At 40.5% G+C, this 288,358-nt stretch overlaps 5 protein-coding genes across 11 annotated transcripts; 4 read left to right on the top strand and 1 right to left on the bottom strand.

Annotated features, from left to right (window-relative positions):
* The first annotated feature begins 4,389 nt into the window (after positions 1–4,389).
* DDX3X (DEAD-box helicase 3 X-linked) lies at positions 4,390–21,610 on the top strand. The gene is made up of 17 exons (XM_054291264.1): positions 4,390–4,551; positions 6,639–6,696; positions 7,674–7,724; positions 12,283–12,406; positions 13,588–13,731; positions 13,815–13,914; positions 14,422–14,557; positions 14,909–14,994; positions 15,646–15,744; positions 15,819–15,979; positions 16,155–16,299; positions 16,416–16,560; positions 16,877–17,058; positions 17,145–17,262; positions 17,678–17,834; positions 18,662–18,789; positions 19,087–21,610. The coding sequence occupies exons 1-17, from the start codon at positions 4,507–4,509 to the stop codon at positions 19,167–19,169; spliced, it is 1,962 nt and encodes a 653-aa protein (XP_054147239.1). The 5' UTR covers positions 4,390–4,506; the 3' UTR covers positions 19,170–21,610.
* Positions 21,611–51,451: 29,841 nt separating this feature from the next.
* Positions 51,452–56,447, top strand: NYX (nyctalopin). Its single transcript, XM_054291339.1, has 2 exons — positions 51,452–51,473; positions 55,048–56,447. Exons 1-2 carry the CDS (start codon positions 51,452–51,454, stop codon positions 56,445–56,447), a joined length of 1,422 nt encoding a protein of 473 aa, XP_054147314.1.
* Positions 56,448–72,464: 16,017 nt separating this feature from the next.
* CASK (calcium/calmodulin dependent serine protein kinase) lies at positions 72,465–258,107 on the bottom strand. 7 transcript variants are annotated; one of them, XM_054291346.1, is made up of 27 exons: positions 257,940–258,106; positions 208,877–208,989; positions 178,728–178,833; positions 172,015–172,092; positions 170,615–170,687; positions 153,999–154,101; positions 143,808–143,983; positions 141,540–141,662; positions 139,115–139,198; positions 137,439–137,538; positions 132,326–132,343; positions 124,534–124,655; positions 109,008–109,085; positions 107,626–107,706; positions 103,639–103,827; positions 103,069–103,147; positions 100,664–100,749; positions 99,555–99,623; positions 94,015–94,083; positions 92,594–92,629; positions 89,629–89,825; positions 88,188–88,303; positions 83,342–83,422; positions 83,168–83,248; positions 81,518–81,720; positions 79,654–79,737; positions 72,465–74,022 (listed from the first exon to the last, which is right to left on the bottom strand). In XM_054291346.1, exons 1-27 carry the CDS (start codon positions 257,996–257,998, stop codon positions 73,846–73,848), a joined length of 2,781 nt encoding a protein of 926 aa, XP_054147321.1. In that variant the 5' UTR covers positions 257,999–258,106; the 3' UTR covers positions 72,465–73,845. The 7 variants fall into 7 exon arrangements, with proteins under 7 accessions (XP_054147321.1, XP_054147322.1, XP_054147324.1 ...); XM_054291347.1 differs by having other exon boundaries at positions 83,342–83,407; positions 257,940–258,105; XM_054291349.1 differs by lacking the exon at positions 94,015–94,083.
* On the top strand, positions 155,797–160,493 carry GPR34 (G protein-coupled receptor 34). The gene is made up of 2 exons (XM_054291355.1): positions 155,797–155,862; positions 157,612–160,493. Exon 2 carries the CDS (start codon positions 157,634–157,636, stop codon positions 158,777–158,779), a length of 1,146 nt encoding a protein of 381 aa, XP_054147330.1. The 5' UTR covers positions 155,797–155,862; positions 157,612–157,633; the 3' UTR covers positions 158,780–160,493.
* Positions 164,213–165,253, top strand: GPR82 (G protein-coupled receptor 82). Its single transcript, XM_054291356.1, has one exon. The coding sequence runs from the start codon at positions 164,213–164,215 to the stop codon at positions 165,251–165,253; it is 1,041 nt and encodes a 346-aa protein (XP_054147331.1).
* Positions 258,108–288,358: the final 30,251 nt, after the last annotated feature.

The raw sequence follows: 288,358 nt of genomic DNA, 5'->3' as shown, positions 1-288,358 counted from the left end.
AGTGGAAGGAAATACCTTGCACAGAGGCAGCAGTCCCTACTTCTGTCCTGTGAGTGCTGTGGATTGGGCTGTCCTGGTAGGGAAAAAGCTGCAGTGGGCAAGAGCTGCTCCACAGCCCAAGCCAGGGCAGCAAGAGCAGCAGTCACCTGGTGTTGCGCTAGCCCTGTCCAGCAGATTGTGGCTCCTGCAGAGATCAGGACCATGCCCCCAGCCTTTCTTCCCATTTGGAGCTTGCAGTCTGCAGAAGGAGCTGCTGGACTCTCTTTGTTCTGATGTAGGAAAACTTACTGCTTTGCAAGTTCTTCCTGCTCCTAATTGACCTGATCTAACCTGAAATAAGCCATTTGTATTCCTGCAGAGGAATTCCAGGGAGTCCACGTGGCTTTTTGCCCAGGTTTAACTTAATTTCTTTAAAGCAAACTGCAAATTAATAGTAGTGTAACTTTCCTGTGCAGGCAAGCCCTTAATCTAATTGGAACATGTAAAACAGCATTTGGGAAGACAAAGCAGTGCATAGACTTGTAGAGTGAAAGAGGGAGGCAATATAATTTGGAGTCCAGTGGGGATGATGCAGAAATTTGAATGCAGAGAAATAAAAATGATTAAGGTTTTTAAAATCCAAGCTAGCAAGGAACCTAGGGACATGAAAAAATAAGAGCCCAACTCAGAAATTTTCAATGTTCAGAGAATTGCCACATTCTCTCCATTCATTCTTCCACTTGTCATTTCAGTCAAAAAACATCCTCTCTTCCATCCCCTAAAAGTCTGAGTCCAAATTCATGGCTTCACTTTCCCCTGTGTCTGATCCTCATGTAACAAGACGTATTGCTCATATGTCTTGAACAACGTGCTCAAGAAATATGAACAAAACTATGTTTGTACTTCCTCAGTTCTCACAGAAACCTGTGACTACTTGATCTTGTCACTAAACCATTACAGAAAATAACAACAGGACTTCAGTAAAGAAAGGAAAAAAAAAGACAGAGAGAAGCCTTGAGTGCTGCCTCAGATAAGGACTAGTGTATGTTTGAAGTGACTAAATCTTTTGTGTGTGCCCTGCTCTAGAGTCATAACTTGTAAAACTTCCTGATTCTGTCTCTCAGCTGAGAGTCCCTGCTTTCTGTAAACAGTCTGTTGTGGTTTTTCAGACAAGATGAGAATTTCTTTGAAGCTTGAAAACAAACTCCAGGCATCTCTTAGGAGAATAATCATGAATCTGCTCTTCACTAAGCCCCCTGCAATTGATTGTGTGCATTCCACCTACCAGTCTGGGAACATGGAGAGACAAGGGAAGGGGAGCCAGCAAGGCTTGGTGGCAGCACACTGGCCAAAGGAGGAGCAGCTCTTAATCAGATTGCCTTTAATTCTTCATGTGAGTTAAAGGCATTATGTGCTAAGATTGAGGATGGAGGTGTACTCAGCAAAGGCAGTGATACAACAAAGTGCTGCAGCACAGGGGAGTATTTTGTAAGAATTTTGTCAAATGCTGTCCAGGCACAGTTTAGTAATCACTGGCAATGCCAGTGAAAGGAACCACTTGGTTCAGTGCAGCGGCTTTGCCCCACATACTGAATAAGATTCTGCCTTTTGATGCTGAAAAATGTCCACAGAAATTCAGGAACTGATCTGATGGAACATGTGGAAATTATGCTGCTAAAGACAGATCTCTGATATAAATGAGAGATATTCACTGTTGACTAGAGATTTCCAAATCCCTTTGCTAATTTGTGGCTGGACAATGTTAAATTTCTATTTTGATTACCCTGCCATCTTACAGTATGAAAGACTCACAAAAATACAGTATGGGGTCTTAGCCTCATAGGCAGCTGTGTAGAACAAGAACAAAGTCTTCACTACTGCTACTTGAGAATTACATCAACAGTAGGATCATTTTTTCATCACACTCTGGATGTCTGAGCTGCTTTACCATTAGTAAAATACCTCCTTTCCTTAGAAGTGAGTCCAGAACTGTGTACAGTGAGAAATCTGCTTGTTAAGAGGTTCAGCAGTGTAGGACCTGTTGATAGTTTCAAAGCAGATAAGGAAACTCGTGTACACAAGGTCAGTGTCTGTCTGCATTGGGTAAAACACTCTAAAACTCAGATACAACTTCATAAACATACTAACTTCACAGCACACATGGTTGGTGGCAGTGGGTGATATTGACTTCCAAACACAACTTCCTCAAGACTCAGAAAGTTGAATTTTGTGCTGTCTTGGGGCTTTCAGTGGAGCCTTTCAGAAGCCCTGCCAGATGGGGCTCTGCAGGTGAAGGAATACCAGATTTGGGAACTTGCTGGGATTTAAGAACTCAGTGTCCAAGCGCCCGGCAGTGTCAGCTTTTGAGGAGTTTTGGTTGAGCCCATTGGCAAAATCTTGCTGAGTTTAACATGAGCAGAGCTTGTGAGGACTCTGGTGTTGACTCAAGTGCTCATGAGCTGCTCAGCTTCCTCCAGGGAATTGTGTCTGAGTCAGCTGTGGGAGAATTAAAAGTGAAACTGAGAATAGTCCTGCCTAGTGCAGATGGCAACTCAGAGGGAAAACTGACTTCCCTGACTGCAGGATCAGGGTTTAAATTGCTGTGATACTTCTAAAACTGCAAAGGATTAATTAATGTCATTTTCTAGTGCATATGAATTATCACAAAGAATGCCCTTGTTTGTAAAACACTGCAGACCTTGCAGGGATGTAAAGGGAACTACAGAATTGTTTAGAATTGTCTGCAAAGTTGTAAGAAGAAAAGGAATAAAAAGTATTACTTAAAACCTGCTTTCAAAAGAAACAAAATTTGGGTCTACATCCAGTAATAGCTTCTTAACAATACAGAAACCTTTTCCTTTTAACTGTTAGGAAGCCTGAATGAAGAAACCTGTGAGCTTTTAGAGTATATAAATAGGTGCACCTGGGGATGAAACACAAGCATAAATCTTTAACTCAAGCTGTAGCTGGCTGGAGAATTGTAATGGAAGGTGAAAGCAGAAAACTGGTAAATGTTTTGTTTAAGACCAGAGCATCACAGAATTGAGTGGTTTGTTCATGAGGAGCATGTGTTGTTCATTCAAGGACTTGTTTATGGAGTTTAAATCTTAAATGTGGTTTAAACCCTGTCTCATAGGGTTTAATTTCTGCATCAGGAAGACTTTGGCTCTAGAGCTCCAATTTTAAGGGGAGGAAAAACCTAGGCAGAGATGGGCTTTTTAATGTGTGAGTACTATGGAAAAGTTCTGTCTTGTTTTTAAATCCCATGATGAATCATCCTTCTGGAGAATGGATCTTCCCTGTGGTTTTTTTCTGGGAAGAGGCAGGAGCCTGAGGAGGAGGAGGGAAATGGAGGAATAATTGCAGTGTGAGGATCAAGGGCAGCCCAACCCCGAGTGCTTTTCCCGGTGCCCTCACAGCCCCGGCCGTGTCCTGATCCCTAAGCACGTTCATCACTGCTTTTACTGACCCAAATTCAAGGAGGCAGCTTTACTATTCTGTGTCAGCAGGCTGGGAGAGAAGGGAATGGGGTTATTTGTATATTTTTTTCCTAGTAACAGTTCAATGTTAACTATTTGATGCTTAGTCTAAAACTCCTGATGAATCCAAGTGGGGCTATTTGTGGATGCAGAGATAGCCGGCAAAACTGACATTACAGGGAAAACAAGGGCAGTCCTTTGGCACGTCAGTGTGTTTGATGGCTGAGGGGCTTGGAGAAAGAGCTGATGAAGATGTGCAGAGAGGACTGGAACACACCAACAGTGTGCTGGGGTGAGCTGCTCACAGGGCAGCGAGCACAGGGGATGATCTGAGCCCTGCAGAGCCGCCGGTTGGCGTGTCCAGGCCTGCTCTGGGGGCAGGCGGGAGAGGATGGAGGCCGGTGTGTTCCGGGCCCGGCCGCCCCTCCTCCCGCCGCGCCGCCATTACACGTTGCGCCACTGCCCGCCGAGGGGGGAGCGACAAGATGGCGGCGGCGCCCGCCCACGTGACCCAGGGCCCGCCTCCTTCTAGAGGCGCCTGGGCTGCGCGCGCGCGGCGCGCTCTCGCGAGAGCGGCGAACAAAAGGACAGCGCGGCGCAGGCTGTGGGGGGGTGGGGGGAAGGTGTGTCGTGATGTCGCGAGAATTTGCCGCCGCTCTCCTCCCGAGCAGAGCCGGGCGGGAGCGGGGGGAGGGGAAACCTCGCGGTACCGCCGGGAACTCGGCGCGGGCCCGGCGCACCGAAGTCTCGCGACAGCTCCGGGAGCGCGTCCCTCGCCAGGCGCTGGGCTGCGCGGAGTTCTCGCGATAGCGCCGGGAAGGGAGGGCGGCGGGGGGGGGGGGCGGTCGCCGTGCGCGCTGAGGTCAGCGCGCGCGGCCGGGCGCGCGGGGGGCGGGGCTTATATAAAGGCCGGGCCCGCGGCGGGGGGGGCTCAGTCAGGGCAGCGATTCGTGGCGGAACCAGTGACACCCACGGCAGCGACCTCCCGGCCCAGCGGATCCCCATTTCTCGAGGCGGAGCGGGACGAGCCCGAGACCGATCTCTCGTTATGAGTCATGTGGCGGTGGAAAATGCCCTCGGTCTAGACCAGCAGGTGAGGGAGGAGAAGCGGAAAGGCCGCTCCGTTACCCGGAGGAGGCGCGCGTCGGAGCTCTTGGGGCAGAGAGGGCGGCGGGGACGGTCGGGAATCCTCGCGCGGGGCTCCGCTCCTCGCTCCCCGGCGGCGGTGTCGCAATTCCCCCCGCGGTAACCCCCACCTCCCCCCCTGCGCGGCCTGTTGTGGCGCACTCGGTCGTTGCGCAGTTAACGCTGTGCGGCGGCCCCGCGCCGCGCCGGGTCCCCCCCACTGGGGTGCGTTGTCCCCGTGGTCGGGGCGGTGTTGCGGGGGTGCGGAGCCGCCGGTGTCGCCCGGCCCGGCCCCGGTCCCGCTTGGGCCCCGTGGCCCCCGCGCCGCGCTCGGACCCGCTTTGTGTGGGAGCGCCGGGAGCGGCAGCGGCCTCTGGCGGCCGCAGCGGGAACTGCAGCGCGGGGGGAGGAGGAGGAGGAAGGGGCGGTCAATGGCCGCCATTGTGCGGGGCGGGGGAAGGGGGGACACACACACGACGCCGCGCTTTGTGTGACGCCCCTTCCCCGGGGAGGCGGCGCTGGCGGCCGCCTTTGTTCGAGCTCCGGTGCTGCCAGGCCCCGGTGACGCAGTTGGGCCTGGAGTCGTGTTGTTCCGCACCATTTTTTTTATTATTTTGTTTCCATTCCTGCATCCCCCCGCTCCCTCCCCGCGCTGGGCGGGATCGATGCTTATCTCTGGTTATCTAACCCTCGGGCACGGCGGCAGGGGCAGGAAGAGCCCCATCTGCCCGAGGGGCAGCGCTCGCCCTCGGCCTCTCCCGCGAAGTAGGTCACGGAGACGATGCCGCCCTCCCCTTTCCTCTCCCTTCTCCCCCGCTCTCCCCCCGCGCCACACGTGACGGGCGCCGGCAGCCGGATCAGCCGCTCCCGCTGCGCCGGGAATCCAGCCCGCAGTGCCGCACTGAGATGGCGCCGGGGCTGCGCCACCGGGCCCGGGCAGCGCCGGGGAAGCGTTGCCCCCACCGCGGGCATCCGCTGCGAGGGAATTCATGCACCGCTTCTTGCTGATCGTGGAGAGCGGTCTTGACCTAGTGGAGAGCCTGTAAAGTGCTGTTAAAAATAAGAAGCATTCTTGAGCGCTGCGTTGATGATTCGATCGACTAGAAAGATGGCATTTTAAATGGTAGCTTTAAAGAGGATGTTACGATGGCAGCCGTGGCAGAATTCTTAAAGAGCTAAATGCTCATGCAGCTGTGCGCCGGAAAGCACAGTGCAATGGAGTATTTGCTTTCGACTAATTCAGCTCATGTTGGAAAATACTTCCCTGCAATACAAAATTTATTTGTATTTCAACATGCCTTATTTTTCAGATACACGTTTATAATCCCTGCCATGCAGGAAACAACTGTAATAATTCGGTTCTTAAACTTTATCGGTTTCCCGCTGCTTTCTGCTGAAATGAGTCCATATTGTGTTTGACTTAACACCTCTGAGCTGCACACCAGCACTGCGTGAACTGAACATCTTTTGGAAAACTTTACTGTGAGACTGAAGGCTATAAAGGCTATTTTTTTTTTTGGAAAAACAACCCAAAAAATTGTGTTTGCCGAAGATGTCGGCAGATATCACCTAATATTTTGGGAGCAGCAGTTGCCTCAAGCGTGAACACTCTAATGTCTTAGTAGCGTTAATGCAGCTACAAATACCTTGAGTTTCTACAAGTAAAGTGCCCAATTAAATTGACATTACTTCTGCTGAAGTTTCTCTAGCAAAAATTGTCACTGACCCAAATCCAAATGCATTTGACTGAAATATTCTGAAATTCAGTCTACTTAAAATGGCTCTTTAGCCTGCAGGTAGTGTGAAGCAGAAGTCTCTGGTAGTGATTTGGTGGGTGTGAGAGACTCTGCTGGCCTTGCTGCCCGTGTGGGTGTCTGTTTATTGGTGGGAACAAAAACATTCAAGATGGTACAGCCTGAGTAATAATAAGAGACCTAATTTGGCACGATATAAAAAAATTTTTGCAGTAGCTTGTTCTGATAAATGAAAGGGTTCTTTTGTATCTTAGCATAAATTCATGGTACAACATGTTGATACTTGTCTTATTTCTTCTAGTTTTCTGGTCTAGACTTGAATTCCTCAGACTCTCAGAGTGAAGGAAGTTCTACAAGCAGTAAGTACATGCAAATTCTCAAGCTTACAAACACACTTAAAAAGTGGGGCCTTGCAGCTGTGAAAAGCAGTTCCTAAAGCCAAAGTTTACAGAGGCTGATGAGGAAATAGGAGGTTGCTAGTTAAGCTTGCTTTGAAAACACTGTTTTAGATAGAACCACTTAATTTTGTAGTGGTACAGTGTGTGTGCACATTTCTGAGGCACTTAATTAGCTTGAGAGAACTCAGTGTTCCAGTCCTGTCCCAGATTTTCAGTTGCCTCTCATCTGAGGCCACTGACTGTAGTAATGTGGTGATTTGTCTTCCTAAAATACCAGGTGTAGAGCAGGAATGTCAGCTCTGCTGATCTCAATTCACTGGATAGAAAGTGATACTGATATACAAGGCTTAAGTATGTTGGGTGGGGAGAATCTTCCAGGAATTCACATTCAGCTTGTGACTGGTATTTTCTCATTTGTGTTGCTTTAGCAGACAGATGTTTCTGGACTGTAAATGAGGAATGCTATTCAGAGGCAGTTCGTTGTGGCTTCTGGTTTGATCTGAGCTGAATGGAGGGGATGGGTGAATTTAAAGGGAAGGAAAAATACTGGTAGTAGTAGTGTGAGTGCCAGTACTTGAATGTCACAGTAAATATCTTGAGCTGCTCAAGTATCTGGCACCAGCTTAAGCCTTTAGGGGTTCTAGGAAGGCAGGTTTTGTCCTAGACACTGTAACAGCCATAAATGGGTGTGGGATTTGGTCAGAGGAGCACAAGACATCTGTGCCTCAAACCAGCTGCCTGAATGGGTATGCAGGAACCTTAAACTTCAACTGAGAGCATGCTACCAAGTGCTGTGTTAAAGGATTCCTGTTAAAAATGCTGCAAGAGGCCTTAAAGGCAGATGTTTTTACTGAGCAGAAGCTGTTGTTGACAAGATGAGCATTTGAGGATGTGCTGACCCCACGGGCCTGTAACACTGCCTCTCTTTTGTCCTCCAGAAGGCCGATACATTCCTCCTCACTTGCGGAACAGGGAGGCGTCAAAACAGGGTATGTATCACAAACACTGACCTGGCCCTTGCATCCTCAGGAGCAGGCTGCAGAGGTTCTGACAGTGCTGCTGAGGGAGTTACACTGCTTGGCTGTCCTGTGCAAAACTATCTGACTGTCCTGGCAACTTTATCTTCTGCTTTTAGTGAGCTCTTGTAGGTCCTTCACCAACTTAAATCCTAAGCTCAAGTTCAGTATCTGACTAAATACCTTCTGGGTCTGTGTAACAATTAGCTGTGATTGATGCAAGATGGAGTCTCCCATCTTCCTGTATAATCTCGAGTGTTGGTCTGAATGGATTTTGTGGGTACTGGTTTTTCTGCTAGTGACTGTGTTGTGGAATTTACAATCAGTTGTTTGATATGAACAAACAGCACAGTTTGACTTTGTAAATGCATATCTTTGCACAAAGAGATGTTGTCCTTGTTCAGCTTCCTGCAGTTTTTATGGAAGCCCCTGGGAGTGCTTGCAGAAGGAAATGCAGGCTGTTGGTGAGGCAAACAAGAAGTACATGACCTGTTTTGGTCACATGTTTACATCGGTGTTTATACTGAGAAACGGCCCTTCCATCTTCAGTTTGATTCTCTGAACAGAACATAACACAGAAGAAACGTTTCTTGGAACACTTCAGTGAAGTAAATCATGACCTTTCTGTGTAGGAGCCCAAGGGGGCAGGTGCTGCAGCACGTGTAGTCACGTCTGGTGGCTTGGGTGGGTATGAGAGAGGCATTTCCTCTAACACCCATTGAAATGCACCAGAATGCAGCAGCTAAAACACTTCCTGCAGTGCTGCAACGTAAAGAATCGAGGTTTTGTGGCATGGGAGGACTTGGATCTCATCTGTTTCTAAAGCAATAAACTTTCACAGATTCTTTTCAAACCTGCAGGAGGAGGGCTTCCATTATGAGTGGGTGGGAGGGCTGTCATTATATGATAATGTGTCTCACAGAGCTTTTGGAGCTGTATCACTTGAACTCTGACTAGATGAAAAATGCTCCATTCTAGCCTATTTGAAGATAGACCAGTCTGGTTTTGTCTTGCCTTTGTATGTGTCCAAGCTACTAATGGGTTTTTTGGGTTTTGGTTTTTTTTTTTTCCCCCTCTTTGTTTTGTTTTGTTTTCTGGGGTTTTTTTTTCTGGGGTTGTTTGTTTGGGTTTTTTCTTTGGTTTGGTTTGGGTTTTTTTTGTTATGTGAAAGAGGTATAGCCTGAAGCACCAAGTGATGAACAGTGTGTTAGCAGAGCTGAATGTTCTGGGAAAAGGAGAAGGACTGGTTGGCAGCCAGTTCAGTGCTCTTGTTCCCAGTCACACTGACCTCAAATATGGATAGTCCTGTAAGAAACTGACTTGCCAAATCTGAGGATTGTGCAGGTTTCTTAAATGCAGGGAGCAGCTTTAAGGTGCTTGTGAACATTTGCTGTTCATAGATTACTTGTACGATGTTTAGTACCTAAGTTTTGTGGGTAAAAGATGCAGTAACCTTGAGTTCTACCATGACCTGTTTTGGGTAGGACTGGCATTGTACTTTCTTGTGCAAGACCAGAGTTCAGACATGGCAGTGTGGGTGTGATTACATAAAGCTTTTCTAGAGACTTCACCTTGCAAAAAGGTAAATAGGTCAGGAGACCATAATCTGACCTGTGCCTTGTCCAGTTAATAGAACTTTGCCTGCCAACTTCCCTTGGTAAACCTAATGTTCAAAAATTGCTTTTAAACCTGGCTGAGTGCTGTACCACTGGCATCTTCCTGGTTCCCTGTGACAGGGTTTATAATTGCTGAATAGAAAAGTTGCAGTTCAGCGCCCTGTTGGAAGCATCATGAGTCTGGGCTTGTAAAGCTGAGCTATCTTGTAGGATGATTTGAAGTCTGTTCTGCAGTTGTACTTCCATCAAAGTGGTGTTTGCTTCTGTTTACATAACTCAATGATATCTTCAGCTGTGTTGGAACTTGGAATTTTGAAATTTGGATGATCCGTGAAATTTTTAATGACAAAGCTTGGACGTGAGGGCAGCAACCTTGTATGGTAGTGTTTAAGAAAATCTTCTATTTAGCTGCAGATCTGTCCCACTAATACTAATCTATTAGCTTTGTAAGTTGGGAGTAGGGCAGTACAGAACTGCAGGAAATAACAGCCTGCATAAAAATAATGTTCTTAGGTTACTTAATGGCAATTCTGTTTCTCAGCTGTGGCAGCTCAGTATGCAGGGCTGCCTGGCCTGAAGTGTCTTGCTTCCATGAGCTCACTTGGTAATACTAAAGCTTGTTGTCATGTAAGTTTCTTCTTAAACTTCCTGGAAGCAGCTTCTGGATATTTAAACTGTAATCTCATCTATAGTAGATCAAAAAGTAAATGTTAAGAATTCGCCTTAAAGGTCTTATCCTCCGTAAAGGAATCTATCATTCTGTTTCTCCCATCTTAAAAAAAAAAAGATTATTGCTATTTTATGTGGCAGGTTTTCAAGTGAGCTGGCAGTGATTAGTGTTACAAAATAAATGTGAATGGAAATGCTGGTTGAGGGAGATGCATTGACATCTGTAATGCTGTTCAGAGGTGCAAGGAGTACAGAGCTGCTCTGGAAGTTGATTAGCTTAGTGAGTTCTTATCCCTGCTGTGAGGAAGATGTGCTGGATGGCATCTCTACAGGTTTTTACTTAAAAAAACCAAAAGCATTGACATTTTGAGGAATTTCCTGGTAGTCTTTGCACAGCATTGTGGTCATTCTCTTCACTTCAGTGAAGTTGATTTCTGATCTATTACGGGTTTTCTCAGGGCGTTTACTTCCAGTTTTAATTTACCATTTGATGTCTGTAATCCTGATTATTATGCCTGTCATTTACTTAGAATTGACTTGCATGGCCTGGTCCTGTGTTCTGTGCTTATCCACAAATAAAATCAGAGTAGAAATGCCAGACTGAAGAGCCTGAAATTGGTGAAGCAGGATGTGCACACCTGTCTTTGGTGTAGAAGTTACTGTGCTACCTTAAAATTATGGCAAAGTACCAGCTTCAGAAATGAGTTATTTATCTGCTCTAACGAGCTAGGTGAATGAGGTTGCTTTGTAGGCTATTTAGAGAAAAAAATTTGACTCCTTGGTAGAAAATGTGAAATAGTGTCAGTTGAGTTTTTTCACTGTTTAGAAAATACATCTGTATCCCTGAAGATGGCTCTGTCAGTACCCATGGCAGTTCTGTTAGATCCCTTGGCAGGATGACATCCAAATAGTTGTAGTGGCCTGAAAGTTACTTATAATAAAATTTGTATTTAGCTATCTTTTAAACAAGCCAAAATAACCTTATTGAAATGAATGTCTTTGAGGACTAACACTGCTTCTTGAAGCACTTCGGAGGTCTTGAAGTGCATTCCATGATCGTGTGTGCTGAAACTTCATGGGTGGATTGTTTTTGCTGTCTGTTTCATTTATCCAGACAAAAGAGTTACAGTTATCACAGTAGTTTTTAAAGTTCCCTTGTGACCAGTACATTTCTGGATTCTGGGTACTAGAATTCTTAATTAAAAAACAGAGGCAAGGTGAATGGCACTCTTTAGAGAGCATTAAAAAAAGTAGTGTAATTCTGGTAGCAAAACCTTTTCAGAGAGACTGGGCCTAGAACAGCCCCTTTCTTTGGAACGAATTTGTTCTGTGGTTGCTGTTATTGTCTCATGAATAGGTCTGGACTGGTTTTGTGCTGTGGAGCTGGCAAAGCATGCTCACAAGAGTGACATTATTTGTTTATCTGTTCTGTTATTTAACTTATTCTCTGCTGGAATCCCATAGCTGAGATTAAATATGTTACACAGATTTGGGGAGGTTGGACCTCTGAAAGGGAATTTATAATTTCTTAGTCCAGTACCAGAGCAGTGTTTAAAGCTTCACATTTCTGCTACCTCACAGGCCCTGGTAGCAAAATAAAAGTGAGTGTTTTTTACTCTGGTATTTGCAAGCTGAGGTGCTTTGTATTCTTTTGAGTTAACATACATAAGTAGGCACCTACTGTAGGCAAAGGTAAAAGTGCTGTGGAAAAATACAGTGTGGTTAATTTGTTGTGAAGAGCTCCAAATACCTTCTCTGAGTATGGTGCTGTTATAGTCTGTGCAGATCACATTGCTTTGTGTACTTGCACTATGATAAAACATTCTAATCTCTGTTTGGATTTCTGATATAATTTATTAATCTGAGAGGCCTTGTTGACCTCCACAAATGTGTAGTCAAGGATTTGTGTTGGAGAGATGACGTAGATGAGGCTTGGCAAGACTCAGCATCTTAAAGTTTGTTCTACTACCCATCTTTCCAGAGTAGGCAACTGAAATGCTTGTAAGGCAAGTGCAGGTTTTTTAAAAAACCCCAACTTGCTTGTACACGCAGGGAGAAATTTCAGTTTGGATGGGTGATGAGAAATGCTCAGTCCCTTGCTGAACTAGTTTTGCATTCATACATCTTCTGTTCATGAAGGGATTCAGTCCTGTAGATCTCTCAGTGAAGGCTTCCTGGACAGAAGTGTTTTTTCTTGTGAAAGCCTGTGCTGTGCAGTGTTTGGCTGACCTGTCTGTGTGTGCCAGGTTTCGACAGCGGCGGCTGGAGCTCCAGGCGAGACAAGGATGCCTACAGCAGCTTCGGCGCGCGCTCCGACCGCGACTCCAAGTCCAGCTTCTTCGACCGCGGCACCGGCTCCAGAGGAGGGAGGCGAGTACCTCTTGGTCTGGGTGTGCACACAGAGTCTGCCTCAGCTCTAGCACTGCACTTGTCATCTTGATGTTAAAATGAGGGTTCCAGGTGTGAGCAGCATGAGGTAGGAGGAGCCTGGGAGGGGAGGAGAGAGGGAGAGAACCTTGTCTTGAAAGCGACGTGACTTCAAGGATGGGCAATTTGCATGTTGAATAATGTGCCCTATAGTCTGCCACCAGCCACTCACTGCAGCTGTAGTGCCTGGCTGACTTTAGCATTCACCAAAGAAGTGCTAGGTGGGTGGCTGCTTCCAGGAGAACCGTGAAGAGCTGTTGGGAGCACACACAATACATCACTATGGATTTTTTTTATTTCAATATTTTTTTTCTTGTTTAAAAAGTGTAGTTAATAAAACTGGGTGAGACTCTTGCAGGTTCTCTGCCTTACTTGAGCAGTCTTACACACATCATGCGTTGTATGCACAAGTGTGGTGAGAGTGACCTTTACCGACTACTTAGTAAAGCTGACCTAGTCCTGTATCCAGACTTTTCTCAAACATGATTTACCAGGCCAAAAACTAAACAGTTGAGGTAAGGACTTCTTCCACCTTCTTTCCAAGTCAGTAATACAGGTGAGCTCCCTCTTTATGCAATAATTATATGACATAATGGAGGTATTTGGTCACATGTGCGGTGGGGGAATAAAGGAAGAAATTGCAGCCCTGGAGGGTTTTGTCTGGACATGGGAAAGCTGTGTAGAATGAGGCAGAGGAAAGGGTGGGGGGAATACAAAATAGTGCTGCTTAGGAGGTTTAAACAGAGCTCCCCGCAAAGAAATGGCAAAGACTGAGCAACTTGGATTGCAGCTCCACTGGCAGATGGCTGTTTACATTTGTTGTGCTTAATCACATAAAACTGGTGATAGAAAGTTCACTGTGTTAAGCTAAACTGAGCTCTGAAATCATGACAAACTCTCCTGTCTGACACAGAAAAATGTGACCTGGTCTGATGGCCAGGACTAATTTCTGTGCTTAGGTCAAGAAGCAAGTGTAGGTAACCTACTGATTCTGAATTGTTCCACAGTTGTGTGTGTAATACACAGAGTTGTAATACACAGTGCTGCATTGTTGTGGCTTTGTTTGTGCATGTCAGTGCCCCCTGTTGCTGGGAAGGGTGGTCTGATTCTTGTGCTGTGTTTAGATACGAGGAGCGAGGCAGAGGCGGGGACTATGACCGGAGTGGCTTCGGCAGATTTGACCGCGGCGGCGGGAACAGCCGCTGGTGCGACAAATCCGATGAGGATGACTGGTCTAAGCCTCTCCCCCCGAGTGAACGCCTAGAACAGTAAGTCATGGAATACTGACTGATGGGGGAGGGTCATTTTGATAATTCCAGCAAGTAAAAATACTTTCCTCTTCTGTTTTTAGGGAACTCTTTTCAGGAAGCAATACTGGCATTAACTTTGAGAAATATGATGATATTCCTGTTGAAGCAACAGGCAGCAACTGTCCTCCACATATTGAAAGTGTAAGTATTTTTTTAACAGTCTGTTTGGCTGATATATTTAGTAGTGACTGTTTTGCATGGGTAGCTTTGATGTGTTGATGTCTGGAGTTTGAGGAAAGGAAATATTGTCTTCCCTTCCTACAGCTAAGCTGTTTTGCAGAAGAGGGTTGCGTATGAACTAAGTGAAGAAATTGTGTAAGCTTTTTCAGTTAGCACTCATAGCTAACTTGTCCTCAAACAGTGAACCTGTGAAGAGGTCCTTACTGGGGAGCAGCTGCTAAGGCATGGGCAGTGTTAGGCTAAGCACAGTGTGTGTGCTAGTGCAGTCTGCAGTTCAGGCTTGTTTGGCTTTTTAAGAATTGCTTAGAAAACTGGACTAAGTATCTATGTGACTGTAACTTTATAGGCAATTTCTGTATGAAGGGCTGAAACAAGAGGTACTTTGTAAATGACTTGTTAAACTGAATGTTGAGTTATATGGTAGCTGAAGAGAAGGATTCTGATCTTAACCTTTTAAATATCTTACAGTTCAGTGATGTTGATATGGGAGAAATCATCATGGGAAACATTGAACTCACACGCTACACCCGTCCTACTCCAGTCCAGAAACATGCAATACCTATTATTAAAGAAAAGAGAGATTTAATGGCCTGTGCTCAGACAGGTAAGTCAGTGACTCTTTGCTGCTTAGTCACAGTAGAAGTGGGATCTTGTATTACTGCAGGTAACAGCTAGAACCTCCTGTGCAGTGTAGAAATAGTTGTGTGTTGGAAACTAATTTTAGTTTTAGTCTTGCATCTGCTTTAGATGTGACTTGACTAGATTTACTGTGTTGGTCCTGAGACACGTTCATGTCTTAAACCACATTTGCTTCAGGGTCTTGGGCTGCTGAGGGTGCTCCAGTGCCACAAGTAGCAGCCATAATCCAATGCAGGTGTTACTGGGAATGTGCTACTGATACAGGGTTAGTGCTGTAGTTGACAGTAACTCTTAATACTGGCTTGTGTCTTACTAGGGTCTGGGAAAACAGCTGCATTTCTTCTACCAATACTGAGCCAGATATATGCAGATGGTCCTGGTGATGCCTTGAGAGCAATGAAGGCAAGTATTCAAATACCCACTCCTGGAAAAGCAATGACCAATGTCATAGGTTTGGGGTTTTTTCCCTCCCCACATGAGCTGATGTGTGCTACTGAACACAATAGCTGCTCTTTAAATGTTGTCATCATTTTGGTATGATAGCCAAGCATCTCAACTTGTTGAAGACTTCCGGTGTTTCTCTTGAAAAAATCCTTTTTTTCTCTTGAAAAAAAGCTGTGGATTACTTTTTTTCCTACCTGAGGAGTTGGATGCATAACTGTCCAACTTTTTTAAAATAATTGGTTTTGTTGTTGCATAAGTTTAAAAGACACTTCCCTTGCTACCAGAAGCTACTTGGTCACACATCTATGTCATAGTAATTTCAGAATAGGAAGTAACTGCTTCTGTGGCTGTTACTTCTCTGCTGCTGAAGTTTGAGATTGCAGTGCTTGTTGTAGAGACCAGGGTTGTGCAGCTCTTGCCATAGTTACCCACAGCTGAACCTTGGGCACTGTGATAGAGCCTTCAGGGGCAGTGCTCAGATTGGCTCTCAGCCATGCTTTGTCTTTCTTAAACTTGGTGACCTTTCTTAAATATTGCCTGTAGTAGCTTTTTTCTTTCCCTTTGTGTTTTGGATGCTCATGCCAAGGTTGTTTTTTTTTTTTTCTTCAGGAGAATGGGAGGTATGGGCGCCGTAAGCAATATCCAATCTCACTGGTCTTGGCTCCCACTAGAGAATTGGCTGTGCAGATCTATGAGGAAGCCAGAAAGGTAGATCTAACAGTTTATTATTAAAACATAGCTCAATTAGAATTTTTTTTGGTGCTAACTTCTTTGCTTTACAGTTTGCATACCGCTCCAGAGTTCGTCCCTGCGTTGTGTATGGTGGTGCAGACATTGGCCAGCAGATCCGTGACTTAGAACGTGGGTGTCACTTGCTTGTAGCAACTCCAGGACGACTGGTTGATATGATGGAGAGAGGAAAGATTGGACTGGATTTCTGCAAGTAAGTGTTGCTTGTCCATGTACAAATGACTTAAAGCAAGATACAGTTAAGAACCTCAGATTGTAGCTTTTGGACTATGTAAACATCTGGTTGAGAATTTGTAACCCAGTGCAGACACCAGAGCACAGCTTACAGGAAAATGTTCTGAAGATTTTTTTTTTTTACTGCTGTTTAGGTACCTAGTCCTTGATGAAGCTGACAGAATGCTTGACATGGGGTTTGAGCCTCAAATTCGTCGAATTGTTGAACAAGATACTATGCCACCAAAGGGGGTTCGTCACACCATGATGTTCAGTGCTACTTTCCCCAAGGAAATCCAGGTATTTAACGAGACTTTAAATACTTGAAAAGCTCATAAGGCCAAAGAAATTTTTGCCTTTGGAAGGGGGGAAAAAGAATGGTTTGATTTAGATTTTTTTTCTCTCCTGCTTTCTAGATGCTTGCTCGTGACTTCCTTGATGAATACATCTTTCTGGCTGTTGGCAGAGTAGGTTCTACATCTGAGAACATCACACAGAAAGTAGTATGGGTGGAAGAGCCAGACAAACGATCGTTCCTGCTTGACCTGCTAAATGCCACAGGTAAAGAACAGCTGCAGATAAGCAAATAAGGCAAAATATAGAATAGGCAAATCTAATGACGCAAGCAGTAAGAATTTCTATTGATTAGGGGAATGAAAGGGTATTTTGTTGACATGCAGTGAGTGTATTGCACTGGTTAAATGCCAGTATCAAGCTGATGTAAGGATGTCTGTTAATAAAAAAAGGAGGGAGGTCCCCAGTGATGCTACTTTAGAATAAACAGGCAGAGAATTGAAGCTGCTTATTACCAGGTTATGGAGCCTGTATTTGTCTGTGCAGCTTTTCTTGTGTTAACCTGGACTTTAACCTTTTTTAGGTAAAGATTCCTTGACTCTGGTGTTTGTGGAAACTAAAAAGGGGGCAGATGCTCTCGAGGACTTCCTGTACCACGAAGGCTATGCCTGCACAAGTATCCACGGAGATCGCTCCCAGAGGGACAGAGAGGAAGCACTGCACCAGTTCCGCTCTGGCAAGAGCCCCATTCTTGTTGCCACAGCAGTAAGTGAAATCTGTAAAACTCGAGCATGTGAGCCTGTTTCTTGGCCTGTGGAGTGAGTCTTACTGAGATTTGATTTAACCCCTAGGTAGCAGCAAGAGGATTGGATATCTCAAATGTAAAGCATGTCATAAACTTCGACTTGCCGAGTGACATTGAGGAGTACGTCCATCGCATTGGCCGTACAGGCCGTGTAGGAAACCTTGGTGAGTATCACCTGGGGTATCACAGACAGCACTTCATACCTAAGCTGACAAGTGCAGCTGTATAGGCTGAGTAATACATTTCAAATCAGTACTTGAATGAAGCCTGTGAGCTGCTTTCTGTGACCAAAATCTGGTCACTGCTGTGTAGCCACTGTGGAAAGTTTACCAGTTCCTTTGGGTAATGTTCTTAGTGCCATCAAAAGACTCTTACTACATGTAAGCCTGGTGTCTGCTGTGTCTGTCAGTAAACATTATTTTATGACTAGCTGTGATGGAGTAATGGTCTCCAACAGCTTTCTCTTTAAGTGATTGTAGTGTTTTCAGACTTGGCTGTAAGGAACTGGAACGTGGAATGGGTTTTAAGTGCTGTGGTGTACTTGGATTGTGTGTAGCCAAAACTGAGTATCTCCTTCAGGTCTTGCCACTTCTTTCTTCAATGAGAGGAACATAAACATTACAAAGGACTTGCTTGATCTCCTTGTGGAGGCTAAGCAAGAAGTACCATCTTGGCTGGAGAACATGGCCTATGAGCAGCATCACAAAGGAGGAGGCAGCCGTGGGCGATCTAAGAGGTAAGAGGCACAGCTTTGGCTAGAGATGGATATTCTGTCTGTTAAGAGATAGTTCTGTTATTTGTTCTCAGTCTAAAAATACACTTAGAGGATGGTAAGTGCAGTAGAAGCTGAGCTTCATGTGTGCCAAGGTGATAGTGTCTGTCTGGTTTTGTTCTATCTATTCATAAGGCAGTTAACACATAAAACCTCTAATAAGCAAGTAGCTTAGATGCAGCTGAGATAAAATGATGTTATCAGAAACCATTTTAGAAGTGTAAAAGCAGCTATAAAACACACAAATGCATACCTCCCTGTGCCAGAGATGTACCTTAAGCAGTTGCTCTGATGTTTAGGAGAAGGTAATGCAGTGCTTCCTGACAAAACCAGGAGAGAAAAGAGAATAAAGGTGTGAGGCCACTTTTAAAATAGTTTTTCTGTGGAAACCTGAAACACTAATACAAACCATTGTTTACTGGCTTACAGGGGTAGGATCAGAGTACACTTAATATAGTGAACATGATCCAACCACACTTGGTTTGGTGCGAGTTTTTTGTTTTCCATTTTGCAGTATGCTTATAAAATACTTACTGTGTATATCATGAGATACAGTCATAAATGCATTGCTTAAACACTGAGATAAGGTTGGAGGCAGAGATTTCACTGAATCAGATCTTTCCAGGTAGCCTTGGGATGCTTGTAAAGTGTGCTCACCTCAGCAGTGGCTGTTGTCCTGCTGTGGTTGGTCCCCAGAGTCAGAGCACATCACTCTCAGTGTGTGCAGTGCTCAGAGTGCCCCCTGTTTAATGTCCCCTGTTTGACCCCAGTGTTTCTCCTGCCCTCTGCAGCAGTCGGTTCAGCGGAGGCTTCGGAGCCAGGGACTACCGGACGAGCAGCGGCTTCGGCAGCAGCAGCTCCAGCAGCAGCCGCTCCACCAGCAGCCGCAGCGGCGGGAGCGGCAGCAGGGGCTTCGGAGGTGAGACAGGGGCTGGGCAGCTGCACACACAGGGCTTGCTGGGGTAAAACTGGGTGTGATGCTGGATAAGAGATCATGTGGTGCTTGCCGTGCAGTGTCAGCATCCTGCTTGGATCTAGTGCAGGTTACCTGATTGATGGTTTGATGCTACCTGCCTTTCCAGTGTTAATGTTGTGCATTTGGCAGTACTGCTGGGTGGGGTTCTTTAAAAGACAGCAGATACCTGAGTTGTTTTCTTGTTGTAAAGGTGCAAATCTTTAGAGTTAATTAAGCGTCACTTTCTCTTGCCTTTCATAGGTGGTGGTTATGGAGGCTTCTACAACAGTGATGGATATGGAGGAAACTATAACTCCCAGGGGGTGGACTGGTGGGGCAACTGATCTGCTTGCAGCAGATACCTCACCAAACAAGCTAATATGGAAACCACATGTAACTTAGCCAGACTATACCTTGTGTAGCTTCAAGAACTCGCAGTACATTACCAGCTGTGATTCTCCACTGAAATTTTTTTTAAGGGAGCTCAAGGTCACAAGATGGAAATAAAGGAACAAGTAGCCCTATCTCGAAGGTGGTTTTGAAGACTCTTATTGCTGTAGTCAGGATTAACTCCCCTCCCACCCATCCCCACCCAGAAACTGCATTTATAATTTTGTGACTGAGGATCATTTGTTTGTTAATGTACTGTGCCTTTAACTTTAGACAACTTTTATTTTGATGTCCTGTTGGCTCAGTAATGCTCAAGATATCAATTGTTTTGACAAAATAAAAATTACTGAACTTGGGCTAAAATCAAACCTTGGCACACAGGTGTGATACAACTTAAACAGGAATCACTGATTCATCCATAATATTACAAAGAAAAACTTATGCGGTAGCCTGCATTAGGGCTTTGGTATCTGCAGATTTGAAAAATAAAACATCTTGAAGCATATCAATGCAATTAGTTTCTAATGTGGCAAAACTGTACTAAGTTAAAGTTCTGATTTGCTCACTCTATCCTGGATAGGTACTTAGAACCTGATAGCCTTTAATAAGCCATTCCAGTCATGATGAGATGATGTATGGATACATGCATACATTAAAAGCACTGTTTTTGAAGTTAATGCAAGTAAATACAGCAATTCCTTTTTCAATATTTAGGCAGATCATTAATGTGAGCTAGCCAAATGTGGGCAGAACATTACAGGGAACGTTTAAAGGTCTGATAACTTGAAATAGTTTTTAGGAGAATTCATCTATTTAGACTTTTTAAAAATGCCTGCCATATGAAATTGAAATGGTAGAATGGCTGACCATGGCAGTGATTGGTCCTCCGTAAGGGCCTGACTGAATTTTTGGTCTAATAACGCATGCTAGTGTTGATGTTTTTTGGTCAAGAGGGTATGAACAGGAAGAATTATGCAGCAGGCTTTATTTTAATGCAGATTCACATTACTCTGTTCAAGCTGCGTGGAGATGTTAAACTGGCTTACTGTAGACTTTGTAAAATGGCTCCAGAAGAGTAACAAACAAACCTGAGATCACAGAGGTTGGAAATGTACATAAACTGCACAAGGTTTCAATTCTGCTATTAAAGTGCAGTTTTAGTCAGTTTTAGTTGCATAGGTTTCCATTGTATTTATAGTCTGTTATGCTAAATCTGGCCAAAGATAAGTATTGTCCACCAGAAAAATGCCTCTGCCACTTGGAATTTCTGTGCTAACTTTGCGGCCAGAGCATTTAACAACTAATCTACAGTGGCATAGGAAAATGGCAAAAATCTCCTAAAGTGCAATAGATTTTTTCAAGTGTATTGTGCCTTGTTCTAAAACTTTTATTAAGTAGGTGCACTTGACAGTATTGAGGTCATTTGTTATGGTGCTATTTCAAGTCTAGGTTTAGGCCCTTGTACATTTTGCCCATAACTTTTTACAAAATACTTCTTTTATTGCACATTCAGAGAATTTTATATATGTCTTGTGTGCGTGTCCTTAACTTCCAATCTTATTTTGTCTCTTGGAGATTGAACGCAGCTTGTTTAAGGAGAAGGAAATAGATTCTAAAACTTATTTGGGACCATGGGAATGATAGCTGGGAAGAAAACTATTTGCACACGACAGATTTCTAGATACTTTTTGCTGCTAGTTTTGTGTAATATTTATTGAACATTTTTGACAAATATTTATTTTTGTAAGCCTAAAAGTGATTCTTTGAAAGTTTAAAGAAACTTGACCAAAAGACAGTACAAAAACACTGGCACTTGAATGTTGAATGTCACCGTATGCGTGAAATTATATATTTCGGGGTAGTGTGAGCTTTTAATGTTTAAGTCATATTAAACTCTTAAGTCAAATTAAGCAGACCCGGCATTGGCAGTATAGCCATAACTTTCTGATAGTAAAACAAAAATTGGCAACTTAAAATTAAACATGCCAAGGTTTTGATACACTTGTCTTAAGATATTTATGAAACACTTCTAAACACTGATGTGAAGTGTCCAGATTCTCAGATGTTTGTTGCGTGAGTTTTGTTTAGTTGTGTGTTTTTTTTTTTTTTCAGTGAATGTCTGGCACATTGCAATCCTCAAACATGTGGTTATCTTTGTTGTATTGGCATAATCAGTGACTTGTGCATTTTAGCAAGTTTTATCAGCCAGCAATATTTTCAGTTCAGATACAAGGATTCAAACCAATATGCAAGAATGGATTTAAACTTGCTGAATGTGAAAATTGAACTTCAAGTCACTGTAGGTTTAGAATTGCTTATTGTATTAGTTTAGATGCTAGCACTGCATGTGCTGTGCATATTCTTGATTTTATTAAAATAAAAAAGTTGAACTGCACAGTCTATTCATTTGTGAAGCGTCACTCCTGGTTTCTGAGCTCTGTAGCCCCAGCAGTCTCATTCACGTGCAGCTCTGGAAGCAGGTGACTCTAGTGTGGCACATGTCAGTGTGGTGGCAAATGGCAGCCAGGCTCAGGGCTGTAGCTGGAATAACCTAAAATGGCCTGTGCCCCACAGTGCAGGGCTACTGTCGAGTGTCAGAGGTGGGACAGACAAAAACCACCTGGGTTTGTTCATTAGGGGAACAGAGTTAGGCTGTAACAACTTCATTAAACCTTGTGGAATTGGCCTGGTTCCTCAGCCCCTGACTTCTCATCTCACAGTTGTCCCTCTGAGTTTCACAGGAGTGCCTTGCAGAGAGCCTTAAGTTTTGAGGTCATACTTGTTCATTGTTCCTAGGTATTGAAAAGCCAAAATGAGGTGGAATATTGGAATATCCAAGGGAGTAAGTAGAGTGAAAGGAATAGATTCAGGTCTCTCCGGTTTCTTTGAGGTGAGATAAATTTGCTCCATTTGAGAGAAAGTGATTTAGGAATAGCCTGGGTTTTGAGTTTGGTGCTGAAATGACTGTAGAAACTTGAGATTTTCTGGTGAGTAAGGAAGAGGGTGGGGTGGGGGGGAGAAAGTAATGCCTGGGACCTCTGATCCATAGGAGTGTGATGGAGGTGAATGGCATGGGGTAGGGACTGATAAAATGTGATGTGCCCCTGCAATCCTGGATCCATATAGAACGTGAAATCCACCCCACCAGTCCAGTGTATGATTGGAGAATAATGGACAGGATGGAGATGACTGATTGCCAGGATAGCTTGCTGGAGCAGCTGCACTGAGCACACTGACTGGACCACACTAAATTCACCTGCTTTAGACTTGCATTAATTATCAACCTCATCATGCAGGGCTTTGTGTTGTCATGCCATGTCCCTGGATGTGCAACATGCACTCAGATACCTTCCTAAGGCAGTTCTCCCTCCCCTGTGTGTATGTGTAGAAATAGTGGAACCACACTTAGGAGATGGGTGTGCCAAGGGAAATGTGCACTGTGAAGGTGGCCCGTGGGATCTGGAACTCCAGCTTTGAGTGTGAAGGTTTGCATTTGGTGCTTTAGCTTAGATTTGTCCCTGGCAGAGTGCAGGAGTTGCAGAGGAGTCATTTGGGAGCCAAATCCCCAGGAGCACAGGGCTGTGAGCAAGGCTCTGCACTGGGGCTTGCAGAGCTGGTGGAAGGGCTGATGTAAGGCAGTAATGGGCACAGAGTGGGTGAAAACCAAAGGAGGAAGTCTGGCCCTCAGGAAGGTTGTTCCTGCAGACTAGAATAAGCCATTTACCTCTGGAGATGGAAGTTAGGCTGGGGAAAAGGCAGAGAGATGAGGAGCCTTGGGACACCAAAGCTACTGGGGTAGAGAAGTACAGAGCATGTTCCCACAGAGGTGAAGTTTGTATCTCAGTAGTTCTTGGCATACTGGGCAGCAACATTTTTCCCACAGTAAACAAAAAGAAAGATTTGGGAAGAGGTGGGCAAGTCATCCTAAATTGTAAGGAAAAGGCTGTGAAGTTAAATGGTAAAAATGATTACTGATTTGTCTTTGTGAAGCTTTGTTGTGTGAGGCCTTCAAAACGTGCAGTACAGTCAGTCTTTGGCAATAAATGTGCATGTGCCAACAGTGGCAGAGGTTATGGCAGGAAGGTTGTAGTAAATCCTGCTCTTGGTTTGCCAGTGAGGTCACTGTGACCTGCGCAGATAAGGAGAGGTCTTGAAACTTTGACTAATGGTGACAGGGGTGGGACTTGGATTGATGTCCTGGTGTGGAGTTCATGGAAGTGGAGAGAGCAATGGGGCTACCAGAGAGAGTTGGTTCCTGTTTGTTTGGTGTGAAGATTGAGCACAGGAGAGGCAGCTTGTACAAGCAGGATACTGCTGGGGCTGTGGCAGCCTAAAGTTGCCCTATAAATCTCATTAAAGCTGTGTGTCTGTAGCCTGAGTTTGTGAATCCTCATCCAGTGCAGTGTTCAGTGTTGCTCATATTGATCAACGTGTTCATGAAATAGCCTGCAACAATCAGTTATGGCAGGCTACATTGAATTACAGATCCCAGGTGTTGGTGCTCATTCTTGGGTGGAGGGGAGCAAAGGATGGGTCAGGAGTTTCACTGTGCTGTGGGCTCTGTGAACTTCAGTGAACCTGGCTGGAGCTCTCACACCAGCACCCAGACCAACCTCACAGCCTGTCAGTGGGTTGTTTTTGAGGGGTGGACTCCCAAGGCTGTTGGGGTGACAGTTTCATGCTGTGCTCTCTGTCTTGGTTACCACTTTGTGTCAGAAAACTGCAGTACAGATCCTGTCTGGTTCTGCCAGCCCTTGGCTGGTTGCTTCATGGAGTCAGTGGCCTTGTGCACAGCATGGGTAGCAGTTGTGTAAGCAGTCCCAGGAAGTGGGAAGTGGTTTGTGTAATTATCCCGTGCTCACAGAAAGATGACCCTTAACAGGCTGAAGTCACCGGCTGGTGGTTAATGAGGCAGGCCTGGAGCAGAGCCAAGGCCAGGAAAAGTGTAAGTGGTGGGAGGGCTTTGCTGATGAAGAGCTGTCCTTAGCTCTTTCCTGGCATTGTTTAGGGAAAGTCTGGAAAGGCTGTCAGTGCTGTGGACCTGCAAGTCTGGCCTGTCCATTTAGGATAAGCAAATTCTGCTGTGTATTTAATCATTAAGGGCACTGCATCTCCTCAGAGAGTTTTTGTAAACAATTGAAATTCTGCTCTAAACTGCATTCTAGCAAGGGTAGGGTTTGTTCTTTGTCCTGCCACTTCAGGGGAAATTCACCATCATCTGATTTGTCAGCAAAAAATATTGCTGCTGAAGGAATTGCATGGTTCAAATAAACATTCAATGTGTTCAGAGCATAGATTACACTGGGCCTGATTAATGTGCAAGTTTCAGTAAGTGATGCCATCAAATTATGTATTTGGTGTGATGAAAGCTTTGCTCCCACTGGACTTTCATGCAAACTAGAGTTTGTCATTAAGGGTTACAGGGACTACAGGCTTTGCAGGAAAGGCTGAAGTACAGCCTGGAGCAAGTGTTGGCTTTAGGTGCTTAGATACTCAGTGCAGAGAATGAAACTGTTGCTTCAAGGTGGGACCTGATTACCAGGGCTTTTTTCAGAAGCTGAAGGGTTTGTCTAATCTCCTTCAGTTGATGACTCACTGGGAAAGAAGGAGTAGTGATAAATTTGAAAAGGAAGCAGAATAAAAGGTTTGGCAAAGACACAAAACATCTGCTCCCAGCTGTGCTGCTGCTCTGGGTTACCTGGGGTCAATCACATCATCATGCTGCAACTGTTCTCTTTGTCTCTTGTTCATCCTGTCAGTGCAAAGACATCACCTTTTTCCACCAGCAGTTGCAGCACCAGTGTCCAGCCTCATCTGCCATCTCACCTGGAACTTCTAGGTTCTACTTGAAACCAGTAATTTGCAGGTACATTCAGCTTAAAAAATGACAGCCCAGTGAGAGCATAGGACACCCTGGCATATTCCTTGATTATTCTACTCTAACAAGAGAGAGAAATGAGATTTCTGATAGCATTTCTCAAATATTTGCCCTAGTTCTTTCTAACCCAACTTCCGTTGTTTACTTTTTGTTTCTACGTACTTGTTTCTTCTTGCAGTCAAAACAAACATTGCTTCTGATGGCACTTGAGATCTCAGAGGCTCATGTGATTGAAAACATTTCTTGTGCAGCAAGGGAAACAATCTCTCAGGGTTATTTACAAAGAAGGAACAGCCAGAAATTAAGTGGACTGGGACTCTTAATGGAAGCAGTTTGTTAAATACCACTTGTGTGCTGAGCTTAGTCAGAGATTAGATGCAGGTTAAGGGAAGTGTTCTCTGAAGAAATAGAAAAACATTGGAGAGCTGAGAACTGGCTTGTGGAAACAGAGAACCACATTGCTGATCTTTTCCAGCTCTCCATTTATGCATGAAGATGATATACCCAGGAGTCTCTGGGTGAGAAGACTGTACTTAATTATGTTGAATTGTGTGAGTCTACAAACATAGCAGGATCATGTACTTGAAAGCTTGCCTGAATTTTGTGACTGTATCAGCTGGTCTGAGGAAGGATGCAGCCTCTTCTCACAGCTCCTTAAGCAGCTGAGAAATCTGGTAATTAGGCTACTGTTAAATCATAGTGTGCTTTATGAGAATTCCCACAGGGACTCAAGTACTTGCCTGTTTCATGTGGTAAATTAAAATAATGGGCCCATTGCAGCCACTGGTGCTTCTGCAGAACTTCTCAGGAGTAAATCTCAGAAAAGTTTGGAGGAGGTCAGCCTTGCCAGGAAATGGGGAAACAGAGCAGCCAAGCAAGAGGCCAGTGGCCGAGTTAGAGTGGAAGCCCCGCTCTGCTCTGAGTGAGTGACCCATGTGGCTCTGACACACAAACATCAGCTTCCTCTCACCATGACCTGGGGCTCTGGGGGCAGCCCAGGCTCCTGCTCATAGCATGGGAACTGCACTCAGCCCACAGCCACTGCCCTTGCATTGGGACTCATTACCCTTTGGGAATAATTCCCTTGGAATCAGAGTTCCCCATGCAGGATGAGCCTTGTGGTGGTTAACAGGGTTTTAGGAGGTTTTCTGCTACTGCTCTTCGGTTTAGCACCAGAGTGATTTACTTTTGCTTCACTTGCTATCAAACTCTGAGGTGTTAACTGTGAGGTTTTTAAAGGAGTTAATGGTGACTTTGAAATGCCCTTGACAGGAGCCTGTCACAGACTGGTGGCAGCTTTCAGTGCTGCAGTCTGTGACAGCATCCCCAGAACTCACAGCAAATGGAGCTGAACTCTCAATGCCTGCTGAATTTTCTGGCCTGGGCTGTGCTCTAGGATTATGAATGTTTTAACAAGCTGGAAGCACCAGCACATTGTTGTTGATGTTGTTGACATCTGGTTGTTGGTGTATGCCAATGGAATGTCTGTCTGATAACAGCAGTCACTTCTCCAAGGCCTTGTGAACTCAGTGGAGACTCTGGGATGCACCAGAGGTCAAATCATGCTTTTTAGTTTGGATACTGGAGTCTCCCTCCCATGTCAGGAAAGGACCATAGTACTCTGACCAGTACTTTTAGTATTATTGGCACAGCTTTTGGTTTAGAAGTCTGATCATCTTTCTTTACTGAAGCCCACATGGACAGGCTGCAGACACCACATACAGGTTCATCCCTACCTCAGTTTCAGTTCTTGTGCTGAAGGCAATGGATGGGAGATGGATCATGCAGCAATGGAAACATCTGAAAGCAGTTTAGGTTATCAAGAAAACTTATCAAGAATTATGTGAATTAATTATAAATTAGGTTTAAGGACAAGGAATGTGTTTCCACATGGATGGTTCAATTGGAAACCCAGATTCTTTTTTGTGGTGCACTCAACCTTGGCTGTTGGAGTGGTTTTCTATTTGCAGTCACCAGATTCTCTATGATTGTGCTGTGCTGGGTTTTATATCCATCAGGATGTAGGTAGGGTGTTAAATTGCCAGCCATGGAGCTGGGGACCGCCAGTCATTTACTGCTGTGTGTTTGTGCCATTTGTCCCCCTGGCTTGAAACCCTTTTGTTTTCCTTCTGTCCTCCCTGACTCTTTCTACTAAGCCCAGGAACTCACACTTTACTCTGAGTCCCAAAGACCTCATCCTTCTGCACCAGGTAACCCTTCCTTTTCCCCCAAACTCTGCCCACCATCTGCAACCTCTGCTTGGTTTGGGTAATTCCAGAGATCCACCTGCCTTCCCAAAGTCAGAAATTTCCCATGCTGCTGTTTCCCTCAATGTTCCTGCTCCCACAGCCCTGCTTCTGGAGGAACAGTTTGCAGGGCTGCTCAGGCAGCATCTGATCAGTAATAGCTGCAGGAATATGGCTGTGCAAGGCTTTTCTCAGCAGATTTGTTACTGTAGGTTATTTAAACACTGCTCTGCTGGGTCAATGAATTATTTCAGCCCAGAGCAGTAGCTGGCAGAACTGTAAATGGATATGGCTGTCAAATTTGCATGTAGTCCTTAAAAACTGTTTTATGTACTACTTGGTATTTGAATTCTCATCAGTTCAGGAGAAGATACATCTGCTTAGGGTTTTTTACTATTATTTTACTAGTAGCATAAAAATTACAAGAATGCAATGGCTGATAAACCTCCAAAATGAGGAAGAGGCTGCTGGTTTTTATTTACATTTTATATTTAATTTTGTTTACTAGAGCATGCTGTGTTATTAAAATTAGACCTGGATGAAATGTTTTTCCTTTTCCATGGAATCTCAACTTTAAAATTAAAACTTTTTCTCCTTGCCAATACAGATCAAAATAGCATGTCTTTGACGTAACATAAAGTCTGGGTTGTTTGATAGCTTTGGGCTTTGTTCTACTGCTTCCTTTATTAAAAATTGCAGTAAAATGGTTTTAGTTTCTAAATCCGATTCTCAAAACACACCCTTTTAAAGAAGGGTGACATTTTGACAATTCTGAACCAGTTTTCACAATGCCCCCACCTTATAAATGTTTTTCCAAATATCAGCACTTTCTAACAGCCACAGAACAGTTTTGTTGAACAGCTGCTGTCCAGCTCTGTGGTCACTTCACGTCAGGGTGTGACACCATTTTCTCTGTCACAGTGTGACTCAATATCTGCTGTGCCTATCACCAGTTCAGCCTTGGGTGCTGTGGGTTCAGGTATTGATGCAGGGTGACCCCAATGTGGGGAATCAAGAGTCTTGACTCCATGATTCAGAAGGCTGAACAAATGCAATATTAAGCTATGCTATATTATTCTAATTCTATACTATACTAGAGAAAAACCTGTGACCCCTTACAGTCAGTCATGACACAGCTTTGACCCAATTGGTCAATCAGTCCAAACAACCATCAGCAGAATCTAATTAACAAATCCCTTTTGGTAAACAGTCTTTATAACACATTCCAGATGTGCCAAACAACAAGAACGACAAGTAGAGATAAGAATTGTTTTCTTCTCTCTCTGAGCTTTCTCACTACCTTCTCCAAGAAAAATCCTGGGAGAGAGAATTATGTCTCTCTGTTCAAAAAGTATGTAAATACCACATTCAGGGCTCCTGTGTGGGTGACACCTGGCAAGAAAAACCTTATTTTAGCTCCAGTGAGCAGCAGGGTTCCTGTTTTGCTTTGCTATTCACTGTACTGTTCTATATTTTCATTTTACAAGGTTAGCACCAATTTACAAATGTACAGCCTCAGCAGTCTATGTGTTCAGTATGTGGATTGCAAAATATATCTGATTTATAGCCCCATCCTGGTGTCAGAAATGTAGAGAAACTGTCTATTGGATTTTCAAGAGCAAAAGTGGTCCTTTAAGCTCTGGGTTAATTTGTCTCCTCCTGTGCACTGTGCAAGGCTGATTCTGCTGAGGCCAACACCAGTGTTACAACATCTCTATTAATGCTCTTGCAAAGCACTTTTCCAGGCTCAGAAGAGACATTTGATGCAGTATTTCCAAAGCATCCTGCCTCTTGCTATGCCTTCACCACTGTTTTCTTGAAAGGAGTTCCCTGCAGGTGCTGAGTGGGAAGAAATCTCAGCAGCACAACTCTGCTGACACCTCCCCACCACCCAGCACGGGATGAACAGAGCACCAAGGTCAGGCAAAAAGGGATGAGAAGAGCACCAAGGTCAGGCAAAAAAAGGGATTTTCCTTAGGGAGACTGGGCCAGGAGAGATGTTCAGTGGCCTGCCAAAGACACCAGTGTCAAATTCAGAGGTTTTGTTGGTTTTCATACAATAAAAGGTTTCCCCTTCCCTCAGTGTTACTGGGTGATGCTCTTTGCACACTAAATAACAACTTCAGAGTTAAGTGAACAGCCCCTCACATCTTTTCATGGAATAAAGAACCCTGCTAATGTCACCTGTGGGCACTGGGCACAGTAAAGATCCCTGCTAGTGTCACCTGTGGGCACAGGGCTTTGGCTACCAATGGGCCTGGCTTTTTCCCCCAAAAATGAAAGATCACAGAATCTTTGTGTCCAAGAGGTCAAGGCCTCAGCTGGCTTGTGGCAGAATTGCAAAGCCCAGTGAATAAAATTGCAGTGCTGCCCTTCAATACCCAACAACTGCAGGAAGACACCTCTTAAAGGGACCCTTGGGGGTCTGGCATCAGCCTTCACATCTCTGTGGGAGCAGCTACAGAGATCAGGGGACCTTTTTGCCCCACCCTGTTCTATTAAAGGGTTGCCCTTTTCCCATATCTCCTGTCCTGAGGATGTCAAAGTAACCAGAAGGAGGAAACACACCATTCCATGTTTCCTTGTGTCTGCAGCCTGCAGCATCCATTCAAACCAAGCACTTTTTGGAAACCATGCTGGATGACTCTGCTTTTCAGGAGGAGGCTCATTATCAAGGCAGGAAATTGTATTTAGGTAGCAAATAAAAATTTCAGAATTCTTGATTTCTGTCCCCTTCCTTTTCAGTAAATTCCACTTTGGTTTTCAGAGTGGCACCTTCTCAGCTTAGTGCTCTTTGTGTCCTCCTTTCTCTTCTACCTTCCTTTACCTGCTCTGTTTCTTTCCTGGTGTCTGTCTTTACTCATGGCAGCTCCAGCCAAAAAACCCTCCCCTGATTTTTTTCCCCAGTCCATGTGCTAAAGCAGCCCTGGGTTAAGCCATGAAGGCAAGCAGTGAAATGTCATGGTAAGATCTTGCTCCACTTGGGTTTTGGCCCTTTCAGAGCTTTGCCTTAGAGGGCAGGAACATCTTTTCCTTGCTGGAAACTGGAATTCCAGACCATTGCAGGGTGTGCCGTGGATCACAGAGGGGAATTACTGAGGTTCCTGGGGTGCTGTTCCTGCTGTGCCTCCCAAGGGTGCAGGTGACAAGGTGACAAGTGGGACCATGGGAACCTCATGAGCTTCAACAAGGCCAAGTGCCAAGTTCTGGGTTGGGGCAACCCCTGACTCCTGGATTCACCCTTGCTTTTGCCATTTTCTTGAAAGGAAAGTTTCCTGCTCATGCTGAGTGGGAAGAAATTTCAGCAGCTCTCAGCACTGCTGTTGGGGAGCCCCTGGTGGGCAGCTGAGGGTGATCCCTCCTCTGCTGTGCCAAGGGGCTCCTCTGAAGGAGGGGACATCCTCTGCTGTGCCAAGGGGTCCCTCTGAATGAGGGGACATCCTCTGCTGTGCCAAAGGGCCCCTCTGAATGAGGGGACATCCTCTGCTGTGCCAAGGGCTCCTCTGAATGAGGGGACATTCCCTGCTGTGCCAAAGGGCCCCTCTGAATGAGGGGACATCCTCTGCTGTGCCAAGGGGTCCCTCTGAATGAGGGGACATTCCCTGCTGTGCCAAGGGGTCCCTCTGAATGAGGGGACATCCTCTGCTGTGCCAAGGGGTCCCTCTGAATGAGGGGACATTCCCTGCTGTGCCAAGGGCTCCTCTGAATGAGGGGACATCCTCTGCTGTGCCAAGGGCTCCTCTGAATGAGGGGACATCCTCTGCTGTGCCAAGGGGTCCCTCTGAATGAGGGGACATTCCCTGCTGTGCCAAAGGGTCCCTCTGAATGAGAGGACATTCCCTTTGTGCCAAGGGCTCCTCTGAAGGAGGGGACATTCTCAAGCCTTGAAGGCAGCAGGTGCTCAGTCATGGGGTTGGCTCTGGCTGCCCTCAGTGAGGTCTGCAGTGGGTCTGACACCCAGGGGGAGGCAGCTCAGCCTTGCTGAGGAAATTGCAGCGTAGGCTTTGCCCTCCAACGTCAAAAGCAGAGAGTGGGAATGAGATCAAAGCTTTGGATGTTCCTGCCTTTAGTCACGGGACGGATCCCAGTCTGTGTCCTGGTCTGTGCACCGTGGGGGCTGGCTGGAAGCAGCAGAGACGCTCAGGGGGAGGAGGAGGATGGCAGCTGTGTGTGCTGGCACTGGTGCAAGCTGGCTGCTGCTGACGCTTGCAGGCTGGCAGGAGGATGTGCTTGATCAGCTTTGTGGGTAGGGAAAATGTCCTGGATCAGTTCGTGCTGGCAGGAGATGAAGTGAGAAAAATACTGAGGCTGAAGTGGTGGAAGTGAGTCCTTCACTGGCTTTCCATGCAGAGCATTCCACAGGCCCCCTGCTCACAAGGTACACACCACATTTTTCTTTTTAAAATCACTAAACTGATCCTCTCCATACAGAAATTATCTGTTTCCTTCTCATAGTGAGTTATTTAGCCGTTTAACTTGGGAGTGGCTGGTGTTGCCCTTTATTCCCATTATCCCCCTTGAAGTTCAAATTTGTGTTTCCTTGGGCTGAGAGGTGAGGAAAACCTTGTGGCTCTGGGGTGACACCCCCCACCCAGCCTGATTTAACCTGTGGTGCTGCCCTCAGATTTAGCCTGGAGTGGGCTGTACTTCTCCTTCTCTCCCAGCAGAAATTCCCACTGAGGTTCTGCTGGAATCACTCAGGGGTCCTTGGAGTTCTGGCCTGGAATAGTGCTGGACACGGCAGAGTGAGCAAGCAGCAGCTCAGATGAGTGTGTTGGTGGGTTTGATTTCTGTTGTTCTTGTACATTGTGTCACCAGTGACTTTCAGAGCACATTTTCAGGCATGCTGGGAAGCTCACCTGCAGGATAACATGACAGTGTTACTAAAGGAGCAGGCAGGAAAGAAACATGTTCAGGTTCTTGCAGATCAAACTGGAAAAGAAGCAGCTAGGGAGTGAGGAAATGGTGATTTCAGTACAGCAGAGAAGGGTGTCAGGCTTGGCTGGGTGGTTGCTGATGGGCAGGAAGGGAGGGCAGCAGTGTCAGAACATTCCTTCTCCTGTCTGCTCAAGTTTCCAGGGTCCAGCTGGTGCAGGATGCATATTTGTACTGTGGAGTGCCAGTAAACCAGGCTAGAGAGGAGCCAGGCTGACTTAAATTACATAAAACTACTGTCCTTTAGTGGGAGACACTAAAAATCCCAGCGATAGTGCTCAAGACCCTTTTGTGTGATGAGAAATTAATTCCATTTCAAATTCAACACCATATAGCCAATAGTGAGCTTAATTTATGCTTCAATTTCTAACATTAATCTTTAATTTAGCCCAGTGCCTCTTCATCTAGCTGAGAGCTGAGCTTTTGATTAAAGATGCTGCTCTTCAAGGGCTGGAGCCCCTCACACTCCGCAGTCACACAGAGCAGATGGTTACCCAGGGGAGCAGAGACAGACCTGTCTGCTCAGACTGCTCAGTCTGTTCAAAACTCACAGCTTGGGGATTGGAAACTGGATGTTCTATTAGTTCTGGAGCTGAGCTCTTAAACAGTGCAAGAGCCCTTCCTTTTTAACTGAGGGTAATTCAGTTGGAGCTGGACAAGGATTTTGCATGTTCAAATACAACTTTTCACTCTTCCCTTGCAGCTTTCCTGTTTTGGTGTGCAGTCATGTGTCAGTGTGTTACAGCTGCTCATGTTCTGATGGACTGAAGCAATTTCAGGGGAAATCTGAGGCCCCAGAGCACACAGGGGTGTAAGGCAGAGAACTGCCCAGGTCCCAGGCTCCAAACTTCTTCCATCTTTTTCATTGTCTCTCACTTACCTTGCTGCCAGGTGCTTTGGTTTTAACACCACAGAACTCCTGCACAAATTCTTTCTTGGACCATCTTTTTCTACCTCATCTCACTTTGTCAGCTGTGGACTATGTCTCCTTTCCATTTTTTACCTCCTTTGCCCAAATGGGAACATAGAAGGGTTGGGGTTGGGTGGGACCCTAAAGATCACTCAGTTCCAACCTTGCTGCCATGGGCTGGGAATTTTCCACCAGACCAAATTGCTCAGAGCCCCATCCAGCCTGGCCTTGAACACTTCCAGGAGCAGGAAATGCACCTCTCTGAGCAAACCTCTCTGGGATCATCCCTCTGGAGGGTGACAGTGTGCATGCCAGGACTTGTGGGACGACGGGAAACCTGGGGAAACTCATAGGAAAGCAGGAACACAGTCCTAGGACATCTGTGATGCTCCATGTCTGTACAGCATCTAGGGAAGTGGCATCTTATCTGAATTGCCTTGCAAATCCATAGGATTAGCCATGGGAGCAGGGAGGTTTAGCTATGTAATTCAGAGTGATGCTAATGAGAGCTTAGAGAGGGCATTTCATAGTGGTCTCTTAGGTTTTCTTCTCTCCTGGTCTCACCTGTGAGCTGTGGCTGACAAATTGTAACCAGATGTCACAGACCTGAGCAGAAATCCTGTCTGGGGAATAACCAAGCAGTGCTTTACACTTTGCTGTAGGAAATTCAGGGATTAGCTGAGGCTGTGTTTTAAACCTCCTCCATAAACAGACTCCAGCTGTGGCAGCCCTGGGATCTGAACCCTCTTGCTCCAAGCTGCTGTGCCAAATTGGAAACAGGCTTTTTCCTGGGCTGGCTTTGTCCTGAGATGATCTCTTGGTTGGTGAGTGTGTTCTGACTTGGCAAAACCCCAGTTGGTTAAAATATTCATGGAGCCAGCTGTGAACCCGCACAGGCCCATGGTGTGGTGGGTGACCACAGGAACCTCTGCAGAGCCACAGCAGTGCTGGTGTCAGGGCTCACAGCTCCACCCAGGCCATCCATGAACCCTCATCACCCCTCACCGGTCACAGCTGAGAGATGGAGCTGCAGCTTCTTCTGGGAGATAAGAGACAAAAGGAAGTAAAATCCATCAGCAGCCTGGAAATGCCTTGCAGTGTTTGCATTTCAGCCTTCCATGTGCAAGGCTAAAATAGGACATGTTTGTGCCCAGCTTAACAGGGGCAGAGTCCTCCAGTGACCTTCCTGGACTGTAAACCTCACACTGGACCATGGTGTCTATTCACAGGTATAATCAAATGTTTGGGCCAAAAGGCTGGCTGCCAATTTGCTGTGCAAGCCATTTGATTAAATCTCATTAAATATCAATATACGACTTTCCCTTTGATGGGAAAGAAAGGCCATCCCTTACAACAACTCCTCTGTAGTGTATTTGTGACAGCACAAGTCAGGCAGATGAATAACAGTGTTTGGGAGGAAATTTCTGTAAGCTGCTCTGTGAGGTTACAACAGCCAGTGCTGAATTTCATGTGTCATTTGTCCAAGTGGAGCCACTGCTGTGTCCCCCTGTCTCACACACAGCACCAGACACTGTGCCTGGATGGCTGGGTACCAATGATGCCACTTCTCTCATTTAGGGATGATTATCTGCAACTCTCACTTGTGCTTTCATGTCAGCCCCAGGTAGAGCACTGAGTTTTCCAGGCTTAGCAGTGGATTAAAGCTGGCAAGAAAGTAAAAAAACCCCAATCACTTCTTCTTAGCTAGCTTACAATAGTTAAAGGAACTCTGAAGTATTTCTATTTCTCCCCAAATAGGGAACTGTTTCCTGCCTTTCCTCTCAGAAGGATATGGTGTGGGAGGTCTCAGAAGTATGAAATTATTTTTATTTAATCAGGAAGACAAGAGTCTCGGAGCCTTAATAGAGACATATTTTCCTCTCAACGCTTCTCAAACATTTGAGCTACATCTGATTTAATGATACAGGAGTTTTAGAGGGGCTGAATAAATCACTACTTTTGCTTTTCCTCAAGTGACATGCTGGTGATAAAGCTTCTGTTAAAGACCTGGTAGACCTTTCAGGAAAAGAACAGCATTAAAACCTGACTGAATTCACTGTGTTTGAAACACAGCAGTGGAAAAACATGCCTCAATTACATAAATGTTACTGTTCAGCACAAGAATGTCAAATGTGCATGAGGTTCTTGGAGACCTTGGTTATATTCAGTAAATATATTCAGTTACTAGTGGTAACTTGGGAGCAGGGAGAGAAGGAGGATCACTGAGCAGAAAGCTGACATGTGCCAGCATGGCTTGGCTGGCTGGGGCTGCAGCATGGAGGCTCTGGCAGGTCACAGCACAGTTTGTTCTCTCTGGTATGGGAGCCCCACACTCTGAGCATGCCCTGGCTTTGCTGTGTTAATGGTTCCAGTGCCCAGGAATGTGTGCATATCTCACCAGGGATCAGTGTATCACCAGTGTCAGCCATGGGGCAGCAGCTCTGTCCACGCACTGCTGCGTTCCCACCTGCTCAAAAAGGCTTTTGCTTTGCAGAATGCAGAGCCAGGGCTGTGCCACTGCCTTCCAAATGGGACCCTGAAGGAGCAGTCAGCAGCCAGAGAGGGCACAAGAGCTTCTCCCTGCTGTGGGCAGCCAGAGCAAGCTGTGGTGCATTGCCAGGTGAACATTGCACCCTGCATTTCCAGCACAGCTCAGCTCAGGTGCTGTTAAGCCAGGGAGAAGGAAAATAAATAAAGCAATATGCTCGCATGTGCTGCTAATACATCACATCCTGTTTATTGCATAGAACTCCTCCCACACTATTAATAAAACGTCCCTAAGGTTTCAAAGGGGAAAACTCAGCAGCTGCTGATGCAAAATGACAAAAGCAGAGTGATGGTGCTTTATACCATGCACAGACCAAGACTGAAAGATTTATTTACATGCTGCAAAGCTGTTTGCACAAGGCCTTACCCACTTTGGAGCATGAGAAATCCGGTGGTGAAACAATTCAATTGTGTTACAAAATTAAAAACCCTTCTAAAGACTTAAGGCATTAAGTGCTCTTTGTGTGCTGCTGTATTACATTCATAAAATACCCAAGCCTGGCTCTAATGGGCTGTAAATGAACTCTTGGTGAAAAATATATCAAAATAAAACTACAGGCAGCCTGGGAAAATGCCTTCCAGGTTCCTCATAAAGACTTCATACCAATTAGCAAAGCCAGTCCCAGAGAGCACATAACAGGCCTTTTACACTGGGCCTTGCACATACTGGGATGTTACTTTAATTTTTACAATATCAGTATTTACACCAGCTGTGGCTTTAGAGAAAGAAATTCAGGGTTTTCTGTGAGAGCAAGGAACCGGTATCATTTACAGCAGAAGATAAACAAAATTGCTACTACCAGGAAAATGGGAAGTCAGAGCTGTGTGGGCTGAATTCTGTCCTTATTTGGCTTTGGGGAATTATGTGATTTTATTCTATGACTCAGAGTTGTTTTTACAGCATTTGCGTCACCCAGAGAAGTTGAATCTGCATAAGACCCAGCATGTTCCAGGAGAGAATATTTTGTTCTGTAATGTGAACTGGCTAGCAGGCACTGACAGGTCTCATGTTTAGCTTTATTATTATTGTTATTGTTGTCATTTAGGCATAAACTGCAAGATGTCTCAGAGCTATCAGTTTGTGTTACTGCAGCAAGTACGTGCAGTATCAGGGAAAATCCTAATACTTGGAGAATGGTTTTGCAGATCAGCAGCAGTGAATTCCATTTGCTTTCAGTTTGCCTCCTTTGACCTCAGTTCACATGTGGAAAAACACAGCCTGTGTCTGACATGGATAATGTAACTTCCCTGCTCAGTTCCACCCGGATCCCAACGTATTATTTCACTTGCAGAGCCTCACCCATTATGGGTGCCACAAATCAGCCACTGCCCTGAAGTGCAAATGCTTGTGTTTTTCCATCCAGGAGGCTGTTTAGAGAATCTGGCACATAATGCTGCAATGAGTTGGCAGAACTGAAAGTAGGTGAGCTCAGACACTGCTCTGAAGAATGCAGCAAATCCAAATTTAGGGCTCTGGAGGCTGGATCACAAGAGCTGCAGCCCTGTGATACAAAGTGCTGATCTGATACTGGCTCCCTCTGCCCGTTCAGATGTGCTCGAGTGTTTCTGAGAAGTTATTTTTGTGCTGGCAGGCTTTGTGAGAGATCAGGTGGTGTCTGCCCATGAGGCTCTGTCTTTCTGTAAGGCTGGAGATCATTTCTCTTCCTGCAGCTGGCACGGAGCTGTCATTAGAAGTCTGACACTGCTCTGGCTAATTAGCCAGCAGTGAGGATGTGCTGCACCCAGCCTGGGGCATCCTGGCAGCTCTGGAGGAGCTCACCCCACATCCATTGCTCAGGACAGAGGAACAGCTTGGGCAAGGCTGAAATCCAAAGCAAAATGAGTTTGTTTTCTCATTCCCAAGGGTGGGACACTCATCTTTGATCCCTCCTCCTTTGTGTAGGGCGCTGGCATTGGACTTTGACTCCAGTTCCCTCTGCTGCTGCTTTGGCACCAAGTTCGGGCCCGAGGGTGCATTGTGGTCCTGAGGGCCATTCCTATAAAGCAAACTTCCTTCTCTCTCACCTACTAATTTTTTTTTTTTAAATTTTCTCTAACAGTGTTTTGCTAGTGGTCTGCTTTTGGCTTTTGGCTTTTGCTTTTGGCTTTTGCTTTCTGGTTGCTCAGGTTTTGCCAGGACAAAAGGGTGAGGCTCAGCAAGGTGCAAGCATCTCTGCAGCCGGGGAGAGGGAGCACTGCAGTAATTTCCTGCTCTCTGTCTCTCCCCTTGTGTCCAGAGGAGAAGAAAATGAAGCCTGACATGATTATCAGATAGCTCATTAACTGAATCCCGTCAGAAGTGGTCACTCTGCAAATTCTTGCTCATTTAATTCCCCCATTTAATTAAGTCCTCCCCTAGAAATTATCAGCTCATATTAGAGACAAATTACCTGTTCATTTTCCATTTGATAATTAGTGCTCTTCTAGGCTTTAGTTAAGTTTTCTTGCCTTGTGTCAGATTTGATCAAAAGGAGACACCTGAGCCTTTGATTTGTGTTCCTGCTAATGTCAACATTTCCCCTTTTATGTGGGGAGCTGAGGCTAAGGCAGGGTCTCACAATGCCCAGGCACCTCCTGCACAGAGGGTTCCCTCCCCACTTCTGCTGGGGGCACTTTGCATGGGCCTGGGAGAGACAAAAGACAAAAAACTCACCTGTGAAAAACACCAATCACTTGTTTTTAAAATTTTAATAGTAATAAAATGGTTATAAAAAATAGTAATACAATTAGAATAATAATAATTTGGACAAATTGAATTAGGACAATATGAGACAATAGAGACAAAGAGTTATGGATGCCTGGGTACCTTTTTTTGGGCAGCAGGAGCCTGAAAAAGGACCCACGTTAAAAAAGGATTAACCCTTAAAAACAACAACCTGTTGCATCTTCATACATCTCATACATGATGCATAGATTCCATTCAAACACAGGATTCTGTCTGGTCATCATCAACTTCTTCCTCTGAATCCTAACAGTGCCTTCAAGGTGGGAAGAAGTTCCTTTCTTCTGATAATTGGGCAATAAATTCTTTTTCTCTGAAAGATTCAGGTGTCCTGTGGCTGCTATCTCGCTGCTATCTCGCTATCTTTAAAAAAAACCCCACACAGCATAGTTTCTATTTTAACATTTTTTATAACCTAAAACTATATTTAACACACTACTTAAGAGAATGAATACAGCATTACTTTCTAACACAACACGTATCATATTCATTTTAATATTTGCGAAAAGCCAATCATAAAGTGCGCATTTTTCACACCACCCCAAAAATAATTCCAGTGCACGACTGTGACCTTTGCAGCTTCTGCCCTGCCGGTGCCCAAAGCCTCTGATTGTTGATTTTTATGTGCCAGGGCAGTGGCCTGCAGGGGGGTGGCAGCGCAAGGGCTGCATGGAGGGCTGTGATGGTGGATGGGGAATTCCTTGGGCTCTGTCTCTGCCCCTGAGGCTGCTGCTGTGTTTTATCTACAGATTCGTTCCGTGCAAAATGCAGAAGCTGCCCAGGAAACAGAAGGCGCTGCTTCCCCCGCCATCTCCCCCGGAAATGTTTGCAAATCCCTTCTCCTCTTTGCTGTGTGTCTCTGCCAGAGGCTGCTGGCGTTATTTACTCCTTTCACTGCACAGTGTCATGGTTTCAACAGGAGGGGGGGATAGTCCCCTTTTGGTCCCTGCTGGCCCACGGCTTCTGTTGGTGGGACACTTCTCTGGGGGAGGTGTGGGGTCGGTTTGGGGTTTGGCTCTCCTGGATCTTGGGGCTGCTGCTCTTGGGGCTCTGCTCCCCAGGCAAGCCCTGAGAAAGCTGCTGGTTCTGCAGCCTGGGGCTGGTGTCACTGATGTCGCTGACGGTGAGGGTTTGCTGTGCTGCAATTTGTCCTTGCACCGTCCCAGGGCAGGGAAAGGCTCAGTTCAGGCTGGTGTGGGACAGAACTCAGAGCACTTGCTGGGGAGGCTGCAGGGACCCTGGGGTGTCTGTCTGGTGTCACTGGGACCCTGCTCACAGCCCTGAATTCCTGCAGAGCTGGGCTCCCTGCAGGAGCTCAGGGCTCTGAGCAGGGTCCCAGTGACACCAGGCAGAGCCTGCTTGGACTGGGCTGCTTGGTCATGCACAGGCATGAGGGACAAAAGGCAAACACCCCACAGCCTTTGTCATGGAAAAGTGATAGCACGTTCCAGGCTTGGATAAATAAAATGTTTAGATCTCCTTCAGGTGCTGCCTGGGCCTCACAAAACACTCCTGATCAAACATTCAGGCCCAGAACCTCGAGGGTGTTTCAGCATCCGCGCTGCTGACATTCCCTGGTGTACACCAAATCCTTTTTAGGTCTCTCAGGTGTGAGCAGAGCCACCCAAACACAGGTGCTGCTGCCTGGCACAGCCCCAGAGCTGCAGGTGTGGGTCTCAGGCAAGGTGTGTCCAGATCTGGGCTTTGCTAGCACAAGCCAACCTCTCTGTACTGTGTCAGTGCCCTGGCTGCTCATTCTGCTCCCCAGGGGATGCTGCTGCCCACTGAACTGTGTGTGCTCTCCTTCTCCCCACCCTGAGCTCAGGCTGGTGCTGCAGCCCTTAGCTGGAGACTTTCCAGCACCTCACAGCCAGCTTGAGGCACTGGTGGGGTCCCCCAGACTCGATGAGATGTTCTGTCAAGGCATCCACTGAGCATCTTCCCTAAATAATGGTCTGAGAGCATCCCAGCCTGGTGCTTTCATTCATTGCTCCCACAGTCTGCTCTTCATTTTGCAAATTTGAAACTGCACCCATTGCAGCCCCAAGCAGCAGGGTTTCCAAGAATTTCTGTGACACTGCTGAGTCCATTGCTCTGGTGAGAGAGAGACTGTAGAGGTTGTCACCAAGGGCACCTGAGTGGCTGCTGTGAATGCTCAGAGTGCCAAGGAGAGAGAGAGAGAGAGAGGATGTTTTGGATGCCCCAGAGGTGCTGCCCTATATGGCCCAGCAGCTCCTTCCTCCTCCCACACCCTCAGGCACCAAACATGTCTCCCCTGTACAGCCCAGTGAGGCTCAGGGAAGTGTGAAAGTGCGGCTGAAATCAAAAGGAAATTATAATCATGGTGAGAAATTCTGGGTGGAACACAGGTTTTTTTGAGGGCTGTTGTACCTTGCAGAGCCCTGGTGTGATTTATTTTTAATGCTGAATGCCTGGCCCTCCATTGCATTTCCCACCTGTGTTGTTTGCCCTCTAATTTATTTATTTCCCACCACACAAGGAGGGCAGACACTCTCTATCTCTGCTATAACTCAAACTGGGCACAACAGCTTGTTGCTACACGCTCGTGGCTAAGAAGCTGTTGTGGCACAGCTTCTCTGGCAGGAGCACAGAGGGTTTCCCCCACCTGCCTGCACGAGCCCAGCACAGCCTGCATCCCTGGATGCAGCCCAGAAATGGTTAAGGGATGAGCAGGCTGTGGTGCTGCTGTTAAACTTGCAGGAGTGGAGTTTTCCCCTTCCCTTGCCAGTTGCTGGGTTTGGCACTCAGCACTGATCCCATCCAGGAGTGTACTTGCCCTGCTGCACAGGAGCTGCATCCTCTGCCACCATCAATTTGATGTCTCAGAAAAAGGTGCTGAGCTCCTTGTCCCTTAGGTAATGTCACAGACATGGTTTATGAAAAATCCTTTCCTTAGGATTTCTCCTCCTGAGAAGCTGAGAGGCCTCAGGAACAAAATGTAAACAATGATTGTCTGCTGCTGTGGAATGCAACAGGTGCATCTGTGATTGGTCTCATGTGGTTGTTGCTAATTAATGGCCAATCACAGTCCAGCTGTCCAGACTGTCTTGGTCAGTCACAAGCCTTTGTTATCATTCTTTTTCTATTCTTAGCCAGCCTTCTGATGAAATCCTTTCTTCTATTCTTTCAGTATAGTTTTAATATAATATATATCATAAAATAATAAAGCAAGCCTTCTAAAACATGGAGTCAGCATTCTCATCTGTTCCCTCATCCTAAGACCCCTGTGAACACCCCCACAAGGTAACCAGGCCTTCTGCAGCTGGCAGGAACAGAGTCTTTAGCATGAGCAGGAGTGCTGTACTTCTGTGATCCATAAATACCCACCAGTGTGGGGGATCTGCTGTCTTTGCCGTGTCATGGCTGTGGGGGCTTTTTTTGGCAACAAAAAAAGGGTTGGTATGGAGGAGGAGGTGCCAGCAGCCCATAAAAGCACAGGCAGGGAACGAGTGGGAAGCAGAATGTGTGGGTGTAAATGTGAGCTTATCTCCTGCAGTGGCTGTTCCCCTGCCACCCCAAGCTCTGCTAGCTTTAATCATTTTAGACCTGTGCAAAAACTCTGCATGTGTCAGGTGCAGGGTGTTTGAGCAGCTGCATTGCTGAGCAGGAGGATCCAAACCCCTTGAACATGGGCTTTGTGGAGGTGGCAGATGGGTCCCAATGGCCACAGCTCCTGAGCCCAGGGCAGCTCCTGTCCCCAGTGACTGCTCCATCCCCCTCTGGTGTGTCCTGGAGCAATGATGTGTTTCGCATCTGGGCTTGATATATTCAGAGAATGCACAGCCACTGCATATTCAGTAAGGCATGATAAGTTCATTAAGCAAATCTTCCACATCATCTGTGAGTGTACACTGCTCTAACCTCCTGTTTAATGTGCTGGTTATTGTGGTATTGAAGTTTATTCCTGATCTGATGCTTTCCTCCTTTCCTGCCTGCCAGCATCTTTGCCAGACAACAGAATTCTCTTTAGATCTGTACGAGGTAATTGTGTTTGCTTGTTGCAGTGCTCCTTGTTACTTTGCATTCAGAAGTGTTACTCAGGCAGGGGAAAGTGCCATGGCAGGTGGAGTAAAATCATATTGCAGCCCAGCTGTAGCCCCCAGGTCCCTTCCTCCAAGAGTCCCAGGGCCTGTGGTTCATTCTCCCAAGTATCTGACCTGGCTACAGAGCAGGATCCTGAAATAAGGATCCTGAGTTAAGCAGAGACAGGTAAAGTGATGAACCTGACCCAAATATTGGCTCCATCCAGGGGTGAGAAGGTGGCAAAGATCCTGTCCTGGAGGTGGGAGAGATGAATTACCAGGAGGTAAAGTAAGTGTCTGGTGAGTCCTGGGAGGGCTGCTGGCTTGGATAATGTATGGCCTGTTGTGCCTTTACTGCAGAAAGGCTTTTTCAAAAGGTGTTTGCAGAGCTGTGTTCCATTCATTGTGCACTGCCTGGATGTGGCTGTGGAGGAGTTTATCAGGAGGAATGGAGCTGGGAGCACTAAGGGGGAATTAAGCAGAACTCACTGCCATGTCCTTGCCTTCCTGTGTGCACTGTGCAGCTCCCATGAGATCACAAGGAGCTGCAGGAGCCTGTGGGAAGCGTGGCACAAGGACTTCAGCAGGACATGAGCAGCTCCCTGTCACTGTCCTGGCTGGGAGTGGGAGCTCCAGACAAAATATACTGCAGAAACCCTGCCACTGAGTCATGAGGTGCAGAGAGCACCCCCTTGCTTTTTAAACTTCTCAGAGAGAAGTGGAAGGTGGCTGGATCCAATCTTAGCCTCAGACTGTCAACAACTCATGTAACTTTGACCTGCAGGATTTAAAGATGGATTTAAAGATGGCAAATCAGATATATTTTTATATAAAACAAATTATTTATTATGACAAATGATTAGACAAAAGATCTTAATCAGAATTACTAACTACACAGAATAAAAGCTGAAACTCCTAATAGTTATATAGCATAACATAGTGCACTAAATTAAAGCAGTTGTAATAAAGGTAGCAAAAAGAAACATTGATGTAATTCACCATACCAACACAGAGAGTGGACAGGTCTCTTTCTCTTAACATTGAGGAGCAACTTTGAGGGGCATCTCCACTCAAGGGAAAATCTCCACACACTGTCCAAGAAGGGGTACCTCAGAAGAACCTACGGTATGGAAAGTGGACTGGATTTTTAGAGTGTAAAGATGCTGTCAGTCATTTGCCTGCAGGTCACTTTAGCAGCTTATCTGCCAAAGCTTTGCCTTACTGTCAAGATGTTGATTTGGGCTTGGTGTGCCAGACTGAGTTTCAGCATAATTCAACACCAAAACAACACATAGGACCCCTCTCAATCCACCCTGATAGATCTGCAAATGGAACATTGTCCACCGAGTTCTTGACCGTATTCCAGGTCAAAGCATGAGGGAGTGTGGGGGGAAATCATCCTGCCACAATTCCACAGGATAGGAATGGCCCCACAGATGGCTGGAGCAGAGCAGAGCAGCTCCCCAGCTGCTGGAAAACGCACCAGGAGCCCACACTCCCGCAGGGCTCCCTGGCTGTGACTGCCCACACCACTGCCCACCCTTCAGCAGGGAGGGCAGGCTGAAGGCGCAGGTGCTGCCAGTCTTGGATATCCCCATCTGCTGTGGGGCATGGCAGCAGCAGCTGCTCCTTGGATGCACTCTGGATTCCAGTGATGCCCTGCTGCACAGGAGGGCTGCTCAAAGGCAGGAGGGAGGGCAGGGCTCCCCTCACCCTGCACAGGAAGAGGATGCAGCCCTGTTCAGGCTTTAACAGCAGCAGCTTTTCCCTGAACAGAGAACCCTGAGCACAGCTGGCCAGTTTAATCAAAGCCAAGAGTCACAGAGTGGATGTGGGAAACATGGATCCAAGTCCCTCTTCAGTTTTAATTAACACAGATCTGAGCCCAGCTTGCCTCCCCTTCCCCAGGACTGCTCTGGGTATTGAGGGGAGTTACCCAGCAGCCCAAATGATGCTGTTTTTCACCACTACATCCTTACACATGTCCTGCAGTGGGAAGCAGGGACTTGCTTCCATGGCAAACACCCAGCCCTTCACTGCAGAGCAGCCCTCACTGCTCCTTTCTTGCTGGAAATGTTTCTGTTTGATTGGCATGGGAGAGACATGAAACCACATCTGCAGGATGGGCTGGGAGAGACCTCGTGAGCGGATGTAAAATCCAGTGGCCTGGACAGACTTGGAGAGGACCTCTGTCCTGCTCTTAGCAAGCAGTGGGAGGATTTGACCTTGGTGGAGCTACCCACCATGCCCAGGGCTCCTCGTGCTCTTTGTGTGGGGTCTGTGTGGTGTCTGACAGAGGTGCTGGCAGAGGTTTGGGCTGGCAGATGAGTGCACTGGTTGTGCTTTGCTGTGCACTGCATCTGCTTCAGGCTGCCTACCCTAGAGTGTGCTGTTCCCTTTCAGAAATGCTCCTCTCCTGCTGCAGCTGCTCCTGCAGCATGGCTTGGCCAGCAGGCACCACCTGGGCTGGGGCTGAGAGCTGGTGCCCAGCTCGACCATCTCTTCTTCCTGCTGCTTTATTGGCTTTAATTCATCACTTTCCACGTGGGTTAAGTTGCTTTTTGGTGGCTATTTCTTGCCAAGTGCTGCTGCTGGCTGCCTTGTCTCATCCACAGAGCAGGTTGTGAAGAATTCTCCTGCAGGATTGCTCCTGTGAGGCAGCTGCTGTGCCCTTGGGCTGGGTTTGGGCATTGTGAGGTGCTCTCAGTCCACAGTCAGGTGTCCATCAGAACCTGTCCCCACTCAGACCACTCTGTGATGGCAGAGATGATGTGTCTGTGTGTGTGTGTGGTGGGGACATGGCTCAGGTGGGATGGTGCTGTGAGGCTTGATGACCTCCTTGCTGAGGATACACAGGGGGGACCTCATGGGGGGACCACAGCAGCTCTGCTGTCCAAGGGATGTCTTGAAGTGGTGTTGGTGTTCTGCAGGGGTGGGAGCAGGAGAAGGCAGGCTGGCAAGGACATGGCACAGCACCCTGAGAGGGCTGAGCCTGCTGTGAGGGAGCTCTGGAACTCAATGCCTGGGTGTGGGAACCCAGAACATCCCTCTGGCTGTCCAGGACACCAAGACCCCTGCCAGGGGGCTCAGAAGCTCTGGCACAGAGCCCAAAACACCTGTGGGTTTGATTATGACCCATGGAGAAAATTACCAACCTTATATAGAGATCAGCAAGCCACAACAGTTTAGGTAGAATAATAGTGAAGTTATCACGGAGTGGAAAAGTAGATTTTGGGGTTTCTGGAATGGGGGTTCAGGGGGCAAGATGGAGGGATCTGGGCATGTCCAGCCTTTCTCCTTCTTCTTCTTGGCCTCCATCTTCTGCTGTGATGTTGGCACTTTTGGATTGGTTTAGAGTAGAAGCTCACTGTCTAACATAGGTGATAGGTATTGGAAAGTAATTGTAAACATTGTACATGTAGTTTTTAGTATAAAGACATAACACCACCCTGGGGGCAGGCAGAGTGCCTGGAACTGTCCTGCTGGATGGACCTCAGCAGGGCAGGAGAAAGAATTTTATAGATAAGATACAATAAACAACCTTGAGACCGAGAAATGAAGAACTCTGACTCCTTGTTCAAGCACCAGGCTGGGAAAAGAGACTTTCTAACATTTCTCAGGGTCACTGTGACCAGCTAGAAGCACCAACACCTGGGCAAAGTTTGGTGGCCTCAGTCTACACACAAATAAAACCCCAGCCTGCAGATGGAAATCTGTCCTCTCTTCTGAGCAAGGGAAAGCTCTTCCACTCCTTGCTCTCGAAGCCCTGCTTGGCTCCTCAGCTGCTTCTGCAATCTCCTGTGAGCAGCCACATCCCACGTGTACCAAGTGCTATTTCTGGTGGCAGTGCAGGCTGTGCTGCAGCTGCAAACCCCAGCACAGCCACACTGTCCATCCTGTCTGCTCACAGCTCTGTGATCCTACCACAGAACACATCCTCCCTGCCCAAACTCACCCCAGCCAGGGCTCTGTGACCATCCTGTGTGCAGCCTGGTCCCACAGGCAGTGCTGACAGCAGGAGCTCTGCCAAGAAACGCTGAGGCAGCTCCTGCAAAGGTCACCCTGGTGATTACGAGCACAGGAAAGGCTCAGATGTGACACAGCTGTGGCTGGGAGATGAGGGGAAGCGTGCTCTGAGCTGTGCCTGCTCTTACAGGAGCTCAGGAAACCAAAGTCTGCAGAAGGCAGAGGGGCTCGGGCGCTCACCCAGCACTGGTCCCATCAATGCAAGCAGCTGGTAGAGATAAAAACCAGGGCAGTGGAGATGTTCAGCCCCCAGAGTCAGGCAGCAGCTCTGCTCCTTCACTGCCCAGCACTTGGCTGGAAGTGTTGGGATGTGCAGTGCTTGGGTTCCAGCTCATCCAGCACTGGTGCCACCAAAGCTGCACGTCCTTGGCTGTCTTGCCCTCCTGTCAGAGAAAGTGAGCCCTGCTGAGGGCCGTGGTGGTGCCCAAAAATAAGTGGCCAAAGTGGGTGAGATGAGACCTGTCACCTCCAGTTAGGTAAAATGAGTCCCACCAGCTGTTCTTGGACAAACTTGGAAAATAACAGGAATGTTTTAATATGCAACAAGCAGTCCCCAGTGATAATTTAAAATCATGTCAATGTACATTACAGATAGGAGCTACCTACAGATCCTTAAGTCACCATCATGTTAAATACCCCTGGCCATGAAGACATGGGCTTTTAGAAGCAATCTTTGAACTGAGTCTACACAGGATTGCCCTGCAAGGCAGACTTGTCCTCACTGCCAGCTGCTGAAGATGTGCCAAGGTTTGTGTCCCCACAGCACACACCTCTGGAGCAGAGAGGGTTCCTTCAATCAGGACTCAATTCTCCAAATTCTTTTGGTGGAAGATCAGATATAAACATCTATTGATTTTTTTTCCAGTGGCAGCATATCTCTGCAGCTTTCTGCTCTTGCTCCACTGCTCTGTTGACCACTGGCTCCTCAGAGTTTCCAGAGATTAAAAAGAGCAGGATTGATCATGAGAAGGAACTTTTGGTAGCAAAAAAATTTAACAGCACAGAGCTGCAGTAGCACAGTCTGTAGCTTCTGACTCTGCTTGCAACCTGACAGCCACAGCAGCTTCCCAACACTGAGCATCTCTGGTGTGCTGAACCCTCAGCATTAACCAGCCATGAGCCATGCTCTAAGTAGTGCTGAGATGTGGTCTAGAGGCCAGGTTTGTTTCTTTAGTGAGCACATGCTGGTCTCCTTCATGTACACTCTGGTATTTAAGTTTTCCTACATAAGATGACAAGAAACTTCTCCTTTCACGCCTCTTTCTCACATTGTCATGGCCTTTCGGGGCCAGGGGTTATCAGGAAATGAGTCAGGAGTCACCAGAAGTTCACCAGGGCACGAGGTGCCTGCTTGGTGCACCTGCAGTGCTCTGCTGAGGCCACTCACAGGGCAATGATCTCTGACTTTCCTGGAAATTGGGACCCCATTTTCCTCCCAGTCCCAGCTCCCCAGCCTCCCCCAGCACATGCTGAGGTGTTCTCTGTGCCAGGGGGGCTGGAGGAGTGCAAGGCTGCTGCCCATGGATGGTGCAGAGCAGCACAGGGAGCTGTGAGCTGTGTGTGCTGCTGCTGGGCAGGAGGAGCTCTGGGTGTGCCAGCACGGTGAGGCTGGGGCTGGGAGGGCTCCTGGTGGGGCAGGACAGGGGCTCTTCAGCTGTTGGACCTCCAGCCACAGCAGGGGATGCAGAGTGGGGCTGGGCAGGCTGCAGTCACTGCACTGGGGGTGTGTGGGGTGGGTGCTGGTGGCACAGCTGCTGGCAGAGGCTCCTGCAGGAGCAGATGCTGTCTGTGCAGGGCTCGGTGAGGCTGCCTGCTGCAGCAGCTCTCTCAGAGGTGTTCCCTGCCTGCCTTCCTCCTCTGTTTCAGCAGCATCACCTCCTCAGCACTGTGGCTGCTGATTCTGCAGCAGGCACCTCCTGCCCCTGCCCCCTGCCCCCAAAAGGGGCTGCTGGGGTGCTCACAGTCCATCAAACCCACCAATCCCCACCCCACCAGCCCCCAGCCACCTGCTGTGCGTGGCAGAGGGTTCCAGTGCCCTTCACAGGGAATTGTGTTGGTCCTGCAAGCTGCTCCTCTGAGGGAGGCGGTTCTGCTGATCATAGACACAATTCCCAGGGCTCAGCGGTCCTTCATGTCCCATCCCTCCAGCCCTTCTATGTGCACATGGAAAAAACAGTGAGGCACAGGGGAGCCCCAAAAGCTCACAGAAATGTGGGATTTTGTGCTGCAGACCAGCCCCTCCTCGTTCCCTGTGAGCAGGTTTAGTGCTGCTGTGCAAACCCAGCTGCAGGTCTAATCCCTGGGGAGCTGCCAGCTGCTCTGACACCAGCCTGTCCCCAAATCCCACACACCCTCCTCTCCCTCTGCCTTCCCCCTTGCCAACAGCATGTGTGCACCTGGGGAGGGACAGGATTCCTGGTACCCCATGATTCCTGGTACCCCTGATAAGGCTCTTGCAGATACTGAGGAAGAAAGAAGTGGGAATAGCACTTCCTCCTCCTCCTCCCTCTCAGTTTCTTCATGGCTGAAAGGTCGCTCATCTCCCTTCTGTGATCACATCACTTGTGGCTTCCTGCTATTCCCATGGGAACCAGGGCTTCCAGAGCAAACATCAGCTGCCCCAGCACTGCTGAGGACCCAGCTGGTGCTGGTCCTGTCACCACAAAGTCTCCAGCAGCTTCAGCTCTGTGCTGGAGGCTGCAATGTGCTTGCAATGTCTGCGGCTTTGCAAATCTCTTCCCTCCTCTGCAAAACAGCGTCCTGCAAAGCACTGAAGTGCAAAGCTGGCGGGTTTATTACAGCAGGTGGTGGGGAAAGGCTTAAAATCTTAAATTCAGCTGAAATCTGTGCTCTATGGGTCACCCCCTGCCCTCCAGCCTCACCCCAGCACAGCCTGCTTACAGACTGTTGGGACAGACAAATTTCCTGAGGTGCCAGCCAGATGCCTTCAGACTGAGGGAAAGCCAAACCAAAATAAACCTGATGTAGCTTGGTGCTTTACTTTGCAGGAAGAGCTGTGCAGCAGCAGGCTGAATATTTCTTGCTGTATCAAGCATAAATTCATCAGGTATTCCATTTCCTGGGGAAAAAAACTAAAGCAGAATAATTCACTTGGAAATAAAGAGTGGAGCTATTTTTCCCTCTGACACGGCGAATGCAATTACCTAAGGCATGGGAGGCTGAGATAACTCACTGATTCAGCCCCCACTCTCCAAAGAAACCATCATCATTCTGTCAGGAAAGGCTTTAAACTCCAATTCACATCCTGAATGCTAAACATCACCACATACAGAAGCTGTCCTTATGATTTCCATGCACCAGCTGCTGCATCACAAGGAAAACACGCTCAGAGGCAGGCCAGAATTTATTATTGTCGAGGCCATATACACAGTGCAAGCTCCCCGCGTTTGCTGACCCTTTTCCCCATGATGTTGGTGTCTCCTTGTCCATCAGGAGCAATTCCTAGTGAAGCAAAGCCCACTGACACCCTGTTAGTAGTGTGTGAGCCCTGCTGGGGCTGGGAAGATGTGCATGGGGGTTGAGAGTCTTGAGCTGTGTCTGTCGCAGACATCTTTTATGAAAGATGTCTGCGACAGACACAGCTTGAGACTGTGTAATTTTATTTATTTAAAATGACTGTGTCATTTTATAAAATGTATCATTTTATGAAAAATCCTTTCCTTAGGATTTTTCCTCCTGAGAAGCTGAGAGGCCTCAGGAACAAAATGTAAACAATGATTATCTGCTGCTGTGGAATGCAACAGGAGCATCTGGGATTGGTCCATGTTGGATGTTTCCAATTAATGGCCAATCACAGTCAGCTGGCTTGGACAGAGAGTCCGAGATACAAACCTTTGCTATCATTCTTTCCTATTCTATTCTTAGCTAGCCTTCTGATGAAATCTTTTCTTCTATTCTTTTAGTTTAGTTTTAATGTAATATATATAATAAAATAATAAATCAAGCCTTCTGAAACATGGAGTCAGATCCTCATCTCTTCCCTCATCCTAAGACCCCTGTGAACACCGTCACATCTGTTTGGAGAGCTCAGTGCAGGCAAGCCATAAGCCTGTGATTGCCCCCAAACTTAATTCCATTTGGGCAGCACTCTCCCACCTCTTCTGCCATTACATAATGGGGAGCAGAGTAATGACTTTGAGCAATACTGTTTGAGTGGCAGCAGTCCAATTCTGGACTGTATTTTATTTTTTTTAAAGGTGGGGGGAGAGCAGGTTGGCAGAGGGGAGAAAGCATCCCTTTGGTTTGTCTGCAATCCCTGTTTCGCTCTGGGAGCTTTAGAGGACAGACACATTCTTCCATCTCTGCTAATCCTCCTCTGATACAGAGGATTTTCCTGCCATTAAATGATAGCTTGTGAGAAAAAAATGCCAACATTTCAGGGACTGACTGGTGTGGCTGAGGGCAGCCTCACGAGCAGAGGGGAGGACACAGCCACTGCCTGGCCAGGTAAGAACGCATCCTGGTGGGATTTCTGTTGGGAATTTTGGTTTCCACTAAGCTGGTTGCACTCCTCTGTACCAGCACCTATTTCCTGGGGATAGAGCCAGTCCCTCACTGTTGGTGATCCTTTCCCACCTCAGATGAGAGGAATCTGCCTTTGGCATGGCTTGTGGGAAGGACACAGATGAGCTCCTGAAAAGCAGTGGCACAAAGCTGCAGGATTCCCTGAGAAGGTCAGTGGTGGAAGACAGATACTCACCAGGAAGGTGCTGGGGACTTCTTCAGTTTGAAAGTGTATGAGAGAAGAGCGTTTTCCTTCATCTTCCTTTCTAAACATAAATATTTTTGTGGAAAAATGATGCAGGGAAATGACAGAAGATGAAACCCATCTCTATTCTTCCTGTGTGCTTTTAGATCCCTTAAGTTTGCTTGCCAGACCTGAAATGCCACTAGAGAATAATCAAGGTAATGTTTGCCATCGTTCTAAATGGTGAGTATGCTCTTATTCTGCATTATCCAGTAGTGGAGTAGACAGATCATTTGGAAAGGTGGTGGTTAAATATTCAATTATTGCAAGCATTGCCTCTTTACCCTTCTTAAGACTCTGCAACCTTTATTTTTTATTTCTTTTCCTTTGGTCTCTCAATCTTTTTTCCAAATACTGAGTTACTGTAGTATTTAAAAGAGTGGAAGATATCATCTGTGGGAGGAGATTTTTTTTTTTATTCTTTAATGTCGCAAATGTTTTTGACCTTACTGCTCTATTTCACACATCTCATTTGAGTGCTCAGATGTGTCACTGAGGGGCTGAAAGCTTCCAGCTGCTGCCCTTTTTTAGGGAAGGGGAAGGAGCGAGGTGGGAAAGATGGGAATGTTTCAGGCTGTATTTGATCAGAGGGGATATCACAAACAGGGAAGAGTTGATCTCTTTTGCCTTGAGCAAAAGCTCTCCCAAGGGTTTGGTACAGTTCATGTGGAGGATTTTTTCCAACTTCCTTTCCAGTAGAAAGAGGGGAAATTGCCCACTAATGCTGCATTGCTGAGGGGTTTCTCAGAGCTCCTGTTGCTGGGGGGATATTTTCTCACTGGATGGTCCTCACACTCTTGCTGTCCATGTCCCACACATTGCAAAGATGCTCTTGTAAATAGAGATTTTAGAAGCCTGCTATGAAATGCCCCTAGCAGAAGACCCAGATTTGGCACTTGTGCACAAGGAAAGCAGGCTGGATATGGCTTGGGGGCAGATATTTCCTTTATTGAGTGATTACAGGGGAAGCAGGGTGGGGAAAGGAGGGGATCTGGTTATCAGCAGGCTCATTCCTGCACTGCCCACCATGGGCACAGCAGTGGGTGGAGGTCTGCTCTGAAGGCCAGGGATGTGCCTGAGCTTGGGGCAGCTGGAGCTTGCTCAGGACAGCCTCACCTATGGGACAGCCCAGGCACAAATGCCCCTCTGGATGTCACCCTGAACCCACACAAGGCTCCCTACCAGCAGCAATCCTTGCATCCCTCATTTTCCAGACAACCACCTGCAGTCAGACATTTGGGAACAGGCAAATCCTTAATCTGTCTGGCCCTCAGTTTATGTAACAGCCTAACAAAAACAACATATGCCCCTGTTGGCAGGCAGAGGGGGGACTGGTGCAGAGGGGAGCAAACAGGGCAGCCCCTGGGCAGGCTGCACAAAGAAAGAGCAATTTGAGACCAGCTTATTGTTCCTCTTCTTGTCCTTGAACTCCAGCTGTTGTCAGGAGGATTGAAGGGGACTTTCCTTTAGCTGTGGCTGTTAGATAAGGGCATGGGAAAAAGGGGAAGAGCAGACAAACAAAATGACAACCTGTCTAAAATCCTTTCCACCTCCCAGAGTCCTTCACTACCATTTATCCTTGAAGTGATGTTGTTTTGCTAATTCTCCAGTCACAATAGTGTTCCCAGGCATGATGAGACCTGAATTTTGATGAAGAGGCCACAGCTCATCCTTTTGTGATGCTCTCTGTGTGTCTGAATACCTTTCCTACATGCAATAACCAGCATGGTTTGAGCAGACCCAGGCTCCAGGGCAGCTCCTGGGTGGATGCCCTTCAGCAGGGACTTGCCCAACAACTGGTTCTGCAAGTCTCTTCTACACAGGCAGTGCAAACTCCTAAATACAGCCCCATGCATGCTGTCGTTAGAAAGGATGGAGGGAAAGCAGAGCAGTTGTAGCCCAGACTGTTGTTTGTCCTGTACATTAAAGCCTTAAGGACTGCAAAAATAAAACTTGATGCTTGCTGCAGCTGATGCTTCTGGGCATGTCACCTCACAGGTCTGTCCTATTAAAAATGCCCATGGGAATGCAGCTCTAGGGGGCAATCCCTGTGGTGTGCACCACAGGGAGAGGCAGCCCAGCTGCTGGGAGCTTCCCCCTCTGGACACTCAGCAGGAGCATGGAGGAAACCACCTGATCCCAGCAGCACAGTAACAGAGGTGGCTGTTGGTAAAGCTGTTGGTATCTCATGTTTTGCTGAAAAAAGAGAAGAAAAGGGTTGTGATTGTATGGGAGCTAATAAACTGCAGCAGAGAACCAGTCAGCAGCAATAGCACCATTTTGTGCTTGTGACTACATGGAGATTGCTGGTGTGGCTGCTCATTTTGTGGAGGAGGAGGTAGGGTGTGTCTGGGAGAGCAATTAGGGAAACTGCCTTCAGTTCTTCCTCTCTAATGAGTTTATATTCATGGAATCAGAGAAAGGAAGTGACCTTCTCAGGAAGTGAAAGGAAGTGATCATCTCATTCCAGAGGCCCCCTGCCACAAGCAGGGACACCTTCACTAGCCCAGGTTTCTCAGAGCTTCATCCAGCCTGGCCTAGAGCACTGCCAGGGCTGGGGCATCCACAGCTTCTCTGGGTACCCTGTGTCAGGGCCTCACCACCCTCATGGTATAGAATTTCTTCCATATATCTGACCTAAATTTCCTCTCTTTCAGATGGGAAAAGCATTTTGAATTAAAAAAAAAATTCAGATTTTTTTTTTTGACCGGATGTTTTACCCTGCAAAACTCCTGTCTGTGGAGGCTGATGTCTCCCAGTACTTTTACTCTTTTTTTGCTCTTCTCTCATTTCTCCCAAGAGCTTTTTTCTCTTCCTTGTTATTCACCCACCTGTGTGGGACTAACCTAGGAGGAAACCACAGCCTTGCACCTCCCATGTCAGGCTGATAAAGGACAAAGTGGCTGCTCCCATCAAACATGAGGCACTGTGGTGGCTCTTGAGAATTGGCAAAGCAGCAAAAACTGTGCTGGAGATGCAGAGTTTCTCATCTATGATGAGATCATGAAGCCAGCATTTGAATAATATCTCTTAGTTTGTTTTCATTCATGCTTTCATAGCAGTACACAGTGGGAATGTGTTTTCAAACACTCATTTCATCTCTTTGAGAGCTGAGAGTTCCCCTTCCAGTGCTGCACCAGCTCATGGCTCTGGTGGAGAAGGAAGGAAGGAAGGAAGGAAGGAAGGAAGGAAGTGGCGGAAGGAAGGAAGTGGCGGAAGTGGCGGAAGGAAGTGGCGGAAGGAAGTGGCGGAAGGAAGTGGCGGAAGGAAGTGGCGGAAGGAAGGAAGGAAGGAAAAAAAAGAAAAGAATTTGACACACTTTGGGCAATTAATTGATCTCCCCTGCCCATTGCCAGACTCAGCATACCCTGCCCTCCCCTTTTCCATACCCAGGAATGCTGTAACCCACCCACAGCTCCTGGCCTTCAATGTATTTTTGCCTGCTCCCTGGCCAAACCATGTCCCCATCAGGCAGCAGAGAGAGCCCAACAGAGACACTTGAGAAATACTGAATTCTAGGTGAGCCCCCTCTTGGGGAGAGGAATTAATCAGAGATTATATTCTAGGTGACATATATTCTCAGCAGGTTTAGAAAGCCCAGAAGACTTTTAGGAATTTCACACAAGAGCTCCTCAGTCAGCACTGGCATACAGGTGGCAATTATCTTGGCTAGAGGGAAGGAATAGATGGTGTAATTTCTTTTTGCTGCTGCAATTGATTTGCTAACGATGCATTCTTCTCTCTGTGGGGATGGCAGTGATCCTTTGGGTCCCCCAGGCGCACGGGGCGTGGGCCTGCGTGCGCTCCTGCCCTCCCAGCTGCGTGTGCACCCCGGAGCGGAGCTGCTCCGTGCGCTGCGACCGCGCCGGCCTGGGCCAGATCCCCAGCGAGTTCCCCTGCGAGGCCTCCTCCATCAACCTGGATAAAAACAGCATCAAGTTCCTGTCCGAGAGGGCCTTCGGGACGCTGCCTTCCCTCAAGTCCCTGTCACTCAACCACAACAACATCTCCTTCATCACACCGGGCGCCTTCAAGGGGCTGCCCAGCCTGACGGAGCTGAGGATGGCCCACAACGAGTACATCCGCTACCTGCACACCCGCACCTTCACCGCGCTGCGCCGCCTCGTCAGGCTGGACCTGGCCGACTGCAACCTCTTCAACATCCCCGACAGGATCTTCATCGAGCTGCCCGCTCTGCAGGAGCTCTTCTGCTTCCAGAACAACTTCCGAAGGATCCCGGGCGCCATCAGGGGCATGGAGAACTTGACCCATGTGTACCTGGAGAGAAACAGGATCGAGGCGGTGGCCTACAACTCCCTGCAGGGCCTGACCAAGCTGAAATACCTGAATCTGCAGGACAACAAGATAAATGTCATCCATGAGCGAGCTTTTCAGGGCTGTCAGAGGATGGAGTACCTGTACCTGAATGACAACTTGATCAGTGAGCTTCCAGAAAACTCCTTTGATGGCCTGAGGCGCCTGAAGATGCTGAACCTGGGGGGGAATTTTCTCAGGAACATTTCCAATACCTGGTTCCGGGACTTGGGGGAGCTGGAGTTCCTCTACCTGGACCGCAACAGGATCAGCTACATCGAGGAAGGGGCTTTTGAGAACCTCACCAGCCTGGTGGCTCTGCACCTGAACAGCAACAACCTGACGACGCTGCCCTTCTCCGTGTTCGAGCCCGTGTACTTCCTGGGCCGCCTGTACCTCTTCCGCAACCCCTGGGAGTGCGACTGCCGCCTCGAGTGGCTCAAGGAGTGGATGGAGAACTACAGGCTGGTCAGGGACATCCCGTGTGCCTCCCCCTCCTCGGTGGCTGGTGTGGATCTGACGGATGTGCTCTTTGAGAGGTCTCCTGAAGGTTTCTGCCTGGACCCGGAGGAGCTGAACGTCACATCTGAACGGCCGACACCCAGCGAGGAGCCTTGGTCCACCACAGAGAGCAAGTTCAACAGCCTTATCTCCAAACTCCTGCTCCAGATGGGCCTTCCCGAAGAGGTGGCAAACGCCACTGAAGTGTACAGTAACAGCACACAGCCAGACGGACAGACGGAAGGGGTTTCTTCTGGCGTGGGGGAGGACAGAACCGAGGCTGGCTCCTGTTCCTTGTACCTCCCAGCACTTCTGGCAGTGATTGTTCTGCTGTGCAAATAGTCCAAGGGCTGGATGGAGCAGGGGCTCTGCTTAAGTGTTAGACCCTGCACCTACTTAGTCATCAGAGTGGGCCTCTGATATGTAAAGGGCTCCAAACTCTTCCAGACTGGGTTTGTTGGATCTGGCTCCAGATTCCCCCGGGAGCTGGTGAGATCTGGGTCCCACTCTGGGTGACAAACCTGCCCTGTAGCAAATGGCTACTCACAGGGGGATGAGCAGCACTAAGGCTGAATTTTGCCTAGAGATGTGTGATGTTCTGCTGGGAAAGGAGGGATAAGGGGTCTGTCTGTCGGGTGTTTGTTCCATCGGGCCAGCTTCAGAGAGCAAGAGGCTCCATGGTGACTCAGCTTCATGAGAGAAAGATGAGGCTGCAGAACTGGGCCCCTCTTCGTGTCCTGACAGACACCCACACTCATGGCAGATGCTGCAACAATGGGAAACAATTCCTGATTTCCGCCAGTGGGTGCAGGAGGGAGCAGGGCAGTCCTGGGCAACATCCAGGGATGCAGCCCTAGGCCTCATGGAAACATCCAGGGAACATGTACAGGCCTCATGAAAATGTCCAGGGAACATAGACAGGTCTCATGAAAACAAGGAAAGTGCCCAGGGGGGGCACCTGCCCCAGGCAGATCTGGGGTGGGCACAGTATTTTGGCTATGACCACAGGCAGGATTTTGATCCTTTCTCCCCTCCTGTTAATGCTGGTACTGGTGTAGGAGAACACAGGCCTGTGTTTGTCCAAACATTCTTCTCTGAGGCAAAGCTACTTAAACTTAACTTACTTATTCCCATAATTTCAGTGTGTTTAATTTTTCAGTGAATATATTATTTCAAGGAATACATTTTTTATTTGTAGATTGTTTCAGGGCATGGCTGCAGGGGCAGAGCACAGTGATGACAAATGCAACCAGGGCCTATGAAATATTTTGTATTTCCACCACTAATATGTACCATGTAGTGTGTCATACTATGCCATACTGATAATTTTGTTTTATACGGTATCTTAAGTGTTTTATCTTTGAAATCCTCAATGAAAGCTGCTAATATGACCAGAAAAAATGATGTTTTATGTATCAAAGCATATTAATAAAATAATTTGATATTTTACTCACAAAAATAAATTAACTGCTCAAACCTAGGGTTTGGGTTTTTTTTTGAAGATCCTTGAACAACTCTGGTGATTTTTTTTGTAGGCTACTCAAATGGGTGCACATAAGTGTCCTTTCAGGCCTAGAGCAAATGGCAAACTATTTATTGCAACATAAGTACTTTCACTTAGAACCTGACTGTGCTTATGTTTGTGTTAAGCAGCAGCACTTGAAAATATAAGAGACTATATAGAGATACTCTTCTGTCCAAAAAGATCTTCTGCTTTCTAATTAGTGCCAGAGATTTCCAGAGGAAAGCTGAGTACAGGGAAAACCAAGCCTGCAATGGCTTCTCAGTTATCTGACCACAGTTTCCCCAGGGAATCAGAATGCCAGATGGTTTGATAAATGCCTATTTGGCCTGTTCCATGAACTAAATTCAATGAGTTTGGATTTCCAGGCTATTTATGAATCCATTAATCTTCTTAAGTGCTAAATTCATCTGAGTATTATAAGAGGCTGTTTTTCAAACCTAGTCCAGCCTGGTGCTGTAGAGGCATATTAGGTTAAGGATGCCTTTAGAGGAGCACTGTTTCATCCTGTCAGGGGAGGTTTAGCAATGGGCCTGTCACAGATGGTAGGACACAAATGGTTGTATTTCACTTCCTATAAGTACAGACGCCTCAGAGTGAATTGTTTTTATAACCCACAAATTCATTTTCTGTGCTGGGGCACATTAAAGCTGAAGATCACCTCTCTGTGCAATTGCTGCGTGGCTTTCAAGTCAATCAGTGCTTCAAAGATGCTCCTGCTCTACCTGCAAGATGCAGATCTGAACGTGAAGCATCTTAAAATGTTGTTTTTAGCAGAGGTTCTGCAGTCAGGTGATGGGCAGGAGGGCTGTGCATTGCACTCAGCTGTGTGACAGCAGGGACACTGACCTTGGGGTCCATGGTTTGAGTGTCTCTGGTGCTCAAGCACCTGCCTGGCCCAGAGAGGTTTCCCTGTGCAGCTCTGACACAGCCGGCAGAGAGTGGCTGATGTTGTGCTGGGTGTAATGTCTTCATCCTCCCTGCAGGAATGGGACAGACTCTGTGCTCTCCTGCTCTGAAATCCCGCTCTGAGCTGGGAGATCAGCAGTGTGTGTTTGCAGTGGCGCAGAGCAGCTGGCATGTGGCACTCCAAGTGGATTGGGAAAGGTCTGTGATCCTGTGGTTGCTTTTCTCCTCTACTCTGTGTTGCTCATTTCTTGAGGAGACACTAGAACTGCCTGATTCATTCTTTCTTGTTTCCCAACTCTTAGCAAATGGCTTGTTTCTCTGATTACTCAGGCAGGTGACAACTCATAATTACATTTTGTTGGAGAAATAGTTTGGATTTTTTATTTATTTTCTTAGATCAGACTCTCTCTGCAAAATTGTGCTTCAGCTGGTAAACCTGAACCAGCTGCTGGTTACAAGTCCATGGCTCAGAGTCCCTTCACAAATCAATGCTGTTTTCAAAATCTCTCTCTGGACTGGGACACCTCCAAAGATGCCAAACCTTTGTCTGTTTGGAATAACTGCAAATATTTTTCAGCCAAGTGATGCTCCCAGCCCTGCCCTCAGCATGAGGTGCTAAGATTTTATTTGAAGCAGTGGGAAGGGATGGCTGTGAGCTGCCTGCAGGTAGGATACACCTTCTGACTGAAGTTTATTCAGAGAGCTGGTGTCCCCAGGCACCTGAGTTCTGGGAGAAGGCAATTTGTTTTAATGTGTGGTACCTGCTGACACTGCACTGCTCTGCACTGCTGCAACTGCTTTTCATGCTTTACAAGAGTTACTGTTGGAGCAGAGGGGAGAAATTGTCAGTGTAAATAGAGGAAAGAAACAATTTGGTTTTTGGATATAACCTCTGAGTCTCAGAATTCTGTTGCTATGTTGCCCCCCATGGATCATACTCAATGTTTTAACATGAACACCTTTATGTCCCCTCTATTTTCTTTAAATTTGCAGCTATTGCCTGTAACTCCCCTGTGAAATGAAGCCATTGGCTGTTTTGCTTCTCTTGTGGATTATCATAGAAACATGATGTGCAGGGCATGAGGAGCTGCTGTCCTTTGCTGGTGAGGCAGCAGCTGCTGTCTGAGACTGACAGCTGCTGGCCAGCCAGGACTCAGGAACTTCATGGCCACTTTTCAAGGGTGCTGTATTTTGGCTAATTCTTGTCTTCACAACATCTGGCTGATAGCTTTTAAAAAATTGAATTTTAATTTGTTTTCCTTAAATAGTTTTTGTGCTCACAAATTCAAAAGGAACTAAATCAACGGAGTTAAATTCCAGAAAATTCCTGTGCTGTGGACAATATTAACCCTTGCAAGAAAATAGCCTGACATGGTCACTCCTGCTCCAGTGTGAGCTTCAGAAGACAAGGATAGCTTGGGGGAGAAAACAGTGATTGCAAATGCCTGTTTTTACAGAATCAAGGAATGGGATTTTTACAGAAACATTAAAATACTGATCCTTCCTCTTCCCCCACCCAGATCTGATAGAGATCGGTGGAGTTTGAAAGATCTGCTGCAATAACCTTCAAAACAGTTTTAAAAGAACTTTAAAGAAAACGCTAACCATGGAATAAAGACCAGAAATTATAATTAAAAAAAAAAAGATATCACAAGTATTACTTCAAAGAAAATCATATAGCTAATACTTAAAACATGAACCTAAACATGTGCAAGATCAGCACCAAAGTTCCATTTCTCATGGGACAAGGCTGGTCATTTAAACTCCAACATAAAGATGAATACAGAAAATAGATATTTCTGGACAGAGAATTATCTATGCCTCTCACCCAAAGCTTGATTTTGTTGACCCTGTGGTTACTTGAACCAGTCTGATCTTGTACTCTGTGGTTAGGTTTAGCCTTGAATGGGAGAAGTTTATTTCTTCTGCAGCTCTTCTCAACTTTGACCTTCACCACATCCTTTGATTTTTTTGTACTTCCTTCTTCATCTATCTTTAAAAGGACTGTTTTAAAGTTAATTTTTAACTTGCACATCATAAATTCTCAAAGAAAAATACTGAGGCATTTAAAAAAGACATAAAACTACCATTTGTTTTTCTGTACACACCTGGTGGTTTACTCTTCATGCATATTCTATGTATTTGCCATTTGGATTAGCAGCTGCTTTCACTTTGTGCTGGTTCAGTGGGTTTTGTCCTGTGTCAGGAGCTTCTTGGCGTGGCTGGAGGTTTGCAATGAGGCTCGAGGCTTCCTTGTTCTGCCTCCCCTTCTATTCCACACCCTCCTGTCCACTCCTCCTCTCCTCACCTGCTTGTTTCTGCTCTGTGCCCTCACCATGCTGCTCCAGCAGGGCCAGCTGTCATTGAAACTGGATCAGTTAAAACCAACCCTTCCCTTTTTTTTTTTTTTTTTTTTTTTTTTTTTTTTTTTTTTTTTTTTTTTTATGTCTAGATTCCCTATTATTTCCCCTAATATTTTGTAAGTCAGGTTGGGCCAGTTTAAGTGGGTTAAACTGGGGATAAGTGGAATAAAATATTATTGTTGTATCTGAAAGGGGGACAAGCTAAATGGGAAAGATGGTGCTCAGTTTCTGCTCAGTTTGCTTAGGCTGAGGGCAGACCCACAGGCACAAGGATATTGGGAAGAGGCTTAGGCAGTTCTTGGGCTTTGTGGGGGCAGAGCAGGGGACAAACAAGTAAGCACTGAGCCCCTGGTGACATGAGGATGTGCTGGACTCACAACAAACTGTGGCATGCAGCCAGATGTAAAAATATGTGTGAAAATATAAGTGGTTTTACTTCTGGGCTTTTGATGATGAGAACAGGGCTGAGTGCACACTGCCAGGGTGGGCAAATGTGATAAATCAGCACCAAAGGACAACCAGCTGTGCCCACAGAAATTGGGATGGAATTGGCAGCAGCAATTCCTCCTAGTGCTGAATGATTATGTGTCAATGTGCAGTGACAATAAGAAATATATCAGACTCTAAGAGGACAGGCACTTTCCTGATGTATGAGACTGGTAAAGAGCCAGAGGGCAAAGCACAGAAATAAATGATAAACTTGCAATCAGACAAAGCTGGTTCTACAAAGATCCCTTTGTCTCTGTTGAAAGCAAACTGGAACCCAGGTATCCAAAGCTGCATGGATCATGGGCAGTGTGGGACACAAATGACCACAAATTCTAGGGATGGGTGGGAATCTGCTCTGTGCCACAGGGCACAATGACCGTCACCAGAGGAACCCCTGAGGATGTGAAGTTGGTTTTGATTCACAGAGCTTTTCTCTTTTCCTAAGAGTAGGGCTGGGTTTCTGTGTTCTGGGCTCAGACCTCGTCTGTCTGTCGTGGCTCCTCCAGTGATGCTGCCAACCTTTGTGACCAAATCTCAGCTGTGGATCTGTGACATCTGAGGCACAGCTCAGGACACCCCTTGGCCTTTATGCCAACACAAACCAATAAAAATCACCATGGAGCTCTCAAGGATACAGAATCCACCTTTTTGAGAGGATTTTTTTTTCATTAAATCACTGAAGCAGGATGAATCACTGAATCATAGAATGGTTTGGGTTGGAAGGGATCTTAGAAATCACCTGGGTCAGGTTGCTCAAAGTCCCAACCAGTCTGGCCCTGAACATTTCCAGGGATGGGGCATCCACAACTTCTTTGGGCAACCTGTACCAGTGCCTCACCACCCTCACAGTAAAGAATTCCTTCCTTATACCTAATCTAACCCTTCCCTCTTTCGGTTAAAAGCCATTCCCCCTTGTCCTCTCACAGGATTCTCCTGTGAAAAGTCCCTCTCCATTGTTCTTGTAAGTCCCCTTTATTTACTGGAAAGCTATGGTGAGGTCTCCCCTTAAAAAAAAAAAAGTGTCAGAAGGAGTTTGGAAAACAAGAGACAAACCAGACAGGAGGCAGAGGCAGGTCAGCAGGAGAAGGAGAGTTGCAGCTGGTGTCTCACTGGAGAACAGGGTTTAGAAAAACAATTTCCCAAAGCTGTGAACTGGAAATAAACCAAAAAAACCCAAAAAACCAAAAAACCAAAAAAACAAAAAAAAACCAACAACAACAAAAAAAAACCCAAAAAACCCACGTGACTTAAATCCATCCCACAGACTGCAAGGTTCTGGATTTTAAGGTCTGTGAGCAGCTTCCTCGGCTCAGTGAAGTGTTCCTGGTGAGCATCTATGCTCCCATCTTCCAGCCCTGGGAATTTCTTAACTCTCAGTGGTCTTTAGCCACCACAGAATCACAGAATATTCTGAGCTGGAAGGGGCTCCAGGGGAAGATCTTCCACAGGATGCTGCCTGTGCAGCAGTATGAAAAGTGCTAGTTAGTGTTTCAGTAAACCCACCTGTCTTTGCAGCATGGATGCATCAGTACCACCCACTGAAATCCAGATCTGAGCCCCAAAGTTACTGAGATGGGGTAAAATCTCTGATGAAACCCCAAGTTCCCTCACATGGGCCCTGCCTGCAGTCACTGCTCAGGGGCTGGGGACAATCCTCACCATGGGGATTGTTGTCACCCTGCAGCCTGACCTTGGCCTGACTGTCCCACGTGGTGTCATGTCCCTGGACAGGGGTGACACTGCAGGCAGAGGTGAAGGGACTCAGCCTGTCCTGCACAGCAGATGGCTCCTGCACAGCTCTCAGGTTCCACATCTGCTGCTCTCTTTCTCAGCCTTTGCCTTTTTATTTTCTGAGTAGAAGCACTTACCTTTCTACCAGTTCATTCAGTCCTGCTGTTCCATTTCTACTGACAGGTACCTTAAAAATCCAAATTGGGTTGGGTATGAACTCCTGAAGTGGAGTGGATTACTCAAGTGAAGTTCAGGAATTTTCAAGTGACAAGAGATAAAAAACCTGGCAGCTGAACTCTCAGCTTGGATTGAGCAGCAGTGTCACTCTTCCCTCAAGGTTCATTACTGCACACAGCTGGGACTGAGTCTGTGAGACCCAGGCAGGGAGGATTTCATCACTTTGTGGATCCTAAAATGTCCTTTTTAATGTGAGACTGGGCATGTGAACCCCAGCCAGCTACAGAACAACCCAGCTGCAGCACAGCTGGGACAGGCAGAATGGGGAAGTAGAGAGTGGCACCCCCAGTGACCTCTCACTCTTTAGCTGTTTTAATGATCAAACCAAATAAATATGTTAAAAACATATTAATAAAAGTATATGTCAAGACAGAAAGTCAAAGATTCTTGAATTATTTTGAGCATTTCCATTGCCCTCAGAGGCTTAATATCACAAATTACAGCCAAAGGGGTAACATTGAGCCCAGCAGCCCACAAAACATTTTATTTTCTACCTGAAATCTTGCTAACTTAATATCACAAATTGATGATGTTGGCAGAGTGGAACCCTCAAATGACTGGCACTGAAATTCCTTGGAGGCTGCTCTGGGCAGGGGCAGCTGCTCAAATCAACAAGGAATTGTCCTGGAAGCAGGATCTCTCTCCTTTTCCTTTCCTAACATTTGGGAAATACCCTAAAGCCTTTACTGAAATGCTTATTTTGGTGAGTGGAGAAACAGAATATTTTACTTGAGGAGGGTTGTCATGATCAGTAACTTGTACATTTCAGAGAAAAACCTTTTTTATCCATTATAAAGTTTACTTGTCTGCATTTTTTCTCCTTACAATAAATGAAAATAAGAAGTTTTGAAAGTTTTAATAATAAACAAAAAACAACCTTTTGGGATTTATCTTCTTTCACCTATGGCATAACTTCATAAATCTTTACTGATTTATAATCCAATAATCCTTACTGGGTTGTGGTTTTGACACAGATTTGTTGCTTTTGTTACATCCACCCTAGTAAACAAAAATGGCTGTAAGGCAGAGTAAGGCGACGTTTAGACATTGAAATTGTTGAATTTAGTGAAAAATGACCGAGTTTTAAAAACTTTATTTCTGCATAAGCCTGGGGTGGATTCTTCAGCATTCAGTAGTATGTGCTGGAACATTGCTGCAACCTGTAATATTTATTGCTTATTAATGAAATACTCTACAAACAATTCATCCATCTTTCACACCACAGTTAGGTTAGTTAAGAGATGAGAGCTTCTGTAATTTCATCCCCTTGCTCTGAACTCACCTCAGGGAACTGTTGTTGAGCAGAGGCAAAGCAGACAATTGTGCTGAAGCCATCTGAAAATTCATGCAGTGGATTAGCCCACTTCCACAAATGACTCTTTCATCCTTGACAAAAAGGAGCAGTTTTTACTCACTTTTACATAAATTTTAATTCCAATTGAAATACTTCCAATTGATGATTCCAGTTTTGATTACAGAGTCATTTAATGTTGCAGTGTGTTGTAAACTGTTTTAAACTCCCGGGTCCCAGCAGAATCCATCTCCTTTTTCTCTTCACCATCGCCAGAAGCTCTCTCTCCTGAGGTAAACGGAGTTCCTGACAAGCCTGGACTTGCTCAGTGCCCAGCTGCAATCTCCAGCAGCCAAGGTATCTCTGGGGTGATTTACACCACAGTTGCCGCCTTTGGCCCAGCAGCGAGGGTCAGACTGGCCCAGGCACCATCTAACTGATAATATTGGGATTAATATTCCAATAATTTAGGTTGGAAATCAGCCCTTAAAATAATCTAGTACAACCCCCTTGGTTCAAGCAATGGGGGATGCAGCAGGGTTTTCACAACTGGGCACTTAAATTGTCTAAAGTGTTTTTTTAAGGAATTTAGGAAAACCTTCTAAAGGTTTTTTGCACATGCTGCAGACCCTTGATCTTTCCAGATAAGAATTTCCCTAAACATGCTCATTATGGGCTGCCTGTCTCCCAGTGGAAACTGTGGCATGTTTAGGTTGGTAGCTCTGAATTGCTCTGATGTGCAGCTGCCATTTATCAAGGAAACACCTGGAGCTGTTGTCATGTCAGGTTCTGAAATCTGACCTACCTGCAAACAGGGTTAGTTAGAATTACTTGGTACCTGCTCAGAATGTTCAGTTTTTTCACAGTAAGATTAGGTATCTCTTGAAAACTACAAATATATTGAAAGCCTACTGAAAAAATGAGCATATGTAACATATATTTTACCATTGCCTTGCTGCCTTACTTTTAACCACAGCTAGTATGCCTATTAATGCCAGGAACAAACTTATTTTTCTTTATGGGAAAAGTGACTGGCTAATGTTGGGCATTCTACCTCCAAACACTTTTATTTAATTCACTAACCTAGGGTTTTTTTAAAGAGTTTTTTCATAGCAAATAAAAAAAATACAGTGACATTGGGGTATTAAAAATAAAAGAGCAGGCAATAACATATACAACTTTTCAAAAACCCACCAACATACATGGCATGGCCAGATCACAAGAGAGCAGGCAGCAGCAAAGCTGTTGTTAATGCTGTTTTTAAAAGGAGGTCAAGCTGCACCAAGGTTCACGCAATTCCAGGAGCAATTTCTTCACTGAAGGGATGGTTAAGCACTGGGACTGGATGTGGCACTGAGAGCAAAGGTTTATTTGATATAGTGATGTCCAAGTTTGGACTCAATGTTCTCAGGGGTCTCTTCTAACTTCAATGATTCCCTGATTCTGTGTAATTTACAAAGTATCTGATTCTCTAATTATTTACTTGCATCAAAAATCCTTTGTTATCTTTGAGAATTTCCCTGTTCCTTTTTCTACCTGCAGCTATTGAAAAAAAAGTGAATTTATGTTTTATTAGATTGATTTCATTAATATGTTCACTGAAAATAGATCTTTATTTTCTCTCCCATTTGCCCGATCTTAATTCCTATTCCAAATTTAATATTAAGGCTTTAAATATTTTAAAATCCTTTTTGCAAAGGCAAAATTCTTGCTTTTTCCCTCCTTCTTGTAGATCTTTCTTGATGAGCTTTACTGTATTTGTGGATTGGTTTTGGATTTCTTATTTTTTACTGTAGTTAGTTTTGGTATAAGAAGTAAAGGGCTGTGCATTTTTTTAAATTTTGGAGTGAAATTTTAATACTTTCTGAACAAATCTGTATTTGACTTGTGGTAGCATAATGACAGAATCTAAATATGAATAATCAAAGTTGCCTGCATATATTAAATATAAACAAATATGGGGACAAATTCCATAACCTGGAATCTCCCATTCCAGTAACTGGATTTCCTCTGCCACAGTTGTTGGTAGAATAATGCTGAAATGCTTTTTGACCACAACTAAATACCTTTTTTTTCTATCTATGTGGTTTTGTTGGCACAAAGATTCACCTGAACTGAAGATGGCTGAACTGAGTAATAGTTTAGATTTTTTCAGATTTTTTTAATAGGGTAATTCAGCTGGAAGAGATCTTTGGAGGTCTCAGGTTTAAAGTAGGGTCAGCTCTGACATTGAGCTGGATTGCTCAGGGCTTCATCTATGTGAGGCTTTTACAACCTCCAGGGACAGAGCTTGCACAAATTCTCTGGGAAACTGACTCTGTTACATATGAACTCTTTGCCTTCTGCTATGGGTCTCAAAATACTCTTTTATTGTTCAGAATTACCTAATGTATGAATTAAAAATTAAGTCTGGTAGACCCAATATCTGAAGAAAATCTGAAAAAGGAAAAATAAGGCAAGATCAGCTAGTCAATAACAGGCTTGGTTATCTGCAGTAAAATATTTAAAAATAATTACTCTAAATAAAAATAGCTAAATTAACTTTTTCCTTTAAAAGTGTCAAAAAAGGCTTTATAATGAAACCAAAAGAGATAACTTAATATTCTATTAGTTCAACTTTCTGCATAATTTATTTCCATATGTATGCTTTTCTTTAATCTAAGTTTTTTCTTTTCCTTAAGGCAATTTCCTGCTCCTGTTAAAGGCTAGTGGAGATTAAGTTCTTGATGTGAATAGAAACCTGATAGACCCATCAATTTTTAATTTTGTTTACATAAAAAGTTATTTAAATCCATTGCAGTAACTTCCAAATCTCTTATATGCAATGGATTTAAAATAAATTGCAACCCTGATTTCTCTAATATATTAGTGGTTAGAGTAAGACCTTTGAAACAAACTGTGTGATTGGGAAGAATTCTATGAAGTGTAGCTAACATAATAAAAGTTTTACTGTAAGAAAACTGTACAATTGATATGGAATAGAAACAATGAATGACACTAATTATTGACAAGCAGCTTAGGTTTCCATCAGCTGGTTTGTGGCTTTTTGAAAGAGAGCAGTAATGCTTGTCATACTTTGGTTCTCAAAAAAAACCCCCACAAAACCCTGTCCAAAATAACCACAAAATCAAACCAACTTTTTGCATGGTTTTAATTCATGTTGCTCTTCAATACCCAGTGATCACTGCATGGAGGCACCTCAAGGTGACCCCGGGGTCTGGGATCAGCCTCCACATCACTGAGAGAACAGGACAGACCACGAGAACTTTCTGCCCTCCATGTCCTACTGAAGAGCAAACCCAAGCTGCCCTTTTCTCCTGGTGCCCCATCATGTCCTCTGCTGAGAGGAGGAAACACACCATTCCATATTTCCTTGTGTCTGCAGCCTGCAGCATCCATTCCAACCAAGCACTTCTGGAAGCCATGATGGATGACTCTGCTTTTCAGGAGGAGGTTTGTGATACAAGGAGGAAATTGTATTTGGATAGTAAATAAAGGTGTCAGAATTCTTGATTTCTGTCCTCTTCCTTTTCAGTAAATTCCACTTTGGTTTTCAGAGTGGCACCTTCTCAGCTTAGTGCTCCTTGTGTCCTCCTTTCTCTTCTGTCCTTCTCTGCCTGCTCTGTTTCTTTCCTGTGCCTGTCATTACCCATGGCAGCTCAGCCAGAGTCTCACCTCATCATTTTCCCCAGTCCATGTGCTGAAACAGCCCTGGGTTAAGTCATGAAGGCTGGCAGTGAAATGTCATTGTAAGATCTTGCTCCACTTGGGTTTCAGCCCTTTCAGAGCTTTGCCTTAGAGGGCAGGAACATCTTTTCCTTGCTGGAAACTGGAATTCCAGACCATTGCAATTGTGCCATGGATCACAGAAGGTTTCTTTGCTTGAGATGAACATGAACCTTCAGACACCTTTCAAATTAAGGATACCAAGTAATACTGAGGGATAAACCACACTTCCTGACTGGTAGGAAAATGTACCTTAAAATCAAGTTTGTAAGAATGTAACTGTGAGGGGAAGCAGGTGGCAACACAGACAGACCCAAGTATGAGGCAATTCTGCTATTTTGCATCTATTTACATTTTGGGGAGAATGATGAGGGCTCCGCCTGGATGGCCAACAATGGAGGAACACAGACTCATGTTCCAGCTTTGAAATGGGCTACACTTAAAGATAAGCAAATTCCACCCTTCCTCATGGGTGCTTCCATTATGCAGACACTAAAACAAGCTATGGCTGCTGCAAAGGGAGAATTGCAAGTATTACTTTGCTAATAATCAACATGAATTCTTTCAAGCATACAGCTACTAGTTCAGTTATCTTCCACACCACCAATGGAGGCTCAAGGTACATTTTAGTAAGAACACAGAGATTGGCCAGATTTAATGTTCTTGATTGTCCCATGACAGCTGCTAAGAGATTCAGCAGGATGCATGGAAATGCATAAACACTCTCCCTCCCACTATTTTTGCTTAGAAAGGTTAAGATTACATGAAAAACATCAACCATCAAGGTCTGAGAAAGAGGCTTAACTCTGAGGCTAAAGTTTAAGGAGTCAAGAATGTTTGTACTTGCTTCAGTCCAGCTTTCACAGGATTAGAGCAGGAGATTGTTAAAAATCACTTAAGGGGAAGAAAGTAGAATTTACTATAGGTGCACTTACTGTATCAGCAAGCAAAAAACCCCAAAACACTGCAAACATTTACATGTGGGAAGTGGCTTTCTATTTTTGTTTTGTGTAGCATTAGTAAAAATAGTCTCTTCTATTTTAAGCTTGTGCACTTGTCCCCATGGTGTAGACATGAGGCACAATTATTCAGAATTTATTCTGTTCTGCTGGTCAATGACATGCTTCCTGTTGTGCAGATATTTTGATTTATATGTGACTATTTGACATAATGTGCAGCAGTTTCCTTGGTACGAGTTATGACTGTCTCTGAGCTCATTAAAGGTAGAGAAGAAATAAGTCTGAGACAAGTCTATTAAGGAAATGAATATGCTTTACATAAAAAACCTCAGACTTTTTATGGTGCCTGCTTTAGCTCATCCTCTGTCAATTTAGCTTATAAAAACAGATAACTTTACAATAATAGTCAGGAAATAGATAGATTTTTCTGTAGTTTTCAAAAATCCTTCTCTATGAAATATTTTAAAGCCTGAAATTGAGCTCTAACAACCTTAATTAAAATTGTTGAATACTATCTGCAGTGGAAGAGAATGGGGCCAGAACTGTTTGCATCTAGGATTTCAATGCAGATTTACAAAGCACCCCTGGAAACTCTGGCAGCATTTCCAATTATTTCTTTAGGTAACAGGACTCTGAAATAATTTCCTTATAGAAAAGAATAAAAATGGAACAAATACTGCTTAATCTGTGCTTTAACTTTTCCTAGCGGCTCTAGTACCCAGTTTTTGGAGTATACACACCAGCCCAACGTTGCTCAGGTTGCAACACTTATTCTTCTTGGCTGTGTTTTCAAAGTCAACTGAGTAACCTTCTTCATGAAGTTTCTGAGGTAGGTAGTGGTGTTTTCTTTCAGAGGTGAATGGCACAGCATTGCTCTTGACCAAACCACATACAAAGAAAACCACTGCTAGAACACATGGAAGAATTTGGGTTTAGTGATGAGATTAAGAATGTCCATCTGGCAGTGGCCAGGAGTCTAAGCTAGGCTACCATTTCCATGCAATAATCTGACCACTCTGAGACACTGAGTAACCTAGTGTACTTTTATTAGGTAAATGGAAGCAGAGGTTAATGAACATTTATTGGACCAACTTAACACCTTGAAATCACAGGCATCAGTCAGACTGAGAGGCAGCATACTGATAAGATCAAGTTTTCTTTACAAATCTATGAGCCCCTGTACAAAAATAAAGTATAAAAGGGGCAAACAGAAACATTTGTTTCTTCCCAATCCCAGGGCTGCTTCTGAGGTCACATTCAGCATAAATTTAGAGAAGTCCATGTGGTGCTCCAAATTATGCAGTGATATTTACAGTACCAGGAGGACCCTTCTCCACTTGGAGACTGAAAAAAACAACAAACTGTAACACCAGCTTTGCGCCTGCAGGAGCCTTCTCCATGCAGGTGAAGCTTCCAGCTCCATTTCTGCAGAATTTTGCCCTCTATGTACCCCACAAACAACAGAGACATTCAGAAGGGTTTGAGCAGGGTGGGAGGATTGGACAGACTAAGGAGTCCTGGGCTTGCTCTGTCTGAGACTGTGCTGAAATCTGCTCAAGGAGCTCACTGTGTGCTGTGGATCTGCTGAACTTAAAGCCTAGGCAGGGTTTCAAATTTAATCTTTTGCTACTGAAGGCTCCTACAAGGAAAACAGACTGTGGTAAAGGAGGCAAGACAGGATGCTAAGTGTGTGCTTTACAGTTTTTGTCTCTTGATAAAAGGTTATACAGCATTAAAAGAAACAAAGCTCTCCAATCTTTCTACTGTGTAGCATTACTGAATGGTAGTTCCACTTAAGAGAAGAAAAGGTATTAGTTACATCAAATCACTACTTATTGTCATCTACATAAGGCAGAAGCACCCTCATGGGCCTTGTGAGATTTCTTTCCTTATGAGCTGGATACACAGAACTCCAAGAAATTCACATTAACAGAGTCAAAAGTGTAGTTAAAACATTTATGATGGACTATACTCAAATTATCAAAATTACTTTACCTGTTTAATGCCATAAACATTTGAGATGAAAAATGTGGCACTGAAGTCAGACACCAATGCTCACCAGAGAAGTTTGTATTTCTAACATCAGAAACACTCCACTGCTTGATTTTCAGTAGGTCTTCCCATCTTTGTGCTTTGCTGGGAAAAGAGGTAGTTCTGAGAGTGAATTAACCCTTTCACTTCCATGAGCTCAGCCACTGTGGACTCACCACTGCAAGAGCTGCCTACAGGACACCAGCTACGCTTCACCAGGACTAAACAACAAAACCACTTGAAAAATTACCTCTTACTCACTGAACAGTTCACAGTTTGCACCATGCCCTCCTTGTGGGGCTAGACCCAGAACAGATAAGCACCTACAACTCCTCTGACAGCTCCCCTGTTTCCTTCCACGTGAGGCCCACGCTGACTCTCATCCATTACTTCCCACAAAACCACAACCTCAAGGGACTCAGGTACAGCTCTTGTTCTGGGATGCACAGAACTGTGATTCCAGCTGTGGCACTAAGGGCACTCAGCAGGTGGGGTAAAGTGATGGACGAATTTCCCTTCTGTGGGCTGCAAGCCAGGCTCTGGATGCTGCAGGAAATAAAACACCTTTGCCTGCCCTGGCTGGGTGGGAGGAGGCACAGCCAGACTGAGATTGCAGCTGTGGATTTTACAAGAATTGTAAACATTTTTGGCCAACCAACCTGCAGAAGGAGTAGGCAGGAGAAAATTAGCTATAGGATTACCGTTGTGAGAAAGATTCAACCTTGAGAACCCTTTTCTGATTGCATGTGCAATGGTCCCTAACAACTGGAACAGCCCACAGACAAATTCCAGCTGCAAGTTCCACTGTGAGGAAAAAATCCTGTATCATTTAAATATAAACACTAGAATTCATATTATACAACAGCACAGCCAACCAAACTTTGAGAATTCATTTCAAGGAACAGTGTGCTTCTGACACCTAAAAAGAGGTGGCAATGCCTGCTGCCTTTAACCATTTTCAGAGAAAATGCAGATCATGTGGGCCAGCGAGGGCACGAAGAAGGAAAATGAAGTGCCAGGCCATCCATGGTTACACCTTCTCAGTTGGCTCTGCCCTAATTCCAGCCTTGTGGAAGGAAGCCTGTGCTGATCCAGGAGCCCCTGGGACAGACTGATGGCTGTGTCCCTAGAAAGGCTTCCCTTGAAGACACTTTTCCTCACTGCACGAGTCACTGATTTGCTCTTGAAACTCCCTGTGATGAAATGAAGGACCCAAAAGCATTTAATTGTTGAACACATAAAAGGAAGTATATTTAAAATAAAAAAAAATTGGTCAGACTGTAGAGTCAATTACCATTTTTAAAGGAATTTACAGGGCTATTGTAGATGAGTCTTTTGGAATAGTCAGTTTATCGCAATGTCTAAACTGGTTTCTTCATTGCACAGTATTTTCTTTTAAAATGTGTGCATCTTTAAACAATTACATACATATTAAAAATCAGCATTTCTTTGCTTCAACTTAATTAAAACGTTAATACTCTCAGACAACACAGATCTGAAATGGTGAAACCAGTAATTGCCCCCTCCCACCTTACAACAAATTAAATTGAGACAAAATTACAAACACATTTCACTACATGATTATTATTAATAAAAATCAGTTTTTCTTTTTTTTTTTTTTTTTTTTAGAAAGTTGCCCAAAATGCAAGGGATGTGCATAGGTTTACAACTTAGTCAGAATAATATTTTGCTTTATTCCCTTGGGTACGTGTTCCCATGAACGGAATGTACTTTGCTGTAGATTACAGGTTTTATCAACACAGATACACCAACGGCATGAACGCTTGCGACTGTCCACATGCATTAAGAGTCAAGACCCAATTTCAAATTTCTAAAACTTTTACAGAGTTCTTCAAAGAGACAGTATCACATTAGCTGGATGTTACACAAAAAAGTACTTAAAAATACTATCCTAGGAGAGAAAAAAAAAAAGCATGAAAAAAAAAAGGCCTTTAAAATTTATGAATTTGTTTTGTAATCACTAGACTAATTACTTCAAATAAATAAAGGAAAGCAAAGTATTCCAATCCATAAAATCAGACTCTAAAAAGAATGTAGTGTTCCACCCCCAAGTTAAGGTAACAGAATCATATTATTATTACTATTAAAATAGATTATAGAAAGCAGCATCTATTTTGTGCAGTTTTTAGGGGCCCTTGAAATAAAAAGCTATGATTTCCAAAAATATAACATTCCAAAAGACTGAATAGTACATACATTTAAAGATACATTTTATTAAAGTTTAGGAGAAATGATTAAAAAAAAAGATACTGTCTCTTTAAATTAGTGTTTCATCTTTTTTTCCCCCTCCTCCTATCTATTCGGACATGACAATAATTATATTTTAGGTCACACTACATCTAGGTAGTCTCTAGGGGCCAAGACCTGTTGACACAAGGTCAATAACGAAGAGGTTTTCCATGTATGAGGTGGTTCCCAGTAATGACAGATTTTTTCTTTTCTCGATTCTCTCATTCCTGGTCTAGTAGACCCAGGAGACCGGGACCCACTGGGAGGCTGTACACACGAGCTCAATGGCTTCCTCCAGGTGCCTGATGGTTTCATCAATCTCATTGTTGATAATTGTTAGGTCAAAGTAGTGTGCATATGTTCTCTGTAAGATCTCAGACTCCTTCTGCAGGCGCTGAAGGGATTCATCCTGTGCGGCGGCCGGGAGAGAAACAGGAGAAAACAAAAGTTGGATTGTTTTGTGCTGTCCCACAACAGCTCCTCAGCTGAGAAGGAAATGGGCAAAAAGGCCTCAGGGAGTTGAGGTGCTTTAGCTCTCCCACCTACAGCTATGGGAATCACATGGGAGAAAGGGCACAGCTCCCTCCGGAAGCTGACACTCAAACAGCACTCAGTTATTGACGTTCTGGGAGACAAACACAGCTCTAGAGTTAAAAAAGCAAGGTAGAGGATGGAAGTTTGGAAAAGCAGCAATGGAGACCACATGTGAATAAATCAGACCTGGTGCACAAGTAAGAGCTATTGGGCCTAGGTCCCAGTGAGAATGTGAGAAATGGGAGGAGGGGGAGAGGCTGTCAGGAATCAGCTGTTCCCACTTTTGGTAATGTTTTCTGTTCCACACCAATCCTCTGGGTCTGCTTCCTTCAATGACAATTTACTGATAAGGAAGTTCTCACTCCACATCACTGCTCTGTGGTTTCTGTCTCAGAGCAGGGCATTTCCAGCCCCTCACAGTGGGAGATCCTGGAGATGAACCAGGCAACCTGGACATCAGACCTTTGTTAGTGAGGTCTGCCTGCCTGAGGCAGCTGCATGCAGAAGGCTTCTTCCCAGGGCTCTGCAGCAATTGTAAGTTTGAATTCTCCTCCTGCAAATTTCTTTATGAATTAAAAAAAAACCAACAAACCCATTTGCTGTTTTCAGGAACCTTGAAATAGCCACAGGAAAGCAATCAAGTCTTTCCTGTCCCACAGGTTTGGGGTGGATTTGGTGCAAAGTGACTCCTGCTGCTCTGCAGCATCCATAGGCTGACTCTACTCGATCAATCAGCTGGGATACACTTTGCTAAACAGACACAGTGCCCACAGCTTTGTCACTAGAAATTATTCTGGAAACTGATTTTTATCCAGCTGTTAAGATGATCTCCACCTTTATTTTTTTCTGTTTCAGTTTCCCAAGTATTTGTAATTACAGTGGCAAGTAGCTGTGGAACAGGAGCTTTCAGGTCCCCTCAAGGAAACAACCTGCTCTGAGACAGTTCTCCTTCCCTGCAGCAATGAAACCAGCCACTTCTGGAGGAGAAGTTCTCTGCCAGAGATACAGTTCTGCTTCTCTCCTGAAGCTGCAGCCTCAAATGGGGAGGGGGCTGTGTGGTGTGGTTGTCTTCACTTGAAAATTATTACAAATTTCCTTCCAAGTCAGGCAAATACTCCTCACATGCATTTCTGTACAAGGGATGTTCCCTGGATGGGCCATTATGCACCACCTGCAACTCCTGGAACTTCTGTAGAAAATTCCAGTGTATCCAAATGTAATTTATGCTATTAATAAAGAGAACAATGTGGATCAACACTAGTATTAAACATTTTTGTGGATTATTTCATATGGCCCAGTGTTTTTAAGTCAAAACCCTAGTTAGGTGAACTTCCAAATTCTCAGAGATTCCAAAAGAGACACCAATTTGTATTAGCTGAGCATCAAACCTTTCCTACTTAAATTAACCTATAAAGGAAGGTCAATAATTCATCATGCACACTGTTTTCAATGCTTTAAATGTATCTAGCTAAGATTGATTTTGTATTTATAGTCTGTCTTGTCCAAATCATAGTGCACCTTGAAAAGAGTTTTGATCTCATGACACAGGGCTAACAGTGCCTGAGAAGCCCCTGGAAGCCTCAGAACTGTTAAGTCCTTATGCAGATTTTGAATTATTATTCAGATTTCCCATCAATGTTATTTTTACCTACAGATTTGGACTTTTCTCACTACAGCATCTATCCTACTGTGACTGACAATGAAAATCTGAAAATCTTACAGCTATCTCATTCTAAAAAAAAGTGAACTGGTAAAGTTTACCTTGCACACACAGGTTCCATAAAACTAAGTCTTTCAAAAATTCATTACATTTCAGGATTTTTCTGACTTAGCTTCTCCCAGATCCAACTTTACTGGGACCAAAGTGGTCTTTATTTTGGAATATCTAAATTTCCCAGCCTGCTGGAAATGTAATACATTACTTCTTTCATATACTTTAATGGGCAGTAGTAAGTTTGGGATAAGCCATTGCAATAAGTTTCATATAGGTTCAAACTTTCCTAAGCTCAGCAAAAGGAAAAGAGACAAAGCTCTTGATTTTTGTTTTTGTTTCATTTTGGGACTAACTTTCACCTGTGTTTGTGATATGTCAGACTTGGCTGTTTTCTCTGAGTCTGCAAGACTTAAATTCCAAAATTCATCTTTGAAGCTAGCTGTAATCAAAGTATTTGCTGTAGTAAGTTCCTCTCATCTTCTCTAAAATGTCTTAATTAAATTTTGCATACTGAACATCTCAGCTTATGTTCCAAGAAGGAAATTCTTCAGCAGTTGTGCTCTCAATAGTGTCAAGGAAGAAGATATTTATCAAAATGTTCAGTGAGCTGCAGACAAATGAACGGCCACAACTTCAGAAATTAACATTTGGGAGCACAACATCTGCATTTCCTTCTTCCCTCAGCTCTTGTGCAATTGGAATTTTATCTGGGTCTAGTTGCTGTGCGTCCATTGCTGGATCAGACTTTTTCTTCCTAATTCATAATCTCTCCTTTTCTTCCTAATTTCATAATCTCTCCTTTTCCACCACAGCTGAAAGGAGTTAAACATGGCTTTATCCATGAAATACCCATGTACATAAAGGCCACATGTGGCACCTTCACTCTTTGAGGGCTGGGTTTTTTTAGCCTGAAAGTACATAAAACAACAGCTGCCACTTGTGGCAATCAAAGCCCAGCCCAAAAAATTACTAATATTCCCTTCTAAGGCTGTGGACAATGTGGAAACACCATCAGGCCTTTGCCAGTTTTGCTTCAACAGAAAGAAATTCACAATTTAAACAGTTGGTGGGCTCCACATTTTTTAAGAAAAATTCCTTTTATTCTTTGGCTGTAGGAAGTGAGGAAGCACAGCTAAAAGTCTGAAGAATTTGGCTCCATAAGGTTTACATCAAACAAATGGAGCCTGTGATCTCTTTGCTGCTGTCTGGGCAAAGGAGGTAGGAACAGCTGGAGGAAAGAGGAATCACCCCAAGGTTTTCTGATGCACTCTCTCCTCTGTTCTAGCACAACAACCATCAGATTTAAGGTTCCTCTGTGATTAGACAGGTGGGGGCACTCTGGGAGATTCGCTATACGATTTACATTGGGCTTGTGCTTTGCAGTTCTGCTCAGGGTGCATTGCTATTGCTATTGCTCTGGAAAGGATAATATTTTGTCTCCTGACTCTTGCTGTGTGGGCCTCAATTACTGAGACATTTTGTGTGGTCTCTGACAGCATCATCAAGTGTCTCAAGAGAGGCACTGTTAGGATCAGGCCTCTGCACTGGTTTTACCACAGAGTTCAGATATATATCTGTAAGAATATATTTTTTTCTCCATAGCCTCTTTTGCTAGCAGGCAATTTTAGTGCAGATATCAAAAGTCATTATTATATTAAATTTTGACTCCAATGGTAAAAGTAATGTTGCATGGGAACAAGCAGGTCTACATTCTAGAACTACTGCAATAACCAGGACTACCTTGTGAGCCCCTAGCTGGTACTTACAGGCAGTTTTCTGCACCATTTTGGCAGCTATGTACAATTAGTACGAATGCAAGAAAATGAAAAGAAAAGCAAAGATGAATTTTAAGAAAACATGGGGAGGGGAAAAAAGGACAGTCGTTACAGAAGTGTTCTCAAAAAGTGCAAGTAAAATAAAACAAGGCAGGGCAAGAGGATCAACAGAAAGGGACACTCATTATGCAAATGAACCTTTCAAAAAGGAAGCATGAATGGGAAATAGGAAACACACACTCCTCATCCTTGTTTGCTGCCCTGCAGGCTGCTACACACAGACACACTTTGCTTATCTGCCCAGAAAACCTTGGAAAACAGGATTCTGTGCGTGGGTAAGGGCTGTTGCTATTACCATTGCCTGCCCCTCCCTTTCCTTTGCTTTAATTGATTAATTAAATTAGCACATATTGTAAGTGTGGCCTTGGCTCAGCAATTCATGTGCCTGGGTGAAACCCTGCAGGTACAGAGACTTATGTCACAGGAGCTTAAAACAGGTTTTACAGCACCAACCTGCTAATTCTTTGGCATGAAGTACTTCCCCACCACTACTGTAAAAGGCACATTTTTGTTCTCTTTCCAGTGTATGAGGGAAAAAGTTTTCTCCCTCACATGAACTGTCCCAAGTATCTCTGTATTACATCCTAACTGGAAGATTAAAATTTAAGTACCACTGGCAAATGAGTGAGGCCGAGGAAAGACTATTTGGGAGCTGAGCAGGTATGAAGGCAAAAAGGCTGAGCATTTGTGAATTTTACAGGGTACCTGATGCAATGCTATTTGTTTACACAAAGGAAAATTTAGTGTAGGTGACAAAATTCTAGTATTTTATCCAGATTGTACTGATTCACAGCATCACACCAGCAGCTACATGAAGTGTCACTTCACTAACATGGCAAGCTGGGCTGTGCTGAGAGATCTTTGTTTTTACACTCTTGGGTTGTACCATTAGGGTGTGGGTCTCTAAGACACAGTGAAATGATATAATGCTGTGAAAGTGAACAGAGCCATCTTCCCCCTCCTGTCCCTCTGTCACTGCTTGTTCTAGCACTGGTGCTTAAAAATTAACAAAACTCCAATTTAGAGCTGAAGTAACTCACTAAAGTATCTTAGTGAACAAGCAGAATGCCTCAGCTGTCAGTAAAATTCCAGCTTGAGGCCAAAATTCTTCACTTTCCACTTTTGGTTTGAATTATCATTCAGGTTATTTGCATTTAAATGTGCAAGTCTGGCTCCCTCCTTTCCTGCAGGCCTCTGCAGTGATGTCACAGTTTCTTGCATATGATATTGTAATTACATTTCTACAGAAACCTGCTCTAGTGACACGGCTTCTGACTTTGTGTTTTGATGATCAAGGAGACATCTAGGATATCTGGAACAGATTCATGATCAAATCCAACAGATTAAATACTTTAATATCATGATTTTAGGAAGGTGTTTGTGAAAATGGAGTTTGTGTTAGTGTCAGCTAAATCCAGAATTGCTTGATATCCTTGAAATCAGCAGCAAGAGCAGATACCCTATAAAAACTAAGTGGGAAATGGATGATGTGGACCTCCATGAATACTTAGCATGAATTCCACAAGCAATTACCCAAAGATTCCAGTTCTTAGAGGACAGGTGTCAAAATGAACAAGCCTATTTCTGATACTTATTTGCTGTGCAGGGAAAATGCTAAAGGTAAAGGTGGGATGATCAGTGCTGGCATTGCAACTCACAATTGAGTAATTTGTGCCAATGATTTGGAAATGGATCTTTGAGCTGGAGCAGGGAATGAAATACAAGAATATGTACTTTTAGCATACAGCACATGGATCCTTCCTTTTGAAGCCCACATTTTGAATTATTGGTTCATAAACAATAAATGTATGTCAATCGACTTAATAAAGCTGTGATTAAATTATTTTTCTGCCTCTTCATTTACAAACAAGGAAACAATTGAAGAGTCTGATTTGCACATTTGAACCCCATCCTTAATTCTGTCTCTGCCAGGACATCAGATTGCAACGTGCCATACCTCATTAATGCCTGGGGTAATCGTAGGTGCAGCAATAAAAACAACAAAAGGAGCAAACTCTGCAGTTCTCAGGACCTTCAATGCCTAGGGGAAAAAAAAATCAGATACTTTAGAGGAAATCTCCAACAATCAATGTGAAGTAAGTTTAGTCACACAAGCAAAAGACACAAATTCATGATCTACCAATGCTGGATTTGTTTTAACTGGAGTCAAAACCTTAGTAATACAGACACCTAGCCTTTTCTATTATTTTATATTTTTGGTGGTCAAAACATGTATTTATCCTTAATTAAAGGGAGTTTATGAGACAGTAAAAGCTTTAGCATTTTCAGAGTGCCTCTCCCCATACAGTCTCAAAGAGTGTGGAATTCTGTTTACATTTAAACTGACTGATGAAATGCCATGTAAAAAAAAACCAGGTATACCATAAATAGGGAAAAGAGCCAACTGTGCTTTAGAATATTGATTAGAGTATAAATTTTATTATTATATAATTATTATTTTAAAAAAATGAAATGCGATGTGAGAAATTTGAAGTGTTTAAAAATTGAGCATAGCACTGAATGCAATAAATACAGCTCCAGGCTCCTGAACCAAATCTGTGCAAAAGAGAAAAGCTGTCATTAAAGAGTTCCCTTACTGAACTGAGTGACCCAGAGCTGCCATGTGTGACACTGTCACAGACCTGGGCTGGACTGAAGTGCAGGACATTGGGTTAAACACCTCAGCTGAACTCAAAGGGATGGACAAGATAAAGTCAGACTGCTAAAGGTCACTCTGGCTTTGCTCTTTTGATTACTGTCTTCACCAAAGCTTTTTCTTTTTAAGAAACCAACAAAAAAACCCCCATAATCCACCCTCTCCTTCAGCTAAAAGGTTTTCATCTCTGCTGCCACCAGGAATCACCTCTGTCAGCCTGTTCCAAACAAGAGACAAACCCCATAACTGAAATGCAAGAAAATCCATAAGAGTGCCCAAGGGAGAACAGGCAAGGGGTGTAAGAGAACCAGGAATAAATCCACAAACAGGCTGGCCTCAATGAGCTGAGATGGATGAATGAGGAAGCTGGTTAGCAAAGTGCCTTGCTGGACATGAGCTGGAGGAAATGTGGCAAAGGCAGCTGTTACAAAATGTAAATATATTCCAACAAAGATTAAAATCTCTTCTGAGAATTGTACAGCTCTTGAATTATGTATATTGAAAAAGTTTATCAAGAGAGTTTGCTGTTAACAGCTGCTTCATTTGAACTCATTATAATTCTGCTCTCCCTGAATGCTGTTAAATGTGGGATTTTATTTCTAAGAACATCACCACACCATCATACTCTGAACTCTCTTAAATAGTTTAGGCAGGTATCTCATTTCTGTTGTGAAATTCTTAGAAAAATCTGAACTTCCTGAATCCATTTACAAAGAAGAAACAAGTCAGCAAATTTAAGTAGATAACCTGGGTCACAATTTTGTCCTTCCTCCCATTTCCTTCCATCTGCTAGAATAATATGAACATCACAATTGTCTATATTCATGTTGTTTCATTTAACAAAACATATAAACAGATCCCTGTGAATTGAAAGTAATGACTGCACAGATGTTTCAAAGGAAATGTATCAGAATTTTCCACAGATTTTCTACAATGAATAAATAAACTATTAGTGTTTCTTCAGAGCCTTGTTTTTCTTCTCTGTGTTCTTCTAACCATATGATTACCAGAATTCCACAGACTGATATCCTGGTGGTTCAAGGACTTTTGCTTCACATCACTTTATGCAGCACTTACCTAGTGTGCAATCAATAAAAACATTTCAATGAAACAAAGTTGAAGCATTTGTGATGAGTCCCATTTTTATACACTTCTAATTAGTTACCTGAGGTTCTACATCAAGTATTGCAATTAGTCCCTGCTCATGGATCTTTCGTATTGTTTCCAGTTTTGTCCCATACATTGCATCCTCATGGCTGCCATATTCCAAATATTCATTGTTTGATATATCCTGCATCATTTGGTCATGTGATACAAAGTAGTAATTTTTGCCATTTTCTTCATCTTTCTTTGGAGGTCTGGTTGTGTCTGAAAATACAAAATATTTTAGTGCAGAAGCAATGTTAAGGTTTTATGTGGCTTTTTTCTCTTTATCAATACTTATTCACTGAACTGAACCTGTCAGATCACACACACAGAGCAATGAAGGATGAGGCAGTCAGAACGACAGGCACTGGGAAAAGCAGGAGTTTGAGGGATATGTGTTGGAAAAAGCAGCAGTGGAGTCCCTAGGGTCTACTGAACTTAAGATACTCATATTTCTCCTAAATCCCCTTCTGTCCCAAAAACATTTCTGCTTTTTCCTTTTTTAAAAAATTTTATGAGGTTCTTTTGAGTGAGAAAAGGATAAGTCTAAAAAGCAGTTTAAAAACCTGATTACCTGTGGTCAAGAAAGGTAAAAGCTACTTAGGAATAAGATACTTTTTGAATATTGCTTCTACAGACTTATGTGGTAAGAGAAGTATGGCCTCCTAATCTTTACAATTAACTGCCATTGTGCCTGACTTGATATTTTTGATCTGGTTTTCAGTATACAGCTAATTTCTTCATAAAACATTCTTCCAAACACCTCACCTAATTGAAGGCCAATCTCAAAAGCTACCTACTGGATCATGCCATTGTAAAGGGATGCAGAAAATGCCTCTTCTTAGTCTTATAAAATCAGTGAAACAATTTCAGTGCAGGAACCACAGAGCTGGAACCTAATCCAGGCAACTTAAGGCATGCTCACCATGGTATAGGTGAGTCCATTTTAAAAGCATCTGCAGTTAAAATCACTACTTTCTGTGAAGAAAATTAAATGAGTGTCACTTGTGAGCCAGGTATGGCATTTCTGAGGTCAGTCTGAAATAGAGTGGACAGGTAGGGGCTGGATGCTCTTGTTTTGGTGTGCTCAGCTTGAGGAAAAAGGATGCATCTCCAAGAGACCATGAAATGGGATCTGCATTTCCTGCAGGGTACTCATAGAGATTGTCATGAAGGGAAAACACCTCTGTGCCTTTCATAACAACCCACTGGCAAGCAGTGAAATTAAGTGTGTTTTCTTTTACTTAGTGTCATCTCTGGAAACCTAAAACTATTTTAGTGCAATACCAGTCCTTAAGACTTGGCAGTGTGAAGTAATTAAGACACTACAGGTTCCCTCTAAACCCAGCTCATATTTCTGCTCATGGGAATGATACACAGTTAAAAATGAGAAGTCTTTTATCCTTCATTTTAAATTAACAAACATTTGGGTAGAGAGATGTATCTCTAACAAGAAGTTTTGTGAATAGTAAGGAATATTTGATGCAAAAGTGGTGTTACTTTGCACCCTGCCCTTTGAAAAAGCAAAAGAACCAGATCCAGTCCTACACAGCTCCCACCTTCCAGGCAGGATTTGTCTCAGCTGAGCTGAACACAGGCAGTAGAAGCAGGAGGGTGTTGTCAAGGAGGACACAAACAATTCTGCAGCACACTGAGCCCTGCTACTTACGAGGAATGGGGTAAGCAAATCTGTCCGGGTGTTTTGTGATGAGCGTATTTTTTATGTGTCTTCTTCCCACACCGTGGGCACCTGAGCCACAACACAAAAAAATCATTTAGAAATATTCCACCAGAAGGGCTTCAAAGCTATGATGCTATGTTCAGAAAAGTAACTGAAAATTACCTAGTAGGACTAGTGTTTTCCTTTTGAATGCTGGCAGCTTTACTACTTCTTCATATGTGACGAGATCTAATTGATCAAACACTAAAACACAAAAGAAAGCCCCAAAGGATAAGAAAAAAAGGCATATGAAGGGTGACAACTAATTCTGCTACAAATTATAATTTTATCAAGATTTAGATTTATAATACAAAGTACCATGTTATGGAAAATAAAACCATTCATTCCTTATGCAATTTTAACAAGAATGTTCATTTACGAAACTGTAAAGAGCAGTAACAAAGCTATTGAGATGCTCAGCGAAGTTTGCATGTCCTTTCATGCAGTGTTCAGCAGACCACAAAAATCAGCTAGAACAGCATGCCATTCACGTTTGCATTCCTGAGAAATAGCAATACTAAAGAAAAATTTGTGGACAGTGACCGACATGAATGCAATATGAGAACATCTATTTACACTGAAGATAGGGATACTTTCATAATAATGTTTTAACAAGATCTATGAGAAATGCACAGTGTTAATATTTTGTGGTATTTATTCCTTCAAACCACTCCACTTACTTGTAATTAGAGTTCTCTTTAAACACACGTGCTAATTAAACTGACATGCTTTTTAAAACTTGTGACAGAATGAAGAATTCTAATGAAAAGTGATGGCATTACAGAAAAGAACCTCCACCATATTTAGGGAAAAATTGTAAAAGTATTATTTCAGATATAATTTCAACTGCAGTTGAAATTGGATGAATTCCATTATGCCTATCAATCTGTTGTCAATTGCCAGGGAATATAGTGGTTGACAAATCAAGTTTTGTTCATTAATAACAGCTTATTCCTCCTGTACCCAGCAACACATCACCTCTGGTAACTCCTGCTGAATTCTAATGACAGAAGCAGGCAGGAGGCAGTTTTTTATATTTGTAAAGATTGCAGCAACCAGCAAATGTGGAGCAGAATAATGAACAAGAGTTTTCAGTTCTGTATTTCTGCACGCTATGAAAAGGAGGCAGGAGAGACTCCATCCAAACTGTGGAATCTCTCTCTGAGTGTTTCCAAGGCTTAAGTGGTGTATCCACCTCAGCTATATCCAATCCATGTTTTAGGATGAGTGTGGGTATCTCTCAGTTTTTCAATTTGATGGAAGTCTTTTCACCTGATAGAGTCCAATGGCTTCAATTTCATGAAGCTACAAATCAGCCAATTGACACACACAACTCTTTAAAGCCTTGAAAAGATACAGATATGAAAACTTCCTAGTCCATTTGAAGCATTTTGAATTTCATCCTAAAGAAGAATCTCTTTCAACCTTTCCCCAAATATTACAAGCAAGAATTTAGTCATATCTTTCTTTCATTCCACAATGGAATTATTACTCGTCCTTTTTGCAACTTAACATTATTTAAACAAATCAATAATTCATGTCATAATAATAATCTACAACACACTAAACAGCTTTACCATGCTAACCACCTAAGCCTGCAAGTGTCTTTTTCCATTGAAAAATAATAATGGAAAAGAAATCAATCCTTTATTTTCTTCTTGAACAAAGCCATGTTATGTTAGATACAAACAACAGGAACAAACACCAGAAATGACACATATTAATGCCTTCATCACAAAGAAGTAGCATGGAGAAAATGTGTCTCAGTCTACATGGATTTAACTAATGACTGTGGGGTTCTCAAATGCAAAAGAAAAATTATTCATTTCTTAATATACAAAGATAGGAGGAATACAGGGCACACTTAAAGACTGAACTTCAATGCTTCTGTGTTACTAGCTGATAAAAGAAAAGGAGTTCTTGAAAGGAAACAGTAAGAAGCAAATAAAGAGGCATTGTCACTTGACAGGTTACTTACATGCACAGAGGCCATTGGGAGTAAGACAGCATGAAAAATGTACAGGGGTCATTGAGATATGGCTTGTAATATATTAGTAAAATAAAAAGTATATGCACAAAATAAACTTTACCATGCAATAGTCTAAACACAAGGCAAATAAATCACATTAAAAAATGATAAACATATTTTATAAAAGCTTGGCAATTTTCTACATTATGCATAATATGGAGCATAGTTCTGGTATGTTCTCCTCTTTTCTGAAGCCCTGCAATAACTTTTCAGCAAAATAAATGAAAAATGTATCTGGATATCACTGCAGCATATCTCTAGAGCATTTATAAAAATGTCAGTGAATCTAATAATGGAAGACATATTTCATTTTTTCTGTGGACTTTGGTTTAAAACTGACTTTGTGCTGATAAAACATATGATCATGAAATTGCCTGATACTCTAATATGAAGCATGGAGGAAAGAACAACAGGATTACATTTTTCTTGCAAAGGAAAATGTATTTGCTTCTAATTCTAAAAAGTAACTGAAATAATCTCCTGTTTACTTCATAAACTATGTCTGATTTGCAGAATAATCTCATGTCTACTTCCAGTAATATCCCAATATGCCACACCAGCTCTCAAATCATCACAAATCTGAGTTGACTATGAATTATTTTACTGGGTCATTTCTCAGCACCCCAGAGCAGTCTCACCCCTAAGAGAAAAATAACACACAAGCCCAAATAAATTACACACTGCTGATCAATTTATTTAATTTTATACTTGGATAAAAGGGAAACAAATTCTACTTTCCTGTAAGAGCAACATTTTGACAATGACTATACTTGCTTTGGATCCAGCAGAAGAAAAGATCTGGTTTTTATTCTGAAACAGAAGCACTGAAAGGCTGCAAGGGCCAGTGCTGCCATATTTCTGACCAAAAATCCTGGATGTGACAGAGCACTTCAGAGAATGTGAATTCAGTGCCACCTCAGTTAAACCTGAACTCACATGAGCACCAAAGCAATCCATAATATTCATATATTGAATATTCTATATTTGGGGTAATACCCTGGAATATTACTGGCATTACCTTCTGTACCACAGGGACACTAAGATCAATAACACTTCTACAAGAAATCTTGATTTCAATCTGTGCTTGCATTAACTTTTTGACTTAGGGGAAAGGGGAAGCTGAATTCTAAAGGGAACAGTTTCTTTTATGGTCATTATCATAATTTTTAATGTTGGTATTTCTAATTTTTGGCAAACACCTGCTCTGATATAAAGCAAATAAAGATAAGATATAACACTGCTGGTGAAGGCAGATGAACTGTGTGAATCAAAGTGCCATTAACCTACTCTGAAGTGTCCCCCTAAGTCAAGACTGCAAAGTCCACATTCCTTTCAGGAATTTTACTGATAGAAAATCTGAGCTAGGTCTGCCTCTACAGTGCTGCAGGCTCCTCCTCCTTCCTGGATGTCTTTCCTTAGCTCACTCCCTTGCAGCAGGCCCTGCTTATTCACAAGACATTTTTAGTTCTGTATTTGCACTGAGACGCATTAAGAAATGGACCTGCCCTAAAGAAAAAATATCCATGTTTTTTTGGGTTGTTAGTGATCCAGTTCACAGCATGGCCACAAGAGAAGGGAGCAAGGCTGTGGGAATGTGTGCTGGGAGCAGATGATACCAGTACTGGGAAAGGCTTTGGATCATAAAATCCAGTTTACTCTCAACAGCTTTTGTTGTAATTATTAAAATGTGGTTGAGTGTTACTGCAGTGAGGGGGAAACATTAGAACAAGCAGGGTGTTACAGCAGCAAAAGGAAGGAACCTACTTAAAGCTTTCAATCTCTGCTTGTGAGAGCTTTCAGGGTAACAAATAGTTTTATATTCACCTGTGAACATCTTAAATGCAAGAGTGAATTTAAAGAGTATAAACAACAATTACTGTCTTAGAATTTAGGCTTAGAATTTACTGCCAAATTGCTTTAAAGGAAACGCATATTCTGTAATAGTGACACATTATGAGCTCTGATCCTGCACACATTGTGCAGGGAAAGAGAAATACCTGAAAATATGGATTTACATTGTTTAATCAGTGTGCTCAAGAATGCAACTGAAAAAAAACCCCTAGAAATGAATGTAATACAGAATACTTTCATTACACTGCTTGGACAGGTATCTGTTCTGATTCTAATAAAAAGCTCTGCAAGTCTCTCAGGAGACCACAACAACATAAGCATCACAAAATGTGCTGCCAAAGCAGGAGCAACAGAAAAGTGTTGAAAAGCAGTTTCAGCACATTAAGTATTTTATATTAAAAGAAGAAAAGAAGCAAATTCAGCTCATAAATGACAGGGTCTGTTCTTTACTACTAAAACTAATGAATTTTGCTTGACAAGGATCTCTTACTCTACACTTCTAAAATTTTCTAAAACAATTCATTTTTTCAGCACTCTAAACAGAAGCCCAAACTCAGGATTCAGGCAGAAATCACTGCAAGGAGGATAAACCTCCAGAGCTGGTTCTGTTTGGTAGCTGTAAATAACACCCTGACTGTGCAATGGCTCTTATTCCACTTCCAGCTGTGCCACTTCAACAAAAATGCTCTTTCATGATGTTTTCACATATGTAATCTGTAACTATAAATACATGTTAACAAGGATGCTACAGAACAGTCTGTTGTAGAGCACAGTACAGTTATATAGATTGCCAAAATCATATCCTGTTTGTTTCTAATGCTGCTTTACACATAAACCCCAAACAATCTAAGCCTCCATCGGGATATACTATGATGCACTGCTTTTGTGGCAGCTTGCCTCTCACTGACTAAGCTCCATGCTTAAATAGCAAAGAATAAGCAGAGTAATGCTGGCATAATTAGAATTTTACTTATCTTTTCCTAAATAACTCATTAGATTTATATAATACTGCCAGCTGAACAATTAATGGCAAGGCTTAAACTGCAAAAAATGTAACCTGTTACAGATACCTGCATTTTCTGTTCATACCTGCATTGTGCTTTGCCAAATATTTGTCTTTGTACTGCTTTTTTTTCTTTCCAAACCAAGTACAGCTGGCCTGCTGCTCCTGTTTGGTCTTCTCCATGGCAATACAAGCAACTCGCCTGACATAAGGCGGAGAAAAAACATTTTCTGTTATAATCAAGGATCTTTAAAGAGTTGCACAGAATGAATTAGAAAAGCAAGACATTTTTATAGAACATGAGTACAGTAAAATTTGTAAAAATATTTTTAATGACCTTAAAGAATATATATACAGGGGTATTATGATGTAAGAATATTTTCTTAGAGGTAGATGATGGAAGCTGACAGATGAAGTGGGATAGGAGGAAGAGCAGCTCCTGGAATGAATCCAGACCACTCTGCAGCAGATCAGAAGGGAACAGCACAAGGTCTGGAATGACCACCATGGTCCAAATTCCTGCAGAGCCAGTGGTGCTGTGCTGGGGGACTGTCTGGAGTTGATCTCTAGGGTGGAGCTCTGCAAGGGACCCCGCTGCACTGTGGACTGTGTCTCCCTTACACAGGGCTAGCACAGAGCTCAGGACATGGAACCAAAGGTCTTGTCTGCCTCTTGTCTGTCTCTCTTCTGCCAAAATCTCCTCTATCCAGCCCAGGAGCAGTGCACAACTCCAGCTCTTTTAAACAGAAAATCCTGTATGAAGTATTTTGTGCTAAATTATCTAAACTTTACTGAGTTACGGCCCCACCTTCCAAGGCCCAGGACTCACCCCAATTTCTGCTGATAATTTAAATTTTTTTTCTAAACAGCTCCTGCAAGAGGTTGTTTAAAGGCTCTGCATTGTACAGTGCCACTGCTGTTCATTGAACCTGCCACTGGCACCGTGATTTTGTTCTGCTTTTTGACATTCATATGTCATGAATTTGACATTCATTGTCATTGACATTGTCATTTGACATTCATTGACATTTTGACATTCATATGTTCATTTGACATTCATATGAAAAATGAAAAGGAAAGAAAACCTTAAAACTCCCTCAATGACCTTTTTGCCTGACAACTTGCTAAAACCCTATTCCTGCAGCACTTGCATGTAAACAGTACTAATGAAACCCCAGATTAGAAGCTGAAAGAGAAATTAATTTGACCCTCTTATATAACCAATTTGCATGTAGCCATCTTCAATCCTAATTTCCCACAGAATACTAGAAAACACAATGTTTATTAACACAGGAAGGTATTTTTTAAAATGTAATCACACATATGAAATTGCAAGTAACCCTTACTGCTATGCATACATGAGAAAAAAATTAATACCACACAAATTGAGTCAATATATAGACTTAGAGAAAAAAAAGGAAGAAAAAGAGAAAATAATTCAAAGGCTGGCTATACAACAATGAAAAGTATGAAAGGCAGAAATAAAATCCAAACTAAATTCATTTTTATAGAAAACTGAAGTCATACCATTCCTGAAGTTCAGGAGAAGGAATAAGACCTGCAGTACCATTTTTGGAGTTCTCAAGTTTACCCTGCCACCAGTTATGATCATCTTTGCTAATGATTTGGATAATATCACCAACTCGGAATCTGATGCCAGCTTCTTTGCAAGGAATGAGGTCATCCTTTGCTGGATCATATTCAAATTGTGCTCTTACATAGATCTAGAAAAAAAAGAGTTTATAAGAGACACTGCAGTACCATCTCTGCCATGGTATTCAGAGTAACAGGTGAAAATCTGATCTGTGAATGCAGCTACACACATTGGTTGCAACAAGCAAAGAAAGAAATAAAAAAGGAAGGTGCCAAAGCATAAGTGATAGTTGAAAATGCCCACTCCAGCAAATGATGGAGACAGATGATGTTATTTCAAAAGCTCATGTTTTCTACATTCTAGAGAACCTGAACAGCAAAAATGTAATAAACTCATGGAGTCCCTCAAACAGTTATTAACTACCACAAATCATCCCAGAACACAAGCCAGCACCTTACAACTCAATCTGTAATGCATTTTCTAACTGAAATCTCATGGTATGTTTTAAAACTTTCTGTGACAGGAAATTTTACTGGATGCTATAAAGGACTTTGGCTTTATTAGTGAAATTTAGAATGAGAATTTTTAAGATTTAGGACATTAAAAATTTTTTTGTTTTTTGGAAGTCCTGTATTGCTCCTATCACAGAGTTACTCAGGAGGAATGTGGGAATTCTCCGTATGGGTTTTTCAGTAAAAGTCTGCTCCTGTGTAAATAAAACTCATGATTTGAGCAAGTTATTCTTTACAGAATGTGAAGAGAAAGAATCCAGACTCTGACTTTACAATTTAAAAGATGATACTGATCCTTTCCTTGCGTGTTACTGAGCTCTCAACTCCAGAAAATGAAAATAAAAGTGATACCCAGTTTTGGTTGCTAATTTGAGCCCTTATGCACCCAGGGAACCCAAAACCAAAATTAAGTGTCATGCCCTAGATGGGCAATTTCTACAGGTCATGAACTTCCAGCATCACCCTGCAGCATCTCAGCCAGCCTTGTATACACTCAATGCTGATTTTCTTACTGAAAATGGACTAGATTTAAAAATCCCCAACAATTACATTGCAAAGTAACATTCTTAGAAACTGTAACAATCACTTTTCAACTCTGCTCAAACTCTGGTCCAGTAATAGCTGTAACTGTGCAGTGTTAGCACTATTCATAGCACTTAAAAAAGTAATCCAATCTGCACCTCAACAGATGAATAAATTAACCTAAAATGGCTAATCACTTTTCTCTTGTATCTGATGTATTTTTATTGGTTTGCAGTGAGAGCATCAGATGACAAGACCAATACAGAACTCAACTTTTAATATATTAAATCTGACCCTTGCTCTGTTGTGCATTGAGTCTAAAAACGCAACCCAACTTATTTTAATTACTTGAGAAATAGGATGTTTTGAAACCAATTATGTTTACTTAGTAATTTGTTTTTCATGAAGTAATCAATATTGAGATAACCCCTTATTTTGCCTGAAGCTTATTCATACAAGTCTAAAAACATCAGTAGTATTTTTACTATCTAGAAACTTCCCTGCTTTTCAAGTCCCTGCTCCAGTTTGAGCCATTATCCACCATATACTGGCAGCTCATGGAACATTACAGACTTCCTGACACATGAAAATATATCCATTAGCCAAGCCCTCACTGGTTTCAAGGATGACAAGAAAAATATGCTGTTTCAATGGGAAAAATCAGGTAAAAATTGAAAAAATAAAGTAATTATAAATGGTGTGAGTAAGAGAAACACCATGATTTTGATATTGCCTTGAACAAAGTTTCTTCTTCTGGGGAAAAAACCCTATGAGCAAATGAAAATCTAATATAAATGTCTGGAAGTGTTTCATGGAGCCTCTCCAGGTTTACATTCAGGCAGCTTCAAAAGAAAATGGGAAGTTGAAAGAACCATAGAGAGCTTTAAAAATGGGAAGTGAAGTAAGAGCAAACCATTCTTGTGATAGAAGTTCCAGCCAACTCAACCAGACAGTAATATAAAAAGGTTCTCAAAGACAAGAGTTAATGTAGCTGATTGACTTCTTGAATGGAGTTGCAAGAGCTATTATAAAAATTCCTGGCAGAGAAGGAGGCTGAGTACACAGTTAAAAATTCAGAGGTAGATTCTGGAAAGACTATAAATAACTGGAGCAGTTACTGGAGATCAATCACAAATCACTTGATGGTACCTGCTCATTTGGAGGCTGCAGAAAAAGAATAAAAATTCTTAAAATTGCAAAAAGAAAGAGAGGGAATCCTCTGATGAGCCCCACATGCTTTCTTGGAATTTTCTGAGAGGGAAGATCTTTCTGTGGTCTGTGCTGATTTGCACAACCACCAGATCAAGGTAACAAAGTTTATGGAGGTTATTGAGAATGGGACTAAGGACTGAAATTTTAAGAGAGCATCTTCAGATTTATCAAGCCTTAACAGAAACTATCCTTAATGTTTTTCTTTGAAAAACATTGTTAATGTTAATAATTAGTTTCAGATAAACTCAAGCTTTACAATCTTTGTCAGCACAATATTGGAGAGTTTTAGACACCTGCCCTACTTGTCTCCATTCCAGCTAAAATAGAAAATTCATCTTTCCTCTAATATTAAAATCTGAACAGGTCACTGCACAACAGGAAGTCTATTAATGCATTCTGAACTAAATCAACATCTCCAGTTAAATTCTCAGTGAATTTACAACTCTCACACATGTGGACACATGAAAAAAAAAAAGTATTTAAAATTAGCTACAAACAAATGAGTTAAAAGAAAAATGAAAAAAATGAAACACATTTTTCAAGCTTAAATGTTTTAGTCCAGCACATACAGAATATGAGTGGGGAAAAGGTAAGCAGGGATGTTTGCTAGCAGCTAAGTGTACAAAAACTCCCATGGAGGATATCTATTCACCTGTCGTCCTTTTGGTTGTGTTGTCGATGGCAAGTCCTGCAGAATAAAGTCAACCCAGGAGAAGAAATTTTCATTTTACTTTTTAAGGGTACATAACACTGTTTGTTAGTGATTCATTCTACATTACAGTAAAATGTTAAGTTAGACAAAAGTATAAAGCATTGACTCATGTTTAGAAATAACTTTTTTCTTAAAGAAAAATCAAACCCAGGCTGTTTAGCAGCAAGCTGAAGAAAGCAGGTAAAAAGTTTAAGCAGATAGAGAATGTGCTTTTTAATAAATAATTCAGCATCTTCAACACAAAAGCACCACCACGTGAAAGAGGCTCTTTATGTGAAGGCCTTTTCCATTTAAGTATCAAGTTTTGCTTTCAAAAGAGAGAAGCTATTATAAATGTTAAAAAACCCTATGATTAAAAATGTATAATGTGATCAGTTGTGCTGAGAATTAAGATTATAACTACTTTCATGTTATAAATTTAATTTAATTCACAAAAATGTCCTAAATTTTTCATTCATGTAATGATTTTTCATTCTACTAATTAATAAGCACTTTACCTTGTGGCAAATTATGTCTATTTTTATGAATAGTTAAAGAAATAGTTACTTGGTTTTGGTTTTTTTTTTTTTTTTGGTTTGTTTTTAGCTGGTCCCATGAACTCATGATATTGACAGCACTCACTGAAGAAACTTGTGTGCAGTTACTACATTGGTCCAAACACAACAAATGAGAAACAAGACGAATTTTAACACCAATGTACTTTGGGAAGAACAGGAGATCGACAGCACCTTTCTACCTGAATACATACAAAACAGAAGTACTTTGTGTTAAAGATGTGATGGTAATAGCTTGGTTTGTAGTGCAGTTTAAAGCCACTTCCTTTTGCTTTCCATATCCAGGCAAGGCTCATGTTTCACACAGTATGTGCACGTACCACGACAGCAGAGAGCACACCAATTCCTTAACTCAGATAGCGGAAACCAGTACACGTTCCAGAGGGCTCTCAAACACAAAACTTAAAAAAAAAGGATCTAAAATGTCTTGGGATACCAACTGCACAGTTACTCTCTCTTCCTTCAAACTCTGCTTCCAAAGTTGGGGATGGAAATAAAAGCTTCCACTTTAAACCTCTGCTCAGCTTTGAGGAAAGTGCTGACAATGATTTAAGGATGACTGAAGTGTCACAGTACAGTTATTAACATTTAATTCACTGTATGGCTTTTAATGAGAAGAACATGTTGGAAAAAGCCCTCTAACAAAAAAAAAAAAAAAAAAAGAAAATGGGGAGTTACATATGCAGTAACCTGGGTTCTCTCAGCAGGACAGAATTTTCCACTGACCACACGATAAGTATAACAGTAATGGCAGATGAGCACCAACAAAACTTTCACACTTTCTCTGTGTGGAACTGGAAATCTTACCGAAACAGAATTGTTAGTGCTGCTATGACCATTAGCAGGGGACTGTCTGGATGTAGAGGGGGAATCTCTCTGAAATAAGACACAAGGTTCATTAACAACACAACACTATCACAGGAACACAGAAATATTTCAAAGAACAGTTACATCCACAGCCTTATAACCATTTGCTTAGCTGCTTCATTTGTGAAAGCTTCCACTCTACAAACTCTGTAAAGCTTTTCCACAGCTTAGGATTCAGGTTTGACATTTTGATTTATCTGAGGTAATAATTATTTCTATGTTGCCTTCAGCTTTTTAATAAATAACTGTGACTTCAGAGATCTCACATGGCTGACAATGCTACCAGCCCTCAGTCACACACCAGTCCTGGTTAAAGCACCTGGAAGTGATACCCTGAACAGTACTTGGAATAGAATGAGGCCCATATCCTGTTTTAAAGATGTTTCTGAATATTTTTGCAGCTTTGTGGTGGTTGTCAGTCTCTACTCAGCAAGATGCATCTCCCTGCAGTGCCTCACAGCCACTGAGGAGAAAGCTGGATTCTCTCTCCTCCCTTCTCATCCATTCTACTGTGCAATGAGGGTTTTCCTCCAACATTCTTATGGGCTTGAAAGTATCAAACCTTGCCAAAATACAGCACTTGAAAAAAGCCAATTCCCTTGACCCAGACTACCAGTGTGGCCCTACCCCTCAGTGCAGAGACAGCAGACACAGGGAGCACACTGGGAAATTCTACAGGAAGGATAACAGGAAATTCTGGTGGGTTTTTCAGAGCCATCTTTTTCACATGCCATTTTGACTGCACAGTGCTTAATTCCATGAGGTCAGATAATTGAGTCATCTCTTCTGAAAATAAAATAATCCATTCATATACTGTTAAAAAAAATCCCTTTTACCCTCACAGGAATTCTGGATTATAATATTCCATGTCAAAAGTCAGCTTAGGAATGTCTGGTCATTTTGTGTAACATCAAGGACAGCAGAGAAAAAGGGCTAAAATAGTTTTCTAAGGAAACAAAGTTAACCCTGTCATATTTTATCAGTACCATTATTTTGTGAATAATTAAAAGGCTGGTGCTAAACTGTTCATGCAACACTAATCAGGGATTAATGCCACATACATAAGAACAAAACTTCCCTTCCTCAAGTATTTGCAATGTGTAAGGGACTGGGGGAAATCAGCCCTAATTCTAATTACAAAATCACTCCAGCACAAGTTTAAAATATTCAAATGAGAGTAAATAAACCATTCATTACTGAAAAAATATTTAAAAATGTAAAAAATGCAAAAAAAAAAAAAAAGGGAAAAGCCTAAAGGAATCAATATTCCTTTTTTTTCTTTTGTGTATGGATTATCAGCATCAACTTTATGAAATTGTAACCATAAGAACTTTTTCAAAAAGGCAGTAACTCCCTTGCTTTATAAAGAGATTATATGCTTGCTCTGCAATTCTGTTGCTGCTATTTTCTCACTTTCAAGAGGTGAAAAATAAATTTTAACTTTTTTTAAAATATGGTTTGTTATGATCTGTTGTCAGTGATGGTTTAGCAAGAGAGCAAGGGAAAGCTTTGGAAACTGATGCAAGCACCCAAATCATGTGGAGAAAAACAAGTTTAGAGAATGCCACTATTTCTGGACTGTCTTGAAGGATTTTGCCTTTGAAGGAAATTTTCTTGGTTTGAGAATGTTTTGATTTGTATTCCTCCAACAATTCCCAACACAAGACAGCATATTATTCAAAGCAAATGTTCATCATAACACACTGAGGAAAATATACATTTTCAGTGCTACTGGTGATTTCAGTACTGTCAGAAATAATCTAACAAGTTAGTCAAGAGACATTTTTTTATATATGACTTTTACATAATTAGGCTGTTCTGTCAACATTTCAAAGACATTTAGATTCTTAATTTTCTAGGGACAGGAGTTCTTTCAAAAAATACCAGACTCTAAAGCTAGGAGAAAAACTGTATTATGGACAATCTAATGAGCCAAAACAAGGAGCACAGAGATCCTTGTAGAATAACAAGACTGCTTAGGACTGGCCTGGAAAAATTCAGTTTGGGTTGTGAGTTTGTTTCTCCAGTAAATCAGCAGAAGCCTTTCTTATCCTGGGAACAGGGGCAGAAAAACAATTGGAGGATCCAATGATTCTGAGAAATGTAGAAAGATTATTATAATATATTTTAGTAAACTCAACTGTCTGGACTTCCCAGCCTTCTCCAGCCCCAAGACAAAAACCACAGAAACCTTTGGGGTCCTCACTATTCAGCTGAAGAGCCACAGAGCCAGAGCCTTAGAGGAAACAACCACAATTATTTCCAAATAATGGCAAACCAGCTTCCTCCTGATTCCCTATTTTGAGGTGTAGTTTTTGATGATAAACTAAAGTATTTGAGATGCAAACCTATATGATGTCTATAAATATGACCTGATCAAATTAGATACTGACAAAAACAGGTGGAGCAATGACATTGTTGCCAGATTTAAAAAAAGAAACTCAAACAAGAAAGCCAATAAAACCAAAACCTCCAATAAAAACAGACAGAATTTCCAAAATTCTGGAAATACTTTTACATTTCTGTCTTGCTCAAGGAACACATCTGTCAGTATCTTTAATACAAATTTTAAAAAGGTTTAAGACAATAAAAACTCCTGATATTTGAGCACTAATGGAAATCATGGAAGATAAAAGAAAAAATCCCTGGTGATTATCAACAGGCTTTTAAAAAACTCCCTGTATAAAGGCTTTTCTTCTTAATGAAACAATTTAAGAGTTTCACAAAGGGAATCTGAAACATAAAGAATGTTTATAAGGATTTTTTTAGTTTCAAGAAAAAAAAAAAGAGAAAAAAAAGTACTTCTCTTACCATTCTGACATATCTGACACTATAAAAAGTCACTCTGGGTGTTGTGTCAGTGCAAAGCAAAAATGCAAATGTAGCCAGAGGAAAATGCTAAATCATTGGGATAAAACTGAAACATATAAATAGTGTACATAGCCATCAGCCATAAGAAGGATGTGTTGCAACAGTTACTTCAGTTCATGTTTATGTAAATCTGCAATTTTCTTGGTATCTGATAAAGAAAACAACACCCTGGCCCCTTATTATCTAAGTTTGTGTGTTAAATCAGGTCATTTGCCATGCCAGTGACTAAACAGGTCACCTCACACATCAGCTGATCCAATTTGCACACAAGGGAATTCAAAATTATTATATCTTCAAGCAAGGTCTGCTCCATGAAATAGAAGGTCTGTTAACTGAATGGAAGGCATGAGTGCAGGAAAAGCCACAAATGCCTAAAAAACCTGAAGTTATTCAGCTGAGATTTTGCAAACTGCCTAGTGACCCTGGCTTACATAGTGTAGGGAAAAGACTTCCCTATATATATGCAGAAATGGCTCAATATTTAGAAAATAGCACTTATTTTAAATGACTATAAAAGAAGACAAATATGGCAAGTGAAATTCCAATCCCAGTTATTAAAAAACAAACATTCAATGCCCTCATACCTTTGTAAAGGCCTAAGACAGTAAACAAAAGCACATCATCTCTGATTCTACTAATATGCAGTTTTTTCTTATTCAAGATTAACAAGATGTTTTGCAGTCCAATTATGTGATCCTGGTAGGAGCCTCAAAACCCCCAGTCCTCAATTCTGTTTCATATTCCTCTTCTCATAAAACTACACTACATGAGCACCAGTCCATGACTGAAGGAGGAGGGAACCAAATATAGACTGAACTGTTGCCAAAAAATACCTTAACTAGGAAGATTATATTAGTGAAGACCCAATATCTCTCTATTTATCCTGCTGGACGACATGAGAAGCAAGATTTCTGTGTTAGTACTGTCAGTCAACACTGATTTTTAGCCTTTTTCAATAGTTAAGGATTGATTCATCATCTGAATCACCTTCTTGAAAAATTCTGTGAAAAAAAATTCTCTTTATGGCAAAGGACTAGTGATGCTTTACCAGGATGATTTAAGAACACTGGGGTTTTTGTGTACACCTGTAACTGATGAAAATCAAGCCAAAGCCTCAGTGTGGCTGAGCAGGTGGAAAGGACTCATCCATCTCTGACTTAATGAATGCTAAATGCTACAAAGTGGGATAATTAGACATGATTTCTTTTTCTCTTTGATCACACATTTCTAGTTTAACCATTTTTTTCCAAAGAAAGGTAAGAGTATATTTTCCATTCTTCTGTGAAATAGTCATGAAAAGCCTGAAGACACAAAACTAAAGAAAAGAGATTATCTGCTATTACTAAAATGACAACTAATAGTATTAATTTAAAGCTGTATGCTGAGTCTTTCCAAATAATCATCTTCTCAGCAAGTCTGCAGTTTCACCAGTTTCTGTATTTCAATATTGGGAAGTGAGGTATCTTTTAGTATTAGTCCTCTTTGCAGCACAGAAGTCAATACATGAATTTGTCAGCGTGCTGCAATTTTTAAAAAGCCTTTGCATTTCATGAAAAACTTTTGGTTTCACATTTACTTTAGGAAAATTGGCCTCAGAGGTGAAAATCTGTCAAACCTTCTACCTCTACAACCTTTTAGTTTTTGTTGAATTCTACTAGAAGAACCGAAGGCAACCAAAAAGCAGTAATTTTTTTCCTTGCAAAACAGATTGTTCTGACAACCACAATAGCAGTTTCTGCGTATTCTAGCATCTGCTGAGACATAAGAACAATTAGGGTGAAATCACAGCTCTAATTAAGATAAGGTGCTTGACTTCAGCAGGGGTTGTGACTTCACTTGGGGAGTTCTAATTCGGGAGCTGTGTGCGCAGCAAAGCGCGTGGCTGAGATTGGCACCATCCACACGCTGCAAATGCCATCTGTGTGCTCACACTGAACAGGGAGCTCAAGTAGCCATTTCATACAATTTAATCCCCTTCAGTTGCAATCTGGAATCTAACTTTGTGAGCAGAAGGGAATTAAACGTTGCTGTGCAAAAGCTGTAATACCAAGTTTCTAGTTCAGCAACAACTCGGAATCTGTTTTTCTTCTGTAGTGACACAGACCATTTTTTTCATGGAAACATAATATTAAGCCACATGTAACTGTTACACACGACCATCACAAATTTACCTCAACAGGGTTATACAGAAACAGGTTTTTTCAATTAACCCTTAACAGCCCAAAGCAGCAATATAATGTTTAAAGCCTATAAAAGAGGAGGATCATTCCTCAGCTTAGGAACTTTAACAGACTTACGGAAGTATGAGTTCAAATGGTCATATTTTAAAGGGGCTTCCTAAATGCATAAGTTGAGGATCCCCTTTCCTAATTTTTTTTTCTTTAATAGGCTGTAAAGAGTTAGTTAAGGTGCTGATGAGATGAATATGAAGGCAGGGCTGAGTAGGTAGGTGGGACCTACTCGTGTTCCGTTATCTTTGTTGTAAAATTGGTGTGCGATCTAACAGGACAGGCAGAAACAATTTCCCAGAAAGCAGGAACATTCAGCCATCAGCAGGCAGTTAGTTACAGGACTGAGGAAGAAAGGGGATGGCTCATTAAATTCATTACCTCACAGGATGAAGACTGCGTGCGATAACTTGGCACAATCTTGAAGGTAATACTTCCACGCATTTCCCTCTGTGGAAAAAAAAGCACTTTGAGACTAACACTGAAGAGAAAATCTCCAAATTGTTAATGCTAGAAAGGAAAACATCATAGTCCAAGTATGAAAAGCTATATTGCTATGGATGAGTTGTTGTATCACCTATGAACAAACATTCATATTGTCCTCATTAATCTAAAGGATGAACATGCATTACCAGTTTGTTCACCTGACCAGGTTTTGAATGCCTACAATCCAGAATTTTATTTTTATGTAAGAGATTCAAGAGATGTGTAGGTTTCTTCCATGTTAACCTTTTCTTTGTAGCTATATTGTTATTATCTACAGTCTTTTCTGCCAAAGTGGCATGTTCTTCCCTTTCATCATACATGTTAAACAGCAAAACTGTTTTCAGTTTCTAGAAAGCTGCATTTTCCTGAAGGTAGGAATTTCAAAAACAGTCTTTCATCAAAACAAGACATGGGGTCTGCTACTTTGCATTTACTATTGTATAAGAATATTTATAACAAGTAGTAACTCCAGAATAGCAGCAGATTGTGACAACATATTTTCTTAAATGGCAATCTGAATACTCATGAATACCATGTGGCTGACAACTGCAGGACTTGATCTGGAGAGAAATCTGAGCAGATCACTTCAAGAGATCTCAGAGTTTCTCCCCTTTCTCTCTTTGGCTGGCTTACCGTAACCCCCAAAAAAATTCTATTTCCCTTGAAGCTTGTCTAGGATTAGTGATACCATCCAAGATGTCAAGGTTAGTGTTGCACACAGGAAAATTAACAAGTGTTATGGAAATATCAAACAGACTCTACTAGCAAGGACAAAGGTGGAGTTTTCCTGGGAAAAGCCAGATTGTCTGAGCTCAAGGAAATGTTTTTTAAAGTTTTAACTGTGAGCTCAACTGTAATAAACTGAAAGAACTTTTTGTTGCATGGACATGTAGCCTATCAAAAACACTAGAGAAAGGGGAAGTTAGAACACAGTTACACAAAAATTTTGACTAAATAAGACAAGCATTTTTATAGAGGATATGAAGAAGACTTCAGGCACTCACAAGCATTTTTTGCAGTTGCTCTACAGTTTGATTTGCCACACTGATTCCATTTATTTCTCTGATTTCATCTCCTACATGTAGCGTACCTGCAGAGTTAACAAACACACAATCACCTCAGTTGCTACAAACTGAAATAATTCTAACACAGCACTGTTATTCATACAAAGGCATAAACAGAAAACAACATTAAAATAATTTTTTTGCTAGATTCAGAAAAGGACTTTGTATTAGCTATAAATCTGTCTTTCAGAGTGCAGTGAATACAAAGCAAGAGATGCCCAGGCATCTCCTCAGTAAATAGGAAAAACATGTTTTTGTTATTAAATAATAATATTGAATCAAAACCACCATATGGCCTGGAATAGCATAAAGATTCTCTGATACTATTCAAAACATAAAACTGATGGAATTACATATTAGACTGAGAATCAGATTCAGTAACATCCCTGTATCAAATAAAATCCCCTTTTCTGCATCATTTCCCATTTCTGTCACTCTGACAGAAGTGAATATTGTTATGTTCATGACTGTAAGGAGAAGTATACATAAAAACTGGGAATAAAGAATGGCCATTTGGCAGACATGTCAACAACAAACAGACAATTTTTAATGACTGAGACTGGTGTTTCATTTCCACTGAATTCTCTGGAAGGTGTGAGTAGATGGAGTCTTTAAAAGCTTTTCTTCCCATTTCAACTCTGCCACCTTTGGAATAAGAACAATTTCAATCATCAGGACTAGGCAGAGCTGGCCTAGAGACAGAAGGCAACTTCACAGCAGCTACAATTTTGTGACTGGGAACTGCACAGTTTGTGTTTAATATTGCTGGACCTGAAATTATACAGTTCCTGTAACCCTCACAGCAATCTTATTATCCAGACACTGCTGATATTACCTGGCAGTTTTCCATACCGCAAAAAGAGACAGCAGAGAAAAAATGACCCAACACTCCCCAAAACCAATTCAAGACACAGGCCCTACCAACAGGATTCAAAGATGGTGCTTGAGATCACTGTCATATTACACTTGTGTTGTTCTATTCAGTAAAAATATTTTAAATACAGGTTATGCTGAATGAAGCAGTGAATCTAAGAGGCATCTAGAGCACTAACAGAATTAGAAGCATTAAAAAAATAGATGACCATACTAAAGAAACACTGAAGTAAAGCTCAATTTCAAGCGCAGAAGCACTACCTTAGTTAGATGAAGCACATAGAGATTAAGTTAAATTTCCCAAATCTTTAGAAATAAAAGATACTGTATAATTAAAAACAAGAGTTGTAATGGGCACAGTTGGATATTTTACCCAGTTTTAGCAGCTTTTAAAAGTTTTATTAGCCCCATTATGGAACACAGTCATGTGAAGCAATACTGTGCAGAGCATCACCACTACCTAAGCACAGGTGGAAGAAAACCTTGCTTCGGTGAATCTTAGAGCAATCTTCTTTTAAAACTCACTTTCAGAAGCAAAATAAATTTCAATTCAGAAGGTCCTCCAAAGACATAGAATTCTCTCTGAATTGCATCTTTGTTTGTATTAAAACTTTTGCCTTTCCTGCTTCCTGACAGATTTTACCATATCAGTGAGACAAAGTGAATATGTTTTGTCTTCCCAATTACCTGTTCTGAGCTCCCTTTCAAACAGAACAGTAGGCTAGAGAGAACTCTTGACTGAAAAATTAAGAAAATTTTTGTTTTCATCACAAGAAAAAGATGGCAGACTGAAAAAACTGAAGTAACCCTTCCATGGCTGCAATCCAAACTTGCAGTCAACAACCTAGTAGGGAAGTTCATCTGTTTAAAGCAGGACAAAACCCAGTTACTTCTGGACATCTGATCTGAACACACAAAATGACAAAAAGGAGAAGACTGTGGATGAGAAAAAAAAGCATGTTTGCAGAAAACAAACAGTTTTCATTTCAGTGAAAACTGAAAATAAAGATTTAGAATCTAGGCACAAGTAATATTTTTATTTCAAACTGCATTTTTGTGATTCTCAACACCAAAAATATAAAGATCCTCAAGTACTGTGCGGCCAAAGCTCTTTCATTTTGGCAAGAGAAAGTACTGCTACTTGTCTAAGTTTTTTTTTTTTTAACAGAGGATTAAATAAATACAGCTCCAAAATTATTGGTGTTTCCATCTCTTACTGAGCTATACTCAGTAATAGGGTAGCAATTATTCTAATTAAGACTTAAATGAAACACAGTGGGCCCTCACCTCAAAACACCGGCAGACATCTGCAACTGCAAGGTAACTAAAGCAGATAGCAGGAGTCCATGCAGGCACAGAGAGACACTGCTATGGAATAGTAGCAATCAAAATCAGGAGAATGTACACAGTTTGTACAAAAGGATCTAAAATAACTGTGTTTGAAGACAAAGCTCTTCATAAGATATGATTACCTTGCCGGTGAATCATTCCTCCGTGCATAATTCTTGCCACGATGCAGTGGTTCAGCTCATTCATTTTTAAAGTGATTCCCTAGAAAAAAAGGAATGTTTACACTTTTAAAATAAAACATTAAGCACTGTGATTCTTGAGTGGTTAAGAGTAGTCACGTTTCCTGAAAGCTTAAAGGCAGGGTATAAATTTTAAGATTAAAATAAAATCTTTGTCACTCACTTCAAGATGAGCAATAAGACCAGACACTATTTATAAGGGAAGATGCAATACTTCAACATATGAGTATGTAAGGATTCTGGTATGTTAAAAATGTGATTTTATACTGAATGCTCAGTTGGGTTTTATACTGAAGGCTCCAGTTGGGTTTTAGGACTAATTTGTTGTAGCTTTTAAACAAACTCAGCCCTGGTGGCACAGCAGCAGTGTGAGTGCACACAAAGCCTTTCAAGGAGGATAAATATCTATTCCAGTTAATTGACAACTCCACCTCAAAGTGAGGAAATGACACTAAAATCGTCACAACCCTGGTCTCTACCAGCACAGAGGGAAATAGGGAGGTTCCCCCCTACCATGGGCTCGTCTGTGTTCTTCTGGAACTGCACCAGGCGGACGCGCGTGACGTTCTCCATGTCCATGTCGCCGTTGGCGCTCTCGGGGGAGTCCCCGTTCAGGTAGGGCGAGGTGGGAGGAGGCGTCACCCGCAGCGCTTCGTCACTGTAAACTTCATGTGCCACTACATCATGGGTTTGAAGTAAGGCCTGCAGGATAGCACAGCAACAAAATGTCACGTTTCCATCATCTCCCATGTCCCTTGCTCGTTCCTTGTAAGGGTTTTCTTTGAATATTTTCAAGGAGATCCAAGATATTTGTGCCCCATTTCCTACTGAAGAACTTTTCCCTTAAAGGAGTCTAAGATAAACTTCCAGACTGCAAATGCCTACACACACTGAGACTCTAAAGCCTGCCAGAGTTAATGTGATTTTCACTGTAGGGACTTCAATGAGAATGATGCTGTCTCCCTTCCCCTCATCCTCTCGACACCTGCAGGGTGAGAGTGAATCCATCCTCACGTGCACAGACAGAGAATCAGGAATCTCCCTTTCCGTGCAAACCACTCTATAATAATTACTCTAGTAAAATGGAAAGCTACTCAGATCCCATGATATCTCACTCTAATAAAGGCAGACTGTAGATCAATACCAACTGAATGAAGTAAATACTGGTTTTTGTTGTTTGCTACAATAATTGCTTCCACAGTCCCCCCGCCCCCTAGAACTTGGTCCCAGCACAACCACCAAGTTCAAAATGCTTCACAAAAATTAAGAGTGCAAACCAGCAAACTGCTAAAATACTGCTTCATTAGCTTTCATTAGCTACTTCAGGACACTTCTAAAGTGTACTGTGTGATAAAAGGTAATTTCTTAAACACTTTATGTTCTCATTTCTATAATTGATTTGAAACTATATTTGGGAAGTCAGCACTATAATGATGGAACAAAATTCCCTAAACTAACAATGCTTTGCCCATATTCCCTCCCATTTTCTCAGTGTTTCAAGCCCACTTACATACATACTATTAGTTAAATATTAACCTGTATCTGCATTTTCTATTTCTCATCTTATTTTGTCAGCCACTAAGCTCAAACTCAAAATAATTCCTCTGCATTAGTCTGCTCTACTGAATCAACATTTTATATTAGAGATCTCGACCATGTAAGTTAAACAACTTTAACAATATTTAATTAAAATTTGATTTATTTGTGTGTCCATTAATGTGTGGGTACTCCAATGCAGGTTAATGGTTGGACACAATGACCTTGGAGGTGCTTCAGTGCCCGTGTCTGTATCTGTTACACTCTCCACACTTTAATATTACATTTCTTATGTAATCCAGGTGCTTACATTTTTATCACATCAAATATTTGCCCTGCTTTATATTATTTTTAGCAATAATATTCACCTTGTAGAAGGTTAAATGATGGCACTTCCAGCATTTTTAAAGGTCCGTAATTATACAAAATGATTTCTGAATATATTCACAAAAATGAACACTACTTCAGAAATACATTAAAGTACAGCAACCTCAAATTAATATTAAAAACATTTAATAAAAAGATTCCCATTGAACCTTACTTAGAGATGCCTGTTTTTAGGCATTTCTGCTAATTTTGATAATGTGTTTTTTTTCCTGTCTGTTTTTCTTTTGCAGGACATGATAATCCTGCTAAAAATTAGTTTAACTGCTTTCTGCTGTACTGCAGGATCACTGCAGAGAACAGCACAGGTAGGCAAATGATGATGGATAAAACTTCAATATGTCATTAAGCAAAAGTCTCCTAGCAAATATTTCAACTGTTACAACATACTAAACTTAAATAATAGAATCTTTTACACATGAAACTGGCATATTTGAAAAACTACTGAAAGTCGGGAAATGGAATAAAAGTTCTTTGAAATGTGTACATACATAGCAAATGAGGTACTTGACAATGCTTTTAGAATTACAATGCTTTTAGAATTCTTAAACTAATTATCTACTGAAAGGCCTTCATGCAAAATTTACAAACATTTCTTTAAATTATAATGTCAAACATGCACAGAATAAATTGATAATTTATTTCTGCAGCCATAAGGCACATGAGGGCAAAAGAAAATTAGAACAGAACATCCTAAGATCTGTTACAAACACATTGGCTTTGGTTCTGTGAAGGCCTGCACACAGTTTAACCCACTAACATTGGTTAAGCAAGTAAGACAGGTTATACGCTTTTTTCTTCTGATTAGGGATATACATTAGGTAAAAAAACCAACTAAAATGGTACATTATAGTATAGTATATAAGTAGGAGTGTTAATGCACACTCCTACTTATTACACCTAATTGATTACTGAATTAATGTGAATTAATAACCAGAATATTGCTCTGTACAACACCTGGCAAACACATGGAGTGTGGGTTAACAATATTGGTTTATATTATTATAATTATTCCTTTATTTTATAATTATTCCATTATAATTATTCCTAGTTTATATACTTATAATTATTCCTTTTCCTAGTAGTTTCCTTATAAAGGCTTTTGCTCTGAAGGAAAGTTTAGCAGAATGCAACAAATGTAAAAATAATTTTATTAAAGTCTGCAACCCATAGAGGTGCATCTGGGAGCAGGAGTGGGAATGATGGAGAGGATGGAGTTGTCCCTTTGGCATCTGGAGACTGTGGGATCTGCAGGTGTGGATCCCACCAACTAATGCTGCCTTAATTGCTGCTTTACATCCTCCCTAACACAAACTGTTTCTGTTCCCCTGCTCATTCTGGCTCTGGCAGCATCCCTGTTATCCTAAACTCTTTTTGCTAAATGGTTAGTTAGGGATTTTTTTTTTTGGAGTAATTTTCTACTAGTTCAGCTGAGGGCAACATTAAAGTGCAGTTCTAGATGAAAGCCAGAACTACAAGGGAGAGGATGAAAGATGAGGAAAAGGGATAATGGGACTTCAGCAACTGGCAATTTATCCTGGGATATCACAGATTCACTTGCTGAAATTACTCCTCATCAAAAGTACTTGTTATGGAATTGCAGCTTATTCCTAATGAAAAAATACTTTTCATAGATTTGCAGCAAAAGAACTCTGACAAATGGTTTTAGATTTGTGAGCATATCAGGGAACAGAGATACCTAAAAAAGAGGATTTTCAACACAATTTTCCTGTCACTTGATTTGATATATGAAATTTCTATATGCCACAATAGAAATCAACAAAAATCACTTTTGTTGATGCCTACTCTGAAAATAATTTATACTTAAAAAATGCTCTTTCTCAACAGTGCTTCATGTTTTAGTAATACTGTGGGCTAATTACACACACAAAAAAGTAAATAAAATGAACCTGTTAGATTCCAAATGAAGTTGAATAGGGGAAGTCAAATTCTTGATTTTAAGCTGACAATAGTGTATAGCAGATTTAAGCAAACATGTTTACTTATCAATTTATGAACTTCACTTACAGCATAAACAAAAGCAATCCTTCAAATTAGTAGAATTCAGCAACTTGAACCAAGTTACAAAGCAGTAACATCCCTGAATTTAGGACAATTATTGCCTTCAAATCAGATTTGGGAAACAGACACAGTAAGTGCTGATATGTAACACAAACTCAACAGACTGTACAAACTACTGATTTGTTGTAAAATAATATTAAATGAACACTTATTTTGCAATGAATTCACACATCTTTATCCTAAGAAGACCTTTGGAAAAAGAAAAAGGAGGATCCCAGCTCTATCTATGGACATTCAAAAGGATTCATTCTTTCCATGTACAACACAGACCTCCAAAAACACAATGAAACTGCTCCATAATTACACAGTAATGAGGACCAATACTGATTCTTTTGCCAATTCTTTTGCCAGAGCAGCAGGTTAGAAATACTTATTAACAGATGTATTGTATGAAGTTCCATCCCTTGCAGATTTTGAGAATTTACTGAAGTTTTCTAACATAAAGAATATTTTAAAAAATAGGAAAAAAAAACCCAAACAAGACTAGGATTTGCTTACCATGAAATGAGGTTGTGTTAAAATACGCTTTAGCTCCTTTGCATCATTGTTCTCTGGGTAACATGAAATTTCTTCCAATACCTGCAAAATAAGCAGCAGAAATGTCCCATAGTAACTTTCTTTTAAAGCTGCTGAAGAAACTAAACCCCTCACTGCTCAGTCAGAATATCCCCCAATGATTATACACACCAACATTGCTGACACAGGGAAGGGTTTAAGAGAATGTGCCCCTACCCAGCTGCCCCAAGAGAATAAAATACCTGGTTCCAATGTTCTCTCTGAAAGAGATTAAAGCAGAAATTTGAAGGATTTTTGTTTTTTCAATTGACAGCATTCCTCCAACAGCTCAATACATGGGGACAGGAATGGAGTGCAAACGGGTGACACACAAGACCTCCGCCAGTTGTGCTTCCTTACATGGTCTCAATTTATTAAAGCAGAATTAAAAACACTCCAAAATCAATTGTTAATGACACCAAGTCTAAATGGGCCATCTGCTACCCCACCTCCAAGCTCCAGATTTTATAAAATCTGAGTCCCTTTATCACTGGGGAAGGAGGAGTAAAGAAGTTTTAACTCATTTGCCTGCAACCTGATTATTACACCTTATTTTTCACATGCAGCTATTTGGAAAATGAAAACAGAGTATTTTGCTTCTGGAAGCACCCCCAGGATAAACTGACAGCAAATTTTGCAGAACAGGACTTGTGGGCATCTATCAGTGTGACTTTAGTTATTACATAGAGTTTTAAAGTCTTCCTCCTTTAATAGCACAATGAATAGTTTTCATATGACATAATCCCTAACAACTGCATGAATTTTTACTGATAATACATAATGCAATATGGGTTTGGGTTTTTTACTACTTGCCATAAATAAGCAAATAACATACTATTTGCAAGGTACAAGAATTAAGAACATCTGTGTCTATCTTTGGTTTTAGTGGGCCACATTCACTGCATTTCCAAGTCTGCTCTTCTTAGACTTATCTATGATAAACTTGGGTTTTTTTCAATTTAAAAAGCTGACACCTCAAAACATTTCTTTTTGTGACTAAATTTTATAAACATCAGATTTCTGGTGCAGATAAATATCCTGAACATGAAAGATTCTGCAATTACCCAGCAGGAATGTTCCTTTTAACATCACTACAGTTGAAAAGGTTAAATGATTAAACTGAGTAATATTCATAATCCTTACACAGATAAAGGAATTCTGCAAGTTTATGCAAGTTGTTTATGTAACTTGGGTAAGCAATGGTAATATTCCAGAAATAATTCAGATAATGAGCCAGAATACACATCTTAATGAAGAAAAGTAAGTTACAGTTTAAATACAATCAACCTTTCAAAGTAGAAAAAACCATACTTTAAAGCCATTACCTCTTTGGCTCTCTGTACAGCATCACTTGGAGGATTCCTGATTTGTGGTGAAGATTTTGTGTTTATTTTGTCATAAAGCTGAAATAAAAAGAAAACAAACTATTGAAATCATATGCTACTTTATATAAATTAATGAGTGTTTACAATAGCCTGCTGATGTTACCAGGATTAGGATGATTGTTAAACTGCAAAAGCCCCAGATGTTCTGTATACAAAATCTAGCAGCCTAGGGTTTTGGCTTTTCATTTTTAAACATTTCCTGATTTGAGCAGCGCCATAGATTCAGAGTTCATAGGATGACATGGGAAAGTTCAAGAGGTTAAGGGCTTCTGCAAACCTCCCATGCTTTTGCCACAGATTTACAGAAACTATATTCTTCTACTAGAAGTGACGCTATGAATCTTGAATAAATGCTATAAACCAAACATTCTGCTATAAAATCAAGTTAATCTGCATATCTCACTTTTCTCAATAAATCAAACATTCTGAGCAGTAATTTAAATAAACCTTGGAATATGGGAAAATGCTCTTGAAGACAGAACATTACAAAAGCCAAATACTCTGAGAAAAGGAAAACAAACTTTCCAAGAATGAGCACTCATAAAAAAGGGTAACCTTATTTTACTAGGATTTTCTGTTAGACAGAAGAATGTCATTGTATTTAAACAGGCTACTGCAAACCTTGCACATTAATTATTTTTTTAAAAAAAACACTCTTTTAAAAGAACCATTTATTTTTTTAAAAGAACCATTCAACTATGCAAAGCACAACAGAAGAAAGATCTTTCTTCAAGTTTCAAATTAGAGATAAGACATTACAGGCTCTTCTTCATACAAACCTAACACACTGTGCATGTTTTAAAAGAAAAAATATATACTTAAGAATAAACAGGTACTGTGATAAGGAGTATTTACAATTAAAACCTTCTGGTTTACATTTCAAGTGATATAAACTTGGTCATGCCTGTAATTATTTTCTAATTATGCCAGACTATTTCTTTGATAAATAAGACAGAAAAAAGGCACAAATAATATTTTTAGAGAATTAGAGACATTTTTATCACAACAAGGATGGTGAAACACTGCAACAAGTTGCCCAGGGAAGTTGGGGAATCTCTCAACTTTGGAAACACTCAAAATTTAACTGAAATTCAAAATAATGGACATAAAAAAGCATTCAAAATACAAAAGTGACCTTGAAACCTTCAGCAAACCCTGACAGTGCCAAGGATGAGGTGACAAGAAATCACCATTCAGGCTGCTCAGCAAGAGGGCTCAGGAGCTTCCTCTGGAAGTTCTCAGCTCCACTGTTTGGCTCAGAATGGCCTTGGATGTTTGAAAAAGGGAATCCTGCCAGGACACAGAGCTGCCCTCTTCTCTTTCTCACACAACATGAAATACCACTCAGTTTTAGATACATAAACTGTCATAAATGCAACCCAACACCACCATCACTTCCCTGGGTTAACAATTTAACAAACATGTTGAACATTTCAAGCCCATACACAAATAAGCACAAAACCAGCAAACAGTGTCACTTCCAAAAAACATTCCCTGCAGGACAGTTACACCACTCTCTTGGGGAAAGAAAAGTAGAAAAGTCAAGCTAAATCAGTTTCTTCCAATGCAACAACTTCAGCTTCTGCTGCCAAAACACCACTAAACTCCACAATTTAAGCAGCTTTGAAAGCTTTGTGATAAAACCCTTCTGCTAGTTTGTAGTTCAGGAGACATTCTATTTGTGCACACGATCATTTGTTTTACCTTTTCTTAAATAAATTAACAAAATCTACCCAAACTCCAGCAACTGCAAATTACAAAGTACCACCCTTCTATGCCTGTTAAGAAACTGCACTGAGCACTGTGTCCTGACCAAAGCACAGCAGAAAATGCACAATGCCCACCATGAATATTACTGAATGCCTTTTTTCTTTTTAAGAGCAATGAAGTTACAGAAAAGTTACCTTGAAAATATTTTTATTAGTTATTTCTAGCAATGGTTGAAAAGCTGCGTTGCTGAAGTTGCTGATTTCCCTCGTTACTGTGACCCAAAACAACCAGCAGTTTACAGAAACAATTTTCCCCCCACTAACATGGGACAGTTATCTTCTGAGATTAGGAAGGAGGCAAAAAGAAAATTAGGGAGCAGAGCTCCTCAAAGAATGTTTAGAAAAAAAAACAAGGCAAAGTTCAGACTAAACAAGAGTGCATTTATTTTTCCACAGTGCCTTCATGCTGAGGCATGGCACTTAAATTTCATCTTGCAGGATTTCTGCTTACTGAGGTCTGCTTTGAAGTCACTAAAGTAACAGGAGGAACTCTGACAGTAATTAAAAGAAAAACCTTAATATTTGCATTAAGGTTTAAGGATGATATATTACCCAAGGCAAGGGATCTATTAATTGTGGATCTAGAAGATGGCCTCACCCAGAGAATGGATGTGAATTTGGTAGATTCACTTGCATGAGGAGATCTCTTCATTTTGAAATAGCATACTCTAATTTAAGTTAGTTCATGGATTTTTTTTACAAGAGGCAAGAGGAGCAAAGCTTATAATGTGCATTAATGCACCAGAACTGGTGAAGCAGTCCCATCTCCCTTGCAATCTTTGAAAGAAGATTTTTGCAATATTTTTCAATATTTTTACACTTAAATACTAGCTATAGCAAAAGCAATTTAGAATTAAGGAATTTACAGCTTGCATAATTAATATGTGAAAGCATTTGAATGTAAAGGTTTCATTCAGACATTAAAAAGAATATTTGCTCCCTTGGATGTAAGAATCTAACACACATTTACATGAGTGTTTTAAAAGAGTGTATAAGAAAATTTTGAATAACACCTGTTTGTACACATCAGAGATTAAAGTGAACATTAATTACAATTCAGCCAGGCTCTGTATGCTCCCTGTAGTAGAGAATACATTACTTTGTGCAGTTAGCTACAACATTTTCATCACAGAAACCCATCCTGTTCACAATGCTGCCTCCTTTCAGCAACCCTGAAAATCTGAGTTCTACAGGGAGCACACCAAAGGTGGTTTCTTGTAGAGAAGAATGAACTGGCTCATTCTTCACTGTTCTCTGCAGAAAACTTTTCTATGCAATAACAACAGACTTACAGCAGGACAAAATGTGTGCCCTAATCATGGCTTTCTTTTTGCTGAGAGTCTCTATTTTCCAGCAAATAACTCTGTCCCCTCAGCCCAGGAACCAAACCTCCAACGAATTCACTCAGCAATAAGCATAAACATACCAATTAAAAATTTATAATAATTAAAAAAAAAGTAAAATGACACAGCATATGTAACTTTTGGCATTTTCAGACTTATGAATACTTTGTAAGTCACTCTCACTCCTCAGCATCAACTATTCTGCATTTCCTAGAAAGAAAATTGAAATTGAGAGCTTGCTCTTGACAAGATAAACAATCCCAACTGATGTATTAACAAACTTGATATAACAAACATACATTGACATTACAGGTAATAAATAGAATAGTACTGCTTATCAAAACAAGTTTTGATTTAAATTTTGCATGCTAGAACACAAAAGCTCTGAAGAGAATACCCACAAGTTGAGTTGCTATCAGTTCACCAGCTTTTGCAGCGTCAAGACTTTTTGTCTTCTGCCTGTACAAAGGGAGCTCCTCTCTTCTGATATTTAAAGCAGACAGCCCAAAGCCTAATCCACAATCAGGCAGTCGAGACAAAGCAACAAACTCTGCTCTTCTGACTACTTTTTCAGATGTGCAGAAATTCCTTTTTAACCATTTCCTGCAAGAGGAGTCAGAAAACTGCTCCAATGCAACCCCCATTCAATGTCACACTGAAAAATTTAGATATTTTACAAGTAGCAGAAATGCAGGTTCACCACCTGGTCTGATCCTGAATGTAATAAAGATTAGGTCCCCAGTGAAATCAGTATTTTAGCTACCCAAACCTCAAAGTTCCCGTGAGGCAAGTGAGAAACTTCTAAAAACAAGAGCTACTGAACTGCTAGAGCACAAAGCCTCCTGATCATTCAATACAAACACACATTTTGTGGGGATCCAGTTGCAATTCAGATCAGGTAATTGGCTGTCAACCTCAAATATTAAACATTGAAACATCTAAAAATAATCATTACAGTATGTCCTTATATATTTCACTTTCTCAACAGATTAACCACAGGCAACACAGTGATATTAGAGGGTTGTTTTTCATCACTTTTAGGTTTTGGGGCCATCTAAAAAAATCTTGTCTAGAGGTGCTGCCCCTTGCACAGCAGCATTTACTAACAAAGAGGATTTTTGCTTTGTTACCTCCCACAGCTCCCTGTCCTGGTTCTCCATCCACCCCAGAGGTTTTATGTGCTCAGAGACTGAAAGAAATTCATGACCCACTGAATAAATAATACTCACAAGTAGAAGTATCAAAGAATGGCTAAAATTAAAGGGCAAATTAGATTTATGCTAGATCACATAATTCCTTCTTCTGCCAGTTCTGTTTCACATCTCCTTTCCATGCAAAATATTATAATGTTCCCATGGGTGCCTCTTTTCCTGGGATTCTAAGCTCTCAAGGAAACACATCCCTTAAGCTAGTAACTCTTACTGGAAAACACAGAGTAGCAAGGTCACAGCAGAGGCTTTATCTTTGTTTAAAGACAGTTCACTCTTTCCAACCCTCTGTTCTCCACTGTTAAGGACTGTGCATGAAGTTAATTTTTACCATTTCAGCACCAGAGACCTAACATTTGCTTCCCAGCATAATTCTACAGAACAGGTTACAGTTCCATCCATGCTGTTCCAAAGCATCTTTCAGACTCTAATTTGTGCCTGCTAGAGCATTTTGGCTACAGCTTCAAATATTTTTCTGTGATACTCACTGTAGAAGAGGAGCATAATCAACATCTGCATGCCAGGTCCTCACCCAGTGAAATGCTGAGCGATTCAAACAAAACCAATTCAACAAAAGGGTTCAGGAAACAGTTTATCAGCTAAAATCAAGATTCTCTGACAGAGTGTTCACAGAAGACAGTCTGAAGCAGAACATGAATTCTGTCTGAACAAGTGTTTGTTTCTGTCATGCCCCAGAACTGGCAGCTGCCAACACTGCAGCTTGAAGCACTGAGACTTTCAGTAACCCTGACAAGGGTTATGCAGATTTGAAATACTCAATTCCTCTGTGCATATTCACATTCAAGCAATACATGAATAATCTTTCCAGTAAAAAATGTTGCAGTAGCAATTGGACCCTGAATTTCAATTTAAGTCTGATCATTCACATGACAGAACAGAAATACATACTCTTCTTCAAATTTTAAAAGAGGAACTTTTATCTGCAAAAAGCAGGCCAACTGTACTTTGTTTTAAGAAGTCACCTATATTCCTACATACTCATTATGTGTCTTTTAGAACAGAGTGACACTTGGTGCTACCTGTATTGGAAATAAACATAAAATCAGATTTTCTTACACCTTTACCTACCACACGCAGGAGAAAATGACGGCAGCTAAACTCAGTCAGCCCTATGCAATTTCAGCTTTTACTCAAAGCTGCCTTATTTTTTTTTACCATTCTTCATCTGGGCTTCTTCACTTGTTTTGTTATAAACGAAAACATAACTTTTTGGAGGTAAAAACAGAGGAGAGAAACTCAACTGGGCAGAACCATTAGTTCAGTTCCCACTGTGTGTGATTGGCAAACAAGTATTGTAGGGAGTGGGAATGACAAACTTCACTGCACAAACCCTGAAATCCTGGCACACTACTGAAGTTAAATGCCAACTGGAGAATGTTTAATGTGTATTAACAGGTTGTTAATGACCTCATTTCTGAGGCACAACAGATAATACCTGCTTCTTAGGGGTCAGTGCCTTGCTATGGGAGAAGGAGATACATGAACTGATCTACTTGAAGAATGGATAGAATAAAATTCCTGACCCTTTGGTGTGTTGTACAGACAACAAACTGCCTGTCAGACAGGCAGAGCTGACAGAACAACATCTTAGTAAAACACAAATGATGAAGGTTTATATTACTGAGGATGAACACAAACGACAGGTGAGACATACAGTTCCCTTCAGCCAAGGTGGAACCCTGAAATGATTTTAGGCTCCTTTGAGAAGGAAAACACATCCCCCAGCCACAGCCAAAGACTGTGCAAGCATTGCCTTTGTAGTGATCCAAAGGGTAAAAAGGATCCCAGAAAGAAATCCTCTTCACTGCCTTCCCAGGGTCTGACAGGACAATCTGGTGACATGAGAGCTGTAAGGAAAGCACACAACCCTTCACCTGTGCCAGCAGCAGGGAGACATTAGACATTACCAGTCAATATTTCATCAAGGATATCTTCCACTGACATATTTTGTATGCTTGGAGACATGAGGGGAACCAGAAGGTTCAGGTAAAGAACAGTGAAAAGGTTTTTCATCCTGTTATGTAGCTAAGTGTTGGCACACCTGTTGTATATCTTTTGATCAAAACCTTAAAAAGTGAAAATGTATCCAAGTTTCAATTCTCTCAAAAGGTTATAATGCTGTAGCAAAACTGCAGGCAGTCATGAACTGTGGGGAAATCACAGAGTTCAGTCTGAAACAAAGACTACACAAATCCCTGCAGCTCCACACGCTGATACAGTGACAAACAGATTCAAGGACGCATTTCTGCTTACATTGGTTCAGACCCCACAGATATTCAGCAATATCTGACTTGTATATTCTATTTCTTTGCAAGGGTTGAAGTTTCTACCTTCAATGTAAATGAGCTACAAACAAATTTTAGCTCTGTTGTGGAACATATTTTTTTTAGCAGAGATTATCAAGTGCTATGCACTTACTCTGTGAAATCAAAGCCTTACCACTTCAGAGGCAAAAGAGCCAAGGAAAGGACTATACTTGTACAGAATAAAACTCCAGGTGTGTGCATTTCTTCCCCCACAATTGACTTTTTGAATTCTGCCTCTGGATTTACTTCACAGTTACCAAGAAGATTTATATTTATTTATTTCAAGTTGTCTCACAGAAATACTGATATGGTATGCTACTGGTTATGGTTATGCTACTCCTCAAAACCACAGGAGACATTATTTTCTTCTATTTAATTTCAGGTGTCCCTAAATGCCTCATTCATGTATGATGAACCCAGACAGGTGTCTGACAGCATTTTATTTCCTTACAAAGCAGGACTCTAACCTAGTAATTTGTCTCCTATTTTAAGGAAAATCCACATTAATACTCATCATAAAAATGTTATTGACTGTAGAAGCTGCAGTTCTCCACCAGTGACAGCAGATGTTGAAGACATGCCAGACAGTACACAGACATAACCAGACTTTATTCTGTTCACACTGCAAATGTTTTAACATCTTTTGCAAAGATGAAATATGTCAAACTAGGACGAGATAAAGGTACTGATTTACACATGGCAGTACCAACAAAACCAGCACAGCAGTTGGAAAAACAAAATTCAAAGGTCCCATTTAAAAAAAGCAAAATTCTCACTCTGGAATGTTCCAGTAGTAGTGTTGGGAAAAATTTGGGCTTAGAACATTTTTTTCCCAAGGTACTCTGACGTTAGTGACTTCAAAGACACAAAAATCCCATTATTTCAATAACAGAGTCACTTTTTTCCTTCTTTTTTACTGCACTGGATATAATTGAAGCTGATCTTAACAAAACCAAGGCAAAGCACTTTTTAGAGATGACACCATGCAGCTGATGAGATAAAAGTAAATGTAAAAGACATTGAAGTGCTGGAGGGAGTTTAGATAAAGGGTCTGGAACAGAAGTCTAAACAGGGGGAGCAGAGAGCTTGGGGTGTTTAATCTGGAGAAAAGAGGCTCAGAAGAGACCTTATCACTCTCTATAACTCACTCAGAGGAGGAGCAAGCTGGGGGCTGATCTCCTCTCCCAAGTAACAAGGGATAGGTCAAGAGCAAATAGTCTGAAGTTGTGCTAGGGAAGGTTTTAGACTAGATATTAGGGAAATTTTTCACCAAAAGGGTTATCAAGCACTGGAACAGGCTGCCTGGTACAGGGATGCACTTGGCAGTGTTGGGTTTACAGGTGGACTTGATGACCTTAAAGATTTTTTCCAACCTCAACGATTCAATAAGCACCAGGAAAAACAACTCCCTCAGTACAAAAGGGCTTTATAAAGAGATTCATTCCATGGAAAACACCTTGCTACACCCCACAGAATAACCTTTGCTCCTGTCTTTCCCCCACCTTTCAATATGGACTTTAATAACCAAGAACAGGAACTAACAGAGTTGGGTTAGGCCTGAATTTGGGCTTCATCCCCAAACCTGTTGGCCAAAGTACCTTGTCAGGGTTGGATCATCACCCTGAAGAGAAAGTGCTAATTACCACAAACCTCATTCCAGGTGGATACAGAACCCATAAAACCAGTAAAATCCACAATAACCAACAAGAACACAGCTCCTCCCCTGCTTTGTGATGGGGCGCATACCTTGCACCAGGAGGTGCTAATGCTGGAATTCACAACAATTCTTGTTTCTCCCTATTCACATGAATTTTTCTGCAAGGAAAATTCTGCATCAATTTTCTGAGAATAAAAATACATAAAAATACACTGCAATGAGATCACCAGCACCTAGAACAGTCACCAGGCCCCAGCCAAGAACCTGAAGGACTGGAAGAAGGAGGCAGAGAGGACTGACTGAATTCAGAGACAGAGGCAGAGCTCACTGGGCTGTTTATACATTGCCTTTGGGTTTTTGAATGCCAGCTAAGTGCAGACTGAAGTATCACTGCAAAGTTAAGCTCCCAACACTAAGAAGCTGAAGCATTATTCAAGATTTGCAGCCCAGGTGCTGCAGCATTTCCTTATTTTTGTCATTTCTCAGAGCAGATCCCAAACTCTAGGAGAAACAATAAACCCAAGAATCTGAAGGTTTATAAGGAAAAAATCCCAAACACAACATGTAGCCCTTATGGTTAAAAAGAAACTTGAACTGCACACAACACAAGAAGTGAAGAAAATGTAGAAAGTTAAATATGAAACTGATCCTCTTTATCTCAAGACAATATCAATGAAGTTAATTAAATATTTCACAAGTGTCAGGAACACAATGCTATTGTTCTTTGATGTATCAGGGCCCAGTAACTTAATAAGACTGAAATAATGGGAATTTTTAGTTCCACATAAAAAAAGAATTTGTGGATTTTGGAGTGAGAGATGTTGGTGCACACAGACACAATGACACACCTTTTACACAGGGGAGATGACATCAGGCCAAGAAGAATGGGCTACGTACTGAAATTCCTATTTAAAATACATTATCAAGCTCAATTTCACTTGAGAATTCACCACATCAGTATCAAGCTTATAAATATTCAAAATGACAGAATATTAGTGAAAAAGAAAACAGGTTAAGCATAACAAAGTAACTCTCACAGTATCATGAAAAACTGAGCCAGAATTTTGCATTGTTGGAAAGTGGTGGACACATAAATTTCTCAAAAATTACTCTCAATTAATAAAAAAGTAACTGCTGGCTCATATTTGTATTAGCCTTGGGTTTAAGAGATTCACTCACTTTTCAGTATTACATATTATAAAAATGTGGAACAGTGCCTTCTGCTCTGAAGACTAAATATAAAATAAATTCCCCATTTCATTTGTAAGGCAGAGGAACAGGAAGAACAAGAAAACAATGAGAGGATGCTGAGTGGCAAAGTGATCCACCTATCCCAGCAGCAGAGAAAATTAAATGCAAAGGTACAATGGAAGATGAAAATTGAAAGTATTTTAGAGAATGATTATGAAATAATGCAGAAGGAATTCCAGGACAGAGTCTGCTTTTTGTGTTCTTCCAGACAGAGCTTCCAGAGAAGTTACCTGTTGGGGAACAAATGCACTGCTCTGGTGGTGATGATCCAGCCCACCTGCTGAAGGAATCCTCCCCAGTTCTCCCTAAGGCTTGGCCATTGCTCTGTCTCAGTGCTGGGAAAGGAGCTCCCACTGCAGTGTGGGACAGTCCCTCCCACTCCTGGGCTGAGCACGCTGCCTTGCTCTGGGATAAAAGCCAGATTTGATTCCCCAAATAGCAAGGTGCCTTCCTGCCAACATAGTTTCTTCTGGGATTTTTTTTTAACAAATATTTTCCATGTGTTTTTGTCTTACAATGATATGAAATAAAGCACAATTAAAAATATGAAAACAATGTGTTTTAAAAACGATTAGGTGATATTTCACTTAAGCATAACATGCTCTGAGGGCTTTTAAGCAAGGCATCCATAACACACTATGTGGTCTGCTGTTGCAAAGAGAAGCATTCAGGTTTCACTAAAACATGTTCCTCCTATAAGTGCTAACAAAATCAGTATTCAAGAGGGTAAGGACCAATGAGCATCCAAAAAAACTCACACCACACTATGTGATTCACATATAAAATCATTCTATTCACATCAAAACACAGTAAAACTGGATGATCTAGGAAAATATTTAAGCTTTTTATACCTATCTGCTAGTTTTAATTTCTACATCATATGATAGATATTCCACCAGACTATTCACGATTTAAAATAAAAAAGGAAATGAAAGCAACCTGAGGAAAAAAATCTAAAGGTTTTTTGTCCCCCCCACCCTTTTTTAAAAATTATTAAGTATATATTAAAATTGTTAAAGTAATTCACTTTGCTCAAAATGAGCAGATCATGGATAAATACATAGAGAGTTTAAAATACTGTCAAGCAGAGGACATAGTATCAGCCCTGCCTGGACACTGCTGAATAACTGCAACTTTTACAAAGGACATTCAAATTTACTGTGCCAACATCCAGCCTGGGAGGGTAAGCAGAACAAACCAAAATAAACCCAGCAGAAAGCTTTAGCCAACCATCTAAGAAGCTAAACTGAGGTTCCAACAACATTCATTTTAGCAAAAGGGAAAATATGTTTCCTTAAAAGTCTGGACTTAGGACAAAATCTGTCTGGATGACAGAGTTCAAAAGAAATCCTAAGGAAACTCTGAAGTGTGCATAGATGCAGGTTCCTGTGAAACACACCATGAGCAGCAAAGGATAACAGACACAGAAGTGAGATTCTCTTGAGAAATCAGCATGCCTTAAATATGCACTGTGAATATAAATTAAACTGGAAAAAGAAAGAAGTGGCTGCACACATATATATAATACAAATGGCCAGTGCAAAATGTATTTATCCTCTTTTAGTTAAATATGTGTGTAATGTATTAAGCCAACAAAAAGTAAAATAAACTTTCTTGAAAGCTTGTAACATTTCTATCACAGAAATAACAAAACTTACCTCAATGATTCCATCTATGAAATTAATGTAACAAACTTTCAAAATTCACAGCCAAAAGACATCAGCCTAGGGAACTATCTCTGCCTTGGGACAGACAGATGCAGACAAAGCCAGCAGAGAGGCCCCAGTCACACAAAAGCTGATATTGTTCTCCTGCTGGGTGAAAATCTCACTTGTAAATTGAGGGACATGTGCATTCAGAGTCAGCCCAGCCAGGGCCCTGCAGAGGTGACCAAAGCACAGGAGAATGATTTCTCTCATCTCCTTCAGGGCAGGCAGCTGCACCAAGCAGCAGCTCCTGCGTTTCCATCTGAGCAGAATTCCTCTGATGCACTGACAGAGATGAAACATCATGGATAAAACATCATGGATAAAACTCTACCCCACTAAGCACAGCCTTGAAGCCCACTAGACTTTAACAAATAATAACTGAAGTAAAAGACCTCCAAAATTAGTAACCTCTTTACAATTCTTTCCAGCTTCTTTATCAGTCCTGCTAACACAGGACAGCAGTGTCTCCCAGGATGTCTTTCATGAAAGTCAATAAAAAAGAATTGAATTCAAGTATTTGATAAGGCTTCTAAAAATCTGTCCATGGTAATAAAAAACTGCTTTCACTACTTAAATTTAACTCTGTTTTTCCATAAAGTTATTTATATACTGTACTGCATTCTTTATCATCTAAATTGGATGCTGGAATGAAACAGTCTATAAAGCTTTATATAGTCATAAATCCAGACATTTCTAAGTGACACAGAGAAATCTCCTACAGGATTCAGCAAAATTTTGATCATCAGAGATGAACAGAGCAGGAGAAAAGAAAAATCTGTCCAAACCAAAGTTACTCTTTTACTTAAACAAAAAAAAAAAATATCAATCATTAAACAATAAATTTTTTCTAGCCAGTAAATATTTCTATATGGCTGTTTCTAAAAGGGTCTTTTCTTTACTCTCTGCAGTAAACACAAGTTTTTAATAATGAAATGTGAAACTTCTCTGCAGGAAAAAACCCACTCAACACAAATAATAGGATTCTATAACATGATGAAAAAAACCACACAATGAAACTATTCAATAAACCCACATCAGGATATGCTTCTGTATTGCTGAGAGTGATTAACTACTTTCTAAGCAGTTTGCACATTTCTTCCCCTTGTTTTGAACGCTTTTGGCCACCAAGTAAATTAGAAGAGAGCCTTAAGACAGTTATCTAAACAAATTAATCAATTAAAAACAATCAATAGGATGATGCCTTCTGTGGCCTTCAGAGGTGCCTGTCCTCATAACACCCAAGTTAATGAATTACTGAGAAAGAAGATTTCTATTTTGTAATCTAAAAAAAACCCAACAGATGGGTAACTTGCAGCCTTAACAAAATGATTGTTCTTTCCTTCTTGGCCTTCAGAAAAAGTTATTTCAGAGGCAAAATAAGACATTTCAGCAGCAGGCATGATCTACCATCATGTGCTTAATCTAAAAATAAGGATAACTCTTGAGAAAGAGTAGGAACACGAGAACAAATTTAACTGTGGAAAATGGCCACAGAAGAGGAACAGTATTTAATGCAAAGTGACAGCCACAACTTCACAACAGAATAGAAAATTCCTACTTAGTGGCATATAATGGTTTATGGGTTACTTGGTCTGGAGGCTTCAGTAACCCTAAATACTCTAAGAGGAATTAACAGTTTCCCTGGCAGAACTTCATCCAAGTACAACTGGTGATTTTTCCTGAGAAAGAAATTGGAATAGTATTGATACAAAACCAGAAATCAATCTCCCACATGCAAGTTACTGACAGGAAAAAACTACCCTTCCAAATAATACTGACACTTGCTTCAGGCTTTAGAAGACTTATTTCAGGACACTGCATTGTTTCAGAATTTTAGTTTGTATTTTTCTAACCAAAGTATCCTGGGGAGGATTCTATCATTGCCCTTCCACATAGCATAATGAAAGAAAAATGCTTTTTATGCCATTTTGTTCTCACAGATATCTTTATAAGGTGCAATTACATGCATCCCTCTCTGTTTATGAGAATAACTGATGAAGAATGTGAAAATTCTACAACTTCACTGCTGGTTTTTCTTATTTGAAAAGCTACAACATATCATTACAGTATTACCAGGTCATGAATGAAGTACCAGGAACCTGACTGGCACTGTCAAGAGCAGAAAAAAGCAAAAGCATTGCAGAAGCATGAGTTAATGTCTGGCAGACCTATTACCCTGAAAAATACTGAAACTAAGGCCATGTGGTTTACCAAAGCCCAGGAAGTTATAAGATAATACAATAATGGTTAATAAATATCTAAAACCTTTCTGCATGAGTGACACAAGTATTTTGGTTCTTAGTACACTCATATTATTCTACTCCTCTCCAGATTTTTTATTTCTTGTTCATATTAACTGAGCACCTTTCTGTACTGCAGCATGCCATATAAAAAGTAATTTAAGCATCTAGGACACAAGGTAGGTGAACTTAAATTGGGAAAAAAGATTCATATTTTAATACAAATTGCAAAGATGAGTTGTTGGAGATACAATTCAGGAAGTCATGAGCTCCTAGTCCCTTCCTCCTGTATGCCCCATATAATTTTATGCAATGCCTGTTGATGTAAAATGCATGAACAGTTATCAGAGAACAAAGATGAGAACTGCAGTGTGGTGCCAGGGCAATGCCACCATCACTGAGCAGCCATCCCCATCTCTGGATGCTCCAGTCCCAGGGGCAGCAGAGCTGTGGGAGAGCTCTGCCAGCAGCTGGGGCCACCTCCAGACTGGAATCCCTTAAACTTCAAGAATGCACAGAATTCAAGTGACTGATCAAACAGTAACGAGTGTACAAATCATTCACTACATTCTAAAGAGTCTGCACACCACAGGACCTGTGGCACTTTTTATATTCAGCTTGTGCTCCTGCAAAGCTGCACAGAGGAACCAGAGCACTCAACAGTTTTGCAGAAACTCTCTCAAGTCTCTACAAACATCATCAGGAACCTGCAGATCAGACAGCTGGAATGACTCCTACTCCTGTGGCTCTTTCACTGGGTGAAAAACACACACATCTTGTTAGATCTGTGATATTGACTGAGCTGTTCAGTTTTAGACATTGCACTGAAAAGTTCATCATCCATGTGATCACACAAACATTTTGGTTTGATCCAGGAGTGCATATTTTAAATTAATTTCATTATGCCCACCTACCATTTTTTATTTTTCACTGTACACTGTTACCAGAGCATATTTACTCTCAAACAACATTAAAATAAAAGATGCTGTTCACCTACCAGTGGTTATTCAGCCCACAGGACTGCAGCACAACTGGCATAAAGTAAAAGCAGTCAGAACACACAGAAGTGGCAGCCCTGGCTCCCCAGTGCCAGCTGCTTTGCCCTGCAGGTGTGTCACTGCTGTGTCACAGCACCTGCCAAGGTGCCCCTGTGCATTTGGTTCCATCTGGAGTTTTTTCTCAGTGCAAGCTGTAGATTGCTTTAGAAAAAGCTGGTCTTCCCTAAAAGCAAGTTCTCTGTCTTCAACATGAAGTATCCACATATCCCAGAAAAAAACATCAGGGGAAGTATTTTTTCTGCTACTTTTTTTGACTTTTACTTTAGATCTCAGTGCTGTGCACATACAAAGTCACTGACAGCATGGTGTGCTTTTGAATTTGTCATTCAGTGAGTGTTTTGGCACTCTAGTAAGACACTGTTGCCTTATGGACTAGCAGCTCTCCAGAACCACAGAGAAATACAGATTTTAGATGACTGAGCATATAACATACCACATCCAAGTGTGAAAGAGAAATGAGCATACCTTGGTGCATCACACAAAACATTTCAGACTTGTAAGAATATCCCCAGACCTGGCCTGAGATTAGTACATTTAATGATAATAATAATAATAATAGAACATGCACAGTTATAAAGTTGTAAATTTCAGTTATAAAGTTCACATTTAAAATAAAAACTAAAATCTAGCCCTTATTAAGGGAAAAAAAATATCCTGATTAATTATTTTAAAGCAAACCTATTAACTACAACTCTTAATCACTTACACATCCTACAATACTCTATATTGCAGTCCTAAAAATGTATTTTTGCATAAAGTGCTGGAGGATTCTTACATTCTACAAATAAAGAAATTGATTTTGATATCAAACAAGAAAAGAGAATATGCTAAGGATAAAATAAAATGTTATCCAATGGACAACAGATCCAGGAACACATTCAAATTTTTATCACAGAAAACTTACATCTAGTAACGTGTGAAGATGCTGATCCTGGAAAACACTGTGAAGAAAATCTAAGTCTTTTTCACTGCAGTCTGTAAGTGCATGAATTTCTTCCAGGCTGTCCAGCACCTGTGAGACTGCTCCTATGGGGCAACAGACAGGGAAAAAAAGCAGAAAAAAAAATCAATAAAGCAAAGGCTCATGGTAAACTGAACTCTGGAAAAGGAAACTTTCCATTCATCTGGTACAACTGGAATAGGATCTTAAAAAAGCTGGAGTTTTAATAAGAAAAATCACTGAATAAATTTTACATATATCAAAAGTGCTCACAGATAATGTAATTATACATAAGAAATGGCTTAATGGGAGAGAGGTCAAAACCTGAGTTTATTAAGCTCAGCTTTGTTCTATTTTAGCCTCGCTCCCAACAATATCTCATGGAGCCACTTGCATTATTGGCCTGTCCTCACCATTCCCACCCCATCCTTCACTTCTCTTTTTGAACTGCCAGACAACTTCAAATACATGCTGTACAATTTTGAAACATCAGTAAGAATTATTTTGAAATCAAATCCCAAACATTGGTAAAATCAGGAAGAACCAATGCTTTCACAAATATTTTTAAAATCAGCATCGGGATAAAGGAAGGAAGAGGGAGAAACACCTGACTGCTGAATCCTGGGGGACAAAAAAGGCTGTAATGTGTTTTTGTTCTGTTTGTCCTGCTTGCCTGGTTATCTCCTACCCTGCTTTTTCAGCAGGGCATGGTTTTGGGTCATAGGATGATGGGGATGATTTTTATATGGCATGGGGGTGAGAGAGAAGTGAGAGCTATGGAGACAAAAAGGAGAAATGGGAGGCATTATGGAAGGTCCATGAGGGAAAGCTGAACTCTCAGCAGGAGAGGACAAAGAAACACAACACAAACCCACAGTAAACCACCCCACAGTGGTTCTGTGTGAAGCAACTTGTTTAAAAATCAGAGTATCAGTGGTGGCTGCCATTTATGTGCTTTACTAGGATGCCAACTTTGGCTTATCTCAACACCCATGGATCATGTCCTCACTTTTTCCACTGTGGTAAAAGCATCTGGTAAGAGGCAGCATATCCAGTGAGAGTCTGCAGCAATGCTGTGGTGGTCTGGCAGTGAACAACTGAATGCTTTTTCACAAACAAATTCTTAATTCTGGATACTGAACTCTAGACATGCTCTATTTCACGAATTTCTCATCAATATGCTTATTCTGTTTATTTATACATTTGCCTGTGTCTTTTTGCCAAGATAGATAACATCTAAAAAAATTGCTGCATTCCTTGAAATTCTATCTTCTATTGCATGAACAATTCTTATCAGCCCTCCTTAACTCAAAGGCTTTTGTACTGCATTTTCAGAATGTAATAAAAACAATATACCCAACTGCCTCTTAACCACACAAGGAAAAGTTAACTTATTTCTCTGAAAATCTTGAAAAAGTTGAATAAACATAACAAAATACACAAAAACTACTATACAAGACTTGCAACCTCATGGCTGAGGAGAAATAAATTACAAACCTAGAAACTCTTGCATCACATTTAGTACAAACCTCAGCCTAAAATTCTCCTCACAGTTCTCTGTACAAGGTTTGAGAATATCCCCCTCACTCACAGCTCATGTCTCAGGAGCAATAAAACTTAATTCTCTCCCATCAAGTGTTTCTGACTACTTACACCTATTTGATGGACTAATTTATGTTCTTTCAAAAATCTGTGGCTGTCAGCAAATAAAACAAATGGTTTGACTTTTAGTAGTTGCTGTGCACGAGGTTGGGTGCACTGAAAAAAGAGAAAAATTTGCTTCCTCTTTGATAATGAACAAGAATGCTCATCTGAAAGGAACCATTCACATCCCTCTGCCACAGACACAGCAGGAAACCTGAGGAAATATAAGGACTGGGGATCTGCTGGTTAGAAGATGGAGAGATCCCAACCAAGCCTCAAAGCCAAGGAAAAAAACCCACCCAGGGACCCCAAAAGAACTGCACTGTTTCCTTTCCATGTTCAGCACATCAGTTAATGACTGATGGAATTAGAGATCTCCAAGCCTGAAGAAAAGTGCTTGACTTTCCAGGTGCCAGTTGGTAGAAGAAAATTTGTTAAAATTCTCTTTTATTTCTGCTGTTTTCATGCTCAGAGGTATTTTTATTTTATTTATTTTATTTTCAAGCAAAGCTTCTTTTTCTGGGTTCAAAGCCCTTTCTGTGTATTTGGGGAATTTAAGGAAAATTCAAGAGAAGATTCACTTCAGAGCCTGGGGATATTAAGAGTCTCTAATGCTGTTCAGTGTTGCCCATAATCTCCAAAACTTGAGCCAAATCTGGAACCAGTAAGAAGTGTGTTCAAAGTTGCCTGCAGTGCTGTGTTATTGTGAAACACCAAATGCTCTGGACCACCACATTCCTTATTTGATAGTTTTATTTCCTTTGCAAAATTTATTTTGTGGAATACTTTGAGGGCTTTGAAATAGAAATGAAAATTGTGATTTTTCAATATTTGCATCTCAACAACCTCTTGAATATTTGGGAATTTAAAAAAAAATAGGGTTTGATCATTAGATCTTTTTTTTTCTCCTGTCCATTGGTCACATTGAATAGGAGGCTGTAAATAAAGTTTCCAAGAATGTCCTTAAGAAATTTGATGGGACTTTGTGACAGTGGCTTTGTTAATCTCACAAATGACAGTTTTTACCTTATGTTTTTATTTTTACCTATAATCTTATGTTTCACCTACCGCCATGCCCCTCACTCATTTACAAATAATGTGCACCTGTATGAGAAAATGGCATAGCAGCAATATACTGACAGCATGTTAGTGCTTAAAAAAAGTGAGAGGACAATTTTACAGGAATTTTTGTGAACACTTAAACTCTCTTTGTTACAGACATCTGTTAAAATGTCTAAAAGTCCCTTTCAGAAGAGTTTTAAATTCAGGGAAGAGATATTACATAAAATGAAGTTAACCAACATTTACAGCACACATGTTTCTAAAAAGATTAATATTCAAGCTGAATTTCTAACCTTTGGGGAAAGTGTAAAGCTGCTCAATATTTATAATTAAAACTTATATCCTCTTGAAATAGGATTTAAACTCTTTTCAACATTGCAAATGCACCCACTTTAACCTTTATCACAGATGATAAAGGACTTAAGTGAATTATTATAGTCATACAAACTAAAATCTCAGACTTCTCATGGTCTGTAGCAGTTACAGACAGAATCTAGAAATATGAAAATTAGAATGATGCATAAATATCAGTAAGACAGGAAAAATCAGGAAGTTGACTAATTTGACTGGCTGTGTTCATTTGTTTTTTAAGACTCCAGAAATTAAACTTTGTTATAAAATCCTGCTCACTGTCCCAGAATTTTCAAGCAGCCCCAACTTTTGGGTGAGATGAATCTCACCTGAACCTTAAGTTACTATAAAACCAGATCCAACTGCACAGGAAAGGCTGCATTTCCAGTGATATAAATAGAAGACTCTTCTCTGCAGAAACAGTAACAAAATCCACACCAAACATGGTTCTGTGAGAAGTCTCTGGATCCTCCTGTAAATGCACAGAAATGACCACAGGGTCAAAGGAGCAGGGACACTCTGGGCCATGCACACAAACTTGTCTTCCCTGTATTCCCATAAGAAAACCTAAGAAAGAATGGTTGCAGCTACTCAGAGTTTCCTGGGGACTGCCAACTGTGAAAAGTTGAAAACTATGAGCTGTCATATATAAAAAAAGAGGAAAAACCACATTAGAATGCTTATGACAGTCTCCTGCAGTCACCACTAGTACATGAGATGCTTTTACAGTTAGTGGAATGACTTCTTAAGGATGATACCCAATTACTTCTGAGAAGACAGAGATGAATTGAGCAGTTTTCTGTCTACTGAGGCAGATCTGTTATGTATCAGAGACACATTTGCCTTGTGAAGCAGAAACTTGGGAATTTATCTTCACACTGCGTAGTCAAAGTTTCCCCAGGTATTTTGTGCAAGGCTCTACCACCTCATTTTTGGAGATGGCCAGTGAAAAATAGTTTTCTGTTACAGCTGAATTCTGTCTCTAGAGTCTGTAGTTGTCATACAGTGCACCTGAAGTTGCTATGGACACAGGTTCTTCAGGCTGGAAGTAGGCAAAGCCTTGGTAAAATGTTGTTGTTACTACAACATCCAGCTATTCTGGTCTGGAACAGGTGGTTTGACTAGAGAAACTGAACTTTAAAGGTAGGGAGGAGTTGCTTACTTCTCCCCAGAACAGAGTAAAAGAGAATTTTAAATACTATTCCAAGAATTGCCTGCACATTCTGCAGTAGCCAAGTGTCCCCGTAGTACAAAGCATCCCAAAAGTTTGCTTTTCTGAGGCTTCTCAGCACACCAGGAAGGTATAACTGGCTCCCCCTGTTATGTAACAGGCAGTAAACAGAATCAGGAACCTCTTTTCATGTGACATGTGTTCTGCAACACCGTACAACTGAATAAAGGGTTTAGGTAAAGAGACTCAGCTATTGGTACAAAGCACAGACTACACCCTGAGTGCAAACACTTTCTGACAGAGAGCAAAAGAACTCCTTGATTGATTTTTCAACACTGAAGATTACAAACCCTCATGTAAAGTGTCATAAAAATCAGAAATTCACTTGAGTAATGAAAACCCAGAACTCAAGAAGCCTGACATTGTTTAAACACAAAACTATAAACACCTTTTTGCCATTCTCCTGCAATTACTATGCCAGGAAATAACTCTGCAGAAGAACTTATAATAATCATTATACTATTAGCAAGTTTTTACGAAAGAGACATTGGCAAAGTCTAAATCTCTTAGATTTGTAGAACCACATAAAATGAAGTTCATGACACCAGCCACTCCTTTGTATCCTGTTCATTCTTATAAACTGTCTTTATTTGATTGGTTTTTCAACTGTTCTTCATGTTGTGTAAACAGGTAAGTAACTGTGACTTGAAGATTTCACAGTGGTATTTAAATGACTAAGAAAGGCTTTGCTGTCATTTGCAATTTCTCTATATGTCACAGTTCAGTCCTTAAGCCAGCCAATCTACAATAAACAGAAGCTGATTTCTCTCAGCCTCATCTCGTGGCTGCCTTCTCATGGGCAGCTGATGGAAATGAAGTTAAAAGACCAATCCTGGCTCTTAAAGCACAGCCATTTCAGAAGGTAGGATTTACATTCTACTTTGTTTATGAAGAGGTCTGAGGGTAGTACATCCAGCAAGAAAAGACAAAAAAATCATCAGAAATTGTTAAATTTTACAGAGATCAAATATTAGAATGACAAAACGAAGTCACAGGATACAACCTCACAAAAAAACAAGCCATGGGCATTATTATAAAGTGCAGACCCTTCTACTACTTTAACTGATGTAACTTCTCAGATTTAGAGAAAGCCAGCTGAGCACCAGCTGCTCTTCATCACTTGCTACAACATCTGCAAGAATCACTGGAGCTGAGATGCCTCTGATCTCACACAGTAATTTGCTGCTCTTTGCTGTTCACTGTATTCCAGAGCAACTGACTCTGCAGGGACAGATGACAGCCAAAGCAGGTGTACACATGTACATGACTGTAAGAGTTTATATAAGGTGGCAGATACATGTTTTACATATATGCAGCAGTGTAATTAACATGCAAGGCAAGTAAAGGCTCTGTCCTGCTCAAATTTGAGCTATATGGCATTTCATGACTTCTTCCTCCTTGGACTGAAATCAAACAGTGAAGTTTAGACACTATAAATTTATAAATAAGCTCCTACATGCACACAGTTCTGTGAATGCTACTGGGAAGCAAATAAGGCAGTGATAAAAGAAATATATGTATATCCATACACTGCATGTATATAAAACAATCAGGAAGAGTGTAGTAAGAGAACTAGAAAGGTGGAGGTTTATGGAGATGACAGCAACAATTCAGAAAGAAGACTGCTGGTGCAAAGGAAGGGTATTGGGATTTACAACTACATTAAAAAAGGTAGGAACACCTAAGGAATACAAGAAAGGAGAGAAAGGCATGTGAAGTCAGAAAAGAAACTAAAGGAAATAGGTGCAGGAGAGAAAAACAAGGAGAAAGGGACTAAACAAAAGAAAAAAGAAAAAGGAAAAGAAAACAAGAGATTAAGTGTTTCCAAACAGCAGACAGAACATAGAGGAGAGTACTATGTATGGAAAACAACAAAGGATGGGGGGGAAGAGGAAGTGGTGGGGGAGAGGACAAAGAGGGCAGCAAGAAACTGATGCTTAATTTTGAAGAGAGACTTTCTACATCCTGCACACACAGGGGCACTGACAGTGGGCAAGACTCCACTTTCTCCTGTCTCCATACTTGGCACCTTCACATAGTTTGTCAACTCTTTTTCCCAGCTACCCCTCACTGAAAATCCAGCCACAGATATGAGAGAAGCCAGCCTAGTGTGGCGGCAAAGAAACATGCAGAAGTGTTGTTTTACAAACCAGACCTGTAGCTTACATCTAAGTGCACTCACATGCAACTAAACAAATGAATATTTTAATAGATGAATGCCCTTCACTACCCCTTCCTTAGATCCTTTCTTCCTCCTTGCAAAAATGTCTAAACCCCCCCTTCTGTCCAGCATGAAGGCAGCACACCCTTATAGTCAGTTTGTGGAAGAAAAGTCTCTATGCATGAACAAAAACCCAAAAATCATGGCACAAGCACTGTATGAGGTTTTTTTTCTCTTCCCCTACAACTGCTTAAAAATAATACTATCACAAAACTTTTTTACAAAAATCCATTGAACTTTCACTCTCATGTTACTGGACAGGCACTCTGAGTTGAGGAAATAGGAGGAAAATGAACAACTTCCCCCACAATCTGTAAAATCAAAAGAATGAACCAAACAACAACAACCACAAAATCCATGATTGATCAGAGATGGAGACAGGGACACATGCCCTGCTGACATGTCCTGACCTAGGACAGAAGCAGAGCTGTTAATCTACAAGTCTCAAACTGCTGCAGGAAACCCCCACTTTCTATAGCTTGTTTTTGGGGAATTAGTTTTGCTGAATTAGTTGTTTTTGAAATGGTTGTGGTTTGTATCAAAGGGCCTAAAATTTCACCGCTTCTCCTCCGCCTAGTATAGCCTGCAGGTTTTAGAAATGCTTGTGGTCCCAGTTTCTCACAAAGTGTGCAGCTGCTTTGCAGCAGAACCTCTTCCCTGTGTGCCAACAAGATTCCTTCATTGAGGAGACACATTTTGGATAGTTATTGAAATCAGGTGTATGCATATCCACAGTGCATATGCATAGATCAGATAACACATATCAACACAGAAGGATCAAGAAAGTTCATGCAAGCTGAGAGCAAGAATAGAATATTTGACTAATATTACAGTATATGTTTGGTAGTTGAAAGAAAAAAAAGCAAACATTAGTCCATGAAAACAATTTTGGAATGAAAATGCAAATGCAAAATATACCTTATCAATTCAATGAAAAATAAATTTTAGTTCAGTTGTGTTGCAAATATTAAATATTGGGAAAAAATCCCAAAACTGAGGTAATTTTAATACTGCCTCTAAATTAGAACCTTCAGAATTCCCTGGGAATCATCCTTCTGCTTTATTATACTGTTGATTATATATTACACTGTAGACAGATTTAGTCAATACCAAATAATTTTGTTTGAACAGGCAGTATTAAAACTGAAAAGAGCAGAGAGAAGCAAAAGAAAGCAGATTTTTAAACATGCAAAGACACACACCATAGCTGACTGATATGCCTTAAAGGAAAACAAAGGGATACCTACTTTCTGCTGCTAGAAGTCCTAGAAGGAAGGCAGCATTTGGACAAACAACAAACAGTATGAAGATTTCAGAACAAGCCATTTATAAAGCTGCAACCTAGCAGACTAATTTAGCCACAAAATAGTCTCAACAAAGTGACAAGGATCCCCCCAGTTTTTAATATGGATTTTCTATGTGCAAAGCAAATGGCACTGGCAGAGTGGGATGGGAGGAAAACAAACACTTGGCATTAGGAAGGCTGCACATGGATGCAGTGTTAGAATTCTATTAATACCAGACTTTTCCCAACATTGCTTAAACTATTTTTAAAAACTCATGGACAAAAAGGGATTTTTCAGTAAAAATATTGTAAGAATTGAAATGATAAAATAATTAAACATACTGCAAATGATGCAAAACATATTAATATACTTAAGCAAAATTTAGTGATGTTATATTGAAGTCAAAAGTTTCAGTGAAAAATGTTATGTGAACCATTTAGAAATTCAACCACTTCTTTATTGCTTTTAATTAACAGTATCTTTATGTCCTTTTTAAAAAAATTAAACATATCAGAGCAAAGAATCAATAGCTGAAAAATCATCAAGTTAATAATGGAATGTTGGAAACACACAAACTCATGATTTCAAAACTGACAGCTGCGCTTGTAATACTAGCAAAGGAATTAGTAACAATTATAAGGTGAATATAGTTTTTTTTTTCCCCAAGCATTCATATTTTAAAATGTTACACAACACCCTTTGCAAATATTTACAAAATCAATGTTAATTTTTGCATAACAAAGGTGGTTTTTTTTCTTACTTCTGGTGATGAAACTGATGGGTATTAAGATATGGGCTGGTATTGACAATATTTCATGAATTCTAAATCCCATGAAACAACTAATCATTTTAACTTGTGAGTTCAGCTACTTCCATGTATGTTGGAAACAGCGAGCTCACAACTTGTCTGTATCTGTGCTGTTTGACCTTGCTCTGAAGGACTAGAGATTTAGCTTTATTCCCATTTTTATTATCAAATTTGAAAATCAAGATATCATGCTGTTAAAAACTTCTCATTTGACACAACATTACAGAGTCTGACAAAATAGAAAAGGATGAAAATTTCGATTTGCACACATCAACCCTGAGACAAGATACCAAAAAGCATTTGCAAAAATGCTGTGTGTGGAGAAAATGAGGCAGAAGCACAGAAGGAGCCTCAGTGTGGTTGCTTCGTGTGCAGTGCAAAACTCTGCTTCTGTTTATCTGCTTCCAGAGTGACCACAGAGCCCAGCACTGACATGAATGCAGGAAATACTGCGGCACTGCCACTGCTCAGCACAGATGCAGGAGCACATTTGGCCACTCAGGCTCTTCTCTTACTCTGAGGTTACCCCAAAGCACAGCTTGAGGATCCTTTACAGGAATCCACACCTGTCTGTGGCAAAAAGCTGCTCTGAAACCTCTTAGTCACAGTTCAGAAATGTGTGCCACAGCCCAAGCAATTCCAGCAGACATCAGAGAGTAACAGCCTTTAACAAAAGGTAAGGGTTGCTTTAATTAAAAGTCAGTTATGCAGTTCTCCAAATCCTATGGACTATCCATTAGCTTAACTCCAGCACTGACTGGCTTCTGAAAATGTGGCTACAAAAAGCTTATGGAAACATAAAGTTTACACAAAACCTCTTCAATTTATCAGTTTTTCTAACTGCTGGCCTGAAAACACAACCATTTTGAATCTACTTAACACTCCATATGAAACAGTTGTCCTCAACTCAGCTTCTCAAGCCAAACTCCAAGAAGCAAAAGGAGGAAAAATTAAAAGCTTTACATTGGTGCTGTTCATTCCCAGCCTGAGGCACTGTTATGAAAACACTTGCTAACTGTATGTCTGTACATTCAGCTGGGGGACAAGTGGCCAGCATATGACAGAAGGAGAGGAAATCCTGTCTAGAGCTAATGTGCAATCAGGAGGGTCAGGCACTGGGCAGGGAAAGGGGGGGAGGCAGATGGGGAAGGGCAGCAGAGAGCAAATGCTGTGAATTTCCCTGGCACCTTATGGATTTCATGGTCCACTTCAAATACTTCCTACTGGACCAGTTTTCCTCCTGTGACAGATTTAGCCTTCAGGGCTGCTGATTGCTAACTTCTGATTTATGTTTGTTTCAGCATATTAAAAATATCCAAAACATTTGTTGCCTTGGGGAATACACAATTTAGAATGTCTTGAAGATAGGCAACCTGAAAGTCAAATGTTTCACATTCTAGAGAAGACCATTTGCAGCAAACTTGTCAGCTGAGCTGCTTGGTGGCTTTACTGCAGAAGTTACTGAACACAGACTGTCAGCAATAAAGCAGCATTGTAGTTTAAAAGTATTTTAAAAGGTTTTGTCACACTCAAAATTCAGCAAGACTGATTTCTGCCATGTTACCAACAGGATGGTAGCAGGATTAATTCAAGTTTTTCAGAGGATGGTTGCTGACAAAAGAGGAAACAGACCACCCACTGGTCAGCAAGTGGTTGGAACCAGGAGTTAACACTGTAAAAAGGAAAAGAAGATGTGTACAGAAAAAAAAAACTGACTGACCTCAAACAAAATTTATCTCTGTTCATTCCCATCTAATTTAGCTATGCAATTTTCTGACTTTCACTGGAAAACTCTCTAATAAGAATATCCTTTGTGATTCTGCATCTACAGAACTCATCTGACTGGCTGCCTGCAGTGCCTTCCTATCCTGGGATAACCCTTTGGTAGCACAGGAAGATGCTCCAAGGTTCCAGCAACTCCAGGTTTCCATACTGACTTTGAGAAAGAACACCTCTGGATTAACTGGGCAAAAAGAGAGAACTGAATTTTTCTGATTCTGTGTTTGGAAAGCCCTGGAAGACAGGAAATGTGATTTGCATAACCTAATAAGCATCTGTATTTCTGTACATTTATCTCTGTAGGAATTCTGTATTTGTCTGTTTCTGAAAAACCATTTAATTACAGTGACAGGCTTCATGAAATTTTATGGGAGGAATAATTGGCAACCACATCTAAAATATTAAATGGTCTTCATTAAGAGTTTATGATCTGGAATAACATTATGAGGTACTAGGAAGGAAACTTAAATAACCTTAAGATAATCAAGTTTCTACTGCAATTCTTGAGTTTTAATTTCTCCAAACTAGTTTGGTTTAGAATCATCACAAGACCCATCCTCCAAGCCAGAAGTATTTGAAAATACTATTAGTGTACTTCTGAAGAGGAAACAAAATAGATTTCGGTATCTAGGAATTCCAGCTGAAATGTTATAACCTCTGAAAGAGAAAGCTGAAAGAGTTGTAAAGTCTTTTCTAGCAAGGCTTAGTGTTCAATATTAAATATTTGGTCAGCTAAAGTAGTGGGTCAGAGAAACATGATGAAAACTACCCATTTAGGATGGTTTCCTGATCACTGTGATCCCCCATCAGTTTGATCAACAATGTCAGGTTAGAGAATAACTTTGCTTTCCTGAGAATTCCAAGCTTTTGTTCCAGTTATTTCAGAGACGAACACAAGCTAACAATGGATCCAACACAGATATTCTTACAATTTACATGTGCACTGGGTTCAAGTATTCTGTGAGCCGAAAAAAATAGAACTTGGAACTTTCCTGTATAGTGCTATCTGCAATTACATCACTCTGAGGAAGACACATGTCTTGATGTGAGACTGAAACTGGAAAGCAGAACTGCTGTTTCCAGATTAGGAAAGTTGCCACTGCCAGTCATGTTGGTGGCCATTCACCACTGAAATAGGGGAAGTAGATGGAAACAAAAATTAAGGCACTGCAAGTAGTTCTAGGTGAAGTAAAACTGACTTATTCTTTCTTTAAAAGAATAGGTGGATCCTTAACTGCAAGTACAAGTATCCAAAAGCTGTGTCCCTGAACTTAAGCCATGAGGCTTTGATTACCCATTTGCAATAAAAGATCTGAGATTCTCATTCATTTCTATGGGAATTATGAATGGTGTTCATGTCTAAGGACAAAGCAATCTTTTAATTTTAGTACTTTAAGCTGGATTCCAAGAAGTAAAGTTAGAGAATTTCAACCAATAAAAGTTGCCCAATTCTTATGGGGCATATCATTCCTATATTAATGACATTGAAATAATTTATAAAAATTACTGGCTTAAAAGAAATAGAAGGAAAGAAATAATTAATATATGCAGTCAATACATAATTTTTTCACCTATAAAAATATTTGGACAGAGAATTATCACACAGCAGATCAACACACGCAATTAAGTTCCTGAAATGTCTTCCAAAGAAGTCAGTATACAGCTAAAATATTCTGTTAGTACTCCTAAATTAAGAAAAATTAAAGACAGTCCTTTTGGTCTTAGGTTTTTCTTAAAGATTCATTTAAATTGATCCTAAATCCTAATTTTAGATCAGACAAACCAACCCAGACTTCTGCACTGCAAATATTTTGAGCAATGCTATGTCAAAATTAAGAAACATAACTAAGGCAGGGCTGTGTTAGTTTAGGGACTGACAGGTGATTTAAATTTCTGAATATGGGATATGGACAAAAGGATTGCTTGGTAATCTCACTGTCCTGTCCAAGGCCTAGATCACAGCACAAGTATTACCTTCCCCTCTGACTACATGTATTGTCTCTCTCTGAAGATCTGGGATCAGAAATACTGTCCAGTGTGCTTTAAACAGGACACAATCATATCATTCTCTAAAACAGGAGTCAAAAAGCTTTGGTACATATTGGCTTCTTTTTATTAATAACTATTAGTAAGGAATTAGAGCTTTGCTCCTGCCTAAGAATTCAAGACAAAATTTCAATAAGTTTTTATACTAAAGTAATATAAATAGAAATGTCAGACTATAACATTATTTGTAATTAAATGTACATACACTAAAAAATAAAAAAAATCAGACATAATTTCAGTAGAAGCTTAAAAATGTGCCGACACTTTCTGTGCATTTTTGCCAGCTGTGAATGCCATTGTGACTGAAAATTGTTCATCTTTTCACATGTAAATGTTAACTTAATATTCAATTTTACGGAATCTCAAGAAATGAGTAAATACTTGGTACTCTGGTCAGTATGGACATGCTGAATGCAGTAAATACACTTTCTGTTAAAATACCTGAGGAGGTGGGATCTTCAGAGAAGTCTGGCAGCTCTTCAGGAGGGTCACCATAGAAGGAGTTGAATTTGTGGCTTGACACAGCTGCTAGTACTGCCCCCTGAATAAAAATACCCACACAGTCTCAATTACACAAAGCAGGATAACAAAACATTTCCAGACCCCTTGGATCAGTCAATCTCCTGAGGTCTCTTCGTTGACCTTTTCAGTGAAGAGCAAATACATTTTCTAGTCTTCACCTCTGCCTCCCTTTTCACAGTGACCATAGCTAACAGAAGAGCTGGTGATACACTAATAAACAGTAAAAATATTCTTTGCAAGGGGATTCATCAGAACAGTTCTTTATGTGAATGTATTTTGAAATAGTAACAGTGAAGCATAAATTCACATTGTAGTACAATGTAAACAAAAGAACTAATCTCTTTATCTTTTCCTCTTACCTAGACTGAATGGATTAGCAGGAATAAAAATTCACTTTTTAAAGCAAAACACTATGTTTTTATTTTAGAAGTTGTCATAATTTGACACTGACAGCACTAGAATACTTTGACACCCAAAATGCCCCAAAATGCATCAATATAAAAATAACACAGTTATATAGACAATTGCAGAGTCCCAGAATGAGCATTACAGGGGAATTTACAAACCCAGAAAAATGGTTATCTCCTCTGACATGTATTTACTTGTTCAAGTAAATTACACTTTAACCACTTAGGTTTTAATGCCTCACAGTTATGGAAGTATAGATGAATTTCATGAAACATACTGCAGAACAGTGCTTTGGATAAAATGGCATCAAAAAAATAATGAAGGTACAAAAGCTCAGGAAGCTAAATATAGTGGCCTCCTCTGGAAGAAATCCAGGAAATATCTGAAATTGCACCTAGAACAGGAATCAGGTCATATTCTAAAATGTACTAGATAACATTTTAATGGAAGGATTACCTGGGCATACAAACCACCAAAGAGAAAGAGCTGTTCATGAACTGTGGCAGCTGTGCATCCTCACCATCAGTCACACAAAACTTTTGCAAAGCAGCAGCTCAGTGTGAATACCTGATTCTGGGTTTTACTACAAACTGTAAAACAGCCCATGAACTGTAATGCTCCATGTTTCTGTCATAATTTTCTGAACTTTTCAGTGAATTCAGAAATGCTTCTGTTAAACATTCCATGACAGGAAGAGAAGGAAAACCATGTTGTTTTGGGCTAGAATGTCAACATTCTTTTCAACGTGGCTAAGAAATAAACTAGTATGTAGCTAAACATAAATAGGATAAATTGAAGAGTATGTATTTACTCTTCTTCCACAAAGACATTAAAAATTACTATGTTCCTTTTATTCTAAATGTAACAGAAGTGATTGCACAATTCTCTCCAGTAATTCATATTACACAGAATTACTGAACTATTGAAGATGAAGGCCTCATATACACCTTGGCTGATACCAGACAATTTGCACTGAAATTTGAAAATGATGCACTAGGAAAGAAAGACAGGACAAACAGCCTTTCTAAGACATCATTTCAATAAACACCTGTGAAGGCTTGCTGCAACTTTTTATTTTATTGCTGACTTCAAAGCATGGATTTCTCTCAACACTTTTTAAATGAATCAAGTATCACACAAAATTCAAGCTGTGTAATTATACTGTTTTAACACTACATTGAGTTTACCTTTAGTTTTCGTCTTGCATTGAATTTTCTCAACTGTTCTACTGTTTCTGGAAGATGAATCTTGTATGCATAGCGATCTCTCTCCTTGAAAAACCCCACAAAAAACAAACCAAAAGAACATTAAATACAAGCTTTTAATATCCTTTTGACACTAAGAAACCAGACAAGAAAAGTACCAGCTCATAAATATCCTAAGGAGAATGAGGATTTGTCGCAACTTAAGGAAAACTTCCAGAAACTGAGAGGGATTAAAGTGCTTTGAAAGAATTCTTAACTTGGGCCAAGGATATTTTCTTTTTGTAATTGTTTCCCACCTTGTAGTAAGACCCCACTGTTTGTTTTACTGTTGTGCTGTCAGTCTGTGACCAGCACTGAACTTCGAAGCAGAAAAGCAGTTCTGCTGTTTGGAATTCACAAACCTCAGTGAAGGAACATGCTCAAGCACACTTTGACAGGGTGCTGGGTACTTCAGGTGAGGTTGGGAGGTGGGGTAAGTGTCCAACAGGGCAGGAAATGCCAACCCAATGCCAGCCAGGGGATGGTACAGGGAGAATTCTCCATTGTAGGTGCAAATGAAAAATGTGCCAATGAACAACTGCAGTGACAGAAGGGACAAAACTTGCAGCAGCCATCTACCTTTTCCCCCTGAAGCTATGTAAAATCATTGATTTAATGTGTTTATCACATTCTTCTCCTGAATCAGAGTGAAACCACAGCAGTCCCTCCATGGCACTAAAGATGTCTCTGTCTCATGCTGTATTTGCTCCTATCTATAAATGGTTTGGAAAGCTCTGAGAAGGCAGAAAAGGCAGTTTATTGTAGGCAAAAATGAGAGGACTGACTGGTGGAATGCCTGGCAAACAAAGTTGTCATAAACTAAACCATGTGACTTCCAACAAATAACATGATCAAAAAGAGACCACAGACACCAAAAGTGCAAAGCTGCAAAGGCAGAGCTTGCACATGCACATTACAGAATTGTCTTTTAAACAAACCTAATTAGCTTAGTTGCTCAAATAACAAAAATTACAGGTTTTCTGCCAAAATGACCCTCAACCAAGCTCTAGCTTTAGCATCTCAATGTGGGTGTCCTCTCAAAGTGAAGAAAAAGTCCAGTTACAAGCAGGTAAAAACTCCAATTGCAAGCAGGTAAAACGAGATTATCTGCGTTTGTATGATATTCCGGGATTCCAAAACATAGTGTTCATTTCCATACCCTTTGATATTTGACACACTATGTACATCCCAGACCAAAGACACAACTTTGCCTCTTTTTAGGTAGAATGGTTTGAACCTGCAGTTTCCCAACACACAGAAGAGCTGCCCTTACCACTGTCATTTCTGAGAGATGAACACTCCCAACCTGCTCTGATAAGCTAGATCACTCTGCAGCTTGGAATTCAAGTCAGAGGCAGAAAGAGAGCAGAGAAATGGAAGAGTGACTCCATTCACTGGTGGTTACACCATTTACTTGGAGGGAGAAGAGCATAGGATCCTGTTCTTCCCAGGTTCTGTCTTTGTGGCTTTCTCTTTGTGTCATGTAGAGCACAGAGGTCAGCAGCAGACACCAGATCAGTCCCCTTTCAAAATAAGTGCCCTGTTTAAGTTGATGATATTATGACTTCTCTACCCTGGACACCCACTATAGAAAACCAAACCATAACTAAGGAAATTGTTAATTCATCAGCTTCTGCCAAAGAAAATACAGTGCTCTGAACCAGCACTTTTCACCTTTTAATTCTGCAGCACAACCCATCATTCTCCAACCCCAATGTTAGCACAGACTAGTGATGGACTGCTGAGAAGCTACAGGTGTATTTTCTCCTTCTCCAGTTGTAAACCTTCAGTGTGCAGCAACTACTCTTCCACTGGCTTAAAGTGTGTTGTAAATTCTGCCATCACTGAAAAACAATTTGATTACCAGATGTCATATAATTGCATGCAGTCACAGTGGCCTTGGGGCAACACTCCACTACTTCCTTCCCTTTTGGTGGGATATTTTCAAGAATCTAATGTAAGGAAGCAGCACAGTTCAGCAGCATAACCTACAGCAGTAGAGTGCATGGCTACATGACTAACAGGAAAGAGGTTTAGATATAACTGAGCAAAAAGGAGATCAGAAATTATCTCCGGAGTTTGATAGCCACAGAGAGACACTTTAACACCTTCTTTAAGCTTTATGTTATGCAGCCCTACTCCCTGCAGTCTGGTGCTGCTGAAGATGTCCAGCTGAGTTTGCTCTTAAGCAAGAGTTTAAGCCTGGCAATTATCAAAATCTCAGGCTCTACTCCTAGAAAACATTTAAAGCATAATATCCCACATTTTGTACAGTTCATGTCTACTTTGAAAAGCTCAGGAAAACAAAGAAATCCATGGTTTTCTCCCTTAAATGAGAAAGTAGCATGTAAACAGCTGCTTTTATTACCTTTAACCAGGGGTGATTCAGTGCTTCATACACTGTTATCCTCTCTGCTGGATCCAGCATAAGCATGCGGCGCACCAGATCTTTGGCACTTTCAGAAATATGGCTCCATTGCCTAGGATTCATCTGATTAGGAGCAAGAAAAAAAAATTAAATTAGTAATAAGAATGTACAAAAGAACCTAGTGTTTATCTACAATAATTGCAGAGATTTAATAGTGGTTGGTGCTAGTAAACATTTCTGTGCAATGAACGTAAAAGGAAATTTCTAAGGGTTTTAATAACTTGTAAAAATGGAACACTAGTTACTACGGAAATGGCACAAAAATTGAAAACATAAACCCTGACACGTCCTTATTATGTTATAATCACAGTGTAATTTCTACCTACTCTACATTCTGCTCAGATAAAAGTCACCACTCACTAGATACAGCAAAACATAATTAGGCTCTGTTTAACTGTTAATGACGCATATGATAAATGCAGAAATTAAATCTACTCCTGAAATCAATATATGGCAAGAGAATTTATCTGTTTCAACCCACAATTTCATGCCAGTGATTCTGGGAAGGAAGGGAATAAGGGAATGCCTGTTGTGAACCATGCTGATCCTGTCCTGAAGGTGCTATGGGACAATGCCTCTTCCCAATAAATTCCTTTCAACTTCACAACAGGTAAAGTTTTTCCACTAGAAAAATGAAAAAGTCCTTTTCCTTCCTTTCCACAGGAAAGCTTAAAAGGACAAGACAATACCAGCAATTGCAACACTTTCAGAGTAGAACTTTAGGAGAAACAATGTGAAAGATGATTTAGAATATATTTTCATTTTGTGCACATATGCAGGTTTGTGCTCAACCAGTCAAAATGATGGACACCTGATAAAACCATACCAAAGTAAGAAAATTCTTTATGTGATATAAAGGATAATATCCTTAAGGTATTTCTAGTATTTCTTTAAATTATGAAGAAGCTAAGTTTTATTTAAATGATAGACAGCTAACTTTACAAAGTACTGAATGCAAATTCAAAATTATGACCAGACTCTTTTCAATGTTACAATCTGATCATTATATGAGGTCCATTTTATTTAAAATAAGTATTTACAAAAAATGGTCACTTTGAATGGGGGCACTCAGCAATGTTATCTGGCTATGAAATGCACATTTATAGCTGTGATTAAATTTCTTTTTCAGCTCTAATGAAATGAAGGTAATTGCAAATTTGACAGGATTTTCACTGAATAGACAAATTACTGTGGAAACAAGAACAGAAAAGGAACTAAGAGGACACAATGTACTGGTTGTAGCTTTTTTTTTTTAAAAAAAAAGAGAAGTTAACTTGTATCCTTCCAGAAGGTTTTAGCTGCTTAAGGGATTCCACAAAGAAATCTTCCATAAAGTGAAATATCTGTCAGTCTGTGCAATCCCAAAACTAGTGCTATGAAGAAATGCTGCTGTTTCCAGGATTATAAAATGGAAAAAATGAAATATGTGCTCCTGACCAAGTACAGTAACACTGCTGTCACTTACATTGTAGCAGGCTGATAGGGTGATATAATAAATCAGACTGTCAGACATCTTTGGGAGTTTTCATTTGTAATTTGCTCATGCACAGCTCATGTATGACCTTGGTCCAAAAGCTCATCTTAGACAAACCCACAGTGAAGTTTCAGCTTTAAATTTGTCTCTACAATGGTCTGTGGGCTGAGGCTGTGACAGCTTCTCTTGTGTGCACCCTGACCTGCTGTGGCTGCAAGTGGCTCCTGTTGAATCATCAGCTGCACTTTACTGTACCCTGCACTAAGAAGAAAAGTGCTTGCCTGCATTTGTAAAATAACATGCATTTTGTTTTAAATCAAGGCAATATGATGATGATGAATGTTTATGACAGCTGTTGTTATAAACAGATAACAGATCAAATTTTTGATCTGTTAGCTGATCAAAAATTTTAAAGTGTTTATAAATCTGAGGTTACAGCATGTTCTAATTCACAGCTAAACCTCTTGTCTTCCTACAGGGCTCAATGTACAGTTAGGGGCTGATTGTAACACCCATTTATTATTTTATCTGAGCAAATATTTCCATATTCTAATTCCTAGCAATGACACAAAACACATCAGGTACAAGACAGACCAAGGAGGGAAAATAATCTCTCTTCCTGTGTGACAGATTTCCATAAACTTTACATTTAAATCAGGCAAACATCAACTTTCAGAAATGTTACCAACAGAGCTCATCTCATTGGAAAAGGATTCATGTATGCTGCCATTTACCTTGTATTTGCCTTTAATAATGCCTTCAAATAATCTTTCCTTGGTTCCATAAAAAGGCAAACAACCACTTAGCAGGATAAACAGGATCACACCACAACCCCAAACATCTACAGGCTTCCCATATGGTTCTCTTTTTACCACTTCTGGAGCCATAAAGTGAGGTGTTCCTACACGTCCTGAATGGAAATAAAAAGAAAATTGAGTCAAAGTGATGTGTGTCAAACATGGAAATGAAGAATATCACTGCATTAAACAAAAACAGTTTTAATACATTTTGTTCATGGTTTAAAGCTTTAAACACAATTTATATTTTTATATATATGTAGTGAGATAAATCAGCGTTTTCCCTTTTGCTTAATTTTTACTTTAATAAACTGAGGAATAGTCTACCCAAGCTGGCAGAATGTGAAACAAGACTTGTAAGAGCACTGGGACTCTTCAGTAAAACTTGCCATATAAAAGTAACCCATTAATTTGGACAATCTTTGAAACAAGAATTATTTAGAGAGCAAATACAAAGATGCTGTAAAGTTCTAGTCCACACTGATAATTTGAAAAAGCTGCAGCTAATTGGCAAGAGCAGAGTCTGATGCTCTGCCCATACCTTGGCTGGTCTACTGAAACTGCCAGCAAAAATGCAAAATGCCAGCAAATGTGGTATTCATTTATTTGAAGAGGGCAGTTTCTTACTGCAGATGAAAAGATAATGCTAATTTCACAGAGTGCTTTCATTGAGTGTAATTAATGTTTTCATATGAAAGCAAAATGTATTTAGCACCAACTGATCTTTTGAGCAGATAAAACTGATTAGAATAATCTCATTCAATTTCTATGTAACACATTAAGCCAAATAAAGCAATGAACATTTTAACTCTCCTTATAAATGTTTCCCATTGTAAAGAGTTTTGTCTCCATTGCAAAAATTAAGCTTGGAATGCTCAGGTTATCACTGACACTTCAAACACTGCAGTCTTTGGACTACCCTGGTTCCACCAAATAACAGAAGAAAAAGAACATCAGTGTAGCAAACTTTCACCACTACTACCTCCTTCATAAATTATTGTTGCTTATTACAGTGGATTTCAGGGGTTTCATTCCAGGCCTGCAGCACCTGCTGGTTAGGAGTGCCTAAAATGCAGCCCAGAGGGTCCAGGGTGTTTGCAGGGCATGTATACAACTCAATTTTGACTTTGCAAAGAGACTCTTGCTTGATCAACCTGTTCTGCTCATCCTCAGCATGGGAGTCAGCCAAGTCACAGCACTGACAACACCTGGGGGACTATTTGGACATGGCTTCCTCTGGAAAGACCATCCTTTGGTTATCTCACCTAATCCAGGAACTTTATCTGACCATGTTCTTTTAACTAGTCCTTTTTGGATTAAAGGATTAAAATATTGTCAGAAAGACAGCAGCTTTTCAACCATACTCTTAAGAAATAACACTGCCATTGTGAAACTTCTTCACATGGCTTTCTCTAAAACCTTTTTAATCCCAGTTTAGCAGGGAATTCCTCTGCCAAACAAATGTTAGGGATCTGTCTGTGACAAAGGGATGTTACCTCATCACCACCAGGCTAGGCCTAGGCTAGGCTAGGCTAAGCTGGCATCTTAACAAGTCCCTGCAGTCCAGGCTGACCTGACAGCAAGGGCCAGTTCCTTCCTGAGCTAAAAAAGATTAAACCACCAAGATGCTGCAAGTCCAGCTCATCCCTCATATCACAGGAGAAGGAGGAAGGATATTTAGTTTGGACAGAGAAAGAATCCACAGAGGGGAAGATGAGTCATTCTTCTTGTGGGCTGGACACACTTTGGAGGGGTATGGCATAATTTCAGCCTGAGAAACCTCAAAGGCCAATCTTCAAAATCACATTTATGAGGTACAGAATTATCTCCTTACATGGCTCTCTCTCTTGTAGATGCCTGGTGGAAGGGAAGACAAGGAAAATGGAAATCTTATACACACACATCCAGTATGCATAACTTGCTGTGATTTTTTCTGCCTTTTTTATGTGCCTAAAAACTTTTATCTATAAAGTTTCCTCTTTTTTTTCCCCTCTGGATGCCATCATTGGTGACAGGAAAAGCATCAGCATTTCCAGCTCTGCATCAGGCCATGTCTGTGCATAAGCAGCAACACCTGCCTCTTCAAAGAGCATTTTTCTATCCCTCAGACTGCTTGTGTGATGTTTGTGGTGTACCTACCATAGACTGGAAACCTTTAACTCAGGAGATGATCACAGACCACAGAGCTTACCCAGGTCTTGTTTGCCTCAGTAGGAACTTCCTGAGGCTTGGGTGCAAAGGAACCCATGTGCAATTTTGGAGCAGGTGTAATCTTTCTTACATGTTGAAAAACAAATTTTTTGTGGCACTAAAGCACACTTAAATATTTTTCATAAATACAAATGGAAAATTGTATATCCTCTGAAAATTCTGCCTTCCCATCATGCTTTATAATTGTTGTTATAAAATCTGACAAGTGTGGAAAAGAGGGATTTCTCTGAAGACAAAGAGGGGAAGTCAGCAGAAGACAAAATATCACATAGGGTAACAAGCTATTTAAAAGAGGCATTAAGGTGCAGTTGTCTGGAGAAAGTAGCTAATGAAACCATGAACCTTAGATATCAAATGATATCTAAGTTGATTTAATTATTTTCAACAATTATGTACCAGCCCTCTCAGGTCACGAACTTTTTGTGGTTTCAATAAGAAATTGCAGAGTTGAACATGGTGCAAAAATGACTGTGTGCTGTGAGAACAGCACTTAAAGGTTTGGTTTTTGGCTTTGGGGTTTTTTGTCAATGCACTTAAGTCTGCTGGGCATTTCAGTGAAGGGTAACCTCAAGAATATCTTGTATCCTGGCAAACAACTACATTTTCTCCTGGTGTAAATAGCACATTTAGCAGCAACACATGCTATAAAAGCAATCCAATAGCATGATGGAATGTTGGAATTTAGGTGTCAATGTGCTGGCACTGGCACTGCAGGGGTAGTCTCAGTGAGGAGGGGCTGGAGCTGCCCCATGCCAGACACAGACAGTTCCAATGGGATCACTGCAGGCACAGCTCAGCCCAGCAGTCAGGACAGTGGTGTGAGAAAGCAGGGAAAGTGTGTGTAAGAAAGGGAAAACCTGCCCAGCAAGCGAGGAATGGGGAACTGCCATTTCCCATCCTCCCTGCACCAAGTGGGCTGGGGGGTGAGTCAGGAGTGAGGGGGTGAAGCTGAACCTGGGAAGGTGAGGAGAGGAGGTGGTTAAATTTCTGTCTTTGCTTCCCACTATCCAAACCTATTTGATAATTCAAAGCTCCTATTTTGCTTCATCTGGTGACCTCACATCAGAATGTGAGGCTGCACCTTCACGTGGTGCTCAAGTGCTCTTACAGACAAATGATGGTCAAAACCCAGTCCCTCTTTGATTATCACACATCTTCTTTCTGGTTCCCTGAAGTTAGAAGGTGTTTCTTCCACCACAGGTAGAAGAACTTGATCTTTGTTGGCCTGGTCCAAACTCAGGACACAATAAAAATCCACTTTGATGAACTGCTTGTCAAGGAGCAGAAGGAATAGAGTGGTTTAGTAAAAGGAAACACTACACAGCTGTTCAAGTCCCCACCAGGCTGCTGCCATAACCCAGATGAAAAATGGATGTTACTTAAAAGCAAACTGAAAAATTCAGTGTTACTAAACCCTAATACTCACTTTTAAAATGAGAACTCCATAAATACAAATTAAATTAAAAATAAAACTAGGCTAGGTTAATGAAATCCTGTCATTTACCACTGCTAGATTATAATTAGTGGAAACAGTTAAAGACAGATTTGGTTTTGTTAATGCTGATAACAGATCCCAATACTTTAGGTGAGAGGGATGAAGTGGGTACTTATGATGGTGGAAATCACAATTTTATGTCCATGAAAAAGCAAACCCAGAAGAAGCAGAAATGTAACTGGTTGAGACTGAACTGTCCAGTCAAACAGGATTAAAAAATGCATATATCTGTGTGTACATATGTAGTGGAATCTTAAAAAGGCTACAGAAGTTTCTGGGCCAGCTGTTGACCTTGTGACCACTCCACTGGGTTCATCAAAGGAGCAAATGATGATTTTGAAGTTATTCTAAAAACTGACCTGAGCAAGAACTATTGAGCTGCACCTTTGAACTGAACTTAGCTCAGGAAAATGAACAAAGTACACATATACTTACACAGATGGGGAATTTTCCTATGTTGAAACTACAAGAAGTGTAAGGAATATCAGTAACAGTATAAATACAGTCAATAGACAGCAAAGTTGTTTAAAACCATGGATATTCACTGCCCTTCAGCTCAAATATCACTTCTGCTGAAAATTATTTAGGAGAAAATCTGCCTTCTAAATATGTCCAGTGTAAAATTTTAAAATTCTTCTCAACAGCTCAGTTATAAAATATTTTAGAAACTTTTGAATTTTCTTTGATATTTTGGAAGAAAGTCTGCATCTTTCTGGAGGCAGTGTGAGAAAGAACAGTAAGCAAAGGCACTTTTCTCTGAAACAGGTGACTTCTGCCTTCACAGGTTTTTTATTCTTCACAACATAAGTACACTCATGGATATATTCAAATGACTGTGCATGAAAAAACCACATTTTAACTGAATATAGATTGCATGCATGCACACACAGAGGATTTTTAGTTGTATCCATATAGGAGAAGAAGTCATATGGAAGACTGGAATCAATTTTCTGTCTGTGTCCATTTAGATTCTTTGTTCTAGAGTGGCATTAACTGAAAACCATCACTGTACAAAGACTCAACAGTGGCATGTTGTCCATGTGATACCTGCCTCCATCCATTTCACCGCAAATGCCTCCACCAAAGTGTTTGCTGAGTTAGGAAGCACTCAGTGCCTGGACAGGGACATCCAGGTTACACCTTATTTCTAGAAGTAAACTTTCTCACCAGCCAGTTTTTAAGGCATGTTGGCTGCCTGTAAATTTATAAAGTTGCTAATTTTGCTGTTTTTTCCTGTGGATAAACAGAGAGCTCTAGTCTTCAGGTGCTGTCAAACTGACATCATTTACAAGCACTAAAGATAAATTTTGACTTACCTTTGGTAATTTAGTTTCTATGACTCTTTCCATATTATTCCAGACAATAGGGCTATGCTTTCCACAAGAAGAAGAGTATATACAGAGACCCAATCAGATTTTGTCATCCCTAAGGCAGGGGATTGATGACCAAGATATCAGAAGGAGAGTCTTTCAACAGCAGTAGTATCTGAACGATGTATAAGGAAACAACTGGAACAAATAATTTTTAGGAAAAAAAAATGTGAGGTACTAATAAACATCACCATCTGACCTCTCACAATAGTGTAATAAGAAATATGCTCACAAATTAAAGTGTTTCTAAAAGAGTGGGATGTCCAGAATAATGTGGAAGGAATCAAAGAATCACACACAACAGATCAGAGAGGGCAGTACTTTACTACTATTAATTCCTTTCCACATTACTCCAGACAATAGAGATGTTCAAAGCAGGTCTACAGAGAAGATGAGTAGATTAAAAAAAAAAAAAAAAAAAGGAAAAAAAGGGGGCAGAAAAAGGGGTAATTTAACTTCAGCACAGAAGACTGTCTAAAGAAAATGTGTTTAAAAGATGCATCAGCAGACAACTGGATCACTAGATATGTGTCCAGAAAACAAACAAAGCAAAGCTCACAGGTTAATGAGATTAATTATAATCAATTCAATAGCCTTTTCTGTCATAAAACTATGATGGAGGAAGTAAATCCTAATGATTTCTCAACACATTAACCTCCTGTAAGCACTCTCAAATCAGCTCAGATGTGAAGTGATATTTCTATGAGAAAGTAAACCCCTTTTTTAAGCTCTATCTTTTAAATAAAACAAAGTCTCTTAAAGGCAAAGCTGGGAAGTGAGTCACATTCTTTTATTTTTCAGGAAAAAAAAGAAGTGAAAACACTACCCTGTAAGAGAAAGAAGAATAGTAGTGTAGGATCTCAGGCTACAAAATTTTACTTCTCTTTGGAAAACAAATGAAAGCTTTGAATACCATTCAGACTCTGATGATGAAAAGGAAAAAGCGTTCACGCAGTATAAAACCCCTCCAACATTAAAAACAAACAAAAAAGAGTTTTCTAGTCTGGGGTTTATAAAACCACCAAGCTCCAGTTTGATGAAGCACTGAAGATGCTGCCCAGAGTGCTGGCAGATGTTCCACCCCTGGAGACATTCAGGATCAGGTTGCTCTGAGCAGCCTCATCTGTTGGAAGGTGCTCTGCTCCTACCAGGGGGTTGGACTGGATGAGCTTTAAAGGTCCCTTTTCAACCCAAACCATTCTATGAGCATTTTTACATTGATGGGAGCATAACAAAAAAATAAGGAACTCTAAAAATTCTGCTCCCTTTCCCCCTATTTCATAGTCTTAATTAGAGGGAAATTTATGGCAATGCCTTCCTTTGCTGTTTTGGTAGTAAGTCTAAAAACACAGCTCACAAGGAACCAAGAGCACTTGGTATTTATGGGCTGTACTGACACTAAGAACACATAAGATGTTTTCCAATAAGAGAATAATTTACATTAGGATACTACAGGATTTTGAGGCAGCCTAGGGCATCTAACTAATAATACATAAAAATTAATACTCGACTGGATTAGCATTATGGTATCTGTGACATTTTGCTGCTGAAGGTAAAATGTGAAAGTTAACTACTGACAGTTAACTATCCCCAGATAAAGAACCTCATCCTACTTAGGTCTGTACGGTTATCTTGGCACTAGTTGAAACCAGGCGTCGTGGTTTGAGAGGAAGTAAGTTTTCTGAGATGCTGTGCTCACACTAATAGGTGTAATTAAGTAGATTAAGTGAAGGAAATATCAGTTGTGAACTTGATGGTTTCTGTTCCTTCAGACTTTTATACCATATACTAGCTAAAAATCCCAAGATTTAGCATCTAAGAGATTTGATATCAGATAAATCTGATGTCACATTTAAGAAAATACTGCGACAATTCATACTATGCTCTGCAAGAAAAACTCTTCAAGGAAGGAGACAGAGATCATAATGTTAGATTAGTCTATTAAATCACTGCCTTCCCAGAGGTTCCACTACTCCAGCTGCATCATAACAATGCAACACAGACTGTTTATTGTCTTATGGAACTGTGCTGCTCCTTAAAGAAATTCACTTATAAATTATCATGTTCTCTAACTCCTGTGTATACTGCCAGAGTTCCTTTATAAAGTACTTCAAGGCTTCAAGTCACAATTTTCCACTACTGATCATAAGAACTGAAGCAAGAAGAGACCTTCAGAGATTGGTAGCTCATGAAACCTATTTCCTCTAGCTCAGATGACAACACATGAATCTTAGCCACTTATTGCAGCTTAGGGCAAATGGAGTGGAACAAAGAATATTTCCTTACATTTCCCCCTCTGGCCTTATGAAGAAATGAGTTATGGCTACATACTTTTTGGTTTTTGTACTTTATTTTACTTACATAAAGTAAATAATAACTAATAATGGAACTTTCTTCAAAATAATGTCAACTGAGTTGTTAGCTGCTAAAATAGAGTCACTCCTAAAATCTCCTCCATACACATTTTCATCAATGACATCTAGTATGATGTCACAGCTTGTTCTCATGAGCTCTCTTACACTTCTGTAAAACAGCCATCTACCTGCTTGAAAGAAAGAATCCTATAGTTACAATCCTTCTAAACTTCACAAGTCTGTCTTTGGACTTATATCAAAAGATTTTAATACCCGGGGTTTAATTTAACTTCAACACAAAAATTCCTTCCCCAGCAGTTTATGCACACGCTGATAAAGATGTCTTTGTCAAGTCAAAAAATGTTACAGTCCCAAACAAAGCAAAAGCTGTAAGCTTGAAGGCTGGCTTCAAACACACTGAGGGAGAAAATTCCCTTTGGTTTGTTCTCCTGAGGCTAAACACAATCTGGGATTGCCAGGCACAGGTGTGTCAAGGTGTACAGAAGTAGGAAAAACAGCACAAACAAAGCACAGGGGATTTCAGGTTAGCAAAATTATCTTAATGCCATGATAGATTTCATTTAATAGAGAATTTCTTTTTTTATGTACTAACCACCAAATGCAGGCATTGCCATGCTAAAAGGGAAATAATGCTATGCTAAAAGGGAAATAATTGACTACGTCAAGAGGAATCAATGTTTTCCACTAAAAATTAGAAAAGCAATGTGAAAGTGAACAGGTTGGTTATGATGCTGTTCAGACTTCTCTATTTGGAGAATTTCTACTTTTTTTAATGAGACAACTGAGAAATAAGAAGTGCCTCTAAATTATTGTTACTATTATGACAAAACTTTTCCATATGAATAACACCCTTAAACAGATGTGTAGATAAACACTGATTTATAAGGAATTTATAGTGCAGTTCAAACATCCAGTATTGACAGCTTTCATATAACACGTGTTATATTGTAAAACTGAATAAATAAGACCTTGCCAGCTCTGTGTAGGGAACTGTCTAGTAATTTGTCTTCAGGTAGGGTTCTGGCAGGGAAAAGAATTGTCAGACAACAGAGGTAGTTTGTGCTTAAAAGACTGGAATGGAAGATGAGGAGAAAGAGAGGAGTCAGTTAAGGAGACTTTCCACAGTAAATAAATGGAATGGAATTACTCTGGGTATCCCTGAAAATGAGTGGAATTTGAAGCTGAAAGCTACAAGTGCCAATGAAAAGGCTGCAAATTGGAGATGCCAGTTGAGAAAAAGGGAAAAAAATAATTGTGTGAAGGCAGACCAACATGGCAGAAGTTGAGGTGGAAGAAGCAAAAGATACTGAGAAATATCCCAGTGATGAGGTTTGGGATCTTCTGTGAGAGCTGCAAACAGAACCCCCAGCACTGATCACTGCTGCAGGGTGAGCACAGGAGCAGTGAGTGGGACCACAGCACTGGGAACAGTAACACAAAAGGAAGGCCAAGGCAAACTTCAGGAAAAATGCAGTAATTTTTTTTTTCAAAGTTGAACTTGAATGTTTCTTGCTAGACAATTGGTAATCTGAAATCACACTGCATCTGACTATCTCCAGAAGAGTGGCTGAAACAGAAGGAGTGGGTAAAGTTGCTCAGCAGAACACAAAGAAGAAAAATGAGATAATTAGAGACAAAAGTGTAGAAACTGCCACTAAAAAAAAAGCAGTGACTGAGGTACAGATAATTTGAGTAACACAAGAAAAGTAAAGAAAGCAATGACTTTTTTATTATAGCTTCACTGAATGGGTACTTTCTTGGAAAATATGTCTCTAGTTAATAAGACACTTGGATATTTCTAGGGTATCAGCAATATCTGGAAGGAAATGGAAGCTGTTGATATGTCTATATTTGATTTGCTTTTTATTTAAAAAAATGTACAAAACACAAGTTGACAGAGAATGTTAAGTGATTAAATTACGAAATCTGAGATTTTGAAGATGCATGGTACTGAAGAAAGTTATTAATTCAGAAGAAAAAATATTAAAACTAACAAAATGTTTTGTTGTGGTCTCCTACTCTGGCAATGAAAGCATCAGAAAATTGATTGGGTCTTCATCTGTGCAGGCTGATTAAAGCATAACCCTATTGTCTGGAACAATATGGAAGGCAGCTAGAGGAAATAAAATCCACAGAAAACAAAACACAGTCAAAAATATACATACGTATCAAGATATTGATGTCTTATGCAATAATTACAATGAAATTTTAAAACACAGAAAAGAATCACATGTGAAAACCAGTAAGATTTTGCTATTAACCAGCACAGCATTCTGACAGGAACTGCCTATCCAACAGGGCAGCACTGATGATGCTGCAGTAAGTCCTTACTCAAGTGCTTCAATGACTGCATTTTTATTTTCTTTGCTTTACCAAGCATGGCAGAATTAAGCCAAAGCTTGTAATTAAGTGGAAAATTCTTTGGGTATTATTAGTTTTATTTTTATCAAACCAGCATGAGCTCCTGTTGAGTAACATTTACAGGGATTTAATGTTTGAATGCACATTACATTCCACTACCAATTTAGCTTGGCTGTGTGCATTTACCATGTTAACTTAGTCTGTAGTGAAATATTATTTTTGAGCTCTTGTTTTGCAGGCCAGGCTGTGTCAGAAGAACAGAACTCTACAGTACAACATGCACAATACCAAATAACTTAGAAGGAAAATTTCTTACCTCCAGCAACTAGCCCAGACTCTCCTAACTGAATTGCTACCCCAAAGCCACCAAGCTTTACTGGGGCTGAATTCTCTTTTGAGGCAAGCAGTACACAGTGTGGCTGAAAAGACAAAAATCCAGACAAATTATTACATTGTTTGAGAAAAACAATCTGTAATTTAGCACTTATTTTCATAAAGCTGAGAGCAGAGGTTAGATTTTGTTTTTGAAAAATAATGTCTCAATTTCAATAATCTTCTTTTCTGCATGGACTCCTCTTTCTACATTGGCTTCCCTTCTATTGCCCCAGGCATAGCAAAATCCTTTCAGAACTTATCAGAACTAGCAAGGAACACAAAGTGAAATCATGATTAAATGGAGATAAAAAACTCATGTGTATAATTTCTTACCTGGTATTACTTTTCGTTTTTGTCTTCCATCCTACTAACCCTTACACTGTTTCAATTCCCAGCTGAAATATCCTGCCTATGATATGTTTTGTGGGGTCTTATCTTTTCCACAGAGAACATAAAACTCCGTTTTGAGCCTTAATCACAGGATTCACTCAGCACTTCTCAAGTGCAGGAAAGAAAAGGAACACCCCTGGAACACTCCAGTGAGGGATATTCTTCAGGTGTCTAAAGTGGATTCCAGCCATAGCCATCTATACCTTTGATTTTCCACAAATAACAGTGAGGTGTAATATATAAAAATGAAATAACTGAATGAATTATAATTATATAATAAATATATAAATGAAATAAGATTATACAACAATTCAGATGGGTACTGACTGCTGCAGGAGGAAGGAATGTACAGACAAAATCTATTAGAACACAATTTGGTATTAAATACACATACCCAAACAATTGCATTTAATGTAGAACTTCCTGCATTTACTCAAAGCCTCTCTTTTCAATACCATATTACTTAAAATGAAGAACCTCAAATTTGTATACTACTTCCTGAGAATACATTACTGCTTAAATTGCAAAACTAAGAACTCAAAAAAGTGCACAGGACCTACCAGAAGTTCCTTCTGACTACCTCTGAAGTCATCATCTCTAACTACCCACGTGTTTTTGTAAAAGTTTAAATTATATGAGAACAAAGACCTTCAAAACAATGTTCTTGAGATTTTAATTTAATTTAGGCCTAGTCATATTGGGTCTTCTAGAATGCACTCCTAAATTTCCAATTTATAAATGTAATTTTCAATTCCTATGCACCACTTGGAAGAGTATTAGCAGGTGGCATTATTGCTGCGTATTGTATTTCACTTCTGCCTTAGTGAAATGGTTCAGATGCACACTTTGGGCACTTTCACATCCTTCTGTCACTGTCATTTGGAGTGAGAAAGAATTGTAAAATTCTAATCCCATGCAAGGAGAAAGGTAGATGGGAGAACTATACAAACATTTACAAAATGTACCATTACCCTGTGGTGCTGACTTATCTTTACCCTCTACTGGAAAAAAGTGACATTACTTCCACGAAGTATTAAAGAGATGACAGATAGTACCAACATCATCATCACCCCAAAAACCACTGGCACGGCTCACCAGAAACGAAACCTCTGAGGAAAAAACTTCCAATCTCCAAATCAGAGCAAAACTGAGAAAAATTGATTACAGAACCTCTCTCAGCAGAACACAAATAAACTGGGTAGAGCCAGATAAAAATGTCTTTAAAAAAACAAAGCAAACCAGTTGCAACACTAGTTAAAACTTCCCCCTGTTGCCAATTGTACGAGTCAGCTGGAGCTCGCCACTTTCAGAGAGAAGCTGCTGCTGCAGCTTTCTAATAAAAGGACCTGCACGTTTCTCCTCCCCGTCTTCACCAGTGCTTTTGAGAACCAGCTGAACTTCTTAGCACATAAATGGTAAGTGAATTCTTTTATGCTTAAGCTATAGTTCTCTTCATTGCAATTCTCTTAATATCTAGGTTCAAGCACATCTGCTTGCTTAGAGGTGACACAACTTATGAGAGTGAAAAGTTTGTTCCCAATCCATTCGCAGCGTAACCCAAGTTTCTCTCTCATTGATCTAAATTTCCTTATACAAATCCCCATATCAAACATTTTCACAGAAAAGCAATTTAAACATGAAGTCATTGCAGTAGATGGGTTTCAAGATATATTTGAAAACATTGCCGTTTGAAATCAATCTCTTGAAATTACTTGCCCTGACAATATCAAGTGGCAAATATGAGAATAGCTCGTTTGGAAACTGCTAATGTACCCTACCAGTTTAATGTAATTGTAGAGTCAGACAACACAGGATGTTAAAATATTTTAGACTCTCCTCTCATGAATTCAGATTCTGTAAGTACATTAGGTCTTCTAAGAATTTTGCCCAAAGTGTTGCCATTTTCACTGCTGTGGCTGCACCACAGAATTAAATGTAAATTTGCATTTTTCAAGACCTAGCATGCAAATTGCATGGCCTAGACACAGAGCTAGCATAAAATTTATTTTAAAATTACATATACAGCAGTATGTATATGGTTTTTTGGTTTTTTTTTCTGTAACAGTTGCAAGAAAACTAAGTGCAGAGTGCTAAAACCACTTCTGAAAATTTTGTGAGATTACAGGAAAAAAACTCTTTCCTCTGTAAAACTAAAATATTCTAAATAAACTTTTGTATGGCATTTCTTGTTGCTATGACAAACAAGTCGAAGGCTAAAGTTTTATCATTATTTATCAGTAAACATCTCTCTAAATGCCTTCATGTGACGGCTCTGCAAACCACACATTTCTGGTTTTCCTTTGTTGGTCAAGGCTAAGTTTTATCTTTCACATTGCTCCTTCCTGGTCAACAATAAGCTTAGTGAAATAAAAACTATCCAATGAAAGCAAAGAAAAACATGAAAACAAGAAAGGTTTGTAAACAACCTGTTACTGCATTGTTGTGATTTCCAGCTAATAGTAGTTTATTTGTGCAATACTGATTTGTGAATAGTAGAGAAAAGGAAAAAAACACATTTATGTGAAGGTACAGATTATTAAAGACAAGCCACTGCAACAAACTGTCTCACAGGGTTACTTATAACACACCACATAGCCAAATAATTAATTGATGAATGCTTTTTTAATTGAGAACCAGTGAGTCGCATGTGAGAGATGTGAATTATTTAAAATTAACACAGATGAGTTTAGACTTCCTTTAATATACTTTGTGTCAACACTGAGAATACTTAGCTATGTTTACCTGTCCCTGCACCTTAGATAAATTTTTTTCTGTGCTAGAAATCCTGGTCCCAAGAAGTGAATTTAAAAAACTTATTTACTCTTATAAAGAAAATTCTTAAGTTTGCAGGAAAATAGTTGTAATAGTTTCAGGAAAATTTTTGTAATAGTTGACTTTTAAAACAACACAAAACAGTAATAACACTGTAATTACAGAAATATTTATCTGTGAGTACTCTACATATCTGTTCTTTCTTGCCTGCAGATTACCTAGACATATTATTTTATGATGAAACGCCTTCTCTTCAGCTACACCAATACTTGGTGCATTTATTCCTTTTAGCTACTGCCTTTTATTTTTATATCACATTAGACTGTAGGCTATAAAGCAAACATACTTGAATGGAGATTTAATTCTTAAAATATCTCTTTGTCTTTTTGCAGAACAGCTAAAACCCCTTTTCAAATGATGGATGCAACTTCAGCTGCTTTACCAACCATTGGTCCACACAAGGAAGAATTCTGGAGTAACCAAACCAACCTGACCATAAATGCCTCAGAAAGTCACAATCATGCCAGCTGTTCCTTGGATGACAACAACTCACTGTCACTTGCTTTGATAGTTTTTTACTCCATTATTTTTGTTGTTGGATTGGTTGGAAATATTGTAGCCCTGTTTGCTTTCCTGGGCATTCATCAGAAGAGGAATTCTATCCAAGTTTACTTGCTAAACGTGGCTGTTGCAGACCTCCTGCTCATCTTCTGCCTTCCCTTCCGGATCCTCTATCATGCCACCAACCGCTGGATCTTTGGGAGGGCTTTTTGCAAGGTTGTGGGAACTCTGTTCTACATGAACATGTACATTAGCATAGTACTGCTGGGACTAATTAGTTTGGATCGTTATATAAAAATAACAAAGTCTGTGAGGCGTCCAAGGATGCTCAGCACCACCCGGAGCGTGCAGATCTGCTGCACGGTGTGGGCCATTGCACTGGCAGGATTTATTGTGGTGGTTGCTCCATCTTTCTTTAAGACTAAGGACAGCAACTCTACCAAGTGCTTTCATTACCGAAGCAAACAGAATGCAGAGAAGACAGAAGCAATTTTAAATTATATCACTGTGCTGATTTTTTGGATTGTTTTTTTCCTTTTGATACTTTCGTATGTTAAAATTGCCAAGAACCTTCTGAAAATTTCGAGGAGAAGGGCAAATTTTCCCAATGCAGGAAAATACACCAAGACAGCAAGAAATTCCTTCATTGTTCTCATAATTTTCACCATCTGTTTTGTGCCTTATCACATGTTCAGGGTTGTCTATATCACATCACAGTTACTATCCCCATCCTGTTACTGGATGCAGATCATTCACACGTGCAATGAGGTGATGCTCATATTTTCATCATTTAACAGCTGCCTAGACCCAGTCATGTATTTCCTAATGTCCAGAAGTGTCCGTAAGACTGTATTCCAACTGATTTGCAGAAAACTTCATGGAGAGAAAAGCCTAAACCTGGAGAGCACTTCAGACATAAAACTTGGCCAATACGCTCAAGAGCGATTATCTAGCACCACTCCTCACTCCAGCTACTCAAGGAAGAAGTCTGTGATTTGAATGTTTAAATGGATCTCTGTCACTCCAGGTCACCAATTTCAGATCACAAAATCCTCTACTCTAGAGTTGCTAATTCTGCCTCTTTCCTCCTGTTAAGAAAAACGAGAAGTCGTACTTCTGGCTTGTGAAAATGAGAAGTTACTTTTCAGAAGAATTTTTTCGCTCTTGTTTATCCAAGAAAACAAATTAGGAAGTTCTCAGACTTTTTTGTGTTGGACTAAACTAGAACACTAACTCTTTGGTGACATTTCCACAAAGGGGTTTGAACCTGTAAAAGTAAACTTGTATATATATACATTAATATTAGTAGCTTGTGTGTGTAAATAATAGATGAATTTTGCAAAAAGTAAATTCTGTCCTATTTGAAAGATTTAGATACCATTACAGATTTTATGTATTTTATATTTTTTTGTTTTAATAGGTTTCCAAGAGATCAGTATTTTTACTACATTTACAAATGCATTTTAAAAGAAAATATTTGAGAATTTAGTAACATGTATCTTAAAAATGAGGTGAAGAATACAACATCAATTCAGTTTTAAGTACAGAAGACACTCTTAGTTTTATTAAGCAGCAAAATTAAAATATTCAATCCTACTAAGACATTTGTTATTTCCAACATTTTAATGAATGTCAAGGTCAAACACCTGAGGAAAAGCAAGCAACACCTTCGGAAAATTCTAAATATATGAAGGAGAGATGATGTGGGTATTTCCTAAGATTTCCTTAAATGTGACAAATTTGATGACAGCACAAAGTAGTTCAGCAAGGAACATCAACTCACAGAGTGGAGTAAAAATATCAGCCAGGCTCAGGCACTGGTCTACTCCTAGATTTCCAAAGCCACACATTCCAGCTGCATGCTTCCTCCCTAGCAGGAGACTTTTCTTTCCATGTGATTAAAATAATTTTGATAATTGCTGATGCCATGTAAACAGCAATGTAATGACAACCTTTCATAGCTACAGCTACGTTCTCAGATACTAAACAGCTTTATGTATTTAGGCACAAACAAGTTTCAAACTGTAACATTTTTCAAAAACCAGAGAGCTGAAGGTGGGGAATGTCTGGCACCAAGATGACTAAAGCAGCACAACCATGAATAAATTAAATGTCTGGCATAACAGATCAGGAAGGTGAAAGATATAGAGGCCAGACATCAAGTTGTGTAAAAGAAGGATTTGTCTTTACACACACAAACAATACTGCTCAAATAAGTAGGTGTAAACAAGTTGGTTTTAATATGACTACCAGTAACTTTTTTAATGCATCATGTGACTGTTAATGCCAAATCTGTGCCATAATGTGTGGGGTTTTTACTAATTTCATACAATATTCTGATTTTACAGAAGATACTCATAATACTCTGATTGAACAAAGTAAACATAAGGCTTCACTCAGCTAGATAGAAACTTGGTTTAATTTTGATGTAAATTCATATCATTCAGATTTGACGGAACTGGATATAAACATGGCAAAGAAATTACAATGACTAGCCAGTAATTGTTTTGTTTTGTTCTGCCTTTTTTTTTTTAATAAAAAATTAGAGGGTTTCCTTATCTTCAAAAGAAAGATTCCTAAAAATGTGTAATTTCATAAAAACATGATGGTAACTGACTTTTTCTTAAATATTGCAGCATACAACAGAGGTGTTTGTACAATAATTTCTGACTGATTCTCACAGAAATTGCATTTCAGGATCTTTTATCTATCATTTTGCCATCCTATTCTATTGAAGTTTCTCTTGTATTTGTCCAGTGCAATTTTATTATGCAATACTGTTGTTCTACATAGTGACATCAATTCTGGTACATCTAGTGGAGTTTATAAACCATAATTTCACAAGATTTATATGTTATCTCATCCTTCTTTCTTTTCTATGCTCATTCTGTGAGCAGTTGGTTGATGATACTGAACAGCAGGTTGAGGTGAGGGTGTGGGCTAGGGAATTCAGGAGAGGACAGACATGAACAGCAGCTTGAACAAAATGTGATTTCTAAAATTCTTTTGAATGAAGTGTTAGACCAGAATTTTCATTCACAAGGTTTGTAATTCATGGACACAGCAGTATTGCCAAAATAAACTCAGATCTCTTCAGAAGATCAAGTAGTAGTACAGGGTTTTGATACTGATAATCCAAACTGCATTACATTAATCAACTCTCCAGCTCAGAAGTGAAAATCTGAGAAGGAACAGGTCTACAAGAAAATCTCTAAGGGCAGGCATGGCACAGAAGAGGGGAACAGGAATGACCACTTGATCTTGGCAAAGTGCAGCACTAAGGGAGCAGCAGTCACAACAAAGAGACAACTACAAAAAACAATCAGAAAATACTTTTGTATTTCTACAACTCTATAAATCAGTGCTTGAAGATGTAAGAGGCCAGATGTATCAACTGGCTCAGAATGGGATCTGAAACTAGACAACACTGTCATGTAGGAAGCAGTACTACTGACCAAGAAACAAAAGTAGGTATATTCCAGAGTGAATGGCATAAAAATGCATGTGTTCCATTTGAGTATCTTCAAATACATTTAGATAAAACACACCATTTGTAAGTTAGGTGAAATAGTCCACTAAAAGAATAAGGAAGGTGCTTGCTACAGCTTAGAACCAACTGCAACTGTATTCCTGGCATTTTAAAAAAACTTGTAATACGTCATTACTTTGCTACTGCTCTCAGTAATCCATTCCAAAATAAAGTCTGATAGACTCTAGTTCACTACAATAATCTATTATCATACAATAATTCAGAAAAAAATGCAGCAGTTACCTCTTCTTACAGCATGAATTGTTATAATTAAATTATAAATACTACAGGCAACAGTCAATAACCAAACAAATCATATTAGCAATTAAAAAAACCTGCTAACTGGAATTGTTCACACCACTCCCAGCAACTTTTCAGAATATGCATTCTTGTATCTAAACCTCAGTGGAATGCCACAGCAACAAGTTCTTCTAACACCATTTAAGAAAGTATTAAACATGTAATAAATAGAAGACTCTCTCTGTTAGAATGATTTTTAATATAATATACATTCAGAAGTGGAAAATGAGGTATAATTAAATCTAACAAGAACAAGAATTAAAGTACATGCAAACTAATTACAGCTTCACAGCCTAATTACTAATACTCCACAGCAAATAAATGTAACTGTAAATGAGTTCAGCTGTGAATTCAGAATGGGAAGCCAGCCTATATGTCCATTATTTTAGAAAAAAAATTGATAACAGATAATGATAACAGATCATGAGGCGAATTTATGCTTAAACATACTTAAACATACTTAAATATGCTTAAACATTTTGCCAAACTGGCAAAACAAGACCCTACCAAACTTCTGTTCTCATAAAGGAACTTATTTAGAGGTTATCTTACACCACAAATGTATCAGAAAGCAGAAAGCCCAAAAGTGTCAACTTCTGCAGAGGTGACCAGAGTTTGCCCTGTGATCATACCTATGCTGTGGAGGAAGAAACTGTCCTGTGCACACCTCTGGATGCTTTGTGTAAACCACTGCATTTCTTGGACAGTCCATTGAGTCCATTTTCCCTGCCAGAACCCTTGGATGCATCAGGTGTAAATTGTTTCCCCACAATCCATCACCTGACCAGGCAGAAGAGATGTGTCCCTGTGGTCACTCATGAGAGGACAGACATGGACACAGCACACTGCACATGACCTTTGGGAATAGACAGCTTGTGGAGCTGAAAACCTGTTAAATATGACTGAGAGGACAAGTTTTCATGAATAAAAGAGCAGCGTGAAGGAAAAAAAAAAAGGGCAGTCCTAAAGAGAACTCCTCCACCCCCAAAAGGGGAAAGCGCTACACAAAGGATTGTGAGGTGTTTTTTCTGTGCTGCACCTAAAGGACTGTCACAGCTGCTCTTCCAGGCTATCTCCATCTTTTTTTTTCCCTAATGGAGCTGATCCTGACTTAATTTCAAAGCCTTTTTAGTACAGACATCATATTTTCTGAACTTTAAATGCCTACCTGCCTCCTGACATTGTAAAAGGAAAGTGCACACTCTGAAAACCCAGTTATGCCAGAGAGAAAATTTTAACTGCACTCTCCAGGTTCCAGTGCCATCACTTTCACTGCAGCAGTGGAGAATAAACAGATACCAGACAGAAATATTTCCTGTCAGCAAAAGAAGGTGCCTGCAACTTGTATAGGTAAGCTTAAAATTACTGCTTTGTTTTACCTCATGAAATTCGGTCAATTACAAAAATTTTCATTAGACTTCTAAAATAAGTAAATTCATTCATTCATTCATTCAAAATTCATTCATTCATTCATTCATTCAAAATTTACTTATTTATTTCTAAATAAGTAAATTAACAATTACTCTGTGAATTCAACTCATTATAATAAAATAATTTAATACATTTTGGTTCAACAGTACATATAGAACTTGGTGTACATTAAAATGCAAGAGCTATAAAAGCTAGTTTAATTTGCAAGTTTGTCAAACACTGCCTACAGCACAGTTTTTCCACTTGGTGTCTGGGCTTTTTGCAATTGCTACACCAAACCCTCTTTAGCATCTGAGTTCATTTGTTTACAGCTGTTTTAAAAAAAATATTATTAGTCTCTAAGTTTGAAATATGTTTTTTTTTTCATATGATTTGATATGGGGAAAAAAAAATGGACTAGGATACACTCCACTAAAATATGTATGTATATCTATGCATACAACAGTAAAAACTCTCCACTACAGGGTTGTAACTGAAATGTCATTTTTTAACACACAGTCATTGCACGGAACTTTCATTTCTTATTTTCAGTTTGGAAATTGAGAAAAGACTGAAAAATGAACTTGGAAGAAATTAATGTAGTGCAGTTTTCAATAATCACTGTATATACTAAAAAATATAGACTGAATTGCTAAATGTACATCTGACATTAGAGCTGTGATAAAGTAACACCACATACAGACATGAGCACAGAATAAATATATATAGTGAGATTCTTGCAGTATACAGATTAATTTATAGTTAAATGGAGGTACAGATACTCTTCTGCATTTCTGGAATTAAAGTAATTCTTTGCACTTAATTTGCTCATTTAATTTTAAATGGTCTGTAAGTGGTTTCCAAATTAGGTTACAGACATTCCAGAAGACTGAGAAATAAACCAAGATCATAGAAGTTATTGCCAGACCCTAGCTTGAACCTTCAGCTTCCTTATTTATTTTATTAGATTCTATGCACATAAAAGCTTTGGGGTTTAATTTTTCTTCGTGAAACTTCAGTGGAAGAGAAAGCCCAAACTGTAACCTCATGCAAACTTAAGGCAACAGCATGAAAAGTCAGGGAGACAGAAACAGCTCAGATAAGAGCAAAGAAGAGATGTTACATGCATATTATAGAAATATTAATTTTTAAATTGCATTTCAGCTCTGACCACTCAAGGAATCCTGCCATAAATGAACAACTCATCATGCCTTCAGCCATCACCAGCTACCATCGTAGCTCTCCCCATCCTCTACTCCTGCCTGTTTCCCGCTGGAATCTTTGGGAACCTTCTGAGTGCCTGGATATTTTTATGTAAAGTGCCCACCAGAAGGACTCAGTACATTTACCTGGCCAACCTGGTGGCTGCAAATCTGCTGGTTTGCAGCACCATGCCCTTCCTGGCCGCCTACTTTGCCGAGGGGCACCGCTGGCCCTACGAGTCGGTGGCGTGCAGGATCGCCCATCACCTGGGGACGCTGGTGATGCACGTCAGCATGTACGTGACCATCACCATCCTGTGCTCTACTGCCCTCAGCCAGTATGCCACCCTGAAGAAGAACTGTGGCCCACAACACTCCCCAGCTCTGCCAGGAACCCTCCACGGGCGCCTCCTGCACGAGTTCCGGCGGCCAAAGTTCGCTAAGTATTTGTGTGCTGTTATCTGGCTGATTGTGCTGTGCATTACAGTCACAGCCATCACCTACAACGTCCAGGAGAGGGTTTCAGGAGAGTTCCCCACGTGCTACAACATCAAGGTAGAAGCTGGTGAACGTCCTGCAATGATTGCAGCTTATCTTGCCACTGTGTGCTTCTTTCTGGCTTTTATGACCGTTTTGTGGTCGTACTATTCTCTTACCAGACATCTGAGCAGAATACAAAAAAACACTTGCATTGGAGAAAGACATCTCATTTACAGAACAGTGAAAAGAAACATTCTTGTCATCCAGATGATATTAACTGTCTGTTTTCTTCCATACCACATTTTCAGGCCAATTTTCTATGGATTTCTTTCAGATAATGACTGTCCAAGGTTAAATTATCTAGTGGAAATTAAAAATGTCCTTACTTGTCTTGCTGCTAGTAAAAGCAGCTTAGATCCACTTATAACCCTTCTGTTAGATAAAACATTTAAGAAAAGTTTTTATGGCCTGTTTACAAAACCCACACCAGAACATCAAAAACGTAATGATGATATTTTCACTGAAATGGGAAGGAATATGGAAAGATTTTAAAAGACTAGAAATAATAATTAACTAATTTAAACTACCTGTAGGCAAGCTTTGATATAAAATGGCAAATATTTAAATAAAATTGTATTTTCTTTTCAAATCATCTTGCTGCATCAACATTGGCCATAATAAATCCAATGTGTACATCCAAATGAATCCAAGTTTGTAGAGTGAACTGTGTAATACCCATTCATCCATGTAATACAAAAGATGTTTTACATTTGACCTATGGACACTTCCTTTTACCTAAAAAGTCAAGGAAGAAGGCAAAAACTAGGCTGGAGTTGAGGACCCAGCTCTCTCTTGTTTGTTATCAGCAAGAGTTTTGGACACAGGTTTCCTTTACAAGAAGGTTAAACAAAGCACAGACACTTTCCTTGGGATGGGTGAACCACAACTGTGCTACACATCCAACAGGCAAGTAACCACAGCAAGGCAGAACTGAGCAGTCAAAGCTTTCCAGATGGCAAAGTGCTGCTGGCAGGACTAAAACAGGACTGGTTTTCGATCATCAGCTGCAAGTCTGGGTGAGCAGAGCTGTTCACTACCAAAGTGCTCTTCTGAACTGCACAAACCTAAACCCAAACCCCACCACTTCTGTCCTTCCTGAAGTACACTTTATAGGGAATGTAGCTGCAGTTATCTCAGCAAAATGCCTTCCTGGGCTTGTTTCTCTTAAAACAGTTTTTGAGGGCAGCATAGGCTGAAGACATTCCCCCTAAACTTTTCTAGTCACAACCACTTGTTCCCCAGTGCTTATCAAAAAGGCAAGAAAATGAATGAAACTTTAGGAACTACTAATCAAATACAACTTTGTGACAGACTCTAAGCAAGATCCCATTTAAACACTTCTACATAGCACCAAAAAATAACATATGCCTGACTTTTTTCCTATGTAATCTGCCCAAGATGATGTCCTTTGAAGTTCTTAACTGCATCAAAGTTTTTCTTGTTTCAAATAGTGGAAAAGCTTTTGTGCAGTACAGGCAATTTGAGAAACTACAAATTGAGTCCTGCACTGGTCTAGCATTTGACAGAAGAGTTCATGGAGGAAAATCCCCCAAAACTTAAAGGCATGAGGGATGAGGAGAGTTAGAAAAACACTACAGCAAAACAGAGCTCATGTGAAAAACTTCCTGCATTGCTTGGACATGCTGGTGCCAAAACCAGAAGTTAGCAGGTTACATTTGAATTGTTTAATAAAAACAATAAAACAACTCATTTCTATTGCAGTGAACACAAAGTCATAAGGCAAACAGGCACAGCATCTGGTTTGCAAAGCAGTTCAGAGACCACAAGAGCCTGTCAAATTTTTGGTTAAGCCATTCAAATGTGCTGCATGGGAAGCCAGCTCATCGATCAGAAGACAGGAGTTTTCTGACTGTGTGAGCAAATGACTGAAACATATAAACTTATTGACCAGAAAGTTTGTAAATGTTCAACTCCAGGTAGGCCAAGCAGAATAAACACACTTTTCTCAGCCTAACTGCTTCTGAACATACTAACAGGTCAACAGGAAAAGGGCTGGACAAAACAAGCATGGGGACCTGGAGATAGGAAGCAGGGGCACAGGAGTGAAAATAAACAGGGGAAAAGAGCATTGCCTGAAGAAACACTGAGAAATGATACTGAAAGTTTTGTTTTTGGAGTCTCTTGTACATTGAATGAGGAAGCGTATCTCAGAAAAAAATGTGGCCAGGTAGGACACTCAATTGCACCTCTGAAAAAGGGGGTTTTGTAGCCTTAATCACTTTTTAACAACTTAATATGTAACAAAATCCTCACCAAGAAGTCGCTACTGGATCTCAAGGATCTAGTAAGCTCTAGAAAATACAGAAAAAACAGCAATTATTACTGTATGTCCCCAGAAAGCATAAAAGAAGTTTCAAAGCAAAAAGACTGGAAGGAAAGTAACATGCAATAGATTTCTTGTTCTGGGTATTCAAACATGGAAAAAGACAAAGAACAGATTCTATCCTGGTAATTTTTTAAATAGTCAAATATACAGTTACATAAACACACACAAACATATATATACTACTTTTACTCATTTTTTAGAAATGTCTAAAAGCAGAAGTGTAAGAGTGTTGAACTCTACCAGCAAAATCTGAAATGCTAAGCTAGAAGCAGTTCAGGCAATGAAAGACAGAAGTGGTAACTGAGTGTGCTCTCAGAATTCATATCATGGGTTAAGTTCTGTGAAATGCAAAAATCACCATGCAAATCTATCCACAGGTCAAGTCTCAGGCCACCTGCACCAACTCAGATGTGTATGTGACACACAGTGCAGAGCATAATACTTGGTCCTATTCCCTGGAAAAACTCCCTGGTTTTGACTCCCAGTCACAGAAATATTGAACTGAATCTTAATGACAGAGAAGGTAGAATATGTATAGTTTTGCTTTAGCAGGTTTATCTATTTAGATGATCACAAGTAGGAAAGCATTCATACCTATCCAGATAAAGCCATAATTAAAATTTTGGATGTCTGCATTTTGCTGACAGGCTTACCCTGACCCCCGTTGCACACTAATTTGCTAATCAGTAACATATACAGGTATGTGGAAATCATGGAACAAAGCTGGAGCACTTGGAATGAGTTAAGGATAAAACTTCAGCAACTAAAGCTCTTGATGTGATTAAATTACTCTTACACCTTATATACTCTCACTCTTATATCCCTCAGTTATACTAAAAGTCATTTTTATAGCAACAATTTTGCAACTATGGAAAATTCTACATAACAATAAAGGCTCAGAAAGGATTGCAAAACCTCTTGATAATTTACTGATAAAAACCATTCTGTTCAAGTTATTGCAAAAATAAGCCAATAACAAATGGTACTCAAATTGGAGCAGGAGTTTTACAAGAAAACACAAGAATCTCATTTCTGAGCCACATCCCCCCTTTCCCTTTTGTTGTTCTCTTACATAAAGATTTCTCTGTACACAAGCTGCTCTGTAATAACACTTGGTAATGGAAAAGACTTCCTTTCAATGCTGCTACTTTCAACAGTCACCTTCTGGGTATTCCTGACACAGCAAGGTTATGACAGAAGAAAAGGAATTGCTGAGTCCTCTATCAGTAGGGTGAAAGAACAGGAACAAATGCTGTGGTAAGGGAAAAAATTCTTGACATTCACATTTCTGATGCACAACTGTCTTGAGTTTTCCACCTCCCTGCACCTTCTGTTTTCCTTACCATGTGATCCAGCTTCCAAGCACTGCAGGATCATGTTCACTGAGGGTGAAGCAGATTTTTAATTGTCACTGATTATAAAGCCTTTAAGCAATGCTGAAGGGGCCCAAATGATGTACACAGGCTCAAGAAATATCTGGTCTCACAGAGCAATTAGGACAACTGCAGGCCATCCTGTGAAAGCTTTCACATTTTCATTCTGACATCAGAGGTGAATGTGGGGACAGCGAGTTTGTCCCAGGCTGGGGTCACTTGGAAAAGTCAGGTGAAGTTTCTGGTACCAGACAACAGCAAACTTTAATTTTGTCTGCTATAAACTGTCTAACTTCCTAATCAGCCAGGAGCTAAGGGAGCACAAAAACAGCTGCAAGACACCTGAACCTTACATGGACTATAAGGTGCTGATCTTCCTGTGCAGCAAAAAATGACCAAGCATTTTACATTTCAAAATAACATTCACAGAAAGTCTAAAAGGGAGAAAAATACAGCCTGACTATATCAACCTCACAGATTTTATCAAAGCACTTTCACTTTCACCCATTCAGGTAATTTCTAAAGTGGTCATTTAATCTATTTCCTTTCAAAACAACATCTACAGTGACATCTAGAGCCTGGATAATGCACTTTAATGTGTTCAACTCCCAAACCCCACAGCTCTGCACTGCTTTTGCCAAAACAAAACACTGCTGGTTTAAACAGCTTTACACCAATACCTTAGACATTTTTTTCCTAACCCATGTAATTTGAACAGGTTCATTTCTAAGGATGGTATTGAAAAAAAAACAACCCGGTGATTCTGAGGTTCTAAGAGACAGGATAAGCACTAAAATAAATCCCCACTTTACCCTCAGCAAAAAGGCCTCCCTCAAAGGCCCTTGAAGCTAACGCTTCTTTTTTTTTTCAAGAAAAGCAAGTGGAGCTTTCACAAAGACACAGCAACATAAAGATTAAGTTAATTCGGAAATTCATGAAGTACTAAAACCAAGCAATTAAAAGTACCTAGAACCCTCAACACAGAACAGGATGAGACATTCTACCAGCAATTAAGAGCTGGCATTCAAAAATTCTGATTTTTAGACTCTGTCTTAAGAAATGACTGTTAAAACAAAAAAACTTCAAAAGAAAGCCTCTTAATAATCTTCTTGATTTTAAAAGGAAAGGAGTAAGAGGTTGTGAATGGTATGCAATGCCTGGGTACAGAAGACCAGATAACTCCTCATAAAAACCACAAATTCAGTGTCTGTATTCTCTCCCCTCATAGGTCTCCTGCAAACCTGCAGGAGTCTGAAGCACAGTTTACTCTCCCTCCATCTTCTCTGTTCATTAAAATCCAAAAGTCACTTCTCAAACTGCACCATCAGAGCTTGCCAGTATTTTCCTTACTTCCTACAGTGCTTGACTCACTTTGGATGAAACCAAACTCTTGAAGAAATGGGAATAACTACTTTAGGCAATGACATTAACAAAGAATATGCACATATTCAAATTGAAGAGAGTCAAGCCCACTTGAGTTAAAACTCCCAGCTACTTACAATGAAGTACTTTAGGATAAACTACTTCCATAAATATCCATAGAAACAGCACAAAGTTTACCAGATTAAAACCAATATGTACATACACTGGTCTTAAACACTGCATTTATCCTCCCAAACTTATTTATATTAAAGAAGTTTTCATAATAATAAATGTTTATTGGACTGTCTCCAAGAAGCAGATAATATTACTAATATTGTAGCATTTAAGCCTGTGCATCTCTATGAAATCTCAGTGTGAATGAGGGCTGTCATTATGCTGTCAAATTGATGCCAATAAACTACCAATTCCAGTTTAATTTATGCAATTAATTTATATACACATTTTCCTAACAAGAAGAAAATGCAAGCAGATTCCGTATGCATATTCAAAAACTAGAAATTAAACTGACTTTCAAAGCATGTTGTAATCAAATGCATGTACAATTTGTGAATACAGACCTCCTAAATGTTCTATATTGATGGAATTAGGGTGGGCTTCAATCTTACATGACACAGTAAGCGTAAAAACACACTCAGCAAATGGAGATTCCTTTTCTACAGCTCCTCCCCCCTCTCTAAATTATAGAAATTGAAATTCAGCACTTTGCATTATTGTGGTGAAGGAAAAAAAAAAGTAATTAAGCCCCCTTACCTTCACATCTCTGTGAATTATATTATTATCATGACAGTAACGTAGAGCTTCCAGTATCTGTCTCATGTAATGACTGAAAAAACAAACACATTATGCATGACAAACCTGCAGGAAAAATTACTATACACATTTAACAATCTAAGTATTAAGAGTCTAACTGTATAAAACTAATCAACCAATTTAATCTCAAATACACAGAGATGAATGGAGAAAGCAGTTTAGAACGGAGTTTAGGTTTATAGTAGTGAATAATACAATCAAAAGCTTGAGAATTATTCTGATTGAAGATGAGGGAAATTAGAAAAGAAAAATCTGTGTTTTCCAGGTTTTTTTAAAGGTTCCAAATGTTCAGTAATTCTGCTTGATATAACAAAGAAGTCAGGGACCCTTCATTTATTTTAGTAAAAAAAAACCACAAAGGAAAAAAGAAAGAAAAAAGTAAGTATCAGTGCCTGATTTATCTGGAAAAGGACTGCACCAAGGCTTGCTTGGTGCAGACTGGAGAAGATCCCTGTTCTCCACTGTGTCCAAAGGATGCCCAAAGAGACCACAGCAGGGCCAACACGTGCAGCAGCACCCTGTGCTGCTTCAGAGCATCACTGTGGCTCAGGGAGCCAATCCTTGTTCTCTGGGGGCTCCAGCTGGTTAAGGGCAATGCTTTTGCCCACAGGAACATCACAATGCACTGGATCAAGGTGCTCAGGGAGGCTGTGCAATCTCCCTCCTTGGAGGGATTCTAGACCCCACTGGACAAAGCCTGAGCAGCACAACACAAATGCTGTGCTGAGCCTGAGCAGGAGCTTCAAACACAGACATTGATGTCTCCTTCAACCTGGCTCCTAGCATGCTAAAAAATCCACAGTGTTCAGAAAAGCAAACAAAGAATGCTGTGGGCTGTGAGCTAGTTCAACTATCAGGCCATCAGGACAGTGGATTTCACTGCCCTTTTGCAATTTTATAGAGTCTTTCATCTTAGTTAATCTCAGAAGTGAAAAGGTGAGGTGACCATAAATACATTAGATACATTAGAAAGACAAAACCCTAATCAACTCCATCTAGAAAGAAAAAACCAAACCAACTCCACCAGTAAAATTCTCACCCTGTCAGGCAAGTCACTTAATGCCATCACATGAGAGATCCATAAAGGCAAACACAGCCAATTATGTATCAGATGTGAAATACAGTTTTACTCAGTAATCTCATCCAAATCTGTAACTAGTAAATGGCAAAATGCTCCAAAATTCTACTTTGATTGTGCTAATTATTGCAATAAACATCTAGAGTGTGGAAATAGGATTATTTATAGTACAACTTTCAAGTTTTAGCTAACAGATTGTACAACACTATATTCCATTCTTTTCTATTTATCCTGAGGGATTAATTAAAACTATAATAAATACCTGGCTACGGCTTCACTGTAGACAAATCCAGCATCTGCTCTCTTCACAATTTCAAAACACAGGTCTGCTCCATCCATACTGTAGGTAAAAAGAGGCAAAAATGCTTAAAACCTGGTAACTAAAATCAATTACATAAAAATGCTTTAAAAAATGTATTTATTTCCCTTACATAAATCTTATACTCTAGATACAAGTACAGTGCATTACTCATTAAAACAGCATTTAATGGGTAATCTAATAGAAAATGGCTTGCCACAGGTTAACCATTTTATGTCCCTCAAGTCATGTAACAGTTCTCTAAAAGCATTACCAATACCAAACATTTACTTAATTGCTTAAACTGCTCATTGAACAAGGTGTGCAAGAAAAGTCAATGCCCTGCAAAAAGGACACTGCAATTTAACAATTAGCTCCTGATATTAGGTTAAGTCTGTTCTTATAAGCATTGCAAGTGCAACTCTATACTAATGACTGTAGTAATAAGAAAATGTTAGTCAATTTGAATTTTAAATGAAGACTTTAAAAAATACTCTAGAAATATAGTACAGTCTTGCCAGTTGGCATTCTCCTCTGGATAATTAAGCAGCTAAGATGAGATTTTACAGCTCAAAGATACCTGAGAACACTGACAGCCCACATACTGTATCATCAGCTCTGAAAGTTGATACCTTTTTCCTCTTCTTCCTCATTTTTCTGATCACCAAACTTCCCACAATGAGCAGCACTACACTTTGGATGGAGATAAATTCACAGACCTTAGTCTGAAATTAGGCTGCCATTTCTCTAAAATGAAAGCAGCCTGGTGCTGCCCTTCTTTTCCCTCTCCTGAAAGGGACCTAAGAGTTTTATCTAGAAATGTTCTCAGCCTGATGGGGCAAGAAGAGATTAACAACAGGAACAATAAAATAAACATCCCATAACTCATGTTTAATAAGGCACTTGCAAAAATATCAAATGTAACATGACATCTTCAGCCTTCATGCCTTTTCTTTTTATTCTCCACAAAGAATCAAGGGGGAAAAAATCCAAAAGGCAGAATTTCCAGGGCATCTGGACAGCCAGCATTCCCAGGGCTGTTTCAGTAAGTTATTCAGAATATTAGCATGACTTTCTGCTTTATTACATACCTGCAATGCCAAACTTCTGCTTAGGGAGCCACAAGCCATGCACAGAAGCTTTAACTCCCAAATAAATCCCTAAGGTCTCCCTCATGCAAAATACACTATCATGTGGATAGAGCACTGCCAGAGGGACTGGTGACCAAAAGAAAAGCACATAGAAGAGTGCAAAGAGCCCCATATTGCCAAACCATGACTGTTCTTCACTGCATCAATATTCCTCTCTGTAGGTTTTATTCCCAGCAATTTTTCTGTCTTGCACAGCTCCTGACACCAGGTCTGCATACAGGGCTAAATAACACCCAGCGGATATCACAGAGTCCATACATCCCAGAGAATGTAAATATTTAAAAATAAAAATATAAATATATAAATATCACCCAGAGGATATCACAGAGTCTGTACATCCCAGAGGATGTAAATATAAAAAATAAAAATAAAATAAAAAATATCACCCAGAGGATATCACAGAGCCCATACAGCAGCCATGGGGCAGGGACCTGGAATTCACTGGTTCATTGGAAAAAATCCCTCATGTCAAACTCTCAATCTTCTCTCAAATGTAGAACATACAAAATGTATGGTCAGCTACCAAAAATAAGGAGATGTCATTCTCATGAAGCAGCAGAACCCTTTAGAAGACAAATTAACTGTACTTTATAACAAGTCAGTGAAATTAAAGATCCAGAGGCACTCAAGCTTTTTAGCAGCATCCATGGTTCCTGAGAGAGGGAGGGAGGAGTGTGATGTTTTTACATTAATTTTTCTATTACACAAGGTGTTTATAATCAGCTTGGTCCTTAACATGTATTTCTACCTCCCACTTACAGATTCCAGCATTTTTAATTGAAATTTTGTACCAGTAAGTGCCAGTTTGAATTTCTTCTTGGCACATATGTTTGAAAGTTATACTCCATTAAGATGAACTCTGTTGGCCTCCCAATCACAAACAGGAGTCAGGTGTACTTTAATCTCTCACTTCAATTGACTATTTTCTCAAGACAAAAATCTTTTTTTTTAAAGAGAAGATTGTGATTCATGTGTAAAGAGGGCTTTTATCACTCCATGTGATACAATATATTCAAAACATGACATTTAATTTTACCTGAAAATCATGAGACTCTTGTCTAGCTGAGGCAGGAAAAAAGCCAGAGTCAACCTCAGTTATAAGAAATCCCAGAAAATTCAGTGAACCAGCAGACTAAAAACTCAGCAACAGCTCAATCACAAGATGAGTTTGCAGAAACTGAAAGCCTTGTATGATAAAAAAGCAATAAAGTTTTGGAATATTGATGGAATGAAAGTTCAGGAAGTCTCAAGGCTTTGTAACTATCAGCATAAGCATGTGAAAACAGCAAAAAAAAAAAAAAGAAAAAAAGATAAGTTAAGATCCACTGAAGTAAACATACAAATATGTTCACATTAAAGACATAAGTGGATGATGCAAAAAAATTTGGGAAACATCAGAACAGTCATAACCTGAGAGAATTCCCTGACACCAGCAGAGGGAGCTCATGGAAGGGACATGAACTGACTAGGACTGATGTATTTTACATAAATAAAAAAAATACACAGAATAAGTAAATATATATATATATAAAATCTGCTCTGACACCAGCAGTGACTGAAGAGCAGACAGCATACTGCATACAAAATCTGTGCTTTCATATTGGGGTATGATAGCTTTGAATCTGCAGACCTAAAGGGATGTGGCTTACAATTTAATTTGTAGATGAAGAATGAGAAAGCTTTAGAAGCACTGCTTCATTTAGGGAACTGAATTATTACTTAATGAAAATAAGATAAAAAAATTCAGAGTTGCCATACAGCTCTTACTGAGTTTTGTACCATGTATGTTCAAGGCTTGTGCACAATGGCATTTTCCCCCTCACCTGGCCAGTTTTTATATATTTGCCATCTTCACTTACCTCAAATAGGCCAACTACAACCCTGTTAAATATTGCTTTTATGAATTTGAGATTTTAAACCTGAAGCATTTTTACATGCTGGCTACATTAAATGGCAAAGCTATAGGTACACACCTACATTTATATATACATCCTAACTGCTAAATCTCAACACATCAGATCTTCTAATGTCCTAAGATATAAATCTCTCTTAGAATACACCAAGAAAAACAAATCCACCTACGTATAGTGGTGAGACAATACTTTGCAAATTACCTAATATCAAGGTATTTTGGAAAGCACTCACTGCTCCTGTTTCTGAGCTCTTCAGCACGGAAGTACTCTCAGTCCATATATACTGAGGATAAACTACAAATAATGTACTCATAAATCTAAAATCTAGTTTTCAGATCCTTCAGAATGAATAACTGCTTTCTTTTAGAAAGACTGCAAGTAGCTCTGACCCTTCTCAAAGTATTCTCACTGATAAAAATCAATGATCATTAGGAAAAAATGTAATAAGCAATAGAATATTAAGTGACACTTGCATACCACAGAGAAAACAGTATTCTAAATTAAAGCAGGAGACTGATGGGGACCTCATCAGTCTCTACAAATGCCTGAAAGAGGTTGTAGCCAGGTCAGGCTCAGTTTGTTCTCTCAGGTAACAAAAGCAATCACAAAAGGCAAAATGGCTTCAATTTGTGCCAGGGGAGGTTTACATTGGATAGCAGTAAAAACTTCTTTACTGAGAGGGTTGTCAAGCATGAGAACAGGATGCCCAGGTTAATTGTGTAGTCACCATCCCCAGGGTTCTTTAAAAGATGTGTAGATGGGGAGTTTAGGGACCTGGTTTAGGGGGGGGACTTGGCACTGCTGGGTTAATGGTTGGACTTGATCATTTTATGAGGTCTTTTCCAACCTAAATGACCCCACAATTCTATACAGCTGCCAGCAAATAACACCAAAAATGGGAAAGAAAACTGCAATTCTATTATAAAGAGAAGAATTGGCCTTTTCCAGATGTAAGGTGTCTCCACAGCCTCCAAGGGATCGTTTACTTCAGAGTAAAGAGCCCCTCTGTGGGGGCAGCTGGGATGTGTGTGAGGGAAATCATTTTGCACAGGTACATCCTCTCTCACTTGTAATGCAGTAACACCTAAATACTTTTAAAATAGTATTTTCAGCTTAGCAATAAGGCCTGGTGGGATAGGGTCTGCTTCTTACTCTACACATGCACTTCATCTATTATGGCCATGTGCTTCACTGCAATTTATTACAGCAGCACCATGCAGCCTGCTGGTAATCTGAGATATAGGCCAGTCTAAAGAGTGCTTGGGGCTGTGAATAAGGGGCTCAAAACAGAGCTCATTTTTTGGTGTTAAACCTCACTGCTACTGTGCATCTTCATCAGTGCCTCTATGAATTGCGGTTTGATTTTTAATATGTTTCTTTTCACAAAAGCTTTGAAAATAGGGCACAAATTGTACATTTTCCTGAGTGGTTCAATCAGTTGTTCCCAGGTACATGCTACATTTGCTTATTTCACTTGTATTTTTCCTGTATCAATAGGTTTGGCAAGGTATTCAGGGTTTTCCTAGCAGCTGCTCCATGCAGCTCACAGCCCATGAACAGCAGTGAACCAATGTTTCATTTATGTGCAAGTGATGGCACCAAGTTTTAGCTTTAGTTATTCCACACATTTTATGTGCTGGGCCTGCCTTAGTTTCCATGCAAAGCACCTGCCAGCCCACAAATCACTCATCACAGATGGGTTTATGTCTCCTCTGCAGATTTGTGTTATCTTCCCCTTTTCAGTCCCTTCAGAGTAACTAGACCCTAATGAAATCTATTTTACTACTGTAGACAGAAATTTGCTGCAAATCAGTTGAGCTGCTTACAGTAACAGCATAATGAACAGCAAGCAGTATGGAGGAAAATGAATTACCTACATGTACAGAGATGCTTTTGTGCTAACTCCAAGTCTGTTTTTCTGGTCACAGCTACAGAGTGTGCCCCTAACTGCTCAGACTCAGACAATGCAGTCTCACTCCACACAAACACCAGCCTGCTGTGGATCCCTGTACCAAAGCATCCCCCCCAGCACAACACCACATCCTGCCACAGGCCTTCCATTCCCTCCCACATCTCAAGCACAGGTGCTCCTACTTTCTCATTTTCTATCACTGCTACAAAAGACTGATGTTTTTTGTGTACAAAGGAAACAAGGACATACATATGATAAACAATCATCATCCCTCAAATAATTTAGCTTTGTAATTCCTTCTTTCATGTGGCCTGAAGTCAGGTGCAGTATTTATGTAGTAATTCTAATTGTTCAGACTTGCTTTTTGTGTGTACAAACATAAATTATAATAGGATTGTCATTAAAAAATAATTACTGCTTTTGTCTCATATTTCTGAGCTATCAGCATGTTAAAAATAGAAGCAACCCTTTTTTTTAATTTCAGAATCTTGTTAATTATCTGAGTATGACTACCCAAGGTGTACATAATTATTTCATAATAGGGTAATTAAAGTGTCTCGGTCAATGCTTTGGGATTTTCAAAATAAAATGCAAGTCAGTATTGAATCAAAATGTACAGGGAGGAAAGCATATAACAATTATTTCACATAACTGTAGGTTTATAAACTCATTTAAAAAACGCAGAAGACTTGCAAACAACAATTTTCTGCTTTACCTAATGTTTTTATTGTGGATTTTCTACTACCTCAGTGGTAAAACATGTGAGAATTATTTTTTATGTGGACATCTCAAATCAAATTCTTGGCTCTAGTGGGTAAGCCAGTTTTACCTAACAAACCTGTGTGATGTGGTTACTCCAACATCAGCAGCTCAAATCCACCAGAAAACACAATGGAGGAAGATCAGAGAAATTTAGGAGGCACAATTACACATGCCCAGACTGACTAGAATGAATATATAAAGAGCATAAAAAGAAGAGCTGGTAGGCAGAGAGAAAGAAGATCAAATACAAAACATGCACAAAAGACCATTTCACATGTCTGGTTGTATCCTTCCCATTTAGATAAAACCTACCTCAAGAAGAACTAATAATTTTCTCTCAAAGAAAGAATGTGGTAATTTCAGGGCTGCCCCTCTTGTTGGTTTCTTGATGTTGAATAAAAATACCTATCCATTGCTGAAAAGTCATATTTTCTTTCTTCTTACCACTAAACTTTTACATTCAAGCTTTCAAAACAAATCTTGTAGACAAAAGCCTCTTTTCATATATTGTGAACAGGTATATTGATCTACAAGAGCACTTAAAAACACCAATAACTTTACTTTCTTATCTAATAATAGGAAAGCAGTGCTAGAGAAGCAACAGTGTGGAAAGAAGTAAGTAAAATTTCACAAGTGGAACAAAATACCCTCTGTTACCCAAAGATGATGTCTACCAGCAGATTTTCAACTTGTCCTTTTACCCTGTAGCCATCAAAAAAGATCGTGCCTGTCTTTACAAAGCCGTGGTATTCACCACTTAGACAGTGGGATACTTGGCTTTTTTTCATTTGGGACAACCTTGACTTGCCAGAAATAAATATTTTCAAAGTACTCAAAGCCATCTGAGCTACAAAACCTACAGGTATGAGCAGCCACACTTTTAGGATTTTATTTAGCAAATGACAACATGGAAAGGTGGAATCAAGGAGAGAAACTTACAACTCAAAGACCATATAAAGCATTCCATCTGAGCTGTATGTCTCCAACAGTTCAACAATGTGAGGATGCTTCAGCATGTGACAAATACTGGCTTCTCTCTTCAGATCTGTGGAAGATAAGAAGGTAGTTGCAGATTAGCTATATATTCAAGCTGTTTAGAACATCATGTTTGGAAAGATGCACACATTTGAAATTTCTAAAAAACTCATTAATCTTTATAAAGAACTCTGACAAGTGGATATTTAATTATGCTTAATTCAAATACTCACATACAGCTCAAAATTTAACAGATTCTTGAATTCACATATTAATAGAAGATCTCCTTGGTTATAGACTGAAGAACTCTACAGAAGTTCCTTGAATGTACAGTTGCAGACTACACTGAGATTTTCATCCCAAACATTTAACAACACTGCAGAATTCCCTCCAAATGCACAAGACAGACTTTCACCACACTACAGAATTATTAATAAGTGGAGGTCTTTAAATCCTCTGCTCCAAGCAAGGTGAACTGGAGCAGATTGTGCAGGGTCACACCCAGCTGAGCTCTGAACATGTCCAGGTGTGGAAACTCAAAAACCTGCCCAGAAAACCTACACCAGTACCTGATCATCCTCAGAAAATAAAGAAGTGTTTTCTTATGGTTAAATTTCTTGCAGTTTACTTCTTCAACAGTATTTATTTAAAATCACATTATATGAAATGACACTGGCATAAATTTCCATCAGCATACATTAGTTTGCATCTCTGCTCTAGAGACGAGTGAATAAAGCAGGAAAAGTTGCAGCTAAAAGAAGAGCAGAAATCACTCTGAAATCTCTCAAAGCTTAAAAGATTTTGTTTCAAACAAGTCCTACTTTTTCTGATCACAAATAAATCCTTGTGCACAAAAAGAAATGCACAACACCAAACCACACGGCATTAATTTTCTTTCTTCTTTGTTGAAACAATTTGGTATTTTTGTTATTTAATCATCCTTAAACTTTTTTTCTTTTCACTTATCTACTCGTATTCTAGAAAGAATAGCAAAATCTTTAATGAATAGCTTTGATGATAATATGATAAGTGAGGAAAACATCAGTCTGAATTCTGAAGCAGACATTTTACTTTTCTATTCTCTTTTCATACAATTAGTCATTGTTCAAGAATGACCTACACATGCATTTATGGAGAAATAAAAATATCATTTCTTGGTTTGAGAATATTCTCCATATAACTGGGCTACGCTAGAAAGAAATTTACAATGCACTATTTTCACATGTGCCCTCCTACATTCTTAACAGGAATCAATTATATTGAAAAATGCAAGCAGCAAGATGAAGATTCCTTTATGCGAAACATTTAACAGGTAACTCAGATTTATGCTAGACTCTGGATCTTTCAGCCATCTATAAATTCAGATGAAAAGCTGAGAGTTTGGAAATGACTGAATTTCAATCCAAGAAAAATGTTCAGATCCACAAAGTGCAAATTTTGTTACCAGAACTTTCATATGACACCTGCAATTTGTGTTCCCTCCCTCACAATCTTGCAAATACAATCTAAAAGCAAAATGACAGAGCAATCCTTTAGAAATCATCATGTAATGGCACCTTAGGAGCTGCAAGCTGAACAGCAAACAGAAGTATCATTCAGTGATACAGGAGAAATTTTGATAAAGAAATTAATGTAAAATGTGGCCTTTATTTGTCCATGTATTTATTTAGATGAAATTCTACAACCTAAAGAAACAACAGTGTGGAAAATACATTATCAGTTCTTACATCACCACCATGCATAATAACTACTAAAGTCACACTGTAACCTTCCCTTCCATCACAAAAGGCAATGATTTGACACTGAATGGTTCCCATCCCTTTTCTAGCAGAGAGGTTCACTCAAGTACACATCCAGTCCTTTCCAAACAGGATCAGAGATGAGCACTCTGAGGAGCAGGGTAAGGGAATGAAAATCTGTGATTCTGTGAATGACTATGATCTTCAGAAAATTGGCTGCTTGTATTTTGTCTCTCGCTTTGTAACAACTTTAATGCCACCACACTTCACTGTGGATCTGATACCTATTTCAGATGGAAAGCCAAGTGGAAATAACCAACATGAAACTGCAGGAAAGTTCTGTTTATTTACAGGCAAAAATTGTGCTCAAAATAGTTTATTGTGGCTGCTCCCTTTATTAATATTTTGTGGGCTTTATTTGAAAGGAATTAGAACTGAAAGGAAGAAAGTATATGCTGCCATTTCCCTCATTCCTCTGTGTAATATTGGATGAGTGCAGCAATTGCTCAGACTGAGCACCAGCACACGAGGAAGGAGAAACAAAGTGGAAAATAAAATCTCCAAACAGGAAAACAAATGAATAGAAGTTACAGAACAAGGCTTTTTATGACTAAGGGGTCTTGGGGCTAAGAGCAGAACAAAGTCCTATTTTAAACACAGCAGGGACTTGTTCAACAGTAGGCCTATTAAGAAAAAGAAAATGAGGTATAAGGAGACAGACAAGCACATACCACACTGATTCAACAAAGCCACAGGGCAGGAAAGAGATGATGGATTCTGAAGTACATTTGGACCATGACCCAAAGGTCAAAATAAGCAATGTTTAAGACCAGTAAAAAGGAAAGAGAAGGAAAAGACAGAGATGACAAATATGTTTCATTGTTTGCACTTAAAAAAATGACATCAGCATCTACTCAATCCTTTAGCAAATGCTTTTTCTAGACTGAATTAAATTTTACCTCTGCAAGTCAAAGAGGTAAATGAAGTCCCAAGTACCCACAGACACATTCTGAATGCAACACAAACCCAAGCAGATGCTCACTTGCACCAAGTGAGGATTAAGGATATCCCAAAAAAATCCCATTATTAACTTGTGAGCCACAATATTATCTGAGGCATCATTCTGAATACCACATTGTATGAACTATTTGCTACCTCCTGCTAAGTTTTCTAAACTTCTTCTGAGTATTTGAGCCATGTTGTGCAGTAATAAAGATCCCAGACACACATCCCATATTCAAATTAACCTTTCATACTCCAGACACCTACAAAAGATTCAAGACAACGCCAGAATCTGCCAATGGAGAAAGGTGGCTTCAAGCAGCAAGAGGTGATGTGTCCTTTAGTAGTGGCCATGTGTCCCATATTTACAGCAGTCTCCTCCACTAGTAAACAACATTTAGCTGAGAGAACACATCCTGCAGGTCTTGGAATCTAAACCAAACTGTCATCTTTTACTGGCTGGACGATTTAACTTCATTTGAATCCTTTCTGAACCCTTCATCTATTTATTTTTCTCTTATTCCTGATATGGCTGAAGAAATTACTTTCTGGTTCATTCTTTAAACCTTCCCTGCCAGCCCTTTTTTCCAAATTAAACATAATTGACAACAGGGATAATAAATAGAACTGCAAGTTTTAAAAGCACAAGTTTTATAAGTTTCTTTGCCAGCTGCATGAAAGGTATTGACACACAATCAGGAAGAGGGACAAAAACCTGGTGTTCCATTTATTTTGTTTAACACACAGGCTCATACTTTACATCACAATTTAAAAAGCATTTACAAGCTATCCTTTTACACAACTGTTACCAATAAATGTGCCAGAATTTCAGTCTGTTTACAAAACTTTGAGGGTTTTTTTAGCAACTGGAGACACGGTAAAGTTTCCATTTTAGACCTGGCTACTTATTTAGAGAGGCACTCAAGTTATTTAAAGGGCAGGAAAGTTCAGATTTTAGTAACAAAGAAGAAAAGTTCAAAGATGGAAAAGAGAATTACCAACCATAATCAGCACACAGAGAAAATGCAGCCTCATGTGTCGAGAGCGACACTGAAAGTGAATTGCTGGAAGCACTAAAAAAGATAACTGCTCTATATAATTGCACAGAAAGATATATCAGTCTTTGATAAAAAACATAAAACATGAGTATCACTTAAAATTCCCACAGGAATTAACAACCCAATATCCTACACATCTCTGACAATTCTGGCAAACACCTAATTTCCTTTCAAAATCTGCTACCCAAGGTTTTAAAACACCTCAAATATACTGAACACGTTTTCAAAGTACATTAATGGAAGAATTAGATGATCTCTAGCAGCCTACATAATAGCACCATTTCATAATTTTAAAAGTAACATGCACAGACTGTAGCAGCCCCATCTTTTTTTGGGACAGACAGTTCCAAGTTTCTTAGCATGATGGAAGACACATTTCTGTGTACACAATTCATTTTTATACATACACCATTCTGATTTTCCAGGTTCAGTCCTTTAAAGGATTAGTTTTCCAGCCACAGCTTGGGCATGACAGTATTTTGAAAGGAAGTATCTTCAACAGTAAGTTTCTTGCTTAAAATGCTTCTATATGTTTTGTACAGCAATATATGATTATTTATAACTTAAACAGATTTGGTAGTACTGAGTTTTAAAGGGAAATCAATATGCTTTGTTCACTTGGTTATGTCATTCTCACCAGCCATCCTTAGGTGAGAATCATGGAGAAGCTCCTCACCACCCAAATGGAATTTTTCCAGAAACAGCTAAACTGAACTGTGTGTCTTGAAACGTGCCTGAAGCATGGACAAGGGAGACACTGAGATCTCAACCCCAGCTGTTTCACCCTACACACAATTGTCCTGTGGATTATTAGCCTTTGCTAGATGTTAAATTCCCACTCAGCTGGGCAGGGGTAGAAGATTCAAGTAACAAGAACAAAAAAACCTCGTGGGTTGACATAAAGACAGGGAGATTGTTTATCAGCTATTTTCAGCCAAACAGTCTTGATGAAATTAACTTAATTTTTGCCAATTAAAAGAAGATAAACATGAAACCAAGAAATTTCCTCCCCCCTTTCACGGGCTTACCTCCACTGCTTCACTTCAGCCCCTCCAGCCCCAGCTGTGAGGGGTGCAGGGGTGAGGGCCATGCTCTCACTGCAGGCCCCTCTCTGTTACCCCAGCAAGTCTCCTCCATCTGCTCTGCCATGGCCAATCTCCTCCTTCCCTGCCCTTGCTGTGCCCTCTTTTTGTTCCACACTCCCTACACTTTGTCCCAGTGTTTCCCACCCCTCCTGAGATGTATCTGCACAAAGCACCACAAATGAGGCCTATGGGTTCAGCCTGGGCCCACTGGGGCTGTCTGGGAACCCACAGGCCCGAGCATCTTCCCACAAAGGCTGTCCCTGCACCCTCCTGTTACCAAAAACTTATATTTAATCCAGACCTAATTCCCTTTCTGCTGTAGACACCACACACCTCAGCCTCAGATCATCTTGTAACAGCCCCATGGAACATCCTGCACAACACCAAATTCCAGTTTAACCATCACACCCTACCTGAGATCACGCTTCCAGGGAAATACTGACCCAAAAAATTTCCCTGTCTCCTCTCTTTGCCCATTCTTGCTGCTCTGTGAAAATTACTTCTAGGCTCTATTCTTCTAATAATACATCAGGGAAGTCATAAAAGCTCTCAGTGCAGCCAACACACCACACCAGGAATGAGGAGCTGGAGGTGGGAACATCCTGTATTGCCACTGGCAGTGAACTCCTGCGCTGCAGAACCACAGCAATGTTTCAGCCCCAAAGATTTGTTCTTTTTAAGTATTTTTTTTTCCTTCCACGACAGTATTCCCCTTTCCCTTAATTAACACAGCACTTCCTGCCTTCCTGGGACACATGAGTGATTCCTCATCACACAGATACATCCGACCAGTTAATGACTCGTTGCTCCAACAAGCACTAAAAGCTTTTCCAGCCTCTCCTCCCACACACCTTGGGGTGGCTGAGGCTCTGGGGTAGCCAAGCTGATTTAACTGCTGGCTGTTCCCCCTTCATCCCACACACATTCCTGCCCTCTGTTCCAGCAGCCTGCAGCTTGTCACACCACACACCAAAACCAGTTCAGTGTTAACTCAGTTAAGGAAAATACAAATTTATTTTTGTCTCCACTGGCTCGCTGTTTTGCAGTTTTAGCACAGGAAATGGCTCATGAGCAACCTCAATGATGGAACTTGACTTAAAAGAAAGAGAAGGAATATGGAACAAGTAACACCTTTCCCTGAAAGTTTCTCCACTGTTACCAAATCCTTATTGCATAATCCATCTGTGCCTTAGCAAACATGCTCGAAATATGCACTAAAAAGAAACAAATGCATGGAGAAAAGAAAAAAGAAATAAAGGGCTGGTGTGGCCCTTGATAAATACACCATGGGAATCAACAAGCACAGTGGCAATGTGAGAGAATCCATCTCCCATCAGTATCTTTTGTTTTAATGCTACTGTAGTGTTTGCAAACAAAATGCTGGCATGAAGCAAGAACAACAAAATGCAGTTATAGCCAATATTTCCCTTTCTGTGATCTCCATGAAGAAATCCATGGAAATCTTCATTTTGTGGAATTAGACTTTGAAGATGTTTGCTAAATTCTGAGTAACTTTCACTTTCTACTCTACTCTTTCTCAGTGTTTGGACACAAATATAAACAAATTATTGGCTTTTTAGCTGGAGCTGGGTGTCTTAGGAGACTTAAAGGCAATTTTCCTTCCTCAATTTATACTCTGTCAGCTATGATGAACACGAAATTGGGTGTGAAAAAATCCCACTTCTCTCTCAACTTCTGATACAGCCACCAGACTTGTCCAGAACCAAGTATCTGACAGACAGTGTAAGTTGTTTCCATGATTGTGTCCATGAAAACAACCCTTTCCTTTTATTCACGCCCTCATTTTCACTGACATGCAAATAAGCAATACTTCATAAATAAGATGGTATATTTTAGGAAATGAATCCACTTGAACTAACAAAAATGTTTAAGAATGCCCAAAAGAGTATTTAACAGCTGTCTACTGCAGATAATCTAAGCCCATTTAATTTAATTAAATGGTAATTCTTAGCAACTTTTTACAAAGCACCCACCATATTGAAAAAAAATCTAACATTTTTCAAGGAAGAACAAAGATTAGATATCTCTCATCTAAGACTTTCCACATTCTATGTCCTCTTGCTTAATACTCAACAGTAGGTTCAGAGATAGGGGGAAAAGGGAAAGAGGAAACATAAGAATGTGAAAGCAATACTTTCTGGATTATTATTGTTTTTTAATTAATTATATGCACAATCTGTCTTTTCTCTACAGCAAAGCAGCAGTTTCTGAAGTGCTTAACAAACTCAAGAAAGAATTTAAGCAGAAGCGGAGTTACAAATTTTAGAAATTAATTTTAAAAGGAGTAAGAAGGGTTCTCTCTGTTGTGAGGTTGGCCTTCCAAATAGAAATGGAATTGTTGCTGAAGACATTTTACAACCTGTGCTGTAAAATCTGAAACACTTCTAATGTTGCACTGTTTTCAATAATTAATGAAAGGAAATTGAAAATAGCCATTGACTCTCAAGCTGTGATCAATCAAGTTATGAAAGCAAGTTCACTACTGACATCCACATTTATTAAATCCCATGTTCCCACCTGTTTCCCAGCACTGTGTAACAGCCTGAAACCCAACACCTTCCCAACAGACCACAGGTTTTTACACTGCAGACCACAATTTTAAACACTTTGTGATATGAGTTCCTTAAAAGCATGAAGTGCAGCAGCAGATCTGTCAAGAGTATACTGTGAAATTTCTTTTAAAAACAAACAAAAAACCCCACAGAAATAATTTGCCATAAGCTGTGCATTTGATAAAATAATTCTACATGCTGGCTGGAGCACTGAACTGGCAAAATTCTCACCTCTATGGTCACAGTGGACTTAACTGAAATAATTGCAAGGCTGTAATTTCATAAAGTTACACTGATTGTGCTTTCTTGTACTGAAAACTAACACTTTAAAGCAACAGCCCCATTAAATGCAGCAATTGCTCCCTCTTTTGCCAGCTCCTTCTCCCTTCCTGCAGCATCTTTCCCTTCACGCTGGTGCAATGCTTGTGCAACTGCAGCATTAACACAATCAAGGAATGATCCACCTCAACTGCAAACAATCCTTTTCCCACCTCAACTGCAAACAATCCTGTTCCCTCTGCCCTTGGTGGAGCCCTGGTTGAGCTGTTTTTCCACCAGACTGGTTCTGGCTAGTCCTGGGAGCCTGCACAAACACCTCTGAGCACAACAATGTTGATAGCCAGGCAATAGAAACAAATGGCCAGATTACAGCAGCAAAACACATCTGACAATCTGACAAATCTCAACAGTTTGTACATTGCTGTCCTTCTAACAAGTAAAGAAGCCACAAAACCAGATTTCACAACATTATCAGGAATTGCTAACTTGCCTTAGTTTTATGTTTTCATATGTTTAACTACACCTCAAAATAAACTGAGACATGAACTTTAGGTCAGGTAATATTTCTTTTCCCCCTCTGTAGTGTCCAGTTTGTGCAGTTCCACGTGGACCCGTGTCCCTGCAGATTTCTCACTAGGTGGCAACGCAGCTCCAGCTTTGATCCATGTGCAGTCAGCAGCTGAACACACACAGAGCCTGCACGGATTCAGCTGCAAAGAGCTTTGTTTGGCCAGCTCTGCACCCTTGATCTCACTAATGACAAGTACAGCTCAGGCCTGAGAGCAGAGAAAAGATGCCACTCAAAAATATTTAAGGTACATCCAGTGCTAAGTGCCTTTTTATTCAGATTCTGTGCAAGACCAGTCTCTGCTCTGCTTCCAACCAGAGATGGCCACACGCTCGTATCTTACTACACTGCACACATTGAGAGGTGTATAATACAACTAGAATACATTTAGTTTGCTCTCATAAACCTGAAGTTCCTCAGTTAATCCACAAAATATAACACAGAGCGTGTTTATCGCTATTAAGTCTACAAAAAAGCTTTATAAACTCAAAACCTGCAAGAAGTTCATTTTAAATCACTGGAATTTCTCTCCTTTTTTAAAGGTTAGTCACCCAGAGTGGAGTTCTTAGTTTCATTTTTTGTACATTTGTTTGTTTTTGCTGCAGGTGTGGGTATATGTGTGTGTGTGTTCAGGGTTTCTCTCCAGCCTTTGGCCATGGCAGCACAGGCAATGCGTTATCTCAGAACGTGCTAAAAGCATTATTACCAATGTTATGCTTAGATTGGCACAACGTTTTTGTGCCAAACGTTGATATCTTCTGGCCAGAATTCACTTAGGCTGATCAGGTTAACTAAAGGTTATAGACATTACAGTCCTTTAAGTGAGTTTTTAGTACTCATGTACTAAAATGTAATGACATTAAATCAAGTAAGTGCCCTCAGAGGCAATGGAACATTATCAAGAAAAGGATGTTAGCTGATCCTGAAAAATTAAGTGATTTCTCTTGCTGATCATACTAACATTTGAAGGTTTTTGGCTTTTCTTTGTTTGAAATGTCTTTTCTTCTGTGCCTTAGCCTTTACTTAAATGTAATGACAGGCAAATTTACTTTTTGGTATTAAGAGAGAATCTCAGTTTTAGAAGAAAACCTCTGGTATTTTAAAGATACAAAGCAAATCTCTTTATAACACATTCAGCTAGTCTAGACAAACTGTCTCTAACTCCTACTTGAGGAAGGGTTAAATAATCCATCACACTGCTTCTGCTGCTGAACATCCACAGTCAGGAACAGCCCAAAGGCACCCACAAAGGGAAATGACTGCCTAAGATGCTTCTCATGCAGACAAATGTACTTGTTTGCTTTGATCAAAGTTCCTTTGGTCTTGAACTGCTGGGCTCTGCACAGCCAATACAAAACAAAGCCAGTTGCACACTAATGTTAAAAAGGAAATAATCTACTTTACCCAAGTCTAGACAAACCAAGCAGCAGCAGCATCTAAAATTTGCTCCAACTCCACAGTGCCACAGAGCTCAGTGACTGACAGTGTTTTAATGGGCAAACAGCTCAGGTTAATTTAGTTTTTCTCAGGTAAAATAGTACAAGTTGCAGTACATGCTGCTGTGAGGGACAGCTGAATTCTCAAAGTCCCTGCACAGCACAGGGAACTCAGCACAAACAGCACCTACAGTGCACTCTGAGTAATAGACAACTACCTAGCAAATGTAAGAATGATGCCAATTCTGTTCTACTTGGAAATCGTATAGTGGAATGATGTCTGAATGCTGGAGAACAACTACCTTAGCAAAACTTGTTTTCTGGTTCAGTGACAGAACAATGTCAGGAACCAGAAAATTCTTCTCAGGCAGTAATAATCCAGGATATAAGAAAATTTAATTTTGGTTTGTTCCACTTCTGCACATGCTTCTCTTGGCAAATATTACCAAAAGTCACAAGATTCTTTTTTTGTTTTCTTTGTTAACTGACATGTTATAAAGCAAGTTTTGTAAAACTGGTCTTAGTTCAGTCATTAAAAAATTCACTACAGAATGAACTTTTTAGCAGCATTTTCAGGATTCCACACCAACAAACCAACAAAGTTTTAATTAGACTTGCTGCTACTTACCAAATATCCATAAAGTAATTCTGCATACCAAGTTTGTAATGCTTTTAAGAAGCACATTGTCCCTTTTTTGCTTGTGCAGTAGCAATATTCCTCCAAGCCTCTGAAACCAATGCTCTTAAAACACACTCTCTTCCTTTCATTCCACAGAAATCAGATGTTAATGATGAAGGCAGTGCAACTGAGCTCAAGCCTGTTTCCAGCAACATTGAGGTCACAGCTCAAGGAATAAGGTTTTAACTTGCCTGATTTGTCTCTGATTTTACAAGAGGCTGAAAATACCACAAATCTTTACAGACTGTCACTTATGCTTTCCTTTCTAAAACAGATTAAGTTAACAGAAGTAATATACCCCCATAAAGAACAAATCCAGTGACAATTTTGCCTATTACCTGAGTCCCACGACAATTACAGGTCATCAAAAAAATATTTTCTTTCATAACACTCACACACTTCTCATGTTATTTAAAGGACAATTTCTCTTCACCAATACAGACAGGAAGAGTTTTTCTTTTTTAATCTCAGCCAACCATTAAGCAAATAGTATTTCATTTCCCTCCTTTATTATCTGGTGATAAGCAAAAAACACTTAAAATTCATACTTAGAAGTTGAGTTAGAACTCAACTAGTTACCTTGATCAGCTAAAAAATCTGTGAACTTGGGAATTGTATCAAAGTAGGAGATGGGACTTGCAAACAGTGCACCTGCATGGCTTTTTACTTAACTTGAGAGAGTTTCCCACTGCCTCTGAACGTTCATGTGATGCCAACATTAAAAATCACATTGTAATACACAATTTCCTTCACTGACACAGGTATTTTGAGGGACTGACATGGATATATAAAGCTTTGTAGTAGCCAGCTGGGAATAATGGACTGCTCCTCCTGCTAGACAGAGCAAAGATTGTTTAAGTACTTGCATATAAACCCTTTCAAACTGAATGAGCTTGCTCAAGTGCTAAAAGGTTTGACTCAAATTTGTTTAAATTTCTTTCACAAGTGTCCAAATTTGAAATGATGATCCATTAGACTAAGAACAAACCTTTATAAATTCTGTCTGTTTTTCTTGCTCTAAAGTGCAAGAGCACCAAAGCTTGTATATATATGAAATTATCAAAACATATATCCACAACTATATTTTAGAAGTCCACAGAAGTAAAATAACTGATAATAATCTGTATCTTCTCTGCAAAATAGCTTTACAAGAGCGCTACAAGAAACTGTTAGCAGGGTTCTTTTGTTAAAATAAACCCACATTTCTGTTCCTCACAAGTTTAATGCCTGTCAAGGATAAAGAATATCACTGACATGATGGGGTACATGGAAATGTAAAACGTGACACATCAATCATCTGAGTTAAGGAGGGCCCTGACCCATTCCACAGACTTCTCAGAGCCCCTTTCCTGTCTGCACAACAAAAATTAAAACTCTCTTAACATGACAAGGCACGACTCTCAGGCTGAAGGCAGCCTTGTCCGGATTGTGAGAATAATCTGAAGCCCAGGGAGTTGCACAAGGTGCTCTCCCCACCCTTTCTTGAAGGAAGAAGCAAACAGTATTTCAGAGCCCAACCTCCCTTTCCTCACAAATCTCTTTTGGTGAAGCAACCTGTCCAGTGTGTCTCAGGCTGCACAACCTGTTCTCATTCTCCAGAACAAGAAACCGAGGCAGGGAGGGGCAGAACACTCAGAAAGGAGAATTATGCACCTGCTACTTTGACATAAAAACTCAAATTTGCAAACCCATGAGCTGTTTATGCAGGTTGTATATGCATCTGCAACAGCATTAAAAGTCAGCTCAGGTCCTAGCAGTATTTATGAGCTAAAATGCAGTATATGCACAGCAGTTCTGCTGCTTCAGGGCACGATGATACAGAAGAGTCTCTGCCAGTCAATACCTGGATTAATAAACCATGATGGACCTGAGTTAGCACCACACAGGGTCACCTCAAAGTCACAGGAACCCTGATTCTTGAGGATATATTAGCCCAGCTAAACACAAGCTGTGGAAATGCCAATGAACACCCCCTGAAATGGAGTGCCAGGAAAATGGGGGTGCCACTCCCCAAAGGGTCAGTTCTGGACTGGTGCTGTGGTAGAGCTCACAAACCCTAAGAGATAATAAAAACACATTGTACATGTTTTGCACATCCAAATGTTTTCTAACAACAGCTGCATTATTGCATCTATTTTTTTCTTATGAGCTACAGTACACCTCAGTCTCCATTTACACGGAGAACTAAGACTTGACTGCTTAAATCATCCTGCTCCATAAATCTTCAGTCATGAACAACTAATTAAGGAAATAAAAAGGCCTCAGAGCACAGAGAAATTAATACTATATATATAGGGGTGTGTGTGTACATATATATATTTATATACTACATATTACCATCAGTTTGGCTAGCCTATTCATAATTCCTAGGCAAGTAGGATTTAAAAACAGCCTAACTGCATCATAACATTCTTAAGCTGAAAGAAGCGTAATTAAAACTCAACACATTTTTTACAGCTTTGAACCATCAGCACTGAACCTGAGCCTAAAGCTTTGAACTTTTCTGCAATTTTGAAAATTTATTAAAGTGGCTTTCCTCTCCTTTTTGTTTCCCAAATGCCACAGAAAATCATGAAACTGGAATCCATTTAAGCTTTTTGTTACCACAAGCAATATAATTCAAGTGATACTTGTGCCAACTTAAGAACAATCATAGACACAGAAGTGCTGCGTGCTGTCAGCAATGAATACTGGAATCAAAGCAAACAACACATCTGTCATAATCCATTTTTAAGAGTTTTTGCAAAAACACACGTACCAAAAAAAACTTTGAGGACACCTACAATGGATGTTAATGAAAGTAAAAATGGAAGTAAAAATGTAACTACTTTACAAATGTAGCAACTGTTTCTTCTGTAGAGTATTTTCTTTGTTTTGTTGTTTTATTACCGCAAATTTAACTTTAAAATACTACTAAAGTTCACATGATAAAAATTAGACAAATCCAGTAGCCTGCTGGTAGTCATGAAATCTGATTCATCATCTCCAGTTTGGAAAAGGATTTTGAGATACAAATCTATTATTTACATATAGTAAAATTAACAAGCACAAAGAACTCCCAACCTTGTAAGAAAATTTACAAAAGCTTCAATTTTTTAAATTTAAAAGTGAAATAATTTTCTTCTTTTCCTGGTATACAGATATTCCTCACTGCTCTAACACTTGTTCACTGTACTCACCTGATACTACAAGCTACAAAACCTTCAGCAATAACTGATCATTGAGTTGAAGTTTGATCACTCTTTGAATGGGTAAAATCTGATGGAGAATGGACTTGGACATTGAAATAACTCATCAGGATAGCATCAGATGAAAGGGTAAAAACCACTGACTTTCTATCATCTTTTGAGATCTAAGGAGCCATGGAGTTGCAACAGGACCCACCAGAGCCCTGCCCAGACAGGAGGCTCAGGCAAGGCCCAGAACAGAGCTGGTTTGTTTGAACAAGCTCTCCTGAGTCCTTCTTGGAAACAGGTCAGGTGGAGAGGATCCCACCAAAGCCAGCTAGCAGATCTCAGAACTCTTTTCCTGTGCCTGACTCTGTGCAAAAGCCTCCAGACCAGATGAAAATGACACTTTACACCTCAGTAATTTAGGAACACAAACAAAACTGCTCCTCTGTCCCTCCCAGAGTGCTTCAGAGAACCAACAGCTACCAGGATCTCCATTTACACAAACAAGTAACAACACATGCCACATTGCAAAGAAAATTAGTGTTACATCACTGTAGCCCTTAAAGTCTCTAAATCTTGTCAGGAACTGGGCCCTTCTTCATTCAGTTCAACTTTTCCTATATGCAAATGTCAAAGTGACATCGATTAACTTACTACTAACACAGCAAGGCTGTCTGCTGCCAGACAGGCTCCATCCAACTATGGAAGGAACAAGAATCATTGAGCTCTCAGTCTCAAGACAGCTGCAGTGGAAAGTTCAATCTGTAGGGATACAAAGCCAGGATCTGTTCACTTGGTGAGGTAAGGAACTCTTACCTTCTCCTCATTAATTACAAGAAGGGCAAAACAAAACCATGCACAAGTGCACAACTATGCACCCAGTACCTACAAAACGTAAGTGGAGCAAGAGTGGGGTGATGCAAAATTTAGAAGCTTTGTACCAACTGATACAGGAGCACAGAATCTTCAAAGACATACGAAACAAATAGTGAAATTGGCCTTATCTCAGTGTTCCCACATTTATCAGTTCCTACTCATTAAAAGCAACATCAGAACCAGACCAATTGTAATTTATTCCTGTTTTGGGCCAGCAGACAAACCAGGACAATCACAAACACATACTCAGACTGAGGCCATAAAGCATGTACAGGTTCTGAAAGTCCAAAGCTTGTTATTCAGTAGAGTTATTGCAAATCCAGCAAAACAAAGGACTGCAGAATCCTCTTCACCTGGTACAACGCTCTTCAGAGGAGCTTCTTCCCTTGTGCAAATCCAGCCATCAGTTTGCAAGAGGCAAAGATGAAAGTGAAGTGTAGTGCTGAGAGCAAGGGGGAATCAAGTTACTGCAGTGCCACATGAGAATACAGATTTGATTCAGGATATGAACCTGCCTTCCTATCAGCAAACAAACTGTCACCACAGCATGACCAGCTCTAAAGCTCTGTTCTATAACATAACATGTCTAAATGCTGACACAGAAGAGACACAATTTTATAAAGAGACCTTCTCTCCCCGTCTGGGTTTATAACAACAACATTCTTGCAGTAGTTATTACTACATGGAAGACAGAAAAAGACTTCAAAATGTAAATTATTTTTATAAAAATAATTATATTATTATAATATAATGCCCTCGGTCCTCAGACCAGCATTTGCAACGCAGATTAACCTGCCCTGAAGCTGTGAATAGCTTTGACTGTTACTGTACAGCCCATAATTCCTCAGTAGTTACTAAATAATACAACATGACCAGGGCAGAAGATTTGATTGTGTTCTAAAACACAGAAGGATAAACAATGAACAAAGCAATGCCCTGCATCAGCAAATGCCCAAGTTTTCACATGGGAGTGAAAAAGCCAATGTGTGGCTGCTGGGATGGAGACCAGGGAGGGGGAGGGATGTTTTGCCTAAGCTTGAACGTGTTTGTTTCAATACCAGAATCAGTAATTAAAAGTTTGTTAACTGACAATTAATTAAATTGATTGGAATTCCCTCCAAATTAGTGAACTCTTCATTTGGGTATGTGATAGGGGAAAGTGAGGATGATGACACAAAAGGTGCTGAATTACCTTCAGTAATCCAGAGTAAGAGGAGTTAATCACACAGACAGACCACACCAACTGAACAGGATATGACAAAATAAGGAAATTGGTGGCAAAAAGGCTGGTAGCCCACACCATTTCTAGAATAAAGTGCATATTTTCAAATCATTAATTGGTATTTATTTGCTGACCAGTCCTACCAAGCAGACAGGAGCACAGATAAGCTACTATTTATTGCAGTTCTGATAAGATTTGAGGCTTTCTCCTCTCCCTCCATTGTGTTACCTTGTGCATGTACTTTCTCCAGCTAGGGTGCTTGTAGTTTAAGGCAAAAAAAACCCCAAGAACACTCAGAACAATGCCTATGAGCTATTCAGTAAAGAAGTGAGGTATCAGCCATGGCTATTGACAATACATGCTCCTACAGTTCCTACTCCAAAAACCCAGACTGCATTTCTGTACTAAACAAAGTCACTGGTAGCCCTTGGAAGAAGAGAAAAATCTCTGTTTTCTGACCATCTCACACCAGTTTATCTCAGATTCCAGAATAACACAGAGCACACAGAATTATCCTCCCCTAAAGGAAATATCAAAAGTCTCAACTGAACAAACTCAAACTATGTTTGCTTGTGCTTTCCCCCTTAAGAGGATAATTCCTCTTCAAACCTAACAGGTTTCTAAAATAAGGTGCATTTAAAAAAGGAAGCAAGCCAATCCACAAGACAGTAAAGACTAGGAGATTTAGGGTGCAAGTCCTCTATTCACTCTTTCCCCCAACTTGAATTAAAATAAATCAGCCCAAAGGTAAAAAAAAGTATCAAAGCAAACCCAAATGAAGTCACAGGAGTGCAGAGTAAGGAAGGTGGAATGAAGAAACAGAGCTTTGCCTTCTCCTTCAGCAGCCAGGATCTGTTCAGTCCTCCTGAGGGGGAAGGGGAGGATGCAAAGCACTGAGACTCACCCACACACTGCACAGACAGTGACATCTAACAAATGTTACCATCCCACATTTCCAGGGCAGCCCAGCTCCTTCACTGGTTTCCCCTCTATCAGATAAACTATTCAGAGGTGGAGATGGTGGGTGCCCTATGAGCCTGCAGCACAAGATTGGCTCTTGTAGAACTACAATGTCAGAGATGAAAAGCTGCTCTGCAAACCTGTCAGCCCCACTTGTCCAGCCCTTGCTGGAAACACAGGCTCCAGCTCGGAACAGCTTTTCAAAGAGAATGGAGGACACCAGAGGATACAGCCATGATAACCTGTACAGACCTGAAAAGAGATGTGTAACATATACATATTGCAATAAACATTTCTGTGGCAGCAACTTGGATTCAAATCCTAATTTGATTTGGCAAAGGAAAAAAAAATCTACTTTGCTCAGGCAAAGTAGTATTTCATAAGTCATTTTCACTATTCCTAATGCTAAACTAAGGCAGTATTTTCAGTAAGACCTGCAAATGTAAATTGCCACTATATCACAGGCAATGTTAAAAGTGACAAGACATTAAGAAATCTGCAGTAACTGGTTCTGTCACAGTAGATAAAAATGTATTTTTAAAATTTAATTTTATTTAGTCTTCTAAAAGAAATCAAGAAGCTTGGGGTTTAGACTGCTGACTGTGCTAGGAGCTTTCAGTGGAACTTAGAATATATCTGTAAAGTAATTTTTCAGTTATTTAAAGTATTAAAATTAAGTTCTCATTTAACTGCCTTAACAAATGCTAAGAGACCCTGAAACAACAAAACATTACTTTTTAGCACTAGCCTCTTTTGCAATTGGGCTTTTCTTTCTACAGCAACTTCAAAAAACAGAAAAGACCCCTGACCACTGAATATTGTAGGCAAAAGAAATACATAGAACAAACCCCCGCCTCCAACCAAGAAACACACCATAAATCTTACTCATATGAAGTGATCTAAAAAAAACCAACATCCCATGAAAATCTGTGTCATAGATTTTAAGTAAACCAACCATAGATCACAGTGATTTTACTTACATTGCCAATTTACTCACTGTCACTGTGTGTATTTGTTGGTTGGATTCATATTAGGAAATCAAATGCATACAATATATTCAGTGTGAGTAGCCTGTCCCTGGTAAATGTCATCATTAAAATAAATGGCTTGTAGCTGGAAAATGCCATGCCAGAAAGGGCTCAGCAACACACAGAGCTGGTTAAAAAAGGTCTCTCTCCCCAACTTATGCTTATACATGTTTTAAAACACAGAACCAGAAAAAAATTCAATGTAGTATTAATGATAAAATTTAGTTAATATAAAACATCTTCATTCTAGGTTTTATTGAGTGAATTTTTACCTAAAATGTAACTGTATAAACAATAATTTATTGCTTGTACCTAACTTCTTTCACTCCATTAAAACAAGGAATATACTGGAAGAAAAGTGATGGTAGGGATGGTAGAACTTGAACATCAGATAAAATGTAAAAAGTCTTGAAGAAACAAGTTCACAGATCTCCTCAGGACTTTCAGGTCTTAGACTGATTTAAATTTTCATGCTTCTCTTGACTGAGCAGCTAAAAAGCTTCAGTATTCTACTGTGTATGATAGCCAAGAGATACTTTTAGAAGATAGTTTGCAAACACAAATATTTCCATCTGCCTACATATGAAGTAGACCTAATTGTTTCTCGTAATATTTGTCTTTTTTCAAACATTTTCTTGACTTAAAAAGATTACAAATCTATTCTTTTTCCCCCTTTTGAAGCAACTCTTACCCTGGGAAAGAGCCATTGCTTGGCACTGTGTACAACTGGACTAAACACTCTCCTACATAATGACATACTATGGAGAGCGCTCAGCTTCTACATGTTTCATGTATTACTCACAAGTATTTGCTGATGCAGATGTTAGAATGAAAATTTCCATGGAGATCAGTGTTTCTACAACTGCAGTACAATTGTGGCACTCTGTCACTGGTCTTCAGCTTCACCATTTTTTCCTTGCATCATTTTTCAGCTGGAAGAGCAGCTGGATCATAGGAGGATTATGCTACATGTGTTCAATTTATTTTGAATATACAGACATATATACAGTACAGATCAAAACTATGCCCCACATTTTAAACTCTATAATTCTCACTCCCAACTAATTATTTAGGGGGTTTATTAAGGTTTGATAACACATCCTTACTTTTGCAAATTTCCATTGCCTATAGCTCAAAAACATGTTCATTTCAAATCTCATTAAAACACCAGTATGTGCAGAAAAGCTCCAAGAGGAATGTTTGTAGCTGACAGACGGGAAAATTGCCCCAAGATTGTGACATACCTACCAAACTTAGCAGAAAAATCTGTACACTACAAAAGAAGAGGAATCTGTGCATCAGAAACCATGAATTTTGCTTTTATAAAAGAAATAAATAAATATTTTAGGTAAGATTTGCAAAGATTGAAACTGTCCCAGCCAAAACTCACACTAAAGAGAGGGGTTTCACCCATGTCCTACTGCTATGGCAGCACACAGGTTTGTCATTCTAACAGTGCTATTGCACAAGGATCATTATTCATCACACCACAGTGACATATATTTTTAGATTCACAAAACAAAAAACCCCAGCATTTAAGAGTCAAAAAAGGTTCTCTTTGGATCAATGAATTAACAGAAACTGCAGCTCAGCTGCAATGAATTTTGAATTTTGTTGATTGCACAAACCAGAACAGAATACACGCTAGCACATCCAAACAGAAAATATTTGAAAATACAGCTGATGCTTATTATCCTCCTCCCCTGTGTTTGTAACCAGCCTGAATTCCAGCAAGCACAGCTAGAGCCTATTTCTGGACTATTGGCAAGAACCAGGATTCATTACATGAGTACAGAGCGTGTAAAGAGACAGAAATGTTTTGAAAAACATTTTAATTTTTCAGAACAGGAGTTGGACATACCTCATGAATTCATGCAGAAATTAAAGACAAAAATGTTTAAGAATGAAGTCTAGAGAATGTTTATAGAATAAATATTTTTAAAAGCGTACTTACAGATTTTTAAAAATAAATTTAATTAAGACTTTGATTTGCAAAGAGGGTGAAGAAACACACCTTTGTCATTTGGCTTATTGTTTTGGTAAAATCTCCAAGCACTGTTTACTGCTCTAGGATAGCTGGAGCAGGAATATCCTTCCTTATCCCTCCAACATAAATTTCTTTTTCAAATACATTTGCTTTACTCAAATTTTGACTCAAACACTGGAGGATGCTGTAATTTGGGTTTTAGAAAAGAAAAACATTATGTTATGTGATAAAACCTCATCTGCACATCCACAAAGGAGCAGAGAGGAACAATGGCATGCAGGGCAGGGAAGGGCCCAAACACTGCCCTGCTCAGCTGCTGCCAGGGGCTCACAGCAGAGCCACCAACCCACCAAAGCTATGAAGTGGAATCCCAGAACGGCTGAAGGGACCTGTGGAGGTGATCTGGTCCAACTCAAGCAGGGCCACCAAGACCCCATGGCCAAGGACTGAGTCCAGGCAGCTTTTGACTATCTCCAACAATCCACAATCCCCCTGGACAACCAGTGCTTGGTCACTCTCACTGTTTAAAAAGTGTTTGCTGGTGCTGAGGCTGACCCTCCTAAGTTTGTTTGTGCCACTGCCTCTGCTCCTGTCCCTGGGCGCCACTGAGAAGAGCCTGGCTCTGTTCTCTTTGTACCCATCTGTTCTGGGGGTCCAGAACTGGAGCCAGCAGTGCAGTGTGGCCTCAGGAGCGCTGAGGAGGGGCAGGACACCTCCCTCCCTCCCTCCCTCTGCTGCCAATACTCTGCCCAAGGCAGCCCAGGATGCCACTGGCTCCTCTTTACCACAGGGGTAAAGCTCATGGCTGGCTCCTGCTCACCCTGGGGCCAGCACAGGAGAGACATCTGCTCTCCTCCAGTCCTTGGGCACCTCTCCTTCTCTTTGTTCACTCCAAGATTATCCTGAATGTCCTCTCTGTGGTATCTCTAAGCTCTGTCAGCACTTCTGGGTGTCACAGACATGGTTTATGAAAAATCCTTTCCTTAGGATTTTTTCTCCTGAGAAGCTGGAGGCCTCAGGAACAAAATGTAAACAATGATTGTCTGCTGCTGTGGAATGCAACAGGTGCATCTGTGATTGGTCTCATGTGGTTGTTTTTAATTAAAGGCCAATCACAGCCCAGCTGTCCAGACTGTCTTGGTCAGTCACAAGTCTTTGTTATCATTCTTTTTCTATTCTTAGCCAGCCTTCTGATGAAATCCTTTCTTCTATTCTTTTAGTATAGTTTTAATATAACATATAAAATAATAAATCAGCCTTCTGAAACATGGAGTCAGATCCTTATCTCTTCCCTCATCCTGAGACCTCTGTGAAAACCATCACATCTGGGTGCACATCTGTCTAAGTACATTTAACAATTCATTATTCTCAGGTACTTCAGGCCTGTTTCAGACTGGCACAACACTGAGCTCTCAGACATCTCTTTTGCTGCATACTTCACATATTTAAATATCAAATGCAAATACACAAGTCATCATACTCTTAAACTGTCCTGTGCATCCAACTAATACTCAGTAAAGGGACAGACAAGGCTGAAATAGTATGAGATTTTAAAGCATTTTTTGAATAGCAGTGAAGTGTACCTGTGATATTTTATTTTTGGGCAGAGCAAGGATTAGGCTCTTTAGAATCCTGCTCAGCTACAATCTTTCACACTGTGGTTTGGGAGATATGATTTGCAGAGCAGAGTCACATTCAGAGTGCCTGGCTGAGGGCGCACCTGTGGCTGACTGGGATGAGCATTTCAATGACAGGCTTACCACTGGCAAAGCCCCCACAGAACAAGGCTGGGACAGCCATCTCCAAGACTTTTGTAAGCTATTCAGTACACCCACAGGCATCATCCTCTTTGGAATAAGTGGTATTAACTGCAGCATACCTTTTCACTTCTGTGATTCATGCTGGATCACAAGCCCTATCTGAAAATGTTTCTACCAAACCTACTAAGAATTTAAAGCATGTTAAAGCTTAATTTTCAGTGCAACCTGCATTCTAAATGGTTGTGAGCTCCTGGAAACAGATGGGATTCAAACAACAGGTTTCAAGGACAAGCCAGTTTTTGTCCAGGTGAGGTGATATACAAACATAAGTCTTCACTGAAGTTCTCCTGAATTAGAAAATACCCTGTAACACTTGAAATTATCAAAATGAGTATAAATTATGTTTATTTCCTTGAAAAATGGTTCAATATTATACACTGCTCAAATAGATTCACTAGTTATTTCAGTAAAGATTTTAATCAAATGGTCCCTAACCCCTATATTATATGTATAAAGAGAAATTCACTTTTAATTGAAAAACCTTATTTCACTGAGTTAAACAACATGAAGTTTAAAGGAAGTTTTCATAATAATATTTCTTGGCATTGATCTTATTTTCTTGTTTAAAAATGTGAATATATTTTCTTATTTCACATATATGGAGGTGTGATACAAAATCACAGGATAGTATGGGTTGGAAAGGACCTTAAAGACCATGTAGCTCCAAACCCCCTCCCATTAGACCAGGTTGCCCAAAGCCCCACCAAACCTGGCCTTGAACACTTCTAGGGATGAGGCATCCAAAATTTCCGTGGGTAACCTGTTCTAGTGCATCTCATATAAATTAAGAAAAAAGATTACAGAGATGTTACTGTAGGAGCACTTGTTAATCAATTATGATTACTTAAAAACCCCCAAACTAGGCCAACTGAACACTCAGTTATGTAACAAAAATAAAAGTTTAATTATCTATTATCTGCTGCATAAATTCTGTTTACTGTTAATTACATAATCATTTCCATTATTATATGTGTTCTAAGAATTCCAAGATACAGCAATTTTTTAATTAGCGCCCTAATAAGTTATTCTTAGAATGAATATTTATTAAAATGCCAGTTAAATACACTTGATGTAATTGCATTTTGAAACCTGTAAAGTGTACCATTTTTATTTATAAAGCTGGCAAATGTTGCCTGCACTTGCTGCTCAGCTGCACAACACCTTTCTCAAAAGCAGCTTCACGATAATGTCAGGCAAACATCTGGCAGCAAGTCCACAGTGGCTTCAGCCACTGGGCACAGCAGTCATTTCTCACACTGCTGGCACCACACTGAAACCAAGAGCAGAAGAACAAAGCTGTCAGAGCCAGCACGCAGCCGAGCAGCAAAGATTAAAAGAGAGGGAGGAAGAGGAGCACCCCTACAGAGCCAATGTGTGTTCAGTGCTGTACTAAACCCAGAAATTCAGACACATCTGAAAGGCAAGGGACTGAAGTCACACAGCAAACAAAGCTGTCCTTTTTCTGGAGATTAGAAGGAATAAAGAACCAATTGCTTGAGACACATAAAAACTTAATTATTTTCCTTTTACTTAAGCAACAGTGCATAAAAAAATTAGGTAAATGTGCTTTTATGCTTTAAAGTGGGTGTAATAAATTCCCAAGCTTTCACTGCTGAGGATGGAAAACAAAAATGTTTCATGAACACTGCTGTTAATATGCTTGCATCAGTATTTCCAGAAATTTTATGTTCTTGAAGTAAAGTAATACCATGTAGTTCATCTCTTGAACTCTTTGCTTATGATCTGGATACAGAACATCATATTTGCTTCCTGGGATGAATCACATTTGGGACTCCAAACAAGGTCAGAACAATGATGACTTGGTCAGTGACACTTAGTATCCCTCTAAGTGTCACTGGAAGCCTGTATCTGGGCACATGCCTGGAAATCCTAAAAAAAAGAGAGAAGACCCCTAATACAAAATGCTGTATTTTACACTTAAAAAAAAAGTGAAACGTTGCCCCAAGACTGAATTCTGTATTTACAACCAGAAAAACATGGGGACCATTCCTGCAGTGAACTGACTTCCAGTAGCAAGGATAAAATGAGCCCTTAGAAAGAAACCCTTGTTGAGTGTTCACGCATTCCTGTGATCCTTTACATGGATCTGTTCTATGGTTAACATGCTGCCACACTTACAGAAGTGTCTGCTGGGGGAAAAGCCTGCTTCCATCTCTTATGTTACACTTCTGCATAGAAGTATTTAATTCTAATGACACTTTGTTTATGAAAGTCACAGCAGAGCTATTGAAGTTAGGTATTTATGAAATCGGTACTCATAGAAAAAACTGTATTTACAACCAAACCAGCTGACAACTTCTCCAGAAAAACAAAGAAATCTCAAATCCTTCACTAAGTTAAAAGAAGCAAACCCCTCAGAAAGGCTCAGGTAACATTTCCAGTAGCAAAACACGACCAGTTCCTGGTCCTGGTCCTACCCCATTGTGGAAGAAGGAGAGCTGAGACAGGAACAATGCATTCCCCAGAAAGGCAGTCTTGAAATGACAAACATCAAAAGTGACTTCAAGTATTGATCTTCAGGTCCTCCTGAGAGGCATAAATTACTACAGGTCCCTTCCATCATGATCCAGACATTCTTTAAAAAAAAAATCCTAAAAAGCATTAATTTTATTTTCTTTTATATTACCACAGGTACATGATTAATTTAAATTCTTCCTACCTCGTTACCTCAACTTGCTTTATTGTTTTTACAGCCCACACAGAAACTACAGTGGTATTTTAAGTACCAGCAACATAAACTCCATGACAGTCAGCTACCAAGATTTTAGAGTTTCTTTTCAAAATTCCACATTCGTGCATTTTCTTATGAACAGAGGTGTCACTAATACCATGTGATTTTTGTGGTCTATAAAAAGATGCCTCAAGCTCTTCACCACTGAGACACACACACACTAGATGAATCTTTAAGAAAACTCGTGTGTAACAGTTATACCTGCAACACTACAGTCACTAAATACTTGGATTATGGCTTCTCATAGGGTTAAAATGGGAATTCAAAAGCAAAGTCAAGCTGGTACAGAGCTATTAATTCTCTGAAATATCCTCATATTTTCCGCCTTCAATGAAATGAAACCTATAATGGTGCCTTCACACTGTTTTCATTAGATCACATAAAAGCTGGTGGGAAATGACCTCTGATGGACATTGGGTCCAACCCCCACTCAACATGAGATTACTGCACACACTGGGTCAGGATTGCTGTGATTTCATTGAGCAAACTCTTGAAAACCATGTCCAACCTGAACCTGAGCCTTCCAAGCAACAATTCCTGGCCATTTCCCTGTGTTCCAGCAGCTTCCACTCAAGGACAGTTTGGCTCTGACATTTTTGTACTTGAAGACCACATTAAACACCTTCTCAGGCTCCTCTTCACCAGACCAACCAAACTCAGCTTCTTCAACCTCTCTTTGTCCATCGTGTCCTGCAGGCTCCTGATTATCTGATTATCAAAGGTCCTTTGCAGGGACCTTTCCAGCTCAAATTATGAAGGCCCAAACTGGGCACAATAGTTCAGGTGTGGGCCCAGTAATGTCACACAGAAGGAAGGCACCTGCCCTTATCTGTGAAATATGGTACAACACAGAACTGACAATGACCAGAAATTCCAGATTAGTTGGTATTTCGAAATCAAAGGCAATGAGTCACTCGTTCTTTCTTCAAATCCAGTCTATATATGGTACATTATCATGAAATATGATGACATACAGATTTGTAGTATTTTTTACTCAAAAGAGATGAGCTCAATGCTGACAGTACAGTTTTTTCTGAAACCCTTGAAAGCACGCAGAGAGGGAAGTGCAGAATCTTACATATACTTTTGTGAAAAATAACTTATGATTCACTACAGCTTCCAAAAGCTAAAGATACTGTCATGCAATTCCACTATGAACTAAATAAAGCCTTTTGAAAACACTGCCCCCACAAAATTATTCTAAAAAATGGAAATCTAAATAGATTAAATAAATAAAAATAAGAAAACTGAAAAGGGCAAGATGTTTAATGAAATAAGTGGAACAAGAGTAAGGTCTCAACTTTAAGAAAATCCCTCACAAGCTGAAAGTTAGTCAGGGATAAGATCTGTGGGCCCCTTTGTGGGGAAAAAGACCCCCGAAGACAACAACTGAAACATGACAAAACCCTCCCAGTTTTCATTCCAATGCCCCATCAAATAATTTTGGAATTTTTCTCCTAAAGTGGATGATGCACAGCAAGATCACTTTTGGTTCCATTATCCTGCCCTTCTCTGTGCTAGTAGTAGTCAAAGAACTGTATTGAAAACACTGCTTTCTTGGTTACAATTTTGCCCTTTGTCACAGACAAAGGTATTTTGCAGACTGTTTTCACAGCCTGCTTCCAGAACAACCAGTTTGGGTTCTGAAGGAAACTTCAATCTGTCCTTATCAGCTGATTCATTCAGCTTCCCATGGCCTGACTGCATATAAACCCGTGTATCAACCACACACACCACCCTAATAAATAACATGTAGAGTATTAGAAGACTGGAGAAGAACTGGTAACCACTTTCTTTGTGAGGACATTTCTACAGAAATGAACTACAGGTAAGAGAACCTTATATATGTTGAATTAAATTCTGAAAAACAACTTCAATGCACTATGAGCACAAAACACTGCCCTTTAAATTGCTATAAAAAACACTCAGCATGTTACAAGAAAGCAATCTAGATTCAAGAAAAGGCAGATAAGTAATGTGTATTGGCTTCTAAGTAGTAAGGACTGATCACCATTCTGTTCCTGGGAAATGGTGGCTGCACTTCAGAGATATTTGGTGTTAGAGAAGGTAACTAAAAATCAGACATGCAAGCTGAAACAAAATACAAGAGAAAATGCATGGGATGTGAAAAGAGCTGCAGAAAAAATGGACAATCAAACCAAGATGTGAGCTGTAACAAACTCAGAAATAAGGAATATGTTTCTCAGCGTTTTCTATACCAGAAGTTCTGAGTATAGCAACTAAGAGCTGTACTTGAAACTAAGTTTATTTACACTGATATATTTTTTTAGACCTCAATGAGTCTGCTACTACTGGCTTCTGAGAGCATCAAGTGCTCTTCCACATGGATTCTCTCAACTGAACAGTAAAAAAGAGACTCTTATGTCTAAAAATATTCAACCTTCACATTTTCTTATTTTTGATTTCTTTGTATCTATGTGATATGAGTGAACTGTAGTAGAATCTGTCAACATGTAAAATATCCAACATTAATCCAGCAGACCACGTGGCCACTTGAGCAGTGACAAGGTGTCAATATACTTCATTAATATGGCTGAATTACAACACTACAGAGATTGATGATACACAATATGCAAGATCATGAATACTAATACATAAATCCAATAGAATTTCGCCTAGATTAGATTTGCTAGCTGTCTGGCATCGTTACTTTGCATTAATTTTCCCTGCTATTATCAAACCACTCCAGAGATGCAGCAAGACACAAAAATCACTTGAGATGTCTGTGTCTACACATGCTGTGAGTACTGAGCAGCCTTATGGAAAGAACACCATACCTGATAAAAGTTTGTCTTATGAGCTAGAGGCTACTCCATCATGTGCCACAAATGCTCACAATAACACCAACTGGTAACACATCAGCCTAGAGAAGCATTTCAGCTTGGTTTTGTTACCCTGGTAAGGAGATACCATTATTGTAAGACACCAGTATGTACTTTTCTAAATGAATTGTTTAGAAAACAGTCCCTTTAAAACATATTTGATGCCCAGCTGTCTCACAGGTTAATGAAATCAAAACTAGTTTTAAAAAACTGTATCAAAACTAGTTTTAAATTATCTCCTTTTTAGCACAGTATTGCTATGCCTAAATTTTCTCCCTATGCAGAATTGGAACTATATTGGCCCACAGATTACACATTGCTACAAACACCACAGGATCATCTAGGTTGGAAGGACCTTCTGGAGGTGACCTAGTCCAAACTCTTGCTCCAAGCAGGTCAAAATAGACCTGGCAGCTTGGAGCCTTGTGTAATCCACTTCTGAGCACCTCTGAGGATGTTCTCCATGAGCTCTCTGTGTAATCAGGTGCAGATTTTTCTTTTCTTTCTCCCTAATTTGCATTTCTTCATGTTGCAATTTGTCCACATGGCCTTTTGTCATTTCACTGTGTGCCCAAATCAAGAGTTTGGCTCCATCTTCTCTATATCCTTTTATGAAGTAATTGAAGACAGCACCAAACCTCATCTCAATCTCTCTTATTAAGGCTTGACCAACTCAGTCCATCTCTGCTGGACTCCTGCCAGCACATCACTGCTTTTCCTGTGCTGGAGAGACCAGGAGTGCACACAGTGCTCCAGGTGTGGCCCCACAAGGGATGAACAGAGGAACAATCTCTTGCTTTGCCTCGCTGGCTGCACCTCTGCAATGCTCTGCTCTGCCTTTGCCACAAGAGTACACTGATGACAAACAAAAATGAACTTCTTACCCATAAACACACCATCCTACAGGGGTATTTATGTAAAAGCACTCAAGAACAAAAACGTTTTAGATTTCATCTCAAAGTGTAGAGGCATATTGGGACCTTTACCTCTAAGCACTCTAGATCTATTTGAATTGTCATCAGCTCCCTCACTGCAGAATGTCCTGTTCTCCCACTCCTGTGCCTCAAAGAAAGACTGGAGGTGGAGTTGTGCAAAAATAACCTTCAAGAGCAAATTGAATTTGCAGAGGTCAAAACTTCAAGGTAAAGAGTATCTCCAAGGGTTAATCTTATCACTTCATTACAGCTCACACTTTAACACAGTTTACAAGCACAGCTTCCTCACAGGTATATTTACTTTATACCAATACCACCACAGCGGCTGCCCATCAGTGTGCTTAAGGAATGCCACATCAGAAATAAACAAACAAACTAGGAAAAAAAATCTTTAAAACCCCCCTAGAACCTAGATAGAGCAGAGGTGCAAAAACCACCCAACTAAAAAACAAACCAATGAAAAACAGGAAAAACAAACAGTACAGAAGATGGAAAGAGTCTGTGAAAAAATTCACATTCGTATGTAGAGGTAAGAACTTGTTCCATGCTCAGACATTTATGTGTCTTTGTATCTTAATATAACAAATCTAAGGCATAACAATTCAAAACCTTTTAAAGAACCAACCCCAAAGCAACAAAAACAAAGAAACCCAAACAACAATCCAAAACCACAAAACAAAACAAAGCACCACTAAACCCAGAAAACGTTTGTGATCGTACCTCAGTGATCTGCTACCTTGAATTAAAATTACAACAATACAACAAAAGTGGAATTGGAAAAACCCCAGAGTTCTTAATACACTCCCAAGCCTATTCTTTAGACCCAGGCAGAAATTGCAAACCATCCACATTTATCCTTTTTCCAGTTAATCTATTTTTACTGTTGGCTTTTCTTTTCCTCCGGATGAGTCCCTTCTTTTTTGCCTATGACTTTTCCCTTTCAGAAATTCTTCAAGGCCTCAAAAGGTTGAATTTTACTGTCATGGAGCCAGGAAGGTAATATTCCACCAAAGGCAGAAATGTGTAATATCATCAGCAGTTCAAATGAGGCTTAGAAAAAAAAGAATTTGGGCACAATTTATTTAAAAAGTATCAAATCATTTTAATAAACATTCAGTAGCTCAGAATGCCATGGTTTTAGTATAACGTGCCAAAACCATGATGGAGCTAATCAGAAGTTGAATATTGTGGAAAATGTGGCTTATATTTTGTTATAGGGCTAGAAAAAAGAAAAAGCAATGGCATTATTAAATGAAAATATCTGGTAAAATTTGAAGCAAGACCTGTGATTTATCTTATAAATCCAGCTAATCATTAAGGCTCAAGATACTGTTTGTTATAAACACCAACAAAATCAATTGATCCTTTTTTGCTGAAGTAGGATTTACAAGGATTTTGATGGCATCAGTGGAACCCCCCAAAAACAGTACTGTACAAAAGAATATTATCTCCAGAAAAAAATATACAGGACATGCAGAATTCAGCAAGTGTCACTCAGCTGGCAATGCTCTTCTCCTTGTAGGGTAAAAGAAAAACTTTATGCACACACACGTTGTGTATTCAACATAGATTGTTTTACTCTAAAGCAGGAAATGTTAGAGAGTTACAGCCTTGGGTTTACACTGTAGCAGTTCTGCATCATTGCCTGTAATCCTGACTACATAAAAATATATTTTTATATAATTTGCACTTTAATAGCAAGTCTTCCCCCATTTAGAGCAAATTACTTGCTAAATCTAGACTAGTATAACCAAAACTCATGTGGTCTTGCTTTACTTCCTGTGTATGCTTTTTTGACTCAGAACCACCTTTTTTCTTTACAAAATTCACATTCTTAAGACAAAAAAAAAATCCAAACAAAAATAGAAATGGCTTAGACCTAACTATCTTTCTAGTATTTATGATCACCACTGAATGAATGTAGAAACTACTAAAAATTAGAAATGCAAGCACTAAGCTAATTTTGAGATATACAACCTTGCTTTAAAACTTCTAGAAAACATAAACCAGAAAGCATCATAAAGAGAGCAAACACAGAAAAGGCTGACAAATCAAAAAAAGCTGTCTGCTGGGAGTTTGCTTAATTATTAATTCTTACCTTCTGTGCTTAATCCAGGACTTGAAGTGAATTTTGCTACATCGACGATCTTGACGGCGAACTGCTGCCCCGTCTCCCTGTTGATGCATCGCCGCACGACGCTGAAGGGACCCCTGCAACACAGAGACCAGCCGTGAAAAACCACCCTCCTCCTCCTCACTGGGCCACAATTCCCTGCTTCTCAACAAGGTTTTGATTTGTGCATTCAGGTGTAGCATTTACACAGAGTATACCTCTCGTCCTTGCTGCCCGTTAAATGTAAAATTAATGGTTCCGACCATTGACTGGTGTGAAGAACATCATGAGTTCTGTATTTTCCTGTATTAAAGACATTTCTCTTGCCCTGCCCCTTCAGAAAGGCTATACTCTTAGAAACCTTATGTAATATGCAACTGACATCATCATTATTAAATTTTAAGTGGAGCTTATTTAGATGCAAAATCCAAATGGGGGGAAATAGAGGTGAGAAACCCATTTCTTCTTTCAGTCCTAATCTGAAAGGATAATGGACAACATCAAGAATAACAGAATTGTGAGCTGTTTCAGTTTGTCTGTTTTACACAAACTAGGTTTATTTCAAGTTTGGCATCACTAGATACAACCTCCATTACAATACTTTGAAATTCCACAAAACCTCATGATTTTCTCTCATTTATGACACTTGGAGAATCCCAGAAGTTAGAAATGAAAAGATTAAAATTAGTTCAGACAAATGTCACTATTGCACTCAAATAAAAAAGAGTGGTTATTTTTTGATATTGAAGTTACATTTGCCAAAACATCAGTTAGAACAATGACAACCTTTTAAAAACCATCAGCACAAATATGTATTTTTGGAACCACCTTTTAGTAGGTGATTTAAGTTTTTGGTGCCTTAGGTTCTAGTATGGAATCTTCTGTCCAATGTTAGTAACAACCAATACAATCAGATAAACAGGGTATGTCAAGCTTTCAAACATGAAATATAAATGTGTTATGAAAACACAATAGGATTGTTTCAGGAGTGCACTAGCTGTGGCAAATCAATCCTCTTTTACTGCTACTTATGTAATGACAGACATGTGAGTTCTAAAGAAATCCATTCTGAAGTCTTCTCAAAAAGATGTGAGGGAAAAATTGAGGATGGAAAGAGCCTTTGTTCAGAGTTTATTGAGTGAACATTCACCTGCTGAGTGAAATAAATGCTTTAATACAGCTTGAAAGAAAAATTCTTCCATTCAAACAACGGACTGGAAGTTAGCTGACACGTTTCTGAGCAATGGGATTGCAAAGCAACACCATTCTCAAAATAAAGGGTACCCTGAGGAGGCAGAAATGTCCCTCTGAGGGCACTTACAAGCCTTAATAACTGGCTTTTGGTATTCCTTTACACACCAGATGATCTGAAGTGTGTAATCCATCACACTACCAAACCTGTACTCACAAAGCTAAACTCCAGGTTTTGTACTCTTTCAATGTTCAACATACTTGCAATGATTTCTTGAAATTGGATTATTTCTGAGAACATGAATTGCAGAAGTAGTTAATGAATGCCAGTCTAAATATTCACAGTGAGGAAGATAGTTATCATCACAATTATGGACACATGATGTACTCAGAACAAACTACTCAAGAAAATGCATGTTTATTTTCTTTCCTCTTTCCTTGCTCCAAACACACGATGAAATCCCCCATACTGATGGCTATTTTCTCTTCTGAATCCACACCCCACTATTATTCAGTATTTGGTCCTTTACCAAAAATGACCACAGATATTTTTTAAAAGATGATCAATTAAGCCTCTAATGCATAGAAATCCACTTTCATCATTACATGGAAAAGATTCAACTGATTTCATTTGGCATTGGAAGGATACAGCTATTGGCAAAGAATCCTCCCTCCATGTTTCAAAAAAGTCATTTTAGATTAAAAAGTTCCACTTTAACAGATCAGTGTCACCTTCTTATTCCAAGCTCCTGCTTCCTCTTTTAGCATTCAAAGTAAAATTGCTTTAAAACACTATCAATACATTTAGATTATGCTAACCTAAAAATATTTCAAAACCTAAAGCACAGCTTTGGAATAATGCTGGCAACACCTCCTTTCACTCCTAATTCTCATGAATCACTGGAAACTAAACAGATTTAATTCAAATGATCCTTTTTGTTTTCATTGCTGTTTTGTGTGTCGTCCCCCCTGCCCCCCAAGCCTTTCTGGATACATGAAATAATGCTTTTAACATATTCTGATATAGAAGAGTAGATCTGGAGTGCAGAGATTCCTCACAAGACCATATTCTTTACTTGCAGGCAGATCCTCAAATTCTGTAAATTCAGAAACTACAAATATCAGAAATTCTCACTGTTGCCTCAGCTACTTTTTTATCTCCTAGTTTTGCCAAGCCTGGGCAGGAGAGCTCACCCGGCCCCCACAGTGTGTGTATGTGCTTTGAGCAGGCAAAGAGAGCTGGAGGAATCATAAATCAAAAAGGAGCCAATAAACTGCAGTTCTGAGAGGATTAGATCCATGTGTAACCCACCTTTATCTTGTACCACCATGCCCTGATTTCTTCTTCCATTATCTATTAACATTTTAAAATCCTGACTTGAGCAATTTCCTTCCTGCATATTAAATCTGGGACAAAAAATTTAGAGAATTTTATTCAGTTCTGTAACAGAAAAGGTACAGAGACACCCCTAAAGTCTCAAAATTTATGGCCATATTGAAACTACACTATGATTATGACAGAAGCTTCTCTACTTGGATTGAGAAATGTCAAAGACTCTTAATTAAATGAAATGTGCTGTAAAGCGCAGAATACAAGAATTGAGTTGGAAATAAATGATCTTTAAAGTCCCTTCCAAACCAATCCATTTTATGATTGTGTGAATTCATTGACACCCACAATTAACTCATTGAAACTCTATTGAAACAATACAGCAATTTCATACAGAAATAAAAATACTTTAAAACACAACCTGAAGAAAGACTTAGCTATTTACAAACCTCAGACTTGCAACTTTTTCAAAACACTCTCTCTGACACTCAAGCTATACAGACCCTCAAAACAGTGTTAAGACACTACATTAGATGAATACATCCCATGACAATAGCATCACAACAAAAGCTTGTTCAGTTCAATTTTAAGTAATTTTAAATCACTCATGAGACATGCCCTGATCAATTAAGCAGACACCATCCCTTCCATGTGGCAAGTAACACAAAGGAACTTTTTAATAAATTACGGTTGCAGTTATTCCTCTCCAGCTGCAATGGCACACAGCAAGTTTACAAATGAAGTTCTAACAGCCCACGGTGCTGCTGTATAACCTGAGTCAGGAAACCAGAATCCCTGTTTCCCAACACAAAAATCTTTCAGGCCACCCTGAGTCGCAGCACTGAAACCACCCAGTGAGGAAAGGAAGGACAACAATTCACCTCTCAGCTGAGATGAGGAACTGCTCAACAGTTGTGCCTGCAGATGGGGAATGTGTATCACATCCTTGCTAAATGACAATTTCTAAAGCTCATTTTGCCAACCCTGCAGCTCAAATTTTACAGATCTGAAGTACAGAGGTGACACAGACTGGGGAAGGAACAACTGTAACCCCAGACACAGATGACCAAAGCTGTCAGAGATAGATAAGACTGCTTATTTATTAGGAGTAACTGAGCTGTGTAAGACTTCATTTCCCAAGTCACACAAACTGTAATTCTGTTCATGTGCTTTATATTTCACTTCTCTCTGTGCTACCTCTAACAGACATAACCCGAGGTTACAAAATCTTTCCCTGCAGACAGCTGGCACACCAGGGACTACAGCAGCTCCAATATGAGGATCCTTAAAACATGCGAGCAAGAACTAAGGACAGATGATTCCTTCACTGATATTTTATCAAGGTTCGCAGCAGCAAATTCCAACACCTGGAACACTTGGAGTGCCACCTACAGTGTATGGCAAAATCCAAAATGTATCAACTTAAACTGAAGCTGGGATTCATGATGGGTTTTTCTGTCTTATGCAGATGGAAATCCAAGAGTTACATTACTGAGGAGGTTAGTGAGTACATATAGGCCAGAAATGTGGATTAAAATGCTAGAGAGGCTGTCTCAGGTCTTTTCATTAGTCCAAAATTTCAAATTAGCAAAGCAGGCCTGATGTAACCTTAACCCCACTGAAACTATCTTCTGATGGTAACTTTACAGAGCAGTTCATTTTCTATCAGGTAGACACAAACTTGAGGAAAATCAATTATTAATTACTCTCTCCTTCAGGAGTACATCACCTGAATAAGAATAAAACCTTAAAACTTTGATAACATCAAAGCCTTTTTTATCATCTCCTTCACTTTAAATTATTTTACTCTGTGTGTCATTGGGACTTCAAGGACAACGATCATAAACCAATATATTGCACACTATCTTTTTATACTAAAATCTTGTCAGTTTATCTGTCTGTTCTGCCTCCTGTCTCCTTTCCTTCAATCCCTGGTGCTCTGCAAGAAGGAGAACTGGCTGTGGTTGGAATATTCCTCAGCCTGTTGCCTTCCCATGTCCCTCCATGAGGTGAGCCCACCTGTGGGAATGGAATTCCTGTAAAGAAACTTCCTGAACCCCTTTGCTTCAGAGCCTCAAAATTTGAGATTTTAGATCATTGCAGACCATCACGAACTTGCTCAACGTCTCTTCCAAGTGATTTTTTGAGGAACTTAATTAAAACAAGGTTTTGGCTCTCTAATTTTTTTTTCATTAAGTTTAAAAAAAAAGGTAAGAAATACAAATTGAACATTTTGACAGACAAAAACCCCTCAAATAATGAGCAATATCTCCTCCCTTAAAAAGGATCTTCCATTTAGAAGATCCCAAGTAAAAGGCCCAGGACTCCTTTTCCTTATTTAAAAAGATTTAATAGTTAAGAACTTGAAACATGCAACACAGGTCTTAAAGTCACCTTAATTCAACATTTTAGATGAAGTGTTTAGATCAAGATCAGTGTTTTCTAAAAAAGGTTTTGTCAGTTTGTTGGAATAAGATACCACTGCAGTATACACATAAAAAAAAGACATTTATACCCAGATTATTTTTTCTTATTTATTTATTTATTTATTCGCTTACCTAATCAGCAAACACTGCTTTGTATTAACATGGTTAATACTTTCAAAACAATTGTATTCCAATTGATAAAAATTATTGGGAAGAAAACAATTTGCTACTACATTTAAAGAGACAAATCTTTTTCTTTCTTTACTCGTCTACAAAATTTATAACATAGATTTGTTCTTTAACTTTCCCTTTGCCTTCTATTGGACCTCTTTAGAAAATTAAGTATTTCCAGAATTAATTAAACCTCCAATTAGTCACTGTATCAGCTCATTTACACATGGCACTGCAGCTTAAAATAGTGATTGAACCTTTCTGTGAAATAGCACTTCAGATTAGAAGGCATCCACATTTAGAAAGCCATCACTGGCAATGCTGGGTTGACACTTTTTGTTTTATTCTCAAAGGAAAATTTAAAAGAATGCATTAGGATGACTATGGCACAGAGGAACATTTGGGTTGAAGATGTGATACTTTGGAAAATTAGATATCCCAGTACAAGCCATGAAACTGAGTTCCCAGACAGCAATATTGCTATCACATTCTATCCATTTCTACTTTTCAACTGCTCACATCTTTGAAACCAAGTCTATGTTTAAACTTGGCTTTGGGGTGAAACCTATAAAGAACAAAGAACAAGACAGCAGTTCACTGGATCTCACCCCAATATGAATATTCATAGATACTTTAATGTTATTCCAAGAGAAAAAAAAAAAAGAGTATTTAACACCAAATCTTAACCATTGCTTTCCATCCACAAGAAACCCAGAGAAGGAGCAGCACTCCAGCGCTTGTGAAAGGGAAATACCCCCCAAGAAAACCTCAGGGTATGCTTGGAATTCATGCAGCAAACTGAAAAAATATTTACCTTCAATTTTAGAGATTTTCTGAAGTAGTTCAGAATCGTGTTTCCATGGTTTTGTCAGTATAAAAGCAAAATACAGGCCAAAAGAGATTTTTTCCGTTGTCCTGTCTTTCATATCTCCAAGCTAAAAGGGGAATAAGCTATCCTCAAATTAATGATCAGCCACCTCTACCAATAAAATGGGAAGTTTGTGGTCTGATTTTTCTTCTTATCAAGCAAAAAAATCACAACCATTTTATCAGTCACTCTATATATCTACTAAATCTCTTAGGCATCCATTACAAACAGATGCTGGTATGTAAAAATATCTTTAATGTACCTGTAGGTTGTAAACAACTCTTCTTTTACACTGACTGGCTGGGATATTGAAGGGATAGAAAAGGAAGAACATTGAGATAAGATGCTCACTAAATTTGCTATTCTATTATCATGAAATAAATATTTCAGCATCAGGGACCTGCAACATTCTTCATACACAAGGGATTCAAAAAGTATTTTTATGTTTACATATACTTCATTTTCTGAATTCCACAATTACCTGTTAACATTGACCCTACCCTTGTCAATTCTCCTATTTTATTCACGGAGTCACAAAAGGGTTTAAGCTGGAGAGTACTTCTGAAGTGATGTGCTTAATAAATTTTATCAAAACATGCACCTGTTGCTATCAAAAATGATATATCCATGGTTTGTTTTGTTTTTTTAAGAAAACAAACAAACAATCTCCCTCTTCAAAAACAAGCATTTCCAAATAATGATTTACTCCAACACAGAGACAAGCAAAATCTGTTTTCAATAAATATTTTAGCAAGAGGTTTCATGATCTTAAAAGAATTGCAGCTGTGGCAGGTACAGAGATAGGAAATGCATTTTGTCAAGGCCTTGTGGAGAAAGGTCCAAGAGCAGCTGCTGGGTGACATCTCAGGGGCCCCATGGCACAGCCAGGAAGGGACAGCACAGCATCCCCAGGTCCTGGGGGCACTGCACTGTGGGGACTGCCCCAAACACAATCCACAGCTCCAGACACAGGAGAGCCCTTCAAGAGCCCAAGCTCAAACCCTCCCTTCCTATTCTTCAACTCATTAAAGGTCATTTCCTAGCAAAGGTCAAGACCTCAAATTCAAGTAGCTACTAAGTAGAACTTCTTAAGGAGTTCAGGCTCTTGGCTCCACAGATTCCTTTTTCAGCTCATTTCCTCCTTGAGAGTGTTTCCAATGATTCACTGCTAATTTACTTTTTTTTTTTCTGCAAGATTACACACTGGACACTCTTTTCATTTTCCTAGAACAGCACATGGGTCCAAAACTATGATTCCAGAATTAATCTTCAAGGAAATGATTGATTCCCATTACCAGGTGGATGAAAGAAGGAACAAAAATGATTTTTGGGCATGTATGCACTATAAGCATACACAGGTAAATGATGAGACATTTCCCTGAGGTATAAATAATTATCAGGATCTCAGAAAATGGAACTTAGCAATAAGGTTTTTTTGACTAGTTTTTTAACTCTTGGTATGAAAGAAGAATCAAAATTGGTTCAGTAAGCTGAAATGAAACATTCTGTCCCCTCACCAATAAAGAACTCAAGCAACTGATGACAAATATAACTTTCTCTCTGGTTGACCTTGAGGTAGATGAGAATCTACAGCTCACACAAGAAGTGATTTTGGGCCAGTGAAGACTGATAACCAAAGCACAGATTCTAGTACTTGAACAGGAGAGGGGAGAAATAAGGAGAGCTTTGTCCACTGATGTATTTCCACTGTGAGTATTGAAATAAATGCATAGACTCAAAATCCTCAAAATTTTATTTTTACACTCAAACATCTTGCAACACTTCACAAGATGCCAGCAGCTGAATCAAAAGCATCAGCTCAAGAGTGTTCAGAAAAGCTGATGCTGTTCTAACAGACTCCTTTAATACATGACCAAGCGTTTTTGCCTGTTTCTCCTCCTTGTGGAGAAAGAAGAACAGGAAGAAGTGAATGAAAACAGAAAAAAAAATGTAGAACTACTTTAGGTATTAAATCATTCAAAAGTGAGGAGAAAAGCAGCAAGAATGAACAAATGTGTCAGAAAAAGCACTTCAATTACAGGAACAAAAGGGAATATATTAAAAATAACAGCTTTGCCTTCAAAAGAAGAGATGTTGTAGAGCACCTTTAGACTCAGCTCATCAGTTGGAGATGATGATCACTATTTTTATGTTTTTCCATTCAGAGAACTTTTTTATCCCATTCATGTGTAGCACAGCCTTGTTCCATCCATCCCAGGCTGTGGCCTCACCAGGATTCCTTCAGCAGAGCACTGGCCAAACCAGCAGCCCCACCATCCCAGAACAGCCCGGGCATGGCTACACTCAGCCAAATCAAAGGAGAAACTAAAACTGCTCAAAATACCCCAAACAAACCAATTCTTCCTTTTTTTACTGTGTTGTTTTTCAGTCAGGGCAGATGCTTGGTTTGGCTTGAAGTGCAGCTGTGCAAAGAGCTGTGTCCAGATAGTCAGACCCAGGAAGGAACAGGAGGTCAAACAAAGGTCTAACAAAGCAGCACTGCTGCTGCTAAAGCTGAGCCTTGTTTCAGACCCCAATGATCCTAAAAGGGTCCTACAATGACCCTACAAGGGTCCCACAGCCCCCTGTGGTACCTGCACCCCTCCTTCACACCTGCACTCGTGCAGAGGAGCAAAGGAACTGATCTGGCAGCCCTGGGTAAATCCACACACAGCTGCCCCCACTGTGTTTGTTATCTGTGCTGCAGCCACAACTGGCTTTGGTTGGATGCAGCACACACAGCAAGATGAGTAATAAAAATGGGAATATGTCAGCCACCACTGTTGTCAAAAACTCCTTCATGAAATTACACCCTCAGGTGAATGCAGATGCATTAACCACTCCCTACACCTCCTGCATTCTGGTTATATTTTAGACTTCCCCTTTATGACTTTTAATGTCCACTTTAAATCTGCCAGTCCTACTAACAAAACTGAGCTTACATACTGTTTTCTCTACTCTCTCACATAGATCAATGCAAGTCCAACTAAACACTTTTTTTAAATGACAGGATCTCTCATTTCAGAATCTCTTCCTAGTGCCTACTGCACTTCTAACTTTCCTTAACAAAAGTAACCATAACTGTGAGTAGAACTCCAGATGAGGTCTTAGCAAGAGTTTGCACAATGCTAGCAATATTTTCTTCTCTGCTGAAATATTGTGCCTGGTGCACAGTCCTGTGCTTGCCTTGTTGACACACAGATCACTGAGCCAGCTACTGTAGCTGTGTTCTTCTGTGAGTTGCTGACACTCAAGCAGCCTCAGCCCACCCCACAGGCTGTCACCACTTTTTCCATTCTCAAGTGCTGAGTCGTCTTGTAGAAGTTCATCATTTCCACTACTAAAGTCCTTTCTGGATGGTGTCCAGGTCCTCCTCTGCATCGTCCTCAAATGTTGCCTTGCAAGAAGGATACTTAAACTGTAATAGCACAGTTCAATTCAGCACTTTTAAATTTTAAAATAACCTGACAGACATCTAATCAAAACTGGCCAATGACAAACCTTCATTTTGACACTGTTTCTTCTCTGAATGCCCTGCGTTAATTTCTTCTTTAATCCAATACAGACTGCTTAGATTTATCATATTGCCATCCTTCTGATTGTTTTAAAAAATGCCAGCAGCTCAAAGTACAAGAGGCGAGTCAGAGAGAAGCACTGGAAGATCTGATTCATAAAAGTGTTTTTTTTATTGCTTGAAATACACCAGAACTAATTCAGCTGTCCAACACTACTGCCTTACAAAATCAGAAGCTTCCTACAGGTTCATTACAAAGGACAAAGGTACATCTAATTTGCAGAGGCCACTACAGAAGCAGAGAACAAACTCAACATTTTTAATGGAAATAACCTCATTTATATATTGCTATTATGCCTGTGGTAACATATGACAATTCCTTAAAATTGCAAATGTATTACCTTTATATTGAATTATATGCAAAAAAAATCAGCACTTTTTTAAGGGCCTTTTAGTATTTTTTTAGTATTTGACTAACAACAAAACTCCCATTTAACCTGCTACCACAATAAAGTCTGAAACCTGAAAAACAGCAATGGTCAAACAAAATAATATTTTCATAGCACACACATAGAGCTAAAGAGAATTTACTCTGATAGTCAGTTCAATCAAAATTGCTTTCGGTGTAGCTCAGTATTAATTCTCAATTAAAAAAAAAACCAAAAAAACCAACCAAAATAAAGCAACAAAAGCAAACCAAACCCCACAACTCAGTTCAGTCTGGCTGTCCCTAATTATCCCAGGCTCAGGGATATTTCCATGTGCATCCCAATTCACAAGACCCTTTGGAAGCAATAAAGAGAAGTTATTGAGGCCAGCAGGAGAAACCAAGTTTCTAAGCGAGGATGTTTTCCATTGCAGCACTGATCAGTAAAGCCAAATTATCTGAAACATCCTCATCCAGACTTTCCTGTACTTCTTACAGGAGTGTGGCCTCTGAAATGCCAAACACATTCATGTGCTAGGAAAAGGAAAAGTATCCTGAAAAGAAAGTCTGGCTTGTGGGTTTCAAAACTATTAAATTTCATAAGTTGTCATTAAAATTGTGTATGAAGTGATGGAAAGCATAAATACTTCAGGTTTTCTTTAAAAAATGTTGGAAGACTTACAGTATTTCAGAAATTGAATTTGCTACTCAAATCACCAGCCTTTAGGGTCATTCATAACATTTAAAATTATGGAAGGATTATGGGATTTATTAAGAACATTCAGCTGAATATTGGGGAAAAAAACTTTTCTGGTTATGATATTTATAGAAGGTTGCTGAATTCTCTTTCCAGGGGAGAAATGAATGAATTCTGACCTCTTAAGGTCTGAACTTTTCAACAGTGTGCTGAAATGAAAAACCTGTCACAGATGAGGAAAATTTATTTTCTCTGTCTGGATCTATTGGGTTTCTGAACAGCAGTTTCTTGTATTTTTACATATTTAATGCATATAAACTACTGTTTGAAGTCATGGTATTCTTTCTGGTTTGGGGTGTTTTTCTTCTAATTTTTAAGTATAGATTATAAATTTAAGAATAGATTATATTTCAACAGTCTAGGAATCTCTATGAGAAAAATATTAGTCTATACACCCTCTGTATTCAGTTCAGCCTTTTCCTGCATTGAAACAAGCTAATTTTTAGTGGTTTAGTTAAGAGTTGGACTCAATGATCCCTAGGGGTCCCTTCAAAATCAGAATATTTTGTGATTCTGGGAAATATCATCTCTCTTGCTAACTTCAAAAATTAAGCTAAAACTATTATATGATTCTACAATTCTTGGGAAAAGCTTATGCAGCTACTAGAAAAAACTTTGAAACTGAAAATAACTATTTACCAACTAAATATCTGGATGGTAACAAATACCCTCCCTAAGCATTTAAACATAAAATACCAGCTTCCTGTACAACAAGTGTTCATGAATTTTAAATTCACCTCTTCTCTCCATGTGCCAAAGTAAAGTTTAAGGTCTGACCTTAGAAAAATCTTGCCATCATGAAGAGAATCTGTAGAGAATCTGTCATATTAACTGCAGGACAATTATTCCTGTGTGATCTATAACCACCTACGTGACAATTATTAGTACACATGCAGCACAATGCATTACATGAGCATTTCACAACTCCTTTATTAAAAAACCCACAATGTTTTCTAATGGCTAAACACTTAGCAGAACTGTTAACTGAAACCAATTTAGTTGAAGTGAAGCCTTTATTTGAAAGCCACAAAAAATATTCCTCTCTTTTTTTGTCCATCACAAAAAGGGAAATCTGCCTGGCTGAATTTCCCAGTGAGCTCTGAGCACAGCTGCACTCAGGTTTGTGCCAGAACCACTGTGAGGAAAGCACAGGGTGCCAGGAGAGGACAAGGCTTTTACTACTGCTTTTCAGAAAAGACCAAACAACAAATTACTCCTGGAAATACAAAAAGCAGGAATCAGAGCATTGACTCCATCAGTGCATGACCAAATAAAGTGCTCATGCTGAAACACCCCACACTCCTGCAAGTGATTATTTGATCTTTGGGCACTGACAAAAATAGGAAACTGAATCCATGGTCCAGGTCAGGAACAGCATCAGCATTTCACCAGGTTCCAGCTGCCCTTTATTTATGTTCAAGGATTGAACAATGAAATGAGGCAGCCAAGCAACACCTTGGGTCCCTGAGCAGATCTCAGTTTGTTTCCTTATGTTCTCACACCAAAAAGCAGAAAGTCAAAGTATTCTTTCAGTCATGTCACTTCAAATTCAAATTAAACGAAAAGTGATTTCACCTGAAGTGATAAATGCTGTGGTTCCTCATTTGGGCCACAGAATCAAATTCCTGCCCTCAATTAGAATTTGGTTTGGTGTCTCAAAGCACCAAACCACCTGTGCACCGATGTTTTTAAAATAAAACAAAATTTAAAATATCCAGTGACACTGGTAGAAGTCCTGAAGAAGAATTAGGAGACTGATGAGTAAGAAACTTTCTGCAGCCTATTTGAGACATTCCCAAGCATTGCTCACTTGGCTGCCACAAGCAGCTGGTGCTGCTGTCACTGGAAAGGAGCCCAGCAGCAAAAATGCAGCTTCCAGCTTTGTTCCAGGCTACACACACACGAGAAATAAGCACATCTCCACACCAACCTCCCTGGCTGTAAAAAGGCAAAAACAGAGAATTCAACTGCTCCTCTGGTTTGAATGATGGTGTACTCTTGAAGCTATGAAGAATCCTAAGTAATCAAAAAATAGGGTTACAAATGTGAATAAAACCAGGATTTAGAAGTGCCAATTGCTTTTGGACTAATAGTATATACCTACACTATGGAGCCCTACCCATAGCAGCCTGCTGTTTTACACTAGAAATTGCATTGAAAATTCAAGCCTAACCATATTTTTAGATGAATTGAAGGCTACACAAAACAGAACCAGAAGTTAACTGCTAAGAAAGGCAACATTTAGGAAAAAGTGAATGAGGAGAAATGCGCTGGCAGTTGAAGACGGGGGAGAGGGAAATGGGACTAAGAAATCAAATTATCATACTATATTTTCTTTATTATGCTTCTCTAGTCAAAACAATTTGAAGAGGGGGAAAAAAAGAGAAAGACAAGTGCTATAGACTGCAGAGAATACACAGCATTACTCAACCACAGAACACAACTCCCTGTTGGCATGCTTTTCAAATTACTACACAACACTGCTTGTAAAGATGTAAAAATATAAATATCCAACACTCAGTACTCTGTGTGATGCATATGAAAGTGAAAACCAAAACCCAACCACAACCAACCTCCAAAACTTTCAAGAAAGCTTATGATGGTTGTTAGTCCCTTCCAACACCCATCCAGCACTGCTTGAGTCAATAACTGGGCAGTTGTTTATGCAGGTGAAGTTGTCAGCAAGGCTTTATTTGGCTTTTAGGAGCACAGGATCAACTCTGACAGCTAAAGCTTGTTAGGAAGGGACAGGTTCCACAAAACCAGGCAAAGCAGCTGTGCCAATGGGATCATCACCCTGGAAAAGGAGCACTCTATACTTTTGTGCTTTTTTGGGCTGGGGAGAGTTAATTTTCTTCATAGCAGCTAATATGGGGCTGTGTTTTGGGACTGAGAGGGAAATAAGGACCAAAGGATAATGTCTCACCACCCTCACTGCAAAGAATGTCCAAACTTATGTCCAACCTACTCTATTTCAGTTTACAACTCTTGCACACTCTATTGTCACCACAGGCCTGTAAAAAGTCTCTCTCCATCTTATAATTCTCTCTCAAGCACTGAAAGGCCACAATAAGTTTGCCCTGGTGCCTTTTCCAGGATGAACAGCCTCAAATCTCCTGGCAGCAGAGGTGACCCAGCCCTCTGGGTACCCTGGTGTCCCCTCGTCCATCAGCCCAAATCCTCCCCATGCTGGGGACCCAGAGCTGGAAGCAGCACTGCAGGTGAGCTCTGCCCTGATAAACTCCTCCAACAAGTGATGGCTTCACTGGAACCCCAGCAATGCCCTGAAGGGTGAAACTTTATTGGTTGATAGCACTAAAGTCAGTTTCTAATCAAAATGAACACATGGCAATGTATTTAAAGCAGCAGTTCCTGCACACCATGAGAAATTCCTATACTAAATTCCCTGGTAAAACTGCTCAAGTATTCAAAACTCACTCAAAACAACAGCAATTTCAAGGAGATTGAAAGATTTAGCCTTTCCAAGCCAGATTTAGCCTTTCCAAGAGCTGAATGAGTATATTTTTTGTAATGTATATTGGCATAGATATATGTGATGCATATATTCACACCCCAAACCTCCCCCCATAAATGCACACATAATTAAAATGTGGTATAGCAAAGCAATTCAAATATATGTTCCTGTCAAATCTCTTGAAATCATTTTAAAATCTGCTTTTCTTCTCTGAAAATTAAGTACATCTGAGACTGCATTACTGGGCTATGTTTAAGTAGCTCAGATCATTCTTCTATATTTTGATTTTACTGAAGTTCCTATTCTTCAAAGACCAAGCATGCAAGATACCAGACCAAGTTATTGCCTTCTGAACAAAAAAAAAAAAAACCCACAAACAAAAAAGGCTGATATAAACATAATATGTTTTCAGTTTCATTTACTCTTGCATAAAATGCACATCTGAGGTATCAATTTCCCCTACCTTAGATATTTTAATTATTATAGCACACCAGCACAAAACATCTCACACAACGGTTCAACCACGAAAAAAACCTCAGTAATTTAAGTTATATTAAACGTGATCGTGTTTGAAAGCCTTTATCAACAATGCAGTGCTGATCAGACAACAAATTGAGCCTTCCTGTAAAAATCAGAGTTGAGCAAAATTCAGCAGTGATAGACTTCAGCTGACTAAAAGACAGAGAAGTGCTCATGTCTGTGAAGCACATCAAGATTTAACTTCTCAGAACAGCAAAAACCCAATTCAGCAGGACTGACTTTGATATCTCTTGTCAGCTGCTCAAAGCTCTTTCATTGGCACTCCGTGTTCTCTGCTCTTTTCACCCATTAGCGAAAACCTGCACATTAGTGCAAACAGAAAAACAAGGACAGACTTTTGTTGTTTCTTCAGGAAAGCTAAAGAAATCAAATTCCACTGAAAGTGTAAACTCAGTGCACTGCTGAAATCCACCATTCTTCCTAATAATTACTGATGTGTAATTTGCAGAAATCACTATCTTTAGCACATGGAAAGCTCCACTACTTCAAATTGCAAACTAAAGAGCAACACAAGGAGCCCATGCCAGTTTTGTGAAGTTTATATTCGTGATTTATAATAAAGAGTTTCTTTAGTCCAGCACAGATCTGGATTTTTGGTTAGAATGCCCAGTTATGTCCCATCTTCTCTGTTTGCCTATCAATCTTTCCCATCTATTGACAAAGGTTTAGCTTCAGATCACAATCTAACAACAGACAGTCCTACACAAATATTTTAATCAATATTTTCATGTTGTGCATCAGATCTTTATCTGGGAACAATAGGCCCTGAATCAAAAGAAAATTACAGACAGCAGAAGTGAAACAGAAGGACACATTTAGAATGCAGACTATTTGCAACAGCTAAGTTACTTAAATCCACAGGCATAATTTAACAACAACAACAAATTATCTGAGTACCACAAATTCTCACTTCCAAAGTTCTTAAAAAAAAGTTGTGCTAAAGGCTTTGAAAACTGGTTATGTTTCCCCATTGATAAGCACAGATATTCACAGGAGCTCACTGCAGGTATGCAATGGTATCTGGCATTCACATCCCCTCTCCCTGGCTAAACCCCTGGTTCCAGCTACAGAAGGAAATTACAGGGGACATCTCCCCTTCACCTCTCAGCTCTTCAGGAGCTGTGAGTGAAATGCAGAGCCACAGGACCTTGCCATCCACCAAAATGACATAGGAGAGGCCCTTCCCTACTTTTTAAAAAATTCTCTAAGAATCTCCATAGATCTTAAAAGCCACATCACAGCCTGCCTAAATTAAAGTTTCCAACTGCTCTACTGAGAGCAGATAAGGCCAGTTTGGGAGAAGAAAAAAGCAGTTTATGAAGTTTTTCATTTGGAATTCAAGTCCTGTGATACCAACCAAGAAAAAGGTACCTCTGTGCATTCATGTACACTAGAAGAAATACAGATATCACAAATTTACCAACAGAGAAAACACAAATGGATGGGACTCCTTCTCTCAGAGCATTTTAGTCTTCTGCTGTTTGCCAAAAGTCATATTGAAAGTTATGAAAACAACCAGAGCTGCCAACACAGCAACAGATGAGAACCTGCTCTCACTTCCTTCATATTAGAACTTTGTAGTAAGCTCCTAAAATTCTTCTTTCCTCCATGGTCACGAAGCTTAACTCGACACTTCTTTGGTTGCCTCCCTGCAGCACTGAAAATGACGACATTTTCTTGAAATCTTCAGAGATAAGCTCCTTCAGTAGTTGACTAAGGACACTTAACTAATGAAGGCACTTCCTATATGCAAGACCTACAGTTTCAGTACATGTTTTTTCTGTTGTATTTGTAACACAATTAAAAAGTTATCCTTAAAAGCTAAACACTAAAAAAGTCTAAATTAGTCACAGGTTATCAACTGCAGTTCCTGGAAATGCATTGTTTTCCATTTTAAGCTCTCTCTGCCTCACACAGAGCATCTTTCTTTGCACCTTAAGATCAACATATGCCACAAAGTGCCTGAATGTTACAGCTGTGGCTGAATGACAAAGTCAAATGCACAAAACAAAGCTACAAAACCTTTCACACTGCTTCTGAACAGAAGTCTTCCCAGGCTGGCTGCCTTCCCAGCAGCCTTCCTTCCCAGGAACACCCAGAGAGCAGGTTGAGCATTGGACAGACTGCAGGAGCAGCTGTCCTTAATGCATTAAAATAACAAACAGAACACACATTTACTAAAAAAAGAGAGTATAAACATTTTTGTACATGCCTTAGAGTAATTTAAATGCAATTTAGGCACTGTTTTGGGTCAAAACCAAATACCACCAATAAAAACTCTATTGCTGAACATGAATTTCCAGCACAAGCAGAGAGCTTTCCACTCTTATGTACCTACTTTACACGCAAGCAGATTATTTTGGCCAGACTTCAATGACTCTTTTCTGTGCTCTGCTGCGCCTCTGGACATTTAACAAGAGCTGAGAAGTTGGGGAATTGCCAAAAGTGACTCCAGCTGCCACCTGGACTACGGCTGGGTGGGTGCTTTAGGAAGAACTTTTATACAGTTATACAGGCAATGAGGGAATCCTGTCCTTCCCCTTCTGCCAGGTTCCTCCTGGGCAAAGGTGTGGCCACAGGGGTGAGACAGGTAAGAAATAGACCCAGTAAAAAACAACCCATCACAAAGAACTGGGTGTTTATGGGTTGATTTTCAGTTCTCTTCTGGCCCCTGGAAAGGATCATCTCCTTCAGAAACAGATGTTACTGCAATCAGCTTGGAATAAGGACAGGAGAGTGTAACTTTACTGCTTGCCAGTGTTGAAGGACAAAAGATTGTTAGCAGAATCAGACAGATCTCAAAAATATTTGAAAAATTTTATTCACAAAACAGGTTTGGCTTCTTTTTTATACTGATACTCTTCTATTTTACACTAATTCAAATTACACCAAGATTATTCCAGCCAAAAGCTTAATTATAAAAAAAAAGCTAAGATCTCACTTATATGAAAGCAAAATTCAAATCCCATGACTTTTCTATCAAAAGCTAATTCAATTATGCCTAAAATTTAAATTCAAAGAGTTAGCCTATCATTCAAAACCACATCTAAATTAGGTGAGAATCACAGGATACAAAATGCTGAAACAAAACCATTTTGCTCTTCCTACAGCTATTAAAAATCCTGAAATTTTAATGATTTTGTATACAAATAGATGACCACTAAAAAGCAGCTCTCCAAAACACTTATTTCACTATCAATTAGATAACCCACACTGCACTTCTGTAATTATGCAAGTTCAGAAGTTATTTTAGGCATAACACCTGCCTGAAAAAATCTCCCAAGTCACAAGCCAAATAGAAAATAATTTTAAGTGAGCACTACTTGGCAGACTTTCCAATATGTACATATAAACAAATTCCTAAATTATGTGCACAAACCCCTTCTTTTAGAACAGAACCAACTATTTAAAGCAATCCAGTGCTGTTTCCCACAGACTTTAGACCATCTGCATTTTCCACATTTGCTTCCATATTTGTTTTTTAACTGTAAAGTTCATTTCTCAGGTGGGAAGTGACCTCTGGAGGTCATTTGGTCCAACCCCTGCTCCAGCAGGGCCTCCTAGAGCCATGGTCCTGCCCAGGACCCTGTCCTGGTGACTTCTGAGTATCTCCAACAATCCAGAATCTCCCTTGGCAGGATGTGCCAGGGCTTGGGAGCCCTCACAGTTAAAAAGTGTTTCCTGGTGCTCAAGTCTGTGCCTCTGGCTCTGCCCTCTTTGAACCCTCTGTTCAGATATCTGTACATCAGTGAGATCGTTCCTGAGCCTCCCCTTCTCCAGCTCTCCAGTAATGTCACAATATTTACACAATATAACGCACAGTGCATTAAACCACAGTGTTTTGTTCTGCTAACAGGACACATTAAATTGTCTCTTCACATCTGTGTTGATATCACTCCATCAGATTTGTGTGAGTCTTGACACACACCACAACCAACATCTGGGTTGTCACAAACCAAAAAACACATTAAGGTTGGATGGTCAAGAGAATTAATTCAAAAGAGCACTTGTGAACTGAGAAAGAAAGAAGAAACAGCAATGGAGACACACTGCAGGTCTACTGATTTTAAACAATATTTCTCTGTTAAAAAGAAATCTCTCACATTGGTAATAGAGAAAAATATATCACATACTTCAGAACAGTCTAAACTGCAAACAGAAAGGGATTAACACTTGTTGCAGTGTGAGGGATCATATTCCATAAACACTGTTACATTTTTTTGCGTATTTGTTCTTGAGGAAAGATAGGCTCATTTTCAAGTACTAGATGGGTAAATTTTGGAGTGTTTAAAGATGCTTTGAGAAAGGCCAGAAGTGTCACACAATTTACACAGTTCTGTTAAAATCCCATGTTAATATCCACCCTCCTCTCAAAAACCATTAAGAAACTATGAGATACACTGATGTGACTTGGAAACATTAAGTCATACCACTCTTAGACAGACATCTGGGAGAAACAGTAACTAAAAAGAAAAAGTCAGACAAATGAAAAATTTTAACACCTATTAAAAATCTAATTGTTTCCCTTTGAAGAATTAATATTAAGAAGCGACTGAAGAGCTCAATTTGCTCTTTCTCAAATTTACATTGCATAATTAATCTCTTGATTTTCCTTTTTTCTTTTCTGAATTCACAAACTGAATGCTAAATTAACTTCAACATTTCAGTGCTTTGGCAGCAATCTTCTAAAAACACTCTATGGGGAGACACACCATGTAACCTATGGGCAGAAACAGTTACCCTCCTTTTCACATTTCCAGTATTATTTGAACTTATTTCCAGTCTTTTTTTAGGATCACAGGTATATGCCCTGAATGATAATATACAGTTGGAGCATCTGGAGGGCAGGATGCATGCAAGTTGTATGAAATCTAGCCACATTCACTGCATGAGTATAAAATACAGATATATTAAGAAAATTACTTTCACTGGCTCATATTCTCAGTACTAGTTAATAATGGCACTATGTTGGTACCTGTTGTGGGTTTGATGCCTCAGGTTTTAGCTTTTATGTTTTTCATATTCTGTACTGTTTTAGTGTGCATTTCTGAGCTTCATTATGAGGGGATGGTGAGCTCTCTGCAGAGAGTAGGGAGACAAAACAATTCCTTCTCTGGCTGGGGACCCAAGGACAGCAGATCCAGATCTCAGGCCCAAGAGCATAAACAATGTGGAATGAAGACAGAAAAACAAGAAGGATAGAACTCCATAATCTAAATCTGTAATTGGACTATGAACTCCAATATGCAAATGGACAAGATTTTATATAAGTGTGAGACCCCGTGACTGGTCGTCCATTTTGTGACCATCTTGGGTGCAGCCCTGGCTGGGCTCTTGTGCTGCCCAAGGTGGATCCACTGAGGCCTTTTAATAAATCTGTACTTTATTCTTTAGCTCCATCTAGTCTCTGTTCTAGGTCAGCCTTCACAGGGCATCAGGGTAACCCAGCAAGGAGCAAACACAGGCACTCACTCACTCCCGATCCCCAGCAGGACGGGGGAGAGGAAAAAGGAAAGTTGTGGGTTGAGATAAAGGCAGCTGAATAGGACAGAAACAAAAGGGGAAATCAGTATTAATAATCATTATAATAATTATTTATTATTATTACAAGCCAAGCAAGTGATGCACAATGCAATTGCTCCCCACCTGCCGACAGACATCCAGCAGCCTCAGCAGCAGCCTCCTGCCATCTTCCTCCCTTTGGTTTGTACACTGAGCACTTTACATGGTCTGGGATATCTTTGGGTCAGCTGTCCTGGCTGTGTCCCCTCCCAGCCCCAGCCTCTCCCTGCTGGGATGGGCTGAGCACAAAAAGGCCTTGGCTCCCTGGAAGGGCTGCTCGGCAACAGCACCAACGTCCCAAACCCCAAACACTGCACTGTCCCAGGCACTAGGAGGAAAAGTATCCCAGCTGAAAGCAGGACAGTGACCAATGCAGAAAGAAGTTTTCCAAAAATGACACTCTAGAAAGTGGGATTTGTTTAGCTGTACACTACAGAAGTTTGTACAAGTTTTGGTCCCAGGCACTGCTGCTCAAGTCACAGACCTGATGTGCATTTTCTCCCCTCAGTTAACATCAGGATGTGAGAACCAGCTACCAAGAGATGTTTCAGCTAGAAAGCAACTTCAGTATGTGCCACAAATCCAAAAAATCAGCACACAATTCATTCTGTTCTTCAGTTTGAAGAGTCAGTCAAAGCAAAGAGCAAGCTGCTGTAACCAGGGCTTGGAACAAAAGGTATTGCACTGAATGCTTGATCAGCTTTGAGCTGCAGAGCTACGTACAGATAATACTAGAAACAGAATAACGTAGGATGTTAGAGATTTAAAACACAGACCTGTTTTGCTAGTAAAATCAGTAAGCCAAGTTTGCTAGATATAACATTTCCCAATTTATTAGTACTGCCAGGGCACAACTTTTATTTAAAACAATGCAGCTCACTGAAAGGGTTTTTTATAATGAAAATGTCAACCCTAAGTTATATTCACACAACCTTGAGATAGATTATACTTGCTTCTACGTACGTAAAAGAGACAATACAGAATTCTATTTGAGCAAGATGTAACTCAATTTACCCAAAGAATGTGAACTGCAGGTGTAAAGCAAGCCATAGTCCAGAAGTGGTGAAATCTCTTAAATGTCTGTATACCTGAATTACCTGATTTACCTGAAATGTCTATATACCTGAATTATCTGAATTAGTCCTACTGCTTATCTGAATGCAGACTTAGTGTTACCAATATGAAAGAAATAAAGCAAATACTTCTTCCAATACTGTAATATGCCCAAGCCATAACAACTCTGGAAGAACAGTGTTTGTAGGAAGAAGTTGTATAAGTTTTACTCATACAGGTTGAAAAATCACATAGACAATACTTCCTTTAATGAGTTCTGACAGTAGAGTTTAATGTAACTCTAATCCCATAACAACATGCATTTTACTGATTGCACTCCAATTCTGTCTGAATATTTTATCATGAACAAGCAGTAATTCTAACAATTCCCAAAACACACACAAAGTCCAAGGCCAAAATCCTTGTTAAAACTAATAAAAATGCCAGGAAACCAATAGTTTTGTCTCAGAAACAAGATTAGGTAGCTCTCACTCACGAAATTTCACAGACAGGAATGATTACATTAAACTACACAAAGAGGGGCACTCTCTCCTCTGCTCCAGTTTGAACCATCTGTCAGTGCTAGAAAAGCCACACACAAAAGAGGAGTTTAGAGAACAGGAGTCTGCAAATCTAACACAGAAAATAAGATGCTACCCTCAACAGTCACAACAAAATAAAGCCCCTTGCAGTGCTATGTATTTTAATTTGAGATTCACTGAGAACTAAATACACAGAACTAAGTTCTGCACATATTCCTTATGGTCACCTAATGCACTTAATGTTATTTCATTACTTGAATCACTCCACAGCCTCTGTAAAAACATAATGTGGGTCCTCAACAAGAAATGCAGGGAGGGTTGGATGCTGTGTGTGCTTGTGAGGTTTTGTTTTGTTGTGGGTTTTTTTTTTGTTTGATTTTGTTGTGTTTTTGTTTTGTTGTGTTGTAAAATTCTTTTTCAGTTTGTGCACAGGATAAACTTTTTTGCTTTTAGAAAAAAACCCTGTAGTATTACTTTGAGATGTATTTTAGCCATTGAAGATGATGTATGGAGATCAGTTTATTTTACTAAACAGTAGTAGTACAGAAATTTTTACAGCATGCAATAAAATTACCTGGAAATTGTACAGGAATTCCACAGGCACTTCAATGATCAGGTACATATTCATATCTAGTTTTATTCAGTATCACAAATTATTCTTTAGTTTTGAACAGACAGATTAACAGACCCATAAGGAATATAAGAAAAGCAGCTACAGGAAAAGTTATAAAGAAGAAAAACTCAGAGTTAAGGAAGTTGTTAAGAAAGTTGTCATTGTGTCTAACTTACACCATTGTGCTTGCAATCAAGAACAGTAGCATTGTTGGTTTATATTAAAGAATCTCTGCTCACTGGTGGCTGATTTGGAAAATACTTCATTTCTGTTTGCACTTAATGGTCTCACCATTCATAAGCAGCATCTGCTCAGGCTACTACCTTGGGTTTAGAGAACCTTGAACACAAGAAATAAAACCACTAAAATTACTGCCCAAGGACTATGCTCTAAGGCATTACCACAGGACAAACCCATTTAAATAGTGCCAGTATTCATAAGTTGCACTATTTCCAAAACAACAGAATCTGATTAATTATAACACTCATTTGCCTCTGCTAGTGATGTTCCTTGTAAAGAATCTCTCAGACACAGAGGTACCAAGAATGCAATGACAAATGTTCATTTTTCTCCATAATGTTAGAAGATGAACCTTCTGACAAATTTATGTGTATTTTTCAAAGAGACAGATTAGATACCCTATCTTTATATAAAGATTTCCTATCTATATATTAGATACCCTATCTTTATATAATTATCTTTATATGCATACACAGCACACATAACAAACACAGCTCTAGAACTCTGTGCTTGGAGATTTCAATGTGGACCTGAGAAAACTGTATCTTTTTTATTTCTCACTTATCTTACACTAGAAAAAAAAAATAAAAGTTCTAAATAAAATACCCAAATAATACATTCTCCAATTACTAGTGAAATTATTTTCTTTATTTCCCTGTGTACTTGCCAAAGCAGGACTTGTCAGAATTGGCAGGGAGAATGTGCTCCTGAAAGTATTAAAAGTATTTGCCACAATTATGTCACAAAACAATTTTGTTACAGAATAACAGTATTTTCTATATCATGGCCAGCATTAAGGTTATAACCATGTACTTAAACCCCAAACAAATTACATTTGGGGGAAATGCAAGCACACATTAATACTCACTGCACAAAGGAGCACAGATTTAAAAAACTCAACTTCTCCCACATTTTAATTTGCTGCCATAATATTTTTCAGCTCATAAACATAAAGAGATATTATTAGTTTCCCAGCTGTTAGTCTCAGTAGTTTTGTTTTAAAATTAATTTCTCTGTGACTGGGCTGCAAATCAGAAATGTGCCTTAATCTCCTACACGGTCAAGACTTCCTAGTAAGTGACTACTACAACTAATTCCACTATTAACCAAACCAGCTTACAGAGAGCACATAACTGACAGGCCTCAGTACTGCTAGCACCTAAACACAAATCCTGGCCCTGATAATGAAGGAACTGCTTTGCCCCTCATGGAATTCCTCCCTCTGTGTGTCACTGTACTGTACAGAAACCAAGACATGCTGCTTTGCATAAAACAATTACACTGCACAGCACATCATCACAAATATATTTTTTTAATGGATAAAGCATAATAGACAACAACTCTGATGCACTTCTGCCACTTTCAGAAATTAATCTAAATAGTCCTTCTTTGAAGACCTAATTACTCATCAAATGCCTACAAGGTCATTTAAATTAGAGAAATAGCACTATGCTTTCCTGAAAGGGATTTTTAAATTATTTCTCTTGGGCAAGAAAATTATTTCTATCTGACAAGCCCCCTACCACCTTAATATTTCTGTAAAAATTTAAATTATATATATAAACAGTTCAGGTGATCTCTGGTCTCCCACTCTTGTGTATCAAATTTTGAGGACATTTGTGCCAATTACCACACAAGTTCAAGTATAATTTAACTATGGAAAAGGTATTTTACATTAACTCTTCTGGAGCTGCAAGTTTGAAACAGGTGATCCTTTGTGCTCTTTTACATATCAATTTATACTTACATCTTTTTTTAATCACTGAGGAAATTATAAATTATATCAATTGTGATGGGTGAAGTCTGGCATACTCAGAGAAGAGCTGAACACTCCCGGGATATTTGACAATGAATTTATCCAACTAATTACTGAGGCATGCTGCTAACTCCTGAAGATTTTAAGAGCTAAAATCACTAGATGGATTCATCCCCCTCCTTCTTTTCGCATGACTAAAAAATTTTACTTCTTTTCTTATTTACTTTCACCACTGAGAAAGGTCCATTTAAAAGCGATTTTACTCACCAGGTGGGTCCCCCAGACACAGGTCAGGCTGTAAAGCACCACAAGCCTGTTAAGGGGCCTGCTGCCAAGGACTGGCTTTACATCTATTTATAGCATAAACATGGGGAAGGCCAGATAAGTCTCATTAGCCTATTTAACAGCTATTTGAAGATTTGTTTATTTAAGATGCAGTAGCTTAAAAATAACTGCATAAGCTTCAGTTTCTTCAAAACATTTTAAAGTTTAAGCAACACCCTGTTAACGTTGTTAGCAACACTGCCCTTGAAAGCTTTTCACACCTTTAATAACTGCAGAATATTGCTGCATTAAAGGACCTCCTGAACCCCAACAATCGCAGCAAACAAGCCTTTCATTACATCACCTTCAAGTAAAAGCCTGCATGTGCATACTAAATCAACAAGACAAATTCAAGAACTAATACCTTTTTGTAACTGGATTTAAATAAGCTAATTTTGGTCTTTGGCACTAGGTCTCAGTAGCAGGAGAGAGACTTAAAATCAGAGATCCACGTGGCTAAACCAGAGAAGAGTAAACACTATTGCTGCACAGATGCCACTGGAGGCAGAAGGATGCAACTTGGAAAAAGAAGAACGTGATGATCAGCTTTTTAAAAAGAAAGAAAAATAATATGAACTCATTTTATGCAATGGAGTGAAAAATAAGGTACTTCAATGGCATGCTAAAAAAGCAAATAAAGCCCTATGACTCATTCATGGACACATCAGTGTAAATCAGTTGTAAGAAACAACTTCCTCTTAGGAAACACAAATTCCTGAGTCACAATTAAGGGTGAAAAGAAAAAAAAAAAAAAAGAAAAAAGAAAACAACAAGCAGAACAAACCATGATCTGCAAGCAACTGGGCACATTTTGTTACAGGAAATAAAACAATTAATGATGACTTTTTTTACACCTGACTGTCAATGTGAGATGTATTCTGTATAACATCCCCCTGGTTTAACATTTCAGTTTAAATTTCACTGTCATTTGAAGGGGAGGAAAGGGGAAATCAACTCCATAATTATATAATGGTTTTAAGTTAAGCTCATCTTTTTCCACTCCTGTGCAGAAGACTATTTACTTCTAGTTTAGTAATGGTGATCCAGAAACCACCTAGTCAAATGTCTACATTAATTGAGCAGAGATTTCAGTGGAAAAGCTACCTTGTACCCAGGTGTTTTACCTGTGTAGTTATCTCCCTTCCTGAGAGAATTCCACATGGAAAACCAAGAGAACATGCATGCTCATTCATGTTTCTGTGATAGGTGCAGTGAAACACAAGCTCTGAAAAACATTTGATTTTTTGCTTTTCTTTACAATGCAAAATTAGAGGAGGCTGAGAAGCTACTAAAACTTTGAAAATAATTAGGTTTACTAACACATAACTCCATGCAAACCTTGTCCATTCTCAGAGCTTCTACAAGAAATATTAACTGGAATGTGGTGTTCAAAAGGAGGAAAACATCAGGATCCTTGTTAGCCGCAGCTTTATTGTCTTGTACCCTTTTAAAGAATGATTTATTCCAGTTGTTACCAGCTTTACAGAGTTAAACACAATAGCACCACACTGTGGGAGAAAGCATTGCCATATACACAGAGTGAATGAGGCAGCAATTAAGAACTGACACATCATAAAAAATGTTTCCAAATCTTTTGGAAGTTGTGTATGGCCCTCAGGTTTTGGATATGAGGTCTGAAGTGCTGTCTAATAACTTTTAGTACCAAGTGAAAGCTCCAACTTAAGATGACAAACTTGAAGGTTTATTACATCCAGATTTTGAATGCATTTCTGATCTCAGCAAATCTGAGCATGCAGGATTGTGCATCCCATTCCCACTGACTTTATAAACTGCAAGATATTGAATGAAGTACAGAGGCCATTCCACCTTAGAAACATCAAAAGCAGCTGCCACATGCAAACCTTGGCTGCATCCAATTAAAAACTCAATGCTTCAGCCTCCTGCTGAGAAACTTGTCCCAGACCTTATAAAAACCAGGAGTGATGTTTCTCAAAATCATGCACACAGAATAAGAGAATGGTTGAGGTTGGAGGCAAACTCTGGAGGTCATCTGGTCCACCCCTCATCATCAAGCTGGGCCACACACAGTGAGCTGCCAAGATGCATCTGCTCTGAGCCATCTCCAGGGATGGAGACTCAACAACCCCTCTGAGCAATCTGGGACAGTGCTCAGTCATCCTCACAGCAAAAACCCCAAGTCAGTCTTGTGTTCCAGCTTGTGCCCATTGCTCCTCTCACCTCCCTGAGCCTCCTGGTGACACTCCTAAGGCAGCCCAGGATGCCACAGGATGTCCCTTTGTATCACCAGGGATCATGGCTAGCTGGTGTTCACCTCATTGGCCACCAGCCGAGATTGTCCTGCAGACACCCCCTGCAGCCCTTCTGGTTCCTGGGGCTGTTCCTCCCCACTTTCCACACTTATCCTGGCGGGATTGCACCAGGCTGCTGCCAGCCCATGGCCCCAGCCTGCCAGGGACTCCCTGGGTGGCACCACCACCCTCTGGGGCACCAGCCCCTCGTCCCAGTTTGGTGGCACCAGCAGAGCTGCTGAGGGGCAGACTGTGCCATCACCCAGACCATTTGTGAGGGTGCTGAGGAGCACTGCACCCACTGCTGACCACGGGGTACTATGATGGTTTCTGGCCTCCAGCTGGACTTTGTGCCACTGATAAGCACCCTGTTCAATCCTCCTCACTGTGTGCTCAACCACCCCCTATTCCTTTATTTTTCCAAGAATCTTAAGGGACACATTTTCAAAGGCCCTTCTGAAATCTAGAGAGGCAACATCCTTTGCTTTCTCTTTATCTACCATGATTTCTTTTTCCACAGGGAAAAAAAGATGAGCCAGCTGTGAGTAGACCAAAGATCCCTGAAAACCATTGACAAATCAACCGTCCAATTAAATTTCAAACATTTGTTCCATGAGGGCAAGCTGAGGAAAATGAACTTGTGTAGCCCAGAGAAGAGGAAGTGTAAAGGACTAGCTGGCACTAATCTCTCAGCAGCTAAGAGGTTCTCAGGAATACACAGCCAAGCTCTTTGCTCTGGTCCAACAGCACACACATAGTGATCATGCATGGCATAACTCAATCATTTCCAAAACTTCATTCACTTATCTGAGTCCTCAAGCTTTTTTTGTTTGTTTTGCCCAAGCAACAATGCAACACAAATTTTATTTATCCACTCTACTGCCTCTGGAATGATGGGTCACTATACAGGAGAGAAAACTGCAACTGCAAAAAAGGTTTAAAGGGATATTCTTTTTTTTTTTTCCCCACCAATAAATCTTCAGACACTGAAAGAGGCCAGCAGCCAGAGAGTTTGCACTGCATTTTTTACTATACAATACATTAAGCATTTCCAGCCTTATTAGTCTGAGGCAGAGGTGACAATGCCCTGCTTCTTTCCAGCAGCATAAAAGACAGAAAAAATCTGCAGGGAGGAGGGACAGAGCACCATTTTCTATTGTTGACTGAATATAAATAACTGTCTGATTGACACAAAACCCCATCTTCTGACTACATCCATACACTGGAATCTTCCTTTTTAGTGACAGATAAGAGCATCACACAATTCTATAGAGACATGGAAAGCTGAATGGCATCACAGTGTCTTGCACAATTCTAAGAAGGAAATGTAAAATTACGATGCCTGATTTCTGGTAAGCCACTATACAAAAATACTATATGAGCGAGGGCTATTTTTTATTAGGTCTATACAGAAGGTTCTTTTACAGAAAAGCAGTGCTTCAAAAGCTAATTTTCAGATTAATGTTTGTAAAATAAGTATTTCTACATGGCAACATCCTTCCAAGAACATTTAATCAACTCTTTCTTTGTAAGATGCCAAAAGCAGCTGAAGGTGAATTCTGTCTGTTGCTGACCTTGCACAATCCCACCCTTACTCAGGAATACTGTGAGGATACAGGAAATCAGGATACAAGGATTCTAATCAGCCCTGTGCTGATTCCTGTGCCACTCATTCAAGTCTAGACACTGGATTGAAAAGCCAGTCTGGTTACAGTGTTCACACTGCACATCACAGGAAATGAAGAAAGTGTCACAATTGCTAATTTTAAAAGTCACACTTACTAAGTAGCCCTGGATAATTTTTCAGTTTGCAATGCTAGCAGGATTACTTTTTTTTAAACTGATGACTTACATGCGTCATATGGAAGTGTTAACGAAAACCAAAATACTAAGAATTTCAAAAAGTGGAGAAACTTACTCTTTTGGAACAAAGACAGAAGAAGTACCAGTAGGTAGATAGATTAAACCCACAGGACTCAGAATTTTGATGTTAATAGGGAATACACTGATCAATCAACTTCAGGAGACTAAAAAAACCCCAAACCATCACACAAAACCCTACCCCAAAGCACCAAAAAACTCCACCAAAACTCAAGCAAACTAAACAAATAAAGGAAAGGTCTGCTCTGACAGCAAGATTTTTAGAAAAGTCTGTCAAGAGGTACAAAATTCTTCTGTATTTTCTACACGGTCTAAAAATAAGTCTGGCAACTGAGCATGAGTTGACAAATTTTGTCCAGTGAATGTCTTCAAGGTCAGCTGTGCCAATAATGTTTTCATATCATGTTAGCAAGTTTGCATTAATAAAAAAAGGCACAAATCACTTTTGCTAAATTGAGAATTTCTATGTATTCACAAGACAGCTGCAGTAGAGTGTATGCAAACAGGATCAGGTAATCCATGCTCTCAAATAGAGCTATAACCAAGGGCTGTTTCCTCTACTGGAGATGAACACAATTCCATTCCTCACCTTGGGATTCCTGCAATTGTTCCCCAACCTGCTTTAGCCTGAGTGAGCTAAGATAACACCACAGAATTTGTGAAACATTTAAATTAACCTAGTTTATTTAAAATGAAGGGAGCTGTGCCACAACCACTGGAGACAAGGGAAGAGCAAGAATGAAGATTTAGCAGGAGTAATCTAATCAGTTAAAATATAAGGATTAAGAAACAGGGGAAATATAACTTGAGATGGCTGACAACAATCAACTATTACCACACACAATTATCTCATGATTCAGCTCAGAACAGTTTTCTTAAGTCAACATTTTTGTTCATATCTTATTTTAACATACTAAGAGAACCTCTAGTCTTTTTGCTCTTCTGGCTTAATAGCACACAAAGAAATAAATCACTGCAACTAAATAACATTCAACTTAAAAGCCACTGAATGCTGAAAACTTGATGGCAATAACCTTGTCAAACATTCCATCCCTACTCATGGCCCAGTCTTTGTGCCCTTCTGCATACTCTGCTTTGCTAAAATGGTCTCATGTTTGATTATCACCTCACTAATCCTAATCCTGCCCTTCATGAATCTCACTTCCATTCCTCTTCCCCCTTCTCCAGCACCAGCTGTGTCTTTTCCACAACCTTTAGCTGGTCTGGGATGTTTTCCCCCTGACCTTCACAAATATCCTGTTATTAACCAGTAAATCAATTTCTACTTGCTGCTGCTTTTCTCTCCCTCAACCCACTTTGTCTATCCTTGCAGGCTGGCAATCACAAGATCTCCTCTGGTTGGTTGTTCAATTTCACTTTTCAAATTGTTCCTTATTCCTTCGTATAAACCTACTTTACTCGTCTTTTTTCCTCTCTCTTCCTCCCACAGTCACCCTCAGCAGGAATCTTTCTCTCAGCAGCTTCCTATTCCAACTTCTGCTCCCCTTTTTTCTCATCCTGCAGCATCAGCAGAAGCTGGACCATGCTTCAATTAAAAAACAAGCTTCCAAAAATCCACTTGGCCAGGATTTCAATGATTCCTGCTCCTTCCCCTTCAGGAATAACAGAAAAAAAGAGAAAAGGCAAAGCACTGAGAAGTGATAAATTTTTTTAAACTAGGCTTTAGTTTTAAAATAAAATATGTAGATTTCTCACAAATTGTTAAAGAAGCCCTAAACCTTGAAGTCCTTCACTTACCAAACACACATAAACAATGAATCAGTCACTTATTTAAAAGCTGCTGCAGGAACTTTTAGAATTATTATTTTTCCAATGTATTGTCTATACCAATGACTGCTTTTTCATACCTTTTCAATAAAACATAACACAGTAATCCTTAGTGAGAAAACAAAAGGGTTTTTACACTTCTATGCTCTAAAACATTGATGCTTCTGCTTTTCTACAGTCTTCATTTCTTTGTATTTACCCTCCTTACAGAAGTTTTGTATGTTGGATCTAAAATGCAACTATAATCAATTTCACAGAATTCTAGGTCAGTTTTCTTTAAATATTGGCAAATATTCTCCTTCTTCCTTTTCCTACCATTTTTCTGGATTTGTTAAAGCTCTCTTTATTACTCTCAATGACATTCTATAATTTTTACCTCTACTACTTTTGTTACTATATACCTTATATCTTTTTATACAAGCTAAACCAGTTATTACTGCACAAAAGACAATTCACCTGGAAAAATTAATAAACCAAACTGACTCCTCAAAGCATATAAAAATACCACACCACAAAACACCAAACCAAAACCCAGCATTCATGAAATGAACTGTACACAAACAGCCAGAAGAAGCACATCACACTTTAATGGACTGAAGTGCTCCTCCTTAGAGCAGCATAGAACAAGATGAATAAACAGAATTAGAAGCTCCAACCTGTAAACTGCAGCTTCTTTCACAGGCAAGAATACAACCTAAATCCCCCACTACCTGTAGAATTGTGTATTTCTGGGTACAGAATCACCCAGCTAGAACAGCAGGATTGTAGAGCTCCACACCTGACTGCTCCAGAATGTTACTATCAATTCTTTTCAATACAATGTGAAATTAAGGTACATAGGAAGCTTTAAAAAAGCACATAAAGACAGCAGAACACCTACAAAGTGAACCACATCCTACAGCCAAGGCTCTGCCAGGCTTCTCCAAGTAGAATTTGGGCAAAACCTTTGGTCTAAACACAGCCCTGAATCAATTCCATTCAATACACAGATGTAGATTCTTTGTCAAAAGCAGTGGCTGGAACTCACTAATTACTTTAGCAGGCACATTATAGGACTAAAGCTAATTCTGAGGGGAAAAAAGAATGAAATGACATTGTAGAAATATCAAGCTGGTTTTTTTTTTTAATGTAGAACTTCATCCCTAGAAACTGCCTATTTACTGCTACCAGGCCAAAAAGCCCAATGACTAACTCAATGCCATTAAACCACAGATAAGTATCCTTTCAGCTTGTCACAATAAAAAAGCTCAAACTTTTAATTTGCTTTTATGTGTAATAACCCATAAGAGATGTGAATATGTTCCAAAAACATCTGCACTGGGGATATTTGGAAAAACATAATTGTTTTATTCATCTTAAAGCAGCAGTAGCAAAATACTAACTAAGATAAAACTTGGCAGCATAGTATGAGTGATAGGTCCAAAAAAAGCAAAAAATGACATCTTTAGCCTGGACAGAGCAGCATGAAAATATTTCAGCAGGTAGTTCTCTGAGCATATATTACTTTTTCTGATGTAAGGTATCTGATAGTGTTCAGCCATTGTTAAGACCTGAAGACAAGTCAAGGGAGGGGGGAAGTCCCAGAAATGGAATTAAAACAAATTCTCACAAACATAACATCCAGCTACCTCTATAACAATAACAATAATACTAATAACAACAATAATGACAACAATAACAACAACAGTAGAAGGCAAAATAAAAGAGGCTCGCAGATGCTACAGCAAATGCATCTACCTGCCTCAAATTTGGGTGCAGACAAGGCTCAGTCTTTCTCAATGAGAAAGTGGCAAAAGACAACTGAAATACACACTGGGACTGTGGTGAAAGACTTCTACAGACACGGCAGGAGATGATAAATCTGCCACAGCCTTCGGCGCAGATGCAGCTTCAGGACAGCAACAACAAGCAGAAAAAAGTTTCAAGGCTGTTCCAGATGAACCTTCCCAGCTGGAGTAAGGCTGAATGCTGAAAGGAAGGATTTATGGCCAAGCAGTTTGTATAAAACTCTGGTTTTTTCCCCCAATATGCTGAAAATTAAGCTATGCATGTGCTTTAAAAACAAGCAAATGAACAAACCCCTTTTTGCCCCCACAGACATTATCAGCTTATTATAAAACTCTCTTGGGTAAGCTTAGGCCATATTTCAGAATTGAATGTACTAATTAAAATAAGGATTTGCAGAAGCTCAGCAAGGTTTTCTTTCATCAGTTTGTTAAAGCATTTATTTCAATTCTATCCTACCTTGCAAAAAACTGAGTCTGATTTACTCCTACCTGAAGACCCAGTGACAGAGCCAGGAAGGATGATGGTCACAGTTATCTGCTTTTCCTCTCCACATTCAAGTGAGAAGCAGCTGAGTAGGTCAAGAGCTGCCACCTCAACTACCCCTACTAATGGAGATCCCACTTCTGATTCTCAATGCAAACAGATACTACAGACTGAATAATCAAAGCCCCCTTCCTCAATTTTAAATTGAAGTTCAACTGGAAAGTCTAAAGCAATACTGCACACACCTCTTGAGAGTCAGATCTTGCTTCTTCCCTTCCCTCTGGGTGCAGACTTGGAATGCAAAATAAATACAAACTCCTGTATACCTTGGATCTGCTCTCTCCAAATACCAAGAGGGTGATTCCCACCCCCCAATTTATTATGGAAATCTTACTCAACACCAACTGCCATAGCCAAAACCAGAAAGAAAACAATCCATGAAAAGAGTGCTATAAGGAATCTAGAAATCATTTTAGATAGTTCACAGATGTCACAGTTCAATTGTATGTCCAGGGTAGCAGCACTGGGGTTGAGCCTTACTTATAAAATTGATTATTTCCAACTGTTTGTTCACTTCATCTCTTAAGGAGAAAGGACTCCCTTCATATGACTCCCTTGACAGTCTTGTCCTTTCTGCAGGTATCTGCCTAAACAGAGCTTTAAAACAACTGCTTTATTCTCAAGGGTTTAGTCCAAATGTGACTGCAAATACAGGCTGGGAAATGCTGTACCAAACTAAAAGCACTTTAAAAAGATAAGTATATTCAAAACTGCTAATGACCTCCTGATCCTCCACCACACATTTTTTTTTCTTTGGATCATTCAAGAAAGGTGCTGGTCTGGTTCTCAACAAATGAATTTCTACACGTGACACTCAAGGAATAGATAATTGTGTTATCTATGTGATACCCCTCTGTGACAAACTGGATTCCAAGTACCACCAAGGCAGCATCACTGAAAGGCCCCTTCTCCCACTGATGTTTTCCAGCACATGACAACCACATGTAATCAATCCACTGAGAAGCAGAAAATATTTGTCTGGAAGATTAAAAAAAAAATAAATTATAATCTGTGCTTTCCTTCCAAAGACACAGACTTGTAATCTTCTTTCTGATAAACTGGTTTCCTGGTTTAACTGTTTTCATGGTTTCCATTGCTCCCCAATTCCTATCCAGGTGAAGATTAAAGTTTTAAGAGTAATTGCACTGTAGCTGGAAAACTGGCCAAAGTCCCTGAAGAGAATGACTGAGTGGGAAACCTAGGAAGGGGTGAGGGGAGAAAGTCACTTTTTAATCCTGATTTTTTTCATCAGTCTAGTTTAGCCAGCCAAAAGAGCAAGAGCATGAACAAAAATGAGAAAAAGGGGTGGGGAGGACCCATCTCAAAGAACACTGCTTGATAAGATTTTTTTTTTATTTTTTAAGAACTTCATTGTACACATTTTACTACATAAAAAGCTTTGAAAATGAACACTTGCACAGAAACTCCTTCCTGGACAAGACAAAGATAAACTTGAGCTGTGATATTAATTGTGAGTATCTTGTACTACTTGCTGTCAACTTCCTCACAAGGAGATAATTCCCATTTTACAGAATTGCCTATAGAAAGCTGTAGGATTTTCATACACTGCATAAACGTTACCAACTCTTTACATAAACTAACATGGACTACAATTTAAATAAACTGTTTTTATAAGAACTATCTGACTATAGTTAGAATCTACTACTAGACACTTTTTCTCAAGAACTTAAACCAAGAAACCATTTTAGCTGGTAAAAGAGCATATGCTAATCAATTTTAATTAGCAACTCACCTTCAACATAAAACTGAGCAGGCTGAACACAACCCTTTTTTCAGTCCACTCTGAATACTACTAAACATTCATAAACACACTGATAATTTTGGACACTGGATCACTCCAAACCACACTATCATATTTACCTTGTTGATTACTAGCTCACTAATACTGAACAATAGCCCTTCCCAACCTACCTGTTAAAAAGGAATAACATAAAACATGCTCTACTGAGAAACAGGACTAGGGAGGACTGAAAACATCTGGAACTACTTGGGGAACAAAACAACCACCACAAAAATAGAGGATACTTCCACATCAGATCCACAGTGTCCTCTTTCTCACTCCTGGCATGCAGTAATTATGCCAGGATCAACAATATGCTCCTGATTCTGGCTGTAACAACTCAGCTCCCATCCATTAAGGCAGACAAAAATACAGGAGTTCTGCAAGTTTTGCAGGGTCTTGACTGGAAACAAGTGAAATTACTTAATTAGCACTCAGTCAAATGTGATTTTGGACTTGGTACACCTCTGGGCATTTGAGCTGCTTGAAGGAATGCTGATTAAAGACTTTTGCACATCATTAAAGAACAGAATATTTTCTGAAGCTTTATAAACAACACATTTCCAAAGAGCATTTAAGCTGATAGGATAGAACGTAATAGTTGTGTTTGTTAGAAGTGAAGGAGAATGAGCAAAAAAAATGAAGCATTTTACCAGCCCATTTACATGTGGATAAATTTAAAAAAAACCCAACCCAACATACAGTGTTGGTATCAGCTCTGACAAACTAACAGGGCAGGATCACACACCTTTTCCAATGAGTTTACTGCTGCAACATTTTCCACAAAGCATGAACTCCTGCACAAGACAAGACTTTGGAGATACAACTTTCTCCTTTCTCTTGGAGATTTGTATTTCTGAAGTCCTTTAACTTGAGCAGTAGGTATGTAAGTTTTCCTGAGATTTCAAGAGTTATCCTGTAAGACATTATGTTGCCTAAAGAAAGCAACAAGGAAAAAAAAAAGCAGCATTTTTTAATGCAAAATCACAGTGATTAGAGAAAGTAGAAAATGTGAAAAATACAAAAAGCAGTTTCTTCTAATTAGAGTATACAGGAAAGAGTGGAGCAGGTTCCGCTCTTAAAACTTTATTATAGGTTTATACTTTTTAGGTGTAAAACACTTGGTTTATAAGTGTTGTTGCTAAAAAACCCTTATTTTCCCAGAAACTGACTGGGTAGAGAAGAATGGTTGCTAAGACAAGTAGGCCAAGATCTTATTTCCCCCTGGTGAGAAGAGATCAGATAAACTTCCTCCTTCCACACATGCTCACAGGAACACAATTCCACTGCAGAGAACCACCTCTCTTCCTTGAATTCTAGGCAGAAGCACTGAAGCCACACAATTTTACTTTTTCCATGCTGCAGAGGCAAAGTCAACCTGTGAAAAGAAAACACTTTCCTCTACAGCTATTACAGGGGAAAAAACCCAATTCAACCACCAAAAAAAAAAATCACCAAAAAAACCCCAAACCCAACCAAACAAACAAACAAAACAAAACAAAAAGATTAAATACCTGAACTGTCATCAGGACTTTTGAGACAGTAACAGAACAGGTTACCTGGTACCACTCTCTCTACAGAAAACAAACACAGGTCTCAACATCTCAACACTACAGTCTCAGCTGGCTGGAGATTCAAAGATAAAACTGTAAAATGATGACACTTTTTCAAAGGTTCTTGTAACTCTGACAAACCTTTTGTTAGCTCAGGTTTCAGACACTGGAACTGCAGTTTGCTTTTGCAGCAAGCCAGTTTCCATGGGAGCAAAATTCTGACTGACAGTCATCCTAGAGTCTGCTGGGAGCCCAGTGAGAATGAAGAAAACTGAAGGAGATCTCAATCTAAACCAGAATACACCATGTGAAACTTTGTATATAAGTTGTTAGGAAAAGTTGTCACTGATAGGCAAAGAAATATGAGGCAAAGCAAGGAAAAAAATCCAGAAAGAAGCTTTGGCAGAGCTACAGAGGGGTGTCACATTACAAAGGAAATGCTAAAAAAATGAAAACTGGCAAAGAAACATTTAAAAACCATTCAGGTGTATTGACACTCAAACTGGAAGTAAAATGCTGGTACTGAAGAGACCAGCAAAACCCAAAACTGTTCTACATTCAATAACCAACCAACAGAATTTACTGTCTTTATCACAGTAAATACAGTAACAGGAGACTTACAAAATTTAACAGAAAACATGAGAGCAAAAAATGCAGAAAATTGGCTTATTAACTAAAGCTGTATCTGAAGGTGAAACAAAGAAGAATACAAGATATTAAGAATACAAGATATTTCTCCTTAGAAAAACTCCCTAATGTATTCTCAGGGGAAAAAACCACAGGGGACAGCTATTTTCCTCACTGATACAAGCTTTACAAAACAAATTCTTCTAACAGCAGCCATGAAATGCAGCCAAAATCTGTCTTTTTAAGAATACAGATGAAAATGCAGGACTAAACAGAAGCTCAAGATAAATTTCATGAAGAAACTAGAGATGGCAGCAAAGTCTCAAGCTAGCATCTGAGTGTAAGAGGAAAAGTTAAATGAAAAGGAAAGTTTGGAGTAATTCTTACAGCTTTGACCAAATGGTAAACATTTCAAACTGCTTTTTCTTTTATCCTTTTTCAAACAGTGACAAAAAAAAAGGAAACCTATCAGTAAGAACAGCTACAAACCACTGCAAAGCTCTATTTTTAAATGCAAAAACATCACAGATCAATTTTTAGCACATATGAGAAGTAGAATTTTAAAGCAGCTTTCAGCAAAATACACATGTTTAAATGCTAACATGCATCAATATTCTCACAAATCACTGATTTCTGAATGTTCCACCCATATATATGAAACCACATTTCAGGAAGGTATTATTCTTACACTCTTCCTTGTCTTTGCAGCTTTAACAAATACTGGGAAGCTGGATACAGATGGGTTTTGAGAAGAGAATTTCCCAAGTTAGTCTTCTGGAACACTTTAAATTTTTACAAAATACAATAGCAATATGACAAACTAAGTCCCATTGTGAAATACAACAAACATTCAGGGAAAGAATCACAGAAGTTTCACAGAGTGACCTCACCTTTCTGCTTAACTGCATCCCTGAGAATAATTTCAGATTATACTTCTGAGTTTGCTGTTTAACACAACACCTAAAGGATCCTGGATATTGAAAAGCACCATCCCAAGAGAAATTGTAGCTCATGGAGAATACCCAAACCAACATTCTGCTGTGGATTTTGCCTCTGCTACCTGGGACATGTTCTCAGAACTTGCCAGCCCATGCCACTGCATCATCAGTGCTTGGAGCAATGCTCCCAAAATCAGGACACTCAAATTAAAATCCTTCCCTGGCACACAGTGCCTGTGAAAGCACTCACCAGGCTAGAAAATATGGGAATCAAAACTCCCAGCTGATGTTTTATGGAATTATTTAAATATCACCAGACCCACTAAGAATGGAAACGAACCATCCATGATGATCACCTTAACAAAGCAAAAATCCCCTTCCCAACCCCTGTTCTGTGCAAATTTTAAGTATTTCAAACACACAACACTAAACAACTCTACAGTCAGCAATCTATTTGAAAACACCGCTTATCAACACAGCAAACAGACAACTTGAACTTTTGAAAACTTCAAACCAAGAATCCAAGTAAGAAGATTCATCTGCAAGAGCTGAGGAAGCATCCTCAAAGTGTATCTCAATGGCAGCTAGGAAGTTTTGAATTCTTTACAATTACAAGTGCCTGCAGCTGATAAAAAAATTGACACACTTGAGATCTAAGATTAGGGAAAGAACTTCTGATATTTTAAGCACCCTGTTTACTTTATGCTTTTAAAGATAATTGAACCTTAAGGGCTGAACATCCGAGAAACTCAGCCAACAGATAACGGCTTTCTCCAGAAAGGAAAAAGTAAGAAAAATAATCTTAATCCAATAGCTCTAACAGAGCAATACAGTTCTGTCTGACCTTCAGTTTTGGAAGCTCCTTTTGTTCCTTTCTTGTCTGTAGTGCTGAAGGTCTGAAATTAAGATGTTTGCAGAAACACACTAAGAAAAAAGGTTACTCGTAGTTTAGGGGCTGTAGAAAGGTAAACAGTTTTCTGTAAATGGAAGTTGATACTTTTCAATCTAAACTTGATCCAGATGCACTAACACAGAACTTTTCCTAAAAAGACCAGAAACAAAAACCCAAACAAAAAACCCTAAAAACCAAATTGACAGAAAGACAGATACTTTAATTGAAACAAGTTCTTGATCAATACAATACATTTTACATTTAAGTTTAGAGCAAAACAAAATCTGAAAATAGGTGGCTCAGGAAAACTTTGGGTTTCAATTTCTTCAACATTCCTAAATACGTTATCAGAGCTTTTGCACACAATCACACCAGAACCAGAAGTAACAGATTTGGTTTCTATAAAGATTAGAATTACTCACAAACATCAAAGCACTCTTGCTGTTCACAGTACACTCAACTGTGAACTTTTTACATTCTGAAGGACCCAACAAGGCACATGCACATTTGAAGAACATTTAACCATGTCAGAAGCTAATATATCTCAAAGTATTAATTCAAACATTCAACAAATAAAAATCCTAGAGTCAGTTGCCTTCCTAATTTTAACTGGCTGTGTCACCAATTAAAATCCTAAATGAAGTGAGGTTCTGATGTAAAGTTATTGCTTGGTTTTAATTACAGGAAATAGGAATATGTGTATAGGAAGAAGGAAAAAACAAATTAAGACCATAAAAACAACTCTTTGCGCGCGCGCGCACATGTGTGTGTGTGTGTGTGTGTGTGTGTGTGTTAATAAGTGTTAATTTGGAATGTTTCCTTTCCCCTCAAAAAAAGTAAACTGTTTCCCTTTTTTCTTGCCCTTTCCTTACCATTGTCTGGATTATTGCAGAAAAGGTTTTGGAAGCTAACTTCCTGATTATACAAAAAAGCCAAACATACTTTAAAAAAAAAACCTAACAAAGCATTTTATGATATGGTCATAGTAATTGACTGTTGCCAAAGGTGAGAAGAGGGAGAGGTGCCTGCACACTTTATCTCTCTCCATCCCTGAGTCTTCCACCTTGAGCAAGCCCTGACTGCACTGTAGGTCTGGTGAAGCCAGTGAAAACAGCAGAAAAACCACAATTTCTGTGGTGCACCTGGCTCCTACAGACAGGTGAATGTGGAAGTTGGCACAGGGGAAGGGTGGATCACTCAAGGCACATAAAGAGAGCAAGATCTCCAAGAGCAACACCTCCTTCTTCCAGCAGCAGCAACCTGAATTCAGCTCCTGTCACCAAGATGCCCTCACACGCTGCTCACACAGGGCACAAGGAGGAGAAAGGGTACCACTGCCATGTTCACACAAACAACCGCCAGCACAGCTACAGCTTGTCACAGCTCTCCTTCCTGAACTATGATACACTTGCTGAGGCTGCAGGATCACAGAGGTGCAGGATTTCACCTCAATTCCCACCCTGGTTCCTGCTCTGCATGCAGCCAGACCAGTGCTGAGCAGACAGGTCTCTTCTAAACACATCCAAACACAACCTATCTGCTGCTGCTGCATTCAAGTTCAATCCTGGCAAAAAAAAGCTCCACAAAGCTCTTTTCTAGGAAAAATTACTATGATGATAGTTCAGATCACTGTTGATGTAGAAAAGATCATATCACTTAATACATAATTCCCTAAATTCTTTGTCATCCTCACAGGCCACCTCACTCCCACCTCCTCTATCATCTCCTAACCAGAAGGAGGGGGGTGGAGGAGTGGTTTCAAGAAGGGAGATAAGATTACCTCACTTGCTTCCTCACTATCCCTTCCATTTACAGGTGTATTGATCCTCTAATTGAGTGTAAATGAGTGCCTTCCCACAGTTCAGAACTGCTCCCCTCTGTTCAGTATCAGCAGCAACATCTGGAGCCAAAATACAAAGGAGAAAGTGGGCAGCTGACAACTCCATTTGGATGATCAGGATTTCCCTGGAGCAGTGTGGAAGTAGAGCAGTTACACAGCCAAAGGTTCCAGTTGTAAACCCTCTCCCCAAAATGAAAGTGGGAGAAAAAAGGAGGCAGAGGAACATGCCTAAGTTCTGAGATGGTCAGGACAAGCTGAACTTTCTTTTAGAAGTTCTTTAGATTTTTCTGATGTTTTTTGTTTGTTTGTCTGTTTTTTCCTTTTGATGGTGTTACGTCTACTTCACAGACCCAAATAACAAGACATCTAGAAAAAGATTTCATGAAGTTCTGAATATCTTACAGACTGTACCTGAGAAGCCTCAACCTCTCTACAGTTAAGACTTCCTTCCTTACTCCTAGTGATCTTTGGATCAAAAATTCAACTTGCAAAAAGCCAACTGCCTTCCAGACTCTGGTAGCTGCATTTACATGAAGTCACAAGTTACCCTAGAATAACATGTTCCTAGGAAAGGCACACTTTGAAATTCTAAGGGTTTCTTAATCTCAGCTGCAGCAGAACTGACACTTTGATAAGATAAAACTAGTTTTGCAACTTGCCTTAAAGTGCTTCCAAACAACTGAACAGAACACATTTTGAACCACTGTAAATGCCTGTACACCCCAGCATTTACTTCTAAAAAATTTGTTCAGAGGAAAGTTTTGTACAACTTAGTTCACATATCCTAGGAAATTTACTCACTATTAAATGCTAGGAATAACTGCTTATGCCCACATAATCCAGAAAAGAAAATGGAGATGTTAGTTAAAAATGAAATCAGAGTGGCTGCAAGCAGTGACCTCCCATTGGGTAGTCAAAGAAACAGGTGAAGGAGCCAAGTAAAAATCTATTCAACCAAATGCTACTTAGAATCCCTGGTGGAAGGCAAATATTCAGAACTTCTTAAACAGACAATGAACTTTGTGAGTTTGTAAGAACTATGCATCAACTATTAATGTTTTCAGGTGCTGAAAACATGTTCTAACTACTGACTCTTGAAAAAGTTAAATCAAAACAGAAATTGGCAAAATATTGATAACACAAGAATTCTGACAAATCCTAAGCCTGGAAGGAAAGCACAGCCCCACTGCAACAAAGACAGAGCATATGGACTAACTTGCTGGCTACCCCTTCTTATCCTATTCTAGAAAAAAGTGATGAAAGTAAAAGAGCAAGGCACTTGTTAACCAAGGTACATTCAATTCTGTCCTGTGAGAATATATTAGGCAATAGTCCTCAGTCCTTTTAGTCCTAAATTTATCCTGTAAAAGGTTTTTAGTAATATCTCCAGAAAGACTTTCCTTCTCATACAAACTGAAGTGAAAAAATAAACCCTTATTACAATGTAAAGGTCTTTTATGGTCAAGCTCCAAAAATTATTTGAACCTTATTTCACAGTTCTCACCTCCAAAAAAAGATACTGGTAAAAGGGATCTTAAACACCCAGCAACACAAAGGTAACTGAAATGCCACAGTTCTGCTGTGCACTGCTGTTTGCAACAAGGGCAGCATTCCTTGCACCAACAGACACCTCCCAAGGAACCCTGCAACCCACCCTGACTGCAGCACAAGTTTATGAAGAGAAGGCACTAACCTGGCACACAAAGCACAGTTCAGTTTACAGCCACGCTGAACTCAAGGCACTCTCTCCCCATGCTTTAGATGCCTTACCAAGGTTTCCTCTTACACACTTATCTGATGCAGGCAAAGAAAAATAAAAGCTCCTTGGGGTTCTTTTGGTGGGAATAGCTGACACACTATCTCAAGAAGTAAGTTTAATTTTTTTAACAGGTAGGGATGATAGTTCTGGCCATGCTGATAGTCATGCTGCATATTAAAAAAAAAGCACTCCCTTCATTCATGAGAGTTATTTTTATCAACTCCACAATTCGGCATGAAATACCTACTTATAACAACCACTCGTTTCTGCAGTCATCCTTCTTTAGATGACACATTTAATATGACTACAAGTTTCTGAGAAATGATCTTTGGAAACATCATACTGAGGTTAATAATGCTTGATTACCTTTCATAGTAGTGACATCTGCATAAAAGATTATAAAAAAGCACAGTGTATCACACAGAGGGCTAAGTAGGTGAGTGGCTGTTGACATAAAGTGTGTCTCTCTTCTTTCCCTAATATTTCTTTATCCTAGAGCATTTTATCTTAAGTACTATATTTGAATTGAAATTCAGAAGATTGAATCAAGAATCACTTGGGTCCTGAAGCCTGGCCCCCATTTTTCTGAAGCTTCATACTATTTCAATAAAATGATCTAACTTATCAAATCTTCAAGTCAAGGTCACTTTTTTCATCCCACAACTTCTCACAGACATCTGATCCAGAATCTCAGTAGCAAATTGGTCTAAAATATTCAAATTTTCAGGCTGAAATTACACAGGACAAGTCTGCTCAGATTTGCTCATTTTTGAGGCTTCCTTCTCTTGGGTGTTTAAACACAAAACACATTTACAAAGCCCCTGCACAATCTTTCTCAGCTTGTATTTTCCCACATCAAGTCCCTCCAAACTTCCCTCTCAAGCAATCCTCAACTTCCTAATCACTACAGCTGCACATCATAAGAATTACAGAATAATTTATGTTGGGAAAAAACCCCTAAGATCATCAATTCCAACCTCTGACCGATCCCCACCCTGTCAACTCAACCAAGGATGGCACTGAGTGCCACATCCAGTCAGCTCATGAGCAGCTCCAGGGATGGTGACTCCTCCACCCCCTGGGCACTCATTCTAATGCTTAGCAACCCTTTCCACGAAGGAATTCCTCCTCAAGAAGGAGCTACACAGGAGTGCTGCTGGTTATCAATATCAGAAAAAGCTGCACAAATAGAGAGTAGTGGTTGAAATGTACTCTGCAACCAGGTTTGTTCATTTTATTCTGTGTTCAGCTGCTTCTCTTAAGTAGGCAGAGCCTCTTAAGTAGAAATGGGTCACTGCTACAGCTAAAATCCTTGGCAGAAAAACCTACCTAAGGTTATACTCTAGCAATTATACACTGCAAATAATCAACCACTACTTTCCTGAAGAAATGCACTTTATGACCTCATGCTTAAATCAAATATTTATTATAATCTGTTACTCTTATGTACTGTAACAGTGACAACAGCCAAGAATGTTTTATTAAGAGAGTTTCAAACAGCACTAAAAAACTCAAAAGCTGAACTAGACAAATCAGTTGCCATATCCCAAAGAAACTCCCCTCCCCCCCTTTGCAAACAGTGAGTACATACTACAGTTGTTTCACATTTCCATTTGATTTGTCATTAATTACACCCATCAGTTATTTGCACTGGTTTTACAGGAAATGCAAAATCTCAACAGTGTACTAGACTAGAAGTATGTTTGAGAGGCAACAGCATTCTAATTCCTGTGAGTGAAAATGGAGGCAATAATGAAAAACAATACCACTGAAACCATCAAAATGCCCCTACATAGTTTTGTTACCACAGTAATTACAATTATTAAAAGTTTTCAGTATTTCTTGGACAAGGAATCCAGGAGCTCTGTCATCCTCTTCTTTGAACACTCCCAGACTGAGGCACAAATCTAAGGCACCTCCAACTCCAGGTAAGAGCTTAGGCTGGAATTGCAACCACCATCCCTTGTCTGACTTCAGTGGGCTAGAAGCCTTCAAATTTTAATGAAAAAAAAACCCAAACAAACAACTAAATCCTGTCCCATGACTTTGCATCCTCAGCTCACATCTGTGGTGTTCCAGCTGTGTTATCAGTCTGGAAGAAGGGAGCAATGCCTGCTGGCTCTTGCCCTTTAACTACTCTTTACTAGATGAAAGAGCCCAAGCAGAGAGATTCGTCCCATCACAGAGCAAAGAGGGATGACAACAAACTAAAATCCTCACACGTGCAGTGCAGGAGAGGATTAGCCTCAACCAAGATTGCAGAGAATGTCCTGGAAGCTCTGACAGCATTAGCACCAAACATCATGGTATCCTTGGGTACTGGAGATGCCAACAACTGCACTACTACACACACAGTGATGGCACATACAGCCCACACACAGAAAAAATACAAAAATGTAGTTTAAGTGACTGTTAATGTCACAGAATGGATCAGGCTGGAAGGGACCACCGTGTGTCACCTGGTCCCACCTCCCTGCTCAAGCAGGGTCATCCCACAGCACGTGGCACAGGATGTGTCCAGATGGTTCTGGAATATCTCCAGTGAGGGAGACTCCATGCCTTCTCTGGACAACCAGTTCCAGTGCTTGGTCACTGCACAGTGAAGGAATTCTTCTTCATGTTCAGGTGGAACTTCCTGGCCATCAGTTCCTGTCCCATTGTTGGACCCCACGGAGCAGAGCCTGGTCCATGCCCTCAGCCTCCCTGCAGACACTGACAGGGATCAGGGCCCCTCTCTGCCCTCTCTTCTCGGGGCTGGACAGGCCCAGCTCCCTCAGCCTGTGCTCAGTGAGATGCTCCAGTCTCTCCATCATCTTCATCACCCTCCATTGGACCCAGTCCAGCTCCATGTCTGCCCTGTCCTGAGGAGCCCAGAACTGGACACAGCACTCCAGGTGATCCTCACAGGGCTGAGCAGAGGGGCAGGATCCCCTCCCTCCAGCTGCCAGCTGTGCTCTTCCTAATGCACCCCAGGATTAATGACTTCAATTGTGACCAAAGCCCTTTCAAACACAAATAAACAACTATCATCTTTATCCCATTGTATTTACAACTTAAACATTTGGAGAAATTTTAAGTAAGTCCTACTGTTAGAAAGGTCAGACAATCTTTATGGTTCTCCTTTAATGCTAACATAAACTGATATGGATCTTAAGAGGTACAGAAACATAAAACCAGATAATTTAAAATAAAGTCCTTGCAGAACAAGGCTCTATCATAAAAACCTTGCCTCACTCTTCTAGATTCAACACCTACTGACAACAGGCATTCTCTCTCTGGCATGAAGAAAACTCCTGCTATGTGTACATGGAGCTTCTCTGATAGAACAGTCTGCACCTTGGATGAGTAGCCAAGAAGTTTCAATTTTACACCTACTACGTTTTATAAACTACTCAAAGCTTTTTGAATGAAAATTCTAATAAAAAATAAACAAGTACACTTAGCACTACTCTCTGTGAGCTGTCAATCAAACACATGGTCTGATCCACATAGGAACAGCCTTAAAGATTTTACACTGTGAACTTCCCAACCAATACACAGGGAGAATCTCTTCAAAGTCACCAGGAAACAAGTTAGAAAAAAAATGATAGACTTGTATTTTTCATCACTATCACTTATCCTGAGATGCTAACACATTTTTGAAGGCTAAAAAAGAAATCCTCAATTTATTTCTTTCTGAAGAATGTTTGTGTCAGCCAAGTTGAAGAGATGGTAACCTCAAACATAACATGTCTGGTTAAGTAAAAATACATGACTAATGTTAGTGTCATAAATGCCACTTTAAAAAGTTCAATAAGAAATTTGGATTGTTATTCCAATTTGTATTTTCATATAGCTTTCAGGAATGGAAAGGTATACTGGCAATATATGCAAAATAAGATTTCCCCTAACATTTTTTTCTAATGAAAACATGAATTAGGATTTCTCTCTATCCCTCCTGGCCTTTCTTTCCACCCACATCCCTTAAAAATGAAAAATGCATGCTTGCAGAACTTAAACACCCTAAATGTCACATAATAAACAGTTTATCATTGTCATTCCCATCAATTCATTCATATACTACTACCCTGTAATTGTTCCTCACCAAAAGCTATTATTGCTGCATTTACTCAAAGTCAGCCTTATCAGTTTATTGTATTTAGAAGTGTTTAAAGCTTATCCTAAAGATCAGAATATGCCTCAACAAATTGGACTGTCTACTGTCAGCCAAGAAAGTATCTCCTGATTTCTCTGGTAAATTGCATGAGAACTTTGACTAAACACTCAGACATTTTACAGGCTAAGACCTCTTTCCTACACCCTTTATGAAAATACCTTTTACTACCTTAAGTGACAGTGGAAATTGCCTATTTAGGAAAGATAAATTACACATTTTAGTATTTCATGTGTCCAAAATGCAAATGAGAGCCAGATGTGCCAGCTGCAAGAACCAAATCACTGTATCAATCAATAACAAATCCCAGGGACATGCAGACATTTAGTGTATATTTCACTGAGAAAGATGTTTGGTCAGATGCATATGTAGCAATTCAAAGCAGATCTACAGCAGCTTTCCTGAAGTTTCTTATGGACAGGCAAGGTGGTAGCCAGAATCTGTAAGCTAAATAAAGATGCTGCACCTCTGGTCCCTTGGAATTTACTGCGTAGCAATGCAAAGAAACAGGAATACCACTCATAAATCATACATGAAAGCTGTGTATTTATATTTTAAATGTCTGGGTTTTTTTAGAGGATGGACTTGACATCTGTGCGGAAAAACCTGAGTAATCATAAGCAGCTATCAGCCCTTCACACCACCACTGCTGCTATTTTCAGTGAGACACCCTGTTTTTGCTACAGTGTTTTTGGCATCACCCTGCTGCTGTGATTCAATATTTATCTGTTACATCTAGTTACATCACAACACTCTCCACACTACCTAAATCTCGTGTGGAACTTGTGCAGCTAACACCTAATCCACCGGTTTTGAGCTCTCCCTTCGAAATTCTCCAGCGTCAGAAGAAAAACTCGGTGGAGATGTGCAAACATCTGGCCCCGAGTGAATCGATCATCCATCCTCTGAAAGGGTGTGCGGTCATGCATGAGCACTGCACCTTCCTGCTAATGGCAACCGGGCAGGAATGAATCCCAGTGTGAACTGCAGTGCTTAGCATAAAACCACTTGTGAAAGGAGTGTGCCAAAAACTGCATTCAAAACACCTTTAATAACAACAGTTCTGCTCCTACAGAAGCTCCACAACAGCATCAAGTTAAAGCAATCATATACCATTTATGATGGCAAACAAGGCCCTTGGAGCTTAATATTTTTAAAAGTTGTGTTAGGAGCAAGGTGGTGGTGTCTTGTGAAACGACACAACTGAGTGCTGAAACTTCTGCTGACAACAAAGCCACCTGCTATGTCCAAGACCAGCATTTCAGTATAATCCTGAGAAAAGATTAATTCTGGAATATTTTTAGTCCTGGCTTTGAGAGCAGACAGCACTCTAGATACACTGAAAAGCATCAGGGTGGAGAGCGGGCAAGAGAATACATGCAGGAAACATTCTTTGTTTATAACCAAAACACGCTCAATTATTCTCATAAAATCCATTGTCATGAAGAAGAAAACTCCAGGCACACTGAACAGTGTCACTACTAAGGCTTGCAGAGCAATCTCAGCTTTGGAATCAGACACACAGAAAATCAGGCAGTCTCAGTATCACTGTATCTTCCCTGTCCTTTTTGCAACACAGACACAACTACAGAAAATACACGAAAGACGATGAAGAAATAAAGAACGGATTTCAAAACTGAGCAGTCACGGAAATATGGGGGCAGGGGAGAATGGAGTTCATGTTTAATTCTTTATCACCATCTGATTTGGGGGAGTCTCTGCACATTCTTGGTGACTCGGATTGTCATTTTCATCCAACAGCGGTAACCCGAAACAGCAGCTGGGGAACGCCAGCCGCTGCCACAATTCCCAGGTTTCATACAAGCCTCGAGCACCGGTTTAACAGCAGTTGCATAATAAGACTCAAAAGGCCAAGCACTCCTCCTGCCTTATACATCTCCATTTCCACACGAGCCACAGTGATGGATCTGGACGAGAACCGAGCACTACCCGAGCGCCACTACCAAGCCGGTTATTATGCAGCAAAGAAGAGGAAAACCCAACACCTGGCGCACAAATATGCAGACACACAGCGAATAGGTGGATCTACGGAGAGAGCTATCTTCTCTCTCCCTTCCCCAAGAGGCAATCCTTGATGGGTGTGCCAGGAATGGGATATCGGGGGGGAGGAGAAGAAAAGGGGTGGGAAGTGGTTGCCGCTTGCTGCAGCCAGGCTGAGCGATGGCGAGGTGGTTAATCATGGTGGCTGAGGAAACATGGGGTCACTTCTCCCCCTTCCGCCTCCCGTGTGACGAGAACGGTGGGCACCGGCCACGGGGGGGACCCGCGCCCCGCACGGACCCGCCGGCGGCGACTCAGGTGGATCCCGGGCGGAGCATCCCGGTGCCCGGTGCGGGCGGGTGGCGCGGGGCAGCGCTCCCCCCGCCCAGCCCAGCCCAGCCCTGCCCGCTCCCCGCCGCACTCACTTGCCGATCACCTCGCAGAGCTCGTACACGTCCTCGAACAGCACGTCGTCGTCGGCCATGGTCCGGGCGGGGGGGCTCAGCCCGAGAGGCGGCGGCCCCGGGGACGCCCGGCTCCCCCGCCGCTCAGCGCCCACCGCCACCACGGTAAATCCCGGCCGCTCCCAGCGCCGCCCGCCCGCCCGGGGCTCCCGCGGCCGCGCCGGGACTCCCCGCTCCTGCCGCTCCTCCTCCGCCTCCTGCCGCGGCCGCCGCCGCTCCCCGCGCGTGTCGCACCCCCCGCGCCCCCGCCTCCCGCCCCCCTCCCGCCCCCTCCCTCCCGCGCTCAGCCGCGGCTCCCGGCGGGCGGCTCCGGCTCAGCGGGGCGGCGCGGGAGCCATGGAGGGGATCGGGGCGGGCGGCAGCGCCGGGTCACTCCCTCGCCGGGCGGGAGCGGGGCGCGCGTTCCCGGGCGGGCGGGCGGGAGCGCCGGGAGGGAGGATAATAGTGGGAGGGGGGAAGGGCGGGGGGAGCCCAGGCGCGGGCGCTGATTCCGCTCCCGGGCTCGAAGAGGAGGCGGCGGCGGAGAGGCGGCGGTCGCGACAGGCGGTCGCGATAGGCGCTCGCGGTACCGAAGGGCGGGCAGGCGGACGCGCGCGCGTGCTCCCGGTGCCGCCGTCACGCAAACCCGTCACGGGGGCGGGCGCCGCCGGGGGCGCGCGCGCACGCGCGCGGGGGGCCACGCCCCCAACCGCCCGCTCGAGGGGTCCGGGGAGGCGCGAGGCGAGAGTGGGGTGGGGGCTCGCGCAGGCGCGGGGCGCGGTGACGTCATGGCGCGGGGAGAGGGTGTGTGACGTCATGGCGCGGGGGAGGGGGTCGGGGCACGGGTGCTGCTCGCGCTTATCGCTCCGGCCGCCCTTATCGCCATTATCGCCCCCATCGCCCCGCGGCAGGCACGGGGGTCCCGCCGCCTCCCTGCGTCCGCACCAAGCGGGCTGTGGCAATAAAGAACCTCAGCGCGAGCCCGGCTCGCACAGCTCTGTGCAGTGCTTTATTTCCATTCAGTGCATTCCAGCGGGACGTGAGTGTTTTCTGCAGCACGCTCTGAGCCGCCTTTGTTGCAGGGAAAGCCGCTCTTTATCCCCGAGAGCAGCGAATTCACCTTTGGGGATGCGCGTTCAGAGCTGCTCCAGCTGTGCGGCACCACTGGCTGCTGTTCCTGCAACAGCCCCAGAAACACCGTGCGAGACACCGGGTGAGCCTTAAAACACCCGAGTGCCTTCCCCATTCATGGTTACACGGTTTTTAACATGTTACACGTCTGTGCTTCTCCAAGTTTTTGAAAACTCGGCTGGTTTGTGGAGGAAAGGAAAGTTCTTTTTGAAGGAATTAGTCAGGAACTCGTGCAGTTTACAAAAAGTGTTTCTCTCACGGTACATTAGCACACACGCAACTTCCTAAAACTCCTTAACAGAGGTAAATTATGGAATTGTTCCCCAGACAGAGGAAAAAATTGTCAGAGTGCAATTATCTGATGAAATGGGTTAAAGGTTGGCTTTGAAACATAGAGCTGACAACACTTTACCTTGTTCCTGTCTCCAGGCAAATTTAAAAGGAAAAAAAAAACCAAGAAAAAATAGTGAAAATAATTACATCTAATTAGTTCTGTCCAATAATTACATCACTGCACAGTGCTGTCTTCCAGGGTGAGAGACATTCCTGTGGGTCTGTGCTCCATCCCATAACAAACCTTTTAAAAATATTTAAACCACCATCTGCTCTTTGGACTGCAAACAAAAAGCTGATATATTTAAACTGTTTCTAAATTTCGCACAGCTAAACGTGGGCACCCATCTTTTTCCTTTTGCAGGCCCACAAGGCTGAGTCCCACACAGGTCACTCAGAAAGAATTTTTAGAATTTGGGTGAGTGTTCACTTTATGCTTTGAGCTGAAGTTGTCTGCAAAGCCATCGTGAGAAGTTAACATAAAAAACAATTAAAAAGTGCACAAGGAAGAAAATTGCTGGTGATGGATCTCCTCCTGAGCTGGGGCAAATGCTTTGGCTGCTCCAGCAGCATCACCTGAGGTGATGCCGAGTTCTTGGTGTCACACCAGGCCACAATGCTCAAAAACTGAATAAAAGTCTACCAGGCATAATACATGGGGGCCTTTGTGCCAAAATATTGCAACAGAGCAAACCCTTTAAGAGCTTCAGAGGACCCTTGGGTTGGTTTTGGAAATAGGCAGCATACTCCTTACTTGAGGAGCAAGGGCAGTGGCTGCTTTTTTAATCTGATGGACTGAGCTTACTATTTTTTTTGTTGTTTATTTGGGTTTTTTTTTTGTTGTTGTTGTTGTTTTTTTTGTTTTGTTTTGGTTTTTTTTTCCCATCCTTGAGCAAAGAATGTGCTTTTTCGAGCAGCCCCAGCATTCTCTAGGCTCACAAGAAGCAAGGTGGGTCCATCAGACCTGTCAGCTGTCCATGCTCAGTGCAGGGGAGGGTGAGCTCGGGTGCTGCCTCCCGTTTGAGTTGCATGAGAAGAATCTGTCTGGAGCAGGGTTTGTGAGCAGATCTGGATCATAAAAAGTTGCACAGCGAGCCAGCAAACGCAGCAAGGACACCACTGCATCAGCAGTTACTGGAACAATTGAGAACTGTGCTGTAACTCTGTTTCACATTGAATGGGCTCAGGAAAATGTGAGCATTTGTCTGCCAGCAGCCAGGACCCAGCAGCAGGATAATCCAAGGAAAGCATTTACAGGTGTGTTTGTGATCAGAAATTCCAGCCACAAGTTCAAAAGTAGTCATTCCCTTTCATAAGCAAGCATTCTTGATTTTCACCCATGTATCCTGTGTGGATCCTTATAGATTCTGGGATTAAATGAATAATTCTGAAACATGTACATCTAACATCTCATCAAAAAGTGTGTAACCATAACGTTTGACATAGGAGCAGAAGAAACTTTGCACTTGAGACCTGAAATGATTTACTGGCAAGGTAATGGTCTGAAAACAGTTATTTCAGAGGTGGGAGAAGGACTTTTTGATCAGGAAGGAGCAAGAGAAGGACACTGAGTGCTCACATGAGGAAATGCCCTACAGCCCCTGGTGCCCTTCCCCAGAGCACTGCACGTGTCTGGGCTGCCTGTCTGCCCCATTCTGGACAGGCTGGTTAAGGTTGGGTATGCTTAGGTTAGCCAGTTTTGCATTCAAAATATGCTAAGGAGTAGCTGATTGTGGGCTTGGGCACTAGAAAACTTATTTCTTAAAATTTTGTGGAGTTTTCAAGTTTTATTCGCTTCAGGTCTTCTCAGGGTTTCCACATACAGTCTGCACAGCGTGAACCACAGGGCAGGTAAGTTGTTCAAAAGTTGATAGTTATCAGTTATCAAAGAACCTTTATGGTATTTTCACTTAAAAGTTTGATGTAAAAGGTAGATGATGATGATGAAGAACAAGAAATTTCAGTGGTTTGCCAGCATTCTGTTATCCCACAGATGTAGGAAGCACCAAATCCCGTTCCTCAGATTCCAATTATAACAGGAATTCCAATTGTAACAGGTTCCTGGGTGCTTTGATCTGTAACCCAGGTATTAATTCCCTCCCTCTTACAAGGTTTCAGAACAACCCTGAAGATGAGTATGAGCTGTTGGTAATTTGTAAGAGAGAACATTGCAGGCCTACCAGGTTTCTGACAAACTGCCATGTTGTTTAGGTGTGCAGGTTTTATGAGCTGAAAACAGTTCATACTTTGGGCAGTAGAAATGTGTTTGGGTTGAAATGAAAACAGAAAGTGTTCTGATCACAGGCACAGACATTTTCAGTCCTTGTAAAAACTGTTAGTGAAAAGAACCCTCAAAAGCCATCATCTGACCTGGAGTAGGTCTGGATGACTCCTTGCAAAAGTCTGTAATTAAATCAGCTCAGAATCTGCCATGTGGCAGGGCAGGCTGCAGCTGCAGAGCTCAGGTGCAGCACACAAGTTGTGCCACACTGTAATTAAGGAGGCCAGGTTTCCCCTGAATGCTTGTCTTAACAGGTGAGTGAAGTTTGTCTGGGAAGATCATCTCCAACTGCATTTTCCCCCTCAGTGGAGTTGTTTTTGAGCTCCTTCACAGTGTCAGTTCTCCATTGCTCAGTGAGAAGGGGACTCTCTGTGCCACCTTTCCTCTCTCAAGCCACCACCAGGTCTCTTTTCTGCGGCCACTTCTCTTCCAAAAGCAGTTGGAGCTTATCTCAGGCCTCTGTACCTTGCCCCAACGGATTCTGTTGGAATTGACTGCCAGGTTCAAAAGTTCCTGGGAAAGTTGGGTGCAGTTTGAGCGTGGCAAAACCTCCTTTCCTTGGAAAGCAGGCTGGGAGCTGCCTCTTTGGAATGAGGAATTTGCTTTCACTGCCCTTGAGACATGGTGGCCACATCCCTTTCCTCTGTCACAGCTCACACTGATCCAGTAACCAGACAGGTCTTGGTCAAGGGAAGAAGTAACTCTCCTCATCTGCAATTAGACTTTACTCATAATTAAACAGAAATTATGGTAACACTACTGGAGATGGGCATTAAACTAAACCAAAGCTGACCCATCTGATACTGTCAGAAGTATCACAAGGCACCTTTCAAAATCAACTTCCAAAGGTGAAACAGTCCCAGGTAAGAACAGCTGACAACATCAAAAGAGAGAGGAATACTTTAAAATTACACAAACCCTTACTTAATTGAGTTTCTTTAGCTATTCCTGTTGTGTAAAATTACACAAACCCTTATTTAATTGACTTTCTTTAGCTATTCCTTGCCATTCTGCTGATTTTCCCCTTCCTTGTGTACCATGTAGCTGTGTCTTGATTGCATTACTGGAGGTGTTTATTTATTTCTCCCCAGCTGCAGCTTTTCCTCATTGATGAGTATGGATTAAATTATAAGAACTGTAGAGGAAATCTCTCCAGGATGCTTTTATTGAAACTTTTTTTAAATTAAAAATGTCTTAGAGGAGAGGGGTTAAAACCAGGTAATAAAAACAACTGAAAATTCCAGTTATCTTTTCATCATTTGCAACCATATGCTACAGTTATGCACCTATAAAGAGAAAAATAATTAAAAATCACATTATAAAGACAATATCAAAATGCTAAGTACTAGCACAAAAAAAAATGAAAACTAGCTACCTTTTTATTTTCATGTCTGTCTTTCCTTCTTCCTTGCATTTGTCACTCTCCTGTCTTTTGTACAAGGTTATTAAGCTCTTTTGACTAGACAGGTGCCACCCTCATAGAAATTCCAGAAGGGCCCCACAAAGCAGAGTAAATGAGGAGCTTTGATGTGGATAAATGGCAGGGAACACTTCATTGAGAGGAAATCCTCATCCACACCATCCCTGCTGGATGCTGGGCTTGGAACTGGTGGTTGCGGCTTTGGGAAGATCCCTCAGACTCATTTTTCCAGGCATTTTTCTGAAACCACTGCTGTGAGGTGCAGGGATAGTGGCAAAAACAAAGCCAAGGCAGTGTTGGGTGTGTCAGGAGAGGCATGAAAACAAGGCAGAAAGTGTCATTTTACCTGCACATAAAACTCCTGTGCACCCACAGCTGGAGGGCTGGGATGTTTTAGGCCTTCCCATCTCCAGGAAGGTGGCAAAGGAGTTTGCAAGGGAGCAGAGAGAGAATGGCAACAAAACCAACCCAGGGATGAGCCAGCTGCCTTGCAAGGAGAGGGAAAAAGGCTGGGATCTGTCAATTTGTAGAGAAGACACCTGAGGTAAGGTATACTTGAGGTTTACAAAAGCATGAAGGTGAAAACAGACTTGGTGTTCAAACCCTGCACTACTGAAACCAAGGGATGATCCATAAAGGAAGTGGGAAGGTAACTTAAGACACACCCTGCTTTCAAAAAATATTATACACACACACTGGATAGCAAACTTTTTGAGAATTTGCTGCTATAGGAAGTTGTGGACACCAATAGTTCAAAAAAGAATTAAAACATTTCAGGAATGACACATCATTATAAAAATTCCTCGATGGAATAGGCAGGGGTGGAGCAGATCTGGTACAACAACAGAAGGTGCTGGGAGAAGGAAGGGTTGCAGGTTGTGACCAGGCTTTCATGAACTTTCAAAGCTATCTCCTACTGCCACTGCTCTGTTTTCATTTTTGAAGGTGTAAATTCAGTTTTCACTATAAATTATACAGGCAGCTTCTCCACATCCAGGTGAGTCCCCAGAGTCAGCACACCTGGAGTTCAATTAATCTCCTTACCCAGGAAGGCCACATTTCTGATCTCAGTGTTCCCTCCCAGCTAAGGAGGGCTAGGTGAACCCATTAGGGCATTTCTTGTGTTCTCAGCCTCTTAGTTTTATTCTGTATTTCATTTTTCATTCCAAACTTTGTCCTCTATTTTGTCCCCATTCTGCCACCAATTTATTTTCCAAACCCTCTTTATGAGGTTTAAAATACCTAATTTTCCTTAGTGCATTTCCCAGATCACCATTAATGTGCAGTAATGCAATACAAAAGCTGACAAGGTTTACAGTTGAAGGCTTCTAAGACACAGCTATGGCTTTACCACTTATCCTATAGCCTCAGGGTAAGCTAAGCTTGCCACATTTTAAAACTTTAGAAGAGAATGCTAATTCTGTAAGTCGTTGTTTACTAAGTATTTCATCTTTGTTATCCAGCTTTTTTCTTTTTCTGCTGGTGTTCTCAGCCTCCTTTTTTTTTTTTTTTTTTTTTTTTTCAGATGGGGAATATCTTCACAGAAGAGTGAACACCCTCTGCCTCACCATTTAGCTACTTCCCACTTCCTCCTCCCTCTTATGCATTCCTTTTCTGGAGTATTATGCTGGGACTGCATGATTGTTCACAACCAGACTTCAAGGTTGTTTTGTATTTCATGAGTAAAACCACCTGCAATGGAAGGAGTTGGTTTTGACTTCCTCATTCAGACTGGCCAAGTTGCCATTGAGAAAATTCTTGTAAAACTTTTTACCTGCAGGAATCCAAGATGGTTTGCAACAGATCTTTGAAATTTAGCAGGAGAAAAACTCCTGGAGGGCAAAGGGGTAAGATTTTCCATGTCCCATGAAATTCTATTCATGTCTATCAAAGGGAAAAACTGGGAGAAAAATGTTCTTTTTTCCTCTGGCTGATGTTGGCAGCAGGGCTCTGAGAGCCATCCAAGGGGGCTGGCCATGGGCATCCTCATCCCTGGCAGTGTCCTCAGCATTCCCATTGTGCTGGGGCCTGGCACGCTGGCTGCAGCTGAAAAGCTGTTGTGAAACTCAAGTTTGGAGACAGCAGGGAGAGAAAAAGCCTGCCACACTCTATAACAGCTCTCTCTAGACCCAGTACACAGCCTCTCTCTGATCACTCTCTTTATGGGCTCGCCCTTATTTTGAAGAAATTCCAGCCTTGATGATCACCTGGGCACTGCATAGGGTCCAAATCTCAGCAAGACTTCTGTGAGTAGCTTGGGGCCTTCTCATTTTTAAGGAAAAAATGCTTCCACTAAGGCAGTTTTTTTCCCTTGGGAAAAGGTACTTGTGTGCTAAGTATGAGCCTATTTTTGTGATTGCTGCCCTATTTGCTCTCACTATTGGAACATCAGTGGAGAATATAGGAGAAGGTGGGAGGAAGTGGGAGAAGGATCTTGATTTAAGGACAGGAGAGTGACACATAGGTGAGCAAATTGTTATTTATGCTGTAAAGTGTGCTCCTCAGTGGTGCTTTGCCTGGTGTTTTTACATCAGGCCAATGTGCTCAGCTTCAGGCTTTTTTTTTGGCCATCAGTGCTCATCTGGAGACAAGACTTGCCCTCAATTTTCTCTCAGCTCCAGGTGTACAGCATCATCAAACACATCTCCCTGCTCTTCACCAATGTAAAATATATTATCATAGAAGCAGAGGAAAACCAAGGATCATGGAAATATGTAAACACTTTCTACAGAGCTGCAAATGCCTGTTCTAACCTCATGTTATGTATGGTGACTCCTAATCAGAAGCTCTGTTTGATGCTGGTGATTCCTTAGCACAAGGAATACAAAAGAATCTAGCAGAACTAACTTCTCCGGATTATATTTTTACAGAACTAAGTTCTCAGAATTATATTTTTACAGTAACTTAAGAAGGAAAAAACTCTAGGAATAATTAAATTTTCTGTGAAGAAAATAGCCAGAAGTAACACATGTTGCTGATAGTCCATCCAAACTTCTGTCCTATAAGAGGCACAGGGACAGAACAGAAATGCACACTGGTATCCCTCTCCTGCTGTCACCCTCAGATCCCTCATTTTCCCTTGCTGTTTGACTTCTCTTTGGGTATTTTCCAGTGCCATGGTGTCCATTTTGTGCTCCACACCCACAGACTTCGGCTGTGCCTGTGCCTGATGTCAATAAAGGGCACCTCTTATACTGGAAGCTTGAGTTTTGTCATAACGATTGATTATTTCAAACAAGGGCTGGGCAGGACCAAGTGTTTCTCTCCTTTCAGAAGACAGGAGATGTCTAAAAATCTTCTAAGTGCTTATTTACAGTAATTATCAGACCAGTGGGTAAATCCTGTCATAAGTGGAGAAGCTGTGACTCACAGTACTAAGAGGTTTACATGGGGTTGTGTTGTCCTTTCTTTTCGTGCCTTTGGTTGGAAGCATGAAGATAATCAGAGAGCAGATGTGGCCCAGAGTAGCTGTACCTGTCCAGAATCATGTCAGCTCAAGCATGTGAAGGGCACAAACACCAGGAATGAATTATGGACAGGGAAAGGCATTTGGTTTGCCTCTGCTGTGCAGATACAGCCAGTGCCCAGCTGGTCAGGTAAACCAAGATTTTGACAAGCAGTGGTCAATCCTGTTTTCTCATCCTGTAGTTTCTAACTAAGAATCAAGTACAAATCATCTCATGAACTTTAGGCCTCAATGGTCTCCATCTCAGCTAATTTTCTGGATTTCCTTTACAGACAGTCAACAGATAGAGACATTTCTGAGGCATAATCACTCTGGATATGCTGGGGAGGCAGTAAGGAGCTCCAGCAAGTTTCCTTTAAAAAAATAGATATTTTTTTCCTTTGATCTTTCAAAAGGGGGTGCTTTAAACTCTTCTGTTAATATAGTAATAGATGCTCTGAAAGAAAAGGAGATGACTAGCTTTTAAAGAAGTAATGAGAAAGGTATTTTTTCCTTGTCTGGCTTTCACAGAAATGAAAAAATGTCTCCTCAATATTTCCTTGTTCTGGAACCAGCAGGCACCACGGAGTTTGATAGGGATCTGTCTGACTTGGAGTGTGAGCTCCTAACAAGAGCAGTGCAATTTGTAGCTCGTATTTAACAACTGGTTCAAGCCAGAACCTCTTAAAGACAAGGTTCTCAGCAACTTCCCTCTGCATCCTGAAATGAAACATTAACATAATAAGGAAGTTCAGTTCCTAACTTAATCTAACTTAATGAACAAGCACATGTTCAATTAGTCTGAGGTGCTCTGGGCTGATTCATGGAGTTGGAAATATCTCCCAGAATATCAATACTCCTGCTGTCAGATGGCAGCAGGTCTGTTAGCTCCACTTGTGCCACGTCCTGAAACAAATTCATCTCAACCAGTGGGATTTTCTGGGGTCCTCATCGTTGGAAGGGAAGAATGAATCTGACTCCATGTTCTTAGAAGGCTAATTTATTATTTTATGTACTTATATTATATGAAAGAATGCTATACTAAAACTATACTAAAGAATAGAGAAAGGATTCAGACAGAAGGCTAAAAGATAGTAAAGAAAAACTCATGACTCTCTCTAGAGCCTCAACACAACTGGACCTTGATTGGTCATTAAGTTAAAACAATTCACATGAAACCAATCAAACAATGGCCAGTTGGTAAACAATGTCCAGACCACATTCCAAAGCAGCAAAACACAGGGGAAGCGAATCAGATAATTATTGTTTTCGTTTTTCTTTGAGGCTTCTCAGCTTCCCAGGAGAAGAAATCCTGGCAAAGGGATTTTTCAGAAAATATGGCAGTGTCACAATCTGCTGTGGCTCTTGGCTGTCAGAAATTCTCAGGTGAGATGGCAGTGCTGGGACTCCTCCTTTGGAGAAAGTGTCACGTATTCCTCTGCATCTGTCCACCTGCTGTGTCAAGCTGTGTCTCTGGCCACAGGATATCTCTTACAACATCATTGCTGTTTGCAGTCATTGCTCTTCATTCCCACCGTTGTTTCTTACAAAATGGTGACAGCTCCTGGTATCCCAGATTATGCTTCACTTTTACCTTCCCCTACTTCATATTTTTTCCCATTTATCTGCTGGTTGTTGTGACTTTGACATGAATTCCTAGTAAGCACTCAAGAGCAGCCACTCTTCAGTTTTCAGTTGAATAAAATGTAAGCAAGTAACAAGTCATGTTACAATGGTGCCACTCCATTATTAACAGCACTAGGTACAGATCAGAATTGGCATCCATTCCTGTGTGTTCTTTAACATTTTCTGCTGGCCTGTAGAGGCTGGAGATGATGGAGATTATGGTTATATGACTAAACTTATATTTCTGAATAGAATGGTTAAACAGGACCCCAATAGATGTCAGACATTCCTGTATCAGGTATGCCAGGCCTAGCACAAGGGTTCAAATTTGGGAGGCCATCTTTCTAAGCTGTTGTCTTTTCTAGCAGCACTGTCCCAGGAAATGAGAATACTCTCAATGCACATCTAGGATAAGGGACTGCTGACTGCAGATTTTCCTTTCCAGCCAGGACATGCAAGCTTGTTTCTCCTTTGCATTGGGAACAAGTACTTGCTGTATCATATGGCAAGTCTCACCACTTCCTTGATGAATTCATTTGTTTAGGATCAGGACAAATCTCTGTACCCTTTTCTTAGAGTTTTCAATCCCTAAATGAATTTCCTTCCCTCATTTTATAATTTTTCAAAGACATCTTAAAAATGATCACTCCAGTCTCTGTAAGCATCCATCTGACATTAAGAGCACCCCCCAATTTGAGCTTGATAAAGATTATCAGTAAAGACAGAATAATATACTAGGCACAGTATGTAAATAGTTTTAATTACATTTTGTAAAAAACTTGTTTGTAAGACCAGGTCTGACAAACAAAGTCTGCATTCTGTGTTTTTTTTTTTTTTTTTAATCTGCTTGATTCATGTAAAATCTGACTCTGGACCTTGAACCACAGCTCAGTTTTTAAGTGGGGGAGTGTGTCTGCAGCCACCAAAACTTTCCTAGGTTTGCTTTTAACTTGCAAATCATGTTTCTGCAGCTGAATGTTGTTCTTTAAAGCACTATTTCCCAGATCCCTGTGGCAGACAGCCAATTTCAGCCAAAACTTATCTCTGGGGAATGAGAGCATGAACCTTTTTAGTTGTGGTGCTGGCAACTATTGACACCCACGTGCAGCTGAAAGAGAATCACAGAGTCACAGAATGGCTTGGGTTGGAAGGGACCTTCAAGATCATCTCATTCCAGCTCCCCTGCATGGGCAGGGACACCTTCCTCTATCCCAGGTTGCTCAGAGATCCATCCAACCTGGCCTTGGACTCTCCCAGGAATGGACACCCACAGCTTCTCTGGGCAGCCTGTGCCAGGGCCTCAGCACCATCCCTGGGAGAGAGCTTGCACCATTCTCATTCTTGGACTGGGTGGAGGAAAACTTGATGCTGTGATTACTTTCACAGGCCTCTCACTGCTTCAGCTCCTCAGGAGCTTTGTGACTGGCAGTGGCACTTGTTCCTGGAGTGCTTTGCTGTGTCCTCTGCTCTGCAGAGTGCCAGCCTTAGAAAGCTGGTTCTGCTGGCAGCTCTGCCAGGCACAAATTTGCATGCAACATTTGTCTCTCCAAGGAATCGTCAAACCCTTTCTTGTCTGTCAGGCTAGGTGTACTAATGATAACATCAACCTCCCTCGTGTGATCATTTCCTAAACCATTCTAGAAAATGAGATGGATTAATGAAGACTTATTATTTAAATTGCTCAAGGTACCCAGCTCATTTTTGACTGAACACAGGAGCTTCTGCCATGACTGCTACAACCAGAATGGATGTCTATTGGTCCCCAAGCATCCCCCACATCCCAGTTTTAAGATCATATGCCTTAGTTTAAACCTCATAAACTAAAGCAGCTATGACAAAATTTCTGAGAGTGTGCCCACTGGTTAAGCTTGTTGTATATGAAAGCACAAAGCTGTGCATGGGTTAATTTGCTGCCCTGAAAGCTCTCTGATTTCAAATTGCCTCAGGTATCTGTGCTGTCCATTGCAGCCTTCAGTGTAGTTACACCCTTCGTTTTATTTTTGGGCTTTATTCTCTAAGCCTACAGAGCCAAGATGTTTGAGTGATTCATTCCTGCCATGGCTTAACCTGGCTCTGTGCTCCAGCTCTTGGCATTTTCCAGAGCTCTGGAAAGCTGTGGTTCCCTGCCCTGGCTGCTGTACAGCTGCCACTGTCAGCCCACAGTAGCTGTGGCTCAGAAAATGTTCAGGTCTTGCACTTTGAAGTCTCTGGATGTCACTCATAGCTAATCACTCATCTCTGAAACGTTCTCCCCAATGCTGAAAGTGTTTACAGAAATAATTTACTGTGGATAGGCAAAAAAACCTGCGGGCAATTTAAAAGTAATTAAAAATTTTCCATTTCAACACTTGAGGGTTTCCATCTTCAATGCAAAAACATCACAGGTCTCAGCAACTGTCACCCTCAGCAGACCCTGCTTTTATTGGAATTACATTTGAAATAAAAAGGTTTTCAAAAGAACTTCTGATTTTTTGTTTTCTTGCAAGTTTAACCTCTCACTTCAAATAAGAGGAAGCTGGTAACATTGTTTGCCCTGTTTCTTACATACTGGATTATGCACTTGCCTGATTTTTTATTTTACCTTTTCCTCTTTATTCTTTGATTTTCCGTGTTACAAAAATGACAGTAGCCCTAAATATAGCAGAAGATTGCTCATGAGACCATCTTAAATTAATCTTATTAAAATAATTGATTAAACTTGGTTCTTGACTAAAAATTAAATCTTTTTTTTTTCCTCTTTGTTTGACTCAAGGTCAATTTTAAGCACCTTTGTAATTCTTTGGCAGATAGGCACAATGTCCTGGAAAACATTTTGAGGAGAAATAGCACAGAGAAAGCTTGTTCCCACACAGTTCTAAACCCCTGGGGTTCAATTCTGTAGCACAGTGAAAAATCACATGTGTAATCTGCTCCTTAAACTTGGGACCTCTAATATGTAGGGCTAAATGTGTGTTTAAGTATCTGAAAACTTTGTGTTGTCTGTTTACCTGAATCAGCCCTCTGGATGGTGATAATTTAATCCAAGTACCCTCTGAAAGCATGCCTGGCTCATTTTCAACCACTGCAGTAAAAAGACCTTTCTCCAAGGGGGAGATAATGCAGGGGAAATACTAACTGAGGAATCCCCCACCAAATTCAGTATATAGCCTTGCCTTGGATTATTTCTTTGCTGCTTCTTGCTGCTGAATACACCAAGCCTTTAGAGTGCACCTTCAGGTCGTGTAGACTGGACACAGATATGGAGAAATTATTACAATTCTATGTATTTTTTCTCCTGTCTTCCTAATGCACTTATGGGAGAGATACTCAGTGAAAAGTTATCTTTACAGTATGAGAGGCTGTTGCCAGGAACTCAGCATGAATGATCAAACAATTTTAATAATCTGTTTTTAGCACAGCATACAGAGGTAAGGAAGAATTGTGTCCTACACAAATATAACACAAAATCAGAATAATATTTCCTGATTCAAGTATCAGCATGTGGAAAAGAAAAAGTTTGCTCTGAAGTCAGCCATTTAGATGCTTTGGCAGAGAGAAAGTCAAAAGTTCTGCTGAAATAAGGAAAGAAATACGTGGAACATGGAGATCAAAGCCAGCCTACACTGTAGGATAACCAGCTGTCATTGGCTGGTCTCTCTGTGGTGCATTTATTTAAATACTTGTGTATTCAAATCGTAATTGTTCTACATTTCTAAAGCTCTCTCTCTTCTATTTGCATATTGGTCTTGCATAATTTTGAATGGGACTAAATTGCTTCACTAATTTTGACTAATATTTTAAATGAAGCTGCCAAAATGTTACAACCCTAATTTGCCTAATAGATTTGCTTCTATGAACTTTCCTTCAAGCTGCTGCCTGAGTAAATATATTAAAAGTTCAAGTGGTGTAATTTATCTCAGACCTTCTGCAGTTAGGGTACTGTGTAACACTTCATGTAGTCAAAAGCCAATACAGTGCTAAAATGACAATACTGGAACAAACTGCTCAGATTCTTTAATTATGTTAAATATGTCAAGACCTTGAAACTAATATCTACAGCATATCAGAGCTTTAATTCTGCATCTGAGAAGGAATATTTGACAAAAAATGTTTAAATACACGATTACAAGGACCAGTTAAAGGACAGGAAACAGTGGGGCTATTGAGACAGAAACTAGAAAAATGAGTGGTGTAAAACATTTGTACAAAAAGAATATTTGGTTGTTTATAAGAATTTTCCTCCAGCCCAGCATTAGAATGGTTAAAGTTGAACCCAAACATTTGGCAACTGTGCCCTGCTTGGAAATATTTACAGAAGTCTAATACCTACCAGGTGGTAAAATTTTCCTACCAGGGATCTCCAAGAATTTTACAAAACATTAATAATCAGGCATCATAAAAAAAATTAAAACACAGCTTTTCCAGATGTGTCTGCTCCTGGAGGTGGGTGGTTTGAAGCTATGCCTCTGCTTGGGGCTCCCTGTTCCACCCAGAGAGGAAATCCTTGGAGAGCTGTCAGAGCATTCAGGGATGTGCAGAGGAGCTGCTTGCTCTGTGCTCACCTCCCCTGGCTTGTGATGCTCTGATGGAATTATGGAAAAAACCCGCAGGAATCAGCACTGAGACAAACAGGGACCTGGCAAATCTTGACTTTTTAAAGCACCACCTGCACTGGAGAAAAGAGAGAGGTGTGGAAAGGTCAGGAAACTTACTGAAGGTGACACCGCCAGTAGCTGGCAGAGCCAGGATCCAGAGCTGACTCTGAGCCTTGTGCCTCCATCACCAGGCTGGCTTTTATTCCAGGGAGCTGCAGCTCAAATGGGAAATGAGAGGCACTGCAAAGGTATTAGACAGCTGAACAGATTGTAAGGGCTCTGGACAATCTTGTGATTACAGCCCTTGTGAGCTTTGCTTAACTGCTGGGTAAATGGGATTAAACAATTATGAATAGGTACGAGGCACCTAAGAGGATATAATGTGGTAGGAATAAATATTTTTCCATCAAGGAAGATGCAAGATTTTCTACAGAAAATAATAATTTAAAAAAATACTTAATTTCTGAAAAATTCTTCGTAGAAACCTGTGAAAAAAAGCTAGTTGTTGTGGAAGAAGAGAAAGTTGTTATAGAAACATGGAGAGATGGATACAGAAATGTCAGAATGGCCTGAGGCTGAGTACCAGTACTTGGTGATTAATGTAATTTGCAATCTGTAAAAGAATGGTCAGTGAGGTGGCAACATTTGCAATACGACAAAATTGTCTGGGATAATTAAAACAAGAGAAGACCAAAGAGCACTACAGAGATAGCTCAGCTAGGTCACTGAGCATCAGATGAAAATTAATGTGGGTATTGCAGTTTGGAAGAATTACCTGAACTGCTGTCAGAGGTCAAAGTTAATGACAACCAGTAAAAAGAAAAAAAATTGAGTGAAAACACTGGTGCAAAACTAGGAGGGGCATGGAAGAATTTATGGATTTATATGGAATAAATCTGTGGTATGTTTATTTGGAACCTTTCAGTTCTACATATCATATGAAAAGAATGAGTGGCAGAAGAGTTTAGAAGCAACTGGGAGGAATGACGTGGAAAAATTTCCATATAAAGGATTTCCATATTAGGATTATCTAGATTAGAAGAGAATATGTAGCTGTAGAGAGCACATTAAAAAAGGGAAGATATTTCATGTTCTTGTATTTTTAATTGTGATACAAGAGCAAAAAGATGTTCAAACATTCCAAACATCAAACAAAAAAGATAAAACATCATATTTAACTGAAGAATGGATAATAGGTAGCAATGGATGCAATACTGTACTATACTTCTGAGGCCAGGAGCAGAACCAGATGGAGGAATGTAAAAGATATTTATGTCCTCAATTAGAACATACTAAACGATGCATAGAACTGAAGAGAAAGGATAGTAAAAACAAACCTTAAAACAAGGAAATGGAGTGGCTATTTCATCTTTGCATTAAAAAAATGGATTTTGTCTTCCTCATCTGAAGCACCAGGGACTGTCAACAGCTGCTGACATGACCCTAGATGAGCTGGTGTCTGAGTCTACCCATTTGGAAGTCAAAGGTGCTAATTAGAAGAATGAATATGAACAATAGAATAAAACAGCAGATTGAACCACTTTCATATTTGTGATAGTCAGATGCTTCATTCTTTTTAACCAGGGAGTTTATTTTCACAAGGGGTATATAAAATTAACCATTATAATTAGTTTAGGCAGTATGCTTATACTTAGATTCAGGTATTTCTGTTTGTAAGGAATGCTTTTATAGACATTTTCAATCTCAGTCAGCAGGAGACAGTCAGTGTACAGGCACAGAGCAGTTCCTTTATCAGGTTGAGGAGCTCATGACCTATATACCCTGCCATCTGCCCATCTCTTACGCCAAGGTAAATCTGCCTCACTCAACCACTTCATAAAAGAAAGGAAATGCAGCAAAGGCCAATTTATTAATAACCAGAAATCCTCAACTGTCTTATAAACATCAGAACAAGGATCAGAACAAAGTGGTTTTGCTGTAGCTATCTGAGCAAACCAGAGGTCAGAAATATTCCCATTTAAAACAAACAATCATTTGCAGAATAGCAGGTTATCCTGTCTCCATCTTTGTTTTCTTCCCGTCTGTTTTAGTGGCTGGGTTTTCCACCCTGCAGAAGGGAGCAGAATGTGCCTCAGGTGTGTCCCAGCTCATTACCTTGTCCTTTTGTGCTGCTGAGTTTGTGTCTATTCCATTTCCCTAACAGTGTGGATGTCCACAAACTGAGAAGTCTCATGAGCTGTGTCTTGTCAATTGATCTTAAATTTTGATGGGCTCAATGCAATGTGAAATAAAGGCCATAAATCTCCTGGAAGACAGCTTTCACTTTGTGATGTAATTGGAATGGAGGCAAGAATTAAGCGGCACAAAAGTGATTTTTTAGCATATATTGCCTTCAGAAAGAGATTCACATGTCATGGGTGCTGGGCAGGCAGAATACATAACTAGGGGGACCTGTGTGGTGACCTGAGTCCTTTTGGTCACACAAAACTCAGCAGCACCTCAGGTTGGTGGCAGAAGTGACTGCCCTGGCTGTGAACACCCCTATGCCTGGGGTTGCCTCTGGCTGAGTGGAACTGGGTATAAATAACCAGAGTTTCCTGATCCAGGTGTTACAGAAGCCTTTCCCCCACTCTGCTTTTACCTAAACACCTTATTAAAAGTAGTCACCTTGCCCCCATGAAAGGACTGTGTTTCAGCAGAAGCTTGAAGAGTTTACATTTTTCTCATAATGAGGAATAGTTTGCTTTTAAAACATAGCTCAATTAGCACTTAGAGAGTTGCATTTCAGTAGCTTGCTGTAGCTCTTCATTCCACACCTATATCCTTTTCTCCCTCTTTTTTTTTTCAAATTTCTCCTGAAAAACAACTGGTTCCTGTATTACCCAGTATGGAGGGACTTCTGCTGAGGATGTGCCAGTGTCACAGCTTCCAGTCAGGAGCACTCAGCTGACAGCTGCCCCACAGCAGCTGCACTGGGACCCCTTTGCTCTCCTGCCACAGCTGATCCTGCTCCACTGCTGCGCTCCAAGGCACTGGAGTTTGCTCAGACTCCCCCAGAGTGAAGAAAGAAGGAGATGTTAGGCAGAAGAGAAGACATGGGCGTGTGTCTGCTCAGCCATTTGCTGCTCTACAGTGTCAAGTGCACTCTATGAATGCGCTCCACCTCTGCCAAAACACCAGTTTGTATTTCCACAGCATTCCTGGAGCCATAAAAGTGTCATTCCACACCTCCTCGGGTGTGAAAGCTTATTTAGAAACTCCTTCATCCCCTATGGCATGTTATAGCTCTTGCTCTAGAGACCTGAAGTTGACTGGACATAAGCTGGTGAATCCTTATTTTGGGATGTTCACAGCTTAACTCCTTGAATTTGAAGGGATTCTGCACTGAGAGCTTGGTCTCCTGTTATGGAAACAAGGCTTATAGTTATACCCAGCCTTTTCTTAGTTCTGTACTTAAAACCAGTACTTACAGTTCTTCAGAGTTAATTTCAGGTTTTTGGTACTCCTAAGCTCCCTTTGTCCTCTCTTTGGCCCAAAAATGCATGGCTTTGTTCTTTAGTCTTACCTATAAATAAAAACATTTTTTCTCTTAATCCTGGTGTCTGTGATACTCTGTCCATATCAATCCTGATAAAGGTTACAGTTTTGAACTTTGAAACCTTTTCTAGAGAATATTCCCATATTTGTCTGTGTGCCTCATTCTGATTTTTACCTGACTTCTTACATTTTTCTCATACTTCCCTACAATCCCTTCTCCCTCTGTTCAGTTTATCCCAGAGCCTGCATGAGCCTCACTCAGCCAGTGTCTGCCTTGTCACACTTCACTCCCTTTGCCAGGACCTTCTCTTTAATGGGCAGTTCAGGCTTCCAGAATTTCCTAATTTCCCTCTGAGCAATCTTTTCTGAGAAATACCACCCCTTTTAACTCAGCCATTACTGCCTACCAGTAGTAGGGCTTTGGGGATTCTTTTTTAAGCTCTACCTTTGTTGCATTTAAACCCCATTGGTTTTAATAGCAGGGCCATTAAAGAGTCAGAGAGTGAGAGCTGTAAGAATAATACACAGCATCTTAACTTGGCTATTAGGGGAGAGTGGTTTCTAAACACCAGAAGTATTGTCAGTGAGACACTGCCTGGGGCCCTGGAAACACTCCAGCCCACAGTGTGGGAGTTTTTTCAGGGTGGCAGTGGGGTGTGAGCAATCACATCCCTACCTGTGGCTGGGTTTGGATGGTTGCTGTGGCTCAGAGCAGCTGCCTGGCACTGCCAGGGCCAAATGCCAGAGCAGGAGGTCACAGCCCACCATGATATGGCACTCACCTGATGCCAGGATGTAGTGTGGGCCTTTCAGCTTCTTTATATCCACATTTGTGAGCTGTTCAGTGCCCCCCTTACTTCCTCTCTGCTCACAGGATTGTTTCTCACATGGCTTTTTTATGACTCAGTGATTAGAAGGTGAGTCTCACCTGCTCTGATTAGATCTGGTTCAGCAAGGTTAAAGCAGCTGCTTTAAAGATTGTCTGGCAGGCTGGGGAAGGATCTGTCTGTCTGTCTGTCTGTCTGGGCTGACTTCAGACAATCTCCTCCCAGAAATCCAGCTGGTTTGATAAGGATTCCCAAGAGTCAGGCCCCAAGTTCCCTGTTTCTGGGTGGGTGAGCCTTCATTCAGCCTGGCCCTGGCCACCCAAACCAAGGGATGTTCCCAACGTGCTGTGCACTCAATAAACCCCTGATCAGAAGTGCTGTGAGGACCCTGCAGCTCTAAGCTGAGACAAGGTTATAAAACTGGGTTATAAAGGTTGTAAACTCCAGAAGCCTGCCTGTTGCTCCTGTGTGTGTCAGATGCTTTGTGAGACACCAGCTCAGCAAATGGATCCTGCAAGTGAAGACTAAGCTTCTCTATAACTTGTGAATGACCAGCAGCAGCATTTCTGAGCTGGGGACACAGTTAATGACTTCCAGTGAGATTATTGAAGTCTGGTGATTGATAAAGGCACCCCAGTTTAGGCTCCCAGTACTCCACAAGCAAAATGTAGTAAAGACTAACATTTGTCTATAAAGATTTGGTGACCTAGTCTATAAAGGAAGCAGACAAATTCAACTGAGAATTGCAATTTCTTAAATAATTTCCTTCCATAACTGTATTACAGGTTATTTTATTGGGAGATGCTGTTTACACAGAAATAAAAGTATGTAATTTCAGATTTCATACCAGGCTATTTAATTTCATAATGAGCAAAGAAAAAAAATTGAAATATAGATAGAATAAGTTGTTTGTATCAATGTGAAATGGCAAAATACTAAACCCAATAAAGTCCCCTAAATAAACAGCCATAGATGAAACCCTGTGCTTAAAAGTCAATTGCTTTTTGATGAGGCTGGAAAAAATGTTGTTTTTTCCTCCAGCCTAAGTACTGTCAAAAAGATATTCAAATATACATGCTGGCTGGCTGTTTGGGAGAGAGATTGCTACAAGCCTTGCTTATCTGGGTATTTGTGATGTATGTGTTATGACATCATCTCAAAATGTATTGCTGGCAGTAATGAAACTTTGTAGAAGGTATGGAAGTTCCTGTTTATATTGTTTAAATTTTTCTGACTTATCCACTCTGCTTGGGGATTCTTTTGTCTAGCAGCCTTGGTGGTGTTTTATGTGTATGCCATCATTGGAGATGTAATGGTGAGCATTGCTAATGGGCAGAGTGAGGTGAGTGCCAGCAGTATTTACAATTTATTTACAATATTGGACAACTTGCAGGTTATCTATTCACTGTTAATCTGCCTAATATCCAAGTGCTAAATCAGAAGAGGGCAGTAAAGGAAAATTACATGGGAGATGTAACACTGGGGAAAATATTATTCCCTAAGGAAAAATAGCAGAGTGAAGAAAAAAACGCAAACTCTTCCTTGCCTGGCTTCATCCAGTCTAAGAATGTTTACTCTTCCCAGGATTTGAAATCAAATAAAAGAATGCTTTAACTTCACAATTCTCATCCCAGAAATAAGAAGAGGGTTTACAGCAAATAGAAGCTGATAACTACACAGATAAAGAGGTGGGGAGGAAGAAAGGTGCATCAAATATAACAACTTGTTAATTCAGGGAGGGGTAGAATTGGGAGCTAGGGGTGGTAGAGATTAAACCAGGGCAAGGAGATGCACATCTATGGACATCAGTCACTGTGTGAGTGTTCCTTCCCAAACAGCTTGTGACTTCCTGGACAATGAATTTTCAGTGCTGTGTTCCCTGGCATTGGTTTGAGATGTCATTGTTAGGTTGGGCACTATATTGGGTTTGCATGGCCTGGGTTTGGTAGCAGGGGTGGTTTCTGTGAGAAGCTTCTGGAAGCTTCTCCCATGTCCAGCTTCACCCATGTCCATCCCTGTCAGCTCCAGGATGGACCCACTGCTGGCCAGGGCTGGGCCAGTTAGAAAAGGTGGTAACACCTCTGGGATAACGAATTTAGGAAGGAAAAAAAGTTACAGTGCAGATGTAATTGCAGCCAGAGAAGAGCAAGGTGAGGATGTGTGAGAGGAAGAGCCCTGCACACACCAAGGGCAGGGCACAGGGAGGGGCAGGAGCTGCTCCAGGGGCTGGAGCTGGGATTCCCTGCAGCCCTGGAGAGACCCTGGTGGGGCAGCTGTGCCCCTGCAGCCCAGGAGGGCTCAGGGGTGCAGAGATCACCTCAGCCCAGGAGGGCTCAGGGGTGCAGAGATCACCTCAGCCCAGAGTGGGGCACAGGGATGCAGAGATCACCTCAGCCCAGAGTGGGGCACAGGGATGCAGAGATCACCTCAGGCCAGGAGGGCTCAGGGGTGCAGAGATCACCTCAGGCCAGGGAGCAGACCCAGAGAGGGTCACAGGGATGCTGAGAGGAGGCTGTGAACCCATGGGAGGCCCATGAAGAGCGGAGCCCACCCTGGAGCAGGATTCCTCAGGACTTGTGACCCTGTGGGGACCCACATTGGAGCAGGCTGTGCCTGAAGGACTGAATGGAAGAATGGAAGAATAACCCACAGTGAAGCAATTTATGGAGAACTGTTGCCTGTGGGATGGACTCACATTGCAGAAGTTCATGGAGAGCTGTCTCCCATGGGAGGGATCCCTCACTGGAGCAGGGGAGGGGCTCCTCTCCCTGAGCAGTGGCAGGAGCAATGTGTGTGATGAACTGACAACAACCCCATCCCCATCTCCCTGTGCCACTGGGGGGAGGAGGGAGGGAGGGGAGGAAGTTGTGTTTGCAATTTATTTTTATTTCTCATTTTCCTGCTCTGATTTTATTACTAATAAATTCAATTAATATCTCCAAGTCGAGTCAGTTTTGCCTGTGATAATTTCTGGTGAGTGATTTCTCCCTGTCCTTGACTCATGAACCATTCACTGTATTTTCTCTCCCCTGTCCACCTGAGGAGGGGAGTGACAGAGTGGCTTTGGTGGCTGTCTGGCATCCAGCCAGGGTCAACCCACCACAGTGTTTTTGGTGCTGAAACCCAGGATCATGAGGAGTTTGAAATAAGGATGGTAATTTGGAGAGATAATGGGGAAAACACAGACTGGACAATGTTAGACAGTAGGAAGATCATAGGGATCTTCTGTTGTAATTGTGGTGAAAGGACAAGGGGTGGTTTTGTGTAAATTGCCCATTTTGTTCTGTGTTGCATTGATGTTATTTTGTTTTTTGTGGTGGAGAATCTTTTTGTTGGTTTCTTGGTTGGGTTTGTTGACATACACGAAGGCTGTGTGATTAATGTGGATTTTAATGATAATTCTTAAATAAAGGATTCACAGAGATGAGAGGTGGAAGGGGAGACACAGGGGGGACAGCAGGGAGACAGGAGGTTCAGCCTACCACAGGTACCCAGACCCCTGTGGTACAGTGATTTTATTACCTGATTTCACCTGGACGAGGGTGCAGAGAGCCATACCCATCACCTACCAGTCCAAAGAGAAAAAATTGACATTTTTTCCCCTCTAGGACATATATACAATATGAAACTAAATCATGTGAAAAATGATGTGCTTAAAGCACTGTGTCTATTTCAATAGCAACTGATTCAAATTCTAACACTGTTGGTAATTTATTATGAAAAACTAAATTGCAATCCAGACAAGAGGCTTCTTTGCTGAGTTACAAATCATATTAAGAGATAATTTTTACAAAACTAAAATGATAATCATCACTATTATTATTAAAATGGCATTGCTGCATCATAAGCCCTCATAAATGCAGTGCTGTTTGGTTAATGGAAACCTCCATGTAGTTCCCTGTACTCCTACCAAGAAGAATTTGAAACAGAAAGATTTTAACTTTCTATAATCAAAGTTCCACATTTTACCTCTGGAGTTTTTAACAAATGCCAGGTTGGTTGTTTGGAGTTTTGAGTTGGTTTTTTGCTTGTTTCTTTGCGGGTTTTTGTTTGTTTTTGGCTTTTTGTGTTTTGTTTTTGTTTTCATTTTGGTGGTGATGTTGTTTGGTTTTTGGTGGTGTTTTGTTTGTTTTGGTTTTTTTTTTTTTTTTTTTTTTTGTGGGAGGGTTGGTTGGGTTGTTTTGGTGGGTTTTTCTGTTTGCTAATGGGTTGGGATTTTTTTTTTTGTTTCCTTCATGACAGTACTTCTTTCATCAGCCTAGTGCTGTTCTGGCCCCTGTGCCTTGGGATTTGCCCAGATGCCATCCTGGTAGGACACAGGACAGATGAGTTTGCTCATTCAGGCAGGACCGATCTTGGTTACTCAGGTTTGTGGATCCCAGATCTCTCCTGAAAGGAAAACAACTCTTAATTGAAGAAATGGTGGCTTTATTCAGGTAACATCACATTTCCCATCCTGGCTGCCATTGGTGTCAGAGTCCTTGGTTTAATCTCTGAACCTCCCACCAGGAGATCAAATTTACTTCTGTCTCTGAGTTTGTAGACCCATGCTGGACTGTTGCATGCCTGGACTTATCTCTGGGAAGAAATTGAAGGACCAAACATTTTCTAGCACAGTTTCCCTCTCCATGGCACACAAACCCCTCTGGAAGCACAGTCAATATTTTTTGCTTTTTGTAGTCATGCAAGCGTTAGAAAATGGAGCTAAATATTCCCAGCCAGTTACTGACCACAGGTAACAAGAGTGCAGGGTGAGGGAAAGAGCAAGATTCAGCCTGACCCTGCACACTTCAGTTCTCATGTAACCAAGGACACCAATATCACTGTATTTTCCCCTAAAATGGCTGGTGCCTTTGGGCCTGGAACATACAGGAGCTTGTGAAGACATGGCTCTTGCTATCCCTGAACTTTCTATTTACTGAGCATCTCTGGAATACCACTGGGAGCACCCTGGCTGTTGGCACTTTTAGGTATCCTAATTGCCTTTAGGAGTTATGGATTAATTTGTCTCCTTACTCTTTTACCTCATTAATAGACCACACTCCAATGGGAGTCTGCAGTATGTCTCCCTAGGTTGAAAAAAAACCTAATAGTCCTATTTAAAGTATAGGGAAAACACATAACTGTATTTTTTATTGCTGCCTAAGCATTATTTATGTTGCAACAAGTGACAATTATAGGCTGCTCCTGAGAAGAGTTGCCCATATTCCCTTGCCTGTATCACTGCCTGCAAGGGGCACCAGTGGTGAACCTGAATGTAAAAGACCCATCAAAAACATTTTCACAAGCACAAGATTCCCCCAGACTTCTCCTGAAAATTTCACTTTTCTTCTCTGGCAAGAATTTCTTCCATGTATTGTTAAATTGAGTGTTCTAAAGCTTGTATTTTGTGGTGCTGAATGTTGAAGCTAAATACTGAGTGCAATCCAATTTTGTATTGTAAGTTGCAGTTTAGTGTTTGAAGATGAGTTGCTGTAGCTCATCTGAATAATGGTTTTGTTCTTAAGAGAGCTAACAGCAGTGCTGTCCCAAAGCACCAAATTAGGAAGCAGGAGAGCATGTAGGAGTTTAATTTGTAAGCTTATGATGGGGCACAAAACCAGCTCATCTGTTAGGAACACACAGATAAAAGACAAAACTGGTGGATCTAATAATCGTGTTCAACAGTTAAGTGTTTGGGGATTGTAATAGTTGGAAAATTACAGAAATCTCTCTAGGTTTCCCTGGAACCAAAGCTGCTTTGGAGAAGGAAAATATTTCCTAGTGTATTCTGCCAAAAGGAAAATATTGTAATTATGATGAACAGATGAACTTTTAGAGAGAACTAGTAAGTTATGTTAATTTTCATTTTTCAGGTGGTAATGATTTTTTCTGTACTTAGTAGCTCAATAGAAACTAGTTGCAAAAATGTAAAAAAATATTCTTATGCCTTATTGAGGAAAATAAAGATAATTTATATAATTGAGGTTCATTTGGCAAAAAGTTGAGATAATTGTACCAGATTTTGATTAGCTTAGTTACAGCTGAAATTCCTCCTTTTCTTCAAGACTGCTCTCCCATATGTAGGATCATGGCCTCTCATGTGTGGCATCAACCTTCTGTACTCACCTGTTGCTGAAGCTGCATGTTTTGTTGCAAATTCTTTTTGTTGAAAATTCCTTTTGCAGATTCTTTAGCTGCATGTTTTGTTTGCAAGTTCAGTTTTTTTAATGGTAGGCTTTGGGGTTGTCATGGCCTCCAAATATCTTCTAGTCATCTTTTAGAAAAGCAGCCCTGAAATCTTGTGCTGTGTTTGTTCATTTCTTAAAATGAGGCTGTATTAATTTTTTATTTCATGATTCCAGTGTGTGAGCTAACCTTTAAAGAGATTATAGGGGTCATGTATATCCTCAGGCAGTGTCCCTCCAGGAGAGTGCACAGGGCCATGAGGAATTTCCACTGGTGGAGGAGCAGGTGACCTGTATGAGCCCACATTGCCATATCCCTTCTCCTTCTCCTTCTTCTTCTCCTTCTCCTTCTCCTTCTCCTTCTCCTTCTCCTTCTCCTTCTCCTTCTCCTTCCTCCTTCCTCCTTCCTCCTTCCTCCTTCCTCCTCCTCCTCTCCAGACCTGTAATGCTGGTCATCCCTAGAGTCTGTTCCTGCTCTGATTAGCTGAGACAAGAGGTGCTGAGCCCACCAGATGAACAGACACCTTCTGCCACTTCTGCTGCCTGCCATGAACTTGTTGTTTCCCCTTGTGTGCAACGTCCTTCTTGAAAGATTTGGTGCAGTTTATCCCCATGTGGTTTTGTGGCAAAGTGTCACATGTTCCTGTATGCTAAACATTCCCCAGATGAGAGGAATAGTTTTTAAATGTGATGCAAGAGTGAAGCATCTCTGAAGTTTGGGAGGCATCAAGGCTCTGTCTGCCCCCAACCTCTGGCAGCATCTCATTACAAGACAAGCAGGCTTCTAAATATAGCAGTGGCTAATTGCTTCCTGGATTTAAAAAAAAAAATCTTAACATTGGGAAATTCTCTCATGTTGCTTTACGGCTCTGTCCAGCTGGCAGCACCTTCACTTGAACCGCAACGACAGCAGGTAATTGTAACAGAGCAGTCCCTGTCAAAACAAGGAAGATCTACTATGCCACTGGATAATGAAATGGAACAACTCATGCAAGCAATAAAGAAAAAGCACTGCTGGAAAGATGGAGAGTCATATTCAGGCCTTTAAAGACTATAAAAACAGTACAGGAAAGGAGTGGGCTGTTGAGTGTAGCACTGCACAACAGAGAACTGTGCTCACAAGCAGCATCTGTGGACTCGCTTTGCACCAGGAATTCCTGCTGAGCAACTGTGGTGTTAATTCCCAGCATTATTAGCACTTCCTTCATGGAATTCCTTGGTGGAAACTCCCCTGTTCCAGTACACTGGTAGTTTCTGACATCAGTCCATGCCAAACAATTTAAGAAATGGTGTAGAAAACAACAATGAAATATATCATGTGTAGTCTTCCTAAATCCTCAGAATTAAAAGGGAGCTTTTGCTGTTTGCTTTGCGTTAGTGTTTTTCAATGCTTTGTGACCTGTCTCTTTGAAGTTATACAAACTTCTACCCTTTTCTGGAATTATTTTAATTTTTTATGCCTAGCAATGTGAACTCTATCAACAACTATGCCTCGTGTGCAAATCTGAGTGTGTTTCTTTTCTGTTTTACTGACACTGTGTTAGTGCTGGCTTATGTGAAAAAGTAATTAAGGAACATCCATCTACCTGCTGTACACAAATCATTATTTTATGTGTAATGCTATTATACTTTTTGATAGCAACTAAAATGCTGGGAGGATGCTCAAGTTGGTTTCCAATCACCTCTCAGCTGCTGCTGCTGCAGCTCTGAGCACAGCTGGGGCTGCCAAGCCCACCCCAGACAGAGCCAGACCTGCACTGCTGCTCTGCCAGGAGCAATTCCAGCTCCCTCAGCCAGGGCTGCAGTGGGGCTACAACTTCATCTTCCCCCTGCAGTGGCTTTGTCACCTAATTCAGTGACAAATTCACCTAATTCGTTTATTTGTCACCTCATTCCGTGCTTGTTTATTAGCAGCTGCCTCTCTTTCTGGGAGCATGTTTGCCATATGTTTATGTACACTTGTTTTATCAAAGAACATGCAAAGACCAAGTTCTTGGGTATTCTGGAAACACCACACATAAATTACAGTATGTGTATTCATGGGTAGGAAGGACTTTCCTTTCACCCCATTACTCTCAGTATCTTTTCCCTGTGGTAAACCACAGTGTGTTTTTTTCTAAAGGATTGACCTTCCAGTGGCAATATCCTTAGGATCAGAGCAGGAGCAGATGACTGTGACATTGTGAGAGGGAAGAGGTGAAGGCTGCCCAATTCCTCGCCCTCTGAGCTGTCTTGGCCCTGCTCCCCCTGGAGTTTCTATTTTTATTCCTGCTCCCGGGACTGAGAAGAAAACCCAAGGGTTGTGTGTCCCTCTTTGCAGTTGCACAATACCACTTCCAATGAGGTCCTCTGTGTGTACTGGATTTTTATTTAAAATTTAGTGTCAGAGGCAGAGTATAATATATTATTCACTATGTGATGACAGCAATTTTTTACTATTAATTGCTTTTTCAACTTCATGGTATTCAGGAGTCAGAAAGCACCAAAAGAAACAAAAAAACCAGAAAACCCCCTTATTTTTCTGAGGGCAACAATCTAACTTTTATTTAAAATTTTGTGATATATATATGTGTGTATATATGTGTGTGTTTACATATGAAAATATGTATTCTCCTGTGTTCAGCTCAGGCAGCCTACATTTATTATTCAGACAGTGTCACCACTAAAATCTTTACAAGTTTGCCTTTGAGAGAACATAAGATTACCATACTATTCCTTAGGTGTTTTCTTTCCCTTAACTGAGGGAATGTTTTCCTTATATTAATTACCTGGAAAAGCATTTATATAGATTTTAAATGTTGACAACTACAATGTTTACAATGTCTGCCTAAGATTAATTGCACTTTGGCAATGTGTATAGAATGGATACCAGCTATAGTCAATAATATTTCACTCTTTTGGGGCACGTTTCACAAAAATAATTGCTTTTAGTATTTGTGTATTGGTCTAATGAAACGAACAATCTCAAAGCATAGGGCAAGGTCAAACAAAGCATCTCCAGCTGTGTCTGGGAGACACCATTGGAGATAATAATTTATATTGCTTCAGTCTCCTGGGATGAGAGAGGATCTGTCTGTCCCTTACCCTCTTCATTCCATAGCCCTGCTCCCTTTCTCCACAGTCTCTTGCCCTGCTGACCTGTGTTATTTGGCTCTGTTGGATGCAGTATGAAAGTTGATATTTGCATTTATTTAGATATATACAAATTATAAATTATACAAAGGGTGTTTTACTTGCCATCACTTGAAAATTTTAATTCTTCTCCTGGTAGCTGTTCTCATATGACACAAGAATATGGTTTAAAGGTATAATTTTTCTTCTTCTTTCTCTAGCACTGCCTGTAATTCAATAAAGCTAGGAGTTTGTCTTATTTAGTGTCAAAAAGTGCTTTATTTTAAAATGAGTCCAACTTAGACTTTGAGGAGTCTCCAATGGCAACTCTCTGGAGCAGAAGCACATTTTGAAGAATGTTTGCAGAGTATTGGGCCGGTAGCTGTGTGCCCTCAGCACTCAGAGATTAAATGCCTGCATGGCCTTTTGGTTGCTGTAGCATTATTGATGTGGAATGTGGTGCAAAAAACCTGTCAGAAATGTGCAGTGCAAAGGTTGCTGGAAAAACACTGCTTTCTTCTTGTGCATCTTGTGTATTTGCTTAGAGGGGCTTCTGCAAGTATCTTTTAATGAGAAGAAAACACAACAATTAGATGAGCCAGTAGTCTGTCAAGTTGGCAGTGTGGACAGTCAAAAATTAATATAATTTAGATACGAGCTATAAATGCCTGGCAACAGCGAGTTTAGATTGACAGTGTGCATTAATTTGCCTGCAGTCTTTTCTGTGCAAGTTCTTTCTATATCACATCTGAGATTGACACCGTGTAACCTTTCTCCTGGTTGCAACAGTCAGTATTCTCCTGTTAAAATCAAGAATTCCTAAAATACTAAAATAAAATAAAATAAAATAAAGTAAAATAAAATAAAATAAAATAAAATAAAATAAAATAAAAGCAGGAAAGAACGCTTTGGATGCACAGGAGTTTCTACCTGTCAAAAAGACTTCATGGAAAGCATTTCATAGGCAGCAAAAAAATGTCACAAATCAGTGCCATCATCCTCACTGTTGAAGCAGTGGGAAGGAAGGGGGAAAGAAAAGGGGACAGACACCAGGAGCAGGCTGCAGTGGCACTGCCATGTGCAGCTTTGTTCTGCTTCATGCCCCCCAAGTGAAGAACTCAAGTTTAGCCCCTTGCTGGGTCTGCAGCCTGGTGTGATTTCCTTGGGAGTGCATAAGGATCAGGCTCTGTGAGGGCTCTCCCTTCCGGATGCAGGTGACAAACCATGAAGTGTCCTCCCTGCCTTCCACAAGGCACCAGGAGCTGACATTCTGGAATGAGTCTACGTTCAGGAATGCACTTTTCCAGTCAAACTGCTGAATGAATATGCTCTGGCTGATGAACCCTCCAGGTGCACACACAAAACACAAGTGACAATTTCAGACAGGGAAGGAAAAAAAAAGAAGAAAAAGGAGAAACAATTAAAATGAAAAGGTAAAAAGAAAGCTTGCAGAAAGATGGAACTAAATATTGTCAGGGAACTTCAGACTGGTCATTAGGAGAGGGTGGCTGGTCACAGGAACAGGCTCCCCAGGGAAATAATTGTGGCACCAAGCCTGCCAGAGCATCAGAGTACAAGGAGCATCTGGATGACATCCTCAGTCATATGGTTTAGTTGCAGGCAGTTCTGAAAGGAGCAGGGAGAATGGCTTGGTGATTCTTATGGGCCCCTTCCAACCTGAGGTATTCTGTGCTTGTGTGAAATGTGAGCTCTGGTGCAGAATCAGTGATCCAGCACAGTCTGGTCCATTTTCTGAAAACAGAATTACAAGGTCCTCTCTGGTTTCATCCATAATCCATTTCATATGGATTAATACATTGACAGAGGCGAGGAGAAGTCACAACCTTATTTTCCTGCATGTGTTAATATTTAAATTGTCATCCATTTGTACCTTACTCTTTCCAATGCTGGAACAGCCACTTAGGCCCTCTGCCATTTGTTTTGTTCTTTAATTATTGTTTACAACCATATATCTTCACATGAACTTG

Source organism: Melozone crissalis, unplaced genomic scaffold, assembly GCF_028551555.1.
Source record: "Melozone crissalis strain CALT ecotype California unplaced genomic scaffold, PUWL_Pcris_2 ptg000090l_1, whole genome shotgun sequence".
Taxonomy (NCBI): domain Eukaryota; kingdom Metazoa; phylum Chordata; class Aves; order Passeriformes; family Passerellidae; genus Melozone; species Melozone crissalis.
Note: the sequence above shows the minus strand (reverse complement) of the source record. Positions and strands in the feature narration are given on the sequence as shown.

Excerpts from the sequence above, each read along its gene's own strand:
- DDX3X (XM_054291264.1), top strand. The coding sequence starts at position 4,507 with ATGAGTCATGTGGCGGTGGAAAATGCCCTCGGTCTAGACCAGCAG. Across the intron at positions 7,725-12,282 it reads CAGGGAGGCGTCAAAACAGG|GTTTCGACAGCGGCGGCTGG; the intron begins GTATGTATCACA and ends TGTGTGTGCCAG. Across the intron at positions 13,732-13,814 it reads CCGAGTGAACGCCTAGAACA|GGAACTCTTTTCAGGAAGCA; the intron begins GTAAGTCATGGA and ends TTCTGTTTTTAG.
- CASK (XM_054291346.1), bottom strand. The coding sequence starts at position 257,998 with ATGGCCGACGACGACGTGCTGTTCGAGGACGTGTACGAGCTCTGCGAG. Across the intron at positions 139,199-141,539 it reads TGAATCACCCCTGGTTAAAG|GAGAGAGATCGCTATGCATA; the intron begins GTAATAAAAGCA and ends GGGTTTTTCAAG. Across the intron at positions 88,304-89,628 it reads TCTCCTGAACTTCAGGAATG|GCGAGTTGCTTGTATTGCCA; the intron begins GTATGACTTCAG and ends GCCTTATGTCAG.
- GPR82 (XM_054291356.1), top strand. The coding sequence starts at position 164,213 with ATGAACAACTCATCATGCCTTCAGCCATCACCAGCTACCATCGTAGCT.
- NYX (XM_054291339.1), top strand. The coding sequence starts at position 51,452 with ATGTTTGCCATCGTTCTAAATG. Across the intron at positions 51,474-55,047 it reads GTTTGCCATCGTTCTAAATG|TGATCCTTTGGGTCCCCCAG; the intron begins GTGAGTATGCTC and ends TGGGGATGGCAG.
- GPR34 (XM_054291355.1), top strand. The coding sequence starts at position 157,634 with ATGATGGATGCAACTTCAGCTGCTTTACCAACCATTGGTCCACACAAG.